This window comes from Malus sylvestris, chromosome 15 (assembly GCF_916048215.2).
Source record: "Malus sylvestris chromosome 15, drMalSylv7.2, whole genome shotgun sequence".
Lineage (NCBI taxonomy): Eukaryota > Viridiplantae > Streptophyta > Magnoliopsida > Rosales > Rosaceae > Malus > Malus sylvestris.
Window position 1 is genome coordinate 7,196,586 of NC_062274.1, and position 250,571 is coordinate 7,447,156.

Consider the following 250,571-nt stretch of genomic DNA (forward strand, 5'->3'; position numbering starts at 1 on the left):
CCCTCCAGTAAAACCTATTTACATTTCATTCCCTAAAGTCTACAAACCATTGTGAACACAAAGAGAAGTGGTTGTAAGAAGTTGAACCTTGCCCGAGTCTCTTTTGTTTGTACTTACATAAAGTAGATCTATTGTTTAATGCATATCTCGTTGTGTTTTAAAATCACTTTCAACTGATTTTCATTCAAAGTCTCATCCGTGATCAAATATGGATAAACTAATGAATTTGTTTTTGTTAAAGTGAACTTTGATCAAAGAAATGGTTGGATGGGGCCTGAACCCCCTTCATTTTGGACATACAATATTATGAGTAAAAGTCCTTATTTACAAGGCAAGAAAAAAAGAACCTTAGGCAGACCTAACCCATCCAATAAGATCAAGAAGTTTAAAGTAACTTTTGGCACAAGTAATTAGTTCAGTAAATAACCAATAAAGATAATAGTGACATGATCAGATCTATATTAGCTTTGATTGTGAGCCTCAATACCTAAACAAAGGCCTTACAAATACACCTTTCAAACTAATAGCAAACTCATATTGCAGCACACCAAGCAGCAAACTTTGCCCAACAGGCAAGAGCCCCGACAAGCTGTGCGAAGGACGGATCAAGCCCGAACAAGTATATAAAATGCTATGTGATATATTACATTCTAGTTTGAGGGTTAATTTTCCTAAGACCAATAACAATACACTTTCTTTTTTTTAATTAAACATGATCAATTTAAAATTACAATATTTACATTTTTTTTGAACAATTGATATTATCTACACTAAGGGGAGGGGTTGGGTTTAGTCTCATAATGAGCTAGCAATAATGTGGTTCAATTTCGCCTTTAGCGATAATTAAACCTAAGACCTCTCACTTACAAGTGAAGAAGAGTATCACTAAATCGTAGTACTAAGTGGCCAATATTTACATTAAGTAGTATATAAAATGTTATGCCATATATTACAATTTGTTGACTTAGAGCTGGTTTGGTATTGCTGTGCTTTGAAAAAAAGTTGATGTGAGAATAAGCGGTTGTGCTGTGAGAATAAGCGGCTGTGAAATAAATCAGCAGAGTGTTTGGTAAATTTTTTTGTAAAAGTGCTTTTGAAAAAAAAAACAGTCTTATAGTGGGTCTTTTCATTAAAGGAGCAATGTAGCTCAGTGTACTTTAAAAAAAAAGCCAGTTTTCCAAAGCTGCAAATAGCAACTTCAGCTTTTTTCTTTGATTTCAGCTTATTCTCACAGCAGCTTCCAAAATAAGCCTTTTATTTTTTCAGTTTACCAAACACCTAAAACCCTCACAGTTTTTTTTCATAGGTGTTTTTTTTAAGCACCTCACTCCCAAATCACCCATAAATCAATAGAAAGTAGAAGCAACAAGTTTACCCATATTTCTCAAAAAAACATTTTTTAAAGGCACATTAATCCCAAACTGCCATAGCATCACCATTTTTAAAAAGGAAAACTAACGAAAAGTTAAAAAAAACTTCTATTTTAATGAAAAACTATTTTTAAAGGTATAGTGAATAGTGTCATTTAAAGGTAAAATTGTGGTTTTTCGTTAAAAGTGAACATTATTGAGAATGTTATGTTAAAACTCCCTTTTAAAAAAAGAAAAACTAATGAAAATGGCTTGAAAACTTTGAGTTTTAACTATAAGGATAAAATAAATGGTAAAGTGAATAGTATCATGATTGATTTTTTAGTGTAAAATATGATTTTTCATTAAAGTGAACAGTACCAGTAACTTTTCGTTAAAGTTCCTTTTTTTAAAAGAAAGTAATCATTCATAGTTCTAGCTCCTCACTACTATTAAAATCATAGAAACCATGTCCAATTCCTATGGACAAGGACCTATCAAACAAGAGGGGCCAAGTCTCTAAAAGGACATCATTAAATATAGTCCCATGGTGAAAATGGTTAAATAAATAAATTAGACCTTCCATTACACATATAAGGACCAATAATTCACTATAAAAATTAACAATGCTATTAGGTGACTTGCCATTATAGTAAGTCTAACCAATTTAAATATGTGGCCCCAAATATTCTTGCAACTAATTTTGTTTTTTTTTTAACAAATGGTATTATCTACACTAAGAAAAATAGGGTGGGCTTAATTTCTCAATGAGCTAGCAATATATGATTCAAACTCGTCTTTAGTGAGGACCGAACCTTACTGTAGTACTAAGGGATGGTTTGGGAGTGAGGTGCTTAAAAAAAAACACCCATGAAAAAAAACTATGAGGGTTTTAGGTGTTTGGTAAACTAAAAAAATGGCTTATTTTGGAAGCTGATGTGAGAAAAAGCTGAAATCAAAAGAAAAAGCTGAAGCTGCTATTTGTAGCTTTGGAAAACTGGCTTTTTTTTCAAAGCACACTGAGCTACATTGCTCTTTTAATGAAAAGACCCACTATCAGACTGTTTTTTTTTTCAAAAGCACTTTTATAAAAAAGTTTACCAAACACTCTGCTTATTTATTTCACAGCACAGCCGCTTATTCTCACATCAGCTTTTTTTCAAAGCACAACAATACCAAACCAACCTCAGACTCATGATTTTGAAAAAAAAAATTAATGTTTTTTTTTTCATTTACCAAACACAATTAAAACCCCAAATTTTTTTTTTTAAATATACTTTTAAAATGATTTAAGCAACACCAAATTAGCCCTAAGTCTACACAACCTAGCCTTTTACATCATCCTTCTTAATCACAACACTAGCTAGTGCATGTCATTAGCAATTTGACACTACTTTAGGCAAAACTGACATCAGTTATTCATATGGTTGTAACATCTTTAAATCGTCGATGTATTACAAATGGACCACAATTATTTACAAATGGACGCGCAAACGACTAATATATTGAAAACAAGTGTGTTAAAGACATTTATTATAGATGGACAAGTGTTTTGCTTTATGCCCGTGGCATTGGATCCAATATGGAGATGCACAGTTGCTACTTTAGGCCATGCCCCAAACACATTTCATAAAGTTTCCTTGTAATTTCACGTATATAAAGTTTGAATTAGGGAGTTTAATAAAGCAAGGACTCTCTATGTTCCTTAATCAATTTGGATAAGCTTCAAACAAAGGGGCCAGTAATGAAATGCAGTCAAAATCCAACAAAAGATCACACTATGTAATCTTCCATCTTTATATGCAAAAGCTATAAATTAAATTAAATTAATGCCTTGAAGGCAAAGCATATATAGCTAGGGTTTAGTGGTATGTTTAGGTAAATAGAGTGGATCTCTAAGGATTAGTTTAAGTGTGGAAAAGCAAATGAAAGCTTGATTTAGACAAGCACCGACCTAAAAACAAAGATGCTGATGGAGGCTTTGCATGCCTTGCTAAATGATAGTATTATTCGCACACTTATATTTACCTAGTTATTACATATTCTTATTAATTTTTTACCATTAATATTTTTCAATTTATTCAGTTCAACGATTGAAAATTAAAAGAGATGTGTAAAAAATAAAAATAAATGTGTGGATAACACTATCTTGCTAAAAGGGATGGCTTTCTCCTCCACTTTCTTTTGAGTTTTTTTTTGTAAAGCAATGAGCTTTGGATTTTGCTTTTTCATGGCTTTATATAGTTTTATTTAAGACCAGGTAATACCTAACTTGGAAAAGATCCTCGTCGGATCTTTTTTCTGGAAATCCAAGGAATTTTGTAATCGTGATTGTTCATCGTACATCATGCAATTAATTTTTATTAGGTACTATTTATATTTAATTTTAAATTTTAAATTTTGAAATAATTTTTAACCGTACAATACATAAACGATCACGATTACGAAATTTCGCGAATTCTAGTAAAAAGATCGTTTTCCACTTAACTTTTTATTTAAGCTGAACGATCAGAAAAGCCCCCACGTCAGAGCCACCATAAAAAAGCAGTCTAATTTCTTGCACATATGAAAAATGACCAAGTGGCCAAAAAGTAAAACATCTCAAGTTTTCGATTTCATGATGGTGAAATATTGGACTCAATTTTCACCACCAAAACTTGACTTATTCTCCACTTTCTACTCGTGGTATTATTAGTGCCTTTCTTACTCTAGGAGGTTTCTTCCGAGTTCTTAAAATGAAAATTGCTAAAGATATTTTTTTTTAAGTTGAGATTTTTATGAACTTTCTACAACTTTTCAGTTTAACATTAATTTTTATGTTATTATAAAATATTATGAAAAAAACAAGAAGTTAAAGATAATTTACAGAGAGTCATACTTTTAATAGAGTTTCCTTAACATTTATCTCTTAAAATTGGATTCACTTAGGGCTAGGGGTCTAGGGCAACTTTTTTTTGTTTGTTTGAATTTTGAATTTTTCAGCTCGAGTTGTAGGGTTTCTTGTTTTGTACTTTCTTCACATTAATCACATTAATAGTAATGGCCCTCACTTATTCACAACTCCATTTCATTATCCCTTATGCATTTCCATTTCCTCAACAAGTGAGCTTAATTCACGCTTATCCTTACTATCTATTTTTACTATTCCTCGAATAAAGAAAAGAAACTTGAGTAGGATAATCTGACTACATTGGCTACTATCAGAACTCACGCAAGTACAACTCACAATACCCACAACCTTATGGCCCTTATCCTTTGTGAGAGTGCCCTACAAGTTAGCTAGTTGGCTGCTTAAATTTCCCTACTCAATTTTGATGAGTCATCAGTCGGGTTCAAAGAGAACAAAGTATGCATGCATAAATTGCAGGCGGCCATGAGAGACACGTAACATTTGGGGACCCTTGATTACTTTACGTGAAAAAATACGGTATAATATTCTATCGTGTCTACAACACTCCGGCTTGTTTAGGTTAAAACTTAAACTTTGGGCTCAAGAAAGGGGTTGGCCCAACAGGAGGCCTGAAGATAAAGCCCAGCCGAAGCCTAGGAAAGTAGATATGGCCTTTTCTGACTTGATACAATTCATGAAGACCACTTGCTTACCTATCCAAGGGCCAAGTGGTATAGACTGACCAGCTACACAGCCCATAAAGTACTTTATGGTGGCATTACATGTAAAAAAGTTGATAAGTCATCACCCTCAAACCGCATTCGGGCAAGGCTGCTGCTACAGGAGGCCAAACCGAATTGTCTATATAAGGAGAAAGAGAAATCAGGAATAAGGACACTCAATCAAACAAACAAATGCAAGCACAAACTCTGCTCAAAGCCAGATTTGCCTTCCAAACGAAGCTGTAGTCAGCCTAAGCATTCATCCCTCTCGGGACAAGCATTCATCCCTCTCGAGACAAGCCTTTATCCCTCGCGGAATAACCTTTCCTTCAAACCTTTGTAATAGCTCTGTTACCCTGTTCAACCTTGTGGTAGTATTGTTTCACTTTTTGTATCTCTCTCTACCTCCCCCTCTTTCCCTAAGCTTTAAGACCTTTGACAAAACTACAAAGATAGGAACCTGCAAAATGATCAGCCTTAACTGATAAGGTTTAACCTTGCCCGACCTTCTTTGCTTTGTTTTTGTCTTTTCATTCTTTAAAGCCTAGCAATATGTTGTATATTTCCAGTTATATTCAAGTTATTTCTAGTAAGATGATTATTGAAAGGCTTTCTCAGTACTTGGATCCGATTTGAATATATCTTCAGTGTTCAAACCAGATCCAAGTCCTAAGCCCTCGGGCATATAAATCTGATCAGTTAAAAGTCCTTGACCTCAAGGCATAAAAAAAGAACCTTATGTGGACTTAACCCATCCACGACAGTCCTTGATAAACGAGAAGTCCGAAGTTACTTGGGGCGCAAGTAATTGACCTACCCTTTAGTTTTATTTCTATTATATCATGATTATCATAGAACGCTGGAACATGGAATCAATTCTGATGGGAAGCCTCAAGGACTACACCTAAGGCCCCACAAAGGCACCCATTTGGATTCATTCCGTTCTGCGATCTAGAGAGTTTGAGTATAAGAACGAATTCTAATGGGAAGCCTCAAGGCCTACACCTAAGGCCCCACAAAGGCACCTATTTGGGTTCATTCTATCTCTCGGACTCGGGTAATCAGAAGTATAATAGTTATAAAATTCTTGCAATCACAAAGAACAAATATGATGTGTTCGAGCACTGGTTTAGTTTGATAGGAAGCCTCAAGGCCTATACCTAAGGCCCCACAAAGGCACCTGTTATAACTAACCTGGTTTCTCGGATATATACATATGTGCAACTAAAACTCGACATCTATTTTACATCTGCCATGCTGAAGATGGCAGTGGCACACCTGAGCACCTAAAAAGTTAACCTTGATTGTGAGCCTCAAGGCCTACACCTAAGGCCCCACCAAGGCCCCTTTCAAAGTTAACTATGTCCTTTTCTTTCAGCATTGCCCGACACGCCTTGCCCGACAAGTCTTGCCCGACACACCTTGCCCGACGAGACTTGCCCGACAAAGCCCGATAGTGAAGCAGAAGCCCGACAGCAGCCCTCAACCGGCGCTAACCTCCCGGGGAGCTGTGTGCTCGTCGGCCAGGAAACGTCCTCGACGGAAATTCCTGACGCGAACATAGTTTTGGCACGCCCGGTAGGATATATACTTCTTGATCTTACATGTCCAAGAAGAAAAGCCATAACCTTGACAAAAAGAATCCGAAGGAAGGTCTTCTACAAATGGCAGATCAATCAGAAAATCCTTCTTCCCCATCAGGACAAGTGGTCCTAGATAGCCCGACCGCATCTGAGAGATCACAAGGAAGGGGAACTAGTGAAGAACTACAAGCTACTATGATTCAAGTACTAAAAAGCATGGAAAGAATCTCCTTAGAGACCAAGAGAGAAGTGAGCAGACTCTGTACACTAACAGGGAATCTACAGAGAAGACTTGATTTGGAGTTCTCTACTCCAAAAAGGGCTCAGGGAAGTGGGATGAGCCAAGATATTATGAGAAACGAACCAATCATTCCCCTATTCCCACTATTAGAAGAAGAAAAAGATAGAGGAAAGAAGAAGGTAGTTCCTGAATGCCCGGTAATATAGCCAGTTCTGGAGAATGAGTTTCCCAGCTTCCCATTATTATCATTTAATAATAGGAGGCAGAACGAGCAAGAGAGAACGAGGTACGGAATGCTAGCTATGATGGGAGAGACTAGCGGAAATGAGGGCACTACCACTTCAGATAAACCCCCACCTTATAGGCCACCCCCGTTGGTTAATAAAGGTGGAGGAACTAACTGGAGGAAGCCTGAACCAAGGAGAGAAGCAAGTGCAGGCAACGACCGGAGCCCGAAGATCGAATCTGCTATCCTCGGTCATAATGATAATTTAGCCACTCAGCAGCTGAGGGAGGAATTGGCTGAGTTAAGAAGGACAATGGCTCAAAACGCTCGGCCGCGGGCTCGCCCAGTGTTCAGGATCACTTACCAAAAGTCGTATCCTGAATATATTGACGAGCTAAATCCATTCCCTCTCAACTTCAAGATGCCCGCATTCCTAACATTCATAGGTGAAGACAGCAGCGTGTCCTCCAGGGACCATATTTTCAAATTCTCCAATCATTGTGTGGCGTATGAGGACAATCCAAATTACAAATTGAGGTTGTTTGAGAATTCATTGGCAGGGTTAGCATCTCAATGGTACTCTCTATTACCCCCCCCAACTCTATTGCCAACTGGGGGCAAATGGAGATGGCTTTCCATGAACAATTTTACAGAATAGAGCCAGAATTGACCATCAATGACCTGGTGGAAGTTAAACAATACGATCATGAATCTACTGAGGACTTCATGATGAGGTTCAGGAGAACAAGGATGAGATGCCAATTCCCCGTCAACCAGGCGCAGCTCATATCAATCTCTCAAAGGGCTTTGAAATTACCTTTGAGGAAAAAGTTTTATGATGCACAGTTTAATGAGCTGCAAGAATTGGTGATTGCTGCCACGAAGTATGAGAGGTTGTTGCAAGAAGAACAACAAGTGAAGCACACTTCCAAAGTTCCTCATTTCTAAAAAAACAAGGCTGCTATTCATCGTGTGGAAGTGGGAGAAACCAGGCCCGAGCACGAGGGTGGCCATGATGAAGAAAACATAGATGTGTGTGCCGCTGAAATGACCACACCCTTCAAACCACTGACGGTAAAAGGGCTAGTTCAACCTGTCAAAGATTAGAAGATCGTAATGAACGACAGGGGTTTCGTCACCATGAAACCACCCAAGTACCAGAGTTATTCGTTCGATCTGACCAAGGCACCTGAGATCTACGAAGAACTAGTGCGGGCAAGAGTAATATTGCCCGACAATGCCAAAAAGATGCCCAAACCAGAAGAACTCAGGGGGAAAAAGTATTGTAAGCTACATTATACCTTCAACCATTCTATAGTTAATTGTGTTCAGTTTAGAGATTGGGTACAAGATCTTATAGTGAAGGGAAAGCTGTTACTCGACTCACCCCAAGCCAGTATGATGGTGGATACTAACCCTTTCCCTGAAGCTCCTATTAATATGATCAACCTCATTTTAAAAGAGCCAGGGTTACCGGTTGGTACTGCAGAGAAAGGAAAGATCCCAGGTTGTCCCAACACCCCTGCATGAATAAAGGTGCCATGAAGGGGACCACATTGGCTACTATCTATTTTTACTATTCCTCGAATAAAGAAAAGAAACTTGAGTAGGATAATCTTACTACATTGGCTACTATCAGAACTCACGCAAGTACAACTCGCAATACCCACAACCTTGTGGCCCTTATCCTTTGTGAGAGTGCCCTACAAGTTAGTTAGTTGGCTGCTTAAATTTCCCTACTCAATTTTGATGAGTCATCAGTCGGGTTCAAAGAGAACAAAGTATGCATGCATAAATTGCAGGCGCCCATGAGAGACACGTAGCATTTGGGGACCCTTGATTACTTTACGTTGAAAAAATGCGGTATAATATTCTATTGTGTCTACAACACTCCGGCTCACTCATCTAATTAAGTGATTTAGATACAAGAGAGAGCCCAACGACACAACAGTTTTCCTCGGTCCTTAAAAATGTGGGATTTCAAATGTTGATGCCCGTCTCATGGGGTGCTCCATGCCTCCATGGGAAGCCCTATATGCCCTAGTAAAGCAGTGACATCAGCCGAAGTTGCCGAAGCCCAACCAGTAGGGGTCGTGTTGAAGAAAGGCTAGTAGGCTCAAGGTTTTTTATTGGCTCCGAATTCTGGGGCTTCATAAAGTATTGGGAATTTGGTTGCTTCCCTTCCAGGCAAGCAGATTTCCGGATTCGTGCGATTTACTGATTGCATTCTACCGACCAATTTATAGCCAATCCTAGTTTTGATTCATGCATTGGAATTGCACTTTGGGGATTTTTAGTAACCTCGGACTATAATGTAAATTGGTAACCGATAGCCAGGTTACGTCTAGTTATCATTTTCTTGTTTTATTTATTAATGGGCAAGATGAATCCGAATCGCCATTGGACAAGAACTAAGGTTCGTTTGGAAATCCTTTTAAAATGACTAAAACCGTTTTTAGAGAATGTTTTTTGCATTCTAAAATCACTTGAAGTGTTTCCTACAAAAAAACATTAGTTGGTGTTTTTTTTACGATTCATTTGCATATTTACCAAAGATTTGTTTCAAAAACATTTCACAAAAAACGTTTTCACTCATTTTAAAAACACTTTAGTTTCTTTTTGGTGATTATGTTGCGTGTAAACAGGTGAAACAATCGGTGTATATACGGCTTGCTAGATCTTTTACAACAAGAGGCAGCCCAATCCATTCAATTAGATCACACAACAACAAAGTTGCAAAAGTAGCCTTTACTCTTCCAGGCCCAAGCCCGCCACATACGAAAAAGAAGTAGGATCTAACTTTCATTTAACTGTTTTCTAATAAATCAACAACACACTAGTTTCTGTGCTTAATCTTCGAAAATAAGCACTCTTACACTGTCAGCCAAACTGATTCGGATACTGAAAAGCAGCACCTGTTGAGTAATCTATGTAGCGTATCGGTTTTTCTTCGAGCTTCAAAGGATCCATCAGCAGCCAAGCTTTGAAGAGAAGAAATACTCCACGGTTTCGTTAACAGGACACCTTGTGACCTCATCTTGCTTCATCTTTGAACCGCCAAGGCATTGTTGATAGCGCCCGCCTGGTCATCCATCAACAGCGGAGTAGGCAGAGAAAATTCCTCGAGAAACACAACCTGACCTTTTAGCCTTGTAAACAGAAAGACTGAAGAGTGCTGTGGCAGCATCACTTTACCGGCTGGAGCGCCTTCTCTCGAAAGTCCACCTATGCTGAAATGTGTTTAGGGTGCTCCATCATACAACTTAAGACCTATGAGATTCCAATCCTTCTAATATTTGGAATATTTCTGTTCTTCCAGAAAAACAACTATGATTGATCACAAAACACCAATTTCCCTCCTTTTTGACACAACCCTTGTTCACCGACAGAGTTGACTACCTTCCCATAACTGAACCTCAAAGGCATTCTCCCCAACACCCTATGAAACTCACTTATACACTCCCCTCTCCTCGTCCTATGCTTCGTTTTCCTACTGCTCAAACCCACCTGTGCAACCTCCCCAGTCAATCCTCGTCGTGCATCACCATCACCATCATCGTGATCATTACGTGCATCTCCCCAATCCCTAACCCTCTTGGCTCCTACCAATATAGGCCCTGCATTAACCTCATCAGCCACCACAAAATTCATCAATAAGTCCTCACAGTTCTGCGCCTTATCCACAATCTTCCTCATGCTGGCCATCACCCGTCCTGCGCAGCTGTACCGATATAAATACTGGCTTTTCAAAAGCATAAACTTGGTGAGCATGATAGAGTACTTGTCTGGATGAATGGTGTAGATCCACTCTTTCCTTGACAAATCTATGTCGTGTGACCTGACAAAGAACCCAACCAGACGATCTGGGTTTGATCCCCACATTCGAAACGCAAATTCGAAGGATTTGGGGTCAACTTCAACATCATCATCACAGACCAAAACTGCTCGGGTCTTAATTTCGGGTCTGGGGAGGAACCGGTTATTGAGGCTGTCCGATGCTTGGCGGATTACAGAGATGCCACTGAATCCAAAGGATGAATCCGTGAGATTGCGAGCCAGTTGGGACAAGGTCTGGGACAGGGTGGAAGGGTTTCCCCAGAGCACGAGAATGGATGAAACCAAAGAAGAGGCTGCATATGTGGTGACAATGGATTGTAGGAGAGGGATGCGAGACTCAGAGTAGCCATTGATGAGTACAGTTAGCTGGTCCGAGATGAGAGTTCGCGGGTCTTGTTGCGCTGTAGGGTTGCAAGGATCGATCGGAAGTGTACGAAGAGATAACACATGAACACCCCCAGAGCAGAAAATGAATAAAAATATGAGAATCACAATGGTAGTTGGCAACGAATTCATCTCTAGTGCCTTGTAGTTTTTCTAACTCATAAGAATTTATGCATCAACCAAACCCTAACCCTTTCGATTTTGGAACATTACAAAATCTACCTGTTTCTGAAAAGTTAATAACAAGATTATCAATCACTAGCAGGAAAAAAATGTACAGATACCAGTTTGAATCACAAAATTTTACAAAATTAAACAGAAAACTAAGCTAAAAAAGGGATTTTGAAAGATATACGAGGGGTAAATTTGGCTACTAAAAACCTAGAATCTCATTCCAAACTCAAATTTGTGCCCCTGAAACCCTAGAATCGAATTCATATTTTTTCCTATAAAATTTTCTCAACAGCCAAACAAACAAGTAGAAGAAAAATTACAATTAAAATAAAAGTATTAATTAATCAAGCTAGCAATCAAAATATGAGATTGTATTCGGAAGTACCTGAAATCGACGCAGAGGAATCGAATTTAGGGGTGCGAAGAAGAGGAGAACATCGATTTGGGGCATTGGATTCGTCAGATTTGAAATGAACTTTTTTTATTATTAAAATTTTGTTTAATTAAATATAAAACTAGTCCTGAACGATGTCGTTTTTTGGTACACCTTTTAGGAAAAAGGCGCGCGTAACTAAATCGATTTGTTTTGGGGGAAATCAACATTAGATCATCCTAAGCTAGTAACTAATTAGGGTTTAGGGTTTGAATTAAAATGGAAATGTCAAGAGCAGATTTATGGATCATAGAGGGATGGATTGATCCACGAGAAAAACATAAATAGCCAACTTGGCCAAACTAACTGTTATTGTATTGGTGGATTCATAAGTGAAACATACCAAATATTAAGCAGAACGCATCTGAACCTTGAAATCATTGACTTAACGAACAACGTCAACTTTACAAAACCTGAAATATAACGAATACGAGGATGCGCTTTGACAACGAGCGACGCCGGCTTTACAAAACATGGAATGTATACTTTATCTTCGTTTTCGATCTATTTTACAACTAAAACATAAATGACAACCCTTCTTAGAAAAATAAGGTATATCAGTAGATATAAAGGACAAACGCAAATGAGTTGCTCAATTCGATGACATTATTTTTAGTCTCTAACACATTATTAAGTCATGTATTTTTTTTGTTTGATGATCATAAGTAAAAAAAGATGGGGACTTGTTATAGGTCCATTTTACATTGAATGTCAACAACTCGAACTGTTTATTTTTTTAAGTCTTCATTCATAAATCATTCTTGCAAAAAATCAATTAAATCCGAAATTATTTACTCATTTGATTGTCATGATGAAATTTCAATGTTTCTTAAAACATATTGTTCTTTAACTTCTTTGAACTCAATTAGATGCCTCAAACATTTCCGTTTTGGCTAATATTTTACAAAGATGATCTATAAAGTGTAACTTGAAATTAGACAGTTCGAATTATTGAAGTTCGATGTGAATTAAGCCCTACAACTAGTCCCCATTTTTAACAAAAAATGGAATCCAGGGCCTGTTGATTTGATAAGCTTCAGATGTTTAGCTTTTAAGCTGAAAAGTGCATATGTATAAAATAAAAAATAAAAAATAAATTAAAAACTGAAATGTGCACTTAATTCTCACTAATTTTTTGTTGGTAAAGTATCAATTGTTTTGTTGAATAGTTGCATCTTGTATTTATATTTGGTAAAGTATCTATTTAAAAACTGAAATGTGCATTATGTTATGTAAGTCTGAAGAGTATGAATTTTGTTCGAGTTTTGGCGTCCATGACCTTTTCGAGTTGCATCTTAAAGTTGTACTACTTTTGTACTTAACGGTTTTTTGTGTACCTATAGTTTAACTTTAGAGAAACCAAATCGAACTCGCCATTTCTAATGTTATATTTCAAACTATTCTTTCATGCTTCGCTTGTTAACTGTTGTATGCCAATATATATTTTTTGATTACACGTCTCAATCGTTTTGCATTGTTAGAAACACCAAGGATCAAGAACGTCGTCCTTGTTAACTACATTGGTGAAGTAGCAAAGATGAACAATTATAAAATCAAGAAATGAAGTTTTACAGAGAGAATAGAAATGTGAGAAAAAAATGAATGAAGCTTTTGTATTAAACTCAATGAACTCACTTTACTATCTGTTTACAATAGCTATATATAGCTGACTGGAGGAGTAACTAACTCTTTCAACTAACTATTACATCATCTAATCCTTTACAACTGTTTTGATGAGCTGGCAGAGATGAGTTGGCAGTGATATATTCAACATCTCCCCTCAATCTCAACTGGGTTTCCCAGTTTGAGATTGAATGAGTGCTTTGACAAATGCGAAACTATGAAGTGCTTCTTGTCCATGTACTCCTAGCCCTGCTCCCATCATCAATTAATCATCTGTTCTTGTTGTTTAAAGGTGTCTCAAATAGCAAACACTGAAATATGACAAATGGACGCACTGCAGATTGATCCCGAGCTTGAAAATGCATTTAGCTGTCACTTGCAGGACCATTGGTTTTGTATCCGGAAAGTGAGTGGAGAGTGGTATAATTTCGACAATCTTTATGCGGCACCATTGCACCTCTCAAATTCTCAACCGCAATATCAAATTCCAAAATTTCATTTTTCTTCACCATAAGTGCACCAAAAAACCCCATTCTTCTCAACTCTCTCCTGGGTTTCTGTAACAGTCAAATCACATTCAACTGCATGATTTGCACCTTCCTCAAACTGACAGGTATCCATACTCAACATGCTATTTGCACAGATGCTACTTGCTCACTAAACTGACAGGTATTCATAACTTAAATCCATACTTTGTAGCTACTGTTTTCTTTGCTCATCCCATTATCATCACAATTTACTTTTGCAGATACAATCTTCCAAAGACAAAATGTTCTCTAATATTTCTTTCAACATACTCAGCAAGATTATGGAACCATTTTGTATGCAGAAGCCTCTGTTTCCAATAGAATACAGACTCAAAGAACAACCTCTTGTAAAGTTGTAACACACCCTCATGTCGATTATAACAATTTTTTGCGGGTTTACCCTTTGTGGGATTTACCGTCAACAATCTCATTCAACTTGGCTTCGGCCTTTAATATTTATAAAAACAGAAAATTAACAAACTATAGTGTGGCATCGGCCTTAACTATAGCACCACGGGATCGCCCTTTGTGGATTTTACCAAATAACAACTTCTTTGAACAATGGCATCGGCCTTCACAATTTCAACAATTGAAAATCAACATCTACGTAGGATTACCCTTCGTGGGATTTACTTACTCACATCACGTAATTACCCTTCGTGGGTTTTACCGTTAACAATTTCTTCAAACTTCATCGTATAACCGGACTTATAGTAGATTCATGCTAACAACTGAGTTGGTTAGACTCGACATTATAGGCTGTGATAATGAATATACTGCACAACTGCTCAGTTAACACCTGAACACTCGCTCCAGTAACCTTTGCTGAATCTAATAAACACGCATTGCTGCTTGTTTCTCTGCTTTGCCCCGACACACTGTTTTGCCTAAGATGCACTGAAATGGGACTACCAGTTTCAGGAGAGTTTCCTTGTCCATTTCTTGCAACATCACTCCACTCACAAAGATCGGAAACAATGGCAAGCTGCTGAGAATTGAAACCAGCACCTTGCAACCCATATATGTGGAGATAAGAATTTTCTGAACAAGAAATTACACTTCTCATTTTTGTACAAACCATAAACTTGGCTATGCCAGAATGCAAGAATGCACACCCACACATTCTCATGCATCGTCGTCTTCTTCCCAAAGTCTCAACCTTTTACAAGAATTAGTACCCTAACAAACTCCCCTGATCAGGCACATGACTCTGCGGGGTCAACTGTTGCAATGGAGACTTAGTCCCACATATTATGGATTGAGATTCACAAACACTCATCAGCATAACTCAGCAAATTAACCTGGACGGAATCGATCTCCAAGACATCGTGCACCAAATCAAATATCCCAAATATCACAAACACTAATCTTGAAGTAATGACCAATCTTGAGTCAAAATATCCCAAATATCGCACTAATATCCCAGGAAAGATTCACAAGAAAGATGAACACCTGATAAGAACTTCAATCTTGACCCAAATAACGCTAAGGAAGCAAACCAATCAATCTACCGACCAGCAGCAACCATGGCTTCCCACCAAAGAATTCAGACAATGATTTGAGCAAACCACCAAGAAGAAAGAACCAAATCTCCAGATCTCCGATCTCCTCGCGGCATTTAGTTTCATTTAGACATTTTCACAAACAACAAGCAGAACCCCAAATTCGATATTGTACAATGTAGTTGGCAAAAGAAGATTAACCCAACAATCGCCGAAAAATCAACCCAAGAACAATCGCGGAAGCACCGAAAAAGTAATGGAAATTTCTGAAGAAAATCTGAAGAGAAAATAAAACTAGAAAAACCATGAAATCTAATGAAAAACGGAACCACCAGAATCCATGGCGCTGATACCATGTTAACTACATTGGAGAAGTAGCATAGATGAACAATTATAAAATCAAGAAATGAAGTTTTACAGAGAGAAGAGAATTGTGAGAAAGAAATGAATGAAGTTTTTGTATTAAACTCAATGAACTCACTTTACTATATATTTACAATAGCTATATATAGCTGACTAGAGAACTAACTAATTCTTTCAACTAACTATTACATCATCCAATCCTTTACAACTGTTTTGATGAGCTGGCAGAGATGAGTTGGCAGTGATATATTCAACACTCAACAGTCCTCAGGGAGTTAAAGAAGCAATTCCAGAACAAAACCACGGAGGTGGAAAGGGAGACTGACACAACCAAGATTCGATCTCATGCGTCTTCTAGAATCCGCTATATATAAAGCTGCAACTTTTTTACATGGGATATACAAGCGTTAATTTTGTTCGGGTTCAGTAACAAGTTTATAGTTAAAGCTCATGCTAACTATTGATCTTTTGTTATCGGTTCGAGTTCTAGTGATGATTTATAAGAAGGGGTTTGCCTACGTTAACCGCAAACTGAAACATGATGAGACCATGTACGATTTGAAGAAGCTGGAAAGATAGCTCCCAAGGGTTAAGGGCGCCCTACATGGGATGAATTTGGTGGCTGGTGAAGATGAAGATGAAGATGAAGATGAAAATTTCTCAACTCTTCAAAAGTGGAAGCATGCCGGTCGTCATGTTAAGCTGTTTCTCTGTGATTTTGGCTTGAAAGCCTTCTTCGTCCTCGTGTGGGCCACTATATATGAGCAATTATATGTTCCATGAATGAAAAATGATAATGTCTTTTAATCTGTTGTGTAATGACTTCTCAGGATGCTAAATAGTTTAATTAAGGATGAATTATGTTTTCCTTTTAAGTTGGTTCTGCATATATCGTATCTGTGTGGATCAAAGTTTTTTTTTATGATTACACATGAAATCGTCCTCTGTCGCCATAACAATTGAGAAGTGATGGAAGACATGAGGCAATGGCTGGAAGGAAAGATCCAATGTCTCATCCTTTCGTTTTGAACTATTTTTAATAGTTACTTATGGTTGTCAACTTGTTCAGGCGAGAAAAACTTACATGTAACACATGTGTTAGAAATGCATTTCTGCAAGTAATCAATCTAAATTTATTTCCATCCCCAATTTAAACATATTGATTGATCATTCAGCTTTCCAAACCAAACATATGATAATTGATCATTTTATCAAATTTACGGAAGTATAACATATGTAAAACAACTTATAGTCCAAATTTTTTTGGAGTGGACCATCTCTCTCTCTTGCCCAGATGATGGCTTCCCTTCTCTCTATACCTCTCTTGCATGCCACGGCTGAGGACACGGCAAAGGGAGATGAAGTAAAGGAGGCGCCGACAAGGTGTTGACAACTCTTGGATTTAATTTGCACAATGTTTTCAGCCGTGATTGAATCACGCACCATCTTCACTTTGGACGACTATGCCCAATTCATACAAATGCATCCCCATTTTCATTACCAATATCCATTTTTGTCTTTTCAGTGCTACTGCTAGACACAAAGTCCAAATTGTAAAGCACAGGCACCATCGTGGCAGAACACAAAAACACCAAAACTGGTCCAAATATCCAAAGCACGAGAGGCAGTGCTCCATAAAACAACCTGTTCCCCGCAGTGTTTAACAAGTAACCCCTTTCCAAAAGCGCAGACACATACTCTGGAGTCACCAACGACGTGGGTTCTTGTGGACTGTTAATTAGGATGTTCACTTGGTTTATGAACCTGATTGAAAGCGAGTGACACATGAACGAGAAGAGGAAAATTGTGAGTAGGGTAACGTATTTTAAAGCAACCATGAATTCCCCGTGTGCCCCGTAAACGGTGTCATTGAGCGGTTTCTTCACACTGTATGTGCTGCTGATCACAGCTGCTAGGCCGGAGCATAGGAGGATTGATGTGGTGGCCATTAGGGTTGATCCCATGATCGTGTTACGAAGGGTTTGGACGGCCAGGATGTTCTTCTTTTCATTGTCCTGTCAAAGATAAGGGAAAAAAAAACATGTAATCATTTAGTCATCGACAAGTTAAAACTATTTACTACTCACTTATCTTACATATTATGTTAATACTATGGACTGTAAATCTGAAACCATATATCAATAAATAAGATTGACAATTAACGAATAATATCAGAATGTCTGCATAAGACCAACTTTATCAATATCTAAGTTGCAGCCACATAATATTAAAGGTTTGATATAAAAGATAAACATTTTTTTAATGATTAAAGCTTTATTCTACCAACAATATTTTATGCTAAATTTATTTAAGTTATGGCGAGAGAATTCAACTTAAGTGTAAAAGAAAGAACACAATGCTGGAGTTAACATGTGATGCAATATATAGGAGTTAAGTGGGTTCGTGAAGTGTAAGAAAGAATATATGCATGGTGGCATGCAATTAATCTCACTTATCCAACATAATGTTGTTGGTCACTTTGATCTCCTTAAATTACTGTGTAATATACTAATTCCGTAGCATAAAATAAAAGTGAAGCATGCGATGCGCAAGAAACCATTTCTAAATGGTTTTTATTATTTAAGATTTTACTCGTGGCTAAAAATGATAAACGAAAGATTAGGTCCCCACAAATAAGCCACCTTTTGTATGCTTGGCTTGTTACTTCTCACTTTAAAGCAATGAAATGTGCATATTCTTTACGTTTTGGTATCATTCTGTGCTTTGATAAACTGCATTAAGGAAACTACGTATATTTAATTTGGACGATCAAAGACTCAAATGGAACATTCTTTTTGAAGATCACTCTATAGATGGCAGACCACAGTTAATCATCTTTTATAACATACTAATGTACCTATTTATAATATGAAAGATATATATATATATATATATATATATATATATATATATATATATTATTTTTCATCTGGGAGAGCACACAAATAACACAGGTGTTTATTAATTGAGCTTTATAGTCGGAACCACATTGAACAAAATAATGCATCTATCTATATGTTAGAGTACTTGTTTAATGAGTTCGTTGTTTTCGTTTGATTTATTTAATTTGATGATCAGAAATGAAGATGTGTGTGTGAGAAACAAAAAAGGTGTGAGACAAATCATCTCCCTATATAATGCACCTACTATTTATCTATGGACCTAACTTTCTTGTTTATGATTAGCATAACTATTTTTCTTTAGCTAAAATGTATAGAAAAATTGTAATGAACAAATTACGTTAGTTTGTTTTACGTATAAAATAAAAATTGTTAAGATGTTAATGGGTAGGAAGTTATGATTGAAGAATTGCAGGGGCTAATATGTAACTAAACCTAATTAATCTGTTATGCTTTCATAGTGAAGATAGCTGCATAAGATAACATAGAGGTTGGAGGACTGTACCGTTCGTTCTCTTTTTTACTGTTTCTCATGTTACGACTGTCAACAACATGAACATCACAACTCGTACAACATATGTTTTTAAGTGATAATTAATTAACATTCTACACAGATAGGAATATCCGGTAAAATTAGAATATATTTATGAGAACTTTAACGAAAAGCTCCAGGTACTTTACACTAAAAAGTCAATATTGGTACTATTCACTTTACCATTTATTTTGTCCTTAAAACTCAAAGTTTTCAAGCAATTTTCATTAGTTTTCCTTATATTTAAATGCATGCACACAACTTGTAGATTTTTCTCTTTGTATCAACTATTGATTGGTTAAGATGATACGAACAATTTTAAAGCAAATTAAAATTCATCCGTCCTCTACGATAATTTAGCATAGTATGCAAGTTAATCGTGTTATACGTACCTTCATCATCGCCGAGACCCAGAATCGTCGTCCGCTGGTGTTTATGCCGATGATGGTAGATCGTGGGTCGGTCCGAACCTTGTGCCATAACCAAGCATGATACGAAGCAGTCATGAGGAACCCTAGTGGTACAAGAATGACATCCAAGTAGCATTTTCTCCATTCCATCTCTTTCTCTCGTAGTTTTTCTCACTCTGTCTCTCTCTTTGCCTTTCTTTGTTGAGGGCTTTGGCTGCTCCTTAAGTAGATCTTATAATATTATTAACTCTCTCCACTCAGGTTCCTGACTCCTCAGCACTCAGCAGCTATATATAATAAGTTTACAGAAGGAAATGAATGTGGACTTGATTAAATGCGCAATACAGTGCACAATCTAAAAAATCCATGGGCAGCAAGGACAGAACGAACAATTAAAGTAGGGAAAGCAAATCACCCACTAAAATTTTAAATTACAGATATGAGCTTAATGTGGATGTGCGTTATTTTCCAATCTGCCAACCTTCTTTGTCCCATGTTTTTTTTTTGTTGACTTTTTTCTTTTTAATTTCCCGTAGAATTTTTTGCTTTTTTTTTTCCATGGAATTTTTGTCAGAACCCGATACGCCAGTTTGGTATAGAATGTAAGCGATCTGGAGGGATGTATAGTCCAGATATGTTTCTTTGTTAGTTGCTCACAACTGGTGAGGTATGCGTAATCGGCATTTGGACGCAAATGCTGAATTGTCACAAAAGAAAGCTAAATGGGTTCTGAATTTGAAATTGTATAGTACTCAATCCTTGCATGTGTGACTGAATATATAGTAGTAACATACTAACATGGCTCAAATCCTTGCATAGTATCTTGTATGTTTTGCCTTTTGAAGTAATAAGTTCCCATATTGCTATGAGCACCAAGTATTCTTGGCATGCATCCCAATAAAAAATAACTAAGACTAATTAAAAGAATCAAGAGGGTTAAACAAAATTTGGGTTGTTAATATATTTCTAAGAAAACTAGGGCAACTCAACCACTTATAATGATGAAACTGCATATTCTTGGATACGTGTATAAAATTATCAAGTGGATTTTTGGTGTAATTGTCAATTAATTTTTGTTTCAAGTAATGCTATAAGTAGACTAATTAGATCACATTTGCAAATTATGTGATGTACATGCCACCAATAGGAAATAAGTACCTAATCAACACTGAAGTAATAATTCAATCATCAACAACTATATCATATAGTTTACAAAATATAGTTTAAAGTATGACCTAACATTACCCTTCTGTTACCACACAAATTAGAAGGTATTAATGGTATTTAGACCTAAATGGGATAACCTGAAAGAGTGGGAGGGGCAGCATGACATTGTGAGAGTCTGACAAGGCGCAGGAGAGAAAAAGAAATTATAAATGGTCAACTAACGAAGAAGGAAAGAGCACGCCTTCCTTCTTCATGAGTCATGATGAGGAACTGTGAACGCACTGCCCACTAATTTCAGGGATAGATTGTTATAAGAGCCCTTTCCATTCCTTCCAACTTTGATACGTATGGTCTACTTCTTAAACATGATCATAATCATATGCTAATTCACATCAAGGTTCATAACAAGTTAACAACTAACATTAATCCTTTTCAAATCTATGCACGTGGATTGGTGAACTTTATACATACATATGAGTTTGATATGGTAAACTATCTATTAATCAAGTGATATTTATCTCGACTTTATTTGAAACAAGTCGCGTGTTGCTCACAAGTTTGGACCTCTCCATTGTGTTAAAAGACTATATATAACTAATAGTAATTTTAGTCCTCCACTAAAAACCTGTAAATTAGATGTACATTGGTGATCATTCCTAATCTTTCGCGGCTAGAATAATTAACATAAACCATTATTTACAAGTTGTATTGAGTTTTATCCCCATTCTTCCCATCTTTATATGTTGTTTCTTGTCCCATCAGCATGTATGTCCGGTGCCCAATTTGTTTACGGTTTAGGGTTTTATTTTCCTTCAATTTTTTTGGTTCCTTTTTTTTTTTTTGGGTATTTCGAACCCATCCTAATTGGCAATTCTTGACCACTGGTAATCAATCAAAATATAATAAAAATTTAGGTGCATGATCAATGATAAATACTAATCTTAATATTGCACGCTATAGAAAGACATGCATAAATAATAAGGAAAACTAATGAAAAGGGTTTGAAAACTTTGAGTTTTAATGATAAGGACAAAATGAAGGGTAAAATGAATAGTACCAGGATTGACTTTTTAGTGTAAAAATATGGTTTTTCGTTAAAATGAACAGTACCGGGTGCTTTTCGTTAAAGTTCCCATAATATGCTGGGAAGAGGAGTGTTGCTAAAATATGATTAGGAAATTCCCAATTGCAATGTACTAGTCTAAATGGAAAAGGCTAGGTTGAATTGTTTACGAATGTCCTATTACATTTGGCGAACGAAGCTTAGCAAGGAGCTGTCCAAACGTTTGGTAGTGGGATATGAGCATGATTAACTTAGGAAAATAAAAAGAGATTCAAAAAGCATTGGCTGCATGCATAGACGTTCTTAGCCATCATCAAAATCAAAGCCTTTTAACTTGCCGCACGCACTTATAATTAGTGTTTGAAATTTCTTCAATACAGTCGATATTTCTGTAGAAGTATCGGAAAAATCAGATAAAGATATGAAAAAGCAGGGGTGAAGTCTAAACTTCGCCTCTATAAGAGAATAACTCTTAAATTTCGGCTAAAATCGACGGATTTCGTCAATATTTCCGATATATCGGTTAAATATCCAAAAAACTCTTATGTTTCGTATTAAGTGTTTGACATGCCTAAAGTTTCATTTTAAATTTCCTTATTTCCATCGAAAGCAACCGATATTGATATATCCATCAATATTTCCACAATTGCATATCGATATTTCTACATATACGGATATTTAAATATTACCTATAATATGAAACCTATACATTACAAAAATATAAATTGAAAACAATTCCATGTAGTGTAGATATGGAATTCATTTTCCAATGAAGACCAAGAAGATGTCAAATCAATAAAATATGTAATGGGGTGCCTTAAGTAGTGGGGGTGGCCAACAATACTTTGAAACTATTGGCTATGTGACTTATGTCATCCACATAAGACCACTGTATATGTCTAAGTAGTGCTCTCAGAAGACACAACATGGAAGAAGCAAATCTGCAGGTTCCTACAACACCCCTCGCATTGAAAAGAAGCTTAATAACATGGCCTTTTTGTTAATTTCTTCTCATAGTTATCTTTCCGTGGTTTGTACATGTGTAGATAACCATTAATATATTAGTGCTCCAATACATATTTTACCTAACTTGGAATGATGTTTGTCGGCGTGAGTTGATTAAATTTATTGTGTATTTTACTGACTCGATCGAGCAATGTTTGTCCGAAGTTATGTGCTTTGTTTATGTAATTAGGTTTCATTATATCTCTCTCTTTTTTTGCACATAATTGTAATCCTAGTTATATATAATTTAACTTTAGCAGTTTCTAGCTCCAAAGTTTCACGTGTGGCACCCATTTAAAAAGAATAATATGCTATTTGAATTTTTTTTTAAATATTCTTATTCACGAGTGGAATTTAAATTTCGAGAAGTTGAGTTTCTATGGGTTATATTCCAAAAGGGTTGTACTTGTGAAACAAGCTATGCCAGAATAGAATCCTGTATCTGAATTTTGAACTAATCCATGTAATCATGTCTTAGTTGTTGTTAGTATAACATATATGTAAAGAAGTTAATAAGATATGTATGCCTTGTGATGCTTCCCAATATGCATACCAAATGTTCTTAGGCATCATTCATGACTATGACAATAGCTTTTTGCTGGTGATTCAGTTTCTCTGATACCTTTAATTAACTTTTATATTGGTTATTTATGCACAAGAGAGATAATCCAACTTTCTTGTCTTATAATCGTACGTCAATTGTGATGAGATTTAAATTTAGAATATCTTCCAAAAAAAAAAAGAAACAGAATATTACAAAACCAAATGGTTACTACTTGCTGGGCCAACGATCATCTTCCACTGAAGATTCAAGTATGCATGTCAACATGATTTGATTAGAAAAGTAACGCCACTGAGAATATATCTTGATTGCAAGAGGGAATTTCTTGTACCTAAGATGCCCTATTAGAACTTAAAACGTGGGCATTGTATGCATTGGCGAAGCTATAGAGGAGCAAGGAGGGGCGGGCACCCCTCCGGTCATTGGAAATTGCCACTAACAGTGAGAATTTCGCCCTTCCGATCTTCTAAACCTGCTGGTCTGGGTGCGTTTCGCTGCTGGGTTTTGGTTTCAAGGGAAGACGACCTGGTTTTGTTTAGACGGCGTTGTTCACCTTTTATAAAAGGGAGTTTTAATGAAAAGCTCAAGATACTGTTCACTTTAACGAAAAACCACAGTTTTACACTAAAAAGTCAAACCTGGTACTATTCACTTTACCCTTTATTTTGTCCTTATCGTTAAAACTCAAAGTTTTCAAGCCATTTTCATTAGTTTTCCTTTTATAAAACTCAATATTCCTTTATTGAAACGGTGCAGTTCGGTGGGCTCCCTTAGTTTCTTTTTAATTTTTAATTTTATCGATGTGGTTTTCTTTCCCAACCGCACTACCAACCCACCATTTTAATTCTCTTCATGCTCTCTCATTTGTTTAGACTATTCAAAAACAAGGGTTGACGTTTGTAATTGTTCTTTTTTAATTCTTGTTATTATTTCCGGTATTTAAAATTATTTCATCTTATTTTCTTTTAATTCTTGAGAAATGATGACTTTGAGGGCTTGTTTCAAATATACAAAAATTTTGTGAGGAAAATATCATTAGTGTTCCTATTATGTCAGAGTGTTTTTGATATTACTGAGAGATATGTTTACATTGCGAGAGATGTAACAGTTGTGTGATAGCTTGATTGTTTATGTTGAGAGGGATGTTTTTGTTTTTATTGACAATGAGTCTATTATACGATGTTTCATGACATGAAATCTTGCCAACAATAATTACAACTTGTTTGTATTGACAAACTGTGAACGACATTAAATATTGCCCACTATCTAAAATGATTTGATTGTCAACATTTTTGTAGAACCTATTACGCTTTTAAATTTTGCCATTTCTTCCGAAAATTCCTAACTTCGCCACTGATTGTACGACTTATTTTATATGTAAGTCTTCATCATACTACCGATCATTCTAATTTAATTACAAAATCATGCTACTACATCTACTCGCCATCTTCAACCAACGATTTGGCGAACTAAATATGTAACCTAATTGCTATGGTACATGCGTTTTATACAGTTTCCAGACCGAACTGTATTTTGGGCCGTACAAAGCTTTATCTGAGTTTTCAGCCCAAACTTCATGTTTTTATTAGGGTTTTATCTTTATAATTAAACTGAGATAGGGACGTGATTTGCTACCCATCTGTTAGGGTTTAAATCTAAATCATCCCGGAGAGGGCTTCCCGCACTTTTTTTCTTGGTTTGTTTGTTATATAATTGATCGAACACTTAAGCTATCATACTTTCACCTAACTTCCAGCCCTCTTTCACACTGGATATATTTATAGAGAACTGAGGTCATCTCCAACCGAAGGCTGGCCAGAGGGCTCGTTTGAGCCCTCTAGCCCTCCAAGATTCCCCAAGATATTAATATTTTAATGAACAGTACAGGGCCATATTTGCCTCCGTCTCCAACCGAGGGCCAGAGGGCCAAAGGGCTCGTTTTAGCCCTGTCACAAAAAACCGTCTCCAACCGAGGGCCAAATGGCCATAGGGCCAAACATAATTTATTATTTAAAAACTACAATTTAATGTTGTATAAATGGCCTAGGAAGTTATACGAAAAAAATAGAATTGAAAAAAAATATGAAACAAATCTTGTGAAATAAAAGTTATAGGAAAAAAAATATGAAACAAAATTTGATTCATATGAAAAGGAAAAAAAAAGGGAAAAAAGAAGTTTACATTCATTAAAAAAAAAGAAAAAAGAAGAAGTTTAAATTCATTAAAAAAAAAGAAAAAAAAAGAGGCCTAATAATACAACGGCTACTAGCCGTTATATTAAAAAACATTTCAAACTATTAAAAAAAAAATAACTTTAATGCTGTCGGCTATAACCGACAGCAATAGGAAATCATTAAAAAAAAAAATAGCCAGCCCGGGGCTGGCTGGCTGGCCAAAAGCAGCCAGCCCTCCAGCCCTCTCCGATCTCGTGGGGCCCTCCCAGATTCCAGAGCCCTCTGGCCTAGCCCTCGGTTGGAGACGGTTTTAGGGCTATTTTCGGCCCTCTGGCCCTCTGGACCCTTCGGTTGGAGATGACCTGAATATAGGACTTTGGACCTCAAAGTGTAGAGGGCTAGCTTATTCTTAACGACTTCAACTACAAGTCTTTTGTCCTTCATCGGACATTTGTTTGCAAAATCCATGTCGATTGCCAAAGTGTCGTTGGAGAACCAAGTTCCCAGAAGGCAGAACAAGCAAAATTACGGAGGGATGACCACGAGCAGAGCAGCATGAGCTCTCCAAGATTGGTTTTTTTTGTACAGTGGCACTAGCTGAACCAGCCAATATATAAATAAAACCATTAGATTGGTGAAACGTATGAAAATAAAATAATTTGATTGGATTGCTTAATGAGAAGCATGAAGCACGGCCCAGATGAGTGGGAGCAAAAAGATGAGCCACATGTGCCTGTAAATTGGATGCATTTAATTGAAACAGACATCTGAATCAGAAATGGAAGCTACAATTAATGACTTCTAAACCCCCAAGTTAATTATCTGATTAAATCGCTTATCCATATTTCTAATAATTATGATCGATAATAACAATAATAATTAAAAGTCTAAACGCAAAAATCTGAAAGTTAATGGGGAGAGGGATCTTATATTATTTCAAAAGAGCTTACATTCTTGGTGCAGTATGAAAATAAATTATATATAAAAATAAAAGTCAATATATTATGCTATGTAGCAGAAAGTTAAAAAAAAAAGGATTATATTATGCTAATTTGCAGATGCAGGTACATTCTAGGGTTCTAGAATATAGAAGCCAGCTAATTAGTAATTAACTATGGTTCAAGCCAGCTAATTAATTGGGTAGCTAGCTGGGTTAAATGGATTATAATGCACAGTTCTCTGAGAAAGGTCAAGAAGTTTTATAAAATTAATTAAATTGTGTATGTGTTAAAGGAAGACCCATGAAGACTTTGAAAAAAAAATATAAAAAAAGATATGGAATACTTGAAACTAGCTAACGAAAAAATTAGCGTGAAACTGAGCGCAATGATGTTTTATGATTTATACAACTAACTCCACTTATTAGGATAAACTTGATTGTTGTTGTGTGCGTGACAGGAAAATTATCAGATGTCGGTTTTAATCATTGGATGCTATTATTCTTGGACTGATATGATTTAAGGAGGCCTTTATTTATACTGTGCATTCTGTTTAAAGTTGAATAACATAAAAGAAAAGAGACAACAGACGAATCTTTATAGAATTAAATTGTGAGAAACTGGTGAGTTGTTAATTTTTTTTGAATTCATCATATTGTTTTGAGTACTAACCCTAAGCTGGCTTTTTGAACCATCAGAAAGAATACGTGAGAGGAAATAAGTAGGTCGGCCAAACTTGGAGGGCACAAGGTTGACCATGGCAAATCAACTTCGTCATGCACTGAAAATCTAAGACTAAGAGTGCTACCATGTTGGGAAGATCATGTACATTCTGATTTGCGAGATTTTAGTTTTCAGTTTTCAATTTTTTTAAACTAACAAATTTTACTTTTTATGTTTCAAAAGGTGAAATAAAAATTGAAAACGAAATGATTATCTAATGAACTTTTAGTTTGTATAAGAAGCCAGAGCAACTGCATGTCTGTTTGTTACTCTTCTTGGATCCAATTTTTTGTTTAAGAAAATTATGAGTATAGAGTTAAATTCCTTAATACTCATTAATTGTAAAAACTGAAAAGTGGATCAAAGAAGGTTTATCAAACAATCCCTAGTATATACAGGGTTAGGATATGTGAACACACATTTTTGACACACAAATTGGCATCCATTTTCAGGGCTCAATTTATAATATATTTCAACGATCCAAATCGTCTATATTTTAATACATCATTCAAAGATTATCCTTGCAAAAAATTAGACAAAACCAAAACCATTTAAACATTCATTTATAGTGAAAAAAATGGACGACTAGTATTTTACAAAGAAACACTAAACTTAATTCAATGATCATATGGTTTCGAATTTGAGTGATTCTTCGTAAAAATGATATATCAGGGAAGATCTAAACGATAAATGGCTCAGATCGTTGAAATACATTACAGAGAGTAAGTCCCACAAAAATGTGCGTCAAAAGCGCGTGTCCCTAAATCTTAACCCATGTACAGAGATATACATGTTGATGCTATACCTCCTTCGTATAAATGGTTTCAGAAAGGGTACCCTTCATTTTGTTTGTTTAGTTTCCTTACCTAAATAAAAAATGAGAAATTTGGAAAAGTGCTCTGTTTACTTAGAGGCTAGAAGGACTTTTGCTCCACTTTTGTAAATTTATTAGAATTTTATTATTTTTACGTGTGAAAAGACTTACCTAGCCCAAATTGTATTCAAATCTGTTGCCTAGTTCCGATTATATACTCGAGACCCTCTCGAGAACGACTAGTGCCAATCTCAACACATCTAGAGTAATACGACGTTAAAAAAATATAACACTCGAAGTAAGAGAGATGGCTCAACAAGCATTTGAGATGGAAGCAAGTTGTTCTCGAATTTAGCAATTATTGCAGATTATTAGTGGGGATCACATCATATTTTCCAATCATGATATGTACATATGCTTAATCCTACTATTTGTCACACTATATTTGTACCTTTCAATGATCACGCACCTTTGCTCCAACATGCGAATTACGCAATGTAATTAAAGCTCACGTACACTACGTAAGAAGAAAGTAGTTAAGAATCAAATACAAACTATTCGTTTGTTTGGTGTTATGTTTCTCTTTTCGACACTAAAAAAGATCATAAGCTCATATTGAATTCTTTCTTTTTAGTTGTCAACAAATAACGCTTATTTTAAAGACGATTATTTCTCTAATGTTAAAAAATGTCACAAGATGGTCTAAGGCTAGTTGCAGTTCTTTTTTTTCATATTGAAAAAGGTCTCAAGTGTATCGAGTCGAATTCTCCTTCCTTATTAGTACAGAGAAAAATAAATTTAAAAAAAAAAAAAGGAAGCAGGGACAATGGCTGAACATCTTGTGAAATATTCTTCATCATTCATTTGAAAAGTGGAGCACTTAACTTAATCACGGTAATTACCTTCACTTCACATCACAGATAATGGCATTTTGCCTCTCACTTTCCTGGAACACAAGAAAATTATTAATAAAAATAATCACGTGATCTCGTCTTCAAGTCTTGATGTCTGAAATATAACTTAATTTGAGACCACCGCAACTGTAAATTCATAAGAAATAAATAAGTAAAAATATCTTAGCCAAAAAAGTAATTTTAACGTTACGAGTTCCCGTGAGTGTTGGTATTGGTCATTCTCATTCCGCACACTTTGATAAATTTCTATTTTTTACTCCTCATAATCAGTTACATTATATTTCTAATTTTAAAACTCAAACATGTATTGGTGCGGAACTGTAAACCCTAAAAGCTGCAATGGGGGACAAAGACAGAGATCAGTCTTCACGTATTTAACGGGTGTATATAATATAGGACCTGCAAAGTTATTATGTGGTATTCAAATAATGTCTTTGGGCCCTGACCACATCCTCACGATTTTGTTTATAAGAACTCACACGAGAACTTCCCAGTGGGTCACCCATCATGGAATTACTCTTCGCGCGAACTCGTTTAACTTCGGAGTTCCGATGGAACCGAAGCCAGTGAGCTCCCAAAAAGTCTCGTGCTAGGTAGATATGAGAATATACATATAAGGCTTACATGATCCACTCTCCTGGGTGATGTGGGATCCAACAATCCACCCCCCCTTAGGGGCCTGACCTTGTCGGCACACATCTGGACAGAGATTGGCTCTGATACCAAATTGTCACATCCAGGCCCGGACCCCCACCACATCCCGGACTTGACTCCGCCGTTGAACGATATTGTCCGCTTTGGGCCCCGATCACGCCATCACGGTTTTGTTTATGGGAACTCACATGAGAATTTCCCAGTGGGTCACCACTCATGGGATTGCTCTCACGTGAACTCGCTTAACTTCGGAGTTCAGATGGAGCTGAAGCCAGTGAGCTCCCAAAATGCCTCGTGCTAGGTAGAGATGAGAATATACATATAAAGCTTTCATGATCCACTCCCTTGAGCAATGTGGGATCTAACAATAAGTTTGTATGTTATAATACGAGTGTATGAAGTTGTATTTTAGAATATAGTATTAATAAGAATCCATACGTATTGTTGGGACAAACAAGCTGATTATATGATGCGGCAGTGTTTAAAATAGTAACAAACATGTGGATTTAGTACTAAAAATATGAACTAATTATTAGTTTGTTTGAAAGTGTTTTGAAAATAGCTGAAATTGTTTTTGATGAATATATAATTGCATGAAACCATAATAGCCCATCTCAATCAGTCCCGAGACTTGGGCTTCTTTGTATATATATACGAATCTGTCAACCTTCTGATAGGTTTGTTACATAACTATATAATATATATACATCTAAAAATATAAGAATATCTAATTAGTTTATATAGAAAAATGTACATTAAATATTCATAATCTTAAAGTCCTCAACCGCTATAAATTTAAAGCACCCATCTCAAATGAACAAAAAGGAAGCAATTTCACAAAGCACTTTCACAAAAAGCTAGCTATCTACATTGACAGTTTGGTTCAAGAGTAACAATGAACAACACCATGGATTCAAAGACATCAAACAAGATCAGAGACATTGTCAGGCTCCAACAGATTCTCAAAAAGTGGAGAAAGATTGCTAACTCATCAAAAGCAATATCCGCCGCCACCACTACCACCTCCACCAGCAAGAGCATCAAGTTTCTGAAGAGGACACTTTCTCTGTCTGAAAAAACAACCACTTCATGTGAAGCCTCAAACAATGCTGCTGTCCCAAAAGGCTACCTTGCTGTCTGTGTTGGGGAAGAGCTCAAGAGGTTTGTCATCCCAACCGACTACTTGGGTGGGCCAGCTTTCCACATTCTGTTGAGAGAGGCGGAGGAGGAGTTTGGGTTTCAGCAGACCGGCGTTTTGAGGATTCCATGTGAGGTTTCTGTGTTTGAAGGTATTCTGAAGATGGTGGAGGAAGACAAGGACTTGTTCTTCAATAATATGGTGGGAGATAGCTCAACAGCATCAGATGGCCAGCTCAACTTTTCTCACCACCCAGAAAACCCAATGTGCATATAGGGTTTTGATCTTCTTCTTTTTGTTTTTCCCTTTTCTTTACTCCTCAAGATCTTATCTTTCAGATGAGAAGGAGGTGAAAGAAATCTGAAGTTGAGTTACGTAAATTATCTTCTGATGCATTTTGTCAGGCATCCAATCCCAATTCAACATCTGATTTTCTGAGGCATCTAATCTACTATTTTGGTAGCAGAACTGCTACCATATAGTACTATACTTACAGCTTATATTAATAATACATTTATAGACTAGCACTAAGCGTTAATCAATTAGTAAGATAATACGATACTAATCACTCATACGGACATCCAATCGAAGCAGTCATAGTCAATAAGCTAAGATCATCCATTAGATTTAGAAATCAAAAGGTATCTGTGGAGTCAAAAATATTCACTAGGCGACACGTGGACTTTTGGACAAAAGAGGACAAAAATACCCTCGAGGCATACCGGGTTTCCTACACGCGAGCAGTGGAGAATCATCCATCAACCAAGTCAGGAGTACCCAAAATGGGTAACGATTCAAAACCTATTTCATTCCATATATGTTTTTACCTCATTTTTTATTAGCCAATTATACAAAAAACCACCAAAACATTCATTTTATGTTTAATAGCCAAATAAATTGGCTAATTAAACCTAAATCAAACCCAAAAAACCCTAGCCACCTCCTATCCTTATAAATATACTCTCATTTCTCACCAAAAAGCCAATTCCAACACTTTGGCAAAAATCCCAAAATTCTCTAAACACTCTTTCTCTCTAAATTCTAACTTTGACATCGGAGGTTCTTCGGCCAAAGCCCCCCCCATTCATCGTGGGCGCGTGAGGCTCTTGGCCTTAACCTAAGGTGTTAATTGTTTTGTAGGTGCAAAATCGTCCAAGATCGAGGAGGAAGAAATTTGCATCCACAAATTGGTGCTTTCATTGAGAGTTGAAATCCATACTCGTAGAAGACTCTCGCACAAAAAAGGTTTTTTCTTTATTTTCTAGTCCATTTGAATATTTTTCATACGTTCTTATTATTAGAATTTTTTATTTGCAAAGGTTCTTTGATAAAACGTATAAGCAAAATATAATGGCTAGAAATTTAGAAAATTCCATAAGTGAAAATTCTAGTGTTCAAGAAATGGGAGTGCGGAGATCCGTGAGGCAAAATGCGACAATAAGGGGAGCGGCATCACCACCACGAGTTTCCACCATGGGAACCACCGCGGTGGCTACCTCGGTAGCCACCCACGGCGAGGTCCATGGTGCCTTCACCACGGCCACCATGGGAACCACCGCAGTGGCTACTTCGGTAACCATTCGTGGCGAGGTCCATGGAGCTTTCACCACGGCCCGAGCCGTGCCATCCAAGGCTCATGGTACCAAGACCATGACCCAAGCCGTGCCATCCAAGTTTACATGGACCCAAGCCCAAGCCTCGCATTCACATGCACCTCGCGTTGAGCAGCCCACTCCCGTGGCCCAGCCTGCTCCTGCCAAGCAGCCTGCTCTCGTGACCCAGCCTGCTCCCGACGAGCAGCCCACTCCCGTGGTCCAGCCTGCTTTCGTTAAGCAGCCCACTCCCGTGGTCCAGCCTGCTTTCGTCAAGCAGCCCACTCCCGTGGTCCAGCCTGCTTCCGTCGAGCAGCTCACTCCCGTGGCCCAGCTTGCTCCTGCCAAGCAGCATGCTCTTGGGACCCAGCCTGCTCTCGACGAACAACTTACTCCCGTGGTCCAGCCTGCTTCTGTCGAGCAGCCCACTCCTGTGGCCCAGCCTGCTCCTGCCAAGCAGCCTGCTCTCGTGACCCAGCCTGCTCCCGACGAGCAGCTCACTCCCGTGGTCCAGCCTGCTTCCGTCGAGCAGCCTACTCTCACGGCCCAACCTGCTCCTGCCGAGCAGCATGCTCTCGACGAGCAGCCCACTCTCACGGCCCATCCTGCTCCAGTGGCTTTCCAAGCAGCCCAAGTCGACCCAAGACTATCTCAACCATCCGGACCTACCATCGAGCCGGGGGCATTCTCACTACATTTTTTTCACGGATTTGACATTTCCCAATTCAAATCTCGCGCCCGGAGTCTACCACATTTCCAGGCGCATTCCTTCCAAGCTCTTCCAATCCAAATGGCGAACAACATTTGTCTCGACAAGTCATAGAGTTGACGAGCGCCCTTGCACAACAGACAACTTTGGTGAATCAATTTTTGCAACGCATTGGGATCCAACGTGCCCCGGACGAGGTATCCCGAAGTAGGACAAGGGCAGACAGACATTTCCAGCAGCGTCCCGGTAAGCAGCCACTCGACCAGCCACGAGCCGAACGTTTGGGCAGTGTACATTCTCGTCTTAGAGCGCGAAGGAGCATGCACTCTCGACTAGGCCCACGGAGGAGCATACATTCACGGTTGGGGTCATACTCCGATAGTCAACATGAGCAACCTTCCGGGCAAAGTGTCTATTCGCAGCTAAGCCCACAAGGAGCGTCATCCACCTCACATCAGAGTAGGCAGCACGACGGACGGAGAGAAGCAGTTACTCAATCCAGCTCAAGTTCAACCAGCAGCCTGCGAAGAACTCGCTCGCCTACTAGGAACGCACCACATGCACTGCATCTGCGGCATAGACGAGCCAAACACATGGAAGAGCAGCCTAGACCAGCAAGTCATGACTGGGGGCAGCCGAGAGCTCCGCTACCCCAACAAAGGCAAATTCAAGAAGAAGTAGAGAGACTCTTGACCAAGCGATTGCATGATTTCCAACGCAACGAGGTCACCGACGAGGCACTACGACGGAACATAACCAACATAAGCAGGTCACCCTTCACGGAGGAGATCGAGCAGGCAGAGCCTCCACGCAAGTTCAGCATGCCACATTTCACATCTTTCAAAGGGGATGAAGACCAAAAGAGACACTTAAAACGTTACCAAAGTGCAATGATCCTTTATCGAAACAACGATGATCTCATGTGCAAGATATTCGCCATCACTCTACAAGGCGAGGCGCAAGATTGGTTCTACACCCTGCTGCCACAATCCATCCGGAATTTTTACGAACTTTCTTTGGTTTTCACCAAAGAATATTCATCCCATCGCTCGATCAAAAAAAAGTTTGACCATTTGTTCGACGTCAAGAAGAACCCAAAGGAGTCGCTTCGCGACTATGTGAGGAGATTCAAAGTAGAGAAGGCAAAAATAGTCGGATGCAACGACTCGATATCTAGAGCAGCCTTCCAAAAAGGAGTTCCAGCAGACCACCCGCTATTCGAAAAATTGATCATGAAAGAAGATATAACTCTGACAGACTCTTTTGCTTTAGCAGAGAAGCATGCACTTTGGGATGAGGCTCGCCAATGCACATTAAAGGACTTGAAGAAGTACCCGACATCACCTCCATAGAAGCAGCGGAGGACTTATTCACATGTTTGACGGTATCTAAAGTAGCAATAAGCTTTACCATAATGCGAGAAGAGATGGGGGCCCGACTACCTGTATTCTACAGTTCAAAAGCTCTCCTCGATGCTATTAAAAATTCAAAAGCTAACTTTGGCAATAGTTGTTGCAACCCAGAAGCACAAGTTTTACTTTCAAACGCATGCAGTCATCCTCATGACGTACTATTCTGCCCAATCCAGACGCGCGACGATAAAGGCATAGACCCTGGCGGATGTAAAGTTTTCTGACGAACGCAACACTGGAAGGACACACTCAGAAGCAAGTTTTGTCCTCGTCACCCTAAAAGATTCTACATTGGAGCAACATGTACCGGCAGTTGAGTACCACTTCTTGCTGCACACCACACGGCCCTAGCCGACCCTTGCTCAATGATTCAACTCTAGAGTGGCCCAATACCGGCAGTTGTGCATCTCCTGCTGCGTATGACATGGCCTCATCTCCACAGCTCCCTACTGCGCCTTCACGCCGAGCCTAGGTGACACAATAGAGCGGCCCAACGATGCATCAGAAGTAGCCGAGCACACTCTAGTCGCGCCTACTCCACCCGATGGAAACTTCTGGCATTTGCATGTCGACGGCGCAGAAAAGCCCTCATCACTGCCTGCAGAGAAGGATCCAAAAAGACGAATCTCATCTGGGAAGGTTTGTACAAGATCAGCAGAGTAGGCGGTAAGAGTAATTACACCCTCGCCACCATGAAACGGTAAAAAGATTGAAAGGCAGTGGATGGCCTAAAATCTGAAGAAGTACCATGTGTGACCTCCCGCTACATCAAAACCCGAAGACTCAAGAAGCTCGACGGGCACCACCTCACAAGCTGAGGATTATCCAGTTGTTATGCAGTTCTTACCTTACAGCTAAAGTTATCGTTTGTTTCACTCGTTTTTTCAATGAGGAATTTAGAAGTAATCACAACTTGGCTTGGCTTGGCTGCATGCTTACAACAACTAATCACTCATGCACTTCAAAAGAAGACTGCGCCCTTCTTAGGGACTCATCGCAAGAATTGCGCCCCCCGAGGGACCAACCATGCTCTTCAGTGTGAGAGGGTAAACCAATTCCCCGACACCCATATGGGTTAGCTCTCCAAGATGGGAGGATAAACTTTACACTCCGAATATCCAGACGTGGATGAACCTGGCTGCCCTAGTATAACTAGATGCACGATGGCTTGCGCCGGGATTCCTAGAAGTAGTCGCAATGGTCTTTTTCAAGGCTTAGCTAATTGAAGGATTTTGGGTCTCCTGGCCTAATCCGTGGGGAACCGGGCCCTAGAGACGGAGAGGGCACATTACGCAGTACATCCGATGGACGGCTGCCCTGGAATCCTAAAGCTGCTACCGAGTGCACTAAGGTAGCCTACGGATTCCGGAAGACTGCCTACGGCTTGCCCTTCGAGCAGTAAAGCCGTGTTAGACTTATACAACCGCACATTCTTGTGAAAGGTTAAACAAGCTAGCGCGCATATACGAAGTTTTATCCACTGCTGACATGCTACGTAGTCGATAAGCTTCACCTCTGCCAAGCGCGGAGCAACCTACACCAAGTCTTAACGTGTTGTGATACTTGCTACGCAACCTACGGAATTGAAGAAAGTCAAGGTTAACAACCTAGTGGTTACGCGGACTTGTCTGCTTCTGTAAGTAAGGCATCCGGCTGCCAACCTTATGGCTAACAACTTTGCAAAGTTCTACACCAACATCTACGGCTGCATAGGCTACGCGAGTTTGTCTGCTTATAAAAAAGTAGCATGACTGCCACTGGTCTATCAAGTCTAAAGGTTAGGGCATGAACAAAAGAAGTGAAGATGAATAAAAACGAAGGAAAACATGTTTATAAACAACTAGCAAAGGCCGAATGAGTTCAAGCAAAACAAGAGCTACAAGGAAAAACAAAGAAAATCCTAAAGGCTACCTAAAATACTACACTACAGCAGCTTGGACATCCCACGACTACTCGGTCGCCATACCTTCAACAGCCGTAACGCTCTTAGCAGCGGCATCATCCGGCGTTTCACCCCCGGCTGCCCTAGTCTGGGCACTAACTTCTCCAACTACTTCACCAATGGAAGCCTTAAAAGTAAAAGCAAGCAAGTCTTTCGGAGAAATAGAGAAGGTCTTAAAACCTCAAGCCCATCATTCTCACCTTTCAGCTGCTCATTCTTCTTAAGCAGACTAACACAGACGCGCTGCAGCTCATCCACTCCCTTCTTAGCATAAGCAGCGAAACGAAGCTCAGAAATTGCAAGCTTAAGATCTTGAATCTGAGGCGAATCAATCTCAGCAGCAAATGGAGCAGGCTTTGGTGCCACTTTAGCAGCAGAGTCCACCTTACCACTCTTCATAATAGCAAGTCTCTACAAAGGTGAACCGGACTTGGCTCCCAAAGAACGTCCTGGTACAGACTTCAGCACTGGGGGCATGATAAAACCTTTACGCTGAGTAATCTTATCCACAATTGTACTAGCCATTCTCAACATGGAAGACGCCACATGCTCAGATCTAGCAGCCTTACATTTCTTCCCATTGGAAGAAGTCATGTCAATCACATACCTCTCAGTAGCAAGCGGACTCTCATGAGCAGCAGAAGAAGTCTTCAGTTTTTTCTTAACTGGCATCTCATGAGCAGGCGGGGAAGATCTCTTCTTTCCATCTTCATTCATAGTAAGCTCCACGACAGCGATCAGACGAGCCAATGCATCCGCCTTGATCCTCTTTACCTCCTCGTTCCGGAGCAGCCCACATTTCTTTCAGCAAAGAGGACTAAGCAGCCAACGACATTCATGGTACTCAGCAGGGGAGCTCAACCCAGTATTCCAACAGGCAGGAGGCCTGTATGCCCAACATTCCAGCAGCCCATGAGACCCGCAATCTCCTTATTTCTCTCAATCGCCAGCCTGGCCCGAGTCAGGTCCAAGAGCCCAAAGGATATGAGCCATGCGGCTCGCCTAGCACTGCGCCCTAGCGCCACAATCCGCGACCCTAGTTACACAAGCTGCCTTTTGGCTCAAGCCAAGCCAAGCTGCCCAAGCAGTGGTCCCTGCCACGACATCTCCTCGACCCATGCCGAGCCAACTCCTGGCCCCTGCCAGCCGATGTGCCGCACCACCCCGACGGCTGCCCCGCAATAACACTATCCAAGAATAAGGCAAGAAAAATTAAATTTTTCTTACATCGGTGCGGCACGAAGAAGACGAAGAAAGCAACGAAAGACGGTCATTTGCACGGGCAAGATGTAGAAGATTGCTAGATGAGGGAGAACAAATATCCTCTAAGCTATCTCTCTCTTGTAGGGTAGAATAAATCACTCTCCAAAGTTGATTTAATAACCCACTTAAGGTGGACTTAAATAGGCTTTGAGAGAAATTTATTTCCCTTTCCTAGAAGGATCTAATTTCCTATTAAAGAGAGAATCAACATCAAAATAGGAAGCAGTCTTAAGTTTCCTAAAGCAAGAAGATCTCTACACCTGCTGCCCTTTTCTGCGAGCAGCCCAACAGGTGTGGGGGCATTTGTGGAGCCAAAAATATTCACTAGGCGACACGTGGACTTTTGGACAAAAGAGGACAAAAATACCCTCGAGGCATACCGAGTTTCCTACACGCGAGCAGTGGAGAATCATCCATCAACCAAGTCAGGAGTACCCAAAATGGGTAACGATTCAAAACCTATTTCATTCCATATATGTTTTTACCTCATTTTTTATTAGCCAATTATACAAAAAACCACCAAAACATTCATTTTATGTTTAATAGCCAAATAAATTGGCTAATTAAACCTAAATCAAACCCAAAAAACCCTAGCCACCTCCTATCCTTATAAATATACTCTCATTTCTTATCAAAAAGCCAATTCCAACACTTTGGCAAAAATCCCAAAATTCTCTAAACACTCTTTCTCTCTAAATTCTAACTTTGGCATCGGAGGTTCTTCGGCCAAAGCCCCCCCCATTCATCGTGGGCGCGTGAGGCTCTTGGCCTTAACCTAAGGTGTTAATTGTTTTGTAGGTGCAAAATCGTCCAAGATCGAGGAGGAAGAAATTTGCATCGACAGTATCCAATTAAAAAAATGAAATGTTGGGAAAAAGAGACTGGTTCAATCAAAAGAAAAAAGAGGCTTGGTCAATATTTCTCCTGGTGACACCAATAAAAAAATGTTTAATCACGTCCGTCAGGACAGTTTCATGAACTTTGAAAAAGGATAATAGCAGGAGATTAAATTTGTAGATAAAATTTATAAATAAATAACTTGTCACCAATAAGAATGGGCACGTTTATCAATGCTTAAGTAATAATTCAATACTTTCACGTTATTTAATTTACAAATTTAATTTCTCTATCATTACTTCTTTGAAAAATACCAATAGTACTAGCAAGTGCTATTAACACCGAAAGTGTTGTCAGATAGTAAGAGCCTCTAGATTTTCAATACTTGCATTCTACGTAAGTTTGTTGTCAGCAAACCACTCGTCTGAGTTTGTCACCTATATACTAAATTATAAGAAAATATTAACTCAAGTCATGTGTACGCATATGTAGATTAATTCAGATCGTTCATATTTGTGGAACTCATAAACCAATAACGGTCGTAACTAGACGTACAGAGATCTTAGCATGGTTTAAGTATTATTGTATATACCCTCTACAGTTGGTATCCTATGTCTTTGATGCAGAAAGTCGGAAACAAAATGCTTAGTTTAAAGACTTTTGGATGCGTAAAACAATACTATATTGCAGACATTTTGCACTTGCATCAAGTAATAAACACCGAAAATCTAACATTGGCGGATTTTAGTTTCACAATTTGCTCGTTCATGTGCATTCTTCTGTTTCAAACTTGAGGAAGCAAAGCCATGTGTCAATGGTGACAATCAAGCCAAGGAAAATGTAAAATATGATGCAGTTTGGAGTTAAAAAAAATCCACAGTAAGATCCTGTAAAACGGGCTGAATTTTCATGAAAACCTGGGGTTAGAGTTGTTACTCCAATCAATCTCTTGAAAAACTTTGGAAAAAAAATTCTCTTACAAAACCATTTATCTCTGGACGAAGAAAGAATATGTATAAATTTACATGCACAACAAAAACCAGAAAATGGTTTTCTCATTTTTCACTTGTAAATTGCTTCCTCTCAAACAAAACTACACAAACATAAAACATGAGAACCTGAAAAATGAACATAAGCTGTACAAAAATTGGAGGAATTCGACAATCATATCACATTCATGTATTGGCGGAAGAAAGAATCAAACTCGAAATTTCGGGTGCAGCGTCTTTGATACAAGAAATTGGAGGCTTAAATAGACACCTTCTCACCATCATTGTAATTTGGGAATGTGACACATTTGAATGCCTTGCACTTTGAACACAACACCTGACCAATCTGCATTCACATAAAATATAGTTTATTAGATTAAAAAAACACCCCGACAACTTCAAGTTTTACACTGAAACACTTCAAGAAAGGAATTGAGGAAAACAGGTCGTCTATTCACGTATCATTCTCTAATTGATTATTAGTTGTTGAAACCTTTCTCCCTTATCAAGTTAGTCAGATTTTTTTTTAAATTATTACGTTTGAAGTGTTTTTCTGAATTATAATTTTTCAAGCAGTACATGTAAAACAAAAAAACCTAAAAATAAAGCACCAAAAATCAAATATTTCTCTTCAAATTCCATAAAAATCAAACCTCTCAAACAAAAAATTATTGGGTTTTGTGAGGAGGAGGAGCTCAAAACTCACAGCTCCGCAAGATGGCCATCGAAGGTAGATTCAATTGGTCTCGGACTTCACATTCGTTTTCTGCCCTTTGCAAAAATCGCAAAGCAGCCACCCTATCCCGTCGCAATCTTCGCAGAGAATCGCCACCTCAGCCTTGCAAAAAACTGGAATCAAATCAGTCGGACTGTAACTAAGTATACACTTCTGCGGTTGCAGAAAACCGACTTGGAGTTTCAGTTTGCTTGCCTCTTGTTGTTGTTGGACGATAGGGCGAGCAATGCGGGGGCTCGAAGAAACGACTTGTCGCTGGCGGCGAGGAGGGAGAAGTACGTCGAGGAGTGAGGTTCCGGGCGGCGACGAAGGACGTCGTCGTCGTCGTCTTCGCCGCCATTGGGATTGACTTGCAGCTAATCTTCTCGATATCCGAATAGCAGAGGTGTAGTCTGACGTGGCTACTAAATTACAAGAATGCCACTCCACCAATGCAAATTTGAAGTGGTAATTCAAATTGTTTGACGATATCAATTTGGGCCTTTTCCGATACATGGGCTTTCATTGGGGCCATCGACTTGGGCCTTTTCCGTATATTATGGGCGGGAAGTGTTGTTATTAGTGAAAGAAAAGATATTGGAAGAAGGTTGGAGAAACCCCCAGAAGAAACCACCCACCATAACCAAAACCAAATAAATAAAAATAAAAATAAAATCCTAAAAACGAAAATCCAGACGGTGCGAAGCACGGGAAGCTGACGGAGAGAGAGAGAGAGAGATTGAATTAGGGTTTTTGAATTGCAGAGATGAAGCGCAAAGACTATGAAGAATTAGACGACGACTTCTTCTCTCCTTCCTCAAAATCCAGGAGACTGGTACGCTCTCTGCGCTCCCCATTTTTCCTTTTTTTATTTGTTTCAATTCCCAATTTCCCAGCAATTTAGGGTTTGTTCCCGCGCTTTTTCTTCACTTTTATTCAATTCTCAACAATTGGTTACCAAAATTTTATGTTATGGTTATGGACTATTAATTCGTTACCAAAATTTTATGATATGGTTATGGACTACTACCCACTTTCTGTTTCTCAAAATTGTTGCAGTTTTTTATGTAAATATTGTTTTTTGTTGTGGAATTTTGAAGGATGCTGGGTTATTTGCAACTTTGAATGAAGACCAAAGTAGTGCAGCTCAGGTGTTTGATGAAAAGCCAGCACCAGAAACCAGTGTTGTGATGCAAACAGATGATTTGCCAACGGACCCTTTGCCTTCAGGGGATGAGAAGGCTCTTGTGCTCTATAACCCCACGAATACGCGGATTTTCAAAGCACCCGATTCGCAGGATTTCTCTGTCATTGTGAATTCGGACTTGATTCCGGGTTTAAGGGGTAAGCCTCTGGATATCTGTATTGCTGTTAGTGTTACTCTTTAAGATCTTTGTTTTAGATATGTGGCAAATCATTGTGGTTATATAATCTAATCTCAAGTTCCTATCATGTCAAATGTGTGTGTTATCTTTTTGCAATGTGTGTTGATATTATCAGTAACCTTTTGATGGAGATGACTAGGTGGCTGCTATGTTTTGTTTAAATCTGTTTTGTGTACCGTTGTAAGCTTATTCTTCGATGTAATCACATGTCAAAGTTCTCATGTTTACAATTCAGAAAAACATGAAAAATGGCGATTTGTTTTCGGTTCTAGAACGAACAGATATTTGTGGTATCCATCTGAGCTTTACTTGAAATTGATCTGTAAATCGTGCCTTTTACTAACCGAATTGTTTCTGGCAGATCATATTTATTCATGGGGATATTCAAAATCGCTAAAACCGGTAGAGGATCCTGGGTCCGATGAGGAAAACAAAGAAGTTTCAAATAGGTGTATGGCTGTTGTTCCCTGGGTTGCACCTAACTTCCCACCAGCATCAAGAGATGAGACACAGGCTGCAAGCCAGTCGGAATCCATGGAAGTTGAAATGATGGACACCGATGATAATGGTTACAATGGGGCGGAAGCATCGGGGTTTGGTGGAACAATGATGGAAGGACCCGGTGGGATACAATACTGGCAGCAACAGCAGTTACGTTGGATGGAGCCACAGCTCTTCCAGGACAATTATACTCCGGTCACTTAATATAACTCACATCTTACAACAACTTTGGTTGAGATGTGCTTTCTTTACTTAGAAGACACCTAGTACCAGTCAAGTATTTTGTTCAAACTGAAATGGTTATGCTGCTGATGAATTCTGCCACATCTGGGGAAATTTTATAAATTTAATCCGTGGAAATTCCGGGTTGCTTTCGGTTTCATTCCCAGTTTAGTTTTCGGGGATCCCCAATCATGTATTGTAGCTCAATTTCGGGATAAATCTCAATGTTAAAGTTAATTTCTGGACCAGATCCTGATTCATTTGCCTTTTGATTTATTCAATCGAAAGTATTAAAAGTGCGAAGATGACTTCTTATCGGAGAAACATTGGTGCTGTAAATACATGTTGAACGTCCGGAAAAAAAAATAAAAGTGCGAAAATCACTTCTTATAGTAGAAGTATTGGAAAATCTTGAAAACAATTATGAAATGTACTGATGCCTACTAGACAAGCTTCAAAGATGGAAATCTCAGCTAATCTGAAGAGCAAAAGCAAATCGATATACGAGCAGTTAAACGCCTCCCAAACTATCGTCATCGCAAGGGGGCTGCCTGAATTACCACTCGATTCTAGTACCAAAATCCATAAATTTGAATTTAAATCAATAAAAATGGGAAGAAAAAAAAACCAAAATCCATAAATTTGAATTGAAATAAATACGGAAAAATGTATCAACCTCAACAGAAAAAATCGCCAGAGTAAATAAAAATCGTAGCGAAATTGGGTGAAAAGGTTGAGAGGTTGATGTAGGGAAGCTGCATTCATCTCTATGGCACCGTTGTAAATAAGCCAAAGAGCCAAACTCCAGCCCCATAAAAATCATAATTCAATTCGCCTAAATCTAAATTTCACAAAATCCAAGATGGAAAACATATACCCAGAAACCCTAACCCTAAAACAGAGAAACAGGAGAAGCAATTAGGGATTCGGCTGAAAGGGAATTGTAGGGTTGTATGAGCGACCGGTATATAAAGGGAGGAGAAACCCTCGCGGGGATACGAAATTACAGATATGTACATTCGAATTTGGTTTCTTCCAAGGCCCAAGCCAACTTCTTCCGTCAAAGTAGTGGTCCGATGTTGTACTTGTCTTTCATTTTTCCTGGGCCGGATTTGAATTTTGACAAGGACAAATGGACTTCACCCACAACAAAGGGCAAGAGTGGATTAGCGCGATGAATGTGAAAGAGGACATTGCATGTTAGGAAAAAGAAGAAAGAGTACTTTAACGAAAAGATTTTGATACTATTTGCTTTAATGAAAAATCATATTTTTACATTAAAAAGTCAATCATGGTACTATTCACTTTACTATTTATTTTGTTCTTATTGTTAAAACTTAAAGTTTTCAAGTTCTTTTCATTAGTTTTCCTAATAAAAAAATTATGTGCTTCAAGTAGCGTGTTTTGCAACTTAGTACTACGATTGTAAGTGAGAGGTCTTAGGTTTGATTATCGTAAAATCAGAATTTGAACCATATTTTTACTAGCCCATTATGAGGCTTCGTCCACTCCCTCACTCCCTTGGTGTAGATAATACCGTTTGGTAAAAAAAAAAAAAGAAGGTATTTTAGAGGACTGGATATTAAGATGAGATTAATTATCCGTTAATTTACTGGATTAATACAATGCACTTTGTTAAAATAACAAGTCACCAAAAACAAAATAAATATATTGCATTACTTTGATTAATAAAATTGATTGTGTATCCGTGTCATATAATTTCTTTCATACAGTTTACTACGAATATACAGTCATACATTCGATTCCAATCATGGATGGTTGGTTGAGATTCCCCCCAACAAATTGGGCCTCAATTCGGGAAACATTATTGTAAAAAAAGTTATTCGAACAAACCACCAACCAATTATCCCCTTTATCATCCTCTCTTCTCCGAAAGCCCAAATAATTGTCGCCCGGATTCTTCGGAAAACGGAGCTGTTTCGGATTATACGACATCGGAAGGCGCGAAGATCGCCTATCCTAAACTGACGTGGCATTGACATGTATTATTACCTAACTCTAGCCGCGGAGCTGAAGAAGGAAAGGAGAAGGAGGATAAACATCAAATCAAAACCGGCAAAAACCCGCTCTCAATCCCTTCGTAATTATTCCAAAAACGACACCGTCTCTATCTTCTTATCCTTAATTACGTAATTACCCAAACGCTTCATCTTCTTCCTCTATAGCTGACATTCTCTTCTCCTCCTCCGCAGCAGCCACCAACTGCTATTTTCTAGAGAGAGAAAGAGGGGAGGGAGAGAGAGAATGAGGATTGACGAAGAGATCGAAGGAGTGTCGGCGTCGAGGAAACACCTGGTTTTCGCTTACTACGTCACTGGCCACGGCTTCGGCCACGCCACTCGCGTCGTCGAGGTCAATTTCTCACTCCGATCAGTCAAACTTTTCAAATTTTTTTGTGTCGAGTTTCCATTGGCTGTTGATCAGCGCCACATTCTGTGAGTGTAGGTTGCGCGGCACCTGATTCTCGCCGGCCATGATGTCCACGTCGTCACCGGAGCTCCAGACTTCGTCTTCACTTCCGAGATTCAATCGCCTCGCCTCTTCATTCGAAAGGTAACGCTTTTACAAATTCAGGCTCGCAATTTGCATGTCTGCCGATGATGATTATTCATCAAAATTACAAGTTTGTAGAATTATTTTATAATTTTTGATAATTTAAGCTTGCAATTAATAATGTAGCAGTGGAAACTCACTAATTTATGTAATGGTAAACAAAATTATGATAATTTATATGATTTTTGATATTTTAGCTTGAAATTAGTAGTTTTGCAGTGGAAATTTTAGTAATGTAATGTAATGGTAAACAAAATTGTGATCATTTATATGATTTTTGAAGATTTAGCCTGAAATTAGCGATGTAAAGTTGAAATTTTGGTAATTTATGGTATGGTGTGGATATTAGGTTCTTCTGGACTGTGGAGCTGTTCAGGCAGATGCTTTAACAGTTGATCGTCTTGCTTCCTTGGCGAAGGTAGCGACTAATTTCTATCTGCTGTTTTTTTAAATTGTATTTTTTATACCGGCAATGAAGTAATGTTGCTTTTCGATTTTGTTTTTCAATTATTACTAAATTTTGGGTATTTTTGTTGTGTTTGCTTTTCTTTTGCTTGGCTGTGTTAGTATTCGGAGACGGCTGTGGCACCTCGGGCTTCAATCTTGAAAACGGAAGTGCAGTGGCTGACCTCCATCAAAGCTGATTTAGTGGTACTTAAAATGCTTCTTCTGTGGTTTGTTATTCATTGCTTTTTAGTCGGTTAAGCATGAATTGAAGGGAACTTGGGATTTGTGTTTATATTTCCCTGATGATCCTGACTCTGATTGATATCTTGTTCTACTTGTACAAGAACAGGTCTCTGATGTTGTTCCAGTTGCGTGCCGTGCAGCGGCTGATGCAGGAATTCGATCTGTTTGTGTCACCAACTTCAGGTATCTTGCTATTACTAGCATTCGATTTTGCTCCAACTCTCATAATTTTTAAATGTAAAAGCATATCTTGAAGTGATAGTTCCAGTTATGACTTTTGATGATCTTGAGTTGTCCAACCATTTTTTTAAACTCTCTCTGCTTGTTCTTGCTCTATACAGTTGGGACTTTATCTACGCAGAGTATGTTATGGCTGCTGGAGATAATCATCGTTCAATCGTTTGGCAGGTGACCTTCCTGTGCTTTAGACTGAATTATTTACTTTAAGATTTTAGTCATTTGCTCATTGCATCTCACCCACTCTCTCCATTTGATTGATCCAGACTGTGTCTCTCTATATATCAATGTAGGATGTGAAACATACTTAAAAGTGATAATAAGTTCACTTATGGGTTCTTGATGTTCCTGTGTAAATTTTCTCTGTGTCAATATAGATAGCAGAAGATTATTCCCACTGTGAGTTCCTCATCCGCCTCCCAGGATACTGCCCAAGTATGTTGCTTTCTACCCCAAGACAGTGGCTTCCTTGTCTTTATTTATCATCGTTCTCTTTTTGGTTCAGGGAATTGTTGATTAGTTTACCTCATATTGTTGTTATGACTTTGCAGTGCCTGCTTTCCGTGATGTAGTTGATGTACCTCTAGTTGTGAGGAGGTTTCGCAGATCCCGCAAAGAGGTTTTCATCCATAGATCTTTAACAAATCACTTTCATTGTTGATTAAATTGATTGCATCGATTTTTCATTCTTTTCCTGGTATAGGTGAGGGAGGAACTTGGAATTGGAGACGATGTAACTATAGTCATCCTCAACTTCGGTGGACAGGTGAAATTGCTGTTTTAGTCATGTATTTGGTTTCACAAAGAAACCACTTTGTGAGTATGTCTATTCTTACTGTACTTGTATTTCTCTATCTGCAGCCAGCAGGCTGGAAGTTGAAGGAAGAGTTTTTACCCCCTGGATGGCTGTGCCTGGTATTTTCATAGCATATGTCCTACATTTTCGTTCTGTCTAATGGTGCTCAGATATTTTATAACAAAAAAAGGTTTTTGTTTTTCGATTCAGGTTTGTGGTGGTTCTGACACCCAGGAGCTTCCGTCAAATTTCATAAAGCTTGCGAAAGATGCTTATACACCTGATTTTATGGCAGCGTCTGACTGTATGCTTGGTAGAGTATGAAACTATTTTGGCGGGAAGCTTATGTTCGATGGATAGAGATTGAAATTTTTTTTCGGTTCATTTTATTTCAGGAAAAATTGGATATGGCACTGTGAGTGAAGCTCTTGCGTACAAGTTACCTTTTGTCTTTGTACGCAGAGATTATTTCAATGAAGAACCTTTCTTGAGAAATATGCTTGAGGTATGAATATGATCCCCTATCTTACAAAAGAATAATATTAATTTCATTTGTTGAACACATGTCCTGTTGAACAATGATGTATACACAACACGTGTCGTGTGCACAACGCATTTATGTTCAACAATGATACAAGTAATTTAGGGCTCGTTTAGTATCCTTCTTGGATTCAATTTTTTTGTTTTTAAATAATTGATGAATGCAGTTAAATTACTCAAGACCCATTAGTTTCAAAAACAAAAAACTTGTATCCAAGAAGGATACCAAACAACCCCTTATATTTTGTTGAAGTCTGTGACCCATTGATTTCCGATAGTAAGCATGATTAAGAATCTCTTTCTTTCCTCTCTTATATTCTTGTCAAGAATCTGATACTAGTTGGGTTTAAAATAATCTCTTATAACAGTATTATCAAGGTGGAGTTGAGATGATTAGGAGGGACTTGCTCACTGGTCACTGGAAACCTTACCTTGAGCGTGCAGTCAGTTTGAAGCCATGCTATGAAGGAGGTATCAATGGTGGTGAGGTACCTTCATTGTTTCTGGAATCCTATGATTAGTTATACACTTGTATTTTGCATCTGTGTGGTAATGTACAATTTGAAAATTATAGGTGGCAGCTCACATCCTGCAGGAGACTGCTATTGGGAAAAACTATGCATCAGATAAGGTAATTGAACTTTCAGAATTGGTAATTTTAAGAAAAAGAAGTATAAAATCAACTTGTCAGAACTCAATACCAAATAGTTTTATTACCACTATCAGTCTGACACAAATTTTGTGTGGAAACTAATTAGCCAAACTGTGCAAAGCCAAAAATAAAAGGTCTAAGGTTGGTTGGCAGAAGACTCATTTGAATAACTTGTCAAAAAAACTACTATGTTTCAATGAAATAAACTCACATTTTGATTCCCCTTTTCTCATACTAAAATGTAGCTAAGTGGGGCAAGAAGATTGCGTGATGCCATAATTCTTGGGTATCAACTACAAAGGGTACTTGGACGAGATATGGCAATTCCTGAATGGTATGCAAATGCGGAAAGTGAACTTGGAATTGGATCACCTACTTGCGAAGTGAGCGAGAAGAGCTCCCTAATGAACTCGTGAGTTGCATCTTCGATCACTCTTGTTTTTATGCAAGAATTAATTGGATACTTCATATAACATCAATGCAACTCTATTTTTAGATGCACTGAAGACTTCGAGATTCTTCATGGAGTTCTTCATGGTATTTCAGATACAATGACTTTTTTGAAGAGCTTGGCAGAACTAGATTCTGTTTATTACTCTGAAAAAACTACTGAGAAGCGCCGGGAGCGCAAGGCTGGAGCTGGACTCTTCAACTGGGAGGTCTCACTTGGTTCAACTAAAATCTCATAGGCTTTGTCTTAAGTTTTAAATTTTTTATAGCCATATCAGCAATGCCAGTATTGTTTAGAAGTTTGGCTGAGGAAAATTGTAGATGTTTTTCATATTTTTTTCAGAATCTGAACTGTTTTTACAATGATTTTTCTGAGTAATTGTAATTGATTTTTGGGACACAGGAAGAAATTTTTGTGGCAAGAGCACCTGGACGGTTGGACGTAATGGGAGGGATTGCTGACTATTCAGGAAGCCTGGTCTTGCAGGTTTGTCTCTGTATTTGATGGATATTTATTGTTCTGTCTGCTAAGCCTACTCTTGCCACTCGGTGCAGCATACACTTGTGTGCGCACTCTCACTGGCACACAGACACACACATCTGTGTACACATATTGTTGAAAACAGAAACCTAGCATTCAAACTAGACTCATGGGACAAAAACCTTGTCTTTCCTCCTGACGGTTTCTTCTGATGTTTTCTCTCACAGATGCCGATAAAGGAAGCCTGCCATGTTGCTATACAACGAAATCATCCAAGTAAACATAGGCTCTGGAAACATGTCCTGGCCCGGCAGCAGGCAGAAGGACGAAACCCAACACCTGTCCTGCAAATTGTAAGTGTAAGCATTAAGAGTCAATAAGTCTCTTAAGTATAGGAAGTGGGGTTGTCCTTATCTTTGGGAAGTGAGAAAGGTTTAGACTGTCGATATAGTTTCTCCTATTGATACAATAACATCTGGTTGTTAATTTTCAAAGTTATCCCAACAGCTTATGGAATGATGCCTGTGTGTAGGAAATACCTTCTTTTAAAAATAGAAATAAATATAATTGTCATTACCATTACCATTTTCATATATTGGTTGTATCAGGTCTCATATGGTTCAGAGTTAAGCAACCGCAGCCCAACGTTTGACATGGATCTTTCTGATTTTATGGACGGAGATAAACCAATGTCATATGAGAAGGCAAAGAAATACTTTTCACAAGATCCATCCCAAAAGTGGGTCAATCATCCTTCTTCAATTTTTCTGTATCTGTAGCGTTGTAAACTACTTACATGGTTTCAATTTCAGGTGGGCAGCATATGTTGCAGGTGTCATTCTGGTTTTGATGATAGAACTAGGTGTACGTTTTGAGGACAGCATCAGTTTGCTGGTATGTGTAGGCATTTTTGTTTAGAATACGTTGATTTGTTCAGTTGATATATAGCGTACTCTAAGGTTGCTTACAAATAGCTTACTGTCATATATTATGGCCATAATGTTGACATCTCCACTTGCAATAACATACAGGTTTCCTCCTCAGTCCCAGAAGGCAAAGGTGTCTCTTCTTCTGCTTCTGTGGAAGTCGCTACCATGTCTGCCATAGCTGCTGCCCATGGTACTTTCATTATTCAAATTAGCTTTTTTTAGCTATTCTAATTGTATATTTAAGAACAACAGAAGCAGTCCTTTTTTGGTGCTTACATAATACTCATTATGTGTTAAAATTTATTATCATATAAAGCAATGGAAAACAAAATTACTGAAACCGACCCTGTGCTTTGTAGGATTAAGCATCAGTCCCAGAGATCTTGCGTTGCTTTGCCAAAAGGTTGAACCTTCAGCACAGTATATAATTAACGTAGACTGCTTTTCTTTTGATATTTTCATTGTGTTCATAATTTTGATTATTCTAGTTGTATAATGTATATTAGGTGGAGAATCATATTGTTGGAGCACCATGTGGTGTGATGGACCAGATGACATCTGCATGTGGTGAAGCAAACAAGCTTCTTGCGATGGTGTGCCAGGTATCTGCTATTGATGTTGCAGAGAACAACCATCTTGCTGCATTTCTCATATAGAGATATTATGTCATTTATTTTTTTGTTTGATTCTCCCTACAGCCTGCTGAGGTTCTTGGACTTGTAGAAATTCCTGGCCATGTTCGCTTTTGGGGAATTGATTCAGGAATAAGACACAGGTTATCAATGACACATCGTCTTTTATATATCAACTAAACTATCTTTAACCTCATTACCAAAATCATACTTTTTGGCCCTAAAATCAAATAAGGAATTGTACTTGAGTCTTGCCGTTTTTCTTCTTGTATAGTGTTGGAGGTGCGGATTATGGATCTGTTAGAATAGGTGCCTTTATGGGTCGGAAGATGATAAAGTGCGCAGCATCTATGATTTTGTCTCGATCATCATCAACTGCATATGGGACAATCGATGAGTTGGAGGATGATGGTTATGAACTACTTGAAGCTGAGGCTTCGTTAAATTACTTGTGCAACCTGCCACCTCATAGGTAATATTCTCCACCAGGACTTTTAAGAAACTCGTTAAATATTAAGGTTCACTTACTGGCCAAAAAACAAGGGCAAAGTTTTTAGCTAAATACCTTACATCTGTATTAATCATGTAGAAGTTTATTTATATTTTCATAACTTGAATTTCAGATATGAGGCTCTTTATGTTAAGGTCCTTCCTGAAACTATACTTGGTGAAACTTTTCTTGAGAAGTATGATGATCACAACGATCCAGTTACAGTAATTGATCCAAATCGTAGCTACGTAGTGAGATCACCTGCTAGACATCCTATATATGAAAATTTCCGGGTTAAGGTTAGTACCGGAATATTATATGACTGATACTTTTGTTTCTTGTTTTATGGACTACTATTCAATCATCTAAGTTATTTTTGGTATTTACTTGACGTGTAGACCTTCAAAGCACTGCTAACATCTGCAAATTCAGATGATCAGCTTACAGCTCTTGGAGAATTACTGTATCAGGTACGTACAAGTTTCTGATTTTGCAAGATGGTTGAAGAAAACTTGAAAATTAATGCGCTAAAACGAGTTCTAGTTTGGGTGAGTTGAAAGATCATTTCTATATGCCAGTTACCTGCTCGTGAAATAAAGAAAGAACGAGATGCGCAACCATAAAATTTGAATCATGATATGTTACTTGAATATAGGTTCAGAACATATTATGTATTGGTTCCATGTCACCTACAAATCTCGGTCTACTAGTTAGCTAGCCAGTACCTGAACATAATCTTCTTTTGCAGTGTCACTACAGCTATAGTGCTTGCGGACTTGGCTCCGATGGAACAAATCGGCTTGTACGATTGGTACAAGAGATGCAATATGCTAAATCATCTAAATCCGACGATGGGACGTTGTATGGAGCCAAGATTACAGGTGGAGGTTCCGGTGGAACGGTTTGTGTTGTCGGAAGGAACTGTCTGCAGAGCAGCCAACAAATTTTGGAGGTAATTCTATCAGGAAGAGATTTTTTTATTAAGATCATTACTGCAGTAGCTTAATAGATTTTGACCTATGCAGATTCAGCAGAGGTACAAAGATGCAACAGGGTATCTGCCATTTATTTTCGAGGGCTCGTCGCCTGGTGCCGGCAAGTTCGGGTATCTAAGAATACGCCGCCGTGTCTCCCTCGATCCAAATGAGTAATGTATTGGAGTATAAAATGTCTTGTAATTTGCCTTAATTTAAGGCTTCTATTCAAGGATCACATTTGGTACAACTCTCTTGCGGACGTATAAGATTATTCCAAGTCCAAATAATAGTTGTTCTTGATCAATGCCTCAAACAAGTACAGAAACTTACTTCAATTATTACGAAATATACTGAATACGGATCATAGAACGACAGATGCTGTTTATATGGATTAGAATCTACAATTGAATCTAGGATTATGACGCGGGCGGATTCTCGCGATCCTGCTGAAAGAACGACTCGTATGTTGCAACCCTTGGCTTTGCTTCGGGCAGCTCCAGCTTTTCCATAAAACCCGAAGTCATCTTGACGAAATCTTTCATGTGTAGTTGTTTCCATTCCTTCTCATTTTAAAAGGATCAAACCAACCAAGAAAGTCAGACAGAAGTAAAAGAGAGCGCTAATGCTAACCAAATCGATTCTATATTAGGTTCTCTTAAGGGTCGTTTGATAACCATTTTGTTTTCAGTTTTCAATATCTATACACGAACTCAAACAGAAAAGTAACTTTGTTCCATTTCGTTTACTTATTTTGTTTCGATCCTCCTAAGAAGTAAGAAGAAAGAAGAGTTTACCTCGAAATCCCAGTCTCCGTACAAGTTTGGATCATTTTTGTTGCTCCAAACGTATGCTTGAACAAGCAAGCTCTCGGAAGTATCCTGCAGAAAAAAAATTGCCGTCCTCCGTCAAATCCACAAAATTTGTTTAGATCATTTTAGTGAAAATATTTTTAAGACCAATTCTTAGTAAAAATGCAAGCGAAATAGCACTTTTAAGTGCTTTTGGAACCCAAAAACATTTTCAGTCAATTTAAAAGCGTTTCCAAATGCCCTAAACCTTTCCCGAGCAGTGTCTTCAATTTGATATTCTCATAGCATTGTATTGTAGGCAAGTAAATATTTACAATCGAGTAAAAAGTTGAAAAGTGAAAAAGCGAATACCATCAAAGAGACCTCAACAGTGCTTCTTTCATACTCAACATCCTCAAATTCATCTAAAATATGTAATTCAGGATCTGTGATGCCCAACAGCACCTGCAGAAAACACACACAAAAAACTAATTTTACTTTAATTATGTGATTAATTACGTCATCTAAACTTGATTAACAACGATAACTTGCCTTGCCGGCAACTGTTTTATTCTCGACGGGTACAATCGCCGGATAAACTCTTCCTTTGATGCTGTACCTATGACTGCACGTTCATTTCCACATCAGAATCATATCATATCATCGAATTGTATTTATCTGAGAGAGAGAGAGAGAGAGAGGGAGAGAGAGAGAGAGACTGACTAGCCATTGAGGAGGGCAGGGGAGGATTGAGGGACGCGATTTAAGAGGACACGGCAGACATCCTCCGCCATGAGGCTGCCGTACACGAACACCTTGTGGAGGCTCTGCGACTGACCACCTACGTTCGCCACCACTGAACTCATCGCACCACCACTCATCTCTCTCTCTCTCTCTCTCCCTCCCTCGAATATTGGAAGTGTGAAATTCAGGTGGTCAATTTTTCAGCTCATCATAATTATTCACCATAGCATATTACAACCACTACACGACAATGATATCATTAATTTTTTTATTTAAAATTTTTAGATGCCTTTTGAGAATAAATACGATAGGTCGTCATTTATATGATGATAATGATGTTTTCTACCTAAAGCATATGTTATATTCATATTCTTTAGGATCCGAGTCCCATAAACCCAAAGTACAACCGTTAAATGTTACTAACTACTTGAGCTATGAGTCAATTGCGGATTACACAACATTTTAATGTGATACTTTGATGTTTATGAGACAAGCGCGTTAAGACGCATTTGGTACCGGGGATTCCATTGTCAATTTAAGTAGTTTCGTGAAAAAGGAAACGAAAGAAACAAAGCAAACGAGACAATGCACGAACTACAATAGTTACAATTTAAGCATATGTAGGTCGAAAGGTCGAACCAACGTACAACAACTAAATAACAAAAGATGAGCAATTTTCCAAGATAGGAGTTGAACACCCTATTCCTCCTTGAAAACAAGAGTTTGATGAGTTAAAGAAACTAATAGAAAGTAGCCGGACTCCTATCGGTTAGCAAGATCTTCATTGTGTGTTCATTGGCTCCGGACTAGCGGAGTTCAAGATGTCCAATAACGAGTTTTGAGGCTCCAACTCCTCATGCCACAGTGGAAGTTTGTCACCAGGATAGTAGTTTCTAGTCACTCCCTCGGAATTGATCTGCAAAACCGCACAAATGAAACGGAAAGAAAGGGACTTAGCCAATATATGGTCTTGTATGTTCGAAACAAAAATACTAATCTGATTGTCTAAGTCTCAAATAGAGTTGAGGGGGAAAAAGAACATACAACTACAGTACGGACAACACCCCCACTGGCACCATCTCGTGCAATGGCAAGAGAAACGGCCTTGACCACCAATTGCTGCAATGGTGCCACCAAAGATTCGTAAACAATAAAGCTCAAAACCAAACTTTACATAACGATAGCAATCCTTTTATTTGTCACAGGGAATGCCTGAATAATATCATCACCAACTACATATTATATATGATGGAGCCATAAAACGAAAATTTTAGTACTGATTTCCTTTCCAAGAGTAAAAGCTTGCTTGCAATACTGTAGCATTTAAGTTATTTATTGATGCAAAATAGCAACCAGGTCAAGTCCCATGGAAACTTAGAACTTTTCATGACCAATATGTTCCCAAGTACTAAATTTTTGAATCTGCAAACATGAAGAAATACATACCTCGGCTTCATCCTTGGTCATTCCTTCTTTCCATGCTTGATCGAAAAATCCATACAAGTAACTGGAGCCAGATCCTACAAAACGAAATATTATGTTAAGCCAAACTCTAGGGAAACACTATCAAACTGAACATCCTTGGAAGGCAAAATCACATTTAAAAGTTTAAAACTTCCAAACAGAAACTTCCAAGTTTTCAAGCTACAAAATATGATATGGAAACCAATCGCAATGATGTGGGGATAATAGGGATATCATATCTGAACATAACCCTTGTTTTGGCCGGTATATATATATGTTGTTGATCCCTCAAATTCCATTCATTGACCCCAAAATGAATTACTGAAATGTCATTGAGGCACATCCAGCATTACCAATCAGTTTCATTCTACTAAATCGAGTTTGATAATTGCCCAAAAAGTATCTCGATTATGCGTGTCCATAAGTATCAAAGAAGACTTCAAAGCCAAGTCATAAGTCACTAAAGATCCTATTTCAATCAAACAAATCCTATGACTTTCTTTTTTGTACAAGCGGTGCAATTTCATCCCACAACTGTAGCAGCTCAGTTAGAAACACAAATTTGACACTCAGTTGGAAAAAAATCCAGCATAACATACCTCCAATGGCAAAGGGCAGCTCTAGCAGTGTGCCACCAAGAGGAATTCCATAAATCTTACCGCCTTCGTACTTGTCCCAGCCGCCAACAATCAACCCAGTTTCCAACATATTCTGCCAAATCCAAAACATCACAAGACTACAAACAAAATCTAACGCAACAATACCAACAAACAAGGAACTAAAGGTCGTACCCAGTGCACAAGGCTCCCGCTTTACGCAGGGTCTGGGAGAGGTGAATGTCGGCTAGCCTTACCCCCATTTATGGAGAGGCTGCTCCCAAGTCTCGAACCCGAGACCTACCGCTCATGGGCGAAGGCACTTGTCATCGCACCAAGTGCGACCTCTACCAACAAACAAGGAACTAAAACAGTAAAATAAAAAACCAACCTTGTTGCCATAAGACAGCAGCCTGACGAGGTTTGCACAAACTTTCACAGTCGCAGGTTGGCCAAGCTGAATGCTGAGAAAACACAAACCCATCAGGAAAAAAAAATCAAAGGAGAATCATAAAAAGGAAAAGAATTGCAGAACAAAATAAGAAAACACTGACGTGTGCTGATGGAGGAAGTAGCGCACGTAGTCGGAAACAACTTGGGAATCGGCAGCCTGGGAAACCCAAAAGGGGAAAACGTTGGAATAGTCGAAAAAAATTAACAAATTGATGATACTGAACTGAAAGGAGTGAAATTGACAATATGGGTACCGATCCAGAGCGGCAGACGTAGACATTGTCGGTGAGCTGGGTGATTTTGTCGGAGGCGCGATTGGCCACGTACACTCCTGCAAGAATCAAAAGGCGATTTGGGTGAGTGTTGAAGGTTAAAAATCAGCTTAGGGTTTTGGTGGAGGAGAGAGTGAGGAGATTTACCGGTGCTGGTACGAGAGTCGGCGGCGAGTACGACGCCTCCGTCGTAGGTGACGCCAATGATGGTGGTACCCATGGAGTGAGGGGCGTTGAGATCCATGTCGGAAGAAGCCATAACGAATCAAAGGTTGGGTTTTTCAGAGGAAATTGAATTTGCAGAGAAAGAGAGAGAGGAGGGGCTTTTGTTAAAGCTGACTTAGTGCACAAGTTGTTTGGATTATCAATATTATGTGGGTTTTGGGTCATTTGGCCCAACAGATGAGGAGAAGAATATATCTAGAAATTAACTCTCCGTGAATGCAGTTCCAATTTGAACTTTTTGGGTTGAAGCGTTGAGTTCGAGTTGTGGGAGCATTTTAAGTTTTAACAAACACATAGTAGTGCTGAGTCCATGACCATTTCTTCCTCTGAAAAAGAAAACCCTAACAAAATCCAAAAAAAAAAAAACCGAACTAATATGGGGATGTTTTTCATTTGTTATTTAGAAGATTTAAACTTTTATTAGAAGCATGCATCAGCGGCTGGAATTGAATGTCATCAGCTAATCGATGATCAAAACTCTTGCTCGGCGAATATCTGGTTACATCTACATTCTCTCTTTTGAATGTTTACGAAAATAAGAACAAGTATTGACACTGTTTGTGTGTTTGTGGACAACACAATTATATATGCGAGATAAAATTTGACAAAAGAAAAAAGACAAAGATCATTAATTGAGACTTGTGAATCAATACCGATGACTTGCAGTGTCCTGGTTTTTATGAATGTATATACCTAATATTCAAGAAAATACGAAAAATTGCATTGTAGGAGAGAAAATACTGGCAGATACTACGTTCAGGATGATGTTAAACAAAGAATTCATTCAACTACATGGCCCCCACCGCACCTTTGCTGACATCCATACATCGACCAACAGCATCTCTACGATCCACATCATCAGGGGATAAAATAGACTCGACATTATCATCAACAGACCCATCCTGTACAAATCGATCCATATCAGCCTGCAATTCAAGATCTTTATCATCCCACTGCCAAAATGGAATCCCAATGAGAATCCATGCAAGGAATTGCCAATTCCTTCTAATACAAGAAGATGAAGAAATCACTCACCAACTGATGCGATGGTGATGTACGAAGCTTAAATTCCATAGGCAAAACTGTATAAGAAGCTTCCCCAAGAATTCTCTACAATGTGTAAAATAGAGAAACAGGAGAAGCAATTAGGGATTCGGCGGAAAGGGAATTGTAGGGATGTACGAGCGACCGGTATATAAAGGGAGGAGAAACCCTCTCGGGGATACGAAATTACAGATATGTACATTGGAATTTGGATTCTTCCAAGGCCCAAACCGACTTCTTCAGTCAAAGTAGTGGTACAATGTTGCACTTGTGTTTGGGTTAAAACCGAACTTTAAGCCCAAGGGTGGAGTCGGCCCAACCAAAGGCCCGGACGAAACTTAGGTGGCAGGAAAGGGCCACTTGCTTACCTACCCAAAGATCAAGTGGTGTAGGCTGATCAGACCACACAGCCCAATAAAGTACTTTATGGTGGCATTCATGTAAAAAAGCTGATGAGTCATCACCTCCAAACCGCATTCGGGCAAGGCTGTGGCTACAGGAACCCAAGCCAAAGTTGTCTATAAAAGGAAGAAGAGAAGGCAGGATTAGAGACACTCAAACAAACAAACAAATGCAAGCCAAAACTCTGCTCAAAGCCAGATTTGCCTTCCAAACGAAGCTGTAGTCAGCCAAGCCTTCATCCCATTCGGGACCAGCCTTTATCCCCCGCGGGATACTCTTTTCTTCTAACCTTTGTAATAGCTCTGCTACCCTGCTCTAACCTGTTGTAGTATCGATTCAACCTTTTGTATTCCCCTTTCCCCTCTCCACCTCTAAGCTTTCAGACCTTTGACAGAAACACAATGATAGGGACCTGCAAGACGATCATCCTTAATTGATAAGGTTTAATCTTGCCCGACCTTCGTGGCTCTGTCTTTGTCTTTTCTTTCTTTAAAAGCCTAGTAATATGTTGTATATTTCCAGTTATATATACAAGTTGTTTCTAGCAAAATCACTATGACAAAGCTTTCTCAGTACTTGGATCCGATTTAAATACATCTTCATTGCTTAAATCAGATCCAAGTCCTAAGCCCGAAGGCATGTAAATTTGATTAGTTTAAAAGTCATTGGCCTCAAGGCATAAAAAAGAACTTTATGTGGACTTAACCCATCCACGACAGTCCTTGATAAACGAGAAGTCCGAAGTTACTTGGGGCGCAAGTAATCGACCTACCTTCTAGTTTTCTTTCTATTATATCATGATTATCATAGAACGCTTAAGTATGGGATGGACTCTAATGGAAAGCCTCAAGGCCTACACCTAAGGCCTCACAAAGGCATCCATTTGGATTCATCCTATTCAGTGATCTCAAGAGTCTAAGCATAAGAATGAACTCTGATGGGAAGCCTCAAGGCCTACACCTAAGGCCCCACAAAGGCACCTATTTGGGTTCGTTCTATTCCTTGGATTCGGGTAATCAGAAATATAATAGTTAGAAGACTCCTACAATCACAAGAATAAATATTATGCGTTCGAGCACTGGTTTAGTTATTGATGGGAAGCCTCAAGGCCTACATTTAAGGCCCCACGAAGGCACCTGTTAAAACTAACACGGTTGCTTGGATACATATATATATATATATATATATATATATATATATATATATATATATATATATACATACAATGAAAGAACGACAACCATTTTACATCTGCCATGCTAAAGATGGCAGTGGCACGCCTGAGCACCTAAATGTTAACCTTGATTGTGAGCCTCAAGGCCTATACCTAAGGCCCCACAAAGGCACCTCTCAAAGTTAACGATGTCCTTCTCTTTCAGCCTTGCCCGAAGAGTCTTGCCCAACGAGACTTGCCCGACAAACGCCCAGAAACGAAGCAGAAGCCCGACAGCAGCCCTCAACCGGCGCCAACCTCCAGGGGAGCTGTGTGCTCGTCGGCCAGGAAACATCCCCAGCGGAAATTCCTGCCACGAACATAGTTTTGGCACGCCCGGTGGGACCCAAACTTCCAGATCTTGCATGTCCAAAAAGAAGAACCATAAACTCGATAAAAAGAATCCAAAGGAAGGTCTTCTCCAAATGGCAGGACAATCAGAAAATCCTTCTTCCCCATCCGGACAGGTGGTTCCAGATAGCCCGACTGCATCTGAAAGATCACAAGGAAGGGGAAGCAACGAAGAACTACAAGCTACAATGATCCAAGTGTTAAAAAGCATGGAAATGATCTCCCTAGAAACAAAGGGAGAAGTAGGCAGACTTTGTATGCTCACAGGGAATCTACAGAGAAAGCTTGATTTGGAGTTCTCTACTCCGAATGGTGCTCAAGGAAGTGGAATAAGCCAGGTTATTACGAGAGATGAGCCAATCATTCCCTTATTCCCACTACTAGAAGAAACAGGAGATAGGGGAAAGAAAAAGGTAATTCCTGAGGGAAGTCAACCAGTGATGGAGCCGATCCCAGAAAAAGAGTTTCCTAGTTTCCCATTATTATCATTTAATAATAGGGGGCAGAACGAACAGGAAAGGATGAGGTACGGAATGCCAGGTATGATGGGAGAAATCAGTGGAAATGAGGCTACCACTACTATTACCACTACTGCGTCAGATAAACCTCCACCCTATAGACCACCCCCGATGGTCAATAAAGGTGGAGGATCTAACTGGAGGAGGCCCGAACCAAGGAGGGAAGCAAATGCGGGCAATGACCGGAGCCCGAAGATTGGATCAGCTATCCTCGGTTGTAATGATAATTTAGCCACTCAGCAATTAAGGGAGGAGTTGGCTGAGTTAAGAAGGACGGTGACTCAAAACGCCCAGCCACGGGCTCGCCCAGTATTCAGGATCACTTACCAGAAGCCGTATCCTGAACATATCGACGAGCTAAATCCATTCCCTCTCAACTTCAAGATGCCCGCATTCCCTACCTTCACAGGTGAAGACAGCAGTGTGTCTTCCAGAGACCATATTTTCAAATTCTCCAATCACTGTATGGCGTATGAGGACAATCCAAACTACAAATTGAGGTTGTTTGGAAATTCGTTGGCGGGATTGGCGTCTCAATGGTATTCTCTATTACCCCCCAACTCTATTGCCAACTGGGGGCAAATGGAGATGGCTTTTCATGAACAGTTCTACAGGATAGAGCCAGAATTGACCATCAATGATCTAGTGGAGGTAAAACAATACGATCATGAATCCACGGAAGACTTCATGATGAGGTTCAGGAGGACCAAAATGAGATGCCAATTCCCCGTCAATCAAGCACAGCTCATATCCATTGCTCAAAGGGCTTTGAAATTACCTTTGAGAAAAAGGTTTTATGATGCACAGTTCAGTGAGCTGCAAGAACTTGTGATTGCTGCCACGAAGTACGAAAGGTTGTTGCAAGAGGAACAACAAGTGAAGCACACTTCCAAAGTCCCTCCGTTCTACAAAAGCAAGGCTACTATTCACCATGTGGAGGTGGGAGAAACCAGGCCCGAACACGAGGATGGTCGTGAGGAAGAAAATATAGAAGTATGTGCTGCTGAGATGACTACGCCCTTCAAACCATTGACGATCAAGGGGTTAGTCCAACCTGTCAATGATCAGAAGATCGTGATGAATGATGGTGGTTTCGTCCCCATGAAACCCCCAAAGTATCAGAGTTATTCATTCGATTTAACCAAGGCACCGGAGATTTACGAAGAACTGGTGCGGGCAAGAGTAATTTTGCCCGATAGTGCCAAAAAGATGCCCATGCCCGAGGAACTCAGGGGGAAAAAGTATTGCAAGCTACATTATACTTTCAACCATTCTATAGTTAATTGTGTCCAGTTTAGAGATTGGGTACAAGATCTTATAGTGAATGGAAAGCTATTGCTTGATTCACCCCAAGCCAGTATGATGGTGGATACTAACCTTTTCCCGGAGGCTCCTATTAATATGATCGACCTCATTTTTAAGAAGTCGGGGTCATCAGCTGAGTAAGAGTGCCATGAGGGGACCAGAGGACCAGGGACAGATTCTAAGGTTGTCAACAATAGAGGTGGAGAAAGAAAGCAAGTAGACAAGGGGGCAAAGAATTGCCCGAGACCAGTTGTTCGAACAAAGCAAAGCAGGGAGCAAATTACATATCCATTCCAATATAAAAAGGGAGTTACAAATCATTCTATTCTAAAAACTTTACATCTTTACATAGAGTGATTATTCTGGAATAGTATGTTCGCATGATGGTAAAAATCCTACTAGGTTCGGCCAAAACAGTATGGCTATTTACAAGTTTGGACTTGGCTTGTTCTAGCTCCGAAGTCGCTTCTTCTACCCCTTCGATTTGGTGTTCAAGGGTATCTAGAAGAGTTGCTCTTTCTGCCTTTAAGGCAATCAGTTGCTCTTCAAGCTTCTGGATTTCAGAAGAAACCACTTTAACCCTTTCTTTGGTCTGCATGCTTTCTTCCATCAGCCGTTTGACTTGGGTAGAGGAGTTGGATTCTTTCTCCATAAAGCATTTTGCCCGGTTCGCTTGTCTATCCGCTCTCTGGTATTGTTCCCTGAGAGCCCGCAAGTTCTCGAAGAAGGAGAGAAAAGAATCGTGATGAGGCTTGGACAAATGACCAGTTTTGAAAAATTCAGTTATGACCTTCTCAAGATCACAAAGAGCCTTGAGACTAAATGAAGCGGTGAATTCTTTCTTTGCCCATTCCTGAAAGATTTGCTTTTGCTCCAAAGACATGGAGGTTGCTGAAGGCTGCGTTGAAGATTTCAACCGCGTCTCAAGTCGCCCGAGTGCTTCAAAGAGTTTGGGCAGCTTGGCCGGATCTAAGGACGAGAAATGAGGAGGGTCCGGCGTGATAGTTCTCTCCGATGAGACAATGCCTATTTAGGGGGTAACCTCTGCCTGATTAGTCTGCTCAACTCCAGAGGGAGAGGTACCAATACCTCCAGGAGATGAATGAGGATGAGAGCGCTTTGATTTACGGGCCAATGGAGGAGGGGATGTTTCTTTTGGAGCTTGCTGCAAAAAACCAAAAGACTCGGTCGAGTTAAATACAGGTGGAAGCAAATGAGGTTCTGGAGAGAAGAAGTTTACCTGACTCAGCCCCGGGGTTTCACCAGAGAAGGTACTAACTCTTGGTTGGGGAGAAGGTTCTTCACCACCAGCTGGAGGAGCTGCCCCTGAACCTGTGCCTGCATCCTGGATATATCCAAAGAAAGCAGTAATTATCAGCAAAATGGTCACCAGAGGAAGAAGCAAGAAGAAAGTATTCCAATACCTGAGTCTGGTCTGGATGAGGAGAAGAAGGTTCATCAACTATCGGGCGAGCAAACGCCTGCGAAATGGCAGCATCTGAAGTAACAGGGATCTAAGGAACTATGGGTTCCTTATCTGAGACCACTAGTGAGGGAGGTGGCTCATACATTGGAGACGGCTGCAGGAAAAATGAATAGGAGTTAATTGGGTAGCAATGTGCAGAATTTCAAAGAGGAAATAATAACTCACCAAATGATCATCTTCATCCACGAAGTGTAGCATCACTCCTGTGGACGGATCAAATTGAGAAGAAGGGGTCGCATCTAGAGCAGTGGAAGAGGCCATAGATCTCAGAGGAGGTCCCTGACTAGGCAAAGAAGCAGATGCACCAGCCTAGGAAGACAAAATAGAAGAAGAAAAAGGCCTTAGCCATTAGATCCATAAATTGGATAGAAATCCAAGAAGTAGGGGGAAAGAAGTACCTCAGCAGGACTGGTCTGAGAGGGGGAAAGGTTTTTCTCTCTGGAAGGTTGTGGAGAAGCCTCGGGCGAAGAGAGCGTTTCCTCTCTTGCAGCCTGAGTCAGAGTAATCAAGTTTAGAGTTGTATGAAAGGCAGAAATTATGCAACAAAATCAGCCATACCTCGAGTTCTCGGAGGGTGGTGTTTCGCAATTCTTCGGCCTTTTTAAGCATAGCAGCTCTTAGTGGTTCTTCCTTAGAAGCCAGGATTGGTCTTTTAGATGCTTGAGGTCCTGTTGATCGATAAAAGGGACAATTAGATAAAGGAGAAAGGTAGCAGTTTGAAATAGGAAAAGGAAACTCACTTGATGATTGTTGCTTCTTTCTGCCTGCCTCAGGAACTGGAGCAGATAGGATTGATGATTCAAGAGGAATAGTAATCCTTGCCCGCTTACTCTTTCGAGTAAGAACTGGTCGTGTGGTTGCTAGACGAGGTGCAGGATCAGGGTTTGAATCTTTAGTCATAGCTGCTTTCTTTCGCTTGGGGGCTTTAGTGATTATTCTGGGCGTTCCTTCAGCTTCTGAATCACCAATGGATTCTGATATATCCGTCCCCTCCCCAGCTTCTCGTCTCTCAGCCTCTGCGGCAGCACCATGAAGAATTGCAGCATCAGCAGAATCATTCTCCGATTCAATGGCTTCAGACTCTGTATCCACTGGAGTTGCAAAATCAAGCAAATATGAGGGAAAATGGACATCGGAGGAAAAACAGAATCAGATGGAAAGAGAGGTACCTATTAGGAGTAACCGGTTTTTCTCTTGAATCATCTCCTTCCAAGTTGCAAGCTCGCCCGAGCCAGGATATGATTTAAGAGAAAGCTGGTTGAAGATGCGATCGTGATTCACCTTCAAATCTCCTCCATACTTTCTGGTCCATTTATCCTCCCACCAAGATGAAAACAGTGAGGTACATTCAAAGTTGAGAACAACGGAATGTCGGGCTGCTTGACTCATTACATCCAGGCTGCGTCAGGCGGCTCGGAATGTCACTTCAGTTGGGGTTTGTAACCGGAATGAGGTGCCACAATGGACAGAGTCGAAGAATGGGACAGGTATAGCTTGCCTAAATCCTAACTGCCGGCTGCAGAAGTTAGGATGGTACACCTCCAAGCCTCGATCATATCTATTGCCCCGAACCCCCCAGGCCAAGTCTCTTGGTTGAATACAGCTGATGAATTTTTCTCTACAAAAGGGGGTAGCATCCTTACCAGGGGCATCTTGGAAGGCTTGGTCAGAGAACCAAGGGTATCTCCTCAAGACTGACGCACCCTATTCCAAGTCTGATCGAGTCCTGCAGACTCCGAAAAAGTAAAAATAGGCGAATGTGGAATGGTCTGTGGGAGGAGCTTCGGCTAGAATTCGGGCAGGAGCCACACCCTCTGGAAACTCTAGATTGGTAGCTCGAAATTCTGAAAAATACCATTGCAGCCAGAGTTGTACCATCCAGATTGGTCCGTTCAAATTGGTCTCAAAGGGCTCATCCCGAGTCATTTCAAAAAGAAGGTGATAGAGATGGGAGAAAAGAAATGGACCTGTGGCTACATCATCAAAATTATGGAGAACCTCCACCAAAGGGATCCATTCTACCCTCACTCCTTTGGATTTATTGGGGAAGACATGCTTGTTGAGCCAATAAAGGAGAAAGTACATATGCTCTTGGTCTTTGTCAGCCCGAGGGGAGCCTACCCCAAAATTTTCCTTTACAAAAGGAATGAAACCTTTAAAGGAGGTCCCATAACTCTTGAAAGTGGCGGAATTGTAGCTCAGAGGAAGGAAGGGGGTAGAAGAACTCGAACTCCCGGTGGTAGAAGACGGAACCCAATCTTGAGTAACATCTACTGTCCTGCCCGACGGCCTCAACCCGAAGACCTGGGCCATATCAAGGATGGTGGGAGACATGGGACCCATACGAAAATCAAAGGTATTTGTGCCCGTATTCCAGAAAAGAAGAGCAGAAGTGAGCAATTCGGGCTTAGGAACAATGAAAGTCTTCGAAAGCATAAGTAATTCATAAATACCATTGCTCATCCATTTTTGCTTGAAGAAGGGCTCCAATTCGTCAACCCACTGGACCCAGGTGGGATCATTCATCAAGGGAAAGCCTCGACGATGTAATGACCATTTGGAGGAGGAGATGCCCGACCCGGTCAAATAGGGATTTGGGGTAAACCAGTTTCCCCTAGGCATGTTGTCTTCTACTACTGAGGGGACCCGAGAAATCCAGGCGGGACCCAATGACTGTACCCCATGCATCTCGAAGAATAGTTCAGAATGTAAACCTGCCCGCGGACGATGCAGCCCGTTGAGTAGACGGCGTATGGTGGCGATTCCGTCGCCAGACTCATAGGATGGTGGGGTTTGGCTGGATCCTGAAGCCATTTGATAAAGGTCGAGAAAGAAAAACAAGGAAGATAATAAAGATGCAACCTTCTCGGGTAACAGAGAAAATGGTAGGGAGAAGTAGGGAAGTTTTTTTTTATCACAAGAGGATTCCTTTCTACTGAACACGGAAAAATAGGAAGTTCAATCGTGAGGTATTCGTGGGTTTAAAAAGGAACCTCTTTCAATTAATATTGGCGCCTGGAATTCCATGTTTAATATCAATTGAAGGGGGCATTGTTTGGGTTAAAACCGAACTTTAAGCCCAAGGGTGGAGTCGGCCCAACCAAAGGCCCGGACGAAACTTAGGTGGCAGGAAAGGGCCACTTGCTTACCTACCCAAAGATCAAGTGGTGTAGGTTGATCAGACCACACAGCCCAATAAAGTACTTTATGGTGGCATTCATGTAAAAAAGCTGATGAGTCATCACCTCCAAACCGCATTCGGGCAAGGCTGTGGCTACAGGAACCCAAGCCAAAGTTGTCTATAAAAGGAAGAAGAGAAGGCAGGATTAGAGACACTCAAACAAACAAACAAATGCAAGCCAAAACTCTGCTCAAAGCCAGATTTGCCTTCCAAACGAAGCTGTAGTCAGCCAAGCCTTCATCCCATTCGGGACCAGCCTTTATCCCCCGCGGGATACTATTTTCTTCTAACCTTTGTAATAGCTCTGCTACCCTGCTCTAACCTGTTGTAGTATCGATTCAACCTTTTGTATTCCCCTTTCCCCTCTCCACCTCTAAGTTTTCAGACCTTTGACAGAAACACAATGATAGGGACCTGCAAGACGATCATCCTTAATTGATAAGGTTTAATCTTGCCCGACCTTCGTGGCTCTGTCTTTGTCTTTTCTTTCTTTAAAAGCCTAGTAATATGTTGTATATTTCCAGTTATATATACAAGTTGTTTCTAGCAAAATCACTATGACAAAGCTTTCTCAGTACTTGGATCCGATTTAAATACATCTTCATTGCTTAAATCAGATCCAAGTCCTAAGCCCGAAGGCATGTAAATCTGATTAGTTTAAAAGTCCTTGGCCTCAAGGCATAAAAAAGAACTTTATGTGGACTTAACCCATCCACGACAGTCCTTGATAAACGAGAAGTCCGAAGTTACTTGGGGCGCAAGTAATCGACCTACCTTCTAGTTTTCTTTCTATTATATCATGATTATCATAGAACGCTTAAGTATGGGATGGACTCTAATGGAAAGCCTCAAGGCCTACACCTAAGGCCTCACAAAGGCATCCATTTGGATTCATCATATTCAGTGATCTCAAGAGTCTAAGCATAAGAATGAACTCTGATGGGAAGCCTCAAGGCCTACACCTAAGGCCCCACAAAGGCACATATTTGGGTTCGTTCTATTCCTTGGATTCGGGTAATCAGAAATATAATAGTTAGAAGACTCCTACAATCACAAGAATAAATATGATGCGTTCGAGCACTGGTTTAGTTATTGATGGGAAGCCTCAAGGCCTACATTTAAGGCCCCACGAAGGCACCTGTTAAAACTAACACGGTTGCTTGGATACATATATATATATATATATATACACACAATGAAAGAACGACAACCATTTTACATCTGCCATGCTAAAGATGGCAGTGGCACGCCTGAGCACCTAAATGTTAACCTTGATTGTGAGCCTCAAGGCCTATACCTAAGGCCCCACAAAGGCACCTCTCAAAGTTAACGTTGTCCTTCTCTTTCAGCCTTGCCCGAAGAGTCTTTCCCGACGAGACTTGCCCGACAAACGCCCAGAAACGAAGCAGAAGCCCGACAGCAGCCCTCAACCGGCGCCAACCTCCAGGGGAGCTGTGTGCTCGTCGGCCAGGAAACATCCCCAGCGGAAATTCCTGCCACGAACAACTTGTCTTTCATTTTTCCTGGGCCCGGTTTGAATTTTGACAATATGGGAAACCCAAAAGGGAAAAACGTTGGAATAGTCGAAAAAAATTAAGAAATTGATGATATTGAACTGAAAGGGGTGAAATTTGACAATATGGGTACCGATCCAGAGCGGCAGACGTAGACATTGTCGGTGAGCTGGGTGATTTTGTCGGAGGCGCGATTGGCCACGTACACTCCTGCAAGAATCAAAAGGCGATTTGGGTGAGTGTTGACTGTGAAAAATCAGCTTAGGGTTTTGGTGGAGGACAGAGCGATGAGACTTACCGGTGCTGGTACGAGAGTCGGCGGCGAGTACGACGCCTCCGTCGTAGGTGACGCCAATGATGGTGGTACCCATGGAGTGAGGGGCGTTGAGATCCATGTCGGAAGAAGCCATAACGAATCAAAGGTTGGGTTTTTCAGAGGAAATTGAATTTGCAGAGAGAGAGAGAGGAAGGGCTTTTGTTAAAGCTGACTTAGTGCACAAGTTCTTTGGATTTTCAATATTATGTGGGTTTTGGGTCATTTGGCACAAATTATTAATATGTCATTACACCCAACTCTGTTAAGTTTTCATTAAAAATAAATCATGGGCAATTGTGTTTAGCGTTACTTCGGACATTTGAATACTCTTTCACAAGTTTTTTTATTTTTTATTTATTTTTATATAAGATATATTAGGAATAAATTGGTTTAAGGATTTTTGACCTCCTTTTCACTAATTATCTATTTTTCTTTGGGACGACACAAAACTTTTGGCTGGTAAAAAAAACATGACTGGTTCATTACCAGAACTTATTGTCAACTACTCAAACAAATATTAGACTTACTATGACTAACTCCAACCCAAAATAAATAAATAAACACTCAAATTGGCTTTAAATTTGACAAACCCAAACATTTAAAAATAAAAATAAACTCATGAAAAGGGCTTGAAAATTTTGAGTTTTAATGATAAGGACAAAATAAATGGTAAAGTGAATAGTACCAGGTTTGACTTTTTAGTGTAAAAATATGGTTTTTCGTTAAAGTGAACAGTACCGGAAGTTTTTCGTTAAAATTCACTTAAAAAAAAGGAGTGGCCTAACAGCTGGGCCCCACATGGCAGGGGATCCCAACTGTCCACAAGTAACATGGGTTTCAAATTGAGCCTTTCGATGGGTTATCAACCTTTCAGGTGACATGGCTGCTAAATTTGTGCCACGTGACAAAAAATTATTTTTTTATGCATTTAAAAATAATTAATTAAAGAAAAAAATTAACAAAACAAAACAAACCCAGAAACCCATCCTTTCCCCTTCCCCGTAACCCCTTACCCCTCTCCTCCATTCTCTTCACCTCCCCCCCCCCCCGCACCCCACCCCACCCCACCCCACCCCACCCCACCAAGATTACCCATATTTGTTCTAAAATAGATAACCCAGCTTTCCCATCAATTTTCCCTCGTTTTCTTAACGCCCTCGTTCGAACTCCAGTCTTCTCCTCCACGACGGCGGGGCCTTGCTCGCTCCTAGCCCAACGACCACTGTAGCGGCTGGAGTGAGGGCAGCATCGGAGACACGGGGTTTGTCCTGGAAGTAGTCGACGAGGATGTGAGCTTCCTCGAGGGTGAGGCTGGAGATGTCGATGCCGAGCTTCTCGATCTTTTTTGGGGCTTCGACAACGGGGAGGGGGCGGATGTGGGTGGCGCGGTGGGTGAGGGTAGGGGTTTGGGGGTTGAAGGGGAATTGGAAAGTGGGTTTAGTGAAGTGGGAGGGATAGGAGGCGGCGGCGGGGAGGTGAAAAGGGAGGAGTGAGAGAGAGAAGGGAGGGGAGGTGAAGAAAGTGGAGGAGAAGTGGGTCGACGAAAATGGGTTTTAGGGTTTTTTTTTTTAATAACTTTTCTTTAACTAATTATTTTTAAATGCATAAAAAATATATTTTTTGCCACATGGCACAAATTTGACTTCCACGTCAGCACAAATTTGACATCCCATATTTGCCACATCATCGCTTAACGGTTTAATTAACAGATTTTCCAACGGATGAATGAAATTGAAATAAAATGATAAGTAAATATATGAAACTGAAATGTTTTAAAGATGTAAGAAATTTAAATTGACTCCAAACCTGAATGGGTAAAATTAGGGGTGGGCAAACGGGTCTTGGACCCGCGAGTAGTAGCGGTTCAGGGTGGGTCTATATTTTTTATATACAAAACGAGGAGGGGTAGAGCGAGTCAGGTCCAAGTAAAATGTGGGGTGGGACATATTCTTTTTTCTGAAAACATAGGCCCCCGGCCTGACCGTGGATACCCAATAGTGTTGGTTATATGTATAGAGTTCAAATCACACACGCACAATTTTCTCACTTTCGAGAAGCCTTTCCAATTCTCGATTGAATCTCCTCTCCTTGACCCTATATGAATACAATGAATGAATTTGATCTTCAATTTAAAATATTTACACTAGTGGATACTACAAAATCTTATGTCATGATGATTGATGAAAATTGAGGATTTTGTAAAAGGAATAACATGCAAGCTTTGAGTTCCGTTGGCAAAGTCTAAACTTTTGAGAAAGGTTTCACAACCTTGAAAACAAAAACTCTTTCATTTTGCATATCCTTGCACATTTAATATTTTGTAATAGACTAGTAGTGTATGGATGTTTGTTTATTAAACTCTTATTTTCGAGTGTAGATATAGTACTTAAACGACAAATGTGTTTTAATGTTTTGAAGTAATATTTATGTGGCAATGTGTGGTATGTGCAAATTTAAGAAGAAAAAAATATATTTTTTCTTAATGGGTCATAACGGTCGTGTCACTTGGGTAAAATGACCCGACCTATTAAGGACCTGTTAAGATAACGGGTGTGACACGACACGACCCGTTAAGATAACAGATGTTACACGAAAATGACACCAACACGACAAACATAACCCGTTTGCTAGGCCTACTGCCCACTTTCACTCACGTTGTCTCACACACCAACTCCACATTCTCCGGCGCGTGCGGGTGCTCCCCATAGTACGTTACGATCAGCACCATCGGATCATCCGGAGCTCGGTCCACGTGTTTCCTCGCCGGGCACCCTCTTACCATTATGCACTTGTAATATCCTCTGTTCAACATAAACAATTAAGCAAACGTCAGATTCAATTCTCACCGTCCGATCATATCGCATCCCGATTTTTCATTTCATTACCAAATCAACGGCTGGGATTGAAATTGAGTACCTTGGGTAAGGCGAGCCCTTGATCGGCTTCTGACCGTACTTTCTCTAGGAGTACTCGTCCGCTAGAATATCATTGATTTTTGAACTTATCGCCGGCACCCGAATCGTTTTCTTCACCCGCTTTTTCCTGAATCAATTAATTGATTAATTTTTTAAATAAAAAAATCGAATATATAAACTAGTTTGAGGATTTTAGTCGTCGGTCAAAATTAAGAGTAATATAAAGAAAATTAAATTTGTAGATAAAAATTTATAAACTAAATTTGTAGATAATATTAGGAGAATTAATACGCCAGGCGCATCTTATTGTGTCAGCCTCAACGCGTGTTACAACCATTAATGCCCATAAACTCACCGGGATACTGACCGAGTCCATTCCTGTTAGGATTGACGATATTACATGATAAGGAAAAATAAAAAGTAAAGCACAAAGATAGACACTAAGAATTTACGTGGTTCAACAATTTTTGCTTACATCTACAAGACAACAATCAATCTTCCACTATATTAAAATAATGGACACGACAAGAACAATCTTACCAAGCCAAAGACAAGGCTTGATGAATAAAAGAAATTATAACACACTCTCACACTGTTAATCTGACTCATAATTTATGGTGGAACACGCTCCCTCTCAACCTTGGAGTGGAACAATTCTTAGAACTATCACTCTTAGTCTTTTGGATGATCTACAATGGTGAAATGCCACCTCTATTCATATGCATGGATGGAAAATCCTAGCGAGTCCAAGAATTAAATCTTCCACTATCACTGGAAGTCAAACCACTCATGCACCATCCAATGCATTACCCTTGGAACTCCATATGTTCATGCACCACATAGAGTTCTCATGTTTGATTAAATGAACCAACCATTACATTCCTTTGAATATAGTATTCTCCAATGTTTCATTTGTTCTCGAAAGACTTCCAACATTTTTATGGTTCGTTGAGACTATGGAAAAACCAACCAACTCTTATAGTCTCAGTAACCATGCTAGAGGCGTATTTTAGCTGGGGAGAGGAAATGTAAACTAAAATGCGCGGGTAATGAATGACTCGTACCTTCTGTTGGAGTTGGAGCAATGGTACTTGCCGGAGCCGGAAGCAGATCCCGTGCCAGGTAACTTGCCCGGAAGCGTAGAAAGGGGAGACATAGCGCTGGACATAAGAGATAATGCGAGCTCGGTAGAATCTATTCCTTGAAGGTCCGTAAATGCTATTCCAATTGGAGTCGGGCTTTGGAGTAGTTTAGTGATCTCGTCAATAATTACCCTGATAAACATTCCTTCATACCTGGTTGTTATATTTGAAAATGAAGCAAAAGTACACAAATATTTATTAGCAATTGCAAAAATTAAATAAATTTAAAAAAAATATTTTAAAGTTTTTTGAAATGACGTATAAGATCATCTCCAAAAAGGAATGTCAAATTTTGAACATGAAATTTAAATTGACAGTTATATGGCACTTTGACATCACTTCACCTGAAGTGTCAAAATTTAAATATAAAATAAAAATTCATATTTATTTTCTTTGCATTTTTTTTTTCGTTTTTTGTTTTAGTGAAACGATAGCATTAGTAAGTTAGATGTTATAGATTAGCTACTGACAGGGTTCGAACCCATGCCGTCATGCAAGGCACAACACCTTTCCACCGCTGTGGTAAATGACCACTTGCATATTTATTTTTTTTGCATTGGTAATGAAAGAAAATGAACTCAAAGGTATACAAATATTTAAACATTATATTGGTAATGAACGAAAAATGAAAATACTAATAAAAAGAATTTAATAAATAATTAAAAATTATTTGAAGTTGCTGTTAAATTTGACAGCAACTATCTTTGCTGCCATCCCACATCAATCAAAATTTCACTTGGAAAATACTAGTGCTGTCATTTTTTACACTTATTGCTGTCATTGTTGGAAAATACTAGTGTTGTCATTTTTACACTTATTGCTGTCATTTTTTACACTTATTGCTGATGTGGACTTTTTAACATGTCATTTGGAGATACTCTAAACCTAAACATTTTTTTTTAAATTTGTCATTTGAAATGTTAAAAAAAAGGTGATTTTTCGTAATAATTTTCTAAAATTATTAGTTAATCATCTCACTAAGTTTTTTCAGCCAAAATAAGTTATGTAAAATTGTGTTTCGAGTTATTTAAGCCATAAGAACTTTTTAACAAGTTTATTTATTTATTTATTTTATACACACACACACACCACAAAGACGTGGAGAATAAATTAGTTTTTGACTTTTAAGTTTTAACCTCCTTTTCACAAACTCTCTACTTTCTTTGGCTTGAACACAAAACTTTTGGCAGTTAAAAAGAACACGCGGAGTTCATCTCAAATATTTATTGTCAACTACTGAAAAAATCATTAGCCTCATGAGATTACCCACTAGGAAGATGGAGATTTTTTGGCTTTTATGTGTGAGAAGCAAAGATTTGGGCAAATTTGGAAGTATCATGACAAAGTTTTTGTTTTAGGTGAAATTAATCAAAGTTGAGGCACCCAAGTTTTTATCTAAAATTAGATTTATAATTTATCTTCTCAACAATTATCTTTTTAAAATTAATTTTGTATAAAAAATAATTACAACATGATGATCAGCACAATATCAAACATTGTATTAAATAGTCAATATTTTAATCTGGTAAAGCACCAAATGCCCAATTAATTTAGTCAATGATTAATTATCTTATTCGACTGAAATAGTCAATACAGTTCGAGCTGTCAAACGAGGCCTAAATCATGAGCATCACCGCCCCCATTTGAATGAGCGCAGCAGCTATAAGGCCACACACATCTATAATAAACAATTGGAGAACAAGGTCATATATCTTTAGAAGGCTTGAACTCGAGCAATTCAACTTTGACATTAAATTTAGAGAAATTGATGAAATATAAAAGGAGAATTTCGGGAGAAGAATTGGATTGAAAAAGAAATAAATAAAAAAAAGATAGAGAACTCAAATCCAAGCATGACTGTTAATGACGATTTAAAGAAATAATGAACAAAGAAAGAGAGAAAAGTACGTACTTACCCATTAGTCGTTCTGAAAACCCGGACTGTAAAACCTGCAGCTGCATTAAGAGTATCTGTCCAGCCTGCCATAAATGCAGCTTCAGTAAGAGCATCTGTCCACCGCCGTAGCTTTTCTTGTATATCTGTATCTTCGTGGAAGCGCTCTCTATGCTTCTGAAATGCTAGTACAAAAGTACCTATAACATCTGACGGACTAAGATCGTAGAATATTGGCAGAACCATTTGCTTCAGTGTTCTTCTACACTCCATGATCTGCACCAGCTCCTCAAGACACCAGATGGAATCCGCATACCTACTTGAGAAGACGATGACCGAAACCTTAGACCCTTCGATTATTTGCTTCACTTTGTCTGATATATTTTCTATTAAGGAAGATAATAAATCTTCCAATTCTGTTGATATAAAATAGTTTAGAAAAAGTTAAATATAGTTAGTTTGTTATTAACTGTAGTTGGTTAGAATGGTTAAAATTCAGTTAAGGTAGTCAAGGGTATAGTTGTAAAGAGCCAAAGGCTATATATATTCTCTTCTGTGTAATTGTACAAAGTGTGAAATGAAATACAATCTTATTGAAGAAGTTTTATCTTTCTATATGGTCTCATCGCCAGTCGCCTCACGGCTCCTCTCAATCCTCGTCTCTTCCGCTCCGATCTTCTGATCTGTATCTCGATTTGTTATCTGTGGTGTTTTTTGTTCTACAACTTGTTGATTTTGATCTGTTTTCATGGCGACTTCGTCTGAGTCGGTGCCTGTTCCCAATCCCTCTTCTAACCCTAATTCCTCTTCGAACCCTAATTCCTCTTTGTATTCCTCTCTCACGATCCAAAATATTGGCAGTATGGTGCCAATCAAGCTCAAGAGGACCAATTATCTGCCGTGGTGTGCTCTGTTTGCTCCCATTCTTCGACGTTATCGTCTTCTTGGCATCGTCGATGGCACTAAACCCTGTCCTGCTCCTCTTCTGCCTGATCGCACTCTTAATCCGGCTTTCGAAATTTGGTATGAAAAAGATCAAAATCTTCTGATCTGGTTTAATTCCACGTTGTCTGAAGAGGTGATTCATGTCACAGTAGGTGTTTCGTCTTCTCGAGATCTGTGGCTTAAGCTCGAACAACGGTTTGGAGGTATCTCTGATGCACATGTTCATCAGCTTCGTTCTCGACTTCAAAGTGTTCAGAAAGGTTCTCGATCCATGTCTGATTATTTGCAAGAACTCAAAGAGATCTCCGATTCTCTCACTGCTGCTGGAGCCTCCATTTCTGATCGCGATCTCATTGCTGCTACTCTGGCTGGGCTTCCTGATGAATTTGAATCCTTCACCGACTCAATCATGCTTCGGTTATCGTCTACATCTTTGGATGAATTGCATGGCTTGCTTTTTACCAAAGAGCTTTCTCTGAATCGTCGCAAGAAAGTTGTCTCTTCTGGTATGTCTGAACCATTTCATGCCTTATCGGTTCAGGCTCAACCTCCACTTCTTCCCACCCCTCCACAGGTGTATGTTGCTCAGAATCAACCCCTTCAGCACTCTTTTCGTTACAATTCTAATCGTGGGAAGCAAAATCGTGGTAATCGAGGTTTTCATCGTGGCAATTCTTTCACTGGTGGTTTTAATCGTGGTAACTCTGTTCCTGGTGGTTTCCATCGTAGTAATTCTTTCAATCGTGGTTCTTCCTCTGGTCATCGGGCTCCTTGTCAGATTTGTGGTAACTTCAGCCATGAAGCGCTTGACTGCTTTGACCGTATGAATCCTGATATCTGTGGTCGCATTCCCCCTGCCAAACTTCAGGCAATGTGTGCCCGTTTTGATGCCAAGTCCTCTCCTACTTGGTTAATTGACTCAGGAGCCACCTCGCATATTACTAATGACATATCAAATATCACCTCTCCTACTCCCTACACTGGTGAAGACAAGGTTTACATTGGTGATGGTAAAGGTCTTCCCATTTCCCATGTTGGTTCATCTACATTATGCACCTCTACTTATTCTTTTCATTTGTCTAATGTTCTTCATGTTCCTCATATGCAACACAATTTGCTGTCTGCCTTTCAATTTCTCCGGGACAATTATTGTTCATTGACTCTTGATTCTAATGGCTCCGTTGTTAAGGATCGTTCCACGGGGAAGACGCTTTTGCAGGGTTCCGTTAAAGACGGCTTCTATCCTTTGCAATCTACTACATCTTCTAGTTTCGTTTCTGGTAAAGCTTCTCATTCCCTTGCTGCATCAGCCTTTGTCAGTATTAAAGCTCCAATAAAGATATGGCACAGGCGGTTGGGTCATCCATCTTCTGCCATTTTTCGTCGGGTCATGTCTACTACTCCTCTTGCTGTCCAAGGCAAGTCTACAGTTGATTTTTTCTGTTCCGATTGTGCATTGGCGAAGAACCACAAGCTTCCTTTTGGCCTGTCTTCTTCAGCAACTACTCACAGTCTTCAACTTTTACACTGTGATTTGTGGGGACCTGCTTCTGTTACATCTAGCAGTGGTTTCAGATATTACTTACTTCTAGTTGATGATTTTAGCAAATACAGCTGGTTTTTCCCTTTGAAGGCAAAGTCGGATGTATTTTCAACGTTTGTTGTTTTCAAGAATTATGTAGAAAATTTGCTTGGTAATAAAATCAAAGTGTTGCGTTCTGATTCAGGGGGTGAATTCACTGGTCATTCTTTTGCATCTTTTCTTAAAGAGCATGGTATTTTTCATCAATTAAGCTGTCCCCACACGCCTGAACAAAACGGATGTGCTGAGCGAAAACACCGGCACCTTGTTGAGACTGCCCGGACCTTACTTGTTGCTTCTCATGTTCCTCATGTTTTTTGGGTCGAGGCTTTCTCTACTGCCTTGTACCTCATTAATCGTCTTCCCATTTCTGGTCACTCGCACTCTCCTTGGGAAATTTTATTTCATCAGCACCCGGATTATTCCAAACTCAGAGTTTTTGGTTGCCAATGTTTCCCATGGCTTAAACCTTACATTCACAGTAAATTGGATGCTAAAAGCAAGAGTTGTGTGTTTTTGGGCTACAGTCTTCAGCACAAAGGTTATCGGTGCTTCGATCCGGTTGACAACCGCGTCTATATCTCCAGACACGTGATTTTTAATGAGGCAATCTATCATTTTCAGTCTCTGCAGCTTCCATCTTCTTGCTCTGCCGATGTTTCTCCTGTGTCTTCTTCTTCGCTGGATCTTTCTTTTCACACGTATAATCCTCCTGGTGCGTCTCCATCTCCTGATGCTTCTTCAAATCCTACTGCTCCTTCACCTACTGATGTTTCTCCACCGCCAGCACCTTATCCATCTTCAGCTCATTCTGCGACTTCCGATGCTTCTCCACCTGTCTCTACCTCTATGGTCAATATTCATCCTATGGTTACTCGATCCAAAGCCAGCATCTACAAACCTAAGGTTTATACCGCCACTAAGCATCCTCTACCCGTTGCCTTGGATTCAGTTCCCAATACTTATCTCCAAGCATCTAAGTTTCCTCACTGGCGTGCTGCTATGCAGGATGAATATAATGCCTTACTGTCTACAGGCACTTGGTCCTTAGTTCCTTCGACTTCCTCTCAGAACATTGTTGGCTGCAAGTGGGTGTTTCGGGTTAAGCAAAAACCTGATGGTTCTGTGGATCGTTACAAGGCCCGGCTTGTTGCTAAGGGTTTTCATCAAAAACAGGGCATTGATTTCCAGGAGACTTTCAGTCCGGTTGCTAAACCGGTTACCATTTGCATCATTCTTAGTCTTGCTGTTCAACATAATTGGTTTTTAAATCAGTTGGACATCAGCAACGCCTTTCTTCATGGTGATTTACAAGAGGATGTCTACATGCTTCAACCTCCAGGTTTTACTGATCCTCTTTTTCCCACTCATGTGTGCAAACTTCACAAATCGCTTTATGGTCTTAAGCAAGCCCCTAGAGCTTGGTTTGACAAACTATTTCGCGCTCTGCTTGATCTTGGCTTCCATCAATCTTCTTCTGATGCCTCTCTGTTTGTCCTTCCTGGTCCTCAGCTGGTTATAGTACTTGTTTACGTGGATGATATTCTCGTTGCTGGCCCTGATTCTCATCTCTGTAATCATTTTATTACTCAGCTTAGTACTCGGTTTCCAGTGAAGGATCTTGGTCCTTTACACTATTTCTTGGGGCTGGAGGTTCAGCGTTCTTCTAAAGGGATATTTCTTCATCAAACTAAATATTTGCTTGATCTTCTTCATCGAGCCAATATGCAAGGTGCCAAACCTTGTTGCACACCTCTTGGCTCCCATAAACTGGATCACACTGGTCCTCTTCTCCAAAATCCCACCGAGTATCGTTCTCTTGTTGGAGGCCTTCAGTATCTAACTTGGACTCGACCGGACCTTGCCTTTGCTGTCAATCAGCTCTGCCAGTTTATGCATGCTCCGCGTGAACAACATTTTCAAGCTGCCAAACGAGTTCTTCGCTTTCTCAAAGGTTCTGTCTCTCAGGGCTTATGGTTTACCAAGGGTACTGTTGATCTCTCTGCATATTCTGATGCTGATTGGGCTGGCAGCCCTTTTGATAGGCGCTCAACCAGTGGCTATTTTGTCTTTCTTGGTCCCAACCTCATCAGTTGGAGTGCCAAGAAACAAAGTATTGTCGCCCGTTCTTCTACCGAAGCCGAGTATCGGTCTTTGGCTCATACCGCTGCAGAACTCTTGGGTTTGTAAAATCCTTCGTGATCTTCACTGTCCTCTTCCCAAACTGCCGACCTTGTGGTGTGATAACATTTCAGCCATCTCTTTAGCCTCTAATCCTGTTTTCCATGCTCGCACTAAGCATGTTGAGATTGATTATCATTACATTCGCGAACTGGTTCTTGCTAATCTTCTTAAAGTCCAGTTTGTTTGCAGTGTTGATCAATTGGCTGATCTTCATACCAAATCCTTGTCTAAAACTCAGTTTCTGTATCTGTGTTCCAAGCTTCCTGTTGGAATCAACTCTGCTTCCTCCTCTCGCTTGAGGGGGTGTATTAAGGAAGATAATAAATCTTCCAATTATGTTGATATAAAATAGTTTAGAAAAAGTTAAATGTAGTTAGTTTGTTATTAACTGTAGTTGGTTAGAATGGTTAAAATTCAGTTAAGGTAGTCAAGGGTATAGTTGTAAAGAGCCAAAGGCTATATATATTCTCTTCTGTGTAATTGTACAAAGTGTGAAATGAAATACAATCTTATTGAAGAAGTTTTATCTTTCTATATTTTCCCCTTTTCTTATTGATTCGTTCTCCTCCATAAAGAAGTCAATTCCGGCGTCTTTCATTGTCCAGTAGAGGTGGTCCGTGAAGGTTTTGCGCGTGTCTTCGCCAAAGCTTAAGAACACATCGTAGGGTGAGGAGGAGGAGGTGGTGGAGGAGGAGGAGGACGGTGAAGATGAAGGTGAGGCTTCAAGGGCTGTACCTGTATCCATAACTGCTTACTGCAAAATTAATGATTAATTCAAGTCAAAGTGCACAGTCCACAAGAAAAGAAGTGCTTTTCTATCTACATAATTGGATCGAAGTGCGCAGATTTGCTCGCCCAAGGGAAATTGAAATCAACAATGTTATTCTTACCACATTAATATACCACATTAGTATACCACATTATGTGGCATCTGATGTGGCTATCCACATCATCTAAATTAATTATAATTTAATTTAAATTAAAAACTATTTAATAAACTAATAATAAATAAAAAATCTGAAATTAAATGTTAATTGGCATAGGAAGAGTCTTCTGATTGCCTAAAAACCCGTAGAATTCACACGTCTACTTCATCTCCTTCGCCACACCGTCAATCTCAAATTGCTCCAACCTAATTGAGTAGTCGAACTCGTCGTCAGCCTCCACAATCTTGACGTCGGCGGCTGGCTGTCTCGTTCTTCCAGGTCGAGTCTTGCACGCAGCGGCAGTGTCTCGAGCAGAGCCTCCACAATCTTGACGTCGGCGGCTGGCTGTCTCGTTCTTCCAGGTCGAGTCTCGCACGCAGCAGTTGTGTCTCGAGCAGAGCCTCCTGAAGAACAATGACACTGGCGGTTGAAGACGAACCCGAAAAATTGGAGGACACTAACCACGTAATGATTATTAGCAGCCCCGTATATGAAGATAATTATTTTTATTATTTATTGGCATTTAGGTTCTACGTATCTGTTAATTTGATTCAAGAAATTGGAGTTTTAGTTTCATTTTTCTTTTATGAAAAGCTTGGAAAATTTGCATATACCATTTACTGGAGGTCTGTAATTCTGAGATTAATAGAGTAAACAAAACGGTTTGAATGAAACCCACTCGATATAAATGTATATACCCCATGCATACAAACAAGCACATACATATTTTTATAGCTCTAAAAACTTCAACGAAGTGGGATATAACTTTTAAAAACTTTTAAGAAGTGCAATATTTATAAATTTGTAAGCAATTGAGATTTCCTTTTTTTGTTTTTTTCTGCTACTCGGTCATATTGTCATCTTGTTGTGCAACTCTTTCAAAATCTTGGTATCTAATTATTTGATATTTGTGTTCCATTGCCTGTGTTTAAATTCTTCTTTTCCTTGAAATTTCTACTGCATAATAATTTTAAGCAAGTTACAATTTTTTCTATGTCTTATGAGATATTAGTCTATACCTATAGGCTGTTAATTAGCTTATCCAATGCCCTCCTTAGTGATTGTCAACAAAGAGGTTCCATGAATTCTGTATTCGCCTCGTACAAACTTCTCCTCATTTTATTTTTCCGCATGGAAACTTTCTGTTTTAGCTACTCTCTTTGCTTGATTCGGTGCACCGTCGAACTCCTACGACAAGGACTTTTCACTTTCTAGTTTTGTATAATTTAATTTTTCTATCTAAAACACATAATTTTGTTGTGAGGTTTGTTTTTTCAGCCATTGCAGTGCATACACTAGAATTAAGAGACTTGCACATATGGCTAGTGTATTTACATTGATAGTATGGTGTAATATATAAACTTGTAGAATTATGTTTTATGTTTTAGGAACAGGGAGTTCTTCTAATGAATTTACTAAAGAATATGATGTAGCTGAAGTGAGCTCTTGTAATGAAACAGAAAGCGATGGGGTTCATACAATAGAAACTTCTAATGAAAGTATTGAAAAAGATGATGTAATTGAAGCAACTTCTGATGCGACTGAAGCGGAAAGCAATGGGGTTCATGCAATTGAAAATAATGGGACTAACATGGAGAACACAATGAATGTGGAAGAAAAGGTCCAAGAGCCTCAAGTTGGAATGATCTTTGACAACGCAGATCAAGTGGCTACATATTACAAGGAATATGGGAGACAATCAGGATTTCCAGTGATAAAGAGATCATCAACGAAGGGAGATGATGGAGAATTGAGGTATATTACTATGTGTTGCGCTCGATCAGGTACATCAAAAAGTACTTCAAGTAATCCTCTTAAGACATATCCAAGTATAAAGAATGATTGCAAGGCTCAACTAAGGGCAGGTTTATACTTGGGTGAGAAGTGGCGAGTGAATTCTGTAAAGCTTGATCATAATCATGGGTTAAGTCCAACAAAAACTCGTTATTGGAAGTGTTTTCGGGAAGTTAGTTCTTCTGTAAAAAAGAAGCTTGAAGTGAATGATAAAGCTGGAATAAGGGTCAACAAAAGTTATAATTCAGTGGTGGTTGAAGTTGGGGGGCATGAGAACATGAAGTGTTTAGAAAAAGACTGTAGAAATTATATTGAAAAGGTAAGGCGCTTACGACTTGGAGAAGGGGATGCCACTGCAATTCAAAACTACTTTGTAAGCATGCAAGCTCAGAATGCAAATTTCTTCTATGCAATTGATTTAGACAAAACTACATTGAGAGGATGCATATAATCCTTTTGTTGAAATTAATTAAATATTTATTTACATCACATAGTATAATGTTCTATCTGTAGTTCTTATGGTTTTTTTTTCTCTTTATTTAGGGTCAACAATATCCATACTGGAATGGAGGTTATAGTATGTACAATATGCATAGCTCTACTTCAAGAGGAAATGATGACCAAGAGCTCAACTAAGCAATGGAAGCTACAATGAAAGCAATTTCTTTATGCAGTTTGAGTTTTTGTGGTTTTGGATCCTATGTCTTCTAAACATAGACTTCAATGCATTTCAAATATTTTGTAACAGCAACCAGTATGCAAACGTGTTGCTCTTCTAATTTTTGTTGTACTGAAAGCAGAGTTTAATCAAATTCTTAAAAGGAGCATATGTTTAATCAACGAAATTGAAAAACGAAATGCCTATATCATAACATCGCTTTCTAAAGCTATAAACTAGAAACCAATTTCTTCCAAGATTCAATCTTGCAATCTTGCAGCAACGCTTATAGCTCAAGAAGAATGCAGAGGAAGTTAAGCACAAATATTCATAATCTGATCATGAAAATGTTTATACTTTTTATTCACATTTACAAGTTGTAGAACAATATTGATTGACCTGGTAGATCATCTACTGTATACAAATAGTGTCAAAAAAATTGAAGCAAAATCCAAACCAGAAAAAAGTACAAAAAATCTTAGAACCATAATGTTCGTCATCTAACTGTAGAAGCAACAGTATAAGCCCACCATTTAAGATTGTCTTTCATGTCAATTTCATTCTCCAATGCAGGAAACCTCCAATTCATCAATGGCTTCTCTATCTTCCTCTTCTCCCTAACCTCTCAAGCTTCAGAAAGGTACGGCCTTGTAATTGCAGAAGCATAAATGTCCAAACTATTTCAATGCAATACAACACAAAAGTGAAATGAGCTAGTAATTCAAAAAACAAAGCATTGTCACTGATAAAATTGATGGAAAACGAATGATCATGCTGATTGTGAGACTATGAATCAGTGTGACTGAGAAAAACAAAGCATTGTCACTGAGAAATTGAGGGAAAACTAAGGAACATGCTTATTCACTATGACTAATGTTCTAAACAATTATGATTACCAAAATTACCAACAAAAGAAGCTGAGAGTTCACAAAATATAAACACAGCAAACGCAACCGAGGACTGCAAATTTGATTCCACAACTCCACAATGGTTATATACAAATCCAATCCAAAAGCTCAACAGAATGCATAACAATGGAAGGATGTATCCAGTTGGGATAAAGAATTACCTGCAACCTAAAACCACCATGTTTCCTCCAAGTCTAATCAGAATTTTGCTATCTTCCCCATTTGTAAACGGCACATTTAGGGAATCCCAAATTGTCGAAATAAACTGTTTTGACGACAGCTTCATTAAATCACCAACTTGTGTGGTTTGCCCTGCCTGCAGATAACAAGCATATGATCCAGTAGCACTTGTGTTTATCAAACCTTCCCTTCTACAATTAGTCCATGCTCATGCATCAAAATAAAACAAATCTAAAAAGAAAATACATAAGATAATTGACACTCTGTTATAAAAACAAACAGTGGGGAAGGGGGGAGATTCTATGCATTCTAAGAGACCACAACATCATTCAAGCATATTCCAGCGAAAGAGATCCAATTAAATGATGGGAATATCCAATTGAAATGTCTTACAAAAGCCAGATTATTAAATCCTAATCAAAAGTTAAAATTGACAATATACAGAACCTAATTAAGGTTAAGATTCAACTAGAGCCCAGTCTTCAATAACAAGATTTCAAAAACATTACCTTTAAGCCGAAACTAGTGCCTTTCAGCTGATATTTGGAGGAAACTGTACTCGTGGAGGAAACATGGTGGTGTACTCGTAAAGAAAACGAAGCAGAAACGAGCGCACATGTACTCGTAAATTCATCATACTTCTCGGAGTACTGGATCTGACCCATCGTTCAATCCCAAACCGCGAATTCCACGGTCACTTGAAGAAGCCCCAGATTGTGACCTCGCGTTGTGCGACGACAAGATGACGTCGTCAAGGCGGTTTCCTCGAAGCTGTCCCTGATCGCGACCTTGCGCTGCTCAAGCTCGACACGCCTTGGTCTCATACTCTAGAGTCTGAATTGAGCTTGATGACCTCAGATTTCTTCAGGAGGCTCTGCTCGAGACACTGCCGCTGCGTGCGAGACTCGACCTGGAAGAATGAGACAGCCAGCCGCCGACGTCAAGATTGTGGAGGCTCTGCTCGAGACACTGCCGCTGCGTACAAGACTCGACCTGGAAGAACGAGACAGTTAGCCGCCGACGTCAAGATTGTGGAGGCTGACGACGAGTTCGACTACTCGATTAGGTTGGAGCAGTTTGAGATTGACGGCGTGGCGAAGGAGATGAAGTAGACGTGTGAATTCTACGGGTTTTTAGGCAATCAGAAGACTCTTCCTATGCCAATTAACATTTAATTTCAGATTTTTTTATTTATTATTAGTTTATTAAATAGTTTTTAATTTAAATTAAATTATAATTAATTTAAATGATGTGGACAACCACATCAGATGCCACATAATGTGATATACTAACGTGGTATATTAATGTGGTAAGAATAGCATTGTTGAATTGAAATACGATGGCTTCTCATAAAAGCAAATAAATCAGGATAAGCAATAGAATAGAATACAATACCCAACTAATATCTAATTGAGAAAATAAAGACTATTAATCGAAAACAGAGGAAAAAACCTGCATGATCCTTCAGCCACACCTAATTCCCCAATTTACAAGATGAAAGATTTGCAGAGGAAGGAATAAGAAAGAGGGAGGAGATGGAGAGCTGGAGACGATAAGCAATATCCTTCTTGTCCCTTCACTTCCGTTGACTTTGTTTCCGTTGAGGGATCTTCAAATAATTTCATTTGAGAATGTGCTTGTTTCGTAACATTTTTTCACGATTTAAATTATTTATATTTTAGTACATTGTTTATAAATTTTTTTTGCAAATTTAAAAAAAAAAAACTAATTATTAAAACATCTAATTATAGTAAAGAAAATAAATAAATACGATTTTTTTAAAAAAACATGATATTTTTACCATTTAATTCAATTGTCAAATAATTTTAAAATTATTGATTTTGATAAAAATGATTTTTTAAGAAATATTTAAAAGATGAACGGTTGATTGGTTGAATTATGACATGGAGTGGGTTCTATCTAAGATCCCTCAAATAAGTCTTAACGAAAAGTCAACAAAATAGAAGCGACAAAGAAGTGTATACATGTGTATATTTTTTTTTCTTTTTAACGATATATTTTGTTAGATTAGCCTACATTAAAAAAGGAAAAGTTCGGTTAAACTACACAATAGACAACTTAATTTGATATCGAATTCACCATCAATGAGATTCAAACTGAAGACCTCTCTCTTCTTACTTTCATCAATTTCCCTCCCCTCCTCTTACATTTTGTTTTTTTTTTGTCTTATTATTTTTATAAAAAAAAAATCAATATAGATGTTGACGTGGATTCATCGTGACTGTTCAAGTAGGAAGAGAATATAGAGAGATTAAGTGGGAAGAGAATCCTCTTGGGTTGTGGACTTGACTGATGGTTTGTTGACCTTTAGGTGGAGAAATTTTTAATTGTGATTGAAATATGGATAGTATACTACGTGCTTTATGTAAGTGGTGAAATTTTTTAATTTTTAAGTTATTAATCTTTTAACACATATATCACACAATTTATATAAAAACACGTGATACATCGACGGAAAAATTTCTCCTTTAGGTGGTTTGTTGACTTTAATTTAATTGTGAGGGGTAAACTTGGATTTAAAGCTGTGGGTGGAAAAAACACTTTCCCTTCGTGATTTAGGGAGACCGAAGGGTCACTGAAGCCAGTAGTTGACTTGGTATTTGCAGATCATCCGGGAAAACCACAAGCTCTGCCAACAACAATCCATGGATACTACCATCACAGCTGTCGATCCGTCCTCTGCATCTTCACCCTCCTCCTCGAAACAATGGAAGCACGACGTGTTCTTGAGCTTTAGAGGCGAAGACACCCGCCGGACCTTCACCGACAACCTCTACTGGACATTAAAAGACAACAAAGTCAACGTCTTCATTGACGAGAACGAACTTCCAAGAGGAGAAAACATAACAGATGAACTGGTGGAAGCGATCAGACGGTCCAGGATGTCCGTCGTCATCTTCTCGAAACGGTACGCGGAATCCCGATGGTGCCTTGAGGAGCTGGAGAAGATCATGGAGTGCAGAAGAACACTGGGGCAAATTGTTCTGCCAATATTCTACAACGTCGATCCGACGGATGTTAGGAACCAGACTGGTATTGTTGCAGAAGCATTTCAGAAGCATGCAGAGCGCTACCATGGAGATACAGATAAAGTCCAGAGGTGGAGATCTGCTTTTACTGAAGCTGCAAATTTGTGTGGTGGGAACCTTAGAAACACTGATGGGTAATTTCTCTGTTACTTTTTAACTTACTGTTTTTACATACATAGCATATATTTTACAGGATGATGTATTACAAGTGTGGAACCAGAAATTTTTACCAGGGTGGGCTAGCAAATTGTTATAGGGTGACTTGTTGGTTGCTAAAAAGAATTTTCGACGAAAATTCAAGAGATAATATGGAGAAATCAATAAAACAATAGAGAGTTAAGATTAAAAACCAGAGTCATAAGGGGATTGTTTTAATAAATTGAGTAAAGATACAAATTAACTTGACTTAGGCTTAATTTGGGTGAATTACACTTTAAGATATATATTGATATGCGGATTATATTCGAACTTTTCACGAAAAAAAACACCTGGATTATAGCCCATGGGGTAGCCGTCATGCTAGTTATGACGTTGATGTATTAGTTTCGGTTTAGCAACCTTTAATTGCCAACTTCATGGGTTGGCTTTTCATAAGCCTCTATTTACAAAATGTGAATACACTAAAGAATGACAGGGCTTAGTACCTTGATCAGTTTACACATTGTAATGTGGCTAACGCAAAGATTAGAAACCTGATGTGTGTGTCTGAGAGAGAGAGTGAGAGAGAGAGAGAGAGAGAGAGAGAGAGAGAGAGAGAGAGAGAGAGAGAGAGAGAGAGAGAGTATTTCTAAACGCTTGATCTATCAGTTTGGTCTAATTGAGCTATTGAGCTAATCACTTGGATCAATATAATGCGCCATTGTTTGTTCGAAGGATTGTTCTCAGAAGCTGAACCATATATTCAAATTCTATTCGCTCCCAAAAGCTATTATCATGTACGAAGGTTATTAGTTGAGTTTAATCCTGCAGTTTATTATTCTTAATTCTTCTTACTTTGCAAATTTTTGTTAACAGGTACGAAGGTAAGTTTATAAGGAAAATTGTCAACGACATCACGAGGAAACTGAACAACACATACTTAAACGTAGCCGCCAAAGAAATTGGAATAGATTCTCGTGTGCAAGAAATCATCAATGATTTAGATGTTGGAGGATCAGATGATGTTCGCATTGTTGGAATTTTGGGCATGGTCGGGACGGGGAAGACAACGGTTGCAAAAGCCATTTTCAATAGAGTTCATCAAAGCTTTGAAGGTAAAAGTTTCCTTTCAAAAGTGAGGGAAGAGAGTATGGTTAAACTGCAAAACCGACTTCTTTGTGATATCTTGAAACCGGCCAACATAGAGGTAAGTAGTGTGGATCAAGGAACCAAGGAGATACAAAAAAGACTTGGCAGCATAAGGGTACTTGTCATAATTGATGACATAGACTGTGTGGGACAACTAGAAGAGTTAGCTATAAAACACGAGTCGTTTGGTAGAGGGAGTAGAATTATTGTAACAACAAGAGATGAACAATTGCTAAAGTTCATTAGAGTCGATAAGACGTGTTTGGCACAAACAATGAATAATGAAGAAGCTCTTCAGCTCCTTAGTTGGCGTGCCTTCAAGAAGAGTCATCCTAACGATGATGAATATCTTGAACTCGCAAAAAAGGTTGTTGATTACTGTGGAGGGTTGCCACTAGCGCTTGAAGTTTTAGGTTCTTATCTAAGTTCAAAAAGCAAAAGAGAATGGAGAAGTGCACTGCGCAAATTGAAAAGAAAGCCTCACGGGAAGATTTATGAAAAGCTTAAAATGAGCTATGATGGACTAATTGACGATGATGTGAAGGCTATATTCCTTGACATATCTTGTTTCTTTATTGGAATGAACAAGGACTATGTCATGACAATATTAGATGGCTGTGACTTCGACCCAGATATAGGAATTGGGGAACTCCATGATCGGTGCCTTGTAACTGTTGATGAAGGAAACAACCTTATAATGCATGATTTGCTTCGAGATATGGGCAGAGAAATTGTACGTGCAAAATCTCCTACCATCACTGGAAAACGTTGTAGATTGTGGGACCAGGATGATGTAAAAGACGTATTGAGGAACAAATCTGTAAGTACATTTGCACTCAAATTGTATTATAAGAATGTATGCAATGAAGGATAAGTGTATGCATATCCCACATACAAATAACCCTTTTCTTATTTAGTTCTTGAAGGATCCAATTCATGGCTTTGCTTCATGTGTATAAATCGTCTTTTCGCAGCCCCTTTCTTACCTAATTTTGTTTTCTTTTCTAACAGGGAACAGAGGACGTTGAAGGTCTCACTTTAGATTTGCAAGAATCTGACGAGCCTAGCTTCAGTACAGAAGCACTTAGAGAGATGCGGAGACTGAGGTTGCTCATACTCAAAGGTGTAAAGTTCACTGGAAACTGCACATATCTCTCCAAAAAGCTAACATGGTTGTGTTGGCCTGAGTTTCCTCTAGAGGTCATGCCAGAAGATTTTAATCCACCAAACCTAGTTGATGTCAACCTGACTCATAGCCAAATGCAAGTTTGGAAGGACCCTGACGCGGTATTGCATAATTTCAACCAAACTATTGATTCTTTCTTCTAGGGTTTGTACTGACAAGACATCATGTTTTCTCTCTTCTGTTTGGATTTTAATTTATGTTTTCGTTTTTGTCGTACAGAGGCTTGAGAAATTGAAGTTTCTTAATCTGGGTTATTGCTGTCGCCTAAAATGGTCACCAGACTTTTCAAAACTCCCCAATATCGAGAGATTGATACTCAGAGACTGCACGAGTTTGTCCAAGATTCACCCGTCCATAGTACAACTGAAGTGCCTTAAATATCTCTCTCTTGCGAACTCCAATTTAATAAGTGATGCAATTCCTGAGGATCTCGGGTCTATATCTTCTTTAGAAGTTTTAGATCTAAGAGGCAATGATTTTACAGCACTACCCATCCTCACTGGCCTTTCCAAGCTTCAAACTTTACAGTTGGATAATTGCACAAAGCTTCAGGCAATTCCAGATTTACCAACAAAGTTGGAAATTCTGGAAGCGAATCAGTGTATTGCATTGGAAAGGATGCCTGATTTTTCGGAGATGTCAAGACTGAGAGAATTGCATCTGAATCACTCCCCCAAACTCACTGAGATTCCAGGCCTGGATAAGTCTTTAACCTCCATGACAAGGATTCATATGGAAGGGTGCAGCAATCTCAATGATGCTTTTAAGGAAGCAATCCTACGGGTCCTCTCTCTCTCTCTCTCTCTCTCTCTCTCTCTCTCTTATGTATGCATACATGCATGTATTAATTGCTCATACAGATCCTGCTGCGCATGGTACAGGGATGGAGTGCGAGTGGAAATGGTGGCCTTTTTCTTCCTGGACCTTCATTGTTTAGGGGTGTCCAACCTACGGAAGAAATCAATGAACATTCGCTTGACAGTGAGTCCGTGTCATATTCAAGTGAATACAAGGAAGGCAGAAATGATAAAGCAGCAAGACCAGATGATGACTCATACGATGAGAATCGATCTCACAAAAGAATAAGGTTTGATCTCAGTATAGGAAGCAATGCAGAAGAAGAAACCGTTGCCGGGGAATATAATTGCATTATAGTTCAAAACCACAAAAGCTGCATGGAAGCTGATGCGATCTTTGAGGAGGGGGGAGATGGTGAGGATGAAGAGCAGGCTCCAAGTGCTGTACTGGTATCCGTTAATTGTTCTTCAAGCGGAACTGATCAGAAGTACAAATTCGGAATCAGTTGATCTTCTGAATTGATTGTCATGTTGTGAGCATTACTTTGCTCGGCAGAGGTTTGGTGTTGCACTTTGCACATATGGAGATTGAACTAGCAAAAGTAAGGTTCAACTCCACGTTGTTTCGATTCACAAAACGAAGTGTAAGTACATCCTCCTATCGGTGAGAGTGCTGAGACGCAGAGACACAGCGTTCTGAAACACGAATAATTTGTTTGTTCATAAATTATTAGATTGAAAAGATTGACCTTTGCATTTATGTTAATGAATTGCTCTTTCCGAATGAGTTCATATATCACGATAATCCTACAATTATATGCAGCTGAAGAAGAATAATTAGATTATAATCTATGAGACTTGACTCATCTGCCTTCTGTAGATCATCTTTCTCAACAAGTATAGAATTGACGTATCGCTTCTTAGTATCATCGGATTTCCCAAAATCTTATGCTACACTCTTTGACCTTATATGAATATAATGAATGAACTCAATCTTCAATTTAAAATATTTACACTAGTGGAGACCACAAAATCTTATGCTATACTTAATGAAGGTATGAATAAACTCTTAAGTGTTAGTGAATCTATCATTTTGATGGGATACGCATTCTACGAAACTAATTTCAACGATAAACCGTCAAACTTGTTTGTATATGCTTTAAGATCGCATATACCAAAAATCACAAAAAACAAACATTCAAAGATCAAGTAACAGGACAAAGCTTTTCGACGGTTATCAACGAAAAATCACGATTTAGCGGTTATTTTAACTCTGATTTTGATGAGTTTTACAGCTACACTCATTGACCATATAAGAATACAATGAATGAACTCGATCTTCAATTTAAAATATTTAGATTTGTGGATACCACAAAATCTTATGTTATACTTTATGAAAGTATGAATAAACTCTTTAGTGTTAGTGAATCTATTGTTTTGATGAGATATGCATTCTATGAAACTAGTTTCAACAATCCAACCGTTAAACATGTTTGTATATACTTCAAGATCGTATACGCCAAAAATTGCAAAAAACAAACATTCAGAAATCAAGTAACGGGACAAAACTTTTTTACGGTTGTCAACCAAAAATCACGATTTAACGGTTATTTTGAACTCCGATTTTGATGATTTTTTTACATTTACACTCATTGACCCTATATGAATACAATGAATGAACTCGATCTTCAATTTAAAATATTTACACTAGTAGATACCACAAAATCTTATGTTATACTTAATGAAAGTGTGAATAAACTCTTAAGTGTTAGTGAATCTATCGTTTTGATGAGATACGCATTCTAGGAAACTAATTTCAACGATCCAACCATCAAACTTGTTTGTATATGCTTCGAGATCGCATACGCTAAAAATCGCAAAAAACAAACATTTAGAAATCAAGTAACGAGACAAAACTTTTCAATGGTTATCAACGAAAAATCCCGATTTAACGGTTATTTTAACTCCAATTTTGATGATTTTTGACAGCTACACTCATTGACCCTATATGAATACAATGAATGAACTCGATCTTCAATTTAAAATATTTACACTAATGGATACCACAAAATCTTATGTTATACTTAATGAAAGTATGAATAAACTCTTGTTAGTGAATCTATATGAATAAACTCTTGTTAGTGAATCTATCGTTTTGATGAGATACTCATTCTACGAAACTAGTTTCAACGATCCAACCGTCAAATATGTTTGTATATACTTCGAGATCGCATACGCCAAAAATTACAAAAAATAAACATTTAGAGATCAAGTAACGGGATACAACTTTTTTACGGTTATCAACTAAAAATCACGATTTAACGGTTATTTTAACTCCGATTTTGATGATTTTTTACAGCTACACTCCTTGACCTTATATGAATACAATGACCGAATTTGATCTTCAATTTAAAATATTTACACTATGGATACCACAAAATCTTATGTCATGATTATTGATGAAAATTGAGGATTTTGTAAAATGAATAACATGCAAGCTTTGAGTTCCATTGGCAAGGTCTAAACTTTTGAGAAAAGCTTCACAACCTTGAAAACAAAACCTCTTTCATTTTACATATCCTTGCACATTTAATATTTTGTAATAGACTAATAGTGTATGGATGCTTGTTTATTAAGCTCTTATTTTCGAGTGTAAATGTAGTATTTAAACGACAAATGTGTTTTAATGTTTTGAAGTAATATTTATGTGACAATGTGTAGTATGTGCAAATTTAAGAAAAAAAATATATTTTTCTTAACAGGTCATAACAGGTCGGGTTACTTGACCCCGTTAAGATAACGGGTGTGATACGACACGACCCATTAAGATAACAGGTGTTACACGAAAATGACACGAACACGACAGACACAACTCGTTTGCCAGGCCTACTACCCACTTTCACTCACTTTGTCTCACACACCAACTCCATGTTCTCCGACGCGTGCCGATGCTCCCCATAGTACGTTACGATTAGCGCCATCGCATCATTCGGAGCTCGCTCCACGTGTTTCCTCGCCGGGCACCCTTTTACCGTTATACACCTGTAATATACCCTGTTCCACATAAACAATTAAGCAAACGTTAGATTCAATTCTCACCGTCCGATCATATCGCATCCCGATTTTTCATTTCAATACCAAATCAACGGCTGGGATTGAAATTGAGTACCTTGGGTAAGGCGAGCCCTTGATCGGCTTCTGACCGTACTTTCTCCAGGAGTACTCGTCCGTTGGAGTATCATTGATTTTTGAACCTATCGCCGGCACCCGAACTGTCTTCACTTGCTTTTTCCTGAATCAATTAATTGATTAATTTTTTAAATAAAAAAATCGAATATATAAACTAGTTTGGGGATTTTTAGTCGTCGGTCAAAATTAAGAGTAATATTAGAAAAATTAAATTTGTAGATAAAAATTTATAAACTAAATAACATGAAAATTAATGATTGAATTATTAACGTGTTTATTCTTATTGGTAATACATCACTTAGTTTGTAAATTTTATCTATAAAATTAGTCTCTCTAGCATTACCCTTAATTTAATGCTAGGGAGACTAATTTGTAAACAAAATTTGCAAACTAAACGATGTGTTACTAATAGGAATGAGCATGTTTATCAACGCTTAAGTCATAATTCAATCATCAACTTCCATGTTATTTAGTTTACAAAAATTTGTTTACAAATTTAATCTCTAGCATTATCCAAAAATTAAACAACAAAAGTCTTTTTCCCAAACGTTGTGAATAAAAAAACAAAACTTTTTGCTATTCGAAAGTCAAATTAATACGCCAGGCGCATCTTATTGTGTCAGCCTCAACGTGTGCTACAACCATTAATGCCCAACAACTCACCCAGGATACTAACCGGGTCCATTCCTGTTAGGATTGACGGTATTACATGATAAGGAAAAATAAAAAGTAAAGCAGAAAGATAGACACTAAGAATTACGTGGTTCAACAATTTTTGCTTATATCTACAAGACAACAATCAATCTTCCACTATATTAAAATAATGGACACGACAAGAACAATCTTACCAAGCCAAAGACAAGACTTGACGAATAAAAGAAAATATAACACACTCTCACACTGTTAATTTGACTCATAATTTGTGATGGAACATGCTCACTCTCAACCTTGGAGAGGAACAACTCTTAGAACTATCACTCTTAGTCTTTTGGATGATCTACAATGGTGAAATGCCACCTCTATTCATATGCATGGATGAAAAATCCTAGTGAGTCCAAGAATTAAATCTTCCACTATCAATGGAAGTCAAACCACTCATGCACCATCCAATGCATTACCCTTGGAACTCCACATGTTCATGCACCACATAGAGTTCCCATGTTACCATTACATTCCCTTGAATATAGTATTCTCCAATGTTTCATTTGTTCTCAAAAGACTTCCAACATTTTTATGGTTCGTTGAGACTATGGAAAAACCAACCAACTCTTATAGTCTCGGAAACCATGCTAGAGGCGTATTTTAGATGGGGGAGAGGAAATGTAAACTAAAATGCATGGGTAATGAATGACTCGTACCTTCTGTTGGAGTTGGAGCAATGGTACTTGCCGGAGCCGGAAGCAGATCCCGTGCCAGGTAACTCGCCCGGAAGCGTAGAAAGGGGAGACATAGCGCTGGACATAAGAGATGATGCGAGCTCGGTAGAATCTATTCCTAGAAGGTCCGTAAATGCCATTCCAATTGGAGTCGGGCTTTGGAGTAGTTTAGTGATATCGTCAATAATTCGCCTGATAAACATTCCTTCGTACCTGGTTGTTATATTTGAAAATGAAACAAAGGTACACAAATATTTATTAGCAACTGCAAAGATTAAATAAATTTTAAAAAATATTTTAAAGTTTTTTGAAATGACATATAAGATCATCTCCAAAAAGGAATGTCAAATTTTGAACATGAAATTTAAATTGACAGTTATAGGGCACTTTGACATCACTCCACCTAATATGTCAAATTTTAAATATAAAATAAAAAATTCATATTTATTTTCTTTGCATTTTTTTGGTTTTTTTTTAGTCAAACGATTGTGTTAATAAGTTAAATGTTAGATAACATTAGCCACTGACGGGGTTCGAACCAATGTCATCATGCAAGGGCACAACACATTTCCACCACTGTGGTAAAAAGTCACTTGCATATTTATTTTCTTTGCATTGGTAATGAAAGAAAATGAACTCAAAGGTATAAAAATATTAAACATTATATTGGTAATGAACGAAAAATGAAAAGACTAATAAAAAACATTTAATAATTAATTAAAAATTATTTGAAGTTATTGTTAAATTTGACAGCAACTATCTTTGTTGCCATCCCACATCAATCAAAATTTCAATTGGAAAATACTAGTGTTGTCATTTTTTACACTTATTGCTGTCATTGTTGAAAAATACTAGTGTTGTCATTTTTACACTTATTGCTGTCATTTTTTACACTTATTGCTGATGTGGACTTTGGAGATGCTCTAAATTTAAACTTTTTTTTTAATTTGTCATTTGAAATGTTATAAAAAATTAAGTGATTTTTCATAATAATTTTCTAAAATTATTAATTAATCATCTTACTAAGTTTTTTCAACCAAAATAAGTTATGTAAAATTGTGTTTCGAGTTATTTAAGCCATTAGAACTTTTTAACAAGTTTATTTATTTATTACACACACACACACCACAAAGACGTGGAGAATAAATTAGTTTTTGACTTTTAAGTTTTAACCTCCTTTTCACAAATTCTCTACTTTCTTTGGCTTGAACACAAAACTTTTGGCTGGTAAAATGAACATGCGGAATCATCTCAAACGTTTATTGTCATCTACTGAAAAAACCATTAGCCTCATGAGATTACCCACTAGGAAGATGGACAATTTTTGGCTTTTATGTGTGAGAAGCAAAGATCTGGGCAAATTTGGAAGTATCATGACAAAGTTTTTGTTTTAGGTGAAATTAATCAAAGTTGAGGCACCCAAGTTTTTATCAAAAATTAGATTTATAATTTATCTTTTCAACAATTATCTTTTTAAAATTAATTTTGTATAAAAAATAATTACAGTGTGATGATCGGCACAATATCAAACATTGTATTAAATAATCAATAATTTAATCTGGTAGAACACCAAATGCTCGATTAATTATCCTATTTGACTGAAATAGTCAATACAGTTCGACCTGTCAAACGAGACCTAAATCATGAGCACCACCGCCCCCATTTAAATGAGCGCAGCCATAAGGCCACACACATCTAGAATAAACAATTGTAGAACAAGCTCATATATCTTTAGAAGGCTTGACCTCTAGCAATTCAACTTTGACATTAAATTTAGAGAAATTGATGAAATTTAGAAGGAGAATTTCAGGAGAAGAATTGGATTGAAAAAGAAATAAAAAAGAAATGACAGAGAACTCAAATCTAAGCATGATTGTTAATGACGATTTAAAGAAATAATGAACAAACAAACAGAGAAAAGTACGTACTTACCCATTAGTCGTTCTGAAAACCCGGACTGTCGAACCTGGAGCTGCAGTAAGAGATTCTGTCCAGTCTGTCGAACCTGGAGCTGCAGTAAGAGCTTCTGTCCAGTCTGTCAAACCTGCAGCTGCAGTAAGAGCATCTGTCCACCGCAGTAGCTTTTCTTGTATATCTGTATCTTCGTGGAAGCGCTCTCTATGCTTCTGAAATGCTAGTACAGAAGTAGCTATAACATCTGACGGACTAAGATCGTGGAATATTGGCAGAACCATTTGCTTCAGTGTTCTTCTGCACTCCATGATCTGCACCAGCTCCTCAAGACACCAGATGGAATCCGCATACCTACTTGAGAAGACGATGACCGAAACCTTAGACCCTTCGATTATTTGCTTCATTTTCTCTGATATATTTTCCCCTCTTCTTATTGATTCGTTCTCCTCCATAAAGAAGTCAATTCCGGCGTCTTTCATTGTCCAGTAGAGGTGGTCCGTGAAGGTTTTGCGCGTGTCTTCGCCAAAGCTCAAGAACACATCGTAGGGTGAGGAGGAGGAGGTGGTGGAGGAGGAGGAGGACGGTGAAGATGAAGGTGAGGCTTCATGGGCTGTACTTGTATCCATAACTGCTTACTGCAAAATTAATGATTAATTCAAGTCAAAGTGCACAGATCAGTCCACAAGAAAAGAAGTGCTTTTCTATCTACATAATTGGATCGAAGTGCGCAGATTTTCTCGCCCAAGGGAAATTGAAATACGTTGGCTTTTCATAAAAGCAAATAAATCTGGATAAGCAATACAATAGAATACAATACCCAACTAATATCTAATTGAGAAAATAAAGACTATTAATCGAAAACAGAGGAAAAAACCTGCATGATCCTTCAGCCACACCTAATTCCCCAATTAACAAGGTGAAAGATTTGCAGAGGAAGGAATAAGAAAGAGGGAGGAGATGGTGAGCTGGAGACAATAAGCAATATCCTTCTTGTCCGTTCACTTCCGTTGACTTTGTTTCCGTTGAGGGATCTTCAAATAATTTCATTTGAGAATGTGCTTGTTTCGTAACATTTTTTCACGATTTAAATCATTTATATTTCAGTACATTGTTTATAAATTATTTTTACAAATATTTTTTTTAAATAATTATTAAGAAGTTTAATTATAGTAAAGAAAATAGATAAATGCGACTTTTTAAAGAAACATAATATTAATATCATTTAATTCAACTGTTAAATAATTTCAAAATTGTTGATTTTGATAAAAACTAGCATATGGACACATACAAAGTGCGTAAGAAAATTTTTTATTTTTCTTTTTGAAATAGAAGGAGAGGAAGAGAATGATACGGACTATTGGAGTGGGATTTTTTTTTTTTTTTTTTTGGAACTAACGAAAAGTCTACAAAATAGAAGCGACAAAGAAGTATATATGTGTATATTTTTTTCTATATTTTTGGTCAGGCGATATATTTTGTTAGATTAACTACCGACAGAGTTTGAACTTAAGCCGTCATGCAATGATTCAACACCTTTTCAAAGTGAACAGTGACACTTTAAAATTTGAAGGGAGTTTTAATAAAACACTCATGATAATGTTCACTTTTAATGAAAAACCACATTTATACATTTTACTGGTATTATTCACTATACCTTTAAAAATGACTTTTCATTAAAAAAGAAGTTTTTTTAGATTTTTCTTTAGTTTTCCCAAAATTGAATTGTGCACAAAGAAGTGAACAATTAGATATTGTTTTTTTAGTACATAGATATTTTTATACTAAGAAGATGAGGAGTTCGGCTAAACCACACAACGAGCAACCTAATTAGTATCGAATTCGTCATTCATGAGATTCGAACCTAGAACATCTCTCTTCTTACTTTCATCTCCTTCTCTCATCTCCTCTCACATTTTATTTTTTGTTTTATTATTTTTATTAAAAAAATTAATATAAAATATTGACGTGATTTATTGTAACCATTCAAGTACGAAGAAAGATTAAGAAGAAAAATAATCCTCTTGGGTTGTGGACCTGACTGATGGTTACCTTTAGGTGGTTTGTTGACTATGATTTAATTATGAGGGAAAAAGTTGGATTTAAAGCTGTGGATGGAAAAAACACTTTCCCTTCGTGATTTAGGGAGACCGAAGCGAGTAGTTGACTTGGTATTTGCAGATCATCTGGGAAAACCACAAGCTCTGCCAACAACAATCCATGGATGCTACCATCACAGCTGTCGATCCCTCCTCTGCATCTTCACCCTCCTCCTCGAAACAATGGAAGCACGACGTGTTCTTGAGCTTTAGAGGCGAAGACACCCGCCGGACCTTCACCGACAACCTCTACTGGACATTAAAAGACAACAAAGTCAACGTCTTCATTGACGAGAATGAACTTCCAAGAGGAGAAAACATAACAGATGAACTGGTGGAAGCGATCAGACGGTCCAGGATGTCCATCGTCATCTTCTCAAAACGGTACGCGGAATCCCGATGGTGCCTTGAGGAGCTTGAGAAGATCATGGAGTGCAGAAGAACACTTGGGCAAATTGTTCTACCAATATTCTACAACGTCGATCCGACGGATGTTAGGAACCAGACTGGTAGTGTTGCGGAAGCATTTCAGAAGCATGCAGAGCGCTTCCATGGAGATATAGATAAAGTCCAGAGGTGGAGATCTGCTTTTACAGAAGCTGCAAATTTGTGTGGTGGGAACCTTAGAAACACTGATGGGTAATTTCTCTGTTACTTTTTAACTTACTGTTTTTACATACATAGCATGTCTTTTACAGGATGATGCATTACAAGTGTGGAACCAGAAATTTTTACCAGGGTGGGCTAGCAAATTGGTATAGGGTGACTTGTTGGTTGCTAAAAAGAATTTTCGACGAAAATTCAAGAGATGATGTGGAGAAATCAATAAACCATAGAGACTTAAGATTAAAAACTAGAGTCATGAAGGGATTGTTTTAATAAATTGAGTAGAGATACAAATTAACTTGAGTTAGGCTTAATTTGGGTGAATTAAACTTTAAGATATATATTGATATGCGGATTATATTCGAACTTTTCACGAAAAAACTACCTGGATTATAGCCCGTGTTCGCCATCATGCTAGTTACGACGTTGATGTATTAGTTTCGGTTTAGCAACCTTTAATTGCCAACTTCATGTGTTGGCTTTTCTTAAGCCTCTATTACAAAATGTCAATGAACTATAAAATGATAGGGCCTAGAACCTTGATCAGTTTACACATTGTAATGCTGCTAATGCAAAGATTAGAAACCTGATGTGTGTGTGTGTGTGTGAGAGAGAGAGAGAGAGAGAGAGAGAGAGAGTATTTCTAAACGCTTGATCTATCAGTTTGGTCGAATTGAGCTAATCACATGGATCAATATAATGTGCCATTGTTTGTGTTGTTATCATGAAAAAGTTATTAGTTGAGTTTATCCTGCAGTTTATGATTCTTACTTTGGAAATTTTTGTTAACAGGTATGAAGGTAAGTTTATAAGGAAAATTGTCAACGACATCACTAGAAAACTGAACAACACATACTTAAACGTAGCTGCCAAAGAAATTGGAATAGATTCTCGAGTGCAAGAAATCATCAATGATTTAGATGTTGGAGGATCAGATGATGTTCGCATTGTTGGAATTTTGGGCATGGTCGGAACGGGGAAGACAACGGTTGCAAAAGCCATTTTCAATAGAGTTCATCAAAGCTTTGAAGGTAAAAGTTTCCTTTCAAAAGTGAGGGAAGAGAGTATGGTTAAACTGCAAAACCAACTTCTTTGTGATATCTTGAAACCAGCCAACATAGAGGTAAGCAGTGTGGATCAAGGAACCAAGGAGATACAAAAAAGACTTGGCAGCATAAGGGTACTTGTCATAGTTGATGACATAGATTGTGTGGAACAACTAGAAGAGTTAGCTATAAAACACGAGTCGTTTGGTCGAGGGAGTAGAATTATTGTAACAACAAGAGATGAACAATTGTTAAAGTTTATCAGAGTCGATAAGACATGTTTGGCACAAACAATGAATGAAGAAGAAGCTCTTCAGCTCCTTAGTTGGCGTGCCTTTCGAAAGAGCTATCCTAATGATGAAGAATTTCTTGAACTCGCAAGAAAAGTTGTTGATTACTGTGGAGGTTTGCCACTGGCGCTTGAAGTTTTAGGTTCTTATCTAAGTTCAAAAAGCAAAAGAGAATGGAGAAGTGCACTGCGCAAATTGAAAAGAAAGCCTCACGGGAAGATTTATGAAAAGCTTAAAATGAGCTACGATGGGCTAATTGATGATGACGTGAAGGCTATATTCCTTGACATATGTTGTTTCTTTATTGGAATGAACAAGGACTATGTTATGACAATATTAGATGGCTGTGACTTTGATCCAGATATAGGAATCGGAGAACTCCATGATCGGTGCCTTGTAACTGTTGATGAAGGAAACAACCTTATAATGCACGATTTGCTTCGAGATATGGGCAGAGAAATTGTACGTGAAAAATCTCCTAACATCACTGGAAAACGTTGTAGATTGTGGGATCATGAAGATGTTAAAGACGTATTGAGGAACAAATCTGTAAGTAACTAAGTACATCTGCAATCAAATTGTATAAAGAACATGTATACAATGAAAGAGAAGTGTGTGCATATCCCAAATGCAAATAATCATTTTTCCTAGTTCTTACTTGAAGGATCCAATTCATGGCTTTGCTTTATGTAAAAGTCATCTTTTCGCATGCATATAACCCTTTTTGTACCTTTTTTAAAAATCCTTTTACTTTTCTAACAGGGAACAGAGGAAGTTGAAGGACTCATTTTAGATTTGCATGAATCTAATGAGCCTAACTTCAGTACAGAAGCACTCAGAGAGATGCGGAGACTGAGGTTGCTCAAACTCAAAGGTGTAAAGTTCACCGGAAATTGCACATATCTTTCCAAAAAGCTAGCATGGTTGTGTTGGCCTGAGTTTCCGCTAGAGGTCATGCCAGAAGATTTTCATCAACCAAACCTAGTTGATATCGACCTGAGTCATAGCCAAATGCAAGTTTGGAAGGACTCCGACGTGGTATTGCATAATCTAAACCAAACTATTGATTCTTTCTTCCAGGTTTTGTAAGTACTGACATCATGCTTTTTCTCTTCTGTTTGGATTTTAAATTATGTTTTCGTTTTTGTCTCACAGCGGCTTGAGAAATTGAAGTTTCTTAATCTGGGTTATTGCTGTCGCCTAAAAAGATCACCAGACTTTTCAAAACTCCCCAATATCGAGAGATTGATACTCAGAGACTGCATGAGTTTGTCCGAGATTCACCCTTCCATAGTACAACTGAAGTGCCTTAAATATTTCTCTCTTGCGAACTCCAATTTAACAAATGATGCAATTCCTGAGGATCTCGGGTCTATATCTTCTTTAGAAGTTTTAGATCTAAGAGGCAATGATTTTACTGCACTACCTATCCTAACTGGCCTTTCTAAGCTTCAAACTTTACAGTTGGGTAATTGCACAAAGCTTCAGGCAATTCCGGATTTACCAGCAAGTTTGGAAATTCTGGAAGCGAATCAGTGCATTGCATTGGAAAGAATGCCAGATTTTTCGGAGATGTCGAGACTGAGAGAATTGCATCTGAATTACTCTCCCAAAGTCACTGAAATTCCAGGCCTGGATAAGTGCACCAATCTCAATGATGCTCTTAAGGAAGCAATCCTACGGGTCCTCTCTCTCTCTCTCTCTCTCTCTCTCTCTCTCTCTCTTATGTATGCATACATGCATTATTAATTGCTCATACAAATCTTGCTACGCATGGTATAGGGATGGAGTGTGAGCGGAAAAGGTGGCCTTTTTCTTCCTGGACCTTCATTGTCCAGGGGTGTCCAACCTAAGGAAGAAATAAATGAGAATACGCTTGACTGTGAGTACAGGTCATATTCAAGTGAATACATGGAAGGCAGAAATCATGAGGCAGCAAGACCAGGTGATGACTCATACGATGAGAATCGATCTCACAAAAGAATAAAGTTTGATCTCAGTATAGGAAGCAATGCAAAAGAAGAAACTGTTGCCGGGGGAATATAATTGCATTATAGTTCAAAACAACAAAAGCTGCATGGAAGCTGATGCGATCTAGGGGGGAGATGGTGGGGATGAAGAGGAGGCTCCAAGTGCTGTTCTGGTATCCGTTAATTGTTCTTCAAGCGGAACTGATCAGAAGTACAAATTTGGAATCGGTTGATCTTCTGACTTGAATGTTGTGTTGTGAGCATTACTTTGCTTGGCAGAGGTTTGGTGTTGCACTTGCGCATATGAAGATTGAACTAGCAAAAGTAAGGTCCACATTTTTTCGATTCACAAGACGAAGTGTAAGTACGTCCTTCTATCGGTGAGAGTGCTGAGACGCAGACACAGCGTTCTGAAACACGAATAATTTCTGTTCATAAATGATTAGATTGAAAAGACTAACCTTGCATCTACTGAGGTTCAGAGCCTTTATGTTTATGAATTGCTCTTTCCGAATGAGTTCATGTATCACGATTGACGAACCCTTGTTAATAAAATGGACACAGAACAGTATAATCCTACAATTATATGCAGCTGAAGGAAGAATAATTAGATTATAATCTATGAGACTTGACTCATCTGCCTTCGGTTGATCATCTTTCTCAACAAGTATAGAGTTGATATGTCGCTCCTTAGCATTCTCGGATTTCCCCCAGTTTAGTTCTCCTATCACCGTGATGGAAGTTTTGTTCGACATGTAACTTGATAGGAAAATAGTAAGAAAGCTTCGCTTGTTGCAGAGCCTCCACCGGCCTTGAGATTGTCTCAAATAGGCGGCGGCGGCTTCCCTCGTCACTAGACAACTGAAGTGAATGTAATGAAGGCGGTGTAAAATTTTGAGTAAACATAATCACCATAACGATAAATTGTATGACACTTAAGTTGATAGAGTTTTGTAATGATATTTTATATGAAACGTGAAAGACATTAATTTAGAACGTTATTGCTATTAATAATGAGTTATTTAAAGACCTATTATATTTAGGTGGAATATAACGATAAAGCATATGAAACTTACGTTAAAAACACGAGACTATAAAAGGTTGGTCCATGCACTCTTAGAAGACACGGTTAACTTTTGACAATTCCTGTTGAGAGAGCATAAGCATTTTAGTGGGTTGTTCGTGTAGAAGAAAATCTTCATCACGTCTTCATTTGGCACAGACAAAAGATTAAACGACCAACTGACCTTTTTACCCTCAACAGTTTCTAACGCGTCAGCATGAGACAAAGTTGGACGTTCAAAATGTTGGATAAAAATTCACAAATTTAATTACAAGGAGGAATTTGCCTAATTATAAACGTTAAACTCCACTCAAAAAATTGAAGCGATATTTCGAGCTAAGAGATAAATGCTCTTACCGCAATATATAAAAAATGATACAATTTTTCTTGGATGAATAAGTCACATTGTAAAATAAAGAAAGGAAAATGCGTATTTAAGCAGGGAATTAGAAATAAAAACATCAATATCAATGTAAAATTCCTGAAATTAAAATAATTGTAACTGTTGCATCCCCCATTGTTTCAAAAAGTCAAAACTAAAAGAGGGAAGAACAGCAGTTAGTTTTTCCTCACACTAATCTCTTCTAAGGCATCATCAAATACCTCTGAAAAATAAGCTCGACCAAAACAAAGGGAATAAAAAAAGCCGAAAGGATCTTAATCTGAAACTAGGGAGACGTGGGGTTAGCAATCTGCAGCTTCATCTGTGTTCAAATGTTACGAGTCCATGGCGATGGCTTCCGGCAGCGGATGCAGTTGGAGGGCCGGGATGTTGGATTTGAGTGGGAGGTGGGTTGGCCCGGACAACTTCTTCTCCTTTGGAAATCCTTTTCCGGCTATTCCAAGAACCTTCCTCACCTCATTTGCTAGCTCTATCACGTAGTCCTCTTCATGGCCTGCTCATGTCAGAAATTCTCTACTCAGTATTAACATCTACGCGAATCTAATAAAGAACTAAGAAACATCCGGTCATGGACCTTGCACAGATAACTTTGATTCGTAACAGGAATGTGGGTGACGAGTTTGCTCACCTATATCGAACATAGCCTTCTCCAACAGAAAGAGATAGTCTCTATTGTTTCCGCAGGGCCCAAAAGCTGTTGCAATTTGCCTGAAAGAGAAATACTTAACGATCAGTGGAAGCCGTTGAGAGATAAAAACTTTATTGCAAAAATAATTACAACCATCATTAACACCGCTAAAACCAGAAACAAATTGCAATCTGCATTACCTTGCCATGTCCTCCAATGGAGCAGGACCAAGGTAATACTTGTTCGATTCTTTGTCTGGAGTGGACGTGAAACTGCAATATCATGAACAAGTTAGGTGAGGGATTCTTGGCACAACACAGCATTTCTAAATTTTACGTAGGATAAATTTAATGAGGTGCAGGAAATGAGGGATCTACAACAAAATGACTTACACAATAACTCCTGTCAAGGAAGGCTCAGTCTCAGAGAACTCCCCTTCCTGTACACAAAGAAAATAGATATTATGGCAAGCAGAACAAAACAATAACAAAAAATCCCAAATGTAAAGAAAACCGGCTAGTCCAGGCGTGAAGCTGGAGTAATATTCAAGCTACTCTTACCTTATAAAAGTCGACGAGAGTCTTTGAATCATATTCACATTCTCTCCTTTCCAAGTACTGCAAACAAAAAGAAATGAATCAAGCATGACCATTAGATGAATAGGGTAAGACAGAGACCGCTAGTTTCTAGTTTCACAAACTAAAATACCGAATAAAAATGTCAATTTTATCTCAAGCCATATTTTTTCCTACTCTATGCAAGTATGTCCGACACTCTCAGCTGACAATCTATCACCACAAGGATAAATGTTACAGTTGAATAAGCATACCTCCATTGCCAATTTCTCCCTTTCTGGCCCTCCACGAACAGAATAAGCAGCACCCCACTGTTAGAAACACTTTGAATGTCAGAACGAAACACTAATCGCATGAACGATACAAAGCTAAAAAAATAATCGAACGTTTAACGGGTATCTGTACTACTCTAGAATGTTACTTACGCAGACAGCTCCTTCTTGGTACTCCAAAGTGCAAGTCCGAGCAGGGTGCTCAGGTGTACCTCTGTGATCAATGCATGCTTCACAATTCAAAAACATTATGACCACAATCAGTTACAATCAAACGACATGTAACGAATCGAAAGTACAACAACACATCCAATTTCTTCCAGTCCAGAGACTAATGACACATACCAAGATCAAACACACGCCTGTAGTTCTTGATGTAACCTATCACTTTCTCGTCATACTCGAATCCTGGGTTCCACACAAGTGAACCATATCCAAAGACCCAGAATACCATGGCTGCGTTTGACTACTGCAAAGAGTACATTGGTGTAAAAATCCCAAGCTCTGATAAACCAGTCCAAAACAATGAAGTTTCAAAATATAAAACGGACTTTCAATTGCAGAGCTCAATGATGCCTTACTTTATAAAAATTAATATTACTAAAATTCAAAAGCTTCAAACTTTATTTTCCTTTTCAGGAAAGGAGTTAATTAATTTCATAAATCACCCAAAAATTAGAGATTTGATAATTGTATAAATCGTTGCAAATGCGGAAAGTTTTGAGCTTTTTTTTTTTAAAAAAAAAATTCTCACAAAACCCAAATCATTATTAATGCTCTCGACAATTTAGGAGCTAAATGAATTGATTTTTCCATATATGTGAATTTTCCAAAAAGAGAAACATAAAGTTCGAACTTTTCCAATAATTTTCTCCTTTTCCTATTTTCCGAGCATCCAAACAGAAACTGCAGATCATGGCGCCATAGAATAATTTTAAAAAATGAGAAAAATCAGCGGCATTGTCATCCAATCGACAAAATATTCAACACTTACAGAGGGATCGGGAGCTTTCAACGAAGAACGCAGAAATTTTCCGAGAAAATAAAACGAGATGAAGCGTTTGAAGAAACCCCTGGGGCGGTCTGATTCGATAGATCGAGAAAGCGAAAAGAAATCGACGGTGGTGGTCAGTGGCAAGGAAAAGAGAAACGAAAAGAGAATGAAGCTAAACGCCGCGTTTCTCTCTTCTGGTTCGTCTGTCTCTCTCTTTCTCTCTCCTCGCCTACTCTTTCTTTCTCTTCTGGGTTTCGCTGGGTGAGGAAGGAGGAAGGCGACAGCCAACCGTATTTATATATCGAGGGGAAGCGAAAACCCGCGTGGGTGTGCAGCGCGTGATTTGCCACGTGCGCTAGAGTTGTCAGTGATGTATGTGGTATGGATTTTTGTATCATGTGCATCCATCTCATCCTTCATAATATCTCATACACTTTTCTCTCTTTCTGATTATTAAATTAAATAAATTAAATAAAAAAATTGTTATCATTCTAAAAATCATATTTTACGTTTCTAATTTTCTATAATTAGAAGAAAAAAAAAACACTTATAAGGAGTATAGAATGAGATTTTTAAAATACAAATAACAATTTCTTAAATAAAATCAATGAATAGTATTATGAGAGATAAAATAAAATTTGTGTTTATTATTTTCCTAAATAATTTGCAAATCGCACAACTTTCAAGACTTATACAGTGTTATTTGATACGCATGTTGTTGTTGTCATTTAATTTAGTTAATTTGATAATAAAAAAAGAAAAGGCGTAAGAAAAAAAATAGTGAGTGATTTTATTTCCTTAAATATACTTTAATTTTTAATAAGAATGTAATCTGATTGGATAAGGTAAAAATAATAATGTTGCATGAACCTTTTGTTTTGAACTAATAAAATAACAATGTAACATGATGGGATAAGGTAAAAAAAACAAGTGAGAATAGCTTAGGAGACAAACTAAAAGGGTTAGGACAAATTCCAAGTTTCTAAATGTTAATATTTCAATTCAAGGTTGGAATCAAATTTGTTGACTGATCAAAAATTAAGAGAGGACGGTGGTGTCTAATTTGTATGCAAATGTGATTCATTTTTCATATGCGTTTCTTGTTTTTCGTAACTTATTTTAACTTGAAACTTCGTTCAATAATTTTATATTCTTGTCACAACTTATTATATGTACGTAAACGAATGCCTAGTTACTTGATGTTATTAAAATATCAAGCCTTTTATTTTCTAGGATGAATGCTTTAAACTCATTGTATTGAAATTAAATCATACGTGTAAATTTCACTACCACAAAATCATATGAAATGACAAGAATCCTTCACGATCTTATCTTATCTTTTTTGTCTTTATATGATAATGAGTATGTTATAACTTGTGCGGTTATAGTACATTCACATTTTTTTGGAAGAAAAACAAAAGATTAACAAATAAAATATTTTTTTTCAAATACTTTGTCCAATTGTTATAGTTGAAACACAATTTATTTTTCTATTTGATGTCTTTAAATAAATAAACCTAGACTTCACTATCTATTCCTATTGCCAAAATTATGTAATTGTTCCAAATTTGCATCCATATTCCATACCATACATGTCCATCCCATCTAATCATGATGTCCGTCCACATCCATTTGCCATGATGTATGTCCACATACATAGCCATGATGTATGTCCACTTACATAGTCATCATGATGCATATACATAACCATAGATTGTGTTTTGGTCTAGAACGTGGAATTTATTTTGGTCTAAAACGTGAGTTGTGTTTGGTGAAACGAAACACTAAAAAGGAAATTATCCAGGTTCATTGAACCTGGACAGGTTTTCACAGCTGTTATCGTGTTCCGCGTTGTCGAATTAGTGCCTTAACTACCGATGCCTGCAACTACCGCGAAATCGTGTCATAGAAGTCATCAACAAGGAAATCAACTGATTTCGGTTCAATGAACCTGGACGCTAACTCGGCATTAAAAGTAAAAACCCTACAGCTCCTTCGTGGTAGGCAGGGTTTTTTGGTCAATTTGGTTGGCGGGGTTAGGCAAATAGGCAAGGAAAGGGGGATTCCAACTCCGAGGTCCCGTGGATTTTGATTCCTTTGTCACTTGGATTCAAATTCCAAATTTATGGCTGGTTTCCTGCTGTTTTTGTAGGATTCCATCGAGGAATGGTGGGAAGATAAGAAGAAGATAATGTGATGATTTAAGTGCTTTGTGCCAACAAGCTCTGAGAGGTTTCTATTTATGGGAGGATAATGTGTTTCTTGATACGAGGTTGGGAAGCTTTGGAAGGTTCTGATTCTGTGTGCGTATCGGTTTCTCTTTTGATTTATCTTAATTTAATTATTGTCTAAAAAATGAAATATTATCAGGATTTGACTGTAAATTTTAACGTCGATGTTTCTTTTGATTTATTTGAATTTTTTTTATTTTTTTGAAAAAGTGAAGTATTAGAATTTGACTGTAAATCTTGACCTTGACATTGAGGATGTAAGGGTGAAAGAGATCGTTGGGCTCATTCATATTTGCACGTCAATTTGTGAGTATCAACTTACTCTTATGTAAAATTTTAAACTATTGATCATTTTGCATGAAAAATGCACGTGAGTTGCATGCCAAACTTACGAGTTGTGCATGCAAAGTATACGTATATAAGTTTTGATTGCACGAGTATGATGTTGCTAATGAAGAATAAACAAGTAGTGTGTGTTTCTTGTGAGTGGTCTGGGAAATTGACTTGCTTGTACTCAACAATTTATATATACACGTACTTGTCATGAGTTTCTACAAATTGGGACGTAAGATGGGAGTTTGAATAAATGTGACTTTAAATTATTTGTATGATCTTGAAATCATTGTGTAATGTAAGTCTAAAGGTCAGTTAAGTTCCATCAAACTTACTTCGATCATTTTTCTGGTAAGTCACGAGATTGACCTAAGTACATATGGCAACGTATTAACGGAGGTGTGGGATTATCAATGGAACAGAAGTACCACGTTTATGTGCAGTCTTTATTACGATAAAGGACGGCATTATTAATTTTTATTATTAGTGATCATAGGTCAAAATCTTTTAAACTATTTTGACTAAAGAAATCATGTATTTTATTATATTAAGGACAACGATGAATTCATCAAAATTTAAATGTCAACCATGGCCAATGGATTTACCTTTTAGGCAGCCGGCCAACATACTTCTCAAAAGGCACATTAGATTTATTTGTTATCGACCTTTCATCCTCACAAGGGCCACCCACTCATGCATTCAACTTTTATCAGCAGATTGTTCCATTTTTATCTCGTTTCACGCGTTTTTTTATTTTAATACAATGAGATTCCAAATCATTGAAGAACATTACATTCAACATTCAAGTACCATTGTTTGAGACTATCTCTCGCTTTACGTTTCTCATAGTAAAGTTAACTCCGGCAATAATCAAAATGAATACGTAGTAACTCGGTGGGAGAGAAAGAGAGAGAGAAATAGGAGAGAGCTGAATTGTGTTGATGCAAATTTTCACCGTCTTTAGTCTTGACGAAAATGCACTTGTAAAACAATCAACACCTTTGATCAAAGATCTACACCTCACGCGCCCACAAGGTGGGGGGTTAGGTCAACGGATCTTCGATGCCTAAGTTAGTTTTTTTGAGAGAGTAAAGTATTTAGGGCTTTTTTAGGGTTGCAAAAGCTCTCCAAATTTGGTAGAATATGAGGTATTTATAGGGATAGGGCCGGCCATATAGTGTTTAATGGAGAGATATTTTCTAAATATTCCTAATATATTTAATAGGAGATAATATATCGAGATAATGGGGTTATTATTCCTAATTGATTTAAATTAGGATTACTTACTTGATTGGAGTTAATCTTCAAATGGGAATGAATTAAAGATAGGATTTGGGTAATTAATCCTTATCTTTAAATCCTTGCCAAGGGCAGGTGAACTATGGGCAATTGTGTTCAGCTGTTGAGTCCTTCAGGGATGTGAGAGCATATGAGAAATCTGCCTATTTATTGAGGGCAATCTTGTATTTCTTGAATAAAAATCTACGTTTCGCCTCTAGAATTTTTAGGATTATTTTTTGCTCTACAAATTGGGTTTTAAGATAGAAGAAAAGCGTGATGCTCTAGCTAACGTATTAGCTGACGATCAGTGGAGGAAAGAGATGAAAGAGAATGGGTTCAAATTTTCGATACTGCTTTCAACTCAATTGTAGACTTTCACTTTTTATAATCTGATTCGTATAATGAATTCAACTATCATAATAGTTTAACTTCGCACCTACACCCTGCACAAACCTCTTACTCTAGCAGCTTGGTTGGTTCACAATAGCACGACAAGCTCGACAAGTATTGCATTTATCAAAAATATTCTTCTTTGTCACCAAGTGGTGAAAGAATACAAAAACTTTAACGTAAAACTTTTAGTACTGTTTATTTTAACGAAAAATCATATTTTTACACTAAAAATTTAATTTTGATATTATTCACTTTACCTTTTATTTTATCTTTATTGTTAAAACTCAAAATTTTTAAATATTTTTCATTAGTTTTCCTAAAAATATATGATCACTCGTCTTTGAATTAAATGTCTTTATATTAAATACAATGGTAGAAAATAAATAAATATTTTTTAGTTTTTAATCCATTTTCCAAAAATTTAAAAGAAAAATTAACCCAAACTAGAAAAAAAGGAATTTTTTCAGAGCAAGTTACTACACTCCACTGTGGTTTTAGGGTTTGCACAGAGCCATCGATCCCTCCGAAACGACTGCCAGTCCTGGGTAAGTCGATTCGACACTCACCGCCGCCCAATTTCCAAAAAAAAGATGGCATTTTGAGCACAAATTTCGAAAATGAAACCCGAACAGACCCCGTCCCAGCTCGACCGATCTCACCGTTCTTCCGGCAACCGGCGCAGCACGCGTTCGCAAGCAGCACCGGACTGGAATCCGACTGACGAGCTCATCCTCGTGAACGAGGTCGCCGCCGTAGAGGGCGACTGCCTGAAAGCGCTGTCGTCGTTTCAGAAATGGAAGATCATAGCTCAGAACTGCTTTGCTCTGGGCGTGTCGCGGACTTTGGACCAGTATCGCCGGAAGTGGGAGGCTTTGTTCGGCGAGTACAAGGGGATCAAGCAGTGGGAGGCGAAGTCCCGAGCTTCCGATTCGTACTGGGTTTTAGGAATTGAAAGAAGGAAGCGGAATGGGCTGCCGGAGAATTTTGACCAGGAGTTGTTTAGAGGGATTGAGAAGCTCGTGAGAGTGAGGGGGAACCAATCGGATACAGACCCAGATAGTGATCCGGAGGATGAGGCGGAGGAGGAGCCTGATGTTGATTCAGAGCCAGGTATGCTTGTTTTTCAGCCACAAATGGAAATCTGTATTGATATATATTGCTGCATTGTGATTAATATGCAGTTGCTTGTTTTGTTTCACATTTTTCGTGCCGCATATTTTTGGGTTGGCATCATTGGTTGCTGAATGAAAGTTCGCATTTTGGATTTGATTGCTATATGGATGTTTACATTGTGAAGTATATGAGCTCATTATCTAGGAAAATTATTAATGAAGAGGGAGGGTCCAATCGAGCACCCTTCGTATGGTAAGATGTTAAAATCATCACTCACAAATCGCGTAAATAACGGATAGGTGCAATATGCAAGGGGCTTGTTGCTCAAGTGGCTAAGAACGTTTACTCGTGCACCTAACATCGTGTGTTTGAATCTCTTATCCCCTATATACAAAAATAACCTGCAGATGATTAAGCGAGTATGGGCTTTAAAATTTGGAAAAGAACATAATCTTATTTGTTAAATGCAATAAATGTTAAATATAAGTTGTAAACAGAACTGGAAAGTTTCTTTTTTAGTTTGTTTATGATTTTTGTAGATGAATCGTTAAGTTCACTCCTTAAACAGTTTATTTACTCACTAAACACAAATTGAGACTTGAATCATAAGGTTAGAATGTTGATGTACATGAATGTTTTATAAACAAGGGTAAGGTGTGATATACGACAGCTTAGATATGCATACCCACTCAGTAGATAATTCTCCTATTTGTGAGATTGATTACTCGATAGCAGTGTGAATACCAATTCAAGCTTCTATAAATTCATGATTAGTTGAGTCCCCCGCTACTGGTATTATTTCTGGAAGTTAATGGTGGATGTCATGAAAGGTCTAAGGTGGTTGAATTTGCAATGTGAAATTTCTTTAGATAGTTTTTATAGGGAAACTGCATGTGTCATGCTGAAATTTTGATTAATGGGCGAGTAAATGAATGGATTGTAGTTAAGCATTACAATCAGGTTGTTTGCGTAAGTAACCCTTGCACCATAATTCTCAACAGCTCTTTTCTTATAATTTTCTTGTATGCTAGAGTCAAAAAGGAGAAGGCGTCGATCAACATCTAAGAAAAGCTGTCCTAGAGAAAATTCAATTAGAAGCTGCAAGAGAGAAAAGCCTCAAGAAACCCATGCAGAAGAAAAACCTCAAAAAACCCAAGCAGAAGAAAAACCTGTAGGAAGTGGTTTAAAAGCAATTCCTCCGAAGAGCCTGGCAGAAGAACATCCTCAGAAGAGCTGTGTGAAGAAAAAGCTTACAAATAGTCAAAGAAAAGAGGAGGCAATCAGCATTGAAGAACAGGAGAAAATTGCGGCTATGAAATTGCATGAAAGTGCAGATTTAATCCGTGCTATCGTTACTGAGACACCTGACCATAAGGCTGCTGGCGTGAAGAGCACCGGGGACCTCCAAACTGATTTTGTTAGGTGCCAAGGGGACCGGGTCATTGCATGCCTTGGCGATATTGTGAAGACACTCGACCAGCTCCGTCATCTTGTCCAGGAATGTGAATAGTTTTTCCCTAACCTTTATTTCTTTTGAACTGAATGTGAATATTTAAATGGTTAAGAGTTTGGTGTTAATGTTTATCTTTAATGGTAGATGCAATGTTGGAATTAGCTTCACTACCGTGCTGTTTGCGTGTGGAACACCCAGTTTAGGCGTGAATGAGAGTAGTTCCCGGTCTTTTTCGCGCTATAGTCCACTCTGTCTAGTCGAAATTGCAAGGCTAATTTGTCATCCTAGACACATTAATATTAATCTCCTTTAATTAGGTGAAACTTCATAATAGCCAATAGGGCGGTTACCACTTACCTGCGGTGATTGTCAAACTTTGATGCATGTAGATCTCATTGTAGACGGTATACATCAACAATTGACGACCACCACCATACACGTAATACACGTCTGGACGACCGTCAAGAACAATCCTATTCCTATAGGCAACAAGGCCAAGTTGTAGTAGTACTGTATAATGCTGTCATGGGCTTTCACTGATGTTTTAGGACTCGGACTTCTTTTGCTTCTTTCTTAGGAGCCTCACGTGTGGAAGTTTGAGACCATTAGAAAGCAATAACTATCCTTATATCTGGCAATGGACCCGTGATTGCCAACTGTGCAAACGAATACGCAAAGACGTTGAACATAAAAAAGGCTAGGGTGGCAAGTAGACCTCTCACGAGATTTCGGACTTTGGTTTGGTTCGGTTTTTTGGAAACCTTAACTCTTTGATTGTCAAAACCGAATCAAACCGCCACTTACGTTTGAATATGCTGGTTTGATTCCCGCTTATGGTCCTTTGATCCTCGAACCATCAATTCTTCATCTTCCGTGCAAACACAAAAGGCCTCTTCCTCTCCCAACATTGTAGCTGTCTTCACAAACTGCAGATTGTTTTACAGACTCCATTAGCTCCTTGATTTCCAACACTCACAAAACCAATCCATGGACTCCTCCACTTCAATGAACAACCAAATCAATGTCAACTTCACCAGCCAGAGCCACTCCGAAATTATATCTCGCCACCCCCTCAATGACGACTCAAACCAACCCGACATTCCCTTACTTCTCCAATCCTCATATGAGCTATGCAGCTTCAGAGTCAGCCTCAAATGGTGGGCACTCGACCACTCCTCGTGCCTTGGAAAATTCGTATCTTATTTCACCTTCATCTTCTTAACAATCCTAGTCCCTATCGTGACCTCCCTCTCTCTAAATACCTCATCTGACCCTATCTCGTTCAACAAGCTAGTCCAACTTCCTGAGTCCGGCTTGGCTACCATTGGCTTCATAACTCTGTCCGGCTTCTTCAGGAAATATGGCCTAAGACAACTTCTCTTCCTTGACGGTCTTGGAGACGACTCTGGCTTTGTTCGTCGCGAATACACTCGCGAGCTCAATAAGGCCTTCAAGTCCCTTGCTTGCATACTACTGCCTTCATTCTTCATTGAGCTTGCCCACAAGATCATATTCTTCTGCACTGTCAAGATCTCACTGCCTCATATTAGTTCAAGCGTCCCACTCAATTCCATTATGTTTGTTTTCGTTCTGGCTTCTTGGGTTTATAGAACTGGCGTGTTCTTGCTGGTTTGTGTTTTGTTTCGCTTAACTTGTGAGCTCCAAATACTTAGGTTCCAAGAACTACACAAGTTGTTTGAGGGGTGTGAATCCGATTCCAGCATCATATTTAAGGTATGCTTTGAAATTTCAATAATTTCTTCGCTATTTTCTCTTGAAAGAGTGTGATAGGGGTAGTAATTAGTTAGCAGGTTACTAGATACCAATCTATGGTACTTGGTACTTCGTCGGTAATTGGTCAATAATCTGTGGATATTTACAAGATATCAACAAAGTATCGATAACATAACGGTGAAGCAGAATATCAATGATGAAGCAAAAACTGGTACCTGATACCAGACAATTTTCTCTCTTTAACGCAACATTTTGTTTTCCACATTTTTCGTGCACATTTGAACCAAGATTTGATATAATTTCTCTCGATATTTCTGTCTTTTCAGGAACATGTAAGGATAAGGAAGCAATTGTGGGTTACCAGCCATAGGTACCGGTTCTTTATCATCGGATGCTTGTTTACAATCACCGTGAGCCAATTCGGGGCCTTGTTGCTGGTTTTGGCATCCAAGACGGAGAAGACTTTCCTCAACTCGGGTGATCTTGTGGTTTGCTCTGCCGTTGAGCTCAGCGGGTTGTTCTTGTGTCTAATGGAGGCAGCAAGAATAACTCATAGAGCTCAAGGAATTGTGGCAATTGCAACGAGATGGCACATGTTCTTGACTTGTCCATCTGCTTTATCAGATCAGCAGTGCAAAAAATGGCTGCGCTCCGAGGCTAGCGGACATCATGGAGAGAGTGACTCTGAACATTTATCCGACGTTTTCTCTTCAGTTCCTCAAGAGGAGCCTTCCTCATTCCAAACCAGGCAAGCTCTAGGTCAGTATGCTTATTGCTTTCTAAGTTTCTAAATTCCTTGCTTGCTAGCTAGTAGCGTAAAGCTACTCATAGTAGTACAACTACTTTGGGTAACAAGAAAAATTTGAGACCTAACTCGGATACAAAGGCGTATGGAAGACTCTGATACTTGTAGTGACCTGCAAATTTGTTAACCATGCGTATCAGGTAAACCCGAATGTTTTTTGAACATGTGAAAACTCGAACCTAGGACAAGAGTAGTACCTCAGTTTTTGCCTAAACTCGAACCTAGACTCTATACATGCTTGTATTTTATGGTTGTCGTATGGATGCATGCGGATAACTGGGGTGTGTGTGTGTGCAGTGGTGTATTTGCGACACAACAATGGAGGGATCACGCTGTACGGATTTATGCTTGATCGGGGGTCGCTTCGCACACTGTTTGCATTTCAGTTCTCTTTGGTGCTGTGGATACTCAGCAGAGTGGTTGTTTTGCATTAAAACAAAGTTATAGGAATTTTCAGTGAAGATTCCAACACCAACAACAACAATGCTGGGGCCTTGATAGTTTGGTGTTATGGCTTGAAAAAAAATAAAACAAAAACCAAAAAGAAAAATAAATTGAAAATGGAGGATTGGTATAACGTTACCGAGGCTCATCCGGGGAGCATCAGTAGTTTTCTACCAATCCTCTCATGCTTCGATTGTTTCCTTAGTACGTTATTATATTTCATTTGAGTATTTTTTTGGTTTTCCTTCTTTTCTTCCTTTTTATTATGTAATTGGTGTGATTATTTGTTTCTTCACAAATCATATGATGTAATTTTTAAGGTATGTAAATGCTTTAAATTGTTCCTTTTTTTTTTCGGTTTCAGAACTCATTTTTCACAGATAATTCTTTCATTCATTTTCATTAATTTGAAGATAGCTTAGGTTATTTTTAATAAGAATGATCATGTCACTCTATTTGTCTCTGCATGTTCAATTTATGTGAGCGCTAGTCCACATCTCCAAAGTAAGAATTTGTAACCCTTTGACGGCCTTCTTGCTTTTTGCTCAAAAGGATTACCTTCAAGGTTCTAAATTTCCTTTTGAAGTCCAAAATTTTCAATAAATTATGCACATTCTAATAAGCAATGAAAAACCATTATTAATGAATAGACAAGAATGAACAAATGGTGTGATACCAAAGGTGGTGTAACCCGTGACACTCCCAACGAATTTTGGCGGCGTAGGCGTTCCGCGGTGTGGCCATTTTGTTGCAAGTGAATATTCTGCGACCATTAGTACTACCGTAGCAATCCATGTTGCAACTTCTGTTGTGGGCAATATTGCATAGGAGGATTGTTGATGGTCCCCCAGTCGCACAACTATTGTGTATCGGAAGATCAAAAGATCCAAGTCATTGATTCTCGAAAAATCACAAGCAAAGTGATGACCACCATGTAGGATCACTCTTATTACTACCCCTCATGCAATCATCTATGTATTTTGAACACAAAATATACAATGTTAATAATGTGAAACATTTGCATTTGTGAGTTAAGCTAGATGATCAACACAATGTGTCTGCCTCTTCTCCATAATGCCTAGGTTTGAAGTTGAAAATTCACATCAGTTTGGTTTTTTTGTTTCCTCTCTTCCTGCTGCAGCCGTTGATAAAAAATTTGGTGAATTTAATGGCAAAAAAATAGATACGAGTTTTTTGTCCATTAATATTATAATACATGGCAAGTGGTTAATGGTAGTCAATGAAGTGATTATACATGAGTGATTGATCGTCGTTAATGCATGTTTTATTTATTTTTTTACTAAAAAGAATATGACGGTATTGTTCACCGTTCATCTCTTAATCTTACTAAAATAAAAAGAGAAATACAAATAAAGGAATGTGTATACATCTCATCATAGATACTTACATACATCAACAATTAATCACCACCATTAGCGCGGATGCATGATTGTCGAAAATATATATCTAGGAAACAATGCCTAAACTCAAACACAATTGACATAGATATTTTAGGACTCAAGGACTTCATTTTCTTCTTTCTTCTTTCAGTGTCGCAAGTTGAGATCATTGGAGAGTAATAACTATCTGCCTATTGGCAATGAACCCGTGATGTTGGGTCGAGTTAGCTTCCCCCAAAAGCTTACTATTGTACCTTAATTTGGCACAATATACATAATACAAGTGCTTAAATACTAACTAGTTAGTAAATTAATTGGCACATTCCAAAAAGTAAATAAATTATTTTTTATTTAAGTAAATTTTTACATGTATGATCTTTCAATGATAATCTAAAAAATGATCGGTTTAGATTATAAAAAATATTATGAAATAACTAGCGATTGAGCAGCTCTCTCTCAATATACATTTCAATATGTATGTATGGCATTGATTTGTTTCTCAGTAATCAAAGAATATATATACAACATGTTAAGAAATTAATATGAAATGACATGGAAAACCAAAAAAGCAAGCTCATCTGTACTCTTCACTCCACTTGAAACCCCAAGTTGAAGAAACCTAGGGCGGTGAAGAGACTCTCACGAGAAAGGGCAAGCTCTTTTGCCTTACCTCAACTTTCCAACTTCCGTTTTGTTCGGGTTTTGGATCGTTTCTAATTTGATGGTCCAACCTAAACTCAACTGATGTTATGGCTTGAATCGTCTGATTTGACGTCCACCCTAAGTTTATAAGTTGGCGTGACTTCTCGGACTTTTATTGGTCAGATTATCGAAGCAGTCGTGTCTGCAAATGAGTGGTCCAAGTGGCATTGAAGTTAGCTGGCAATAGAAAATTATGATCTTCCAAAAAGAGGAAATTAGCATGAAAAGTGTCTACCACAACAATCATTGTGAACACTTGCTTCATCTACCCTCCAATTACAAAGGGACTCAAATTTTTACAAAGAGCGTATTACTCTTGCCCAAATGCCAAGCAAAATCTTTCTCAATCTTCCAACAGCGTTGCTTCCATTGACCCCTTTACTCTCCAACACTCACAGAACCAATCCATGAACAACCAAATCAATGTCCACTGCACCAGCCACCCACAAATTTCATCTCCCTGCGGCCAGAATGACGATGCCAACCAACCTAACATAGCTCCCTTACTTCTCCAATCCTCCGATGAACTCTGCAGCTTCAGAGTCAGCCTAAAATGGTGGGCACTCGACCACTCCTCATGCTTCGGAAAATTCCTATCTTACTTCACCTTCATCTTCTTAACAGTCCTAGTCCCAATCCTCACCTCCCTCTTTCTCAAACTCCCATCTGGGGACCCCATCTCATTCAACAAGCTAGTCCAACTTCCGGAGTCCGGCTTAGCTGCCATTGGCTTCATTACTCTTTCTTGCTTCTTCCGAAAATATGGCCTGAGGCAACTCCTCTTCCTTGACGGTCTTAGAGATGACTCTGGCTTTGTACATCACGGATACACTCGTGAGCTCAATAAGGTCTTCAAGTACCTAGCTTGCATACTACTGCCTTCATTTTTCATTGAGCTTACCCACAAGATCATATTCTTCTCAACTATCCAACTCTCACTGCCTCATATAAGCTCAAGCGTCCCAGTCAATTCAATTATGTTTGTTTTGGTTTTAGCTTCTTGGGTTTATAGGACTGGGGTGTTCTTGCTGGTCTGTGTTATGTTCCGGTTGACTTGCGAGCTCCAAATTCTTCGATTCAAAGGGTTGAACAAGTTGTTAGAGGGGCATGAATCTGAATCCTGTTGTGCTAGGATAGCACCAAACCTTTATGGAACCAACTCAAGCTAACCTACAGGAAATATATTAAATGAAATGCAAGAACAAAATATTAAAGACACCAAGATTTTAACGAGGTTCCTCAACAGTCAGTGTAACTGGAGTACGTCCTCGGAGCAGTAGGAGCTCACCCAATAATCCACTATCAACCAAATGGAAGTTTACAAAGTGTTGGCAAACTCACAACCCAAAACCCCAATACAACCAATAGCTCTCACACACCAAAGAAACAAATAGAGAGAAATATAATGAATAATTTCTTCTCTATACGAAGCTCAAAACTAATACACAAATATAACTTTGATTGAGTGAGAACTAACCAATGAAAGAAGCAACAACTTATCCTTCTCTGAAATGGGGCTGCGGCAGTGATTTTTTTCTTCTTTGTGCTGCTCTCTGTCTCAGCTGCTATGCGGCTGCCTTTTCTACTCTAATTTCCAAAGCAACAATTGCTGCCAAATAAAACCCTAAGTCACCCCGTGACTTCCACATGGACCAAAGAAAAAACTTTAGACAAGGTGCACTTTTCTTTTCCCCAAAACAAGTAAGAAACATAATCATGTTGTCCCTTTTTTTTCTTTTGATTTGTTTAATAGCCAAAAGCTTTTTTTGTTTTGTTCTCCACTTGGCCACTTATTCAACAAATCCAGCATCATATTCCAGGTATATATATGGTTTCAAATTTCGATAAAATCTTCAATATTTCTCTTTTTAACAAGTATCCTAAAGCCAATTTAGTTGTTACAGTATTGTGTACCAATCTACAATATATGATACATAGTCCATATTACTTGCTGTATAGTACTAGATATATCAATAAAAGATCAATAATAATGCACAACACTTTTCTTATACATTTGATAAAAAAATTCATATAATTTCAGGAACAGGTAAGGATAAGAAAGCAATTGTGGGTTACGAGCCATAGGTACCGATTCTTTATCATCGGATGCATGTTTACCATCACGGTGAGTCAATTCGGGGCCTTGTTGCTGGTTTTGGCATCCAAGGCGGAGAAGACTTTCCTCAACTCTGGTGATCTTGTGGTTTGTTCTGCAGTCGAGCTTAGTGGCAGATCAGCTCAGAGACTAATAGACGCTGTGGAGACAGTAACTCGGAGCATTCATCTGAAATTTCCACTTCATTTCCTCCACAGGAGCCTTCTTCATTTCAAACCAGGCAAGCTCTAGGTGAGCATGCGTGCTTTCTAAGTTTATACACCCCTTAACTTTATGGTAATGCAATTATTTTTTGGATAAGCAGAAAAAATCAGGACCTACTTATTAAATAAAAAACAAAGGGTAAATAAACTCCATATATGTGTAGTTACTTGCAAATTAATCAACCTCACAAATCAGGTAACCTCGAGTGTTTTTTAACATGTGAAAACTCGATCCTAGTACAAAGTACCTCAATTTGTGCACCCTCTATACATGCTTCTATTGCGCAGCAGTGATATGGATGCTAATGTATGTTGAAATGTCCCACATCGACCGTATCAATGACAAAAGAAGAGTTTAAATACCCTAATCTCACTCCAACTAACACCGAGGTCTTTTGTGATAAAACCCCACACCTGACGGATTGTGCAGGTGGTAATTACCAAGTTGGGGACAATATCGGTGTTGTTGGAAGTGGGCCGTATGGCCCGTCTCTCTGATATTTCTACATGGTATCAAAGCCAGGAAGCGGGCCCGTACCGTACTGCCACGTGATGGGTGGGTCCCCTTGGCCCCGCGTGATGATGGTGGGTCCCTTGGCCCCGCGTGTAGGGTGAGTCCCCTTGGCTCCACGTGGTTGTCGATGTGTGGATCTCCCACGTGTGACCTGCTAATTGGGTCCCACGTGAGGGGGCGTGTTGAAATGTCCCACATCGACCGTATCAATGACAAAAGAAGAGTTTAAATACCCTAATCCCACTCCAACTAACACCGAGGCCTTTTGTGATAAAACCACACACCTGATGGATTGTGCAAGTGGTAATTACTAAGTTGGGGACAATATCGATGTTGTTGGAAGTGGGCCGTATGGCCCGTCTCTCTGATAATTCTACAATGTATAGCTTGGCGTGTGTGCGTGCAGTGGCATATTTGAGTCACAACAACGGAGGGATCACACTGTATGGGTTTGCACTTGATCGGGGGTTGCTTCACACATTATTTGCATTTGAGTTCTCTCTGGTGCTGTGGGTGCTCAGCAAAGTGGTTGTTTTGTCTTGAGGTATTCAGCTGGATGTTTGTGTCAGGTGCTCTCGAAGAGAATCCACTACGATAAATTATTTGCTGGCAATGTTTTGTCAATCTCCTGTGGAATATACAAGGTTGCCAATATAAGCTTCCTTTTATAGATGTCCATTGACGATTCCTGGACCATGAATTATGGCTTTGCGTGGTAGCACATTGAACGAAACAGGTGTTCATTAACTTTTGTGTATTTCACTTAAATCAAAATAACAAGCGATCACTTAAATCAAAATAACAAGTGATCAACTTGTGCTTAGTAGTGTGCTGTAATAAACAAAAGACCAAAGTGTGTAGCAATTAAGAGACTAGTTTTATATAAAACCTACACATTAGTTTTCGTATGAGTAGTAAATTTAACAATATTATGCAGGATACAAAGGGTTGTGTGGGAAGCCCCTTGCGCCATTGAAATCTGATGCAGGAGCAAATTAAGGAATTATTTCTTATTTTGTATTAAGTTTTGTTATTTATTTTATTTTTCATAATTACTAAATCGACAGAGAAATTAAGTACTTTTCTAATGTATTTTTATTTCTTTGTAGAATACTAGGTTATTTTCTTTAACTATATAAATACAATGTAATCTAGAGTTATACAAGGTAATCTAGAGTTAAGGAGGACTTTTGGATTAATACTATTGAATATTTTCTTTGAACGACAAGAATTCCTTGCGTTTTTATTCCTTTCTCGTGTGTTTATTCATTGTATTGATGTGAGTGCTTTTGGATCCGTATAAAAATGTAAGAGAAAGTTGATCAATTTTTTTTTAGTAAGAGTGAAACTACCACACTAAGTTATGATAAGATACACTTTGAAGTGTAATAAGTTTCAAACTGTCTATTGCAAACTCGACTATTTTATTTTGCTCAAAGAAGCAAGAACTATTCTAGTAATAAATTCTACTGAAAATATGACTTTAGCCCCTCAAACTTAATTTTCTCCACATAAAACCCGACGTAAATTTTTTGCTCAAATAAAACCCATTGACTAGACTCCGCATAAGCAAATTCATTAATTATGTTTGACTTTACCCATTTAAATTTTTTGGATGCCTAAAACACCCTTATTGAATGTTTAATGTACACAATTAATTCTAAGCAAATTGTAAGGGAGAATTAATGATTTTACAAAAATAATATTTTGCATATAAATGTAGGGATTTGTTGGTTAGTTTGGCTCTCGAATTCCAATTTACCATTACAACGTGTCCATATTATATATAGATAAATTATTGTACTTTAAAATATATAAAAAAAATTGTTGTCAAAGTAAAAATATATAAATTAAAGGAGATAAAAATTGCAGGTAAATTAATTTTAGGACAAAGAAAAAGAAAAGAACCAACTATAGGTAAATTATTTACATATACAGTCTAGATATTTGATTCACATAAAAAATGTAGGTAAATCACGTGTGCATAATTTACCTACCATTATTGAAATTTACCTACTTGCATAATTTTCCTACTATTATATTAATTTACCTACTTGCATAATTTAGGAAAAATGCCAACAAAACATGAGAATAGTATTCGCATATATCATAGGTAAATTGCCAAAAGAAATATGAGAATATTTTGTTTATATATTGTAGGTAAATTACAGACTATAGGTGTCACATCCCGACCCGGGTCCACCACATCTAGGCCCGTTCCACCACCGTAGCATGATATTGTCCGCTTTAGGCTTACCACTCCCTCACGGTTTTGTTTTTGGAAACTCACGAGCAACTTCCTAGTGGGTCACCCATCATGTGAGTGCTCTGGCCTCTTTCTCGCTTAACTTCAGAGTTTCTACGAACCCGAAACCAGTGAGCTCCTAAAAGGCCTCGTGCTAGGTAGGGATGTGAATATACATTTAAGGATCACTCCCCTATGCGATGTGGGATGTTACAATCCACCCCCCTTAGGGGTCCGACGTCCTCGTCAGCACACTTCCAGCCAAGGATTGGCTCTGATACCAATTTGTCACATCCCAGCCCGGGTCCACCACATCCCAGACCCGTTCCACCACCGTAGCACGATATTGTCCGCTTTGGGCTTACCATCCCTCACGGTTTTGTTTTTGGGAACTCACGAGCAACTTCCCAGTGGGTCACCCATACTGGGAGTGTTCTGGCCTCCTTCTCGCTTTACTTCGGAGTTTCTACGGAACCCGAAGCCAGTGAACTCCCAAAAGGTCTCGTGCTAGATAGGGATGAGAATATACATATAATGATCACTTCCCTAGGCGATGTGGGATGTTACAATAGGGCGATATTATTTATATACGTAAAGTAGGGACGTTTAACTATTATATACAAGGAGAATAATTACACCAATAATAATGTAGTCCTTATTTAAAGTAATGCACTAGATTGTTGTAGAAATTAAAAATAAATAAATAGAAAAAAGGTCAGGATGATTAATTAGATTTTAAGATCCATCCTTGATTGAAGCTAATTTTCAAGCGTGGGTTGTGGCAAAAATTGTAAATAATTAGTATTAGTAGGTTACTTATATTCTTATGTGGTAGTTTATTTGACTTTTGGGTTTTTGTTGGATGTTTAATTATATGTGGGTTTATGTTTAGAAATCATGAATTTTCAGGACCAATATCTAATGAACCCTAAATTCTAACAAGTTTACAAACAGTAGAGGGATCTGTTTTGCTATTTTCTTAATTATCGATGTTATAAAGGTATATATCCACTGCAATTTGAGTATATATTTTAAGGAACTCGGTATATTTTAAGGAACTGCAATTTTATATAGTTTTTTTACAAGGTATTTTATATAGCTTATATACGCAGAATATGTATGATTTAAGTATGTCATAGCAGCGTTTACTGTTTTTTGTTGACAGAATTACTGTTTAGGACAGGTAATAATATTCTTAACTATTAAAGTAATAGTTTTTATAGTGCACACAACTTTTTTATTTTTTTGAACAATCAATATTATCTACACTAAGGGGAGAAGATAGTCTTAGCCTCACAATGAGTTAATAATAATGTGGTTTAAATTTGCCTTTGACGAGAATCGAACTTAAGTCCTCTCACTAACCAATCAAGAAGAATACTACTATACCATAGTACTAAGTGTCCATACAACTCATTTTTTAAATAAAGTACATGTAATTACTTGCAAATCACGTACGACGTCTTATATATAATTATACAAGTATATTACTTGGAAGTGAGTTACCGTCTACATTACATAGAAGTTTGGCTGAACCAACAATGAAGTTCGCCGTCGTCATTACAAGAACAAAGGAGCAACGTAGCTGGCTAAACAGCACAAACCAAGGTGGAAAAATTATTAGTATAATAAAGAAATTAACGTTGTGTTTACTTTTACACAATATTCCAAGATCCAAATAATCCCAAATAAATTAAAATTTTAATAAGACAAACACGGTCCATTTGATCAAAAAGGAAAATAAAAATAAAAAACAGACAAAAAGAGCAGTTGTAGCTAACCTGCGACAATTACAAATCTTGGATTTTATGGGGCGGTCTAAAGTTGGTCCTTTCAACAGATTATGCTCTCTTTTTAAAATCTTAAATGTCCCAATTTATATATCTATAATTAATGGACCCATGTTTCATCAGAATATTACTTTATCATACTTAAAATGTATCAATTTTTTTTAATGTAAGATATACCTATTTTTTTAATGTAAAATATATTATTGTTTTCGGTATAAAAAAGTTAGAGGGAAAGGGAGGATACCACATCCTAGACTAGGGCATACCACAAATTTCTGACTCGAACCCAAGTCTTAATATAGCAAATAGAACGATCCTTACTAACTCAATCAACTCTCGTTGGCTATAATATACCTATATTTATGAAATGTTTCATTGTTTACCATATTTAAAATAAATAAATAAAATTACCGGATTTTCACAGTATATATGAGGAAAAAAATCTCTTCTTGATACTAATCTTTGCCCAATTTTAGGGAGAATTATTAATTTTCTTGATTGAATTTCTTAATTAATATTGAAATTTAACATTTATCTTTCAATCAAAATATTCAAACCAATTAGGTTAAGTCTAAGATATTGGTCAATTAGGGACCAGAACCAAAGTTTTCCGTAAGTAATTGGTCGACATGTCAAATGATGTTATGGTCACACGAAAAATTACTCTTGTATGGTCAATATCTAATACAATTGAGAAATTATAACTAATTGAGGGAATGAAGTAATTAGTGAAAGTGATATCGTTGCTAACATAAATCCGATCGGCTGAGCCAACAATGAGATACAATTTCCCCAACACCATTAACAAGAACAAAACAGCAACCCAACGACACACACCAAGCTAAAGATGAATAATAAACAAACACGCTTAGTATTGCTAAGGGAAAATCAAATCGAAATCTTTTAATTAAAATATTTATGCCGGCTCTCAACCCAGCTCATGATTCCCGATAGGGCACAATGAACCTCGTCATTCTCGCACCCCTCTTCTTCTATTTGTACCTTTCCAGCTTCCCCTACTCTAGTTCTTTCACCACACCAACTTAACCTTAACCCCTTTTTATTCAATCCCTTCATTCTTCTTCTTCTATCAAAACCTACTTTCCAAAACGAAAAACCCTATTTTTTATGATGGCTCATATTCACAAAGCATATGATCACCATCACTGGCTTTTCATGCTAATTTTCTTAGTATTATCGTACGTTGCTTCATCTTCGGACCCGACGGAGGCAGCCACCCTCCTCAAGTTCAAGTCATCTCTATTGAACGCCACTGCTCTGGACAATTGGACTAATGCCACACCTCCATGCAACGGCACGGACAACTGGGCAGGTCTGTATTGTGATCACGATGACAATGTGTTCGGGTTGAATTTATCGAAGATGGGTCTACGGGGGATCATCGATATAGACGCACTTTTGAATTTATCTGGCCTGAAAACCGTAAGCGTCATGAACAATAGCTTTGACGGGCCTATCCCTAGTGTGAACAAACTTAGTTCACTTGTGTCATTTTACTTGTCGTACAATAACTTCTCTGGTGAAATCCCAGAAGACTTTTTTGTTGGGATGAATTCCTTGAAGAAAATTTATTTGGATGGGAATGAATTCACGGGGAAAATACCAAAGTCGTTGGCTGCATTGACTAAGATTGTGGAATTGGATATTCGGGGAAACCAATTCAGTGGGAAGCTACCAAAATTTTCACAAAATCCAAAGGCATGGAAAACTATGAATGTGTCATACAACAGACTCGAGGGTCGTATTCCGGCAAACCTGAGAAATTCCGACCCAAGCGCTTTCCTCGGTAAGTAATCAGTTCAAGAATTTCATTATTTCATTATTGTCCATCTTTTAGTTTAGAATTCTTTATTTTTTTTCAGTTTTCAGCTAGTACAGAATACATGATTTTCCTTTAAATGTGTTTCTAAGTTCAGAATTTGACAATAAAATTGTGCTTTTACACATCCACTTATGGGCGAACTAGCAAATTGATGTGCACGATTACTCTATTTCTTTGTCGCAGTGAGAACTTCTTTTTCAATAGTCTCTTATTATGAGATACGATTGCAGTTGTTGATATGTATGTGAATTTCACTACAAATTAATATACATCAACGGTTGACAATCGTTCATGCACGTGTAAATAACTATCGTTAATAGTCACTTAAAATGTATTTAATTGTGTATTTGAGTGTGAGAAGGGGAAATTCGGTCTAAATGTCATGTTAACTAATGAAATATATTAGAAAAAATGTAATTGCATGATTTTGTACTTTCATATTAGAACTAAAAGTTTGAAACATTAACAAAAGAAGGAAAATCAAGACCTTCTAATCAATTTTAAGTAGAAGAAAAAATTGGATTCGTTGACAAAAACATTTAGACATGCTCCTTCATCATTGAAACTTGATCTCCGCAAACACGATTTTTTTTATATAATGGCAGCACGTCGATACAATGTCATTATCTTTTGTTTATTAAGCAAATTGCTTTTATCAAACAAAATGGGTTCTTTCCATTTTTAGTTTCTTGGGCCTAATTATGGGCCTCTTGTGTTGACCAAACAGGAAACCTAGACTTGTGTGGGAAGCCACTGGCTGCGTGCAAGTCCTCAAAGAAGAAACTCCTCCTAATCATCGCCGTCACAGTCATCTCAGTGGCTGTAATCTTGTTCATTGCAGCATGCCTCGAACGACGCCGTTCAGCACAATCAAAACAAGTAACAAGAGTACAAGACAAACTAGGGGCTCACCATGACACAGGTGCAATGGAGGTCCAATTGGCAGCTGAAGAAGAAAATAACAACTTCCATAACAATGCTGAGAGAGGAGGAGGAGGAGGAGAGTTGTATTTTGTGCAGCAGGACAGAAATTTTGAGTTGGAAGAGTTGCTGAGGGCCCCAGCTGAGGTTTTGGGGAGTGGGTCCTTTGGGTCATCTTACAAGGCAGGGATTTTGAGTGGGTCCGTGGTTGTGAAGAAGTTTAGGCAAATGAACCAAGTGAGGAAAGATGAATTTTATGACCACATGAGAAGGCTTGGGAGGTTGTCACACCCTAATTTGCTCCCACTTATTGCCTTCTATTACAGGAAAGAAGAGAAGCTCTTGGTTCATGCTTTTGTTGCCAATGGAAGCTTGGCTAGTCACCTCCATGGTATGTTCATAACCCTAACATTGCATTGCATATCATTACATTACTAATCACACATTTCACAAATTAAGTTGAGCTTCAAGTAGAATTTATATGAATAAGTGGGTATTATTTATGTATGAGATAAGATTAACAATGTGATTAGTGAATGTGGTACATAATATTATCTGTTTGTAGATAATTATATAATTTAATAATTTGGTATCTATCTTATTCTTGCTAACGTTTGCTAGACTCGGTCAATTAGTACAATATTGGCCAACTTTCCAACCAATTAGAACTCGTTTGATCACATTATTGATTACATCTCAAACACTATTGCACTTAATTAACTTGATGTTTTCCATGTATTTTCAGTTAAGCGAGAACCCGGGCAGCCAGGATTGGATTGGGCAACTCGGTTGATGATCATCAAAGGAGTGGCAAGGGGCTTGGCCTACCTCTACAGAGAGTTCCCCGGCTTAACCGTACCCCATGGTCACCTCAAGTCTTCCAACGTGCTCCTAGACAACAACTTCAACCCCCTCTTAGCAGAATATGCCCTCATACCCTTAATCAACAGAGACCATGCACAAAAGTTCATGGTGGCCTTCAAGTCCCCGGAGTTCTACCACACCGAACGCACGTTGAAAAAGACCGATGTATGGAGCCTAGGCATACTCATCTTAGAAATGCTCACCGGAAAATTCCCAGCAAACTATCTCCAACCGGGGAAGCGAGCGAATGCAGACTTGGCGGCTTGGGTGAACTCGGTTGTGAGGGAAGAGTGGACGGGTGAAGTGTTTGACAAGGACATGAAGGGGACGAAGAACGGGGAAGGCGAAATGCTGAAGCTGCTAAAGATTGGGATGTGTTGCTGTGAGAGCAATGTGGAGGGGAGGTGGGATTGGAGAGAAGTTGTGGACAAGATTGAACAGTTGAAGGAGAGGGATACTGATGAAGATTACTCTTCTTATGCTAGTGATGGGGATGCGTATTCTTCTAGGGTTATTTCTGAGGATGACTTGTCTTTCTCTGTCACTGCTTGAGGGAGGTTTAAGGGTTTTTGGTGGGGGGAAACAAAAAGGTATTAATATTTAATGGAAGTTAATTAGGAGGATTTACGTATGCTTTTGTACTGTGTTTTTTGGTAAATACAATTTGCACTGCTAATTTGAGGAACAATGAATAACAATGGCCAAAGAAAAAAAGAAAATGCGGCATGAATTTTTTCATACTCTTTTATCCTATTCTTATTTGAAGGCTTATTCTTAATTTGCAATCTATTTGCATTTCTAAGAGGGAGAGAATTGCTGAAGGCAAAGAGGACAACAGAAAAGGAGCCATTACCTAGTCACAAGTCAATTTTCTTGTTCAGTGATCTTCCGCCGAAATGTTCCGAATAATTCAGTGGGCAACCACCGAAATTCCAACTTCAGCCCACCGAACACATCCGTAACACAAGGAATTGGCTTTGTTCGGTGAAGGAAAGCAAATAGTGCAACCAAAGTGAGATTATAGTGGAAATGAGTTCATTTTATGTTCGAAGTTTTCCTTATTCAGGACTTGCATGTACTGGGTTCACATATGTGGCGGTAACAAAAGGTAAAAAATCAATAAAGCGATTTTATTTGAAGAGAGGTTTGCACATGACATTGTATTATTGGTTTGGAACGTCACTGTGACTATAATTAAGAATGTAAAATGGTATCAATTGATTTCGATTTAAATGACCTTTCGTTCTAGCATAATTTCCGAACATCTTGTGACATCTTGTGCAAGCATCGCTGTGAAGTAATTTGATTTTCAATTGGTTGGTACTTTTAAGCGTCTAGTATTTTATCATGTCATTTTAATATCTTAAGAAAGTGTCTTCCAAGACGTCTACTCATTGGGTTTTAAGAGGGCTTCAACCATTAACATCAATTTTAAAAGTTCTAGAACTCGTTCGGAAGTATTTTTAAAATTATTAATAACGTTTCTGGTAAAAATACTTTTTATACCAATATTTAGAAAAAATACAAATTAATCTTGAAAATACAAAATGCTTCGTGCAAGAAGCAAAAGCAAAGCAACTTGAGATGCAGAGGTAGATAATAGTAGTCACAAGGAAAGTCCGTCGTCCGGGATTTGGAGTGCTCGATGCATTGTTTGGTGTTTTAGTTGAGGTTGGAATGCTTGAGGAAGCGAGTGTTTCTTGAGGATGAAGAATTTGAGGTTACCAAAGCCAGGGAAGGACGATTTTGTCAAGTTTTTCGAGGATATGCTTGGGTCTGGGATTAATCCATCAGTTTTCATGTACAATATAATGATTGGTTATATGTGCAAAGAAGGCGATTTGGATGCTGCTAGTTGCTTGTTTGCACAAATAAAACGGATGGGCCTTGCACCTGATGTTGTGACATAATTATCTCATTGATGGATATGCGAACTGAAGCTGATAAGTGAGCTGTAACAATGGATCTTGAGCCTTCCAATTGACCGTGACCAAGTGTTCCAGCATCCACAATGAAGCATCATCAAGAACTTATGAAATGTTATTACAAGAGGGTAAGATTTGGGAGAACTATCCTGAAACGAATCCTTGATATCCTTGAATTGAGATTCCTCCTCGTCAAAATCAGCCATATCAATCAAACTTTTCTCGGTTGAATCGCTTCCACCACATGCAAAACTGTAGACATACAGAAGTTCAGTAACTTAAGGTGGTTGATGTGACGCTTGAATTTAAAGAACAACAAAGTAATATAAGTAAGGAACAACAAAGTAGCTGAAGAACTCTGCTCAACAGTGCTATTTTTACTTCCAAGGCATCCTTGATCTGCCAACTGAAAACATTGTTCTTTTTGAAATAATTTCATGGTTAAAACTCTGGTTTTCCCTGTGTTCCCAAACGTCCAAGTATAAAGGTACTTCTCTGATAAAGGCTAATCTCCATTTCCTGGTCAGTAACTTCAAATGGAAGATCCAACTCTCTACCTGCTCGGTCAGACAAGAAGTGATTCACAACACCAGATGACAAAGAGTAAAACTTCATGAGCAACAAACTCTCACTGACCTGTGAATTCTCAACGTATCTTCTACCATCAGAAGCGTCACCAACTAAGTCACTCTCAGCGTCAGTGTTGCTCGGATCCTTAAACCGGGGGGAATATCCAAATCGGGTGGCCAGCTTTAAGGAACTTCCAAATCACTATTCAAATGACAAAAAAGCACAAAAATTACTTGAGAATTTCAAAATCAGGAAAAGTTTGTATCTTTATATGACTACAGAAAGAAAGCATTCGCTGCTGCTATAAATTCACGCATGCTTAGAAAAAGAAAAAGCCTAGAATGCCAAACAACATACCCCTCAGGACATGTCTCATTGCAAAGATTGATGAAACCATCTGTATAAAACGATTTGTCAATATGGGGATATCCTCCAGAGGCAATATGTCCCAAATCTTTAATACTTGAATGTATTTCGGGCTGGTTTGGTATTGCTGTGCTTTGAAAAAAAGCTGCTGTGAGAATAAGCGGCTGTGCTGTGAAAATAAGCGGCTGTGAAATAAATCAGCAGAGTGTTTGGTAAACTTTTTTGTAAAAGTGCTTTTGGAAAAAAAAAGTCTAATAGTGTGTCTTTTCATTAAAGAAGCACTGCAGCTCCGTGTGCTTTGAAAAAAAGCCAGTTTTCCAAAGCTACAAATAGCAGCTTCAGCTTTTTCCTTTGATTTCAGCTTATTCTCACAGCAGCTTCCAAAATAAGCCCTTTTTTTTCAGTTTACCAAACACCTAAAACCCTCACAGCTTTTTTTCATGGGTGCTTTTTTTTTAAGCACCTCACTTCCAAACTAGGTCTTCATCTCCTTCACAATGTCAATTGAGCAGACAACATATAGACCTTCAACTTCATACTGCCTCAAGATTGCTGACGAGCCTCCACTAATAGTCTGTACATTTTGCTTCCTTGGTCTCCAGCCACCAGAAAGCTTAAGTAGAAGATTAAGCACCGACTTCAGAAAATTATCCCCGAAAAGTACCCAAAGATAATAGGTTGGGGGAACAGAAAATTATACCAACAAAAGCTTTTGAATTGACTTGCACTGATACTTCAAATTATGACATCCGAAACGATTTTGCTACACTTGGAGCTATGGTCTTTTGGATTTCTCAAGACATTAAGTTAGAGGACTATGGATATCAAGAGTTTCAACACTTGTTTTCATTTAAGACTTACGATATAGAATTCCTGCAGATCTTACTATTTTCCCTCGCTCTCTTATTTTCTAAAATGAGAAACCGTTACTGCCAGTGCACTTATTATAAGTTCACTGGCAGCGGTCCAATTGACGATGATGGGAGGCATTCTGCATCTATATCTCTTATGCAAAACTTTTTGATTGCCCAAGGGGTTAGTCCAACTCACAATTGAAAAATCGGTCTACAACTACCTATTGGACAAGCTAAATATAATGATTGGACCAGCATGGTAATCAAATTTTGCAACTTCAAGGAAGACAGCGCCTGGGATTTCCTAAGATTTAGTCGAATTTTGATGGTCCACACCCGCGACAAGGTATTTTACATGTCTTGTTTGTTGTTGAACTTTAAAATTTTGTTTAATATTTTTCCTTTTTTAGTTGTCTTTGATTGACATTGAACTTGACGTAGCCTTGAGTCAGGCTTACCCTGGGTTCTTACATGTCATTTTCGAAGTAGTTTTCCAAGTCAAACAATACCCAGTGGAGTTTACGTCAACGTGGAGTTTCAAGTAAGTTATTAGATTCATGTCATATTCTTATTATTATTTTACATAACTTAGGGAATAGAGTAAAATAAAGGTGGGTTTACTGTTTCTATTGTTACAGGGACTTCGCTATCTCAATGGACAGTAATGAATTCGAATTAGCTCCGAGCTGCCCTCCATTTCGGATGGTGAGACGAGTAAAGACTCTCAAGTAAGAGGATGAAACATTTGGCGAAAGCTTTGAGGACTTGAACGTGTAATCAGTGTGGTTTAGTTCCAAAATCTTATGCATAAGATTTTCCGGAGCCTATTACAATGCATATGATTTTGGAACTAAACCACACTGATTACACGTTCAAGTCCTTAGAGCTTTCGCCAAATGTTTGATCCTCTCCTTGAGAGTCTTCACTCGTCTCACCATCCGAAATGGAGGGCAGCTCGGAGCTAATTCGAATTCATTACTGTCCATTGAGATAACGAAGTCTCTGTAACAATAGACACAGTACATCACTTTTACTTTACTCTATTCCCCAAGTTATATAAAATAATAATAAATAACTAATAATAAGAATATGAGATGAATCTAATAACTTAGTCGAAACTCTACGTTGACATAAACTCCACTAATATTGTTTGACTTGGAAAACTAATTCGAAAAGGACATGTAAGAACCCATAGTAAGCCCGACTCAAGGCAACGTCAAGTTCAACGTCAGTTAAAGATAACTAAAAAAACAAAAGGAAAAATATTAAACAAAATTTAAAAGTTTAAAGTTCAACAACAAACAAGACATGTAAAATACCTCGTCCCGGGTGTGGACCATCAAAATTCGACTAAATCTTAGGAAATCCCAGGCACTGTCTTCCTTGAAGTTGCAAAATTTGATTACCATGCTGGTCCAATCATTATATTTAGCTTGTCCAATAGGTAGTTGTAGACCAATTTTTCAATTGTGAGTTGGACTAGCCCCTTGGGCAATCAACACATTGTTCAAAAAGTTTTGCATAAGAGATATAGATGGAGAATGCCTCACATCATCGTCAATTAGACCGCTACCAATGAACTTAGAATAAGTCCACTAACAGTAACGGTTTCTTATTTTAGAAAATAAGAGAGTAGGGAATATAGTAAGATTTGCAAGAATTATATATCGTAAGTCTTAAATGAAAACAGGTGTTGAAACTCTTGATATTCATGTAACGGTCAATTGGGAAGAAACTCTTATTTTATGTATATCTTTTATGAAAAAATATTTGAGAGATATGTGTACCACGCGAAGTTAGTTCCACCAATAATTGGAAAGACAGTTTCAAAAGGCAATTGGGTTAATAATTAAATTTAGCATATTCAAGGTGGCCATGAGAGTTTCTATGATTCAATAGAATAATGATTATCCATATTCGTGACCAGTTATGTTTTATGTGCGTTTGAAGTTTTATGTGCGTTTGAAGTTTTAATAACCATAATTTAAAAACTTAAAACGCACATAAAACATGTAAGCATATCTAGTCACGAGTATGGACGACTATTATTCTACCAAATCATAGAAAATCACATGGGTTGATTGCCTTAAATTTGCTAAAATTAATTACTAATGAGTACATTCGTTGTATTTAGGTTCTCTAATCACCTTTTTCAAACCATCATCTTTCCAATTATGGGTGTAACTAACCCACAAGGTACACATTCCTCAAATATTTCTGCATAAAGAATACACATGCAAAATGGTTACCGTCGTCATTTATTGGTTCACCTTCGATGAACTTAGAATAAGTCCACTAACGGCATCTATTTCTAATCTTTGAAAATGAAAGGCCAGGTCTAAAAAGTAAAACCCTCCCGACGAGGAGTTAGTTTGCTCCGGCATGATCACAGACGATTTGTCTCATGTAGACACAAATTGTCTCATGTAGAAGAGAAGGCAAAATTTGCTATCTGAATATTTCGAATGATTTCATCTTATACAACCCTGACCATGAAACATTTGAACTACCATGCCATGATACTTCAAAATTTAACATTGATGATGATTTTGATGGACTTAAAACTATAGTTAATTGGATTTCATATCTTGAAGGCATTCATTTAGAGGATATTCATGAGTTTAGTAATCTCTTTTCCTTAACAACTTACAATGATACAGACTTCCTGTGGGTTTTGAGGTTTGCCCCAGTCCTTTCATTTTCTAAAACGAGGAACCGCTTCTCACAATGGAGTTTTTCAAAGTTCACTGGTACTGGTCCGATAGACAATGATGGGAAGCACTCTGCTTCTGAATCTTTTGTGAAAATGATTTTAAACAACCAAACCACAATTGGAAGGTTGCTTTACCTCTTTGGTTATCAAATTCAAGAATTTCAAGGACGACAAAGGTAAAGCAACTTTCCAATTGTGGTTTGGTTGTTTAAAATCATTTTCACAAAAGATTCAGAAGCAGAGTGCTTTCCATCATTGTCTATCGGACCGCTAACAGTGAACTTTGAAAAACTCTATCGTGAGAAGCGGTTCCTCATTTTAGAAAATGAAAGGATTTGGCAAACATCAAAACCCATAGGAAGATTGTATCATTGTAAGTCTTTATTACTGAACTCATGAAAATCCTCTAAATGAATGCCTTCAAGATATGAAATCCAATCAAACATAGTTTTAAGTCCATCAAAATCATCTTCAATGTTAAATTTTGAAGTATCATGGCATGACAGTTCAAATGCTTCATGTTCAGGGTTGTATAAGATGAAATCAATCAAAATATTCAGATAGCAAACTTTGTCTTCTCTTCTACATGAGACAATTTGTGTCAACATGCCCCTATAAAAATAAAAAAAATAATTCACAATTTACACAAAATTACACATAACAAACCAACCATGAAACAGTGAAAATGATTACCTAAGTATGGATTTAATAAGATACTTTCCATTGTGGTTAAACCTCATGTCCAACACGCAAGGAGTTTTGAGTAAAACAGCATCCGTTGGAGTTTACGAAGACGTTGAGTTTTGAGTAAGTAAATTAATGTCATATTCTTATTATTAATTATTTATTAGAATTTTATATTGGAAAACAGAATAAAATAAAAGTGGGTGTACTGTTTTTATTGTTACAGGACTATGCTCTCTAAATGGATAGTGATGAATTTGAATTAGCTCCGACCTGCCCTCCATTTCAACTGATGACAATGAAGACTCCTAAGGAAGAGGATCAACCTTTTGGCGAAATCTATGAGGGACCACGACACAAGAAGAACATATACAAAGGAATTTTGATGCATATTTTGTGACTTTATCACAGACAATTGCTTTAGTATAAATGTTGTGGACTATTTGGTTACTAAGAAATTAGAATTAGAATTTCTTTTTTTATGTTTGTTATTATCGGCTTGGCTTGTTGGATGTTTTATGCCTTTGTTTTTTCTGTGTTATGTTTCACAATTGTTGACACTTCTCCACCTACAATTCAGGAGCTAAACGTTGAGAGCAAAATATATTCCCCAAGCAGTACCATATTCAGTAAATTTGTTATTATGGCATCATATAATTAAATCTTAGATTCAAAATTTTCTAACTATGGTACTCCCTTGAACAAAAATATTTGATAAGTATGAACTTATCAGGTCCAAAATCTTCAACCTGTTAATATGGCATCATATGCAGGAGAGGAACTCCTATAATATCTGTTTGTTATTTGCCAGAGTACAATTTTCCAGATTGAACATATTAAAACACACAAGTAAAAGTAAAACTGAAAACTGGGTTCATGAGAATAAAACAAAACTTAATACCATCAAAGATTTAACCGTAAGAAACCCCCAGCATTCCCAATGATTAGAAAAATCGAATTTGATAACATTGTACCTTTTTTTTATTTTTTATTTAACGGTAAAAGGGAATTCATTTCACAACAAACCAAAACATAGAAGTTACAAGCCAATTGCAATCATATGAGAAATTGGTATCTCTATAACAATGTAATATTTGAACTCCAATTATCGAAATCCAACTAACAAATACACTAATATCTGTACACAAATAAAATAACCCAATAATTTAGCAAGAATGAAAAGGAAGTAATATGAACAGAGAGAGATGTATAAAGACCCAACCCCTGGCATGAAACTAAATCCCACGCCTACTCAAAAGACACAAAGCAGAAAATTACTCAATTTCAAAATCCAAATGAGAAAATAAAACCTCACCGTTTCTCTCGCTCACCTCGTCATCTCACATATCTTCTCTTCATATTCTGATAAAAGACCTCTCTTCAAGTCTGGTCTCAAATGGTTAGTCCATCTCAGCCTGCAACTTTTCCACACCTTTAATAATCCTGCAATTCAAACCAACCCACCACATCTATAATCAGTGAACTGTTGACATTAAAACATATGAAATTACAACCCATTTGATAGAAAGATTTTGTTGTTTTAACAGAAACACCGAAAAATGAACATTTCACAGCGAATAACTAATTTTTCATTATTTAAAAATTAGTCATCAAATTTCATAAATAAATAAATCCAAAAGAATGCAAAAAATTGGAACCTTTGGGCTTGGAGAGCGAGACACTGGACTCGGTGGGTGTTGGCGTTGAGGAGGAGATCTGAGTTAGTGACTGAGTCGTCAGTGATCCATACTCCTCACCCTCCCTCCCTCTCTCTGTCGCTCTATCTCCTCACCCTCTCTCCCTCTATCTCTATCTCTATCTCTATCTCTGTCTCTATCTGTATCTCATCAAAGCGGCATAGCTTATATAAAAAGCCAAAATATAAAATGAAGTAAGTACTGGTCATTTCTGATTGACTATGATAAAGAAATCTAGTTAACCATTTGAGTTTTGAACAAATATGATAAAGAGATCATATTTAATATATATTAGTAATTAAGAAAATTTAGAGCAATGAATGGGTATATATTAACTGTTTTGCAGCGATGCAATATGGTTTTAGATGCTTGGGGAATCTGTTATATTTTTTGTTGGAGCCTTTGGAGTAAAAGTTGTGTCTCATATTTCCTTTGCAGCAACATCACCTGTATAAATATAAAATAGAGGAAAATGAAAAGTGTTAGTAAACATTGAGTGGTGTGGTACTTCGAAGTGTTAGTAAACATTGAGTAGTGTGGAACTTTGAACCACGGAAAACATATGAATTTGATACAAATGTTTGTGAGATGAATGAACTTGAGATGAAGATATACATGTTATATTTTGGGACCCGTAAGTGTTTCCGAAATTGCTTGGGGTTGCTTTGGTTTTCAGAGAAATCATCGGGGCATTGTCGGAAACCGAGTCAGAAGCTGATGCCCTTTTCTATGGAGGCTTTCCAGTGGGAGTTGTGGCATCACACAGATGTAAAACAGAGGAAAAATAAAGGCATTAGTGAACATTGGCTAATGTGGAGATCAAAATTAAACGCATTAGATAAATGCATAATACATTGTTAGAGGAGAATGTTTCAGTGATTGAACTTGAGGAAAATTAATGCAATTTAAACTACAATGATTTCACTTACAAATTTTCAAAATCATTAGGCACTCTCTTCAGAGGACCAAACGATAGATATTGACGTTTCTAATCCAGGAAAAAAGAAACGAACATAAACAAACAGCGCAAACTCGTCAACCAATATGATAGGCCGATTGCACGATACAGAAGAAACTGAATGGAGATTTTATTGTTCAAAGTCCAAATTCTATAAAACAAATCCTAATTAACAACCAACTAATAATGGATCATTGAAATTAAAAGAACAACATAAGGACGGGAGAGAGAGTAATGCAAGATTAAATAATTGTATTAGATATAACTCTACCATCCAAACATTTATCACTACAATTTACAATAAATCAAACTCCCAATATAGCTATCAAAGTATAAAAAATAAAAATAAAAACGTTAGCAACACCTGATGAATCCACTGGAAAGCATGGTAGAGGAGAGAGAAGAATTGATCGTTTCACCATCTGGCAGTAACCCATTTCACAAAACAAATTACTTTCACAAACCCGCTTTGCAGCAAAAATAAAGAAAAAACAAACACTTAGTATGTCTTATGACTTTAATTCCAATTGCCTCTTCAAGCTCCCTAGCTTTTGAACCATCATGCTTATATTCATAAAGCCCTAACCATGAAACCAAAATTACTACCTTGACAAATAAACATAACCAACAACAAAAACAACTAAAATTTTCAAATGGGCACTGCCAAAAATTACCAGCCGAGTTACTGAAGACAGTGATATCAGGTCTGAAAACTAATTTCCACTATTCCAACGAAGATCCAACAGGGTCCCAAAGCGTCAAGGAATAAGGTGCAATGATAGTATTATCCTTGTCGAACACCCTATCTATGTAATTCAGGCCAATCAATGTACCTAATATGCACATCTATTGCCTTTGATTTTATCCTTTTTGAATCTGAAAAGGAGTATGCAGTAAACTGAATTCTTTTAAGAATTGTATCCTTTTCAATAATTTCAACATAAATCCCCAAAATCACAAAAATGAAATTTCAACAGAAAACCCATTTAGAAAGGAAATTTACACATCTACACACATAATATTTAAACCACAAAAATACCCACCCCAAATCAGCTGAAGAACTCAGCGGTAAACGCTACCTTTTCAGGGCCAAAACTCTAAATTGCGTACCTTGAGTAGAGAGAGCTTCAGAAAACGACGCCGTTGGAGAACCAGGCCTTGATGCGGCTGCGGCACATGTGGCGGTTCAATTTCGCCTGATTCACAATACAAAAAGGGTGTAAATACACCAATGAAACAACTTTTATCAGTAAGATTAAGACTAAAATTGCTGTATTTTAACATATCACGTACAACATGAAAATCACACACAATATTTTGTATGATTAACTACAATCAATTACTATTTCTTAATTTTGAATCCAGTAACTCTAGAACTTCAATTAAAACTAAACTCTGAGATCCAAATATCATCAAAATTCATCAAAACCAAAATTTTAAGCAAATTAAACAAAAACCCAAATCTTTATTCAGCAAAATCCCCTAAAAAATTTCCAAAATCGAAAACTTTTAGAAAATTAAAGCAAAACCCACTAACCTTTGTAGCTACATTCCTGAGAAGCACAACTATAATATGCCTGGTGGAGTCATCAGCTTTCACCAGCAACACTCGCATGTTCATCATCGGCAGTAGCTTCTACCACCGCATCGTCCCGACAGAAGAATCGCACTTGCTGCCGTTCTTCTCCGGAGAAAACAGAGAGCCACAATGTTTCAGTGAAGCTGGAGAGTTTGGAAAATCTCTCAATATCTTCTTCTCATCCTGATATTAGCCCTTGGATCTCGTTGGAGTTGACAGAAATCAACGAAGCCCTGTGCGATTTCATCGTTGTGAGCTGTGAGAGAGAATACGATGGTCACATCACGATTTTATCACCTAAAGGTCATGGGATCTGGGGAGGAAGAGAAAGAGAGTGATGAAGAGCATGGGATCTGGGGAGGAAGAGAATGGTAAAGTGACGATCGCACCCTGCCTTTCCACGTCATCGACACGCGGGCATTATGATCAACGGTCAGTAACAGCCTCGTAAATAAAATGAAATTACTGTTTATTTCTACAGTACCATTTTCCATGCTTTCTTTAGACTAAAGTAATAGCCGTCAAAACTTATCATCTGACAAGTTGTTGAGGAGATTTTTTAACATGTCCGGAACACGAGATAACACTACTATGTCATTATGCATTGATAGGGTTCAACCATGTTACGTTTATTAGCTAAATGAAGGCCTTGACACTTCTTAACAAACCCCGCGCGGTTTCTCTTTTGTTTCGTTTGACTAGCCTTCATTAACAGCTAGGGTTTAAGGAACGGAAGCTTACACTTCAATGGCTTGGTGGGAAGGCTCCGACGAAACCCGTCTTCTCATCGCAGCAGGTAAAAACTTCTACCCCAATTTTCAATTTAATCCTTTCTGCGCACAATCCCTAAACCTAAGCGCAAAATCTACAGATACTGCTGAAACCGGAAACGACGCCGGGCAATTGCTTTCGCTTCGCCATCCCAAGTCCGGTATTTCAAAATGCACGCATTTAATTTCTTGAAATGTTGGAAATTAGGGCATTTTTCATATTTTAATTCATTTTTTTGACAGGAAACAAAATGTGCTGCCTTTTTGTAAATGAGGTTCTTCAGGAACTTAATTGGTTCAAGCAATCCTACACTTCTTGGTTTCTGGGTGATTACGTTGCTGAAGGTTGTACCTTTATTGATTTTCCTTTTATTCTATTAATTTCTGATTTTTTTTTTGTGAAATTTAATTGAATTATTCTGATAATTGGCTAATTTCTGTTGCAATTCCATATAGATGGTGGATTGTATACTGCCACTCCAGTTGACCCTGTGTTCATTTTCTTGCCCATTTTCGAAGAAGCTAGAATGAAGGTACGAACTTCCGTGGTGCTTTAATCCCGCACCCTACTTATGAATCTTGTTTGAGTATTTTTGTACATTATGTTTATCCCATTGATCCCAGCGGTTGTTTCATTGATTTAAAAAAATGTAGAAGGGGGATGATCCTGGGAAGTTCAGGCTTTTAGATGATATAATCTTCATCGAAGGCTATCCTGGATATCATAAACTACTGTCCATTGCGGAGAACTGTATGCAATTAGTTTGCGAAATTAAAGGTGGGACACTACCCATGCACTTGTAGTTCAGATTTTAAGTGGAAGCTTGCAAATTGATCAATGAACATGTACTGCTGTATCATGATTGCATCTTACATTGCTTGTGAAAATACGGTTTCAGTTTCTAACAGAACTAATGACCAATCATTTAAGGCGCTATTGTTACCCTGAGTTTCAGTGTGCTTCTTTCGTTGGAGTTTCTAATAGAATGATCTGAATTCTTACAACTTTTAGTGTCAAATATTAGAATGGACTGTGTTATAGTATTCAAGCGGATATGGTTTTTGTTTCCCTCTTTGTGTGCAGAAATTGGATCCTCGAAATTTTTTAGGCTGGATGATTCCAAGGTTCTGGCTTGGTTGTACCACAAGGTCTGTCTACTTCTGATTTCACTCAAATTTCATGTGTGATGATTAATGATTGTTGATGAATTACTCCCCATACTCCCTGTTTTAGTTAGTTTTCAGGTATGGAAACCTTGTTGAAAAACAGTATGATCTATAAAATATGTATTTGACAGACCTCACCTTTCAGTTTAAGAACTGCAGTTGTACGTCGTTCACGCATCAAAGCCATATATGTTAAGGATAAGCATGGATGTTTACTTTTATCCGTTTAGCTTTTTTAAATGGAAGGCACTTCATATTACTTGCTGCGCACATGACATGGATGACCATGAACTAGTTGGTTTACTTATTCCTGCTGGCGTTGTCAAGTTAGTCTTGTTTATTGTGATAATTTAATTTTTCTTTTCCAATCCATGGCCTTTGGGGACAGTAACACCTCTTCCCCCAAATAATATGGTGGAGGGTAAGTTCGGGGGTTCAAGCAAGTGCAAGTGTTTGTAGCGTGTTGAGATTAGTGAAAATATCCATGTATAACAATGGAAGACTATCTATGTTATCCATAGAACGTCGTTCTAAGTTTTTTATCATTTGTGTTCTGTGGTGCCAGGTCTGTCAGCTAAAACAGAGACTATCCACTTTGGACCATAATTATGCTGCACGGGAAGAGAAAGACATATGTACAACTTCAGTGAGAGAACAAGTTTTTTTTGACCTTTTTGTTTCTCCCCACTTGATGGTCAAAGAATGACATGCAGGCAAGACTATTATGGGATGGGCAAAGTGAAACATTTTGTAAACTCACCTCTGTTACTGGTGCAGTGACTGATGCAGTTTCAGTATTAGGGGAATACGTGAAGGATGAGCCCTGGTTGAAGCTTTTGAGTGACCGTTTGAGGTATTTCCTAAAAAATGGTTCTAAGTCGTAAATCTTGTTCTGTAGAAATTTGGGAACAAGCATATTGAACATCTTATTGTCGGTAATTGTGATGATTCTTCTTAAGATGTATTAAGTCTGGGTTTCTGATTGTGTATCCAGGATAGATTTTACAGAAGCAACAAGAAAAACGTCAGATATCGAATTTCTCCCAACTGCCACAGGAAGTGACCTGGGGCCTTTTAATGGTTTACAGGTATGACCGCCACAGTCCCAGACATAGGGCACTTTTCTCTACAAATTGGAAAAAGGAATAAATTCACTTAGTTTCAGGGTTGGAGCCAAGATTCTTTCCTGCGACCCAAACACACACACACACACACAAACTCAAATGTTTAACCTGGAGTGTTTCTAAAGTAAATAGTTAGAGTTGATAAATGCTTTCCATATCTCATGACTGGTAAAAATTTGGATGAATTCTGATCGGTCTTTAATCTTTATACCCCCCATGTTATAACTTGCCAGGAAAAGAGTAAGAGCGAGAATAAGCCTACCCGATCTGGAAGGCAAGCGAAGAAGGCCAAAGTGGAGACGGAATCACATAACATCAGAGATATGTTTACTAGGGCTTCTTCAAGAAGGAAAAAGTGAACCATTTGAAATCGAAACACACTTGTGTAGAGTGTGAATCATGAAGTTCCTTCGTGATTCGGTTTGCCAATTGGAACCGACTTTGATTAGCAAACAATTAAAACATCAGCATTGACTAACATGCTGCTGCCTTGTAATGCGTCGACTCTATCATTGATTCGTGTCACAGTGATTAGTAACTTGTTTCTCAAGTTTGATAATGTTCAATTAGTAACATCTGAGTTTGGCACATCATGATGTATCGTGCACAACTTTGTTTAGTTTGTTGAATATGTACTGCAAATTTCTGTTCGGAGGAAAGCTAAGCACAGTAGCCAACGTGCGGGGATGGGTGACTCTTAGTTGTTGGACGGACGAACGTAGGTCCCACCTTGGTACCAGTGTCCATTAATGGTTGACAGCCCCTCACCATGGAACCTGTGTTCGTTAATGCTTGACAGTCACCCACACGCGACCTTGCTGTGGTGTCTTGCAATACAAGTTGCAATCTCAATTGCGCTCCACCCGTTCGGCCCATGAATTTGTCATGCCGTTGGTAGAGTCGGGCCTTGAAATTCGTCGACCATATCTGATCGTTTGAATGTGACTATGAATAGTGTTTTTTTCTTTCTTTAAATGTTAGGATTTACTCTCTTTTTTTTTTTCTTTTTTTTTTTGCCCAGCCCTTTCTCTGAGGAGTACTCTCTGTGGCTTTTATTCCTTGGAATTTGTATAAATATATTCGAGGCAGGATTTCAGGAATAAAAGTGTAAGGTACACTAGTTTGCCTTAATTTTGATTCACTTGAGGGTTATTTTTTCTGATTTATAATTAGGTCTTCCATAAGTTTTGTTTCTGTTCATCAACACTCCGACCAGATTAATAAACGTAATCTACAGATTTTCATTTATGACGGTGGAAATTTTCTAGGTTTTTCATGTGCATGTTATCCGTTAATGCGTTTTTTGAGTTTCTTATGCATGCATCAACAGTTGACAATTGCTGATACAGATGACGTTGATGACTATCCAAAGCATAGCTCTTTATGAAATACTAGTGTTTATGTAGTTGTAAGGATTACTAGGGAGCATTTGCCTTCACTCGAGTTCGAATTCTCCCTCCTTTTAGACTCTTATGGTCTAATTCTGCCCGGTTGCAAGTTCTTTATTCCACTTTATGTGACACACTTGACTTGAGGGCTTGTTGCCTCATAGGATGGTAAGTTCTAGCTCCTCTTGCTTAAAACGTCATCTGCAGAGCATCTCTCACAAAAACATAAGACTATATTTTGTCAAATGGACCTACCGAAGTTTTTTGCCCTCCTTAGTAAGGAACCATTTGTTGGAAAATTCCTCTGTCTAGATGCTCAAAAGAGTTGCCAGATGAATCATACAAGCTAATAAGACAAAGTATATCCTCTGTTCTTTGATTTATTGGAGAATTATAAAAGAGAGAATAACTAACAAGCCAAGGTTGACAATAACATGTCTAGGCAGTTACAAACTGATTCATCATCCTCATGTTTCTGTCTTTCCTTTATCTGATGAGTTGCATTTTGGGGGAATAATCGATTACGAATTGATTCCTGTGGAAAATGATTTAAATTCAATCCCTATGAAGCTTGAAACATGATGTACATATACAGCAAAGATTCTTGTGCAACAAAGTCTACCTACTTTTGTGAATGTTGCACTTTCTTTTCGTTACAGTCGCCATATCGATGGTGACATGTACCGCAAATATCGCATCCTATCACTCATTTCATTAAGTTCAGATGGAAGACTTGGTTGGACTGATTGAAGACTATGGAGCTGCTGCATTTCCATTCAATAAGAAGAGAAGAGAAGAGCTAACGGCTGCCGATGAAGCAAAGCGTGAAGGGAGAAAACTCGAAGAGTTGTTGACGCATCAAGGACGAAACCATGTCTTGTCTAGTGATGGCAGAGAGGTAGAGTTTTAGGCCTTTAGTTTGGTGCTCATTGGAGCGCTCCTTGCCGTGCTTTCACTTCCAAACTCATAGAAGGATACGAAGAGCTCATAACCTCCGGTGATCAAGACTTCGAAATCATCCTAGTCTCCATAGACCGAGACCTCAAAGAGTTTGAACTCAACACGAGTAGCAAGCCATGGCTTGCCATACCCTACCAGGATAAAACAAGGCAAGACCTTTGTGGAATCTTCGACATCAAAGTGATTCCGGCTCTGGTTCTGATAGGACCGGATGGGAAGGCTATTAGCACAAATGGGAAGGCCATGATATCCTTGTACGGTGCCAAGGCCTTCTCGTTCACAGAGTCGAGGATCAAGGAGCTCGAAGCAGCATTGAGAAATGAAGGAGAGGCATTGCCTCCTCAAGTGAAGGACTTGAAACATGAACATATGCTTGAGTTGGAGATGGCCAAAGCATATGTGTGTGATTATTACAAAAAACAAGGGAGGTTTTGGGCATTTTCTTGTGGTGTTTGTGATTATGATCTTCATCCAAATTGTGTAGAAAAATCGTTTGTAGAAATGGGTTTTACGAATTATGAAATTTGTATATCCTAAAAAGTATTGTAAAATGTTGATACGATAACAAAAAATCTGAAATGTGTGTACTTCTCACTCTCAGCTTAGGTTAGTATGAAATCTGGATCTCGATGCATAAGTAAATGCTTTTAACTGTTATAATTACGAGCTCTTGTGGAGCATTAGTTGTCATATTCCCAAATAAAATGATAATTAACAACATTTTGTATTTGTAACAATAAAACGGCTACTTTTGTTAAGAAAACTAAAGTCAAAGTAAAATGTATTAATTTAGAAAACATCATTAATATTACCTGATAAAAGGTACATTTGTTAAATTAAGTTATCTAGTTTGATGAAATCTTGACTCTTGACTTCTCATATAATGGTATGATGGTTTCACTTTGACTGTATATTGTTAACTACTTCTCAAATCAGTCATGCATGCATGCGTGTGCGCATCCTGACCGTTCATGATTGTGAACTTCATGCCCAGGTGCACGACTGATCATAACCTTTTCTTAATCTCTGTCAACGCAAGTCAGTTTGTATCCGAATTCTTATAATTTGTTTTAAAAGTGAATAACAATGACATGGATGAGAATTTGAAGGAGAGGGAGGGTTGACTGAGAGACAAAATAGTCATTAGATAGGGAGAGGCCAAAACACCAAAACAATCCGCAAATGGTGGAGGATCTCTCATATTAACAACCCAATTGAAGAGAGCGAGATATTTATGGATTCACCAGTGAAAAAATCAAAAGCTGTTTGTTATTCCCAAAAGTGCTTTTTTTCCCTTCTTGTTTGTTGCTATCCAACAACAAAAAAAGTAACATTAAAGTCAACACAAACACAACACATACTTGAAACGCAAATCCTTTTGTCTCTCTTTGGAGACCCTGCTGCAAAAGAGAGACAGAGGACCTTAAACAACGATATAAAACTTAAAATCCCACAAAAAAAGAAGTTAAAAACCCTTTATTAATTCTGGGATTCTAAGGCTTTGTTTGGTAGTTTGTATTGGAAATTTTGTTTCTTCTTCTTTTTGTTTTTGTTTTTGTTTTCTTCTTATTCCTGAAGAACTACAGGAAAAGAAGAGAGAAAGAGAGAGGGAGAGAGAGAGAGATGTGGCTGCCCAATAATCAAGTGGACAGGAAGGAAGTAGGGAATGGGATTGTGGCAGTGGCTATAGACAAGGACAAGAACAGCCAATGTGCTCTCAAATGGGCAATTGACAATCTCATCAAACCAGGCCAATCTGTTCTTCTCATCCATGTCAAGATCAAGCCTCCCCTATTTTCTCAGTCACCTTCTCTTTCCAATTCCACCCCAAGTACGTACATATTTTCCATGTTTTCGTTTTTAGAGTAGTAATTTTCACGCTCCCATTTTCTTCTTCTGCACTGCTCCCCTTACTTCCGTTCGTTAACTGTTGCTTGATATGCAATGTCCTTCGTCGTATGTTGCTTGATATGCAAGTTAAACTCACACTTCAAGATTTTTCATAATGGTGTTTGATTTTTGGTTGCAGGAAGTAATCCAAATTGGGACCAACAGTTCGTCTGCAAAGAACCTGATTCCCAAACCCGGGAATTGATCCGACCTTTTCGTGTTTTTTGCGCACGTAAAAATGTGAGTTTGATGAACTTATACCTGCATTCTTGACCTTAACCTGAACCTTCATATTCATTGAGGTTTCACGGACAATTACATATCTGTTTAGGATTTGAATTTTTGATTGCTTTTTTATACTTTTGCGTTTTCTTTTCTTCTTCAAATTCAGATACAATGCAGAGACATCGTACTAGAAGACTCCGATGTGACAAAAGCATTAGTCGAATACATTACTCAAAGTTCAATCGAGCATTTGGTTGTTGGTGCATCAGCAAAAACCGGCTTTCTTAGGTAAGTACCTCCGTTTCTAAGTCAGCAGCCCTTGAACAAATTATTTACCCTCCTAGTTGTGTAAATTACTGAAACTATGAAACCAACTGCCTTCAAATAAATGAAAAGATTCTCTAGGGCGTTAGGATGCTTCGTATGCTTTGAAATTCCACAGAACATTGTCTTAATTTTTTGAAAAAAAAATTATGTAGATTCAAAGCATCAGATATTCCAGGAAGCATATCAAAGGCGGCACCGGACTTTTGTAATGTATATGTTGTAGCCAAGCAAAAACTTCAATCAAGGAGGGCCGCCTCACGTCCTGCCCCGGCCACCTCACCCCTACGCAATCCAGCTTTTAACCACACCCCAAGCGCAAAGCCAGAGCCATATGTCTTCCCACCTTCTGGTAACAAAGGTTAGTTTCTTTCACCCTAAAACTTAATCATCTCCCACTAATTTTTTGCGAGTCAAGAAACCCTTAAAATGTTGAATCCTCTTCCAGGAAATGAAAAGCCACCAGAACCTCAACGTAAATCCCACGATGAAATGGACAACTTCAGGTCAGTAGAAGCACTCAATCTCTCCCTTTCAATGAAGATGGACAAAACGGTGTTTTTAAACATACAGCAAATTTTATCTATTTTGTTGTGAGAACTAACATAGTCGTATCATGGAAAGCAGGTCTCCTTTTACTAGGAAGGGCCCAAATGGGAAGTCATATGCAGATCTCCCTATGCCGGATACTGACATATCTTTTGTTAGCTCTGGAAGGCCAAGCATTGACCGTATCTTCCCTGCATTTTATAACGAAAACCTAGATTCAGGGAGAGTCACCCCACCGCGAATGTCCAACAGCACGGAAATAGACTTGAACCACAGCTTTGAGTCTATGCAATACTTTGGACGGAGGTCCGTGGATATCAACTCCTCTCCACCCACATTCTCCTCGGTTTCTCAGGATAGCGATAGGTTATCCTCTGCATCACAGCCAATGGTAAGTGTATCTAGTCTCTATCTATTTACTAATGTGTACTTCTAGTTAAATTTTGTTACAATAGAAACATTTTTTGTCACTCGAAATTTCAGGAAGAGGTGGAGGCTGAAATGAGAAGGCTAAAGCTGGAGCTCAAGCAAACTATGGAAATGTATAGCACTGCCTGTAAAGAGGCACTCTCGGCGAAGCAAAAGGTATGCAAAATTCTATCAGCATCTTACACCTGTCATGATTTCACATAGCTCTTATAATTGATGTTATTTTACAGGCGGTAGAACTCCAGCGCTGGAAGTTAGAAGAAGAAAGGAGATTGGAAGAGGCGCGGCTAGCTGAAGAAGCCGCAATGGCTATTGTAGAAAAGGAGAGAGCTAAGTCCAGAGCAGCCATTGAGGCTGCTGAAGCTGCTAAGAGGATTGCAGAACTAGAAGCACAAAAAAGAATTAATGCAGAAATGAAAGCACTTAAAGAACAGGAAGAGAAGAAAAAGGCACTTGACGCTCTGCAACATTCGGATGTCAGGTATAGGAGGTACTCAATTGAAGAGATTGAGGCTGCCACGGAGTTCTTTACAGAATCCCGCAAGATTGGAGAAGGAGGTTATGGTCCTGTATATAGATGTTATCTAGACCACACTCCTGTTGCAGTTAAAGTTTTACGTCCAGATGCAGCGCAAGGAAGATCACAATTCAACCAAGAGGTATGAAACAAAAAGGCGTGTGTTCTCTTTCCAAACAGTTTGACAATATAGGATACTTATGTTGCCAAACTATGTGTTTGGGCCACCAGTTTGGTTGATTCTTGTATTGCTGGGCTGTTGGACAAGAGAAAATTTCATTTCATGATAAATTTGGAAACATTACTTTTTCTTTGGTTGATTCGCTAATTACTATGAACAGGTTGAAGTACTGAGCTGTATACGGCATCCTAACATGGTTCTCCTGCTGGGAGCCTGCCCGGAATACGGATGCTTGGTTTACGAGTACATGGCTAATGGGAGCTTGGAAGACCGTCTTCTTCGTAGAGGAAACAGTCCACCTCTCTCTTGGCAACTTAGGTTTAAGATTGCAGCTGAAATTGGGACAGGCTTGCTATTCCTCCACCAGGCCAAACCAGAGCCACTAGTCCACCGCGACTTAAAACCCGCTAACATCTTGCTTGACCGCAACTATGTGAGCAAGATCAGCGATGTCGGCTTGGCCAGGCTTGTGCCCCCATCCGTTGCTGACACCGTGACGCAGTATCGCATGACATCAACAGCCGGCACATTCTGCTACATAGACCCTGAGTATCAGCAAACCGGCATGCTTGGTGTCAAGTCTGATGTGTACTCTCTTGGGATTATGTTTCTACAAATGATCACAGCCAAGCCGGCAATGGGATTGACTCACCATGTTGAAAGGGCTATTGAGAAGGGGACTTTCGCGGATATGCTAGATCCATCCGTGCCAGATTGGCCGGTTGAAGACACATTGAAGTTTGCCAAACTGGCTCTCCAGTGTGCAGAGTTGCGGCGAAAAGACAGGCCGGACCTTGGAAAAGTTATCCAGCCAGAACTTAACAGATTGAGAGGGATTGCTGAAGAGACAATGCACCCAACACTGATGGCTGGTGATCATAGCCCCTCATGCAAACACAGCCAAGTTTCGGTGCAGCTAGTAAGTGCATATGGCCAATAAACTTAGTCCTCTTTCTCTCATCAAAATCCTAATTTCAACCCTGAAAATTGTCGAATGCAATCTAAAAGGTGTTGATTCGTTTTTGCAGGAGGGGAGTGAACCAGGTACAAGATCTACCGAGAGCTAGGAACACCCATCAAACACTCTCTATCATCTCAAACCCTTAGACTATTTAAGAAAACATGTCTAAGGATTGTAAGTAATTAAGCAGAACAAAAAAATGTACAAGTTTTGTAGATAAACTGATGAGTCGATGAAACTCAACATGTATGTGAGTTTGGTTGCTGGTATTCTAGAGTAGTCAATTTCTTATGATCAATTATCAATTTCTTATATATTCTCTTTGTTGAAACACAAAAAATAGAGGATTCACTGCATGTATCTAAATTGATTAAAATTTGGTTACAAATGGATCACTAGCTAATCACTATTCTCAAGTATTCTTTGTCGATAATTGATACAAGAATGAAGAATTGAAACAACCAAAGATCCTTAAAGACTACAGATTAACACTACGCTTATGTTTCCAGACGTTTAAGCGATCGAGTCCAATCAAAATCGTAGTCGAACTGAAAACCTTCCCTTTTAAAAACGCCATTAAAGAGTCTCTTCAGATAAGCATAATCTGGTTTAGCATCAAACGCCAATGACCTACAGTAATGGAAGTATACCGAAAACTCGGAAGGGTAACCAGAGCATAGCGACTCGATAGAAGTTGACATTTTCTTTTCTGCGATATTCTCATCTTTCTGCATTTTTGTCCCTGCTTTCACACCCTGCCAAGGAAGACTTCCTCTTAGAAAGTACATAAGCACATATCCTAGTGATTCCAAATCGTCCCGGCGGCTTTGTTCAATGCCAAGATGGTTGTTCACGCTTGCATATCTTGCAGTACCTACCAGACTTTTATTGTCTCTGTACGGAATATGCCGATGAGTTGAAGAGTTTCTGTACTTCTTAGCGAGGCCGAAGTCGATGATGTAAACCTGATTCGCCCGTCGACCCGCTCCCATCACGAAATTGTCTGGCTTGATGTCGCGGTGCAGGACTGATTTCGAATGAACAAACTCCACTCGATCGAGCATTTGATCTGCGAGCATGAGAACCGTCTTAAGAGAGAATTTCTTACTGCAAGCTTGGAATAAATCCTCAAGACTAGGTCCAAGGAAATCCATGACAAGAAAACTGTAGTCTCCTTCGGAGCCAAACGATCTCACGTTTGGAACTCCAGGTCCTCCATGTAGTATTTTATAAAACTTTGATTCATACAGCAGTTGTGGATGCCTCGTCTTGGCACTTTCGAGCTTGATAGCAACCTCCTCGTTTGTCTGAATATTACTACCCCGGTAGACCTGTCCAAACGATCCGCTACCGATCTTTCTAACAAGTTGAAACCTTCCACCCACCAAAGGCTCCATATCCCCCAAAACCCTACGACGGCAGAAAAACCCTAGCCCTAAATAAAAAGCTTAAGACCGAAAACAATTAAGGAACGGTTTTGAAGGGAAGGTGAAGAATCGTCAAAAGGGGGAAAATTCCTGACGAGTAACGACTACGCAACGTTGACTTAAATATAAAACATTACAACCCTAATTAGGAAACCTAGCGATTAAAACCCTAATTAGGAAACCTTACGATTCCAAGATTATTATTACCCTTACTAAATTTTTAATACCACATTTGTACTCCTTCTTTAATTTGAGAGATTTTTCAATGTGATCAAAACACAAGATGGTACACGTGTCACTATACAAATGATGAGATATGTGTGTTAAAAATTTAATAACTTAAAAATTACAAATTCTCACCATTTATATAAAAACACGTGATGTACCACCTGTGTTTCAACCACACAAAAAAATTTCTCCTTTTATTCCACATTTGGGCCGGAAGTTTTCTTTCCCAACCAATTTGGGCTTTCTACCGTTAAAATAGGTCAATGTACTTTTGTCCTACCAATATATATATTATCTTATTTTATTTTATTTTAAATAAGATGTTTTATTTTTTGAACAAACGATATTATTTACATTAAGGGAAGAAGAAGGGGTAGGAAATAAGATGCTTTATTAAACATAGTAAAATAAAGGAATTTTTATTAGCACTCCAAAAATCTCATTTGGCACTCCAAACTGTTTATAATTAGAAAGAAAAATACACTTGTGAGGAGTGTATAATGAGATTTTTGGAATGTTAATAACAGTTCCCTAAAATAATACAGATAAATACCTATTCAAAACCAAAACATAAATATCATGAACTAATCTCTTAATTAAAAGACACACAACTTGATTAATGTCACAAGACATAAAATAAAAGGAAAACTAACGAAAAATCCAAAAAAACTTCTCTTTTAATGAAAAGTCCTTTTTAAATGTATAGTGAATAGTACCAGGGAAATGTATAAATGTGGTTTTTCGTTAAAAGTAATCAATACCGGGAGCTTTTTGTTAAAACTCCCTAAAATAGAAGGTTTTTTTTTTATCACAAATGGTTTTTAAAATTGACCCACTCCATTAACATGATCACTGAAATTGAAAATCGGCCAATGTAATCCTTGAAAATAGGTGATGCAAATCAATCTGGTCCTTCTATTCCATCACCATTTATCACATAATGGAGTAGGATTTTATCTCCATCAATTTCCCTCCTCTTCTCTCCCCTCCTCTCTCACAATGTCTTTCTCTCTTTATAAAGAAGTCAGAACAAGATGTTGGTGGCTTAATCAAGACCGTTCAAATAAAAAAATTAAAAGGAGAGAAATTTGTAAGGGAAAGAATCTGGAAAGTTTATTATGCATCAAACCATCAGTATTTCATTAGTTCATAAAAGTAAACACCAAATAAATCAAAGATACCGAAAAAAAAAACATATGGATAAGAATTCTGATGAAGTCATTACAAAAAAATCAAACCCATGACTGAAAATAGAGATAAAATAAGTATGATTTGTATGTTCCTGAAAATATTACCCGATAGAAATTGCTAGTAAACCATAAAAACTCCCCACGAGATGGAACCTACCTACTATTTCCGTTACCAAAAACTCTGCCACAAAGGCACAACCTTGAAAAACGAGATTAATTTCCAGCCACTGCATGCTCTGCGATTGTAACGATCCATTTTAATGGAGGATGTTTACACGAGGCAATGGGAGGGTCTGCATGTCTTGCACCTAATCCAGACAACCAAACTCACATGCGGTGCATGCATCTACTTCAGTTCTCTCTGTTCTTCCCTTCCTATAAATCTTGAACCAATTCGCTCTTGTTTCATCAACTAGCAAACTTTGGGTTGCAAAAGTTAAAAGAGTGTCTTCGTGTAGTGATGGAGTTCCGTCTCTCAAAAATGCTTACTTTTCTCACTGTAAGTATAATTAAGCTAGCTCCATCTCTAGTTAATTTATTTGGATTATCCCTTCAAATGATTTTTTTCGTTCAGTCTCTGCATTCTAATTGTTTACTAATTTCGTTGTTTTCTTAATTAATGATGGTTTTTCTACTGTTGCAGCTGACCACACTGGTGGGAATGGCAAGTCATGCAGCTGCTTTGCGGCAGCCGTTGCCTCAACTTTCCTACTGGAACTCCGTCCTGCCGAACACGCCAATTCCAAAAGCTTTTCGTGAACTTATCCATCCTGGAGGTTTGTGTGTGTGTAAATTATTGAAAATTAATAGCAAAATGGTTATCAAACGAGTATACATAGTTTCACGTACGATTATATTGACTATATCGACATGTATGCATACGTATAGTCCCTCACTTGTACTTTGCTGCGTTAATTTGGTTTATGTTGCTAAATCTGCAGACTTAGTATCCAAGAACTTTCTCCGTCCTGCTGGCACTGAGAACCAACTTGACAAAGCCACTGATGCTCTTGGCCCTTGTGCTGGCTTAGTCCTCATGGAGAAGGACTTGCACCCTGGAAAAACAGTGAAATATGGCTTCCCCAGAGATACAACAAGCAAATCATCACGTTTCGTGTCCCGCCCAACCGCAGAGTCGATCCCCTTCTCATCAAACAAAATGGAAGAAATTCTCAAACGATTTTCGCTGAGGCCGGAATCATCAGAAGCCAATACAATCAAGGAAACCATTGATTATTGCGAAATGCCGGCCATGAAAGGAGAAGAAAGATATTGTGCTACCTCTTTGGAGTCACTGGTTGACTTCGCCACCTCCGAGCTTGGATCGAACATCCGAACAATGTCGACGGAGGTGGAAAGAGGAGCGAACAATGATGTGGAGCAGACTTACACAATAACCGACGGAGTGAAGGTGCTGGCCGAGGACAAAGTCGTCACGTGCCATAAGATGAGCTATCCATTTGCTGTGTTCTTGTGCCATGCCATAGAAAAGACAAGGGCCTACATGGTGCCTATGGAAGGTGCCGACGGGACCAAGGCAAATGCAGTAATTATTTGCCATCGAGACACATCTAAATTTGCACCAAACAATTGGGGCTTGTCACAGCTCCATCTTAAACCAGGAGAAGGTCCCCTCTGCCATCTTCTCTCCGACGGACATCTTACCTGGCTTAGAGAGAAAAACCTAGATGAACAATACATAGTTTCAGTTGCCTAATCGTCGTAGTAGTATTAACGATGATCGGGCAGCTGAAACAGAACCCCATAAGAATGGGGTACTTGTATCTGCTCCATGAAAATAAATAATAACAGGCAGCTGAATAAAAAAAGAATCCCATAATAATGGGGTACTTGTATATGCTCCATGACAATAAATAAAGGAATGCCTTGAGAATGGGTTGTTAGTTAATGATGCATTTGAGAGTTCTTTTTGTTCCCAACACTTCCTTACGAAGATCTAGATCCCTATTTCAAAATCTAATTAAAATAGGTTTACAACTGTTGAATCCAACGATCCGTCGACTTGAAAAATTCAACATGGTATTAGAACCAGGAAACAGGCTCGTATAGCCACGTGATTGGGTGGGTTCCTATTGGCCCCGATGATTATTTTGTGCAAATTGTGAAACCTTGATTGGGATTTGAGGATCAAAATCGAAGGTGACACGATTAATAAATGATGTCGAGTAGATTTCAAGTCAGATGCCATGACTAAGAGAAGTTAACGTAACAAAAAAACATCCCCATTTCATTAACAAATCCCACAAAATAAGAAGGATAATCTCATCTCTAATCACATATTACATGATACAACATACATAGGAGATCAAAAATTCATGTAACTAAAGATGAATTCCCAATCTGTCACCGGAAAGGAAGAAAAAGATCGACTCACAATCTCGTTTGGAGAACTAGTAATACACACCACACGCACTGGCAAGAATTGGCACAATGCAACCAAACGCAATAGCAACTCCCACAAAACCGACTACCGGCCTTAGTGTTAACGGTAATACATTAACTGGTTGCCCGATGAACTATTAGGATAGGCATCATACATAGGTTGGGACCCGCCGGAGTTCAAGGCCATGGACGTGGCAGCAGCCTGGCTCAAGGCAAGTTGCCGCCGATAAGCCATCAAGTCAGCTGGAGAATAGCCTTGGTTTATACCGGCAGTTGGAAGAATCTGATAGGGCTGGGCAGGAGGAGGTAGTGGATTAGAAGCTATCCCGGCAGGAGTTGGTTTGCTACCCCACGAGCACTGCATGCACGATTACACAAAACAAAAGATGTTTTATCATGACAGAAATAACACTGACTGTAATTTGATTGACAACCAGCGAAAGACGTAAACAGTACGTACTAGTTTGGTACTGAGGTGCTTTTATAAAAAGTGGGTATAAAAAAAAACTGAGCTTAAAAAGGTGTTTGGTAAACACTTAAAAAACAGCTTATTTTCACAGTTTTGGGTGAAAAAAAGCTGAAAACGTGAAGCAGAAAAAAATGAGTTTATTCTCACAGCACAACAGAAGCAGTTTTTTTTAAAAGCATAACAATACCAAACATCATCTGTGTAGGTCAATCGTATGCATAGCAACCCACTGAAAGGTGTCAAGTGTCATTTGCATATGTGCATTGAAGAACAATATGAACGAGGCAAAGGAACTGTGTGACCATCAAAATGAAAAATTCGCAGTAGAGTTTCCATTACCTTCATGGACTTTCCATGAATTATCCTGCCATTTCCCAATTGAATAGCCAAGGCTGCTTCATCATGGGTGTTGTATCTCACAAATCCAAAACCTTTATCCCTCTGCACACGTACTTCCTCAATAACCCCAGCCCCAAGAGCATGAAACTGACTATGAAGTTCAGCTTGAGTAACCTGATAAGGCAAACCAGATTTTCAGCAGGATTTTATGGTTGACAACTTATAGACGTAACAAAAGTTCACAAGTTATGTCATTGGACCAAATTCAAGGTTTAAAACTCATATTTGAAACATAATAATCACCTCATGGGAGAGGTTGCCAACATAGACAGTCGTGTATGCTTGATTGTTTTCTGGGGCCTCTTCGTTGGAGTTCTCCAGACCTCCATCTGCAAAATAAAGTAAACAGAAGAACTAGCCATCAACATCAAGTCTTGTCTGAACTTCCCATCAAGTTCCGGTATCATGACTCATAATATACGGCAACATATACTAACGTCAACCATCAATCTAAGACCTATCTGCTATAGCCAATTATTTTAAATTGCAATAGCAAAATGCAAAGGTCACCTAGAAGCCCAAAACAAGAAACCTCTGGCCAACCAAGTCAGCAACTTTTCAATCTACCTGAAGATCCATTTGTAAGTACAACGGCATTTTGAGTGTCACTACTCGGCTTCTCGTCACTAGAACCAGCACTTTTAGTTGCCCAGTTGCATCTTATTTGCCTATTTCCAAGCCATTTACCTACAAAACAAAGTCCAAAACACATCAACCATTGCACAACCAGTATCACAATGTTCTTGCACTGACGAAAACTATGCAACACAAGGCAACATGTTAGATGTGTTACCTGTTAAATCATTGATAGCACTCTGAGCTTCCTGAAAAAAATTTCCATGAGGCACTTAATCAGTTTAAGATGTACCAGAGTTCTAAGATTGTAAAACCAACACGATAAATAAAAAAATGGCGTCATGTTAATCCCAACACCTCTAGGTACACAAAGTCAGCACAAATGGTGCGGAAAAACCAATGCACTATAATAAGCGACATTGCTTTACGTATTTCATGTGCACCACTAAGCACATGAAAGAGTGCAACACGAAAGCTACCTTGATGTGATTCAGGGTTTTTAAATAAATGTGGGAGGAGATTTAGGCTGGGATGAATCTCACCAAAACTCTCTAGTTTATAATCACTACAACGTAATACCTGCTGTTCACGGAAAGAAACAAAGCCATATCCCTTCGAGCGGCCAGTTTTGTGATCCCACATGACCCTTGCATCACTGCAAATTAAAAATGACAAAAACAAAAAGTCTTGTAAAACTAGCATCATGCATTGCAAATTAATAGGGTAATTCAAATTGTTATCCACCCAAGTGGAAACAAGCAATAAACTAAGTGAGAACCTTTACTAAGTTTAACATGAACAGTTGATGAAAGTAATGAGGAAAAATTATAACATGCTACCCTAGCCCCTGGGATATATCTGCTACAAATTTGAAAGAAAAAAACGATAATAAAAAGAAACAGGAACTCACGAACAACTAGGGTAGACCCTGAAGCAAGCAAATAAAGTTGCATCTGTAACCTCTGGACTAAGATCACCAACAAATATGTTGAAGTGCCCTGATCATTGTAAAATTGCATTAACGGAATGAACCCTAATAAGATTGTAATGACCCGTAGAAAAAATAAAATCAAATAAAATTGTAAAAAGAACAGCAGTAGAACAATTGAAGCTCAAAGTAACCTGAAGTATCCTCCCTCTGGTTATTGGCATATGCCCAATTCACCTTAAGTGCCTGACCATAACTGCAAACCAGATTTATAAATACTATTCTCGAAGCTATTGACAGACATACAACATACATGATCGAAGTCAAGAAAGGCAAGAAAATAATAGCCACACTTGTTCTAAAGTAAGTGAATGCTTACAGTTGGCGTCCATGCAGATTCATTATTGCAAGGGCTGCAGAGTGTCGGTCATGGTAGTCAATAAATCCATATGACGACTGCAAAAAATATATATATACAGCCACATCATGAATTCATAAGGAAAAGAAATCTTGAAGTTGAACATAGGATTCCAATTTTGTTTGCCGCAATTAACAATTTCTCCAGCTAGTTACATATTTTACTTAAGAAATGCATCATGTTACAAGATCAAAGTGTAAGCACTTGTAGAATCATTTCATGACTCATAATGGGTCACCAATTGGAAAACACTAGATGTCTTATAGATGTGTAGGAGACTCGGATTATCGCATATATGTCCATAAATTGAAGGAAAAACAGAACCTTCAAAAGAGGAATGACAAAATTATATACAATGATTCAAAAAAACGCGAAGCATGTGATGTACCTTATCCTTTTTTATGAGCTTGCATCCTGCAAGAGGACCAACACTCTGGAAGACTTCAGCTAGAAGCTTATCGGTGACATTTACATGAATATTTCCAACATAGCTGAAACCATCATGCCATCAAAATAATAAGCCTTAATTCAAGATATATCCACTTGAATATTAAACGGTATGAACTACTTGAAGTTTCGCTGTCCACTTAAGCTACAAAAAAAAAAATTCCGGAAAACAAAAAAAAATTCCAGAAAAGAAAAAATGGAAAACTACTATCTAGCACTTACACACTGTTGCACTGAGACGGGTCAAATCCGGGAGGCAGATTTCCACTCGGGATAGGCTCCATCTGCACATTGTAAAAATATAAAGAAGATAAACAAAAAATACTACTCTCAAACAATATTAGAAAACACGTCGTCCCGAGAAAAGTATGACAACAAAGAGTTCAAAAAAAAAAATTGGCAACCAAAGAGTATACAAAATCTTTCCCCACCCAAAAAATTGTATTAACAATTTATATTTGCTGTTCTGATGAATTACATAAAGCTTGAAAATTTAAATAAATTAAGTGAAACCCAATAACTCAAATCATCTAAATTTGTCCACAAACAACAATTTCTTCACAAACAAGAGAGAGAGAGAGAGAGGGAGGGAGAGAGAGAGGGGACCTGAGACATGGCAGCAGCGAGCACGCCAGGATGGTACATGTGTTGTTGTTGCTGCTGAAGAAGTGCTTGCTGCATTATGGCTTCTTGTTGTTGCTGAAGCTTCAATCTTTGTTGCATATTACACTATACTCCCTAATTTAATTTTTATTATAAAAAAACCCAAAAAAATAATCAGAAAAACAGAGGCAAATCACCCATTAAATCCCAGTTTTCAATTCAATCATTGAAATCAAAGCAAGTGCAAAAACATACAGGAAGAAAGAAATAAACCAAATTGAATTCAATAATCCAAATTCCAGAAAGTCCCAAACTTTCAATCGAAATTCATATGGGGTTCTGAAGAATTGAACTATTTTTTCTCTTGAAGGTGAAAAATCGGAGTGGCAGATAAGATAATTCAGATAAATTGAAACCCAGAAACAAAAATTAATTAAAAATTTGAAAAAGGAAGGGAGAGGGAGGGAGAGAGAGGAACCTAAGGGTAGAAAATGGAGCGAAACTCGGTGTGGGTTCTTCTGTGCGTTGTGTCGGAGCAACTTTCTCACGGTGAAAGGCTGAAAAGCACACGACTCGGGTTCGGGTAGATTGTCCCCATTAATCATTAATCATTGTTTTTTTTTTAAATTTTTGCTGTCACATTAATGATTATTTTGTGACTCCAAAATTGTCTTTTGCTTTTGTTTTCATGGAATATAATATAAAACGTCCTTTTATCTTCGGATGTGAGAGATTTTTTTATGTCATTGAAACACAATTTCATACATTAAACGTCATTTTATAAGGAGAGAGAAGTTTTTTTTCCAATGCTATACCGACCTTGTTCCTAGTACACAAAAATTTCTTGTTGATTCCATTTCATTTAAATGTGATGTTTTTTTGGCTCACGTGTTGTTCAATGTACAAATGTGGACGGAGTAAAAAATTGGACGACTTGAAAATAATTGGCTCTCTATAAAAATTTAGAAGAATAAATCTTGGTCATTGAATCCTTGACTGATTATCTAACAATAAAAAATCGCAAGCAATCAATAAAATACACCAAACTAATCTGATATTTACAATCCTTCTCATATTCTTTCACCTTCTACAGAGGCCAATTCTCAATTAGATGTGCTCAGCTTGGCACCAAATAAAATGTTTCCATGAAACAATTAGTACATTATTTAATTTATCAAATGTCTGATAAAAAAATGATCAAATGTCATTATTCGGAACAAAATATAAAGAAATTGCAACTTAAATATACTTTACAAAAATGTAAAATTCCCCACCCAAACTTGGAACATGGCTACCAATTACTAACTGAACTCAATACCGTAATCCTATACGGTAATAAAAGACGCCGTATCTACGGTGTTACGGTGTATAGCAGGCAAATGCGCAAATTTGACCATACAAAATGGTTTCCTTCACTTCTGAATCCTAAGTAATTCAATGCAGGTACGTGCACAAAATAAGGTCGTTTTTCAATTTGCTCAGCATTTCTGAATTTGGAGCTCGTGGAGCAAGAAGCATACACACCTCCCTGGGTGCTGAACGAACTTCAGCATCCCACGTTCAGTTGAACCACCTTGTGAGGGAGAATTGGTGAATGTTCATATGAATTGAGTTGTGAAAGGTAGTGATCATCATAGTGCTGCTTGGGCTTCTTCAATTTGTTCTCTCGTAGGTCGACCAATTTTTCTTACATCCTTACCAGACAAAAGCTTCAATGCACCCTCGAGGGTGATTTCAGTGGGTTTGCTATACTGCATGTGTAATTAAGATAATCCAACTCATTAAACTCGGTAAAATCTTGTGCAATGTTGATCAAAACTCTTGACAACAGAATTCTGAATGTATATAAAAAGAATACCTTAGGAACAGAAGCAATTGTGCGCCGATGTCTAACTGCAAACCCAACCTTTGAAACCTTTAAAATGACTGGTTGTCCATCAGCTGGATGTTTTCCCTGAAATGAAATTAAAACAGGTAATCGGAGAGAGAGAGAGAGAGAGAGAAAGTTCAAGGATGATAAAGAGCAGGAAATGGAACTCAGCAATAAGAATGAAAAACAAACCAATGTCACAGGATATCGCAGCAACTCCAGCGCATATTCAAGGGTAATCGAGTTCACATCCTTTATCTGAAAAGTAATTTCATGTGAAAATATAGATTCAGATTTCAAATAAAAGCGTGGTGAGTCTTCAATACAAGTGCACACAAAGACGGAAGGAGGAGAAGAAAAATGAGCAAAAGGCATTGGTAAACTTGAAACGGGCATCGAAATTTTGTTGGTACATCAATGCACTAGTCAAAACAACTACTACGTAAGACAGCACATATTTCAAAACAACTACTACGAAAGACAGCACATATTTAAGTATTATGGATATGATTTTGGACAGCAGTTTTCGAATGAACACAAAAAATGGCAAGAAGATGTGTAAATGAATGAAACAAGAATAAAATGTTCCAATATGTAGTTGCAACACAACTTTTACATACATGGGATACATTGGCTCTTTTAGGTACGTAAGTCTTCCTGTCTTCACCAAGTTGTACATAGCATCCGTAAGGACCTTTCTTCAAAAGAACCTGAAAGAGTACATAGGCTTTTTTTAGTGTAAACATATCTTGTAAATAATAAATTCAAGAAAAGCCACTGCTCCACCCTTAAAGCAACAAAATATCAAAATTCAAAGCAAACCTTTTCACTGGAAACTGGACTTAGACCTAGCAGTTTTGGTTCCTCCATGCTGCTGTTCTTTTTTTGACCGTCTTCTTCTTCTTCTTCTTCTTCTTCATCACTGTAAAATGTCTTAGCAATGTATCTATTTGCAGCAACAAAAGGAAACATTGATCAATTATGGATAGTGATTTTTCTTTCGCTACAACTAAGACAAATTTAGGCCAACAAAATGCAACTTGAAACTAGAACAAAGCTCAGCAATTTCAGTTTATTATGTTATAGAAAGGAGCCATGTCTGATAACTCAATCTTTCGTTTCAGTTTAAATGACCTGGAAATACTTAGTCAATTGACTTGCCAGCTCTGCCCATATATGTAGGCACACGGCCACGGGCAATGAAACTGGTTTGTTTGTTACTCTGAATTTTCCTTTTCCTTTCTTGTCACTTGTACTGCTACTGGCAATAGAATGATCAACTCACAATATAGCCCACATGCATGAGACTTTATACCATAGCTTTTCATACTCACTTGCACTGTGGGTGTTGATCACAACCTATAAAATAGCCAGCACCGAACCGACTCACTTTGAAAATCAAACTGCCTTCCGCACAACTGAAAACATGTACAAGTTAAAATTGTAATGTGTTAGAAAAATGTTCTCAAGAAAACAGTTTCAATCACAACATAAATTACATGATAATGACAGCATCTGCTTACTATGGGCATGTCCTGCTTTGGTCGGGAAGAGAAGCAAACAAGAAGTCTCCAAATTTCTTCTCCATCATCTTCTCTACCTGTGATATTGAATGGCTTATTATAAACAGGAAAGTTCTTCCAAGTACAGGTATTTTACAAAAAGAGGCTTGATTTGAACAAAGACCCAATTATGCAGAATAATGAACTAAGAATTTTAATTTAGTTTCCTATTTTTTTTGTTACCTTCCTGTTCTTATTACTTTCCTGTTTCCAGTAAGTTTAGGATTGCAATCCCGTTTCTAGCAAGATTACGTCATTATAAAATATAAATACATACTTTGTAATTCAGTTGAAGCAGAATTGACAAGACTTGAATGATTTATTAAACAGATTTTCTCCCTGAGTATCTTTGTTTCTCCTTCTTCCCTCCCGTCACTATAATTTATGTATCGAATCATTGGTCTTCTTGCCATATTCTCCTTGTGCTGACTATCTATTACTCTTCTCTTGAACTCTAATTCTCTCTCCTCTAAATCCCTCTCTAATTTCTAAATCCTTGTTGCTTGTTCTACAAACCAAATCTTACCTGATGAATATGAACAGTACTGGTACGTTCACAATAAGTGCTGAATCGGGTCCAATAATCTTTAAGGAGGCCTTTCCATTCAGTCAAGCCAGCAGAGACATTATCAAGCTGGATCAAAAGTGAGACAAAGAAGTCAGTCACCAGGAACAAAAAAGGGAAATCAAGTACATCAAATAATTAACAATGACAGAACAACATTGCTTGATGGAAGAAATATTATACGCATTAATTCTTTTCTATTACAAAATATTTAAACTTATACTGAAAAATGTAATAGTCAATATAGAATTACCTCAGTCTCCATGTCAGCAGTAAAACTATAATCTGTGACCTCGGAAAAATGGTTGCCGAGAAATGCTGACACCTAAAAGTAAGAAAAATAAAATAAAACAAATTGGGAGGACGTAAGGAAAATCAACATATCTCATGGACTCAGTGATTGAGGAATCCAATGTTAAGTATGCTCTTCAACTAAGAACTATCGAGAAACTAATGAAAAGGCAACCAAGAAACCAGCAAAAAATAATATAAAATGGCACAACTTAGGGTTTAGGGGAAAAAATCCACATAACAATGGACTTGCATGGATCTACAAGAGAGCATGTAAAGGTCTTTTCCGTTTCTTTGATTTGCATTAATTCAAAAGGAATGCCGGAACATACCATACGACCACGAAATTCTGGATGTAATACACGGCTTTTCACTGTCACATAGTTTCTACCCTGGCACCACAAATCAATAGGAAATCCGAATATTGTTAGGTTAAAAAATCACAATAAAAAGACCGGCCAAAATACTTCCCAAATTGTTGACAAGACACAAGTTTGACAAGAAATAAGAAGTTCTTGAGAAACTACTAATAAGGTTTCTAAGGATATGAGATAGACATAACTCAAAAGTTGTGTACAATTTCCGTTAGAATAATACATTTAAACATATGATCAAAGAAAACCTGACAATTTGAACACATTCAATTACCTGTAAAACCTTCAGAGTGCTCGCATATGTTGAAGGTCTTCCAATCCCAAGCTCCTCCAATTTCTTAATCTATAGAACGCAACAACACAAGGGTCAGAAAACCAAAGCTAAACAAAAGTACACCAGTTATAACACTAACTTAAAGCGTTTGTTATGATTAAACCTTCCATGTATGGAGTACATTCAAATAGTAGAAACAACTCTGGAGGCGTCAATTTTGAAGTAATCCTTATTGGCAATAGATTCATAGTCCCCCCTTCCAAAGACAATAACTAAAGAAATCTAACAGCATTTCTTGTATAATGTAAAACAAAAATAAAATACTACCAGTGCTGCCTCAGAGTAGCGGGGAGGAGGTTGAGTACGGTGCTCCTTGAGTTCCACTTTACCAATATCTAATGGATCCCCATACTACAGAATCAAAATAAAACACTTAATCAAGAAACAACGCTGGCACATCAAGGAAACTTTTACAAACATTCAAAGATTAAAAAAAAAAGGATAAATCTCGTATGAAATTGAACTGAATAAGAGTTATATGTTGTCCTTGTGAACTAAACGTGCCATACCACCTGCTAACAGGCTAAGAGCCATATATGGTTCCACATTGTATTCAATACCATAGGCTCTTATCTTGAAATTAAGACAGGGCATGTGTATTTGAGCATATGTGGGTGGGGGAAATAGGAGTCCAACTTTACCTTCAATGAATTAAGAAGTACAAAAGCTTCGTCATGACTGTTCCCTTCATGTTCTTTATATTTGACTGCTTGAGCTTCCATGTCCTAAAAATTAGAAATTAAACACGCTCAAAATCTCACATAAAAGCATGCAACAAAGTGCAAATTTAAGATATGGCATCAAATCAATCACATAAAAGTCAAGCTACATGAATAAGAGGCTATTTACTTTCCAAATCCAGACATAAGAACTGCCTTTTAAAAACAAATAATAACTTGCAATTATATGGATTTGTGCAATTCCCAATTTGGATCCTATGACTAATAGATATGATAAGTTCATGACACCAAAAGTTAAACCAGCATATAAGCTCGTATAAGTAGCAATATTTGAACATTTCATGGGTATTAAAGTGTATCCCCTTATAAAGAAAAAAATAGCAAAGTCATGCCATAACTGAGAAACATTAAAAAGATTCCATTGTTTACCATAACAAGAATCGATTCAGTTTACTGATACTCAAGGATTCCCTCCAGTTTCAGTGACACAATTTTAGAAATGTAAATGTGTTATGACGGTGGCACATGAGCCAAATGCATATGTTTACAGCAACATTAAGATGGAAAACAGAATTATACCTCGAAGACTGCCTGATATCCAGGGAACTCAACCCTTGAGGACAAAGAGCGGAGAACAATGGAGTTGTGAGCATTTCCAATATTGAGTTGTATCTGGTAGATTGATGGGGAAATGATTAAGGCAAGAGATGATGAATTTGCATTACATATGTATGAATGGAACATAAGAACAAGGATATGAGGAAAAGTCAACAAGTTAATGTTCTTTTTGACAAAGAATGTGTTGCTTCTGTCACTATAACCTATGAGAACCAGAGTTTTAGCATTAAACTTTGAATAAATTAAATTTCAGTCACTTGTACTCTTCTCAGCAAAGTATATGCTAACACCTAGGAATTGTTCTAAATAGCATCCAATTAGGTCTCCCTGAAATCCATAGTGAGGGATCAAATAATAGGAAGCAAACTGTGTTTTCCTCTCTTAATTTCACCCTCTATTCCAGTTTAAGAATGCATAACAACTGTGAGCCTTTTTTTCTCAGAAATAGAAAACATGATGATGACTGCATAACAAAGTAAAGTCGATTTATGTTATGTAGCACAAATAGACAAACAATCCTAACGTGGTATAAAATGCACTTTTAACATTCCTAGCTATCAAGGCAATACGCAGTGTTACTCATAAGCTGGAAATTACTGTATTCCCACTATGATGACAGTTCAGATGCACACGCACATACTGAACTTTATAAGATAATAAAAAAATAAAAATAAAAAACATAGTTTGAAGACAGTGGAACTACAGTGTACAACAAAGTACAGTAACATATATTAAAAATATTCTAGAAATGCAACTAAAAAGGTCGTACCCAGTGCACAAGGCTCCCGCTTTACGCAGGGTCTGGGAGAGGTGAATGTCGGCTAGCCTTACCCCCATTTATGGAGAGGCTGCTCCCAAGTCTCGAACCCGAGACCTACCGCTCATGGGCGAAGGCACTTGCCATCGCACCAAGTGCGACCTCTTATTCTAGAAATGCAACTACTTGTCAAAAAAGAAGAAACAGCATGGAAATAATTAATTTTTTACATAAGAAAATAAATTATTCATATGAGAAAACAGAAATTGGCAGCCTGCATTATTGCAATGTTGACCAATGGATAGTAACAGTTATTTTTGCAGCCTGTTTGTTCCCATCAATTAAAAGAGAAGAATTTTCATAATGTTGTATTCTAACCTGCTCAATTGTAGCAGGCTCCATCTGACATGCCACTGTCCGACACCAAATAAGAGTGTACAACTTCATGGAATCTTCATCAAGTACCCCGCGGAGCAATGCTAGATTCCAAGAAGAAAATTTTATAGTCAGTTCACTAGAATGAGCCTATCAACAGATTAATTGTACATCTGAAAAACTTGCTTTAAAAAAATGTAGAAATTTTCACGTAGCATGCAAAATTGTTTAGTTACATGGCAATCTTCGAACATCAGTGGGTCTGATTGCTTCATGGGCCTCTTGGGAATTCTTCACTTTCTTAAAAAATTTGCGTGCACTTTCTGATGCAAAATTCTGTCCATACCTGCATCAAAGGAATATTGTTTTAAAGGGAAAACATATAGATCTCATTGCACAAGTATAACCACAAATAGCGGAAACTTATAGGTCACCACTCCATTACGGGAACAAGTATTTATATGAACTAAGTTTTGAAACTATAAGTCATTTTAAGCTCTCACTCTCAATGCTTTAGGCCAATGGTGATTCCAAAAACTGGGCAAATTAAATTTCAAACCTTAAAAGCTAAAAAACTATAAGTTTTGAAATTGTAGGCTGAAATAAACATAAATTATATTAGAACCTTTCTGGATTGAATAAAAACATGAAACTAATTGTTCAGGACCCTGGGAAAATACACTTGCATCATGGAAAAAAATGACAGCATAAAGACATGAACATGCATATCATTGTTTAGCATTACATCTAAATTTAAATTCCAAATAAAATAGAAGCCTTCTTGACATTTATCTGCAGCACCTTTCAATGACTAAGGAGCGCACATCCTTACAGGCTTCATCAGAAATCTGAAGAAATTAAAAGCCATCAGTATTAGAAATAATGATAGATATCACTCTCAACTAGAAATGAATTTTATACGAATCATTGAGACAGTGTAAATCATGCGCACACATGCAAACAATCAGCATACGTTGTAGTAGTTATCATCACAAAGAAACGAAGTACATTTATAATCCTGAGCAAACTCGATAGAAAATTAGCAGCCTTAGACAAACACTACAACAACAACAACAACAAAGCCTTTTCCCACTAAGTGGGGTCGGCTATATGAATCCTAGAACGCCATTGCGCTCGGTTTTGTGTCATGTACTCCGTTAGATCCAAGTACTCTAAGTCTTTTCTTAGAGTCTCTTCCAAAGTTGTCCTAGGTCTTCCTCTACCCCTTCGGCCCTGAACCTCTGTCCCGTAGTCACATCTTCGAACCGGAGCGTCAGTCGGCCTTCTTTGCACATGTTCAAAATCACCGGAGCCGATTTTCTCTCATATTTCCTACAATTTCGGCTACTCCTACTTTACCTCGGATATCCTCATTCCCAATCTTATCCTTTCTCGTGTGCCCACACATCCCACGAAGCATCCTCATCTCCGCTACACCCATTTTGTGTACGTGTTGATGCTTCACCACCCACATTCTGTGCCATACAACATCGCTAGCCTTATTGCCGTCCTATAAAATTTTCCCTTGAGCTTCAGTGGCCTACGACGGTCACACAACACGCCGGATGCACTCTTTCCATCCAGCTCGTATTCTATGGTTGAGATCTCCATCTAATTCTCCGTTCTCTTGCAAGATAGATCCTAGGTAGCGAAAACGATCGCTTTTTGTGATCTTCGCTAGATTGCTCCGGTCATTAGTGTGGATAAGTATATAAATGGATAGAGATAGGAAAGCAAACACAAGATGTACGTGGTTCACCCAGATTGGCTACGTCCACGGAATAGAAGAGTTCTCATTAATTGTGAAGGGTTTACACAAGTACATAGGTTCAAGCTCTCATTTAGTGAGTACAAGTGAATGATTTAGTACAAATGACATTAGGAAATATTGTGGGAGAATGATCTCGTAATCACGAAACTTCTAAGTATCGGAGTGTGGTGTCGTCTTGACTTGCCTTATCTGTCTCATAGGTAGATGTGGCATCTTCTCTGGAAGTACTCTTCCTCCATCCAGGGGTGGTATCTTTAACTGGTGGAGATGCACAAGGTAATGTATCAATTTCACTTGAAGCTTACTTGTAGTTTCAGGCTTGGTCAAGCGCGATACAAACCATGTAGTAGGAGTCCCCCAAGTCGCCGAGCTAGGGGGTCTGCTGAAAGAGGTGACAGACAAGGTAAGCAATCAGAGCTCCGACTGATTGTTCACCTTCTCCCCATCTTGCAGCAGCATGAAGGATAAAGAGAAGAAAAATGAGAAGAGATGATATGAGATACTTTTGCTTTTGAAGAAGTAACTTTCCACAGGCTTATTCTTGAACTGAGCTGGAGGGTTTTCTGGTTTCCTCCAGAGTATAAGGCCGACTGAAGAATTTGAGGGTCAAAACAAGTCCATCAAATCTAGAGTACGTTCCACCCTGCTGATATGGGATACTTTTGCTTTTGACAGAGTAATGAATGTATCGGCACATGTGCTGTTACGCTTGTCTCCACATGCTTCCTTGTATCCTTCGCACTTGCCCTATCTGTTCCTCAAGCAGATGCGGAATCTTCCCTGGAAACATAAGATGTTGAAGATGAGTACTCGAGAGCAATGCCAGGTAAGTAATCAGGTAAGGGGTTCCAGGCAGTCAGTTCCTGGCTGGAAGCTTGATTCCAAGTGCTGACTGATTGCTCTCTTTCTCCTTGTCTTGCAGGTAAAAACAAGGCCAAAAGAAAAGACAGGGAAAAAACATGATATGGGATACTCTTGCTTTTAACCCTGATGATATGAGATATTCTTGCTCAAGTATAGCTTGTTTGCAGAGGTATTATCGGGGGGAAAGAAAGCTGAATATTTCGAAAGGCTTCGTTGGGAGTGCCCTCTCAGATATGATGAAGGGTTGAGCATTTTTGCAGGTCTGCCTGTCCGTTGGGGATGGAGGTCGACATATATAGGAGTCTCCCTAACAACAAGTAGTAATGCTATTCCTTTACCCTGCTTGGTCATAGCACGGTAGTGGGAGCTGCCAGTTTCACATGTTTTAACTCTGTCAGAGCACTTTGAAAAAGTGGTCTGTGGTATCTGGCTCTCGAGATTCGGAGAACGATGCCTCTTCGATTTTTGAGAAAGCAATCATGCTGGGGGTATGACTCTCGAGATTCGGAGAGCAGTGTCTCTTCGATTTTTGAGGAAGTAATCATGTTGGGAGTCTGGCTCTCGAGATTCGGAGGGCGGTGCCTTTTCGATTTTGGAGCAAGCAATCTTGTTGGGAGTGTTGTCTCGAATGTGAGTAAAGGTTGGGCATGTTTGCTAGTCTACCTTGCCACGAAGCACAAAGGTTGACACACAGGGACTTTCCAATTATCCAGCAATGGTACTGTTCCTTTACCCTCTCTTCGATTTTGAGAAAGTAGTCATGTTGGGAGTCTGGCTCTCGAGATTCGGAGGACGGTGCCTCTTCGATTTTGGAGCAAACAATCTTATTGGGAGTGTTTTCTCGAATGTGAGTAAAGGTTGGGCATGTTTGCTAGTCTACCTTGCCACGAAGCACAGAGGTTGACACACAGGGACTTTCCAATTATCCAGCAGTGGTACTGTTCCTTTACAGTTGTGGGTAATAATATGGTAGCTAGACCTTCAAAATTTATGTGTCTAAACTTTTGTTAGTGCTGTTTCTTTGCTATTCTTTTACCTTTCTTGGTCAGAGCGATGTAGTGGGAGCTGCAAGCTTCACGTGCTCAACTTTGGCAGAGAACTTTGGCAAAGTTATTTGTGGTACCCATGAGCTATTGTTGCGTGTGGGAAGTGGGTGATTGAACAGTAAGATTCATGTGCTTTCTACTTCACCAGAAGTCTTCGACATAATGCCCATAATTTCTGCAAAGCTGAGTGTGCGTGTGACAGGTGCTGACAAGGCTAGAAAAGTAGGTGCCTCTTCGATTTCTGAGATCGGCCCTCGTGGTCTCTGAGCAGCCCAGCTTTTGAGAAAGCGAGCGCCTCTTCGATTGATTCGGAGAACGATGCCTCATCGATTTTTGAGAAAGCAATCATGCTGGGGGTCTGGCTCTCGAGATTCGGGGAGCAGTGTCTCTTCGATTTTTGAGAAAGTAATCATGTTGGGAGTCTGGCTCTCGAAATTCGGAGGGCGGTGCCTCTTCGATTTTGGAGCAAGCAATCTTGTTGGGAGTGTTTTCTCGAATGTGAGTAAAGGTTGGGCATGTTTGCTAGTCTACCTTGCCACGAAGCACAGAGGTTGACACACAGGGACTTTCCAATTATCCAGCAATGGTACTGTTCCTTTACCCTCTCTTCGATTTTTAAGAAAGTAGTCATGTTGGGAGTCTGGCTCTCGAGATTCGGAGGACGGTGCCTCTTCGATTTTGGAGCAAGCAATCTTATTGGGAGTGTTTTCTCGAATGTGAGTAAAGGTTGGGCATGTTTGCTAGTCTACCTTGCCACGAAGCACAGAGGTTGACACACAGGGACTTTCCAATTATCCAGCAGTGGTACTGTTCCTTTACCCTTGTGGGTAATAATATGGTAGCTAGACCTTCAAAATTTATGGGTCTAAACTTTGTTAGTGCTTTTTCTTTGCTATTCTTTTACCCTTCTTGGTCAGAGCGATGTAGTGGGAGCTGCAAGCTTCACGTGCTCAACTTTGGCAGAGAACTTTGGCAAAGTTATCTGTGGTACCCATGAGCTATTGTTGCGTGTGGGAAGTGGGTGATTGAACAGTAAGATTCATGTGTTTTCTACTTCCCCAGAAGTCTTTGACAGAATGCCCATAATTTCCGCAAAACTGAGTGTGCGTGTGACAGGTGCTGACAAGGCTGGAAAAGGCTGGAAAAGTAGGTGCCTCTTCGATTTCTGAGATCGGCCCTCGTGGTCTCTGGGGAGCCCAGCTTTTGAGAAAGCGAGCGCCTCTTCGATTTTTGAGATCGGCCTTCGTGGTCTTTGAGCAGCCCAACTTTTGAGAAAGCAAACGCCTCTTCGATTTCTGAGATCAACCCTCGTGATCTCTAAGCAGCCCAGCTTTTGAGAAAGCAAACGCCTCTTCGATTTCTGAGCAGGCGCCTCTTCGATTTCTGAAGCTTCGTCGAGTGCAGATTTTTATAGGGGCTGGCATTAAGTTCCAAAGCACACTTGAATCTCCACCAGTAGAAGCTTCATTCTTGCACTTCTAAGATCTTGATTTGTCCGACCTCTTCTCTCTTCAACACCTTTGAAAATGTCTGGCCCCTCCGACCGTCGTTTTGACTTGAACCTTGTTGAAGAGGCAGCCCCGCCTTCTCCAGACAACATATGGCGCCCATCCTTCGTCTCCCCTACTGGTCCTCTTACCGTTGGGGATTCCGTGATGAAGAATGATATGACCGCTGCGGTGGTGGCCAGGAACCTTCTCACTCCCAAAGATAACAGACTACTTTCCAAACGGTCTGATGAGTTAGCTGTTAAGGATTCGCTGGCTCTCAGTGTTCAGTGTGCAGGTTCTGTGTCTAATATGGCCCAACGCCTATTTGCTCGAACCCGCCAAGTTGAATCATTGGCGGCTGAAGTGATGAGTCTCAAACAGGAGATTAGAGGGCTCAAGCATGAGAATAAACAGTTGCACCGGCTCGCACATGACTATGCTACAAACATGAAGAGGAAGCTTGACCAGATGAAGGAAACTGATGGTCAGGTTTTACTTGATCATCAGAGATTTGTGGGTTTGTTCCAAAGGCATTTATTGCCTTCGTCTTCTGGGGCTGTACCGCGTAATGAAGCTCCAAATGATCAACCTCTGATGCCTCCTCCTTCTAGGGTTCTGTCCAGTACTGAGGCTCCAAATGATCCCCCTCCGGTGCCTTCTCTTTCTGGGGTTCTACTGACTGCTGAGACTTCTCCTAAGCAACCTTTGTGAAGGCTCCCTCTTGTGTGCTTATTTTGACTCATGTATATGTACATATTTGTAGCTTATCGGGGATATCAATAAATAAGCTTTCCTTCATTTCAACGTATTGTGTTAAATACACCAAAGCCTTCTTCGCTAAGTTCTTTGAATTTTCTTTTGTTAAAGCTTGTATGTTGAAGCTTTCTGAGTGGAGCATGTAGGTTGGGGTAGTGTTCCCTTAATTTCCCGAGTGAGGAAAACTTCTCGGTTGGAGACTTGGAAAATCCAAGTCACTGAGTGGGATCGGCTATATGAATCTTAGAACGCCATTGTGCTCGATCCTGTGTCATGTCCTTCGTTAGATCTAAGTACTCTAAGTCTTTTCTTAGAGTCTCTTCCAAAGTTTTCCTAGGTCTTCCTCTACCCCTTCGGCCCTAAACCTCTGTCCCATAGTCGCATCTTCTAATCGGAACGTCAGTAGGCCTTCTTTGCACATGTCCAAACCACCGTAACCGATTTTCTCTCATCTTTCCTTCAATTTCGGCTACTCCTACTTTACCCCGGATATCCTCATTCCTAATCTTATCCTTTCTCGTGTGCCCACACATCCAACGAAGCATCCTCATCTCCGCTACACCCATTTTGTGTACGTGTTGATGTTTCACCGCCCAACATTCTGTGCCATACAGCATCGCCGGCCTTATTGCCGTCCTATAAAATTTTCCCTTGAGCTTCAGTGGCATACGGCGGTCACACAACACGCCGGATGCACTCTTCCACTTCATCCATCCAGCTTGTATTCTATGGTTGAGATCTCCATCTAATTCTCCGTTCTTTTGCAAGATAGATCCTAGGTAACGAAAACGGTCGCTCTTTGGTATTTCTTGATCTCCGATCCTCACCCCTAACTCGTTTTGGCCTCCATTTGCACTGAACTTGCACTCCATATATTCTGTCTTTGATCGGCTTAGGCGAAGACCTTTAGATTCCAACACTTCTCTCCAAAGGTTAAGCTTTGCATTTACCCCTTCCTGAGTTTCATCTATCAACACTATATCGTCTGCGAAAAGCATACACCAAGGAATATCATCTTGAATATGTCGTGTTAACTCATCCATTACCAACGCAAAAAGGTAAGGACTTAAGGATGAGCCTTGATGTAATCCTACAGTTATGGGAAAGCTTTCGGTTTGTCCTTCATGAGTTCTTACGGCAGTCTTTGCTCCTTCATACATATCCTTTATAGCTTGGATATATGCTACTCGTACTCCTTTCTTCTCTAAAATCCTCCAAAGAATGTCTCTTGGGACCCTATCATACGCTTTTTCCAAATCTATAAAGACCATGTGTAAATCCTTTTTCCCATCTCTATATCTTTCCATCAATCTTCGTAAGAGATAGATTGCCTCCATGGTTGAGCGCCCTGGCATGAACCCGAATTGGTTGTCCGAAACCCGTGTCTCTTGCCTCAATCTATGCTCAATGACTCTCTCCCAGAGCTTCATTGTATGACTCATTAGCTTAATACCCCTATAGTTCATGCAATTTTGTACGTCGCCCTTATTCTTGTAGATAGGCACCAAAGTGCTCATTCGCCACTCATTTGGCATCTTCTTCGTTTTCAAAATCCTATTGAAAAGGTCAGTGAGCCATGTTATACATGTCTCTCCCAAAAGTTTCCACACTTCGATTGGTATATCGTCTGGGCCTATTGCTTTTTTATGCTTCATCTTCTTCAAAGCTACAACCACTTCTTCCTTCCGGATTCGACGATAAAAAGAGTAGTTTCTACACTCTTCTGAGTTACTCAACTCCCCTAAAGAAGCACTCATTTCATGTCCTTCATTGAAAAGATTATGAAAATAACCTCTCCATCTGTCTTTAACCGCGTTCTCTGTAGCAAGAACCTTTCCATCCTCATCCTTGATGCACCTCACTTGGTTTAGGTCCCTTGTCTTCTTTTCCCTTGCTCTAGATAGTTTATAGATATCCAACTCTCCTTCTTTGGTATCTAGTCGTTTATACATATCGTCGTAAGCCGCTAACTTAGCTTCTCTGACAGCTTTCTTCGCCTCTTGCTTCGCTTTTCTATACCTTTCACCATTTTCATCAATCCTCTCCTTGTATAAGGCTTTACAACATTCCTTCTTAGCCTTCACCTTTGTTTGTACCTCCTCATTCCACCACCAAGATTCCTTTTGGTGTGGGGCAAAGCCCTTGGACTCTCCTAATACCTCTTTTGCTACTTTTCGGATACAACTAGCCATGGAATCCCACATTTGGCTAGCTTCCCCCTCTCTATCCCACACACATTGGGTGATTACCTTCTCTTTGAAAATGGCTTGTTTTTCTTCTTTTAGATTCCACCATCTAGTCCTTGGGCACTTCCAAGTCTTGTTCTTTTGTCTTACTCTTTTGATATGTGCATCCATCACCAACAAGCGATGTTGATTAGCCACGCTCTCTCCTGGTATAACTTTGCAATCCTTACAAGTTATACGATCCCCTTTCCTCATTAGAAGAAAATCTATTTGTGTTTTTGACGACCCACTCTTGTAGGTGATCACATGTTCTTCTCTCTTCTTAAAGAAGGTGTTGGCTAAGAAGAGATCATATGCCATTGCAAAATCCAAGATAGCTTCCCCATCCTCGTTTCTCTCCCCAAAACCATGGCCACCATGAAAACCTCCATAGTTGCCTGTCTCCCTGCCCACGTGTCCATTTAAATCTCCTCCTATAAATAACTTCTCCGTCTGAGCAATTCCTTGCACCAAGTCTCCAAGATCTTCCCAAAATTTCTCCTTCGAACTCGTATCCAACCCTACTTGAGGTGCGTACGCACTAATCACATTGATAAGTTCTTGTCCTATTACAATCTTGATTGCCATGATTCTATCTCCTACCCTCTTGACATCTACAACATCTTGTACCAAGGTCTTGTCCACGATGATGCCAACACCGTTTCTCGTTCTATTTGTGCCCGAATACCAAAGTTTAAACCCTGAGTTTTCTAGATCCTTTGCCTTACTACCAACCCACTTAGTTTCTTGTAGGCACATAATATTTATCCTTCTCCTCACCATAACTTCCACTACTTCCATAGATTTTCCCGTTAAGGTTCCTATATTCCACGTTCCTAAACGCATTTTGCTCTCTTGAACTCTACCCTTCTGTCCTAGCTTTTTCACCCTCCCCCGTCTAATAGGATCAAAGTACTTCTTTTGTGTGTCCCGGGTAAAGTTGATAGGAGCATATGCTCCCAAACAACTTTGAGTGGAGTCGTTCGAAAAGAAGTTTCTATGGCCCCCTTGCTCATTTAACACTGCATCCGGGTGCCGATGGAGATACAGCAACCCTTGCTCACTTATCACTGTGCTCAGGCCACACAGCGCGCCACTTACGGGTGACGCCCTAGCTTTAGCGCGATTTTGTTCTGGATTCATTTTCATAAGGATTCGACGTGATCATGGAGTGCCGGCTGTCGACTACCTGACGCCCTCCCCCTCCTCCTTTATCCGGGCTTGGGACCGGCCATGTAAGACATAGGCGGAGTTAGCCTTAGACAAACACTACCCCATAAAATTCATCTTTTTACATTGTGCAGTATAAAAGAAACCAATTTGCAACTAAGGAATTTTAAACACTACATACCATTCCACAAGAGCAGTTCAGTTCAGTTATGAAAATAATTAACTAGAAAGAAGAATATTATAAAAGGTCGTACCCAGTGCACAAGGCTCCCGCTTTACGCAGGGTCTGGGAGAGGTGAATGTCGGCTAGCCTTACCCCCATTTATGGAGAGGCTGCTCCCAAGTCTCGAACCCGAGACCTACCGCTCATGGGCGAAGGCACTTGCCATCGCACTTGCCATCGCATCAAGTAAAAATCCTATTTCAAAATTTTCTTTTTAACATTACATTGGTTCAGGTATATCCCAATCCCAAATTAATTAAAGTTTGATCACCCAAAGAGAAGGCAATAGAAACGTAAAAAGGAACCAGCCATCAAAAACATTGACAGACAAGAAACTCAATCAAGTTTTTGTGCAAAAAGATACATACATGTAGTCCATCTGTTCGGGTGTATGTGATCAAACCCGTTGCCTTACCATCAGATAACTGAACCCCCTCGTAAAGTTTCTGTGCAAGCTGCAAATATAATGTATCTTCCATTAGCCAGACAAGTGTTTGTATGTGTATATATACAATGCATATCCATAAAGCAAATAAAAAGGTATATATACAGTTTTCAATTCAAAGGATGAAATCATAAGATTAACTGAATCAAAGAAAAAACTAGTGGCTAGAACAGAAGAGGAACGTGAAGATAAATGCTCTTTAGATGGAGGAAATCAGAAGATAAATACTCTCACGAGCGCACCTTCATTGTATATGCTGCACTGAAATGTAATTTGTTGGCAGCATCCTGCTGAAGTGTGGATGTTATATACGGCGTGGGAGGATTCTTCCGCATTTTGTTTTTCTTAGAATTAACAACTTGAAAATTTTCTGAATTAATCTGCTGTTCAATTTCTTTTGCTTCGGTATGAGAACTGATAGAAAATTGATTTAGCTTTTTGGAATCATAATGGGTCAAGTATGCTGGGAAGGATGGAGCATTAACTGATGAATCCTTTTCTTTTTTCTTCAATTCAACCGCAGTAGTCCAATATTCCTGTGGTTTAAATTCATCAATTTCCATTTCTCTATCGCACAGAAGAGCCAGTGCAGCAGATTGGACTCGCCCCGCAGACTGGCAACCTGGTAGTTTCCTCCACAACAGTGGTGAAATGTTAAATCCAATCAAATAATCAAGTGCACGCCGTGCAAGGTAAGCATGGACCAAGTTCTCATCAATATCTCTTGGAGCTTGCAGCGCGCTTTTGATAGAGGCCTCAGTGATTTCATGAAAAACAACCCTGGCTACAGTAATATCTTCACGTAAAGCATCCTGTTGTTGCAGCATCTCAATAATATGCCAAGCAATAGCCTCTCCTTCACGATCAGGATCTGATGCAAGAATAAGAGTTTCTGCTCTGATGAACAAGGTGAGATAAATAAGAAATTCAGAAACATCGCCCCAAAATGAAATTAAGAGAGAAATACTTATGGTGGAAAGTTCAACATCATTCCTATACATTAGCAGCTAGTATTGTTAGTAGCTTGTGGCTAATTGGATCTGAATGAAAATGATAAGAAATCATACCCTGTTAGTGCAACCTTTATGCTATTTAGATGAGTCCAGGCGGCAGATGGAACTTCCCACACCATACTAAAATCATCATCAGGCCGTACAGATCCAGACCTAGCAGCCAAGTCCCTTACATGACCATAGCTAGGAAGAACTTCAAACATATCATCAAGATAACCCTGAATAACCTTCGCCTTTGTAGCAGACTCCACCACCACTACAGTTTTCCCAGTTGCGGGGTACAACTGCTTCAGTGTCATTTTCCCATGAGGTTTCATTTTGCCTATTTTTTGTGGTATAAGTTTCTGTGGCGACTTAGTATCTGAATTTATTAATTTTCCCTTTCTAAAAGAGTTCCCGCCTTTCTTCTTTGGCTGGGGTTTTGTTGAAGAAACATCAACAATTTCCACGGGAGTTTTCGCAGCAAGGTTCAACTGAAAGACTGCAGTGTTAGTTAAAATATTGCAATGTGATGATAAGATTCAATCCTAATTCTACTAAAAAATTTATAGTTGCTATTTGCTAACCTCTGAAACTTCCGCCGACTGTTTGCCACTTTTGGTACCATCAGATTTCTTTGGTTGAGAAGTAACCTTAGAACTTTGTGACATAGCAGCTTCTGCTGGAGGATTTGCAGCAGAAATTTGTTCTTTAGTTTTCTTGCTCTTCGACCTCTTTTTCCCTTTGACTTTTGAGACGTGGGTATCATTTCTTATAGGAGAACTGGAACACAAAGATCCCAATTTTCCAGCCCCCTTCTCACTTCCAACTTGCTGTTCGGTTAAGGCTTCTACTTCAACATCTTTAGAGATACTAGAATCAGTAGCTTTGGTTTTGCTTTGAGCTGCCAATGCCTTTTTCCGTTTCTTGCGTTTAATAAGCCTTCTGGAAAAAAACGTATTTCCATTATTCCTACCATCTTGGACACCCACACTCTCTCCTTTGTTTATCACAGATGGAACTTGAGAGAAAAACCTCTTAGGAAAAGCTCCAGCACTATGATTAGTTAAACCCAATCTGCAACTATTCTTAAAAGAACCACAACTGACATTACCAGCAGGCCCTAAAGAATTAAGTGAACCATGTTTAAGATGAGATTGAAAGGTAAAAGCGCATTCTGACACATCGCCACTTCTTCTGAAAGGATGAAAATTTGGCCCAAACTTTGAATGGTTGGCCGTGATCATGCAAGAAACTCCGGACTTATTTAACCTATAATTTCTGTATACATTCCTTGTCAAATTTGACGAAGATGGTAAGCAAGCGCATGAATAAGCCTCAAACACCCTCCACTGCAGCTGTAACACCAAAATGTTGCACGTCAGTATAAGATTTTCCGGGAATCAGCATACTTTGACAAATTTTGCACACACATGGACACAAAAACACACATATACATTTCACACACACACAAACAAAAAAAAATTCCGAATATCCCGTGTTGCATTAGTTAGCACAACCAAGATAATTTAATCAAACCAACAAGAATCTATGCATAATATTCAAATTCATCGACAAAATGTCCCATTCCAAGTGAAAAAAAGCTTCAAACTTCAATTCTCCAACAACCAAAACATCCCCTAATTTTACAGTAACTAACAACCCACAAAAGATAACCAACTAATAAAAGTACAATCACTTGAAAAAATTGGCCTTCTGGGAAATGCATGAAATTGAAGAAATCCCAGAAGATGGAAATAACAGAGAGTATCAAAACTGAAAGGGAAAAGTGGGAACCTTGGCCATGGAGCGGCGGAGACACAGGGCGGAGGCAGCAAAAGTGTTTGAGAAAATGGAGGAGGAAGCGGTGGCGGGAGCGGGGGCGGTGGACAGCCGTTGAAAATGTATCATCGCCATGCCAGTTTCATTTGCTTAACGCAAACAAAGGTAAACGAGTGAGAGTGAGTTTCGAATGTTTTGTTATACAGTCAGAGAGAGAGAGAGAGAGAGAGAGAGAGAGAGAGAGAGAGAGAGAGAGTGTGTGTGAGAGAGCGGTTACGAAACAAGGGTTTTGATCGAAGGGTTTTAGGGCAGGTTTTCGATTCGGGTACATAGTTGGCTTCAAATTCTGTTCCAATATTTATGGGCCATTTGTGGCAGAATTAATTACTTGCTACATACCCGCAGCGGATAGCGGGACTCGTCTTTCTCGTGCAATTAATTAATTTAATGTCATGTTATAAGTCACTAAAAGTTGTTATTTGACATTTGTTCGTTCAAATTCTTATCTTAAACAATGATTTGAAGAGAAAATTTTTAACCATCCGAACAATCCACTCTTACGTTCGAACAATAAATTGAAACACTATATCACTCATTGTTAAGTCACATAAAATTATGTCATTGTATTCGAATCTCAACTATCCAACATGAATCTTAAATGTTGAACCATAACCATATATGTTCAATTAAACCAAGGGAATTTTAACGAAAAGCTCCCAGTACTATTTACTTTAACGAAAAACCACATTTTTACAATAAAAAGTCAATCCTGATACTATTCACTTTACTCTTGATTTTGTCCTTATCATTAAAACTCAAAGTTTTCAAGTCATTTTCCTTAATCTTACTTTAAACCAAGCCTTGGATCTCAAACATAGACCTGTATGAGCAATTTTAATCCCTCTTCAAAATTCTTTGTGAAACAACATAAAATCGTGATGCTAAATCATCGTTTTTTACAAGACAATACCAAAAATGATTCCCATTTCAAAATATTAAAATTCAATTCAATTGCAAAAAAGAAAATAAACCAACACGATACCTGGTCAACTGACTTATCTACAGTTGTTAAACTCCTCCATAATTTTCTAAAATTATCCTTCACTCAAGGTTAAAAATTGTTTCACATTATCAAAAGTAATTAAGTAAGGGGATAAAAAAAAAAGGAGGGAAATAATCTTGGAAGTTGCTTATTCGATATAGAAATTTTTTTAGCAAGAGTCGTTAGAAGAAGCCCTAAAGCAGTGGATTTGAAATTTTTCCCCAACACCCCAGAAAACGAAATCAAATCAAATTAGGGATTCATAGAAAAAGGAGAGGGACGGTTTTCGAGGCAAATCTATAAATCGCTCACAAACAACTCAGCTTCCTACTGTTTTCACACTCACCGCGGCAATGGATCGGCAGCCTCACGACTACTCCCCCATGGCCTACGCCCAACAGCGCCAGGCAGCCACCAGCCTTCAACAGCAGCAGCAGCAACAACAACCGCCCCAACAGCAGCAATTCGGGTACCCGCCCCAAACCCAACAGTTCCACGGTGGCCCGCCGCAGTTCGTGGGTCCCCACCCCACCCTCCAGCAACAATTCCCTTATCATCCCCACGGGCCGCCGCAAGTCCTTCCCCATGCGCCGCCGCACCCCCATCACCTACCTCCTCCGTCCTTCGCTCCCCACCTTCCCCCTCCGTTAGTCCCCTCACCCTTCCACGCCGGGCCCATCCACGACTCTCCCCAGCCTCCGCCGGCGGCTCCTCCTTCTGACCCGGAGCTCCACAAACGGATTGACAAGCTCGTCGAGTACTCCACCAAGAACGGCCCGGAGTTCGAAGCCATGATCCGGGAGAAGCAGCAGGACAATCCCGATTACGCCTTCTTGTTCGGCGGCGAAGGCCACGGCTATTACCGATACAAGCTCTGGCTATCAACCCGGGCTCCGGGCGGGTCTTTTAACCCGACTGGATTCCCACCCGGGTCGATGCACATGCTGCGCCCGCCCCCAAACCCAATGATGAACGCGCCGCCCTCTGCGGCAATGATGGGAGGGCCTCCGCCGCCCTATTTCTACGAGCAGCAGCGGCATGGGCAGCCATTCGGGGTTTATGGGCGGGCGGACTACGACCAGTCACCCTCCAAGCCCTTCAAGGGGCTCTCGGGACCGCTTCCCTCTGAGGTTGCAATGGAGCTCAATAATGTGCTTATGACGTTGAATGGGACCAAAGAGTCGATTAAAGGAGCAAAATTTTGGTTTATGCAGCGGTCGATATTCGCGCCGGCATTGGCTGAGGCTCTTCGGGAGAGGCTGTTTGGCTTGGATGATTCTGAGAGGCAGCTTCATGTGATATACCTTACAAATGATATTTTGTTTGAAAGGTAATTCTAATGGCGCATTAATCATTCGTGGTAATTGCAGAATTCTTGTTTGTTTTTGCTCGCTTAACTGTAAGTTATTGCTTTATTGCTTTTGCTTGGTATGTTTTTGGTTAGAGTAATGCAACTCTGAAAAGATAAAGTTTTGTTTTTTGAGCTGCGCCGGCATGTTTTCTGGAAACAGTTGCTTGTGTAATTGTCTTGTTAATTTCTTATGAATATGGATAACTGTCACTCATATTTCCATTAAATCGTTGAAAGCTTCAATCCCATTATTTGTTATAGCTCACACTTCTCAACAACACAGTTAATGGGTTGGTGCTTGGGTGATGTTTGTTTTCCGTTGTGTGAAAAAAACGCCTTTGAACATGTTTGTGCTATTATGTAGGGATAATGTCCTGGTGAGTCTACCAAACCCACAAAAACAACGGAATTTAGAAACTACAACCTGAATTTCTAACTTTATTCAAGATTAATGCTTTAGGAGTATCTTGACCATATCCTTTGGAGCATCCGAGAGGTAACCTATAGTCAACACCACAAAAATGTCAATGATACTCCAAATGGAGTATCCGATACATATTGGAAGGGTTCGTGGGGGTGTAGGTATCCGATACTCACCATTGTCCAATTTTCAAGTATCGGTATAACAGACGGAGTTTGGGGGGCCGGGTGTTTTGACGGGTGCTAGCTGTGGAAAACCACCCAAAAAAAAAAGATACTTTTTTTCACAGGGACGATGGGTGAACCTTTCCGGGTTTGTATATGCCTTTTTCTGTTGCCACAGGTTTGCAGATCAACAGATCATCTATAATTTTGTCATAAATTTTTTTTTAAAGCTCCGTCTTTTACACCTAAAAGGCTCTATTTTTGTTTATGCGCACTATAATCCTTCTAATATCTAGCCTCGAGTCTAGTTTTCTGAGTTAATGGTGATAGTGTCAGCAAAGAAGTTAGAGGTTTCTTTTTTTGTTTACCTTTTTGTTTTCTTTGACACAGATGCTTGATGTAGTGCAAATAATTCTTTGACAGTCCTTTCTTTGCCTTTGAATCTACAGCTCGCATCGGCGGACTGGTGAAGGCCTTGATAATGAATCACATGCACTCAAACCTATCTTAGGTTCCATGCTTGCAAGGATTTATCACAACCCCCAAATCACAGAGGACAGTCAATTGAAGTTGCAGCAAATTTTACAGCTGTGGGCTTCTAAGAACATTTATGATCAGGATACTATTGATGCACTAAGGAGTGAGATGCTTGGTGGACCATCAAGTAATTCTTTTACGGGGCTTCCAAAAGACTTATCCACTGCTTCAGCAGATTCAGTAGCAGGTAGGCAGTAGGCTTCTGTGTTGTGTGTATGTCTAGGGCCTAGGCTACTAAATTTCAGGCGACAGGGCTTAATAAACTGGTGTGGCCTATACGTTAATTATCTTTTTCTTTATCTTGAATGCAGGATTGCCACCACAAACAACAAATCATAACGTATTTCAATGGCAGCCGGATACACAAAGCTCTGTTTCCAGTTCCCATGATCAAGATCACCTTGATAAACATGCAGTTCCTGGCCAAGGCATGCCACTGTCTCTGCCATCCCAGCAATTTCTTCCAAATTCAGTCCCTCCTGTTTCTTTTCCTGGGTCCATGCCCATACCATCTTCCGTTCAACCAGCAAACCAACAACCCACACCCCATATACTGTTAGGACAACCTGCTAGTAGCGGTGAGAAGTTGCCACCATATCCGTTGTTCCCACCTGGTCTTATTCCTCAGATGGTCAGAAAGATGCAGATTGGCAGTGGTGTACCATACTCACCGATGAGCCCTTTGGACATTCCAACCGTTATACCTCCATCTACTGTTCCTCAGTCAGAAATTCTTGAGAGAGTGTCGAAATTCTTCAAGGAGATTGGAGAAGTTAACCCTTCTGAAGGGCCCCTTCATGATTCCGATGGTAGGGATGAGGATGATTATGAAAGAGAGCCTGCGGAGCGCAAGGGTGGAGCTTGCATCCCTCCACCCCCAAACCTGCAGATGGACCCCGAGACGGGGGCTTATGCTGATGGAAGTGTAGATAGAAAGAGTGGCTCGGGAAGGTTGGGATTAGGGGCCACAGCTAATCCAAATGAGGCAAGCCAGTACGACGATGTTTATTCTTCTTACAGGAAACAGAGAAGCACCAACTACCACTCATCCATGAGTGCAAGAGCTTCAGCAAGGTGAAAAACAGATCTGCTGGGAGTTGGAAAATGGCAGCTTCTTCTTCCTTTTTCCATTTTTCGAGTTTTTCTTTTCTTTTCGATGATGTATTCTGAGTGTCAGATTTTGGTTAATGTTAACGCATGTAAGAAATAGTACTGCAAGCATTTTACCTAACAGATAAATTAAGAGTTCTTCCAAAAAAAAAAAAAAAAAAAAAAACAGATAAATTAATAGTCTTTTAATTCATGGAAAGTTTCCTTTCATCTATCTATTGGACATTTTGGACTTGGATTGGATCCTACGGGACAATTCCAGCTTCTCCCTTCTCTTCCATGAGAGAGGATCCTCGTCGGATCCTCTTTGTGAGGACCGGGATCCTTAAATTACATGTGCGATCAGTTTTTGTCATGTACTGTTTATATTTAATTTTAAATAAAAAAAATTACAATGATTTTTTATTGCACGATATATGATAAATAAATGTGATTTGAAGATTTCTAGAATCTCCACAAAGAAGAATCGAGGATCTCACTCCTCTTCCACCTCCCAAACCCACGCCAGGCGGCTGTCCCCTCCGCATTTATGCATCTTTTACTATGTAATATTTTATTTATCTATCTATTAAAATTATTTTATTTATCAAAACAATCCACTTTTTACTATGTAAAAAGATACATAACATGACAAATTTTCAATCACGTAATGGGAAAAATAAGCATGAAATGCTAAATTATAAGTTACAAAATGGGTTTCTCTAATCAAATGCGGAAACGGAGTACAAGTGATATTTTAACACTAGCTCACAATTCACACATCTATTTTTGTCTTTTATCCATTTTTGTTAATTTTTTAATATTAATTTTTTTTCAATTCATTAAATTTAACAGTTAAAAGTTAAAAAAATATATGTAAAAAGTAAAAATAAGTGTAGTATTATCAGAAAAGTATTCTATCCCGACAAAAGATGTTAAAAAGATTTTTATCGAATTCGCAACCGACAATACACAAAGGTAAAATTTCAAAAGGCAGAGCTTCCCAACGCTCCAATCTTTTACCCAATCACGTTTTGGTATGCCTTTCGCCCCCATCCATGGCACGTTGGAGGTTCGACTCACATTTCCCATTTCTCACTTTCCCAATTTTCCCATTCCCTTTGCTTCATTTCCGTTACTCTCTCTCCTTCCCCTCCAATTTTTTTTACTCTCTCCCTCTCTACACACTCCTCACTCCACTTCCTGGACTTCCTTTCTCTCTCCTTGATCCAAAAACCCAACTCAAATCCAGGTTTCATTCGATCCTATTTACTCTTGAATTGGATCGGTTTCGTGTTCTTCTATCCTGGGTCCAATCCAATCCCATCCCCTGTTTTTTTTTTTCTTTCCAATTTTCCAGATTTGGGTTTTTTTTATTCGATTTGCAGGTTTTTGGCCAAACAAGAAAAAAAACCCAAGTGTTTTCTTTCATCAGATTTGTCATGTAATTTTGGGACTTAGCTGCCACTGAGCTCATTTGACACTGATCCGAAAACAGAGGATTTGTGTTTTGAAGCTTAGATTTGGCCATGGAGAAATGTATTGAGACAGAAGCTAGCTCGTTTTTGAGGTTGTCTTTCTATCTGTCCTACTTTGTTTTCTATTGGGTTTATGTCACTTTTAGAAAGATTTTGGCTTGATGATTACAAATGTAAGCAAAGGACATGTTTTATATGTTAATGTGCATACATGTTTGCGAATTTTCGATACCTTGAATCGAAAAATTGTCGATTGATTTCCTCAGTCTTGTTGTGTTTGAAATTTGAATGCAGTTTGTCCGCGGCCTTGTCGTATGGGGCTGCTTCCATGGCGATGGTTTTCATCAATAAAGCGGTTATTATGGAGTACTCACACTCCATGACCCTTCTCACAATGCAGGTATTACTTTAAGAGTACGAATGTCGGTCTTTTCTTCCTTGATTGTGCACAAGGACCCGTCTTTCGATTCCTTATTGTCCTTGTAATTTGCATGTGTTTTCTGCTTGGTTGTGCATAATGAGCCTTCTTTCGTTTGTTTATTGTCTTAGCAATTGGCAACTGCTTTGCTTATATATGTTGGTCGAAGATTTGGATACACGAGATCAAGAGGATTAGAAATGTCCACTGCGAAAAAGCTTCTCCCTGTGTCGCTTTTCTATAATGCTAATGTGGCGTTTGCGTTGGCCAGTTTGAAGGGAGTTAATATTCCCATGTATATTGCAATCAAAAGACTCACACCGCTTGCTGTGCTTGTAGCTGGATTCTTCTCAGGGAAGGGGAGACCCTCAATACAGGTTATTACACTTAACGATAGGATTAGTTATTCTTCTTTTTTCTTTAGTATTAGTGTAAGTGAAAACGAAACTTGTTCTGTAACGAGAGCAAAGTACTTTTAGTCTTCGAAACATATGATGTGAAAATTTCGGAAGAAACATGCACGATTTGACTAACACTGTAAGCGTAAAATGGAAGCTGGATTTACATTATTCTTTGCTATGCTTTCTATTGGTTCGGGCTTAGTGGTCTGGAATTCATAAGCTAAGATATTTTGGATGATTCAAATTATTATGGACTTGTCATTTTGTCGGTGCTTGAGATGTCTCCATGATGACAGCTTTGACCTGCTTGATGATAACTAAGATTACAAATCTATATTTGGCATCCATATTAGGAACAATATATCTTGTGACATAGCGATAGCTTCCTTATTAAGTTGACTTTATTAAGTGAAGATAAAGGATGCTTGATTTCAAATAATCACCCGTCATAGTTTTTGTTAAAAATGCAAAGTTATTCAGAGAAGATGAGAAATATAGTGTGAAAGTCCTGACAAAAAGCATTTTCATTACCACTAAATTTGATGATACCGTGATTTAGGTTCAGCAATACTCAGTTCTCTTTCACGCATCAGGTGTGTCTTTCAGTAATATTGACTGCAGTTGGGGTTCTGATAGCTGCACTTGGAGATTTTTCGTTTGACCTTTTTGGATATAGCATGGCCCTCACTTCTGTCTTTTTCCAGGTAAGATGATGATGTTTTTGTTCATCCACGGTTCTGTGTTATACTTGTTTCGAATGGTATGTTATAGTAATTAAGCTCATACAAGAACTTCATTTTTTATTCAGACCATGTACCTTGTGTTGGTGGAGAAATCTGGTGCTGAAGATGGGCTATCATCAGTTGAGATCATGTACTATAACAGCTTTCTGTCTCTTCCGTTTTTGATGCTTCTCATTGTAGCTACCGGAGAATTTCCAAATTCGTTATCATTACTAGTTGCAAAGGTCAGAACCTTAACCTTTTCTTTATTTATGAATTCATTCCTCTTTATTTATTTGGGACTATTTGTAGATCCTTGGCTGCTTAAATTGTTCGGGAAATGGATTACTGTCTTTGACATCTAGTACAAGGCATTTCTTATCCAAATTTTTGATAAAAGAAGATAACTAGTAAATAGCATAAAATCAAGTCCGATAATGGCTTTCAACTTATAAATTCCAGTTGGACAAAGCAATGCGTTGCTGCCCGCCCATTTAGTTAGTAACCATGCAAAAAATTTCTTGGGGGACCTGGGGCTTATTGCTGTGGCACTGAGTTGCTGTTCTTCTTTCCTACAACTTTCATACATTATATGAGTCTATGACTGACATGTAATTTTCTTTATTTGCAGAGTAATTCCTTGTACTTTTTGGTGATCCTCATTCTTTCATTTATCATGGGCATTGTTCTCAACTTCACCATGTTCTTATGTACGATAGTCAACTCCGCTCTAACAACAACCATCGTTGGAGTCCTAAAAGGGGTTGGGTCGACGGTATGCCTGAACTACCTCTTCTTTTTCATAGATTAAATGACGATTTGTGGAAATTATGTTTTATTTCAATACAAATATTTGTATGAAAATTTGTCTATACGTGTTTCTCAGACCCTCGGTTTTGTACTACTGGGTGGCGTGCAAGTACATGTTTTGAATGTGACTGGACTGGTTATCAACACAGCCGGCGGAGTTTGGTACTCGTTTGCCAAATATCAACAGAGGAAGAGCAAGCCCGCAAAGCGGATTGCAGATGTGGAGGCTCATCGAAAATAAAACTAGGAGTGCAGCTCGGGTGGGGGAAGGAGGGGGGATTCGGTTTTAATCACGAAATTGCCATTTTTTTATGTAAATTTTGGCTAATGGTGTGGGTTTGCGGGTTTGGACCCGACATGGGGATGTAGTGTGGATTTGTGGAGTTTGTTTGGTTTACAGCAATTTTAAATATTTGGCCTTTGGCTGCCGCTCCCAACATTCCATATGGTTTCTTATGCTTTGATTTTGGTTTTTCTTGAGTAGAGATAACTATATTTGGAAATTGGAAGGAGGACCGGGTTTAACCATATTTGGAACACCAGATGGTATTTTGCTTGTTAGAACGTAAGTAATTTGTTAATACTACGTGACCACGCAACGACACGTGAAAGACAGGTAGAGGAACAAGAATTTACAAAGGATTCATGGTGAAAGATAGGTTTCTTCAACAGTTTGGACTATTGGCTGAGAGTTTTGATGTGAGCTAGTCATCTTCTGGCTCCATTGAGAAGTCTGGCTCTTCAGGTTTTAGCAACTTCGGCAGCTGAACATCCTTGGTTTTTTGAGCTCCTCTCCTAGTGTTTGCAGCAAACCTTGAAGCCAAAATTGTGACACCAAGATTCTGTCTCACTTGGAAAGTATTCGAAGTTTCTTTACCACTAGAAAACTCTTCCTTTTCTTCTTCTGTATCATCAGCCTCTTCGTCGTGTTTGTCGTAATTGTACGAGAATGACTCTGACATGCTAAGGTTCTTCGCCAACATTCTCTTCCTGAACCGCCGCCACGCTACCTGAATGAAGCATGCAGCCCAGGTCCTCCAATGGTAGGAGTAGAAACGAAACGTGTGCTGTAACTTCTTGCTGTGGAGGCGCCTAAACTGATTCGCGACGAATTTGAGGTCCTCTGCCCTCAGCGCAAAGGCTTCTACTTCGTCGAGGGATTTAACAGTTCTTGTGGAAGAAGGCAAGTTGAGGGTTGATTTGGGAAGCAATGCCCAAGCAAGCAACTCTTCTCCACAAAAATCGCCGGGCCTCAAAGTGATTGAGTTGAAGAAACCTGTCCTGCCTCCATTTGTTGTGGAGCTCTCTAGTTTCCCTCGGATAACGAAAAGCATCTCTGTGACAGGGTCGCCTTCGCGAACAATGTACGTGGCCTGAGTACTTAATGAGGATACCAAACGCTCGCATATGGCGTCAAGTAGTTGTCCGTCCATCTGTGCGAAAAATGGGACCTGAAGATGACACAATTGAAGCGAAAATCGTTACTCATTAGTATTTGCTTTACTATGATCAATCAGTATCAACATTCCTGTCCCATGATCAGAGAAGGCACTTACGCGTCGAACAAGATCTAAACACAAGTGGCGTTGGATATCTCGACGAAGATCAGTAGGCAAGGCATGTAAGATTGATTCTTCATCAACCCCTCGAGTGGCAACCCACTTGTACTGCACGAATCGCCTAACGCGCTCTTGCAGATCTTGGGGGAGTTGACGGTGTCTCATCCACTCCTCTGTGTCTCGCCGCTTGAGCCTCCACTCCTCAAGTCTCAACGTGATTGATTGCAAATAGGTCTGCATTATATCGAAAACATATCTTTTACAAAACTAAAAAATTATTAATTGTTTTAAACTGCAGAAAAGTGAACAGATTTCATCATCCGCACCTGCATATTTCCGATTAAGTGAGCAAACAGAACCAAACCCAAGATTGCAATTAGTATTGCAAATGACGTTTCCCCGATAAATGTGCTTGTACTCAAATTCTGACCATAGGAGCTGAGATATATTAAAACAGATTATATCAGAATCTGAAAATGTTGATCAAATTTCAGATTATATCAGAACCATGTACTGATGATCATACCTCAAGTTCTGCAAACCCCACCAAAGACAGTAGAAGTACTTCTCAAGAAACCCCGTGGAGACGACATTTTTCGTCAGTGCATTTGCAAATATGCCATAGTTGAAACTGGTGCTGGTTTCCGGATTGCAGTTACTAAACACTTGAGTACTGTTCAACCACGTCCGGCGGTTATCATTGTTCAAATTACCACAATCCAAGTAGCTGAGAAAACACTTCATGGGGCTAAATTCCCTTCGGCATTCAGACTTCCAGCACGTTGCATACCGTTCAATGGACAACAAGTACCACGATGCCCCTAAGATCTACAACGACAGACATTGTTCTAGCGTTCGTTACTGTGAGTTCTGAAGGACAATCTGAACTAAACTGATAAATTGCATGTAAACAAAAGAAGCTGCATTACATACATGACTGGCTAACATGTAGAGTGCGAGATTATACGCAGCCCCCGCCCAGGCGGTCTTTGTGACTACACCAGTGGCTTTGATGATCTGAGAGCTTAATGGGAAAATAAGATAGAGTCTAGGAATATACTGAAGAAGTACAATCAGTACAAGGGCATTATTGGTAGCATGTGAGCTTCTAACTGCAGGTATAATAAACCATATCACAATCTGCAAGAAAAGAATATAAGAAATAGCATTGTTATTTCCAGAACTGTTGCAGGAACTAATAAAATCGAAGGAATCGGATTAAAAACAGAGAAAAAAGTATACGATGAACAAATCATGAGGCGCGGTGTTGTCTAAAATTACCATACAGAACGAAAAATCTCGAGGAGATCATAGAAAGTTGAAAAAAGAAAGAGCATATATCAATGTAAAAATATAATTATGGTGATGATTATTGCACCTGAGGGAGAGGCAGTGTAGCTATGAGATCTATGAAGAAATCCGTTCTCAAATACCTTCGAGCAATCTTCTTTGGATCCATAACAAGTTCCCCCCTCCCGAAAACTCTCGAACTCGGGGATACATAAGCTGTCCTTAACTTAATGAACATGTGCAACAGATAGAACATGTCCGCGAGAGTGCGAAAAAACGTCACAACAATTCCTAAATTCAAATCAGTTGTCATACAAGATGAACTACCGTCATTTTGCACCGAAGGGAGGTAGAAAAAAAGCGGATCAACGAACAATGCTACCAAGCAAGAAAAGAGAAAAACCCTGTTCCATTGCAGGAAAATGTCACTTCCCGGATCAAGAATTTGCTTCTTACGTGGCTCCTGGTTCTCTGAGAAAACCTTAAAACTCCCAAATCTCGGAGTTTTATTAGTTCGAACTCCGGTAGTAGTACTAGTACCACCATCAGGAATTAACAAGGGTGCTGCTGTTGATATTTTGTATGCAGATAGTGGCTCTTCTGAGTGTTTTTGGATGTCACTTTTTTCCCAGGAAAACTGAACATCTTTCTTATCATGATCATAAAACCTGGAATTATGAAATTAAACACAATAATTAAGAAAAATTTAAAAAATAACAATAGAGAGTAAATTGTGAAATATGAAATTGGTTTTGTAAAATGGAGACAATACCTTAATACCTTGTCTTTCTTCAACTCCATGCTTGTAAGTTTGATAACATCAATATGCATCACATGCAACTAAAGGATCCAAAATGTGAAATGAAGAACAACAAGCGAGAAAAGTAAAAGTTCAACGACAGCATATTTTATGGGAAACATTTCCAAAATCCAAACAAATATATATGTCTATAAATATATATTAAACGAGCGTTATTCTTCACTAATTATATATAATTACAAAGAAGAGATTCGAACTTCGGTGAAAAGAAAGCGCATTGCACTAGTCAACATGGCTAAGCGTTTGCAAATCTAAATGAATATAAAGTGAAAAGTTAAGAGAGAGAGAGAGATGAAGCTTGATCCAAGGCTGAAACTTCGGGACGAAAAGATGTGCAGAAATCTGGGGGAGGGAGAGAACGTGAAGGACATGGATGTTTCGATTAAAGAAGTTGAGTGTTGCGATTAAAGACAAGAGAGAAATATGTATTAAATTCTACGTTAGTAGATAGAAACTGCTAGCCATGATTTTTCTTCACACATTTTGGTTGACTTTTTCTTCCACCAATTGAAATTGGTTGAGGAGGGAAGGGATGCACGATCCAGTTGTGTCAAATTATTGATTAAATACTAATAAGGTCTTTTGATAATTTAACCAGATCTGAAATGCAATCCTAGCTCCACTCGAATCAAGAAATTATGAGGGTAAAGTTGCTATCAACTACACAACTTTATACAATTTCCAAGTTAAAAGTCTGAGGGTCTTACGAAGCGGTTTTTTACATTGTTATGGTGGTATATTACACTTTAATTTAACGTTACTATTTCAAGCACTAACATTACTAAGTATCAATGTAACCATTTTCTACAAAGCGTTTCCACTAAAAGCAAACGCATAAACAAAAAAGAAGACTATAAGCATTGACGGAGTTGGATTGTGACTGAAAAAAAGATGTTGGTGGAGTTGTCACAATTAAAGGCGTCATGTCTGGTCGTCTATTACGTTCAAGAATGAAGGTGTAATTGGTGGAGATGGATTGTCTGCCCTCCCTATCTCATGCCCTTCTCATCCCCTCTTATTTATGTGGTCACGATTAAGCCACATCAACATTTTATATTCTTATTGTTTTTTGTCTTATTATTTCTATAAAAAATTAATATAAAATGTTAACGTGATTTAACTGTCATAAAAAATAGAAAAATATGGGAATGGCATGGGATAGGAGGGCAGATAATTCATCTCCGTAATTGGTGCCCCAAAATGGCTATCGTACATTTCCACATTGAAAGCATATTGAAATTTGATTGAATAAAGACAGGTGGACGGATGGGATTGTTGATAGGCTAGACAGTAGACCAATAAACATGTCACACGTGTGTGCAGTAACAACGCAGCGTTGCGATGCTTCTAATGTTTTGGTATGAACAACAGAGCTGGATTGTCTGCTCTCCCATCACATACCATTTCCATCTTCTCTTATTTTTTTGGTCACGGTTAAGCCATGTTAACATTTAAAAAAAAAATTAATATAAAATATTGACGTGACTTAATCGTAACCACAAAAATAAAAGAAGATGGGAAGAGAATGAGATGGGGGACGGCAGACAATCTAGGTCCATCTCCATATATCATTAATTAATTCACCTTACAACTCAATTCCGTAGGTCATTATCTGTTTGGAGAGTGGACGCCCACCAAAATATAAAAGGAATTTACATTTTGAAATTTAAATTATTATTTTTAATTTAAACGATAGTTAGGAAGATGAAAATTAAACTTAAAATTTCGAGTGCGCAAATAAATGTTCTAAATTATTTGAGTTATAAGTTTATTCTCATGCAAGTGGCCTCTTACTATAGTGGTGGAAATGTGTTATGCCCTTATACGAAGAATTCGAATTCCGTCAATGACTAATCTAACATCTAACTTACTAATGATGTCGCTCAACTCACAAAAAAAAAAAAAAAAAGGGTTTCTTGTCATCCCCAAGTTTATATTAGATTTTGAATGTGACTACCATCTTGCATGAGGAGGAATTCTTCTTCGATCTTGACATTCGGTTGCGTGCATTAGACGAGAAAACAAAAAACTCGAACACGCCATCACTTTGGGACTCATACGTAAAAATATGGTGTCATTTGGATTGGATTATATTGGAGATTCAAGGTCTATTTAACATATAGATAAACGATTTTTCGTTTTACGGATTCGAGATGAAAAAAAAAAACTTATCCTTTCTAGTTAATTGAAACACAATTTGCTTTTATTTCACATTAAATTGAATATAGTGAGAAGTACATTCCAACCAAATACTAAACACCAAACACAGCTGCAGGCTTTGCATTGAAGACCATACTCGAATATATTATCACGCTCTTTCACCAACCGATTATATTTATCGTGCTCTTTTACCAACTGAGCTGCAAGCCTTTTAAGATGCAATAAACCACATCCTTTTTTCTTTTTTGTAAAATCAAATTTATTAGAAAAAAAATTCTATCAAAATTTATCTCTCAAACTGCGGGCAATTCAACGGTGAAGATTTACAGGATTGGCTTGAAGTTTTATAATTGCAATGGTGCGACACGCATAGGGAGATTACCAAATATTTCGACACCTTTTCATCTTTTTAAACTGGTAAAACTAGAATACATCAAGAAGTTTGTCACGTCACATCCCAGTATCAACTCCATCTTAACATGATATTGTCCGCTTTGAGCCCCGACCACGCCCTTACAATTTTGTTTCTGCAAATTTACACGAAAACTTCCTAGTGGGTCACTCATCATGGGTATGCTCTCGCACAAACTCGCTTAATTTCTGAGTTCCGATGGAATCCGAAACCAATGAGTTCCCAAAATGCCTCATGCTACATGAAGGTGGGCATGTACATACAAAGCACATCACCCTCTCTACGTTGGTCAATGTGAGATGTTACATGTCATGCGTGTATATATTAGCTATAAAATCATCCAACAACAAAACAAGGGGTTAGGGTTTCGGTGTGGTCGAGATTTCACTTGGAACCAAATTTGTTTCTGTATTTTTGTATCCAATTGAAGATCAAAGGCAAGAATATAGGTGTTGGGTCTGAGAAACGATTGTCACTACCAAATCTCTAAAAAGCGGCACCATGTATGCATACGCAACGACTCATTTATATATAAAGTTCAAGAAGCAGCAAAATCCAAACAACTCTTTCGTTTATGAACAACCCAACTTCTGTAGAACAGAAACATTCGAAGCGTAACCCACTGCTCAATTAAACAAATGCCACTATAGTAGTTTGAGGGAGGCGCATTGCTACCGACGAAGTTCAAGGAAAATAGAAGCTCTGCAGATAGCAGGCTGGGATCCACAACTATTCAAAAATTGAAGATCCCAGTAGCAGGGCAGTGAAGAAATCCCCGGGAGAGTGCAGAAACACAAAATTGAAGCTCTAGCCGGCTGGGACCGACAACCATTCAAAATTGAAGATCCCAGAGCAGGGCAGTAGTGAAGCACAAAAATCCCAGGGGCCAAGGGAGTGCAGAAGAACAAAACCAATGAAGCAGAAGAAGCAGACGACACCTCAACACAAAAAGCAAAGAAAAAAGCATAGAGTTTTAGCAGCATTCCCAGAAACACTCTTAAACAAAGTTATAATGTTTACGACTTTACCTTTAAGATCCTTATCCCTACGCCTATTTTGCAAAGATAAATAAAACCAGCTAGAGTTAAGAAAGGAAGGAACTTAACCAAATCAGAGAGACAGTAGAGGCTGAGGGCGTCCCCCAATTTAAACATAGTTGTGCTGATGTCCAAGCACACTAAACAACACTTAATCCCAGTATATCTTCTAAAACAACGCCAGGTAGCCATGTATGCACTCCTTAACTCCTGCTTCGGCGGCGATCCTTCAGACCATTGCTGCAAATATTCAGTACCCAGATGTCAAGAGGACAAATCAGCAATGCCAACCTTACTACTGACAAGCTCTACCATCCAAGTCTTGGAACAGTAAATAATGTAGGCATGCATAGGACATATACCATCATGGCATGAATCAAATGGAAAGTCATCCTTCCAACACAACCAGTTTCATGCTGTAGAACTAGGGTTTGATCATTTTGCTAAAAAAAAAAAAATTAAGGAACCTCACCCATTGGCATAAGGCAACTCCTCCCGCCCACGGTACGGTGGGGACCTGCTGCGGCTGTTCCCACGTGGTGTCAAACTGCGACGTCTTGGGGATCTCCCACGAGGACTGTAGCTCCTGCTTAACAGTAGAGAGATGTCAAAAGGTATTAGATATGAGAAATCATCTCCAACCTAGATTAACAGCTAGTATAAGATATGTTTGTGAACTTGCATCCAGAAAGCAAGCTTTCAATACCAAATACACCAGAACACAAAACTTGGTTGATAACAACCTACCTAACTACAGAGAGAAATAAAATGAATTTTAGGTAACGAATATCTGGCAAAATGACATCACCTGCGACCATAACTGGGACTTCTGCGATAGCGAGGAGGGGTGCGGCTACGACGCCTTCCACCACCACCACCACCACCACCACCACGTAGACGGCATTCACGAGCAAAATGCCCAGGCTCACCACACTCATAGCACTTCAAATCAGAACCGCCAGAGCGGCCACGACCACCTCCACCACGACCACCACCACCACCTCTAGAGTTGTGTGAAAGCTCAACTCTCCAGTTATTCTTACCTGCTCCAAAAAATAAATCAATACATTTTACAGCTCCCAAAATTTAAAACACCGGAAAACAAAGAGAGAGAAATAGCATATAAACTACCCGATGAGAAGGCTGCTCTAAATGAGTTAAAATAAAACTATCTTATGAATCGTTGACAAAGAGGGCATGAGACCTTCTCCTTCCAGTAGGAAGGGACAGCTTGCCAACATATTTTTCACTAATTACTAGTTCAACAAATTCTAGCCTGGGAAAAGGCTTTGTTGTTGTTGTACTAGTTCAACAAATTCAGAACCAAAGACCTACCAATGAATACATAAGTAAAAGGATTAACAGAAAATACAAAGAGAAAGAAACAGCTTATCATAAAAAGCAAGACCACAAGTCACACTTCTAGATGAGGAAAACATAATGCTCCCAACTCAAGCAACGGTGTCAATATTGTTCTACTAAATTACACAATTATATGATGTGGATTAGTTTGATGGAGAAATCTCACATTGCAAAAACTTCGGAAATTCAAACTAAGGTGACCCACATTATATAAATAAAAAACCTTGACCTAGTTGAACAGGCATAATTCATGAAAAACCAAATGTTCCATAAGGAAGATTTTAATATGCATCTCGAAAGAGAAACCCATCATTCATTGTTGAGCTCAATTATGCTTCTTCACAAACAAAAAGTTGCTCATGAACTTATGCTTCTCCATTACGGCGGATTCAAATGATATAAACTAGCTACGAAAACCCAATATAAGCAACCAACAGCCCAATCATAAACATACCATCTAATCCACGGATTGCATCCTCAGCGTCTCTGATATCATCAAAGTCAACAAAAGCGTAACCCGGTGGTCTCCGAGCAACCCACACGCTGCAAAATCAACAATCATCCTCCATAAAAATAACAAAACTTTTAAGCATTTGCGAGTAAATTAGACGAAAAGGTCAAAAATTTAACAGCAAAGCACCTTCTAATATTTCCAAAAACACGAAACTCGTCTTCGAGATCTGCCTCGGAAACTCGAGGACTCAAGTTTCCGACGTACACACGAGACATTCTTCGATACAAGCTGTGAAATCACAAGCTAAAAAGCATTAGCAAACAACAAATTCTTCAATTTTAATCAGAAATTAACAGCGATTGATACCGAAATTTAGAGATTTGGGGGATTAAGAATCGAACTGAATAGAAAGGATGAAAGGGAAAAGAGTGAGAGAGAGAGATCTGAACCTTGAGCGGTGCCGAGTAGACGGAGAGAAACCCTAGCAGCAGCTCTTTTACTCGGTTCGACTTTTTTGGGGATGGGTCACTGAGGTTTTGGATTTTATATAAGAGGCTAATTGATTAACGACCCCTATAAAGTTTAAAATCTTAAATTGGCCCCTCGAAATTTGGTTTTGCTACATAGCCCCTCAGAAAAATTTGTAGATGCAGTCTCACTCAGCTAAGCGAGCGGGACTGCACCTGTTTCGTGTAATACATTTCTCTTTCCCATTAAGGAGCAAAATCTTCTTTCTTCCTAACGTAACATTATTTCATCGTACAAATGTCATAATTAGGAGAAAAACTTGTGTGGAGCTTCGTTTGCCACTAGACGTTGCTGAGTGGCATACAATCCAATCAAAACTCGCCACATAGCAAATCTTAAATATAATCTTTTATATTTAAAACTCCTATAATCATTTTTCCTACTAATTAATAGACATCATAAAGTTTAATTAGTGGTTCAGTTTTTTTTTTTCCTCTTCTCTCTCACCTTTTGATTTCTTCCCAAACTTTCTCTATCGTCTTCTTTCATACTCTGTGTTTTTTCTTTCTTCGTAAAAATATTGTCACAAGGGTAACAAAATGGAGGCAGATGTTTATGCTTGAATCATAGCACAACGGATGTGGGATTTCAGTTCCTGCTATAAATGTAATAATTTGATTTACTACGAAAACATTTATACTTGAATAACAATATTTGAATCAAGTATTATGACAATAGCTAATTTAAGGAACATAACGAAGACGAGCTATCAATTTCCAAATGTCTCGTTGAAATGCCCTTTGGTCAAAATGACCGATGCTACTAAAAAAAACGATTACATATCCATATTTTACACAAAATACTGTTTCACAACTATTTTGTTTTTTATCATTGTAAAGCAGACATCTAATTTAACTCCAAAATCATGGAAATAGTATTTGGCCTCTTCTTGATGTTGTGGGAGACTGCCTAACTATGGCACTTCTTCATAATTGATTGCTCCAAAAGATACTTGAATTATTACAAAAACTCAGTTACTTAGCAGAGCATTAAAAGGCATTCCAATTTAAACACTCAAATGCATATCTAAGAGGAAAAAAAAAAAAAAAATATATATATATATATATATATATATATATATTAGATTAATCTTATAGTGTATAATAATTAGTAAAAAAAAATAGTTATGGGAGTTTTAAATATATAAAAATATATAAGATTGGAAGATTGGCCATGTGGCGAGTTTTGAGTTGGTTGTAGTGCCATTCAGTAAAGCCCGCACAAGTTTTTCTTCATAATTAGAATGGTTCATTTTTTTATTATCATTTAAAAGTCATCTCTAGAAAATTCATTCAATTTGGAGACTATTTAGTCATCCATCTAAATAAAAGGAATTAACGTTTTATTACAAGGATATTACTTGTTATCATAACTGCCAATTTGGTCGACACGTATAGATTGGTAATAACCAGTCTTTAAATCGAATTAGCTTTTTTTATAAATTTCTTTAAAAAGTGATAAAATGAATAGTTTGAAATTCGATAAATGAAATAATTCCACATCAGAGAAGGACTCTTTAGAGTTCGTTTGGACGTGCTTTTAAAATGACTGAAAGCGCTTTTGTTGAAAATGTTTTTGGAACTAATTCTTAGTAAAAATGCAAGTATATTCTGGAAAATCGCTTAAAGTGCTTATTGAAAGAAGCACATAACTGGTGCTCCTTGCAGAAAACACTTTAAGTGCTTTTGGAACCAAAAAACATTTTCTCTAAAAGCGTTTTCAATCATTTTAAAAGCACATCCAAACGAACCCTTAATTAGTAGGAATGATGAGAGTATTATCTAAAAATTATACAGAGTGCAGTACCCAAAAGCGTCTTTGCCAATGTCCACCTCTCACGGATCAACTACGATGGTGCTTTCGATGCGTGTTTGGGGATTAGGGGTGTTAAGGGAACCGGAAGGGGAGTTCTCTGGCAGGCTTGTTGGTTTCGACTCACTCGATCATGTTGGTACACTAGCATGTTTGGAAGGTTTGTGCTTAAAGGAGGACATTACAGATGGATTGTTACTAGTCAAGGCCCTTAAAGAAGGACACTACAGATGGATTGTTACTTGTCAAGGCCCACAGAAGGGAGGACAATCCACTGTAGAGACTCCTTTTTTTTTTCTTTTCTTTTTTTATTATTAAAAGAAAACCACCTAGTGGCTTTGCTACGGCAATCTATCCTTTCAGGGGCTGAAAAAACTCATAAAAGTATTTAAGCCTTTCTCTGACCACTTTCATGCGATTCATCAGCGCTAAGAGTTGAACTCAGGATGTGCCGTGTGGAATACAGACCTGAAATTCATCTTCAACCACTGGATCACCTCATGATGGTTATTGTTGAGACACTCCTTTACTTTCTCCCATCCCTTGCAAAATGTACAAGTACAAAAGTTAAGATTGATAACTTTAGTTAATTACAAGTGATGAATTGTCTGAGCTGATGGTTGGGGGTTTTTATAAACCATTATGTTCCGGCTTTAGACTCTTCTTCTCCTCTTTAGTGTCTATTAATGTAAAATATCATTTATACCAAAAATTACTTCATTGGCAATTCAAATTTCCAATCGAATAACATAAGAGAATTGTTTTAGTATGTTGCACACATGTGTACACATCCATATCCTCTAATGAAGTTTTTCATTTCTCGGAAGGGGTGTACTATCCACACACTCCATTTTACTTCTCACACACCCTTTGATAATTTATGTCTGTTGATCTTCTTCAATTCATCTGATCCAACGGCCGAAAATTAAGAAGATGTGTAAGAAGTAAAATGGGGTGTGTGGATATCACACCCCTTCTCGGAATTGATATTTGGATAAGACAAACTAACCTAATCTATTGAGCATAACATGCACATAGTTGGTCAATAAGCATTTTTAGGGCTTGATTGGACGAACCACCTTCTTGAACCGCACGCCAAGCTACTCTTCCCAAAGCTTGTGCTCTCTCCCTTGCATCCCTTCCCTTCTCTCCTCCCATCAACTCTCTCACTCCTTCACAGACTGCCTGCCTCGAAACCTCAATTCCTGACCCCAAATCATGGCTCTTTGTAATGCCAAGTCCAGCCCCAAGTCCTTCGGCAATAAGTTTAGCATTCAAAGACTGCTCAGCTATCATAGGCCAAGCCAAGATTGGCACTCCAGCAGATATACTTTCAAGCACTGAGTTCCAACCACAGTGACTAAAAAACCCTCCGACTGCTCGGTGTGACAGTATTTGGCGCTGGTCAACCCATTCCCTTATGATCAATCCTTTACCTTCAAAGTTAAGTTTTAAAATTTTAACATTAATGTATTGGATACAAAATTATTGACAAAAATCACAAATATCAAGATCAAGCATGTCAGAATTTTGGTACGTGGACTGAATAAATCAAACAAAAATCAAGAGACATAAATAAAAATAAAGAGGAGTGCGAAAATCATTTCTTCTAAATATACTTTAAAAACTATATCTAAAAAATAGTTACATCCCGGCCCGGGCCTTCACCATATTCCGGGCTTGACTCCACCGTAGCACGATATTGTCCGTTTTGGATCCCGACCACATCTTCACGGTTTTTTTTCTGGGAACTCAGACGAGAACTGCCTAGTGGGTCACCCATCCTGGGAATGACCTCACCCGAACTTGCTTAACTTCGGAGTTCAAATGAAACCAGAAGCCAGTGAGCTCCCAAAAGGCCTCGTGCTAGGTAAATATGAGAATATTCATATAAGGTCTTCAGAATCCACTTCCCTGAGCAATGTGGGATGTAACAAATATTCTATCTAATACCATTACTCTTTAAAAATATATGATTCGATATAATAAGGAGAATACTGAAATTTCATATCATAACAAGGCTTACCTTTCAACCTCTCTTCAAGTCCATTTGGTGGAGACCAAGTGGTTGATCGAACCACCAATAAAAATGGAACCCCAGCCTCCTCCAAACCCAAACCCACTTCATCAAGTTGAGCATCTGACAAGTCTGCTTGCGTGCCGAACGAGACATATAGCACAGAGCCTAGAGTCACTTGGTCATTGAGCCATTGCATTAACTTGCTGGGTTGGTTGTGGCTGATGTGTTTCTCAACACCTTCAACTTTTTCATACAACAGCAAAGGTCCTAAACACCAAGCTCTAGCTCCATTTTCATAGAAAGCTTCAAATGAAGAAACAGTTCCGCTCTCTATCTCCTCAAAGCTGTTCACAATAACCCCCCAACTATTGATGTCAGCTTCTCCCACAGCGTCTATGAATTGAGAAAAAGGGTCCTTCTCATCAGTTGCTTGAATGAGTTGAGCAGGTAAGTCCGAAACACTTAGATCAAAGGGAAGCTTGAGACCTGGCAACTCTATGGGGTCGAAAACCGACTTCCCTTTCGTGTGTGGCATGTGCACGCACACAGCTTTGCATATAGCCATTGATAAGACCCCCATGCCATGAAAAACCAACCTAGGGACCCCAAAGGATCTGCATGAAGAGAGAGTCCAACCCAAAAAGAAGTCAGAGATGACACAAATGGGAAGGGATTTGGATTCCCTCATTCCTTGTAGGACTTGTTCGAAAGGGGTTTGGAGTTTTTTGGTGGCCACGAGGAAAGGGACATAGAAAGCCATGGATGGAAGTTGGGAGGTGTTTTCACAACCTTGAGGAAGGCCATCGATGGTGGGAAATGGGATTTCAATCAAGTCTATATTTTGGTAGTTTGCTAGGTGTTGGGCAACTGATTTTGCATTTGATGGAGTTGTGATGATGGACACCTTGATTTTCCGGTGGGAGAGAGCTTTCGAGAGGTCCAGTAATGGAAGAGTGTGGCCGTAAGCCATGAAAGGGAAGATTACTACATAGGGAGTTGATGGTGCTGATGCCATGGTTTGATCTCTGTTAATTCACTCTTACCAGAGGTTCTTGTATATGTAGCGTACTCTTCTGATACATTTTCACTATGTTTGGATGAGAGAAATAAACTTGGAATTTTAGTAAAGGTCAGAATTTATAAATTAACATGCACCAATTCTCTTGTTTGAATTCATAAACATAGAAATTTAGAATTTCCGTGTGGAAAAAAAACTTAGAATTTGTGACCTCCAATTCCCAAGTTCAAATTCTATGTAAATATATGTCATTTCCCAATTTCTATGATTTAGAGTTTAAAAATAACAAATTCAGTATTCAATTTCATTATTCTTTTAGATTAATCAAACAAGAAAATTTACAAATTCTTGAAAATAAAATATTGTCATTTCAATTTCCGTCATTTTAAAATTCTTTAGTAATCTTAAATTTCTTCATCCAAACATAGTGTTATAGATCTAGTAATATTGTCGTAAGGTGTGTTATGCATATCATATCATTTATTCAATGCAGTTTATGGATTGCCCAAAAATATAATATTGCAGTTTATGGCTTGCCTAACAAATAACAGTACAATATTGTAGTTTATGGCTTTATATGCACATGTATTAATGGTAGCACATGCATACTGACATGGAACTGTATCCTCGTGATATCAAGATATAATTGAAAGGAGATTTAGTTACCAAAACGTTTAGGTCAACATATACTAATAGGATATCCTACTTAAATAATACAATAAAAATTGATAGGATGAATGACAATAATTCATGAAAGGCATTTGTAAGTGAGAGGTCTTAAATTCGATTATCGTCAAGGACGAACTTGAACCACATTATTACTAGTCCATTATGAGACTTAGCGCACTCTTCTACTCCTAAGTATATATATCTGTTGTTAAAAAAAACACGGAATTGGATTGTTTAATTAGACCCCAAAATGTGGAGTGGGAGGCTGGTTTGCTTTTGTGGAAACAGTTTTGCGAAAAACGTTCTAGCTACAAGTGATTTTATTATAAAATGTCACAAATTTGTTTGAAAATAAGTACTTTTCAAGAAATCACTTGAAAGTGCTTCAATGACCCAAAAAAAAGTTTTTTCTGTTAAATGTAATCATAAGCACTTTCGGTTCTTAATAAGCATTTTAGCCCTTCCATAAGCAATTAATTTAAAAAAAAACATTTAGCTTGGAATGTAAATGATGTAAATGGTGGAGTTCCTTCGAGGTTCGGATCTTCTTCTTCAATCCATTACATCCCTGTTCAAACTCTGTTATTCATGTTTAATACATTTCAATCATTTGAAGGGAAAAAGAGAATTCGCGAGGCCAGCGGAGAAAGTTTTTTCACTTTTAATTTCCGTCACAATATTGTATGTTGTCCTAATTAAAGGCCCCTTCTCATGTTCCTAACTGTCCTAGATTCATCAATGGGCCGTGTCCTCAAGGAACATGATGGGTCAGGCAGGAAATAAAATCTACTACCTCAGCAAGAAATTCAGGATTCGTATTTTGTTATAATATGTGTACATATTTATTAATATTGGCTTGAATCGATTGAGTATCTATGAGGGCATATGATGGCGATATCAAAAATGTTTTAGTTGTCACACATGATAATTTATGTTTGTACCATACTTGACCAATCCCGAAACTACTGAACACCGGTCAACGTTATATCGTCAATGACCTAAAAGAGTTTCCCTCCAATCAAGAAGTCAATTATAGTGCGACACGTGTTGACATCAGAAACCAATCACAGTGCGACACGTGTCAACATCAGAAGTCAATCACAACGTGACACGTGTCAATGTCAGAACAAAGCTATAAACTCTTCTATAAAAGGAGATCATTCTCCCACAATACTTCCTAATGTTATTTGTACTAAATCATTCACTAGTACTCACTAAAGGAAAGCTTGAACCTATGTACTTGTGTAAACCCTTCATAATCAATGAGAACTCCTCTACTCCGTGGACGTAGCCAATCTGGGTGAACCACGTACATCTTGTGTTTGCTTTCCCGTCTCTATCCATTTGCATATTTATCCACACTAGTGACCGAATCAATCTAGCGAAGGTAAAAAACTTAATACTTTCTGTTATACCAAAATCCTCTGATTTTGTGCATCAACAATTTATATCAGTATATTGCATCACGCAGACATGAAAACTATATCTTGGTGTGCATGAATGTTTCGCCGAGCCCCCAACCCCAAAGATGCGCATCATGCATGCATGCATGCATAGATGCATGGAAACAGTGTTAATGTTTACCCAAAAATATGTACAAAATCCAATAAAATGGTTGAACCACGAGTTGGTGGCCCAGTAGTAAAAGACGGATTGCGAGGCTTCTTTCAAACTAAAAACTGGAGGTCTTGGGTTTGAAATCCACTTCTGGTGTGGAAGTCAAACTTGTGGCCAGGGGGAGGCTGAAATGCCTCTGTGAGCCTTCCCAGTCCCCGAAAGAAGTAGATAATCGTGGTTTGTCACCAGTTGTTCTCCTTTTAAAATAAAATAAAGGAAAAATTAGTATCTGGTCCCTAGTTTTTACTGTTCATTGACTAAGACCTTATTAGTTCTCAAATTTTGATTCAAGTCCTTAGCATTAATGTGATAATGAATTTACATGTTTATTATATAATTTTTTAATATAAAAATTAGTAATTAATTTAGGGTTTAATACTCACACCTCTATTAAACTTCTAATTAATTTTCAATTCAAACATTTTCAAAATAATAAAAAATTAAATTAAATTAAGTTTGTACCTATTAGTTTTTTTTTATATATAAAAAGATTCTCAATGTTTTAATCTTAAATGTACCCATTCATATAATTTTTCAATTTTTTTAATCTTAAATGTACCCATTCTCAAATATATCAATTTGTTGTATGTAAAATGTACCCTTTTTTTAATATAAAATCCATTCAAATTTTTTAATCCATGTTTAAACTTATATGGGTACATTCTTTTTCGTTGATTTAAAAATGTATTCATGTTTTGGTACAATAACTTTTTTTGTTAATTTTGGTTAATGTACCCATACATATATGTACACACACACACACAATATAATAGAGAGTATAATTTATATTTTATTATTTTTAATCCCATAAATTATGGGTTTTATTTAAAATCTCATTAATAAACAATTACAAATTTCAATTTTTATTTTTTAATTAAAAAAATATAGTAACTTACATTATTACATTAATGTCAAGGACCTCAATCAAAAACTAAAAACTAACAAGGTTTCAATAAAAAAATATTGATAGTTAGGGACCGCATTCAAAGTGTCCCTAAAATAAAATAAAATGGTTGATTTTGTGGCCAGATCTGCAAGTCAACGTAAATTAGTAAACGAATAATACAATAATTAATGCCTTGGATGAATGAGAAATAAATGTTATTCTACAATGGCTTCATGACCCCGTTACTATAAAAACTTTGGAGTACCACTCTATCTCTCTTTTCTTTTTTCTTTTTTTAATCATGAATAACAATGTCAAATAAAGTGTCTCAATTAAGTCTTATGTAAATATTCACATATGTTTCACTAATAATATTTAATTGATCTACTATTTTTTCATCATCTAATAATTTATATAAATATAGAGAAAATGTTCTCATGTCAATTGATACAATATGTTCTCTTGTCAATAGATATAATACGGGCACGTTTACTATGAATCGTAAATCTAAGTCATGGATAAAGTAGATTTTTGTTAAGAGTTTTATGGGTTAGATATTTATGTTAGGGGGAATAAATTAGTGGGGATCAAACGCGCACCAAGGTGCATAAGCAATATTATTATGGAATGTGATATTCACACACCCCTTTTTACTTCTCTCACAATTTTTTGGTTTTCGGCCGTCGGATCGGATGAATTGAATAAGATCAACGGACAAAAATTAACAAAGGGTGTGTAAGAAGTAAAAAGAGGTGTGTGGATAACACATCCTATTATCATATGCCCATGCGGAAAAGCGTCATTTGCATAATGGTTATGAGTGAGGATTGTAAATCTACAATACATATTCAAACAGTAATGAACTGACGCATGGAATAGCGTGGTATGAAAAAAAAACAAAAAATAGAATGAATATATAGGATACATGGGTACGGTCCGCTATTCCAACTGTAAAGAGAAAGACTTAAAAACCCTAAAAAATTTGTTTTTAGTACCGGCCTACAACATAGACAATTAGAAAAACAAAGCAATAAACTCTTAAACAAAAGCAAGGCACTTAAAACAAGTTTACAACTCAAATTTCCATATGATAATTCAAACAACTTCTGCTTCTTGCATCATGAACGTAGTTTTTTAAATTTACAGTCTAATTTTCACAATAATATATCATTGAATGGTTCGAAAAATCAACAGTTAAATTTTACTTGCAACAATTAAGTTGTGCATAAAACTCGTAACACTGGATAATATGTAACATTATATCCGAACCCCTAACATTATAAAACAACATTTTCGCATATATTAAGCAAACGATAATTTCTTCCAAGAACGCAAGGCCGCCCTATAATTCAACTAGATGGTTGTCCCTGTCTACTTAATTGATTAATTAAACAAAGTCAACTATTGATTTATTATTGAACTCGTTACTCTATCTAGTGCTGTTCTCCCCATGCTTTGTATTTTAAGGGGGTAAAGGCGAAAACCCTACTCGCTGTCTACACCACTGTCACCACATGATATGCAGCATGCTTAATCGACCGTCTATACACAAAGAATATTCAAACACATATATAACATAAATCATCACGAGATGACTCAGTAGTTGGAAACGAATTTCAATCTCGTATTCTACCCGGCACATTATAGATTCAATTTCTGACACTGGTGAATCACATGATGGTGGTCAGAGAAACTGAAATGCCTCGTCAATCTTTCTAACATTTAAAAGGATAAACTGTTGTGGTAAAATTACCAGCTGAACTATTTTTGAAAAAAAATAAAACACATGTATAATTTAAGGTAGAGAAAAACCTTTAAAATGACCGTCCCTATTGTATTTTGTATACATATTTTGATTTCACAGTTGACCATATCACATGGGACCAAAGCGGCTGGCCATGCTGAGCGACAAAATCCAACCACGCATATGAACGACAAAATAAAACTCAACTTAAATTTGTTGTGGGTGTTTGTGTAGCTTCTGTGGGAGAGCACAGATTCAATGATGATATTTATAGAATTAACATATACTTTTTAGTTTAAAATGATCTATGAAATTTACATAATTCATTATTTTGATATGTGAGATTTAAAATTAATAGAAGTAGTCTATGAGATTGTCCATCGTCAATCATTTTGATCATTTCGTGAAAAATTTATGTTAAATTGAAGTATTTTTGTCAAATCAACATCTCCACTTGCATTCTAGCGTGGGTTCAAACCTCCTAGGCTCCTTCAATCTAACATATACCACTAATACTTATGTCAATCTTATGAACCATTTTGGCTAAAAAAAAAACTATTAAATATGTTAATCACACAAGTAAGTGGATAACAAGTACACCAATAAATAGACAAAAATAATGAATTGTGGATTCAATGCCATGTAGCACTCAATTTTACGAGTATTTTAATTGTTAAGTTCAATTTTCACAACTGTTAAACCTTTTATTTCTGAATCAGTTATCTTTTTCCTAAATTACTTACCATTTAAAAAACAAAAATTACAATTACAAACATGGTTCTATTTATTAGAACCGTCCGTAATGACCAAAAGAACCGTTCGCAGCCTGCGCGGCAGCGTCAAAAGTCGAGAAGAATCAGCGCCTGTTAAAATAATCAGCACCCTTGTCATGTAGTTATCGATGGACAAAGCTTCAAGGAGAATTTGAATATATCACGTATGACTTAGTCATATTTTACTTTTGGACCTGAGTTCTCTGCCCTCCTCCTAGTTCCCAGACATTCTCATTTCCTCATATATTATACGGTCACGGTTAAGCCACGTCAACATTTTATATTGATTTTTTTATAGAGATAATAAGACAAAAAGTAATAGTGATATAAAATATTGACATGACTTAATCGTGACCGCATAAATAGGAGGAGATGAGAGTGTATAGGAACTGAGAGGTCAGAGAAGCCAGGTCCTTTCTTCTCTATATTTAGTTTTGAATATTGAATTTTGATTAATCTGTAAAGTAATTGACCTAAAACCAACGCTTGACCTGATAGTTACCTCTGAACCAAACCATCAACATCCATTTGTAAGCCAACCTGAAACCAACGCTACTTTGGAACATGGGCCTAGTGCGGTAGTTGGATCATTGGGTTTTTCGGAAAATTTGACTGGCAAGAGGCCCCAAATCCCTGAAGTATGCAAGTCAAATAAGAAAACAAAGAAAGGAGCTATAAACCCCTGCTTTGGTGGCCCAGCTCGGCTTGCCAGAATCCAGAGCGGGTCAAGCCGGGGAAAAACTTGGGCAGGACGTGGAGGAGGAAAGAAAAGGAGCTATCAAGGAATGTAACTTATGCTACTAACAATTGTTTATTCAGGGAAGCAAATTAAGCAGAAGTGGTCCTCTAATCTCTCATATTTTATTCGCCGATGACTCCTTATTTTTCTTGAGAGCCACGGAGAAGAATTGCAGGAAACTCATGGACTTGTTTGCTGACTATTGTATTGCTTCTGGTCAAAGTATTAATTACGAGAAATCGTCGTTATTCTTTAGCACAAACACACCAGTGGAGTTGTCCATGGCTATTTGTGAGATTCTAAGGGTGCTATCTACTGTCAATCCTGGGAAGTATTTGGGGCTGCCTTCTATTTGGGGTCGTTCAAAGAGAGAGGCTCTTGGTTACGTCAAAGATCGAATCCTTCAAAAGATCCATGGATGGAAGTCTAGCTATTTAACTATGGCTGGTAAGGAAGTTTTGATCAAGTCGGTGGCACTTGATGTGCCTTGCTACCCGATGTCATGCTTCAAATTTCCCTCAACCACTTGCAAATCTCTAAATGGTGATTTTAGTAGATTTTGGTGGGGAGATTCTGAGGTGGGAAGTAAGATCCATTGGACTAATTGGGATAGTTTATTGGGATAGTTTATGTATGCAAAAAAGTGAAGGCAGGTTGGGTTTTAAAGACTTAGAGACTTTCAATTGTTGCTATGGCAAAGCAATGTTGGAGAATAGTTCAAAACCCCAATGCTTTTTGGGTTCAAGTGTTGAAGGCTCGATACTTCCCAAATTCTGATTTCATGAAGGTGTCAAGGGGCTCGCGCCCTTCCTGGGCTTGGAGTAGCCTATTAGAAGGTAGAAAAATTATTGAAAGGGTGGCGAAATGACAGATTGGAAATGGGCAGTGTGTTAAAATATGGAGCGATAATTGGCTTCCCACGGCTGTTACTTCTTGTCCGAAACCAAATACGATCGTTGTGGGGCCGATTCCCACAATGGTGTCGTCTCTAATTGACTCTACTTCCCTCTCTTGGAGATTGAATGATATTGAGCATTTTGTTTCTCAGGAGGATGCTTGTTTGATTAAGTCTATCCCGTTGTATGGTCATTTGAAAGAGGATAAGAGATTCTGGCCTTGGACTAAAGATGAGAATTATTCAGTAAAAAGTGGTTATAATTGGATGAGATCTCACTCTTTTTCGTCTAGTCGAGTATCGAAGCATTCATCTCATCGGATTGATAACAAGGTTTGGAAATTGATATGGAACATCATAGCGGTCCCAAAGGTGAACAATTTTCTGTGGAGAGCGATAACAAATGCCATACCTGCAAAGCTTTCCCTTTTTCATCGTAAGGTTGCCTCAAACCCTCTTTGTCCCTTTTGTAAGAAGTTTAAGGAATCTATCTAACACATCGAGCTTTTATGCCCTTGGGTAATGTGTGTTTGGTTTGGCTCTCTATTAAACTACAAGCCTAATCCTCAACTAGTTACAACTTTGGATTCTTGGTTTTTAGGTATGGTACAAAGCTTGTCATTGTCGAAGCCTCGCCATTCTAATTTTCTCAGTCTAATAGCAATAATTGTTTGAGAAATTTGGTAAGAGAGATGTCATGCTCTCTTCAATGGCCTGGATCCTTCCCCTGCTCGAGTTTTGCAGAAAAGCTCTTCTCTTTTTGGTGAAATTTAATCTTGTGTTGTTACACCCACCTTCCCTGCAAGAGAGGATGTAATTCCCCCTACATGGTCCCCTCCTTATGATCATTTTGTTACATGGATGAGGCTTGGAATAAGCCAAAACTGTATGAGGCTGTGGGGGTCGTCGTTTGGGCTCTCTTATTGGCGGGGAGGCGTTTACTTTGCAGCGTGCTTTTCCTGAAGCAATGGAGGTTGAGGTAGCTCTTGCGGGTTGTATTTAGCAAAGGAGTTAAGGATTAGGAATGTGATCATTGAAAATGATATTAAGGAAGTTGTGGATTGCATAACAAAAAAGAGTGCTAGTGGTATGCGGAAAATTTTCTCCATTGTGTCTGATATTTGGAAGCTTCAGTCGTTTTTCAATGATGTCAGTTGGCGATGGGTTTCAAGGAAGACAAATAGAGCAGCCCATGAGGCTGCAGCTTTGGCTCTATCGAGGATGAGAAACTACAGATGGGCATCACAACCCTCTCCCTCGTTGGTTCTTGTTCTGTCTCGAGATGGGCTTCCTTGCCCCCCCTTATAATTAGGTTTTTTTTTTCTCTAGATGGCTTAGCGACATCCTTTTGTGCCTTTTGAGGCTTGATTGTGATTTTCTATATTTCTTGGGAATTTAAATGTATTAACTCCTTGAACATGGGATATCATCGTCCGTGTTTAGTTCTGTTTCTTAGAGTACTTGCTCTGTTTTAATTCAATGACCTCTTTCTGACAAAAAAAAAAATCAATTAAAATAGTAAAAAGGAGTCATGCTGGCTCAAAATGATCCCATTGGAAAAATATTGTTCTTTTTTAATCATCAGGCATAGGCTGCTTTTGCCACAATTCAAGTAAGTTAAATCTTAGAGGGGCACTTTTGCCTAATTCTAGGCCTACGTTTTAGAAAGTAGACGAGAAAAGTCTCTTTAAGAAACTCGGCAAAATAGACCTGTGACTTCGGAAGAAGAATTCCTCAACGCATTCTTGTGCGATATGCGGGAGAATGAGTCTAATGCATCCGAGGAGAAAACTTGAACACCACAATTATCGTAAATATTCTTCCACCGACCGATAATTCTGAAAGTTCCCTCTTGACAGACATGTCCACCACCATCCTCTTAGCAACCGTCTCTACCTCCACCTTTCTAAAGCCTTGTTCAATGCGCGATTATAAACTTGCCCTTATGTTTCATCCTAAACTAAATGGTTCTTTTAATTACAATAATTTTGCACAAAGAACTTATAGCTCAAGTACAAAGATAAATGTTATTAATTATTTAAACTACAAATTCCTTGCGTTCTATTGATGTGAAATTTCACATTTAAAGTGTAGTCTTTAAACTGCATTAAAAGAAGAAAAAGAGGTTTGAATACAGGATGCTGTGAGTTGAGAAAAATGTCTTATAAAAACATTCCATCACCCGCAACCTTCAATGCTTTTATTTTACAATAAACTTGACTCAACTCGAAAAAGTATTTGTTTGCCTAAATCATGCCTAACTACCACATTTATTTAACAACTAAACAAAATCACGGAGAGGAGATCACCCTGATATTATGTAATTGGCCCTCATCATGAAAATTGACTACAATAGTAATGAACGAAGTTTAAACTGTATAAGACTGGTGATGGCATCATTATGTGTTTAATGAAGCAGTTAAATAAAGACAAAACAAGCCTTGTTCTAACAATGTCCACCATCAATTATTCAATTCATCACATCTTCTATTAAATTATGTCGACATATCATCACGTAATTTTCCCATCTTAAAATGAAAAACGATTTATACGACATAAGTACAACGTCGTTGTAACACCATGTGCTAATGAAATAGGACATATAAATAAACCTTACACATAATATTTGTTTCATTTGCATAAAACGTCACCACAATAGTATACCCTTATCATTTAATTCCTTCTCCTTGGCTCAACAAAGTATTGACTCCTGATGGCTGGACCAACACATTTAGTTTCTTCACCTTGGCACAAGAAAGTATTGACTCCTCATGGCTGGACCAACCCTTACGACTCAATCTCACACACAATAAATCTCACTCAAGCTCGTTCCCCTACATTTCGAGAACCCTCACCCCCGACTTGGTCCCATCCTTTTGTGTCTTGGCCTGGCAGCCCACATCTCTTGACCTAATTTATCCCTTCTAATCTTTTTATTCTAAAAGAAATTTTGAAATTGATAAGTTTTCTTAATGTGTAATTCATAATTCTATTCCTATGTGTCATAATTTTATAATTATCTTTAATTTAGTAGGTTATTCATTCTAGTCCAATCATACGTATTAAAAGAGCCCATCACGAGAATCGGGGACAAATGTAGGAGTTATTTTTTTTCTTTAAGAATGAGAATAGCAGGTGGTTTCACCACGACAGTCCACTGCCGAGAAAACTCACAGAAGTAGTTTAGCTTCTCACTGGCCACCATTGTGTAATTCACCAGAACCAGGAATTAAACCCAAGACATGCCGCGTGGATTACATACCTAACTAGAATTTGTCCCAACCACTGGATCATCTTGTGGTGGTTCAAAGATAGGAGTTCGGAAGGGCAAATCGAAAGTACAAAAATATTAGGAAAACTAATGAAAAGTCCTCAAAAACTTTAGTTTTAATGAAAATGATAAAATAAATGTATAAGTGAATAGTACCAAGAGTGACTTTTCAAGGTAAAAATGTTATTTTCGTTAAAAGGGAACAGTACCGAGAGTGTTTCATTAAGATTCTCAAAAATATTTTCTTAACTAATTAATTACTTTGTGAATTTGAGATTTTCTTTTTGGTGATAAAATTTTAAGAAAAACTAATGAAAATGATTTGAAAACTTTAAGTTTTAACGATAAGGACAAAATAAAGGGTAAAGTGAATAGTATCAGGTTTACTTTTTAGTGTAAAAATATGATTTTTCGTTAAAATAAACAGTACCAAGAGCTTTTCATTAAAGTTCCCAAAATTTTATTGTTTTTTGAATCATATTCCACCTAAAGCTGGATTAGGATAAAATCCTAAACTGTTTACTGCAACACTCTGCGCATCAAGCACCACGTGACATGGACTGTAGCCTAGTAAGAGAGAGTCAAAGTCCAAGAGAGAGCTCTAGCGGCCATTACGCATCTCTATTCTCTAATCTGCTGCCATGGTTTTGTTTCCTCATTAATCCATTGGTTTAATTTGTTCTCAATTCTTTACTCTGGAGATTTTAGTGTTCATGGATAATCTTCCTACCTGCCATTTCTGATCATTTGTAAGTTTCTCTATGTGAAATTAAATCACATTTGCAATTTTTTTAGTTTATGTTTTCATATATTTTATCAACGGGAATAGGTTTGAATTTTTTTTAGAGACGATTGTTGTTGTATAATATATCCAAATCAATCTTGATCAGACAATGTCAATCGATTGCGTCACTTAATTTGACAGTAGAGGTAAAGTGTTTGGCGTTTAATTAACAAGATTGACATTGGATTCTTATTTCTCAACTTTGAGTCTAGCTAGACTAAGGTGACAGTGTTTTTGGTTTATAAAAACATTTGAATAAAATTGTCAGGAGAAGCGTTCACTAAGTGTTCTATGTGCATTTTCATGAAGCACTAAGATATTTTCTTCATACAATCTGCTTTTGACTACCTAAAAACTTAAAATGTTGGGTTGTAAAAATGATTTCTACTTTCTAGAGAAACACTTATTTCTTATAAAGTCACTTCTAGCACAAATATTTATGAGTAGAATCATTCCTACATAAGTATTCATAAAAAAACGTTTATGAGCAAAAATGCTTTATATGAAAGTACTCCTAGACTCGCCCTAAGTAAAGCGTTTTTCGGTCCGCATTTTCAAATGTTGTGTCAGGCATATAAAATATTTGTATTGGTATGGTACTAATGGTCTTATGATCTAATGTTTTTTTTCATTGTGTTTTTGAATATTCGGTTCAGTGGTTGCAGAGGAATAACCAACCGAGAGGGCTATAAACATGGAATCTGAAGGTACACCATATGCACCAAAGAGCATCCTCATAACAGGAGCAGCAGGATTCATAGGCAGCCACGTGACCAATCGCCTAATAAAAAACTATCCCAGCTACAAAATCGTTGCTCTTGACAAGATAGACTACTGCTCTAGCTTCAAGAACCTTAGGCCTTGTCGTTCCTCCCCGAATTTCAAGTTTGTCAAGGGAGACATTGCCTGTGCTGATCTCATAAACCATCTCCTGATTGCCGATGAGATCGACACCATAATGCACTTCGCCGCACAAACCCACGTGGACAATTCGTTCGGAAACTCGTTCGAGTTCACCAACAACAATGTCTACGGCACTCACGTCCTCCTCGAAGCATGCAAGGTCACGCAGCGAGTGAAGCGCTTCATTCATGTGAGTACTGATGAAGTTTATGGAGAGACGGATATGGAGACCAATATTGGAAACCCTGAGGCCTCTCAGCTCCTCCCTACAAACCCTTACTCAGCCACAAAAGCTGGGGCTGAAATGTTGGTCATGGCATACCACAGATCCTACGGTTTGCCAACAATAACAACTAGAAGCAACAATGTGTACGGACCCCACCAGTATCCAGAAAAGCTTATCCCAAAATTTAGCCTTCTTGCAATGAAAGGTGAGAAATTACCAATCCATGGGAATGGATCAAATGTGAGAAGCTATTTGTATTGTGATGACGTGGCTGAGGCATTTGATGTGATACTTCACAAGGGAGTGATAGGGCATGTTTACAACATTGGCACCAAAAAAGAGAGGTCAGTTTTGAACGTGGCAGAAGATATTTGCAAAATGATTGGTTTGAATTCAAAGGAAGCTATAACTTTTGTGCAAGATAGGCCTTTCAATGACCAAAGGTACTTTTTGGATGATCAAAAATTGAAAAGGCTAGGGTGGGATGTGAGGACTAGTTGGGAGGAAGGGCTGAAGCTGACGACAGAATGGTACACGAAGCACGCGGATTGGTGGGGTGATGTGTCTGCTGCACTTCACCCACACCCAAGTTTCGCAGTGATTAGCCGACCGAATGATGATTCTTGGTTCTTCGAATATGGGTTCACAAGGCTGTCGAGAACATGCAATGAGGGTAGCAATAGTTCTGAATTGAAGTTTTTGATATATGGCAGGACTGGATGGATTGGAGGGTTGTTGGGGAAGCTTTGTAAGGGTGAAGGAATTGAGTTTGAGTATGGGAAAGGACGACTTGAGGATAGGAAGTCTCTGCTGGAGGACATCACAAGAGTACAACCAACCCATGTGTTCAATGCTGCTGGAGTTACTGGGCGGCCAAACGTTGATTGGTGTGAATCTCACAAGGCGCAAACAATTCGGACTAATGTAGCTGGCACGCTTAATTTGGCTGATGTTTGCAAGGATCAAGGTCTGTTGATGATGAATTTTGCGACCGGATGCATTTTTGAGTATGACAAGGAGCATCCCCTAGGATCTGGTATTGGATTCAAGGAGGAGGACAACCCTAATTTCACCGGTTCCTTCTATTCGAAGACCAAAGCCATGGTAACACAATTTCAAACTTTGTTCGTTGATTTTAATTCAAAAAGTCATGGCATATATGCTACATTACCAAATGTTCAATTCATTTTTTAAAATCATGTGCACTTTTACTGGTTGTGGAGCCTTGTGGTGCAAGAAATTTAATACTGAAATTAGTCTTTAAATGTCAAATTATTTGCAGGTGGAGGAGCTGTTGAAGGAATATGACAAGGTGTGCACCCTCAGAGTGAGAATGCCAATATCATCAGACCTCAGCAACCCTAGAAACTTCATCACAAAGATAGCGCGCAACGACAAGGTTGTGAACATTCCCAACAGCATGACAGTCCTAGATGAGCTCCTACCGATCTCCATTGAGATGGCTCGGAGGAACTGCAGAGGAATATGGAACTTCACCAACCCAGGAGTCATAAGCCACAACGAGATCCTAGAGATGTACAGGGATTACATTGATCCAAAGTTCAAGTGGCAAAATTTTGACCTAGAAGAACAGGCCAAGGTGATTGTCACGCCAAGGAGCAACAACGAATTGGATGCTTCAAAGCTGAAGAAAGAGTTCCCCGAATTGCTTTCGATCAAAGATTCAATCATAAAATATGTCTTTGAGCCCATCAAGAAGACTTGAACAGCATTTGGTTGTGTTAGAGACGAGGTGTGTAGATTTCTTATATTTACTTTTTCGTCTTCATATTTTTCTTTCATTTACTTGATAGAATTTTTCATAAACGATTTAATTTGCATAGGCAAGAGTTCAATTTAATTTGCTGTCTATTTTTTATTTTAAAATTTTATTATTATTAAGGGGAAGGGGCTTCGAAACTACCATAAACTATTAAGTCTTTCAAGTTAACAAAGACAGGAGTTCAATTTAATTTGCTGTCTATTTTCTATTTTTAAAATTTTTATTATTATTAAGGGGAGGGGGTTTCAAAACTATTAATGTAATCAGTGTATTACATTGTGCAGAATCAATGTATTACATTGTGCAAATCAGTTTATTACATGAATTTTTCTAACACCTTTCCTACTATTTTAGAATAATTAAAAAAAAAAGACTTAATAAGAAAGAGTAGAGCCCTGGGTGAGTCATGTTGGGACCAACAACGATGTTTTGGCCAGTGTATATCTACTAACCATTGTAATCATTCATTGAGGAGAAGTTAATGAAGAAACCATTAATTAATTAAGTTTGCAGCACGTGGTTTCAAAGATGGTAATCGCCCATAAACTTAATTAAGCTAGAACTTCGAAGAATTTGGATTAAGCCAGTACTAAGAATTTGGAAAGTTGCAGACAATTAAGTGTGCTTTTAGAGCATCTCTAAATGAGATGTCAAAATCCTAGGTATAATACTAATGTGCATATTTGACATTAAAAGTTTCTCCAACCAAAATGTTATTTGCTGACTGAATTTGAAGGCTTAGTGATGATGTTAAATTTGACATCAATGTCAAATTTATTTTTAATTCATTTTAATAGTAGGTCCCTTCTTCCACTAACATTTCAACCAATAAAATTTTTATTTCAATATTTTTTTTAATAATTACAATCATTTAAAGCTCTATTTAAATAATAAAAGAACATTTGACAATTCGGTTAAAGAATTACAAAATTTAACATAAGGCTTCAGATTGTCACATCAATCATCAATTGTAATTTGACTTTTATAATTTGACATTTTTTTTAGAGATGGTCTTAATTTAAACCGATTCATCTAACCATCGTAATTGGTTGATGAAAAACTTTTAAAATTCTTTTTGAAATCCTAATTGACTATGTCAGCATTTCAAAGTCGATTAAAATCCTATCAAATCTTAATTTGACTACACGGCACTCGCACTCTTCACCTCCACTCTCTCTCTCCCGCCGTCGTCTAGACGCCAACACAACCCCAACGTCATTTCAGCTTCCGATTTCATAGTATTTGCCGAGACTGATCTTTGTCGGAAAGAAAGGAGATACTTCGCAAGAGAATTATTGAGGGAATATGACAATGTGTGCACCCTCAGAGTGAGAATTCCAATATCATCAAACCTCAGCAACCCTAGAAACTCCGTCACGAAGACAGCACGCTACGATAAGGTTGTGAACATTCCCAACAGCATGACAGTGCTCGATGAGCTCGTACCGATCTCCATTGAGATGGCTCGGAGGAACTGCGGAGGAATATGGAACTTCACCAACCCAGGAGTCATAAGCCACAATGAGACCCTAGAGATGTTCAGGGATGACATTGATCCAAAGTTCAAGTGGAAAAATTTTCACACATAGAAGAACAGGCCAAGGTGATTATAGCGCCAAGGAGCAATAATGAATTGGATGCTTCAAAAGAGTTCCCCGAATTGCTTTCGATCAAAGATTCAGTCATAAAAATATGTCTTTGAGCCCAACAAGAAGACTTGAACAGCATTTGGTTGTGTTCGAAACGAGGTAGATTTCTCATATATTTTTTTTCATCTTCATATTTTTCTTTCATTTACTCGATCGATTTTTTTTCATATGCGAGAGCCATAAACTATTGAATCTTTCAAGTTTATGAAGAAAGGAGTTCAATTTAACTCGCCGTCTATTTTCTTATAGAACAATTGTTTGTCCATTTCAATTCAAACTGTTACCATTTCCCTCCTCTCTCAAACTAGCTACTCAAGATATAATATCTATCTTAGTTATGCCCTCATGTGATTTGACTACATTTTATTATGGGCGAATACACTTATTCTCTTTGTCCAAAAAAAATCCTACCAAGCAAATTAATGAAAACTGCACGTTTAGGTATGCCCTGATGTGATTTGAGTACAGCACATATAATATTAGAAGGGAAAACCACTTATAAATTATTGGTGGAGGAGGGAGGCGTCCTAATTTCCTCTATTAATTAAGGGTGAGATAAGGAAAAAAAAAGTCTTTAGGGCTGGATTTGTAGTATGGGTTAGGGAGTGGATCATTTGCGGCTCATGGTAATTTGGTACGCAATAGCAAGAAATAGAGAGAGTTTGGATGATAACCAAAAGAAGAGGAATCAAGTTCCCAAATTGAAACGTTGCTCAGGACCACAAACACCGACAGTTGATGATTGTGGAAAACCACCATCTTTGGAGAGATGGGGGCAGGCCACCATCTTTGGAGAGGTGGACCAAAAGGGAGGGGGACACGAGAGAAAGAGAGAGACGAGGAGAAAGGTGGAGGAGAGAACAGGTGTGGCTGCCGCCTAACCATCAGTCCTCTGGAGCTTTTCTCTCTGGCTTTTTTGAATTTCATGCATTTGAGTGCTTTTAAATATGAGAAGCCATAAACTTGTTACTTTGGAGTGTAGAGCAAACAAACTCCTTTCTCGAAGTACTTATGTACTTGGTTAGAATTATTACTCTTGTTTTGTTAATTAATATACATTTTAATCACATTCACTGAGGAACATGCCAATTTGATACGAGTTTGGTTCTTTTGGGGCTAGGGTTCAAAATATGGTAGTCCGCTCCTTTCTTTTTACTTTTCATACTTCTACTTTTAGGCTGTGAGTTTAACTACTAATTTAATTTCAAAGCAGCATGTTAGACTCTTGTAAGAAAAGAAAAAAAATTAATCCATCACACGCATATATACTCCTTTCATATAAATCTTTCTTGTATCAAACATAGGATAAAAAATTTACCCGTTATAAAAATACTATCAAATTTTGTAATATTATGAATGTCACATGTAATACGTTGGTTGCTTTTACACATTATTCTCTTTGTTTTCTAGGATCAGAACAAAACCATTGTAATGACCATTACGTGCGTTTCATTCTCAAATCCTACAATAATAAATTATCGAATTTTATGAGTGTTTGACACATGACATTCCATATGTATATATTACAAATATTTCTTCCAATTATTCGAAGAGTCTAATTATTCCAAAAACAAAAGGAACAAAAGTTCATCAATCATCTTTGCGTCAATTGTCTATATAAAATTATGAAGTAATGAAAAATGACATCAACTTTCAAATCAACAAGAAGTTGGCTTTCCATTGTCCTTCAATATGTACAAGTGGCATGTATTTTACATATATTTTATCATGAACATTAGCTTTCTACAGCACTCTGTGAAGCCCGCCATTAGAGAAAAGAAAGAATCGTAGCATGAGATAATGGATTGTGACAGAAGAGATGACAACAAAATATTCCATCACCCAGACGAATTACCAACCATACAATAATAAAGTGACAAAGCTGACTTGTTTAGAGGTTCCGAATGGCTTAACTCACTTTTCAAGCACAAGTCTCCGCCCATGATATAAAAAAAGGGAAACTAATGGAAAAGACTTGAAAACTTTGAGTTTTAATGATAAGGACAAAATAAAGGGTAAAGTGAATAGTACCAGGATTGACTTTTTAGTGTAAAAATGTGGTTTTTCGTTAAAATGAATAGTACTGGGTGCTTTTCGTTAAAGTTCCCTATAAAAAATGACATCATTTTACCAAATTCAATCTTCATTGGGATAGTGTTAAGTGAGCATATCTACTTTTTATATTATATCAAGGATGTCATTATGCACTCGGAAAACGTAATATAGAAATTGAAGAGTGTTAATAACGATTTTCTGTATTAAATATCATTGTGTAGTCAATTTGGATTTCACGGGATTTTTAAAAACATTTTTGAGTGATAGATTTCAAAGAATTGTAGAATCTTTACAACTTTCAAATGGATTTTCAAGGATTCTTATGGATTTTGATTAAAGATTTGAATGAATTTCGAGAGATTTATTGTCATTTAAAGAATTATTTTTTAAATAGAAAATAAAGATTAAAAATATAAAAAAAAAAACTTGAAAAAAAAATAGGCAAAAGACTGTTTACTACCCTCATGTTTCATGGTTTTCAACATTTAGTACATCAATTTTTTTTCGTCCCAAAGTCATACCTAAAGTGTAAATTTTGGGACAGTTTCATACATCCGTTAGTCAAACTGTTAATTCTTCCGTTAAGTGATGATGTGGTGCCCATGTGAACAATGACTGGGCGCCACGTGTCATTAAAAATATTAAAATATTATTATTATTATTATTATAAAAAAAATATATATATATAAAATAAAAAAACATGTCCTTCCCCACCCCGACCCCCCTCCCTTCTCTCTCCAACCCCCAACCTCTGCACCTTCCCCCACCCCGAAACTGGACTTAACAAAATGCAAGATCCAGCCAACCCGAAACCGGATCTGAGCTCCAGCTCTCAAGACACATGGCGCAGCCGTTGCCAGACGCAACTCTGAGCGCCTCCTACCACCGTCGAACCCAATCCGAGATCCATTTTCTGATCCCGACGACCTGGATCTGCTCTAGGACCCGTTCGAAGCCCGTCCTGCAGCTTCAAGGAGCTGGGCGGCTCTGAGGACGAAATCTTCGGCACCTACTAGACATGGAGAAGCTCGGATCCAAACTCGATGATGGACCCTCCAATCGACTGTGCTTGGGAGAGAGAGGTGAAGAGGGAGGGTGCTTGGGAGAGAGAGGTGAAGAGGGAGGAATGAGGGGGATCGGGGAAGAGGGACAAGGGGTGGGGTTGGGTTGGGGTGCAGGATAATGAGGAGGAAGAGGGGGTGCAGTGAGGAAAGGAATGGTGGAGGAGGTGGTGGTTGTGGAGAAGCGAGGATAAAAATGGGGGAGAGAAAAGGGGGAGCCGAAGAGAATGTTGCAGAGGGAAGAAGGAAGGGAGGTGGAAGACGGGTTAATTTACTTGATTTGGATGTGCAGTGGGGGAATATAGGGGGTGGGGGAAGGTGCAGAGGTTGGGGGTTGCGTAGGTGCAGAGAAGAGAAGGGAGAGAGAAGGGAGGGGGGTCGGGGTGGGGAAGAAGATAGGGTTTTTTTTTTTTAATAATAATAATAATTTAATATTTTTAATGACACGTGGCGCCCAGTCATTGTCCACATGGGCGCCACGTCATCACTTAACGAGAGAATTAACAGTTTGACTAACGAATGTATGAAACTGTCCCAAAATTTACACTTAAGGTATGACTCTGAGACGAAAAAAAATTGATGTACTGAATGTTGAAAACCATGAAACATGAGGGTAATAAACAGTCTTTTACCCAAAAAAAAATTAAGAACTTTACCCAGTTCTTCCAATAATCCACGTTTTCCCGATGCCCAATTCTCCCAACCCTGTAAATAGGTTCACTCCTATGTAAGTAGGAAAACAATCTCAGTATTAGTAATGAATGGGCATAGTACCTCGTCAGGGAGGGATGCAGTGGATAATTAGCTTGATTTGCCTTTGCGTGTTATACACCTCCAAAAAGCAATCTAACAAGAATAAATATTTTCAATGAAATGGGAAGAGAGAAAGAAAGAAAACTCGGTTGCAGAGTGGACAGAAAGGGAGAGAGAAATCGAAGGGGGTTAGAAAGAAATCTTAGGGGTGAAGGTAGGATTCTTTACAGTCTTTTTAAGCTTATCATCTCTTCTCAAATCCTACAAAATCACTCATTCAATGAAATCCTTCAAAATCCATAAAAAATTTAATACATATAGATTTGTATAGACTCAATAAAAATCCTTTAAAATCCTAGTTGACTACACTAGGATTCTAAGATCCTTTATAATCCTTTAGTTGACTACCCCTGTATTTGAATGAACTCTCTTAAATTCTTTTAAAATCCTAGTTGACTACACTTGGATTCTAAAGTCTTTTAAAATCCATCTAAATCCTTATTTGACTACACCCCCCTAAATTTTCTCCTTTAAGTGAACTAGGACTCAAGAGTTTGGTACATAAGTGATTTTCTCTACTTCTTTTTATCTAAGGTATAAACAATAGAGAGACTAACTACCCAATTTCTTTATAAAATAGTTCAAACCCAAATGTAAACACTTTTCTAATATCTCAAACAAATTCAAAGTTTTGTGTTAGGAATTGCTGATTAAATACGGTTTTCTACATGGGAGAAGTGACCTTCCTTCCATGCACATCAAATTTGTGACTCTCCTTATGATGTCACGAGGTTTTCTGAGATAAAATTTCCATCTAGTGTGAGAAGTTTGTAACTCAAATAGTTAAAATCATTTATCCGTGCACTCGAGGTTCTAGGTTCAATTCTCTATTCCTAAATATCACTTGAATAAAAAATTCCACAACTAGGTCAAGAGAAATTTGATATTAATTAAGCGTGAGATAGGAACCTTTTTTTTTTCTTTATAAATTTTTGTAATTTTTTTTATTTTCATGAACAAATGATATTATATACACTAAGAGGAAGATGGTGAGCTTAGCCTCATAAATTTCTGTAAGTCTTAAAGCATGACGTTTTATATTCAATACGTTAAAAGTGGCACAATTCGCATGATCATTGTCCAATTCTTTGATGCTTCTAGGTTACGTGCCTCACAAGTCATAAAAACTCACATCAATTATCATCAAATTAAGATTTCCATTTTTCATTAGAAGAAATATTAAGTTAAACATTTAGAACCTTGATGACACTATTCTTCCAACAAATGGCTACATAACGTTTTCTTATGCAAATATGCAAAGTGTGTGTGGAGAGATGATGTACCAAAAAGCTCCATAGAAAGAGCATATAACCAATCTATAATGAACACATTCACTTTTCATCATCATCACAAGATAAGTTTCAGACATAGGAGAAGCCACGTTGGCTCGAGCAATGTGCTCTTCCTTCTCCACTAAAGTTCAAATTTTTCTCAATTTTGGTTAAATTAGATTTTGATTTGAATAAAAACAAATCAATTATGAAAATTTCACACATGATAAACTTTATAGGCCCAATATGGTCAACCACCAACATCACCGATACTGTCCCACCTTAACCACCTATTCTAGATGTTGGGTTTTATCACCAAATGTCTCGGTGATATTAAGGGTGGGAATTCTCATATGTTAGTTGCATATTATTTTGTCATATGACCGATGTGGGATCATATTCTCCAACATACCCCTCACGAGTGGCCCCACATGGGGTTACAAGGGAAACAAATTCCCACATCGGGAATTGGTCAAGTCATTATATACCCGAGCTAATACAACTTTTCGAGAGTCCGATCATCAATCAGGGACTAGAGACAAAGCAATTTTTCAAGAGCCCAATTATTCGATATCCTAAAGCTGGAGCTAGCACAATTTTTAGAAAGCCCAACTTAAGGAGGCAAATTCCATACATGGACGTGCAAAAAGAATAGTATGCTCTCATACCATGATAAACTTTATAGTCCTAACATGGTCTACCCTCAACATCATCGATATTGTCAAAACTTAAGCACCTATTATTAGGTGTTGGATATTATCATAAAAGACTTGGGTAATATTAAGAATGAAAATTATCATTTATTAATTATATATTATTTTGTTATACGACTGATAAGAGATCATATTCTCCAACCACATATGTATGCTTAACTGCACGTACAAAATTGTTGGTTTCTATTTTTTGTTGGTTAAATTCCAAGTAAATGTTTATAATTTACAGCACAAAGTATAATTTACTCTCTCACCAAAATTAATCAGTGGCAATCTCGAAATTCAGGGCAAATATTTGGCGGGTTTCACATAATCCTCACGTTAAAAACGAGCTCGCACTCACTCACTCTCACAAGTCAGAGATCCAAAGCAACTAGCCAACCAAATCCCACAATCGCCTTTGTCCTCTTCCTCCTTCCCCAAAACCGCCTGACAATTTCCCAGAAATGGAATATTCCGGCGACGAGTACGACATCATCGTAGTCGGAGCTGGCATCATGGGGAGCTCCACCGCCTACCAGACATCTAAACGCAGCCAAAAGACCCTCCTCCTCGAGCAATTCGACTTCCTCCACCACCGCGGCTCCTCCCACGGCGAGTCCCGCACGATTCGCGCCACTTACCCGGAGGACTACTACTCCCCGCTGGTCATGGAGTCTTACAAGCTCTGGCAGCAAGCGGAATCCGAGATCGGCTACAATGTCTACTTCAAAGCCCACCAACTGGATATGGCTCCGGCGAACGACAAGGTTCTCCACGCCGTCGTGGAGAGCTGTCGGAAAAATTTTGTCGCGTTTAGGGTCATGAACAGGGACCAGCTGGATCAGGAGTTTTCGGGTCGGGTTATGATTCCGGAGGATTGGGTGGGTGTGGTGACAGAGCACGGTGGGGTTATTAAACCCACCAAGGCGGTGTCCATGTTTCAAACGCTCGCTTTGCAGAACGGCGCCGTTTTGAGGGATAACATGGAGGTGAAGGGTGTGGAGAGAGATAGGGTGAGAGGAGGGGTTTGGGTGTGCACAGCAAATGGGGAGAGGTTTTGGGGGAAGAAGTGTGTGGTGACAGTTGGCGCGTGGACGACAAAGTTAGTTAAAACGGTTGGTGGGGTCGAACTGCCGATACAGCCGCTGGAAACCACCGTGTGTTACTGGCGGATTAAGGAGGGGCACGAGGGTGGTTTTGCCATTGGAGGTGACTTCCCAACGTTTGCTAGCTACGGAAACCCTTACATTTATGGGACACCTTCTTTGGAGTATCCCGGTTTGATCAAGGTCGCCGTGCATGGCGGGTACCCGTGTGACCCTGATAACAGGCCTTGGGGTCCCGGGAACCCGCTGGCTCCGTTGAAGGAGTGGATAGAGGGGAGGTTCTCCGGCGTAGTTGACTCCGGTGGGCCGGTGGCTACGCAGTTGTGCATGTACTCAATGACCCCGGATGAGGATTTTGTGATTGATTTCTTGGGTGGGGAGTTTGGGAAGGATGTGGTGGTGGGCGGGGGGTTTTCGGGTCACGGGTTCAAGATGTCGCCGGTGGTGGGGAGGATTTTGGCTGACCTTGCGCTTACTGGGGAGGCCCAAGGAGTGGAGCTAAAGCACTTCAGGATAGCAAGGTTTCAAGAGAATCCCAAAGGCAATGCCAAACACTTTCTGTAAATCTATGTAACAATCCTCTGCATGTGCATCTGTTACCCTTCATTTCTTGTCGTGATCCGTTATGGTTGCTCATGCAACAGCTGTTTGTGTTTTTTTGTGTTCAACAGAAATATTCCTGTGCTTTGTAAAAAGTAAAAAACTACTTTTTGTTTGACTAGAGCGAATATTTATATTCCTGTGTTTTATAAAAAGTTAAAAACTGATTTTCTTTTTGTTTGAGTAGTGATGGTGTTACCGGGTTTAACAGTTGGGTTGTTAAAAGAAAGGAAAATTGGTGAGATTCCGAGTTGCACCATGGTACATAGGTATGATTAAAACCGACCCAAAAAACCCTAATTTTCGAAAGAGAGCATTTGTTTGAACTTGACCCGATGAGAGGTTTGGTCTCTAAACCAAAAACTCGTGAGCATTGGTCCTTCAAACATTTCACATAATAGAACAACGGTCATTCTGGTTTTGACCTCTAAGAATCATTGTTCCACATTATAAAAAATTCATGTAAATATACTCGCAAATTTTTAGTTCCACGACAAAACTCCAATTGGGTCAAAAGTCCTGAAGCCAATACTCCGATTTTCTCTTCTCGAACTATGAAATAGTCAAAATTCTAGAAAATTAAAGATAAAAGCAGTAATACACGCCTGAAAATTTACATTACACGATGACATCGTCATCACAAAGAAAGTACTAGGTTGGAGCTTTTGGTTACACAGCTAAACTCTCTCTAGTTTATATAGGGAAGTACTAACAGCAGCTAGGATGTACAACCTTTGGTTGGGTGTTGAGTAAACAAATGAACTATGCTTGTTTCCCTATCATCAAACTTTCTTTTCTTATTAGATGCAACCAAGCTTCTGGGATTCATTGACGTAAAAACTGCCAATCTGCGTCGCTCGGTTGTGGTGGAAAATAACAAATCGATCTAACAGCATCTAGGAAGAACAAAAAAATAGTAGATTTAAGCTTCCAACTTTAATACCCAATAAAGCATAAACATCGTCGGGACACGGGACTCCCAAGCCCTTCAAAATGTGAACCTGCAATGCAACACAAGTCAATTGTCTCGCATAAGTTTTGAGCTTCATAAATATATTCAAACCAGAAATTCCCCAACCGAAAGACGTATAAAAAGAAAAAGAGCAGTGACTTTCACGCTCCCGTTTTCTCTTTCTACACTCTATTCCTTACTTATGTCTCGTGATTCTCTTTTTAGTGTATTCAATCCAAAGACTAGAAAAAGGGAGGAGTGCAAGGGGAGAAAAGAGGAGTGCCAACATCGGAACAAAAAAAGAGCAACTAACGAAGAACATCCATAAAAGCAGTAAAACCGATATGCAACACCACCTGACGAGAATCTCTAACCACTTCTGGCTTTTCAGATTGCAAAAGTAGCAAGAAGCGCATGCAGTACAGCCCAATATAATATAATGCCAAGCCGTAAAACAGGTTTCCGCATTAGAGCCCGATCACAAGACATCCTGTATGGTTGTGTACAAGATGATTTAGTTATCACAAAATCTAGGTAAGTTTCAAATTGAAATATTACCAAGAAAAGAAAATAAGGACTGGACATGCTTACCAAAGGCCATCGACCATGTCACTCACGGGTCTAGTAAATCTTGGAACAATTCTTGAAGTCGTGAGTGACTTGAAACCATGAACTACAGCCGAAGAAACAAACAAATGTTAAACCAGTAAGAAATGCCTTCAGTGACTTATCTGACTTGGTATTGAACGGGAAAGACCAGTAAAAGATGGCAGCAATTATATCAGCATAGGATTACCTTTATCATCCTCTTCATCTTCCAACCTACCACTGCTCCCAGAATCCATATCTATGGCAATCGCAACTTGGTCATTATTGCCTTTGCGCAAACTGCGGACTTGAGGTGCAACGGAGGTCCCAGCTACTGCCCAGTTGTTTTTCTATTAAAAATCCACAAAATAAAGTCATTAGTGACATTACAATACTCTGAAAGAGGCCTCTAAAATGTGAGTTTGTAAATAAATAACATATAACAATCTCACCGCAGGCTCAACCTCAACAATTTCAGAGGTGCTGCTAGTTCCCCGGCCAGAATCTCCCACACCGTCAAGCAAATTTAGCCGTGATTCCTTCTCATGTAAAGACTTCTCAAGAGTTTCTCCTTTGCGCATTAATTCTTCTACCTTACTCCTTTCTACTTGCAACAGTGTATCCTTACTCTGAGCCACAGCTCGTAGATCCCCCAAATCTTGAATTACAAAATCAATCTTTTTCTTTAATATTTCCTTGTGGTCAGAAACTTGATCATTGTTCTGATCCCCATTGTGCATCCCGACCCGAGCAATATTCATATCAAGCCATGTTAGTAACTCATGGAAATCTTCCGAATTTCTCTTGTTGCTGGTTTGTGATGCAGCAAGAACATCATTCGTGCACCTAGTGACCTCTTGCCTTAAGAAGGATATCTCATCATCCCGTTCTTGCAACTGTGATTGGAGCTTTTCCACCTCAGCAAGGAGGCTTGCAGATAGATGATGTAGCTCATCAAACTTACTGACAGTGATGGAAAGCTTTTTCATAACCTTCCCGCGGGAAGTTTCAAGGTTCTCCAAATCTAGATTCTTTTGTTCCACAACCTTTTCCAGTTCCTTAATCCTGGAAGTGTGACCTTGCATCTGCACCTCCTCATCATCAAGTGCTTGCATTAGGTCCTCAATCTCTGCAATCACAAGCAATTTTGATAATTGGTGCCAAAATAACCGTTTTAAATTTCACTTAAAGAAAAAAATAATTATTTGAAAATGTGTTAAATTCAACAGCAGTAACTGAAGCAATAGTAGATTCAATAACTGACCTTGATCTTTAGCAGCAATCACATCAGTCAGTGATCTGACCCTCTCTTGTAACTCGGTAGAAGTAGCACAGCCATCTTCTAACTCATTCACTCTCTGCTCCAATAAGTTATGTTCGCCATTCATCACTTCCAACCGTTTCTCCAAATCATGCACCAAAGATTTTGAAGATTGAAGCTCCATCGAATAACTCGTTGCAGCTGCTTCAGCATGCTTGATTTGACTTACAAGCTCCATGCAAATCCTTTCCCTTTGAACGTCCTTCTCCTGAAGCTCTTTCTGCAACTTTGAAATGGTAATCTTCAACTCCTTTTGGCCACCTTCCACAATTTCAGTTGTCAGAGAACCAAAATCACTCACAGTTGACAATAGCATGTCTGTCATACTCCTGACACGTTCCTCAGAGCGAAACTGATCTTCTCCACTAAATGAAAGTCCATCCTCAGAAAGTTCTGCTAGCTTCAATCTCATCCCTTGTTCTCCAGCAGACCAACCATTTCCAACCAATTCAGCTTTTCTTCTACCCATTTCCATAACTGATTTAGTGCATGCTTCAAAAAGCAAGGCAATATTTCTGCGCAAAAGAAGAAGCTCATTATCCTTTTCCTTTTCAACCATTTCCATATGCAACAAGTCTCTCTTCAAGGATTCAAATGACTCATTTTTGGAAGTTAATTCTCCACGAACAATTGCCATTGATTTAGATATACTGCTAGCCTTTTCATGTAATGAAATTGAGTGTTCATCTAATTTTTCTTTAAGCAAACCAATCTCCATCTCGAGTTCTTGCAGATAATGCCTTGCATGAGTAAAGATTTCAATTATAAAATTGTCATCAAATTGGCCATGCATGTTGGAGTCTGACCAAGAATTCGTCGAAATAAAGTTCTCCTGAACAGGGAAGCCAAAATTAAAAGATGAGAAAATAATGAACGAAATGATACTAAATTAAAATAATAAGAGTGAAGAGTGCTTCACATCAAATTTAAAGACTATAATTGCCATACAAAATATAACAGTAAAATTATAAACAATTATGATACAAGAATAATAGTCCTCAGTGATGATGATAATAACAGTAAAGGTAATGATAAGATTATTACTATAATTCAAATTTTGGATCCAAAGTGGCGTGACTGTATTTATTTCTTCGTTCTTAATCCCACATACTGTAACATGAGTCCCAATTACTTTTAGCGAAGCTAATGTCATGCCATCTGTCACATCGTTTTCTAACCAATAAGTTGGAATTTATAAATAAAGCAGACCTATAAAATAAATAGACCAGAGAGAAATACATATACATGAAATCAATTCTTCAATAATTGTTTCTAACTTAAGGGGCTTCATTTCTATTTCTAACCAGCTCACTGCAGTCAACAAAGTATACATTTTTCAAACAAAACCATTGCACTCGTTTGACTTTAAATGAAGTTTACTTGAATTTTCGGGCACAGGGAAGGTACGACAGAGTTGAAACAAAGGCATACAAAATAAAGGACCTATAATTGGTAGAAAACGGCCTTTGACAAGCCATATAGAATGATAAGATTATTGAAATACGAGCATATCATACTGGAACAAATAATCAAGCGTGCACATAAAAAAAAGCACCTTGTCTGATTTACTCGTGATGAATCCATCGCTTGTAGTGAAAAGGGGCACATCAACCACATCAGCAGCACTGCTTGATTTGAGGCAGGAACCAATACCAGACTCCAGGTTTTGCAAAAATACCAAGTCCTGGTGAAAAACACCAGCCAATAAACTAGTGACATCATGAAACCCCTTCCTGAGTTGATCTACACCAGACTTTAGTCCTGAAAATTCAGAAAATTGGTGTTTTCTTTCCTCAGAGTGAGCAGTAGAAACCATTTCAAGATGTGAAAGAGCTTCGAGTTTGGCAGCCTCTGCAAGATCCCTTTCCTTGGAGAGTATAGCAAGTTCACTCGCAGATTTTGCTAGCTCTTCCTGGAGACCATCATTTCTCTCTTGAACCTCATTCAGTTCTGCAAGGAGTAGCTCTGCTGCTCTTTTGGATTTCCTAGCTTCTTGTTCTGAAGAAGCCATATTCGCATGCAAATCACAGCACATTTTCCCAATTTGTTCTAACTTCAAAACTGGATCACCAGAATTAGCATCATCTGCAACATCAATGTTTCCTAGAATATTTATGATTAAGCTCAAAGTATTTCCTTTCTCCTGCAAATTGTTCTCAGTTTCTTTCAAACAATTCCGCAAGAATAAACTCTCAGACTGTAGGGCTTCTACCCTCCCTGGATAAGCGGACAAATCCCTGAACTTTTGTTCATATTCTGCAAGTTTACCTTCGCCTATCTTGATCTCAGATCTCAAGCGTTCCACCTCAGAATTGATCTCGTCAATATTTTGTTTCAGACTGTCACGCTGTTGCACCAATTGCTTTCCTTTTCTAACTGCAACATTTAACTTCTCTCTAACAGAAGCTGACTTCTGCTCCTCCTGATTAAGAAGCCCTTGCAACTCATTCACTTTTTTATCTAGCACTTCTAACTCACAAGCCAAAGACCGTTGCTTCTCCACATATCCATCTCTCTCCTCCTTCACATCAAAAATTTCACGTTGAACCTCCTCCAACTCTTTCTTCAAAGCAACTATATCTGATTCAGCAATATCAGGTGTGCTTGTGCTTCTCGCTTCAACAACCATTGCTTCAGAAATTTCAGTACCATCGGCTGTAACCCCAAACACTGGTTTCTCGGAGGAAAGAGTTGCATAATTCTCTAAAAGCTTAGTCAGTAACCCTTCCAAGCACTCAATGCTTCTTTCACCAGAATACTCAGACTTTGTTCCAGGATCCTGCAATGCATCAGTGACCAGACCCTGCAACCTTCTTATACCATCTTCTATGCTGAGAATTTGCTTCTCATTCCCTCGCAGCTTGGCTACATTCTCCTGCAAATCAGAAACTTCCTCCTGCAGTTTTTCATTCTCAAGCTCAAACTCAGCTGCCTTTGCTGAAAGTTTATCATGATGATTGCTCAGAAGCTCCAATCTTTGAGAAAGATTATTTCTCTCATCAATAAATGTCTGGAGGTCTTCCTCAAGGTCAGACGTCCTCCTTCTTGAGTCTTCCAAATCAGCAGTTAACGATGCACAATGGCTCTCAAGGTTAACAATCTTCTGCTGGAGAGACACATTCTCACCCTGCACCTCCGAAAGTTCTTTTCTTAACCACTCAATCCTATCCTCAGGCTCCATGGACCGCAGATGCGATGGCATATCAATCCTGTCTAAAAGTTCCTCCCATCTCTGGACTAAGTTGTTCCTTTCCATTAAAGATTGCTCTAACATTTCATTCTGTTCGGCCAACCCGTAGAACTTACTTTGAAGTTCATCATATTTTCTTTTGAAATCATCACTGGAATCTGAACTTGGCTGTACATCATCTTTCCAGGAATCCATAACAACAAAACCAGCATCAGAATATGAACCTCCTCCAGCAGAACTCTTCTGATCTGAATCTGTCAGAGGAAAACTGTTTCTAGTAGCTGACCTAGCCAGCCAATCGATTTTTTCAATAATATCTCTCGAATGAAAATGCTCTGGCAGATCAAGGTCTTCTAAAATCTCTTCTATTCTCTGAAGGACAGAGTCTTTGAGAAGGAATGATTCTCTTAACGCAGTAGCAGAATTGCGAATGTATGAAAGCTCAGATTCCAGAGCTTCCACACGCTCACCAGCTTCTGAATATGCCTTGAGCTTTGTTTCAACCTCAAGAAGCCTGGAATCTTTGAATTGCAGCTCCAGTACGAATCTTTCCAGTTCACTAGATTTCTCTGTAAGAGACTGCTTGAGACCATCTCGCTGGACAATCAAGCCTTTCCCCTTGGAGACAGCAATGCTAAGCTTCTCTCTCAGGGAAGACACCCGTTGCTCTGATTGTTCAAGTTCATTTAGTTTCTCTTGTAACTCAGAACGGGCAACAAGAAGGGCTTCCTCAACCTGACGTAAACTTTCCCTGAGAACAATGGTTTCACTTTCAAGCTGGAAACACGAGGCATTTAACTGCTGCATTTCTTCCTGCATTGAAGTAGATTCCATCACCTTAGATTGAAAACCTTCTTTACATAAGCCTACCTGCGTATCAGCCTCCTTGAACTTCTGAACAAGACACAATACCAATGATTCCAAGTGTGAAGCAAGCATTTTATCTTCTTGAAACTCAGCATGTTCCACTTCTAGAACACCTTCAATATCTTCTATTAACTTCCGAATAGCACTTGAATCCAGGCATCTTTGTCTCAGTTCCTCAAATTCTTCTGTTCTAACCATCAACTCTGAATTTAGCTTCTTGTTAACAGATTGGAGTTGCAATCCCTCACTCAGAAAATTCTCCAGCTGTTCTATGATGGTTTCATAAATACTGTAATCCAGAGGATCAGGAAGCTTTTCATTTTCCAGGTTCATCTCACTTTCATCTATAGACCCATGCAAAACTCTAAGAAGTTTTCTAAGGTTGCCATACAACTTGTGCAGCATTTCACTGGCCAATTCATTCTTTACATGGAGATCGTCACATTTCTCATTCACTTCTTTGTGTAAAATACATATAGCATCACGGTCTGTTTGAGAACTTTTAAGTTTCTCCGTCAGATCTTTAATAACAGTGATGGCATCATAAACAGAAGCAACGAAATGACTTGAATCCAAACAATAATGAGACACTGGTGTAGTTGTGGTGAAACTCCCAATAGACTCACCAAGCTTTCCAATCGCTTCAACAACCGGAGCGAGAGTGGAATCCCAATGCTGCTCAAGTATCAAGAGCCTATCTGCCGCTTCCTTGTGAAAATTTTCTAATTGATCAGAGATCTGAGATACTGTGTCATTTGAACTCAGATGTAAATCATGCAATCGACTATGCAATTGATTAATTCTTGATTCATACTTATGTAGCTTTCTTCCAACTTCCATGTTTTCTGCTTCGAGATTAGTAACTTGTAGTCTTAAGGACTCACAGAGAACTACAAGCTCACTGTTCCTTGTTTCAATGATGGCCCTATGTTGTTCTAAAGCTTCATATAGGACACCAAGCTCAATGTTGGTTGCTTCCAGTTTCTTGCTATGTTCCTCCAAGTCTTCATACTGATCTTTCAGCTCAACGAATGTAGCATTAGCAGTTTTCCTCCCATCTCGTTCCTCCTTGAGCAGTTCACTGGCATTTGCAGCATCCAGGAGCAACTGCTCAAATAATGCTCTCAAGTTTCCAGTTTGCTCTCTTACTGATGCAATTGAATCTGCCGGTGATTGATTGTCAGTTAGACCTCGTTCCTCCCCATCATGTTCATCAAGGTGCACCTTTGACTCGAAGGCTTGAATCAGTTTTAAGACTGGAGGAGTGGAGACTTTATCACCTGACCTGTTCAACAATTCTGAACGAGAGCAGATGCCTTCAATCTCCTGTACAAGTTTATTCAACATTTTCTCTGCCTCTTCCACACGTCCCTTTAGTGCTACAAACCCAAAGGAATCATCAAAAACTTCCCTCCCAAGATTCAGAACTGATGAACCTCCTCCACTGCCATCAGATGAAGGTTTTTCCACCATAATAAAGGAGCCTTCACTATCTTGATGATTTTTTTCATTTTCAGTTTCAATTTCATGACTCCTACTCCGCACTTCTGAAAGTTCAACTTGATCCCCACCTTCACCAGCTTGGGATGCAATTTTGATTCCACTGTTATCAACCTCTATTATCTTAGCTTTAAGTATGTCCAGACTGCTAGTAAGAAAGTTATTTTCTTCAGAGAGTTTTTCAAGGCATGTTGTCGTTTCTTTTAAATCAACCTCCAACCTCTTATGTTCTTCATGTTCAGCAGATAACCGCTCTTGAAGAACAAGAATTTCGGAAGAAAGTTTCTCAATCTCATGGGCAGAATAATCCTTCTCCTCCTCGAGCTTCTTTCTCTCCCCTGTAACCAAAGCAAGGCTTCCATTCAATTTTTCATTTTCTACCTGCAAATCCAGTATTAAATTCTTACTGGCAGCCAATTCTATTGCAAGTTTCTCATTCTCAGAGAAAATATGCTTTGTCTCTTCCTCAAGTTTCTTTCTCTCCTCTGTAACCAAAGAAAGGCTTCTATTCAAGTTGCCATTATCTACCTGCAAAGCCAATACTGTGTTCTTACTGTCAGCCACTTCTATAGAAAGTTTGTCATTCTCAGAGGAAAGATGCTCCTTCTCCTCCGCAAGCTTCTTTCTCTCTTCTGTTACTGAACCCAGACTCTCACTTAAGCTGGAAATTTGATCCTGTAGAGCTTCTACAGAACTTTTGCCATCAACTAACTCTGCTGAAAGCTTCTCCTTCTCGTGAAGATAAAGATCATTTTGCTCAACAAGTTTCTTTCTATCTTCATCCCACAAAGCAATACTCCCATTTAATTTCTCATTCTCCACCTGTAAAGCTGCCACCAAAGACTTGCAGTCAGCTAACTCAGCTGACAGGCTCAACAAATCCTGCCGTGACCTTTCCAGGCTACTATGCGACTCAATTGCTCTAGCAGAAAATTCTTCAACCTCTGCCTGCGCCGTTTGAAGTTTGTCTTGGAACTCCTCCTTCCCACTAACAACAGCCTGGAGTTCACATCTGCACTCTGAAAGCTCTTCAGCAAGGCATTGGTTCTTCTCACGAACTTCTTGTAGTGAAGCACGAAGAAGAGATGTTTCATCGCGTAACTGATCGTGTTGGCAATCAAACTCCACTTGCATCTCAGACTGTTGCACAAGCTGCAAGTCACTGATATCTTTTGTCAAATGTGTGAGAACCAATTTTTCTTTAAGTCGCTCAAACATTTCCAGAAATACATGTTCTGGCACAATCAAATTAGTAGTCCCCTGAAATGCATTAGAAACTGATTCAATTGACTTCATAAGAACCCGGAACTCTTCTTCGCTGAGCCTCCTAACTACTTCTGTGAGCTGTGAGAGACTGATTGAGCTGACATCTGCAACAGGAGACGCAGTCCATTCTTTATCTGGAATCACCATATTGGCTTCTGGAGGCCTTTGAAGTCCTTTTTTCTGATGATGATCCTCCGAAAGGGCCCCATGTTCTTCCCCGCCTGAAACATCTTCTGTTACCTGGCGGTTTTCCATAGCAGCACTAACAACCAAAGATCTATCTGCCTCAGGTAGAGCTAAATCAGACACTGAGAGTCCATCAGACATGGTTGCACCAGTTGACAGAGATGCTTCATCTGCCTTGCCAGTCTGGTCATCTATGGAGGACTCAAGATCTGGGAAAGTTTCAGCAGTTCTATCAATCTCAGACAGAGCTACACTTTTATCTCCTGCAAGTTCCACTTCTCTATCAGATGCTTCATACAGTGTATCAGTTTGCTCGTCTAAGGAAGGTGCTTGCACAGAGAAACTTTCAAAAGTTCTATCAAGCTCAGATGAAAAAATCCTGTCATCTCCTTTAAGCTCCATATCTGCTTCTTGACTACGATTACAATTTTTTGCATCCAGACCATCAGCTTCCTGCATTGCCCCTACCCAGCAACAAATTAGATTCTAATTATATGTCAAACCCATCATTTTTCCTAACCTGCCCAATTAATTTCCCAAAGAATCCCAAAATAATCTATAATAGAAACTTAGAAAGTTAAATAACAAGAGGAGAAGAGCACAACCTACATCTGTTACCTGATCTTCCCTCTCCTGCACCAAGGATGTATTAATATTCTGTGAGGGAGGCAAAGTTTCCTCATCTCTACTCTTTGTTTGATCAGTATCATCAACTGAAGTAGGTTGTGCTGACACATCAACCGATATAGACATATTGGCATCTTTGGCTAGCCCTCTGGAATCCATGACATGTGAAGAGTCCAATGAACTAATTCTTGCCACCTCAGCATCAGTGCCCCCAGTACTCTCCCCCACGTTCGTGGCTGAAAAGTTAACATCACACTTACTGAATCCGACCTCCTGTGATGCTGACTCAGCATTTTGGTAAATCAAAGTTTCAACTGCATTTCTCTCATGTGTAATGGGAACCGCCGAGGGAGCAGCAGCATTAATGTCAGAAGCTGTAGGAATTTCCCCGGAATGTGACCCTGATGAGTTAATGTTTTCCAGATTAGCATCTACATGAGACTCAGTTTCTCCTTCAGGGGTCTGAGGCACCGCTGTAGGTTTAGTTGCACTTGAGACTACATCAACATCAGCTTCATGCTTCTCTGATTTATCAGACGTCTTTGTGGATTTTCCACTTCCACTGCCTTTACCATCTTTTTTCTGGCGAAATTGTTGAAGCTGCCGGCAAATATACAAGACTATATATTATAATCCAAAAACTCATTTGCACTCTCTGATTTATTACGAAGACAGTGAAGAAACAAAACAGAAAATAGAGCAGGAAACCTATAGGAACCTACTGTACACAAAAGTTTTTCTAGTGAAAGGATACAGCTCAGACAAGTTGCATTTTATCAGGAATCAAAAATTAGGGCATGAAATACATTGAATGAGTCAAAAACCCTAATGCTCTATTTGCTGATAAAATCAAGAGCTCTGTGTACCTTTTTTCGTCCAGCTGCGAGCAGATCGGTACGGCTCTTGTTCTTGTCCATCCGATTCCGATCCACTCCGTTCTTGCTCCCCACTGTGAGTCCTCGCCAATCACCGTGGCAAAGTCTCACTCACCATTTAATCCTCCCTATCAACACCACCACACCATTACATTGAATAAATACTCGTTTTGTTCGCTGAAAAATAACCGAAAAAAATCAAACTAAAAACTCAAGTTTTATGCTGAATTCAGGCAAAAGAGGACCGCGCAAACACTAGTTCCAATTACACTATGTTCAATTTCTATTACAACGACATTCTCGTTCAATTTTCCTTTCTCAGCAACCAAACAGGATCCATAGCACATCAAAATCGGATTCGAAAAGATCCAGAACCTAATTCACTCACTACAAAACCAAAAACAAGAAAAAAGAAACGACGCAAACAGTACGATTCATGCACCATACAAACGAGATCAATTGAAAAATTAAGAGGAAGAAATCGCACCTGGATTTCGCGGCAGCTGGATCTGCAAGGCCGTCGCGGTTGATACGATTGTTTCGGTGGTTGCGAATGGAGGTTTGCTCTTCAATGGCGTCGTCTCGGGTTTTCTTTGTATCGGCGTCACTGTGTGTGTATGGGTTGGTCCCTTGCCCCTTGGATCTAAAGTTCTAACGCAACCTTCGTTTTGCACTGTGTGTTGCCTTATTTGATTTGCCTGCGCACGTTGAAATGTCGATTAGGAAGAGAAGCAAAACGTCGCTGTTTTGGTGGTTGGTTGGCTAGAAAGCCCAATACGCGCCTTTTGCGGGCCCTTGTACAATTTAGTGGACCTCCATCTTGCTAAATGTTTTCGGCCCATTGAGCTCATTCAGAAAAATTATTTTTTCTGAGATACAACGATATTGGGGGGATTTTCCGATAAAATTGGAACGATATTGGGAGGATTTGAGCTAATTACATAATAAGTTAATCATAATTTGGTATCTAAATCGTCATTCATAAGAGTTAAACTTAAAATCTATCACCTACAAGTATAGAGAAATATCACTAGATTGTATTGCTAATGACAAACACACATTGAGATAAGCTAACTTTTACATAATTTTAATGGATGGTGGCGATATTTGTCAAAATCACATATCAACACCGATCATGAGTGAATGGGGTTGATTGGGGAGTGTGGTTGAACCCATGATGAACTGTCTACATATCCCCAGGAAGGAGAACCAAATCATGGGAGTAGTTTTAGAGAATGAGTGGTGGTATGGTATGTGTTACATCGTGAATCATCCTTGGCGAATAACCTATGATGGGGCATTTAAAAGAGATGATTGTCCATGGATATGTCTACGCGTAAATGAACGCATGTAGATTACGTGAACCTATGTTAGGCGTGTATGGGATCATTAGAGATATCTCATGATCGTTATCAGATGATCGTAAAGAATACCCAAGTTAGGGTTTATAACTTTATATAGAGATCTTGAGGGTTCTGATAGGGAGAGTAATTCCTATTAAAGCGGGAAAGTATATAGGCAAATGAGCTCTTGAATATGCTTAAGCCTAATGGGCCCATATCGGATCACCTAACCCTTACGCAATCCCGCCTAAGATGCTAGACACAACTGTGATCATGTGATGAGGGCATTCCGATCATTTCGACCACCCTACGTGCCATGCAGCATGGGCTTAGAAATTAATGGTCCCACCATTTATATCCTAAATAATCAACCTTTTGTCAATAAATGAGATAGAAATAGAAGAAAATTAGGTGTAACTAAGGTATTCTCAAGCTCTTATTGTCTTCACTCTAACATACACAATGCAATATTTACATATATTTAATACAATCACCATCTGATATTTGACAGCCATCTATATAATTAATGTGACATATGTGTTTAACACAATCACCATCTGACCATCTACATGATGATTGTACCACACACAAAAAAAAATATTGCAGTCAAATCCCAATAATTATGTCCTATGAATTTGGTTGATTACAAAATCCATTTTAGTCAAGGGAGGCAGATTCTCTGCCCTCCCACTTCATGTGTCCTCCCGTGCCCTCATGTTTGTGTGGTCACTGTTAAGCCACATTAATATTTTATATTACTATTATTTTTTGTCTTATTATCTCTATAAAAAAATATAAAATGTTGACGTGACTTAACCGTGATCACACCGAACAGGAAGGTACGGGAGATCACAGAAAATGGGAAGGCTGAGAATCTGCCTCCTTAGTCAAGATACTAGAGTCCAATGGTAAGGGTAGATAGAATTATAGATAAGAGTAGAGTCATTAGTCAAACGGTTCATTACAACCAAGAAAATATCCATTCCGGTCCTCTTAACGAGCAAAAAAAAATCTGTTTGAGACTAAAATAAAGGATTATGGAGTGCTTATTCCACTAATGGCCAGCTTTCACAAGGTGGTGAGATTTATCACAAAAATTATATAATATGATGCCGATCTAGAGAATTCAACGCCTACCAAGATGCTAAGAATCATATATTATTGTATAATTCGCACGATAATCAAAGGTTATTTAAATTAATATATATCGACATGTTAAATGTCTTGAATCAATAAAAAAATGCAATATTTAATTCAATGTCCAATGCTGTGTGAACTATAATTCATATAAAAAATATGAACTCAAAGTATCAACTAGGATGTATTGACTCGTAATTATATTATTTATACAAAAGTCATTGCTAGTTGGATGATATCTTCAAGTACTCCAAACATAAATGTTAAGAAGATTATTTTAAAAGTCGAACGCTTTATAAATATTCTATTATCTAATCTTTTGGCATACTATTTTATAATATTAACACAAATGTTAACATTAAATATGAGGTACATGAAGAGTTTTATTTTGAGAGTTTCCTAACATTTGTCTACTCGGAAACCCTTGTTACAATCTATGGAAAAACCTTGTTATAATATATTATTATCCAAGACAACCCATTTTATTTGACTTTTCTTTTCCTTCCCTTAAAATTATGGTATGGCGAATAAAATAATGGCACTATTAAGCACTATCTCCTTGAGTGTGAGGAGCATCAAATATTGAAGAGATAAGAATGTGGGGTTTTTTTTATACTAGCAAAGAATCAAATCCTTTGCATATCAAACGTGTCCGCAATGATTTTTTTTTTTTTGAGGTCGTCTTAATTGAATAATTTATATGCAAAAGTCAAATACAAGATGATCAATTCTCATTGAGGTTCAAGAAATTTTTTGGAGTTAATATGACATTAACTTTACCTCAAATGTTACTACTTATTCAAAGATTGTTTGTAAGTGATTTAAAATGACTTAAAATATTTTTGGTAATATTGATTTTGGATTCCAAAGGTACATTAAGTATTTTTTGGAAGAAACATCAGATATATGTTTTTTGCATGAAGCACTTACTGTGTTTTTCTATGATCCACTTGGATTTTTGCTAAGGATTAATTTCAAAAATATTTTCACCAAAAGCATTTTCAGTTATTTTAAAAGCACTTTGACACAATCACTAAATACATTCACAAATAAAGTTCATAAAATAATATTATATCTATATTTATTTTCATGCTTGTTATATTAACACCTCACGTATTGTTGAATACACCATACATACTTACTACACCTTATATTTGCTTTTTCAATTAAAATTTATCTTAATACACCCCATATAATTCCCCATGATACCCTCACACCCTACACTCTCAACATACACTTTGTATTTTCTACACCCCACATTTTCTACATACACTTCACACTCTTCACACCTAGGTGCAAGTGAAAGATCATGGAAGTATCTTTCTTGTTCCAAGATCATGATCTGTGTGCAGAGATACATATGGAGAGAACCAGAAGGTATGTCTAGCTCTTGGGTGCCTACATTGCTTTAATAAACAGCTCACAAGAGACCAATGGAGTAGAACTTATTCGGTATTGTACAAGGTGGTTTAACTGCTAACAGTGCTCATTTGTCACATAATTCAATGGTCCTCCCTGTAAACATTTGAGTTAAACGGAATTCATGTTTGTCTTCTACTCAAGTAGTTAAGAGGTGTTCCTTGAAAGATGAAACTTCAAACAGACAGGGCAATCCAACTGATCAAAGGACATTGAAGGTTTGAATCAAAATGAACCTAATAACACAGCTCGGAAGAATGTAGCAATATATAGTGGTCTTGGACTTGGCTCTCCATCTTCATCTTTGGATAACAGCCCTAAGGAAAGTAAGGAGATGATACCTCCATCTCAAGTGATTGTGGATGACTCTCCCACTAACATTATTCAAGTAAAATATTTTAGTGCAGTTTCTATTGTTGCAAATGAACCTAAAATGATATGTTGCATTGATGGGTGTTGTTTATGTTTTATAACAAGTTATGACGTCCTTCCATGTTCCTGGAGATGCATTGATATCATCACTTCATAACAGTTTTCTTTGCTTAATAAGAAAGTGAGAGCTTTATCAACAAAAACTAGTGCCTTCATCTAAGGGTCATCAAGAATATTCATCTTTTTTCTGAGAGTAGAAGAAGATAAATAATCTTGAGATATATAAGTTAAAATGATTTGGAGTGTACTTAGAATTTTATTTTTTTTAGGGTTGAAATTGTCATTGCATAGTAGGTTAAATAAGTTATCTAGTATTAAATTTAATGTGAGGTGTATTCAATAATATATAAGGTGCTAATAAAAAAAACCCTATTTTATTGATTTTCCATCAATATCCATTACATTGTATGATAACTCAAGAAGGGTGCTTATTGAGATTTTGTATGATAAGATCAATATCTTAGAGGCCCCTACATATTGGATACCATATCAATCAATCGTGATGAACTAAAAAAACATATACCCATCACGTGATATATTTCTGGCATGGACCCTTGAAATTGTATATAGTATGAATTATTTATGGATATCAGTTTTCTATGGTGTGGGAGTGTCACATTATTGGTTTTTGGATCATAGTACTTATTTTTTCTTGTGTGAACATAAGAATTTAAAGCGAATATACAGATTAATCAATAGACGCTAGCAAAATCTCAATACAATATACTAAATCAACACGCGTGGAATTATACATGTACAAGTAGTTAGTCAATTTTTTTTTTATACAACGATATTTGACATTAAAGAGTAGTGAATTTGGCTGTGACTTATAAACCTCAGCATCAAAATGTTTCTCAAATGGAGCAAAAAATAATTATCAGAGAAAGAAGAGTAAAAGTCAATAAAATAAGGCTTATTTTTAGCTACACCTCATGAAACTCCATTTTAATCTCGTTTTACTCCAGTAACTCAAGTGTCACAACTTTACTCCTTGAAACTTAAAATTTGTTTCATTTTGATTTGTGGACTCTCTCTTCTCCCTGAAACTTATAGGTCGTCTCCTAATACATATGTGGGACCCAACACCCAATAAGACTATGTCACATGTGTGAAAAATTGATTATAAATCTTCATTATGCGTTAACATTCAACAATAAGATAATATTAAGTTTAAAAGGAATTGAAGACAAATAAAATAAAAAAGAAATTGACTAACGTAGCGCACCCAAATCAATCCCACATAAGAAATTAACAAATATAAGGTAATGTGGAACGAATTTTGAGTTTTATATAGATGATTTTCGAGTTTTATGACGCAAAATGAGATCAAAATCGAATTTCAAGAGCAAAATAGAGCGAACTTTGAGTTTTAAAAAGTAAAGTGACGACTTTTAAATTACACAAAACAAAGTTAGATTAAAATCGAATTCTAAAAGACGTAACTAAAATTAAGCCATAAAAAAACTCAATGGAGTTTTCATCACGGAAAAAATAAAACTAGTTGAAGTATTCGTCAACTACTATACCATGCTTTGACCAAAAGAAAATAAAAAAAGTCCTATCCCTTGATTAAAACGTTAGGCAGTTCAAGGAATAATGGGACGTGTAAAATACGAGATACCAGCAAAACAATTTTTATAAGAAAAGAAAAAGATTTGTCAATGATTTTAAATAAAAGAGAAATATAATCTCCACGTGGTCTTTGGTTCAAATTCTATTTACTTAAAATAAATAATATGATTACAAGTGGTCGCACGTTGATTTCCCATCTTTTTAAATTATGTTCTTTTGTGGGATAGTCTTTTGCAATTTCCAAGTTGTACTATTTAGGCATCAATATTTTTCTGTTTGCATAATTTTGCAAAATATGTTGAATTCTTGGTCAAATCAACTATTTGAAGTAAATTGATTAGTGTTGGCTCAAGTTTTACCAATTCAAGGCACTAAAAACATAAACATGTTATTCATTTTCCAAGAGTTGGACGATTAAGCTTTGATTGGTTTGACTTGAATATGCATATGGTCTAAAGTTTCTAGTTGGTAGTTATGAATGGATCAAAAAAATGTAACTATGTTATGATGTCACAAATCACACATGTAATAAGCTTGACAGTATAATTAACGTCCTAAATTACAAAATATTAGGTTGGTATTATTTGCTTGCCCTCTTTGTTTTCTTCCGTTAATTTTTTTTACGTTATGTTGATGCACAAAATCGGAGGGGTCTTGAAACAACGTAAATCCGACCGTGAATCTACAAGAAAGTAAAGAACACAGGATGTATAGTGGTTCACCCCAATGTTTGGGCTACGTCCACACTGATGTTGATCGTATTTCTCTGTAACTGTATGTATGGATTACAAGTGTGAGGGGGAGTCCCCCAGAGAAGGAGAGAGTTTGAGAGAGTTTCTCTATTTGTGAGCCTTGTGGCTTTGTATGTGAGGATCAGACATGAGGATTGTGAGGGTGAGGAGGCCGTTTTATAGACTAAGGGTTCCTCCCCGTTTACATTAATCATGGGCTCAATGTCTGGAAGCCCAAGTAACGAGGCCCAATATAATATGGTACCAACAGTAGTCCCCCAAGTTTTCAATCAAGAGAGTTTTTTGGCTGGAGACTTGAAATTTAGTCCATGTGTGGGCCGAAATAACTAGATGTTGTCTAGAACTGATACTCGATATGAGGCGGTGCTCAATGTGAAATGATACTTAACTAGAAGTATCACATGTTGTGAGGCTGTTTGGCTTGTGGCTTATGTTCCCTTGGTTGGCTCAGCTTGTGGTGTTGAAGGTGATGGAGTCCATTTTATATAATAAGGGCACGCTTTTCAATACATAATTGATAGGTTAGAGTTGATGTTAGCGGCGAGGCGGTTGCTCAGCAGACGGCGATACTCTCTAATAATGGTGAGAGATTCCCTTTTATAGAATAAGGGATCGCTCCTCAATACATAAGTGATGGGTTAGGAGTGATGCTGGCGGCGAGCCAGTTGCTCAGCTGGCGGCAATGCTCTCTAATGAAGGTGAGGGAGTCCCTTTTATATAATAAGGGTTTGCTCCTCAATACATAAGTGATGGGCTAAGAGTCTCTCTCTAATGAAGATGAGGAAGTCTCTTTTATAAAATAAGGGTTCGCTCCTCAATACATGAATAATGGGTGCTCTCTAATGAAAGTGATGGAGTCCCTTTTATATAATAAGGGTTCGCTCCTCAGTACATAAATAATGGGCTAAGTCCCCCAAGTATTTTTCATGAAGCCCAGTTGCAGAAGCCCAATATATGGTACATAGTGTAGTTCCTCAAGTCTTCAGTCAATAGAGTATGTTGGCTGGAGACTTCAGATTGAATCCATGTATGGGCTGAAGTGGCGGTTGTTCGGAGACGGTCTTTGTATACCCTGCACTGAAGCTTTGTAGGTGAAGCTTTGAAAGTAAAGCTTTGAAGCTAGAGCTTTTTGTAAATTAAGCTTTTGAAGCTGGAGCTTTGTAAATGAAGTTTTCGAAGCTGATTGACATGAGTGATGCTCATGAATGTTTATGTTGATTGACATGAGTGATGCTCATGAATGTTGACATGAGTGGTGCTCATGAATGTTGACATGAGTGGTGCTCATGAATGTTGACATGAGTGATGCCCATGAATGTTTATGTATGATTGACATGAATGATGCTCATTTATAATTTTGGAGTACTGGACGTACTTTTGATCACCTAGTTAGTGATAATAGCGACAGGCTGCCGAATAATTTTGGAGTATTGGACGTACTTTTGATCACCTAGTTGGTGATAAGAGTGGCATGCTACCGAATAATTTTGGGGTACTGGACGTACTTTTGATCACCTGGTTGGTGATAATAACGGCAGATTGCCGAATAATTTTGAAGTACTGGACGTACTTTTGATCAATTGGTTGGTGACAATATAAGGTGAACCTTAAGTGGAGGGATGGAGGTTGGAGTTTGAAGCCATAGAGCCTGACTCTTTTGGGCATATGGGCCTTCGCCCTCCATATAACATTCCACCCCACTATTTTTGGCTTGCGGACATTTTGCCTTTTTTTTTTGACATGCTGCCTTTTTTCTTTATTTATGATTACAAGATAAGAGGGGCCGCACCACGAACAGTTACAATTCCTTCCTCTTTATTTTTCTTCTTTTGGCAAATGGCAGACAATAATTACATGATATAGCTAGGAATTGTGTGTCCATACCCACTGTCATTTGACTAGGGTGCGATCAAAAGAAATTTTTCAGCTCTTTTGAGGCATAAAGAAAGGCAGCACCGCAATTCCTTCCTCTTTATTTTCTTCCTTTTGGCAGATGACAGACCAGGTATAATTCCTTCCTCTTTATTTTTTTTTCTTTTTTTTTTCTACTTTTGCTTTTCTCTTTTCCACCGCACCTCTTTCTCTGTCTCTGTCTCTGTCTCTGCGCTGCTGTCATGCATGGTGCACACTATCTTTTGCCGTTACTACTTTGTCAGACTCTTAAATTTGCACCTTTTGAGGGCCCATAATTGTACCAACACCACATCTCAGAATACTTGCAGTACATTTCTCCCAAATCCAATGGCAAATCCTTCAGTTCACTTTTCTCGATTCCAGCTTCATAAATGAATTTTTTCAAGGTTTTGGAGAACCCATTGTTTTCCAGGAATTGAGCCACGGTGCGGAGGAGTGGACCCTTTTGGTCGAGACTCAGAGTTTGTGCTCTGTCGGCAGAGCTATTGGGCTTCATGTGCTCCATGTCTCGGTTTGCGAACAGAACTTGGCGAGGCTTGAATGCAAGAAGGGTAGGGTTGATAGTGTCCTCCTGAGTGCTTGTTAGGGATTTGGGCATGCGAGGATTCTGCTCTGAGTAGGTTTATTGGAGAATGATGAGGAGAGAGGTTCTGGGTTTCCGCATATTTGAGACAGGCCCGCCGCAAGAGGCTAGTTCTTGAGTTAAGAAGAGTGGCGGCCACGTGGAGAGAAGTGACCTGAGCATGGCCTCTCCGCCTTGCTAGGCTGAGAGAGTGTTTTAATACCGAAACAGCCTCCACTGTGAGGATCTACTAAGTTGCCCCACCTCTTGAGCGCATCACTTGATCAAAAACTTGAACCCAGCATGTGTTTTCTTCTTCATCTTGAAAAAAAAAACTTTCAGATAAGATAGAGAGAAAGAGAGAAAGAGATCTAAGAATTGTGAAGCTCGTCCGTAGATGTTGTCGTGGCGGGGAGCTGGAACGGAAGGCATGGGTTTTGCAGTGACTGTGCAGGTGTTTGGTTCTTGGGTTTCTGCAAATCCACAGTGGTGAGATGAAAAAATGAATGAGAACCGACATAGCTTTTTGTGTTGTTTCCCACAGACGGCGCCAAATGTTGATGCACAAAACCAGAAGGTCTTGGAACAACATAAATCCGACCATGAATCTATAAGAAAGTAAAGAACACAAGATATATCGTGATTCACCCCAATGTTTGGGCTACGTCCATATTGATGTTGATCGTATTTCTCTGTAACTGTATGTATGGATTACAAGTGTGATGGGGAGTCCCCCAAAGAAAGAGAGAGTTTGAGAGAGTTTCTCTGTTTGTGAGCCTTGTAGCTTTGTATGTGAGGATCAGACTTGAGGATTGTGAGGATGAGGATACCCTTTTATAGACTAATGGCTCCTCCCATTTTACATGAATCATGGGCTCAATGTCTGAAAGCCCAAGTAACTAGGCCCAATATAATATGGTACCAACACGTTATTCAATTTAGCAGTTGTTAATAAGCATGATATGTGACTGTAAGAAAAATAAGACCTAACTGGATAAATGATTCTCATTTTGATAAAGTCCGGATAACCCTCATGAAAAAAATTGAGCCTACAATTGTTTCAAACGTGGGGAGTTTTTGTCAATTCCTGCTTGCATAACGTGTAATAGCTCGTCCCTAATAATTATGATTTTTATAATTTTAATAAGTGAGTTTACAAAAATGCCATTTGAGGCAAAGTGTTGACTTTAGTTGATTGTCGTGTCGTGTCATGTAAGGTTATTTTCTTGGCGTATTCTTGTAGTATTCGTTGCTACGAACGTGTGGGCACAAACGGCGTGTAATTTGGAGTTATAACGAATGAGATATTAACGTTTAAAGTCGAGGGAAAAATTGTAAATTACTATTTTCTATATAAAACTCTAGATTTCTGGAGCCAAATTTGGAGAGCCATGTGTGTGGCCCAGATTAAAGGGAAGAAGGATGGGCGGTGGAGATGAAGTATAAAGAAGAGAAAGGTGGGGCAAGACGCCCAATCAGAAAAGAAGGGAAACAGTAAGTCACCAATAGGGGAGAGAAGAAAGGAGGGGAAATGAGAGAGTGAGAAACATGAGATCATGGATCCCTCACCGGATCCTTGCAACCCGACCTGCGGAACAGTGGAACACTATGGGTTCCGATGATTTTTTCAGGCAAAATTCTTGCGATTTACGTCAATTTATCACCTGAGAACTTCCCAAAAGCCTTCCCCATTCAAAATTACACACAACTTTGACAAGATTTGGTTTGGTTTTGTGGGATAGCATCGGCGGCATCATGGGGAAGATTGGCGAAAATCCGCCATTTCTGAAAGTAACCCTTCGATCATCATCACCATTAGACTTCTCTTGAGTTCATGAGCAAAGCCCAGGAGTTTGTTGAGGCGTTGGAGCAAGTATGGAAGTCGAATCGAATACCACCCTTTATTGGGTTTCCAATGGATTTTAATGAAAATGGGGATTTTCTTGGCAAAATTGGTCTTGGTCACAGGTATAAAAGTTGCTCTACTCACTGAGATCTTTATTTTTGTGAAATTTGGTAATTTTTTGACATAGTTGAATTTTCTGGCAAGTCGGGGCAGGCGACCGCCACCTGTGGCAGCGCGTGGGACGAGATGTCCCTTGACCTTCCTAGGTTAAATTTGAATACCTTGATACCATTTGTAGGTTTGATTAACGAATTTCCGTCATTTGAACCTAGTTTCATTAAGGTCCGCCACCCGATTATTATAGCAGTCGACGATCCGACCGTTGGATCGTCACTAAACTTTGATACATTGTAGTACATAATATTTGAAGATTTTGGAAACTTACGGATCGGGAATATGACGTACAGATCTTCCCAAATAGGATATGTAAGTTAAGTGTTTTATTGACAAGAATTCTGAGATATGGTTTGATAATTGTTCTAGGCGCTGATCGTTTGTGACGCCTCGATGTTTGTACTAGGGAATTGTAGCGCAGACTCCAGGTGAGTGGGCTTTTGGTTTTCAATATATGTATATACGCTTTATGGTTTTCCCATAAAAATTGATTTAAATGATTTTGTGTTTTATATGCCATGTCAAATGCTTTATATTTTGGTATATGCTTTTAGTAGTTGTGTATGTTATTGTTTGATGATGCAGACGCTCAAGTAAGTTCTAGTTGAGTATATATATTGATGATTGTGAGTTGCATTATGATGGTTATACATAGAGGCACTTAGAGCTCATAAACCTGCACCCCGATGTTATTGCTCTCGCCCGTGGCCAGGGCATAGTGCTTCACGTGATGTTCACCTCCTGCACCGCATGCTCATCTTTGATCTAAGTTTGGTGCACAGTCCTGTCGTACAGACCACTATAGGTGGTTTCAACTCGTAGGTGACCCGCGATTATTCGCACAGTCTTCACGTAATCGTAGCACTTGAGCATACTTATTACACCTAGTCATGTCGTACAGACCATATTAGGTGGTTTCAACTCATGTGCAGGAATTGGTTAATGAGCTATAGGTTCAGCCATACAGGTCACGTTAGGTGACTCCGGTTGGCATATCATTTTACATTGATTTATCTCACCTGGTTTACATATTTCCTTGTTGAAATGATATGACATGACATACTTGGTTTTTACTGCCTTTGTGCATTGTTTTTACGTATATACGTAGTATTATTTTCTGAGAAATTATACAGGTTTTACGGTGAGGAGTTATTATTTTTGGAAAAGAGAAATGGTTTTCAAAAAGCTTTGTTTTTGCCCACTCACGTTTTTTCTGTTTTGTGCCATTTCAGGTTCTAGTAGCATAGTTTCTGTATCGATGAGGATTCTTGGCATATCCTAGAATAGTGGCTTCCTAAGATGGTATAATCCTTATCTTACCATATTGTACTTTACTTATGATCTGACATCGCATATGAAATGAATCCATACCCGCTCACCTTACACTCATGTACTTAGGCACTTTTAGGTTTAAATTTATTCACATTTTCCACATCACTATATTGTATGGTTTCGTTACCTTCTAGGTGTCAGCCAACACAACTCGATTCAGAGTCCTAGTGGACATTCCGGGTTGAGGTGTGTCATAACGACTTTTTGTAAAGTCTTAAACATTGTGAATAGAAATATATCAATAACAGTTATCTAAACTACATATTAATAAAACACTCATTGTCAACTAGAACTATTTAAAATTACTAGTTTAACTTTCTAATTAAAATTAAACATGAATAAGTAATATGGGTAGAAATGTAAAAAATAAATTTCTCATTCCCACTTTATCACTCTCTTCCTCTCTCCTTCTACTTCAAAAAAAAAAAAAAAAAAATATTTCAGACCCACTTTGTGTGTGCCCATGCCCCATATGCTAGTTACTTATAAAGAAAGTTATACAATTTAAAGACTCCAATAAAATCAAAGTATTGACTTTTTTTTGTTTATTGAAGACTTTTGAAGCTTTCAAACATTGGGATTACACGTTTCATCTTCAAATCAACCAAACAGTACAAACTTGAGAAATGTAAGGAAGATTTTCGTAAAATGAGATTCTCTACGAATTTTTGTATAATAATTTTTTTTATTTAAATAAATAATATTATCTACCTTAAAAAAAAAAATTTAAACTTAACGTTACAATAAACTAACAATAATAATATTTAAATTCGTCAATATTAATAAAAAAAATATGCCAAGAACATTTAATGATAAATGATCCATATAAAATCTGACTTTCAAAAATCTCCTTAACATTTTATCCCACAAACTTTATTTAACTCCAAACTCTGTCTCCTCCTACTTTCACAGTTTCACCCGTTGTCCTTTTTCTGGTCTGGTCAACCTTGTCCGTAGTTATTTTGCCCATCACGAGAAAATATAATACATATCAGTTTCTAGTTGTCGATGTCCCACACGGCCACGCTGACATTTCCTCCTTCTCTCCCTCCCGATAGATTTTTCATTATCACCGGTATACAAAGTGTTATATTACGTGTTATTATATAAATAATGAAATATATGTGTTAGAAAATTAATAACTTAAAAAATAAAATTTCTCACTACTCTTA

General features: G+C 38.3%; 28 protein-coding genes, 3 long non-coding RNA genes, 1 other non-coding gene and 4 pseudogenes across 79 annotated transcripts; 17 read left to right on the forward strand and 19 right to left on the reverse strand.

Annotated features, from left to right (window-relative positions):
• Window positions 1-9,749: 9,749 nt before the first annotated feature.
• LOC126606050 (glycosyltransferase family protein 64 C3-like) lies at window positions 9,750-11,894 on the reverse strand. The gene is made up of 2 exons (XM_050273517.1): window positions 11,792-11,894; window positions 9,750-11,460 (listed from the first exon to the last, which is right to left on the reverse strand). The coding sequence occupies exon 2, from the start codon at window positions 11,362-11,364 to the stop codon at window positions 10,339-10,341; it is 1,026 nt and encodes a 341-aa protein (XP_050129474.1). The 5' UTR covers window positions 11,365-11,460; window positions 11,792-11,894; the 3' UTR covers window positions 9,750-10,338.
• Window positions 11,895-16,952: 5,058 nt separating this feature from the next.
• Window positions 16,953-19,966, reverse strand: LOC126604629 (uncharacterized). The gene is made up of 2 exons (XM_050271919.1): window positions 19,679-19,966; window positions 16,953-17,869 (listed from the first exon to the last, which is right to left on the reverse strand). The coding sequence occupies exons 1-2, from the start codon at window positions 19,844-19,846 to the stop codon at window positions 17,327-17,329; spliced, it is 711 nt and encodes a 236-aa protein (XP_050127876.1). The 5' UTR covers window positions 19,847-19,966; the 3' UTR covers window positions 16,953-17,326.
• A 10,359-nt stretch (window positions 19,967-30,325) lies between these two features.
• LOC126604267 (protein SMALL AUXIN UP-REGULATED RNA 51-like) lies at window positions 30,326-31,243 on the forward strand. Its single transcript, XM_050271452.1, has one exon. The coding sequence runs from the start codon at window positions 30,606-30,608 to the stop codon at window positions 31,122-31,124; it is 519 nt and encodes a 172-aa protein (XP_050127409.1). The 5' UTR covers window positions 30,326-30,605; the 3' UTR covers window positions 31,125-31,243.
• An 8,318-nt stretch (window positions 31,244-39,561) lies between these two features.
• LOC126604265 (uncharacterized) lies at window positions 39,562-40,823 on the reverse strand. Of its 5 annotated transcripts, none has more exons than XM_050271448.1 (4): window positions 40,524-40,823; window positions 40,390-40,430; window positions 40,299-40,343; window positions 39,562-39,938 (listed from the first exon to the last, which is right to left on the reverse strand). In XM_050271448.1, the coding sequence occupies exons 1-4, from the start codon at window positions 40,821-40,823 to the stop codon at window positions 39,779-39,781; spliced, it is 546 nt and encodes a 181-aa protein (XP_050127405.1). In that variant the 3' UTR covers window positions 39,562-39,778. The 5 variants fall into 5 exon arrangements, 3 of the variants coding, with proteins under 3 accessions (XP_050127405.1, XP_050127406.1, XP_050127404.1); XM_050271449.1 differs by having other exon boundaries at window positions 40,390-40,441; window positions 40,524-40,768; XR_007616533.1 differs by having other exon boundaries at window positions 40,246-40,343; window positions 40,390-40,768.
• Window positions 40,824-40,930: 107 nt separating this feature from the next.
• LOC126604264 (uncharacterized) lies at window positions 40,931-42,718 on the forward strand. The gene is made up of 3 exons (XM_050271446.1): window positions 40,931-41,142; window positions 41,408-41,651; window positions 42,054-42,718. The coding sequence occupies exons 1-3, from the start codon at window positions 41,074-41,076 to the stop codon at window positions 42,395-42,397; spliced, it is 657 nt and encodes a 218-aa protein (XP_050127403.1). The 5' UTR covers window positions 40,931-41,073; the 3' UTR covers window positions 42,398-42,718.
• A 124-nt stretch (window positions 42,719-42,842) lies between these two features.
• On the reverse strand, window positions 42,843-42,968 carry LOC126606116 (small nucleolar RNA snoR77). Its single transcript, XR_007617133.1, has one exon. It is a non-coding gene; the product is annotated as a small nucleolar RNA snoR77 (small nucleolar RNA).
• A 1,549-nt stretch (window positions 42,969-44,517) lies between these two features.
• Window positions 44,518-52,167, forward strand: LOC126604262 (L-arabinokinase-like). Its single transcript, XM_050271441.1, has 29 exons — window positions 44,518-44,788; window positions 44,882-44,989; window positions 45,339-45,407; window positions 45,557-45,640; window positions 45,786-45,862; window positions 46,021-46,087; window positions 46,294-46,351; window positions 46,468-46,535; window positions 46,620-46,682; window positions 46,778-46,831; window positions 46,923-47,025; window positions 47,108-47,217; window positions 47,621-47,740; window positions 47,827-47,883; window positions 48,150-48,316; window positions 48,401-48,563; window positions 48,758-48,841; window positions 49,063-49,188; window positions 49,444-49,574; window positions 49,648-49,729; window positions 49,867-49,954; window positions 50,124-50,167; window positions 50,271-50,366; window positions 50,463-50,539; window positions 50,671-50,868; window positions 51,020-51,185; window positions 51,285-51,356; window positions 51,635-51,838; window positions 51,912-52,167. Exons 1-29 carry the CDS (start codon window positions 44,681-44,683, stop codon window positions 52,035-52,037), a joined length of 2,970 nt encoding a protein of 989 aa, XP_050127398.1. The 5' UTR covers window positions 44,518-44,680; the 3' UTR covers window positions 52,038-52,167.
• Window positions 52,101-53,601, reverse strand: LOC126604266 (AIG2-like protein D). The gene is made up of 5 exons (XM_050271450.1): window positions 53,375-53,601; window positions 53,204-53,276; window positions 53,024-53,116; window positions 52,658-52,741; window positions 52,101-52,423 (listed from the first exon to the last, which is right to left on the reverse strand). Exons 1-5 carry the CDS (start codon window positions 53,530-53,532, stop codon window positions 52,280-52,282), a joined length of 552 nt encoding a protein of 183 aa, XP_050127407.1. The 5' UTR covers window positions 53,533-53,601; the 3' UTR covers window positions 52,101-52,279.
• Window positions 53,602-53,981: 380 nt separating this feature from the next.
• LOC126604263 (proteasome subunit beta type-6-like) lies at window positions 53,982-67,914 on the reverse strand. Of its 3 annotated transcripts, none has more exons than XM_050271445.1 (8): window positions 67,718-67,914; window positions 67,553-67,629; window positions 56,010-56,065; window positions 55,847-55,919; window positions 55,459-55,570; window positions 54,842-54,915; window positions 54,440-54,514; window positions 53,982-54,311 (listed from the first exon to the last, which is right to left on the reverse strand). In XM_050271445.1, exons 1-8 carry the CDS (start codon window positions 67,827-67,829, stop codon window positions 54,177-54,179), a joined length of 714 nt encoding a protein of 237 aa, XP_050127402.1. In that variant the 5' UTR covers window positions 67,830-67,914; the 3' UTR covers window positions 53,982-54,176. The 3 variants fall into 3 exon arrangements, with proteins under 3 accessions (XP_050127402.1, XP_050127401.1, XP_050127400.1); XM_050271444.1 differs by lacking the exon at window positions 67,553-67,629 and adding an exon at window positions 56,163-56,239 and having other exon boundaries at window positions 67,718-67,913; XM_050271443.1 differs by lacking the exons at window positions 67,553-67,629; window positions 67,718-67,914 and adding exons at window positions 56,163-56,239; window positions 56,328-56,510.
• LOC126604268 (uncharacterized) lies at window positions 62,265-62,985 on the reverse strand (annotated as a pseudogene).
• A 3,754-nt stretch (window positions 67,915-71,668) lies between the features above and the next one.
• Window positions 71,669-96,682, reverse strand: LOC126604276 (TMV resistance protein N-like). 6 transcript variants are annotated; one of them, XM_050271469.1, is made up of 6 exons: window positions 96,537-96,682; window positions 95,754-96,297; window positions 95,681-95,714; window positions 93,731-93,961; window positions 92,353-92,475; window positions 91,865-92,237 (listed from the first exon to the last, which is right to left on the reverse strand). In XM_050271469.1, the coding sequence occupies exons 2-6, from the start codon at window positions 96,286-96,288 to the stop codon at window positions 92,087-92,089; spliced, it is 1,074 nt and encodes a 357-aa protein (XP_050127426.1). In that variant the 5' UTR covers window positions 96,289-96,297; window positions 96,537-96,682; the 3' UTR covers window positions 91,865-92,086. The 6 variants fall into 6 exon arrangements, with proteins under 6 accessions (XP_050127431.1, XP_050127430.1, XP_050127426.1 ...); XM_050271471.1 differs by lacking the exon at window positions 96,537-96,682 and having other exon boundaries at window positions 95,793-96,365; XM_050271470.1 differs by lacking the exon at window positions 96,537-96,682 and having other exon boundaries at window positions 92,392-92,475; window positions 95,754-96,365.
• LOC126604284 (uncharacterized) lies at window positions 82,079-84,028 on the reverse strand (annotated as a pseudogene).
• LOC126604270 (disease resistance protein RUN1-like) lies at window positions 85,411-102,306 on the forward strand. Of its 6 annotated transcripts, XM_050271462.1 has the most exons (6): window positions 85,412-86,047; window positions 86,928-88,020; window positions 88,212-88,430; window positions 100,682-100,738; window positions 100,856-101,383; window positions 101,483-102,306. In XM_050271462.1, the coding sequence occupies exons 1-6, from the start codon at window positions 85,530-85,532 to the stop codon at window positions 101,744-101,746; spliced, it is 2,679 nt and encodes an 892-aa protein (XP_050127419.1). In that variant the 5' UTR covers window positions 85,412-85,529; the 3' UTR covers window positions 101,747-102,306. The 6 variants fall into 6 exon arrangements, with proteins under 6 accessions (XP_050127415.1, XP_050127419.1, XP_050127414.1 ...); XM_050271458.1 differs by lacking the exons at window positions 100,682-100,738; window positions 100,856-101,383 and adding an exon at window positions 88,606-89,169 and having other exon boundaries at window positions 85,411-86,047; window positions 88,212-88,487; XM_050271457.1 differs by lacking the exons at window positions 100,682-100,738; window positions 100,856-101,383; window positions 101,483-102,306 and adding exons at window positions 88,606-89,169; window positions 89,268-89,970 and having other exon boundaries at window positions 88,212-88,487.
• An 894-nt stretch (window positions 102,307-103,200) lies between these two features.
• LOC126604283 (gamma-glutamylcyclotransferase 2-1-like) lies at window positions 103,201-105,880 on the reverse strand. Its single transcript, XM_050271480.1, has 9 exons — window positions 105,606-105,880; window positions 104,957-105,080; window positions 104,765-104,841; window positions 104,594-104,650; window positions 104,325-104,381; window positions 104,157-104,203; window positions 103,965-104,036; window positions 103,765-103,844; window positions 103,201-103,629 (listed from the first exon to the last, which is right to left on the reverse strand). The coding sequence occupies exons 2-9, from the start codon at window positions 105,063-105,065 to the stop codon at window positions 103,451-103,453; spliced, it is 678 nt and encodes a 225-aa protein (XP_050127437.1). The 5' UTR covers window positions 105,066-105,080; window positions 105,606-105,880; the 3' UTR covers window positions 103,201-103,450.
• A 1,652-nt stretch (window positions 105,881-107,532) lies between these two features.
• On the forward strand, window positions 107,533-108,201 carry LOC126604287 (uncharacterized). The gene is made up of 2 exons (XR_007616555.1): window positions 107,533-107,837; window positions 107,976-108,201. It is a non-coding gene; the product is annotated as an uncharacterized LOC126604287 (long non-coding RNA).
• Window positions 108,202-110,296: 2,095 nt separating this feature from the next.
• On the forward strand, window positions 110,297-112,576 carry LOC126604278 (trihelix transcription factor ASR3-like). Its single transcript, XM_050271475.1, has 2 exons — window positions 110,297-110,953; window positions 111,988-112,576. Exons 1-2 carry the CDS (start codon window positions 110,461-110,463, stop codon window positions 112,464-112,466), a joined length of 972 nt encoding a protein of 323 aa, XP_050127432.1. The 5' UTR covers window positions 110,297-110,460; the 3' UTR covers window positions 112,467-112,576.
• A 129-nt stretch (window positions 112,577-112,705) lies between these two features.
• On the forward strand, window positions 112,706-115,741 carry LOC126604274 (uncharacterized). Its single transcript, XM_050271467.1, has 3 exons — window positions 112,706-114,143; window positions 114,470-114,902; window positions 115,246-115,741. Exons 1-3 carry the CDS (start codon window positions 113,397-113,399, stop codon window positions 115,380-115,382), a joined length of 1,317 nt encoding a protein of 438 aa, XP_050127424.1. The 5' UTR covers window positions 112,706-113,396; the 3' UTR covers window positions 115,383-115,741.
• Window positions 115,742-117,124: 1,383 nt separating this feature from the next.
• LOC126604289 (uncharacterized) lies at window positions 117,125-119,095 on the reverse strand. Its single transcript, XR_007616556.1, has 2 exons — window positions 118,972-119,095; window positions 117,125-118,664 (listed from the first exon to the last, which is right to left on the reverse strand). It is a non-coding gene; the product is annotated as an uncharacterized LOC126604289 (long non-coding RNA).
• Window positions 117,859-120,870, forward strand: LOC126604285 (uncharacterized; annotated as a pseudogene).
• Window positions 120,871-125,478: 4,608 nt separating this feature from the next.
• Window positions 125,479-129,166, forward strand: LOC126604273 (probable LRR receptor-like serine/threonine-protein kinase At4g31250). Of its 2 annotated transcripts, XM_050271466.1 has the most exons (4): window positions 125,479-126,169; window positions 126,933-127,517; window positions 127,872-128,580; window positions 128,794-129,166. In XM_050271466.1, the coding sequence occupies exons 1-3, from the start codon at window positions 125,491-125,493 to the stop codon at window positions 128,540-128,542; spliced, it is 1,935 nt and encodes a 644-aa protein (XP_050127423.1). In that variant the 5' UTR covers window positions 125,479-125,490; the 3' UTR covers window positions 128,543-128,580; window positions 128,794-129,166. The 2 variants fall into 2 exon arrangements, with proteins under 2 accessions (XP_050127423.1, XP_050127422.1); XM_050271465.1 differs by lacking the exon at window positions 128,794-129,166 and having other exon boundaries at window positions 127,872-128,730.
• A 305-nt stretch (window positions 129,167-129,471) lies between these two features.
• Window positions 129,472-139,884, reverse strand: LOC126604286 (uncharacterized). Of its 20 annotated transcripts, XR_007616553.1 has the most exons (9): window positions 139,295-139,881; window positions 138,122-138,953; window positions 137,729-137,787; window positions 137,415-137,535; window positions 137,136-137,246; window positions 136,761-136,963; window positions 136,418-136,545; window positions 130,552-130,686; window positions 129,472-130,167 (listed from the first exon to the last, which is right to left on the reverse strand). It is a non-coding gene; the product is annotated as an uncharacterized LOC126604286 (long non-coding RNA). The 20 variants fall into 20 exon arrangements; XR_007616546.1 differs by having other exon boundaries at window positions 137,729-138,953; window positions 139,295-139,882; XR_007616542.1 differs by having other exon boundaries at window positions 137,415-138,559; window positions 138,868-138,953.
• Window positions 139,885-139,921: 37 nt separating this feature from the next.
• LOC126604282 (uncharacterized) lies at window positions 139,922-142,985 on the forward strand. Of its 2 annotated transcripts, XM_050271479.1 has the most exons (10): window positions 139,932-140,132; window positions 140,208-140,267; window positions 140,350-140,451; window positions 140,563-140,639; window positions 140,761-140,884; window positions 141,191-141,255; window positions 141,839-141,908; window positions 142,051-142,126; window positions 142,268-142,361; window positions 142,631-142,985. In XM_050271479.1, the coding sequence occupies exons 1-10, from the start codon at window positions 140,084-140,086 to the stop codon at window positions 142,754-142,756; spliced, it is 843 nt and encodes a 280-aa protein (XP_050127436.1). In that variant the 5' UTR covers window positions 139,932-140,083; the 3' UTR covers window positions 142,757-142,985. The 2 variants fall into 2 exon arrangements, 1 of the variants encoding a protein (XP_050127436.1); XR_007616534.1 differs by lacking the exon at window positions 142,631-142,985 and having other exon boundaries at window positions 139,922-140,132; window positions 141,839-141,919; window positions 142,268-142,362.
• Window positions 142,986-144,463: 1,478 nt separating this feature from the next.
• On the forward strand, window positions 144,464-145,282 carry LOC126601584 (probable nucleoredoxin 3; annotated as a pseudogene).
• A 780-nt stretch (window positions 145,283-146,062) lies between these two features.
• Window positions 146,063-150,135, forward strand: LOC126604272 (U-box domain-containing protein 35-like). Its single transcript, XM_050271464.1, has 10 exons — window positions 146,063-146,576; window positions 146,775-146,875; window positions 147,027-147,148; window positions 147,340-147,545; window positions 147,633-147,690; window positions 147,812-148,124; window positions 148,217-148,318; window positions 148,393-148,821; window positions 149,021-149,779; window positions 149,889-150,135. Exons 1-10 carry the CDS (start codon window positions 146,369-146,371, stop codon window positions 149,925-149,927), a joined length of 2,337 nt encoding a protein of 778 aa, XP_050127421.1. The 5' UTR covers window positions 146,063-146,368; the 3' UTR covers window positions 149,928-150,135.
• Window positions 150,136-150,161: 26 nt separating this feature from the next.
• Window positions 150,162-151,335, reverse strand: LOC126604281 (casein kinase 1-like protein 1). Its single transcript, XM_050271478.1, has one exon. It carries the CDS (start codon window positions 151,216-151,218, stop codon window positions 150,319-150,321), a length of 900 nt encoding a protein of 299 aa, XP_050127435.1. The 5' UTR covers window positions 151,219-151,335; the 3' UTR covers window positions 150,162-150,318.
• Window positions 151,336-153,087: 1,752 nt separating this feature from the next.
• LOC126604279 (BURP domain protein RD22-like) lies at window positions 153,088-154,560 on the forward strand. The gene is made up of 3 exons (XM_050271477.1): window positions 153,088-153,165; window positions 153,310-153,442; window positions 153,608-154,560. Exons 1-3 carry the CDS (start codon window positions 153,127-153,129, stop codon window positions 154,381-154,383), a joined length of 948 nt encoding a protein of 315 aa, XP_050127434.1. The 5' UTR covers window positions 153,088-153,126; the 3' UTR covers window positions 154,384-154,560.
• Window positions 154,561-154,893: 333 nt separating this feature from the next.
• LOC126604275 (RNA-binding protein 208-like) lies at window positions 154,894-159,550 on the reverse strand. Its single transcript, XM_050271468.1, has 13 exons — window positions 159,388-159,550; window positions 158,913-159,044; window positions 158,529-158,590; window positions 158,248-158,350; window positions 157,821-157,897; window positions 157,636-157,697; window positions 157,424-157,511; window positions 157,093-157,168; window positions 156,731-156,761; window positions 156,505-156,624; window positions 156,181-156,266; window positions 155,878-156,051; window positions 154,894-155,427 (listed from the first exon to the last, which is right to left on the reverse strand). Exons 2-13 carry the CDS (start codon window positions 159,027-159,029, stop codon window positions 155,170-155,172), a joined length of 1,254 nt encoding a protein of 417 aa, XP_050127425.1. The 5' UTR covers window positions 159,030-159,044; window positions 159,388-159,550; the 3' UTR covers window positions 154,894-155,169.
• Window positions 159,551-160,049: 499 nt separating this feature from the next.
• LOC126604269 (uncharacterized) lies at window positions 160,050-179,437 on the reverse strand. 4 transcript variants are annotated; one of them, XM_050271454.1, is made up of 22 exons: window positions 179,115-179,437; window positions 177,905-178,675; window positions 177,393-177,811; window positions 176,568-177,222; window positions 176,249-176,326; window positions 167,137-167,183; window positions 166,572-166,681; window positions 166,339-166,439; window positions 165,165-165,257; window positions 164,547-164,630; window positions 164,173-164,256; window positions 163,846-163,914; window positions 163,530-163,589; window positions 163,160-163,231; window positions 162,868-162,975; window positions 162,303-162,379; window positions 162,114-162,197; window positions 161,602-161,725; window positions 161,400-161,489; window positions 160,972-161,037; window positions 160,768-160,863; window positions 160,050-160,660 (listed from the first exon to the last, which is right to left on the reverse strand). In XM_050271454.1, the coding sequence occupies exons 1-22, from the start codon at window positions 179,232-179,234 to the stop codon at window positions 160,541-160,543; spliced, it is 3,528 nt and encodes a 1,175-aa protein (XP_050127411.1). In that variant the 5' UTR covers window positions 179,235-179,437; the 3' UTR covers window positions 160,050-160,540. The 4 variants fall into 4 exon arrangements, with proteins under 4 accessions (XP_050127411.1, XP_050127410.1, XP_050127413.1 ...); XM_050271453.1 differs by having other exon boundaries at window positions 176,249-176,335; window positions 179,115-179,436; XM_050271456.1 differs by lacking the exon at window positions 179,115-179,437 and having other exon boundaries at window positions 176,249-176,335; window positions 177,393-177,819; window positions 177,905-178,050.
• An 871-nt stretch (window positions 179,438-180,308) lies between these two features.
• LOC126604290 (uncharacterized) lies at window positions 180,309-183,853 on the forward strand. The gene is made up of 3 exons (XM_050271482.1): window positions 180,309-181,471; window positions 182,527-182,801; window positions 182,926-183,853. Exons 1-3 carry the CDS (start codon window positions 180,495-180,497, stop codon window positions 183,690-183,692), a joined length of 2,019 nt encoding a protein of 672 aa, XP_050127439.1. The 5' UTR covers window positions 180,309-180,494; the 3' UTR covers window positions 183,693-183,853.
• Window positions 183,854-184,764: 911 nt separating this feature from the next.
• Window positions 184,765-187,971, forward strand: LOC126604292 (UDP-galactose/UDP-glucose transporter 7-like). Its single transcript, XM_050271485.1, has 7 exons — window positions 184,765-185,273; window positions 185,476-185,581; window positions 185,731-185,976; window positions 186,594-186,704; window positions 186,809-186,967; window positions 187,354-187,497; window positions 187,609-187,971. Exons 1-7 carry the CDS (start codon window positions 185,233-185,235, stop codon window positions 187,771-187,773), a joined length of 972 nt encoding a protein of 323 aa, XP_050127442.1. The 5' UTR covers window positions 184,765-185,232; the 3' UTR covers window positions 187,774-187,971.
• Window positions 187,972-188,052: 81 nt separating this feature from the next.
• On the reverse strand, window positions 188,053-191,839 carry LOC126604291 (probable cyclic nucleotide-gated ion channel 14). The gene is made up of 7 exons (XM_050271483.1): window positions 191,154-191,839; window positions 190,470-191,049; window positions 190,025-190,231; window positions 189,618-189,919; window positions 189,418-189,529; window positions 189,089-189,325; window positions 188,053-188,983 (listed from the first exon to the last, which is right to left on the reverse strand). The coding sequence occupies exons 1-7, from the start codon at window positions 191,210-191,212 to the stop codon at window positions 188,237-188,239; spliced, it is 2,244 nt and encodes a 747-aa protein (XP_050127440.1). The 5' UTR covers window positions 191,213-191,839; the 3' UTR covers window positions 188,053-188,236.
• Window positions 191,840-194,729: 2,890 nt separating this feature from the next.
• LOC126604293 (serine/arginine-rich splicing factor RSZ22A-like) lies at window positions 194,730-197,213 on the reverse strand. The gene is made up of 6 exons (XM_050271486.1): window positions 197,076-197,213; window positions 196,813-196,914; window positions 196,627-196,715; window positions 195,619-195,853; window positions 195,283-195,396; window positions 194,730-195,050 (listed from the first exon to the last, which is right to left on the reverse strand). Exons 2-6 carry the CDS (start codon window positions 196,899-196,901, stop codon window positions 195,014-195,016), a joined length of 564 nt encoding a protein of 187 aa, XP_050127443.1. The 5' UTR covers window positions 196,902-196,914; window positions 197,076-197,213; the 3' UTR covers window positions 194,730-195,013.
• Window positions 197,214-199,282: 2,069 nt separating this feature from the next.
• LOC126604294 (UDP-glycosyltransferase 73B4-like) lies at window positions 199,283-202,032 on the reverse strand. 2 transcript variants are annotated; one of them, XM_050271488.1, is made up of 3 exons: window positions 200,993-202,032; window positions 199,976-200,402; window positions 199,283-199,508 (listed from the first exon to the last, which is right to left on the reverse strand). In XM_050271488.1, the coding sequence occupies exons 1-2, from the start codon at window positions 201,999-202,001 to the stop codon at window positions 199,981-199,983; spliced, it is 1,431 nt and encodes a 476-aa protein (XP_050127445.1). In that variant the 5' UTR covers window positions 202,002-202,032; the 3' UTR covers window positions 199,283-199,508; window positions 199,976-199,980. The 2 variants fall into 2 exon arrangements, with proteins under 2 accessions (XP_050127445.1, XP_050127444.1); XM_050271487.1 differs by lacking the exon at window positions 199,283-199,508 and having other exon boundaries at window positions 199,666-200,402.
• Window positions 202,033-213,886: 11,854 nt separating this feature from the next.
• LOC126604295 (trifunctional UDP-glucose 4,6-dehydratase/UDP-4-keto-6-deoxy-D-glucose 3,5-epimerase/UDP-4-keto-L-rhamnose-reductase RHM1-like) lies at window positions 213,887-216,372 on the forward strand. The gene is made up of 2 exons (XM_050271489.1): window positions 213,887-215,615; window positions 215,794-216,372. Exons 1-2 carry the CDS (start codon window positions 214,077-214,079, stop codon window positions 216,235-216,237), a joined length of 1,983 nt encoding a protein of 660 aa, XP_050127446.1. The 5' UTR covers window positions 213,887-214,076; the 3' UTR covers window positions 216,238-216,372.
• A 7,846-nt stretch (window positions 216,373-224,218) lies between these two features.
• Window positions 224,219-225,662, forward strand: LOC126604298 (probable sarcosine oxidase). Its single transcript, XM_050271497.1, has one exon. The coding sequence runs from the start codon at window positions 224,303-224,305 to the stop codon at window positions 225,506-225,508; it is 1,206 nt and encodes a 401-aa protein (XP_050127454.1). The 5' UTR covers window positions 224,219-224,302; the 3' UTR covers window positions 225,509-225,662.
• Window positions 225,663-226,049: 387 nt separating this feature from the next.
• On the reverse strand, window positions 226,050-237,601 carry LOC126604296 (trans-Golgi network-localized SYP41-interacting protein 1-like). 7 transcript variants are annotated; one of them, XM_050271493.1, is made up of 10 exons: window positions 237,404-237,601; window positions 236,908-237,044; window positions 236,033-236,641; window positions 229,961-235,867; window positions 228,349-229,237; window positions 227,537-228,213; window positions 227,293-227,434; window positions 227,088-227,169; window positions 226,853-226,986; window positions 226,050-226,545 (listed from the first exon to the last, which is right to left on the reverse strand). In XM_050271493.1, the coding sequence occupies exons 2-9, from the start codon at window positions 236,956-236,958 to the stop codon at window positions 226,884-226,886; spliced, it is 8,460 nt and encodes a 2,819-aa protein (XP_050127450.1). In that variant the 5' UTR covers window positions 236,959-237,044; window positions 237,404-237,601; the 3' UTR covers window positions 226,050-226,545; window positions 226,853-226,883. The 7 variants fall into 7 exon arrangements, with proteins under 7 accessions (XP_050127450.1, XP_050127449.1, XP_050127447.1 ...); XM_050271492.1 differs by having other exon boundaries at window positions 236,024-236,641; XM_050271490.1 differs by having other exon boundaries at window positions 229,961-235,878; window positions 236,020-236,641.
• Between the last annotated feature and the right edge of the window lie 12,970 nt (window positions 237,602-250,571).

Excerpts from the sequence above, each read along its gene's own strand:
- LOC126604273 (XM_050271466.1), top strand. The coding sequence starts at position 125,491 with ATGATGGCTCATATTCACAAAGCATATGATCACCATCACTGGCTTTTC. Across the intron at positions 126,170-126,932 it reads CGACCCAAGCGCTTTCCTCG|GAAACCTAGACTTGTGTGGG; the intron begins GTAAGTAATCAG and ends TTGACCAAACAG. Across the intron at positions 127,518-127,871 it reads CTTGGCTAGTCACCTCCATG|TTAAGCGAGAACCCGGGCAG; the intron begins GTATGTTCATAA and ends ATGTATTTTCAG.
- LOC126604266 (XM_050271450.1), bottom strand. The coding sequence starts at position 53,532 with ATGAGTGGTGGTGCGATGAGTTCAGTGGTGGCGAACGTAGGTGGTCAG. Across the intron at positions 53,277-53,374 it reads CCTGCCCTCCTCAATGGCTA|TCATAGGTACAGCATCAAAG; the intron begins GTCAGTCTCTCT and ends ATGAACGTGCAG. Across the intron at positions 53,117-53,203 it reads ATAAAACAGTTGCCGGCAAG|GTGCTGTTGGGCATCACAGA; the intron begins GCAAGTTATCGT and ends TGTTTTCTGCAG.
- LOC126604262 (XM_050271441.1), top strand. The coding sequence starts at position 44,681 with ATGAGGATTGACGAAGAGATCGAAGGAGTGTCGGCGTCGAGGAAACAC. Across the intron at positions 46,536-46,619 it reads TTCGCAGATCCCGCAAAGAG|GTGAGGGAGGAACTTGGAAT; the intron begins GTTTTCATCCAT and ends TTCCTGGTATAG. Across the intron at positions 49,730-49,866 it reads AGGACAGCATCAGTTTGCTG|GTTTCCTCCTCAGTCCCAGA; the intron begins GTATGTGTAGGC and ends AATAACATACAG.
- LOC126604263 (XM_050271445.1), bottom strand. The coding sequence starts at position 67,829 with ATGGCTTCTTCCGACATGGATCTCAACGCCCCTCACTCCATGGGTACC. Across the intron at positions 54,515-54,841 it reads TGACCAAGGATGAAGCCGAG|CAATTGGTGGTCAAGGCCGT; the intron begins GTATGTATTTCT and ends GCACCATTGCAG. Across the intron at positions 54,312-54,439 it reads GTGTTGTCCGTACTGTAGTT|ATCAATTCCGAGGGAGTGAC; the intron begins GTATGTTCTTTT and ends GCGGTTTTGCAG.
- LOC126604274 (XM_050271467.1), top strand. The coding sequence starts at position 113,397 with ATGGACTCCTCCACTTCAATGAACAACCAAATCAATGTCAACTTCACC. Across the intron at positions 114,144-114,469 it reads ATTCCAGCATCATATTTAAG|GAACATGTAAGGATAAGGAA; the intron begins GTATGCTTTGAA and ends CTGTCTTTTCAG. Across the intron at positions 114,903-115,245 it reads CCAAACCAGGCAAGCTCTAG|TGGTGTATTTGCGACACAAC; the intron begins GTCAGTATGCTT and ends GTGTGTGTGCAG.
- LOC126604283 (XM_050271480.1), bottom strand. The coding sequence starts at position 105,065 with ATGGTATTCTGGGTCTTTGGATATGGTTCACTTGTGTGGAACCCAGGA. Across the intron at positions 104,204-104,324 it reads CTCTCGTCGACTTTTATAAG|GAAGGGGAGTTCTCTGAGAC; the intron begins GTAAGAGTAGCT and ends CTTTGTGTACAG. Across the intron at positions 103,845-103,964 it reads CCATTGGAGGACATGGCAAG|GCAAATTGCAACAGCTTTTG; the intron begins GTAATGCAGATT and ends TTTCTCTTTCAG.
- LOC126604293 (XM_050271486.1), bottom strand. The coding sequence starts at position 196,901 with ATGTCTCGTGTGTACGTCGGAAACTTGAGTCCTCGAGTTTCCGAGGCA. Across the intron at positions 196,716-196,812 it reads GTTTTTGGAAATATTAGAAG|CGTGTGGGTTGCTCGGAGAC; the intron begins GTGCTTTGCTGT and ends TTGATTTTGCAG. Across the intron at positions 195,397-195,618 it reads AGTCCCAGTTATGGTCGCAG|GAGCTACAGTCCTCGTGGGA; the intron begins GTGATGTCATTT and ends ACTGTTAAGCAG.
- LOC126604275 (XM_050271468.1), bottom strand. The coding sequence starts at position 159,029 with ATGCAACAAAGATTGAAGCTTCAGCAACAACAAGAAGCCATAATGCAG. Across the intron at positions 158,351-158,528 it reads CCGTCTCAGTGCAACAGTGT|CTATGTTGGAAATATTCATG; the intron begins GTAAGTGCTAGA and ends TGATGGTTTCAG. Across the intron at positions 157,698-157,820 it reads AATCTGCATGGACGCCAACT|TTATGGTCAGGCACTTAAGG; the intron begins GTAAGCATTCAC and ends TCTGGTTTGCAG.
- LOC126604298 (XM_050271497.1), top strand. The coding sequence starts at position 224,303 with ATGGAATATTCCGGCGACGAGTACGACATCATCGTAGTCGGAGCTGGC.
- LOC126604270 (XM_050271457.1), top strand. The coding sequence starts at position 85,530 with ATGGATACTACCATCACAGCTGTCGATCCGTCCTCTGCATCTTCACCC. Across the intron at positions 88,021-88,211 it reads ACGTATTGAGGAACAAATCT|GGAACAGAGGACGTTGAAGG; the intron begins GTAAGTACATTT and ends CTTTTCTAACAG. Across the intron at positions 89,170-89,267 it reads TTAAGGAAGCAATCCTACGG|GGATGGAGTGCGAGTGGAAA; the intron begins GTCCTCTCTCTC and ends CGCATGGTACAG.
- LOC126604272 (XM_050271464.1), top strand. The coding sequence starts at position 146,369 with ATGTGGCTGCCCAATAATCAAGTGGACAGGAAGGAAGTAGGGAATGGG. Across the intron at positions 147,691-147,811 it reads GATGAAATGGACAACTTCAG|GTCTCCTTTTACTAGGAAGG; the intron begins GTCAGTAGAAGC and ends CATGGAAAGCAG. Across the intron at positions 148,125-148,216 it reads CCTCTGCATCACAGCCAATG|GAAGAGGTGGAGGCTGAAAT; the intron begins GTAAGTGTATCT and ends TCGAAATTTCAG.
- LOC126604278 (XM_050271475.1), top strand. The coding sequence starts at position 110,461 with ATGAAACCCGAACAGACCCCGTCCCAGCTCGACCGATCTCACCGTTCT. Across the intron at positions 110,954-111,987 it reads TGATGTTGATTCAGAGCCAG|AGTCAAAAAGGAGAAGGCGT; the intron begins GTATGCTTGTTT and ends CTTGTATGCTAG.
- LOC126604291 (XM_050271483.1), bottom strand. The coding sequence starts at position 191,212 with ATGCATATTGATGTTATCAAACTTACAAGCATGGAGTTGAAGAAAGAC. Across the intron at positions 189,920-190,024 it reads TCTACATGTTAGCCAGTCAT|ATCTTAGGGGCATCGTGGTA; the intron begins GTATGTAATGCA and ends CTGTCGTTGTAG. Across the intron at positions 189,326-189,417 it reads ACTTAATCGGAAATATGCAG|ACCTATTTGCAATCAATCAC; the intron begins GTGCGGATGATG and ends GATATAATGCAG.
- LOC126604267 (XM_050271452.1), top strand. The coding sequence starts at position 30,606 with ATGAACAACACCATGGATTCAAAGACATCAAACAAGATCAGAGACATT.
- LOC126604292 (XM_050271485.1), top strand. The coding sequence starts at position 185,233 with ATGGAGAAATGTATTGAGACAGAAGCTAGCTCGTTTTTGAG. Across the intron at positions 185,274-185,475 it reads GAAGCTAGCTCGTTTTTGAG|TTTGTCCGCGGCCTTGTCGT; the intron begins GTTGTCTTTCTA and ends ATTTGAATGCAG. Across the intron at positions 186,968-187,353 it reads TATCATTACTAGTTGCAAAG|AGTAATTCCTTGTACTTTTT; the intron begins GTCAGAACCTTA and ends CTTTATTTGCAG.
- LOC126604295 (XM_050271489.1), top strand. The coding sequence starts at position 214,077 with ATGGAATCTGAAGGTACACCATATGCACCAAAGAGCATCCTCATAACA. Across the intron at positions 215,616-215,793 it reads ATTCGAAGACCAAAGCCATG|GTGGAGGAGCTGTTGAAGGA; the intron begins GTAACACAATTT and ends AATTATTTGCAG.
- LOC126604294 (XM_050271488.1), bottom strand. The coding sequence starts at position 202,001 with ATGGCATCAGCACCATCAACTCCCTATGTAGTAATCTTCCCTTTCATG. Across the intron at positions 200,403-200,992 it reads ACTTGAAGAGAGGTTGAAAG|GTAAAGGATTGATCATAAGG; the intron begins GTAAGCCTTGTT and ends TTAACTTTGAAG.
- LOC126604269 (XM_050271453.1), bottom strand. The coding sequence starts at position 179,234 with ATGGCGATGATACATTTTCAACGGCTGTCCACCGCCCCCGCTCCCGCC. Across the intron at positions 178,676-179,114 it reads TCCGCCGCTCCATGGCCAAG|CTGCAGTGGAGGGTGTTTGA; the intron begins GTTCCCACTTTT and ends TTGGTGTTACAG. Across the intron at positions 166,440-166,571 it reads TGATGTTCGAAGATTGCCAT|CATTGCTCCGCGGGGTACTT; the intron begins GTAACTAAACAA and ends CTTGGAATCTAG.
- LOC126604265 (XM_050271447.1), bottom strand. The coding sequence starts at position 40,823 with ATGTATCGGAAAAGGCCCAAATTGATATCGTCAAACAATTTGAATTAC. Across the intron at positions 40,344-40,389 it reads GAAGATTGCGACGGGATAGG|TCCGAGACCAATTGAATCTA; the intron begins GTGGCTGCTTTG and ends ACGAATGTGAAG. Across the intron at positions 39,939-40,298 it reads GATGGCCATCTTGCGGAGCT|ATTGGTCAGGTGTTGTGTTC; the intron begins GTGAGTTTTGAG and ends ATGTGAATGCAG.
- LOC126604629 (XM_050271919.1), bottom strand. The coding sequence starts at position 19,846 with ATGGAATGGAGAAAATGCTACTTGGATGTCATTCTTGTACCACTAGGG. Across the intron at positions 17,870-19,678 it reads GGGTCTCGGCGATGATGAAG|GACAATGAAAAGAAGAACAT; the intron begins GTACGTATAACA and ends TATCTTTGACAG.
- LOC126604276 (XM_050271469.1), bottom strand. The coding sequence starts at position 96,288 with ATGGATACAAGTACAGCCCATGAAGCCTCACCTTCATCTTCACCGTCC. Across the intron at positions 95,715-95,753 it reads AGCTCTTACTGCAGCTCCAG|GTTCGACAGTCCGGGTTTTC; the intron begins GTTCGACAGACT and ends CTGCAGCTCCAG. Across the intron at positions 92,476-93,730 it reads TGCTCCAACTCCAACAGAAG|GAAAAAGCAAGTGAAGACAG; the intron begins GTACGAGTCATT and ends TAATTGATTCAG.
- LOC126606050 (XM_050273517.1), bottom strand. The coding sequence starts at position 11,364 with ATGAATTCGTTGCCAACTACCATTGTGATTCTCATATTTTTATTCATT.
- LOC126604296 (XM_050271490.1), bottom strand. The coding sequence starts at position 236,958 with ATGGACAAGAACAAGAGCCGTACCGATCTGCTCGCAGCTGGACGAAAA. Across the intron at positions 236,642-236,907 it reads TCGCAGCTGGACGAAAAAAG|CTTCAACAATTTCGCCAGAA; the intron begins GTACACAGAGCT and ends ATTTGCCGGCAG. Across the intron at positions 235,879-236,019 it reads AGATCAGGTAACAGATGTAG|GGGCAATGCAGGAAGCTGAT; the intron begins GTTGTGCTCTTC and ends GTTGCTGGGTAG.
- LOC126604290 (XM_050271482.1), top strand. The coding sequence starts at position 180,495 with ATGGATCGGCAGCCTCACGACTACTCCCCCATGGCCTACGCCCAACAG. Across the intron at positions 181,472-182,526 it reads AATGATATTTTGTTTGAAAG|CTCGCATCGGCGGACTGGTG; the intron begins GTAATTCTAATG and ends TTGAATCTACAG. Across the intron at positions 182,802-182,925 it reads TTCAGCAGATTCAGTAGCAG|GATTGCCACCACAAACAACA; the intron begins GTAGGCAGTAGG and ends TCTTGAATGCAG.
- LOC126604279 (XM_050271477.1), top strand. The coding sequence starts at position 153,127 with ATGGAGTTCCGTCTCTCAAAAATGCTTACTTTTCTCACT. Across the intron at positions 153,166-153,309 it reads AAATGCTTACTTTTCTCACT|CTGACCACACTGGTGGGAAT; the intron begins GTAAGTATAATT and ends CTACTGTTGCAG. Across the intron at positions 153,443-153,607 it reads TGAACTTATCCATCCTGGAG|ACTTAGTATCCAAGAACTTT; the intron begins GTTTGTGTGTGT and ends CTAAATCTGCAG.
- LOC126604282 (XM_050271479.1), top strand. The coding sequence starts at position 140,084 with ATGGCTTGGTGGGAAGGCTCCGACGAAACCCGTCTTCTCATCGCAGCA. Across the intron at positions 140,452-140,562 it reads GGGTGATTACGTTGCTGAAG|ATGGTGGATTGTATACTGCC; the intron begins GTTGTACCTTTA and ends AATTCCATATAG. Across the intron at positions 140,885-141,190 it reads ATTAGTTTGCGAAATTAAAG|AAATTGGATCCTCGAAATTT; the intron begins GTGGGACACTAC and ends CTTTGTGTGCAG.
- LOC126604281 (XM_050271478.1), bottom strand. The coding sequence starts at position 151,218 with ATGGAGCCTTTGGTGGGTGGAAGGTTTCAACTTGTTAGAAAGATCGGT.
- LOC126604264 (XM_050271446.1), top strand. The coding sequence starts at position 41,074 with ATGAAGCGCAAAGACTATGAAGAATTAGACGACGACTTCTTCTCTCCT. Across the intron at positions 41,143-41,407 it reads CCTCAAAATCCAGGAGACTG|GATGCTGGGTTATTTGCAAC; the intron begins GTACGCTCTCTG and ends GGAATTTTGAAG. Across the intron at positions 41,652-42,053 it reads CTTGATTCCGGGTTTAAGGG|ATCATATTTATTCATGGGGA; the intron begins GTAAGCCTCTGG and ends TGTTTCTGGCAG.